General features: G+C 40.3%; 8 protein-coding genes across 18 annotated transcripts; 6 read left to right on the plus strand and 2 right to left on the minus strand.

Moving 5' to 3' along the window:
- The first annotated feature begins 7685 nt into the window (after nt 1-7685).
- LOC124066929 (ephrin type-A receptor 6-like) lies at nt 7686-182401 on the plus strand. 4 transcript variants are annotated; one of them, XM_046403801.1, is made up of 17 exons: nt 7686-7704; nt 48501-48565; nt 77074-77737; nt 116653-116808; nt 119429-119764; nt 154109-154233; nt 154915-155077; nt 157618-157726; nt 165875-165945; nt 168082-168207; nt 169321-169506; nt 173530-173591; nt 174065-174274; nt 175810-175959; nt 178722-178915; nt 179295-179444; nt 179944-182401. In XM_046403801.1, exons 3-17 carry the CDS (start codon nt 77092-77094, stop codon nt 180116-180118), a joined length of 2859 nt encoding a protein of 952 aa, XP_046259757.1. In that variant the 5' UTR covers nt 7686-7704; nt 48501-48565; nt 77074-77091; the 3' UTR covers nt 180119-182401. The 4 variants fall into 4 exon arrangements, with proteins under 4 accessions (XP_046259757.1, XP_046259755.1, XP_046259758.1 ...); XM_046403799.1 differs by lacking the exon at nt 7686-7704 and adding an exon at nt 37696-38629 and having other exon boundaries at nt 179942-182401; XM_046403800.1 differs by lacking the exon at nt 7686-7704 and adding an exon at nt 47936-47992.
- A 627-nt stretch (nt 182402-183028) lies between these two features.
- Nucleotides 183029-187062, plus strand: LOC124067222 (ADP-ribosylation factor-like protein 6). Its single transcript, XM_046404381.1, has 8 exons — nt 183029-183428; nt 183779-183840; nt 183970-184038; nt 184116-184210; nt 184863-184992; nt 185651-185706; nt 186280-186292; nt 186672-187062. The coding sequence occupies exons 1-8, from the start codon at nt 183306-183308 to the stop codon at nt 186703-186705; spliced, it is 582 nt and encodes a 193-aa protein (XP_046260337.1). The 5' UTR covers nt 183029-183305; the 3' UTR covers nt 186706-187062.
- A 413-nt stretch (nt 187063-187475) lies between these two features.
- LOC124067221 (F-box only protein 47-like) lies at nt 187476-193043 on the minus strand. Its single transcript, XM_046404380.1, has 10 exons — nt 192423-193043; nt 191758-191919; nt 191441-191517; nt 190964-191038; nt 190680-190788; nt 190142-190315; nt 189854-190003; nt 189546-189688; nt 188762-188921; nt 187476-187685 (listed from the first exon to the last, which is right to left on the minus strand). Exons 1-10 carry the CDS (start codon nt 192610-192612, stop codon nt 187591-187593), a joined length of 1335 nt encoding a protein of 444 aa, XP_046260336.1. The 5' UTR covers nt 192613-193043; the 3' UTR covers nt 187476-187590.
- A 56-nt stretch (nt 193044-193099) lies between these two features.
- Nucleotides 193100-197729, plus strand: LOC124067224 (claudin-14-like). Of its 6 annotated transcripts, XM_046404390.1 has the most exons (6): nt 193100-193312; nt 193896-194197; nt 194432-194820; nt 195630-195710; nt 196142-196403; nt 196738-197729. In XM_046404390.1, the coding sequence occupies exons 5-6, from the start codon at nt 196170-196172 to the stop codon at nt 197242-197244; spliced, it is 741 nt and encodes a 246-aa protein (XP_046260346.1). In that variant the 5' UTR covers nt 193100-193312; nt 193896-194197; nt 194432-194820; nt 195630-195710; nt 196142-196169; the 3' UTR covers nt 197245-197729. The 6 variants fall into 6 exon arrangements, with proteins under 6 accessions (XP_046260346.1, XP_046260345.1, XP_046260344.1 ...); XM_046404389.1 differs by having other exon boundaries at nt 194432-195710; XM_046404388.1 differs by having other exon boundaries at nt 193102-193312; nt 194432-195845.
- Nucleotides 197730-197849: 120 nt separating this feature from the next.
- LOC124067223 (high-affinity choline transporter 1-like) lies at nt 197850-209827 on the plus strand. 3 transcript variants are annotated; one of them, XM_046404383.1, is made up of 7 exons: nt 197850-200058; nt 201524-203212; nt 203324-203472; nt 204301-204444; nt 204662-204815; nt 206891-207108; nt 207931-209827. In XM_046404383.1, exons 2-7 carry the CDS (start codon nt 202966-202968, stop codon nt 208582-208584), a joined length of 1566 nt encoding a protein of 521 aa, XP_046260339.1. In that variant the 5' UTR covers nt 197850-200058; nt 201524-202965; the 3' UTR covers nt 208585-209827. The 3 variants fall into 3 exon arrangements, with proteins under 3 accessions (XP_046260339.1, XP_046260340.1, XP_046260338.1); XM_046404384.1 differs by lacking the exon at nt 197850-200058 and having other exon boundaries at nt 200908-202387; nt 203057-203212; XM_046404382.1 differs by lacking the exon at nt 197850-200058 and having other exon boundaries at nt 200908-203212.
- Nucleotides 209828-226059: 16232 nt separating this feature from the next.
- LOC124066783 (ubiquitin carboxyl-terminal hydrolase 37-like) lies at nt 226060-230212 on the plus strand. Its single transcript, XM_046403548.1, has 11 exons — nt 226060-226232; nt 226612-226671; nt 226820-226951; nt 227058-227181; nt 227282-227433; nt 227638-227737; nt 228306-228382; nt 228507-228615; nt 229128-229185; nt 229612-229719; nt 230157-230212. The coding sequence occupies exons 1-11, from the start codon at nt 226060-226062 to the stop codon at nt 230210-230212; spliced, it is 1149 nt and encodes a 382-aa protein (XP_046259504.1).
- A 10047-nt stretch (nt 230213-240259) lies between these two features.
- On the plus strand, nt 240260-257017 carry LOC124066642 (GRIP and coiled-coil domain-containing protein 2). Its single transcript, XM_046403227.1, has 24 exons — nt 240260-240458; nt 241013-241075; nt 241209-241293; nt 241387-241466; nt 241574-241678; nt 241856-242360; nt 242631-244543; nt 244848-244911; nt 245076-245176; nt 245399-245497; nt 246460-246579; nt 247680-247844; nt 248124-248228; nt 249214-249376; nt 249657-249757; nt 249977-250054; nt 250188-250325; nt 250792-250913; nt 251254-251430; nt 251638-251846; nt 253543-253770; nt 254155-254294; nt 256073-256274; nt 256588-257017. Exons 1-24 carry the CDS (start codon nt 240453-240455, stop codon nt 256659-256661), a joined length of 5043 nt encoding a protein of 1680 aa, XP_046259183.1. The 5' UTR covers nt 240260-240452; the 3' UTR covers nt 256662-257017.
- Nucleotides 254340-255653, minus strand: tmem223 (transmembrane protein 223). Its single transcript, XM_046403228.1, has one exon. It carries the CDS (start codon nt 255468-255470, stop codon nt 254652-254654), a length of 819 nt encoding a protein of 272 aa, XP_046259184.1. The 5' UTR covers nt 255471-255653; the 3' UTR covers nt 254340-254651.
- Nucleotides 257018-258554: the final 1537 nt, after the last annotated feature.

A 258554-nucleotide genomic window follows, 5' to 3' on the forward strand; every position in this document is an offset into this window, starting at 1 on the left:
GGTACACTTTCTGTAATCATTTAAAGTTATTTACAAGGAGAATGTAGATGCGCCCACAACATTATCTACATTTGACAGTGGTTTCACTTTCAATAACAGTTGTAAATCTCTTTAAACTGCTGTCCCAGAAGAACTTCAACAAATTTTGTAAAAGTTAAAAAAAAAAGAAGAAGATTTAAATTTTTCACTAAAAATTAGTCTGTGGGATAACAGGAAAGGCATGGAAGAGTGGAAAAAGGTAAGAGGAGACAAAGGAAAAACTGGAAGATAGACGAGGGGGGAAAAAGCTGGTGTGCGGCGTGGATGCAGCCTCTCTGTGTGTATGTGACAGAGAAAGAGAAGGCGAGAGGAAGTGGTGTTCCCCCCCTGCAGCAGTCTGTCGGCTCGGCGTTCACGGTGGCTGAGCAGAGTGGAAGGCACAGCCAGCCCGCAGGGAGCACTTGGCACGCCATCAGCTCTGCGCCGGGCACGCTCGCCGCCCAGCCAGCACAGCCCAAACACACAAGCATCGGCGATCAAAACAACGCCAAACAAACACACGCCGAACACACTGACAACATGTGGGGGAGGTAGGGAGTGGGGGGGGGGGGGGGGGACAGGCAAAGGCACAGCAGAGCAGTGTTCTGTGTGCTGCTGGTGCCTCGTCCTGCTCTGCCATCTTTACAGGCGGAGGTTGAAGGACCACAGAGTTATAGGGCTGAAATTTTAATACATGTAAAAGTGCATTAACTAATAACTACGCTCATTGTGTCAATGTAGTGTAGCTTTTACAATTAATTACATTAAACACACATTTATATATGAAGCAGTTTGAGCTTTGAATTTGACGGGAACGTGAAACCTACAATTCTGTAAAAGTTAGGCAGATATCTTTTGAAGAAAGTCAAGTAAAATACAGAAACTTAGCCAAGCAACTTAAATCGTTTTATCTTTCTAAAATGTTACAAAAAAGTTTCATTAAAGATGCTACTTAACTCAATAGCACTACACCACGAAGCTGTAACGATTCGTGTATTTGGATCAGGATCTGGTGCACGCAGCCATGCAGAGTACAGGCAATGCAAACTGATGCACATAAAAGTTTGGACAGTAACCATTTATATGGTCGCTGTTACTGTTCACTGTTATTTATTTGTGCAATGTTAGGCTGTGTTAAGCTCAGCTCATGTTACGAACTGACTGGCATGCAACCCAATCACACTATAGTGAGCGCAAATGAATATGTGAATGAATGAAAAGACATAACTCTGTTTCTGCTGGCTTCTTATATTCTATTGCCAATTAATATTAATATCACAGTGCATTTTCATCAATACTGCTAGACAAGAATCTTAATGGAAGATTCTGCAAGATTCCTGACTTTGTTCAGTGATAATAATGTGGTTTTAATGTCAAAGTGAACATATTTTAATTCCAAAACATAAATAGATGTTGAAAGATTGTTCAGCTTCACTATTTGTTTTATTACACATTATCAGGATTGGCACTGGATGTACACTGTGAGGTCCAGAAACATTACATGCATAATCGATATAAATACTGCCGATTTATATATTCATTAAAGGGCTCCTGGAGAGATAATACATATGTCTACCTCTAACTTTATATTTCTGAACATTACATCACTTCACACATTCTCCTGGAGAGTATTTTGACATCCAGTGGTGAAGGATGAAGTCTCTCTCTCTCCTTCCTTCATTCCTCACAAAGGAGAGACACAGTGTCTCTCCTTCTTCGTCTCCTCTCTGCTCAGTGCCAGTTGTCTATGTGCCAATAAAGCAAAAATAAAAAGAGACACAAATGGCACCACCATCTGGAGTTTTCCATGCTGAAGTGCAAAGAGAGAGGTGGAGCGGGTTGATTTCCAGTTGATTTCAATCAGTTCCTTTACAGCATAGGAGCCACTCTATCAGTAGCCCCCAGGCAGCAGCTTTTTAGGATGCATGAATATGCCAACACGAGTGCCAATGGGAACCAAGCCCCAGGTTTCAGTTTCCCCCTGGACTGTACTGATGGACAAAGCGGGGCTATTTCTTGCTTATGGTGCCTTGGGTTTGAAAACTAAAAAGAGCAGTTATTTTCAGCTCACTTTCCAGCCTGGAGGGTGAGACAGAGACACCTCAGCATGGGATGGGTTTACTAAAGTGAAGAAACAAGTGTGGCATGAGCTTGGGTTTTTAAATTGTAATTTGAAAAGGCTGTTAGGTGACACCGATTTTCAATCCCAATGGTCACAGTTGTTGCTTTCTGACTTAGTAACATGTTCCATCTCACTACAAGCCTAATTTTGCCCATTATGTTTGCATTAAAGCAAACCAAATTAAATAATGTTAGCATTTTCTTAACACTCAAACACCAACAAGTGGGTTGAAAGAGTTGTTGGTGTTGTAAAATGATTCCTTCATAGCATAACACTGTTAAAGATGGAGGATAAAATCTAAAGCACTCATTTGTTATTTCAAATACTAAATTTACTCTTTGTGGGTTTTTTTTCTGAGCAATATCCAAATTTCAATGTAAAAATTTAGCAAAATGTCCACTATCTTTAGCAGTGAAGTCATTGTACCAGAACTTCAGGGTCGAAACAGCAATGATTACAGCGACAACTACCCTTTTATTTAGTGCATCTATGTGAGTAATGTACGTGGATCTCCTGGATTCTTGTGACTTTTACAAGTGGTTTGATACGTTATCTGGCTTTTAATTGCATGACAAAAATTATGGGTATTTGAAGAAATTTAAAAGTTAAAAGTACAGGAATTGATTTGATAACTGAACTGATTCAGAGCCATCCTTAATAATAATCACTCACTGTTCACCCCTTTCTTTTATTTGCCTCTCTGTTCTTGCCGTATCTTATTTTCCTCTTTTCTGTCATGTTTCCTCGTTTCTTACCTTATTTTCTCTCTTTACTTGAGTGGGTGACCCACCTTAACTCAACTCCCTGGGCATCCGTGATTAGATAATGTTAGCGTTTGCTTGTTATATGAGAATCTGCCTTGGCGAGAGGTAGCAGTGAAAACGTAGAGTGGAATTAAATTGATTTGGCCATCCTCAATAAGCAAACACAATGGATTTGATAATAAACACTCACGTAATAGTTGCAACATCCACAGCCTCAACCTATCCTTTTAGAAATTCACATTTAATCTTTCCTCAGAAATATTTTTGAGAGCAACTGGGGCATTATAAAACAGTAAAATCAATGCCCTTGTAAGTTTCAGTGTTGCTGAGAAGTTTTCAGACCACAGGTCTTCAAAGCACCAACTAACTCTGGCCATGAAGAATCCAATGCCAGTCAACCATGATACACTAATTAATTAACAACTTCCTCTTTAATCCTAATTAAACAGGTTGTCAGCACGGGAGTCCTACCTTGAGACTTTCATCACTCACCTTCTCTTGGATAAAACCCCACACAGTTTGACTTGTATATAATTAGACAGGTGTAGCCATTTTGATTGCTTTTCCTTCACATTAATTAGCTGTGGATAATTAGTTAAGATGAACACTAATCTGGGTACTACAGTTCTTTATCCTCCAGAGCTGAGGGATGTCACGTAGTTGTGTGAAAAGTTCAAATGTGAGAGGATTTTTCTAGGAGTCAGCATTGAGTCCACCTTTTTTTAAAATTTTTTTTAATAATGAGACTTAACAAGTCAGTCAAAACCAAACTATCTGTGTCACGCATACTCTATTTAAGGCATAAAGCAATAAACCAAACACTGACCACTTCAAATTTGTTTTCCAACCACCCCATCAAATGAATTTAGTTACAATTATAGCCTACAAAGTACACACACACACACACACACGTTTTTTTCATGTGTGACTGCTGGTGTTCTAGTACAGAAATTCAGCTATTTTTGCGCATTATGCCTCGAGTGTGTAATTGAAGAAATTGCATCACACTGTGATGAGAGTTTCCTGTGGGAGAAGAGCAGGCTCAGGTGGTGGTGAGACCAGGGCAAATCAAATTTAACTTTCATTTTTCAAAGCAGCCCAATGGGTTTCCAGTAGATATTAAAGGTGTTGCATTAAAAGATACTGAAAGGCACAGCATGAACAGACAGTTGCACATAAGGTCTAGTGTCAGACAAGTAAAATACATGATAATCATGGTTATCATCATGTCACTGTCATTAAAAAATAAGCTTCTCTGCCTACCAAAGATTATATAACTAGGTGAGAGGAAGGGAAGTAAATTTAGGATGGCAGTTGGGAGAGTATAGAGGGACATATAAGTAAAGAGGTGATGCATAGAACAGGTAGGGAAGGAGGCTGGCCAGGGGACAAGCTGAGAAGAGATGACGAAAGGGAGGCAAAGTCAGCCTGGGAAACTGTGGAGGAGGAAGTGCGAGAGAAGGGGGAGGAAAAGAGGAGTGAGCACTCTGAGTTTTTGGCAAGTTTATGTGTTTTCAGCATGAACTAACTTCTCCATTTTCAGGAAGCCCTTCCAAGTCTATAACAAGTAGCTGGGGTTGCCTACGCACCATTAATGACCCAGGATCCACAGCACTTGTAGAAGGCTACCTCTCACTCCTGCAACAGCTGAAACCATATTCTTATAGATATATAAGATAGATATCTTACAGATATATTATTATTGTCTATGTGGAGTTTGCATGTTCTCCCTGTGCCTGCGTGGGTTTTCTCCGGATACTCCGGCTTCCTCCCACAATACCAAAAACATGCACATTAGGTTAATTGGCTACTCTACATTTCCCCTAGGTGTGAGAGTGTGTGGTTGTCTGTCTTTGTGTGTTGGTCCTGCGATTGACTGGCGACCAGTCCAGGGTGAACCCCGCCTCTCACCCGTAGTCAGCTGGGATAGGCTCCATCCCCCCCACGACCCTGATGGATAAGCGGTATACAAAATGGATGGATGGATATATTATTTGTTTAAAACTAACAGTGTCTGTATTCTTAAATGCTGGGTCATAATGAAGCATCATCAAAAGTTACATCATGCCACTGCTCTCAGCAATACAGAATGGCCTCTGTATTAGCACTTATGAATTATATATTTCCTTTTCGACTCTGGTAAAGAGTTTTAAAGCAGTTCTGGCTGAATAAAAAAGGCCTTCTTTCCTTCATTAATAAATCACTATCTGGACTTCCACACATGCAAACACACAAGAACTGTACAATGGAATACATATAAAAACAGTGACCGTACTGTGTGCTGTAGGATACGCAGCTTTGGAAAGGCCAGCCCTTGTATCGTCCTTCAAAACCCAGATCAGTCAAAGGGTATTTTCTAATGTTTGGTAGAAGATACCAATGTAGAGCAGGTTACAATTACATCAATTCATTGCTACTCTAATTTGACTGTAAATTGGACTGTCATTGGTAAGTAATGTGGGGCCAAAGAGCTAGTACGCTATGCCTTAGTCAGGGATAAGATATGTTAGAATTTCACACACACACATAGGGCTGTGTGTGCTTAAAGGAGTTAATGTTTCAGGAATTGCACGACTCTCCTTTGGGTTTTCGCCTTAAAAAGTTTCTGATCAAATCCACTCCTGACAGACCGTGAAGACGGGTATGATGGTTTCTATCTTCAGGCCTGCTGTCAGTGATCATGCAGCTTTAGTGAGCCATCAGCCAAAATTAACAGCCTCATTGAGCATCCAGGATGGGCATCAATTAAAACCAGTGGAGCTCACTATTGTTTTATGGTATATTTACATTTTAAAGCTTGATTTAATTATCCTGGGAGCAGAGAGCTTCCACAGTGGCCCTCCCTCGCTTGACGCCCACACACCACTTCCTGCCATTAAAATATGGATAGGACATAAAGGACACAGTTAGTGCTGGCCACAGCAGCTGTAAGAAACCAGAGTTAGAGTTCATGTAAATTCTTTGAGCAGCAAATGGGAAAAAGCAAAATAATGTCTGAATGTTACAGTGATTTGTATTGTTTCAAGAACAGTCACATGCTATTACAGTCCAGACAGATAAGACTCATCACAAAGAACAAACTCTGCCTAAGAATCGTTTTCCAATATTATTTTGCTCCTCCAGGATTGCACTGCTCCTGACCAACCACTCAACTGATGGAAACTGCTTTCCTCTGATCTTGGTGTACTGTTATAAATAATTTTACAGTTGTAATAATATGCAGAACTTGGGTAAGAGTAAATTAGGTCAGATTATATTAGTAGTTGAAGGGTTAAGCCACCAACCATGGACTGGTGCACCCCTGGTCCTTCCTATCATTTCTTCTCTGTAATAAAGGATTCCCAAATGGTTGAGGGTGTTCAGATTTGTATTTGTATATTAATGTTTTGGGGGTGACACAGTGGTGCAATGGTTAACTCTGTTGCCTCAGCAACAGGGTTCCGATTTCCCAGTCCGAGTCTGGGCCCTTCTGTGCAAAGTCTGCCTATTCTCCCTGTGCCTGCGTGGGTTTTCTCCGCATACTCTGGCTTCCTCACACAGTCCCAGAAACATGCATGTTAGGTTAATTGGCCACTGTACATCGCCCACAGGTGTGTGCGTGTGGTTGTCTGTCTTTGTGTGTCAACCCTGCAGTTGACTGGTGACCAGTTCAGGTTTTACCCTGCCTCTTGCCTGTGGATTAGGCTTCAGCTCCTGCGTGACCCTGAACTGATAATTATTATTTATTCAATAATTATTCAGTTAGAAATTACTTATTCAGTTGTGCAACCTTATATTTGCAAAAGTGTTTTGTTTTTAGACTGTCAATGTTAGATTTTCGTATTCTTTGACAGGTATCAGTTATCCTTTGTACATCATTTGTATTAGCTAAAGAAATTAAACTCATAAATAATAGTAACAGGTATGTGTGTTGTAGGTTTATGAGGAAATATGTCCTGATGTACAGATGCATTATCAAGATAGAGAAATTTGTCAGGCTTAGTAGCTATTTTGACTAGTGTACATCACCATAATGACTGCTCTGATGTCCAGCAGTCATAGATAGTCTACCGCCTGTTGTATATGTAGGAGGTGCTGATAGCATTGCTCAGTAAGCCTCCACATGTTATTGCCACTGTGCAGTAGCCGTCCATGGTGCTGAAACAGCACTGCTGCATGTTTCCAGAGTGCAGTGATTTTGTTCCGTGGCTCACAGGAGAACTTGTCCAGGTCAGTACATTTTCTCTGCTTTCACTTTTGGAGCAGGTCTGCTTTCTAAAGGCTTTATTAGTGTCAGAGTGTTACAGCACCAGCAAGCAATACTCTTCGTTTATACTGTTTGACTATGTGCAAATGGTCTGTGAAAGTGATAGTTATATAAATGTTCATTTAAAAAGACGTTGTGTAATATTCTAATATCAGTTTTAAACTTCCCTGCACGTACTACAGTTGACTATTTCCTGTTACCTGAGTAAGAGGTTGAGATGTTGCTTTCTATTTGCTTGCAGCAAGTTTGTCCAGTGTTCAGGAATTTGAGTGGTGTAGGAGTATCTGTCCAAAGGTCTTCTTCTGACACCATCATGAGTCAGCAGTGAAGAACACCTCCCACTTGACAACCCTACATCCTGTCCACAGTTTAATAGTGGGATACACACTCTGCACTCTGTTTTAGCTTGAGTGCTTGTTACATGCAGGCAGGTTGTGTGTGTGTGACTGAATTAGGTTTTCTGTGCTATTTTTGCTCGTATAGCAAGTGTATATTTCTCATATAGATTGGCGGCTGTGGCTCAGGAGGGAAAGAGGTCGTCCATCAGTCAGAAGGTTAGTGATTCAGTCCCCGACCCCTGTGGTCTACATGTTGAAGTGGCCTTGGGCATGACACTGAACCCTAATTGCCCCCAATGACTGTTCCATTGGTGTGTGAGTGTTCATATGAACACATATGAACAGTTATCTTTCCTGTTGTGTGTCCATGCATGTATTGCCTATGTGAATGTAGGCTTGTGTGTGTATATGTTTGTCTTTAATCTGCAAGTGTTCATGTGCATGAACCATTTTCTTAAATTTGGCCAGAAAGGGCTATCAAAGCTCTCCCCAGGTGCAGAGAAGTTCAGGAGCAACATCCAAGGGACCTTATATTTGTGTTATCGATGGTGATTAAGACTGGGAAGTGAAAACCCTGTTCTGGCAGAGTGGAAGGCAGAAATACCTCTTTACTCAGTCTGAGATTTGATTTTTGTTTTGGGGGCATTAAATTTTCTACAGTGGAAGAGGGAGGAGCTGGCACCCACTGAGGGAACTGCAGCAGAGAAAACAAAGCAGGTGCAGGGAGAGGATGACAAAGGGGGAAGATGATATAAAAGAAGAGGCACTCAGTGTGGAGATGGATTGAGTGCATTAAAGGTGTGAGAATCAGGGTGGAGGGGATGAAATGGCAGAAAACTGAGAAACAGTAGATGAAAAACTGATGGGCAGAGAGCATTAAGAGATGAGAAGCAAAAGGACCACTGTTATGGAAGTATAGAAGGGTGAATTGTGGAATACATACAAGTATCTACAGGTAGATGTATACAGAAGTAGATGTAAAAGAGAGAGAGAGACGGGTGTTGACAGACGAGGGAGGAAGGGTGAGGCAGAGGGGAAGCCATGTATTAAGTCAATGGGATAATGATGTGTCAAAGCGTGACCAAGCTGTGAAAATGGGAAAATGTCTTTCATCATCACTAAAGTGTCCTTTCCCTGACCCCTTCAGGTGAAAATTAAAATGGTGGGGACTCGATGGAAAAACTGTTTCAATTTACTTCTAAGTGGAGTAACATTGATTCTGGATTGAAAGCACAGCCTGGAGGCTCACAGACACAGGAGGCCAGTCTCCGTCTCTCTCTCCCTCTGATAGAAATACAGATCATCGTGACATTTATCTGTGTCTGTATATTGGCTAATTGATTTCCTGTGTTTAATCACAAGATCTTCTAATGTTAAAGCTTCTCTGATATCAGGTTTATTACAACCTTTTTCTGAGGAAGTCCCGCAGCTTTGTTTCCCATGCATTCAATGTGATCAATATAAAGTGAAAGTAAAGATTTGAAAGGAAAGATTTGTTCAATTTCTTCTCAGGACAATATTTTTTTTTGAAATTTAGATTCTGCTGCATTTGTTTGGTTTTTCACACTTTAAGAATTAATATAAAGCGCACAGAACTAAACGGCTGAAAAATAAACTCAGCTTTAATCTGCACGCTTTTGGAATTTTCATTTCATATTTCTTTGAAAGAAATTTTGCATTTCCTATTTGTTTGTGATACATGCATACATACAAAGACAAAGTCGCCACATACAGCAACTTCATACATAGATAATTCAAGAAAAACAATGTCAAAGTGCACCTCTCAAACCTGTCTGGCAAAGATTACCATTTCAAGAAAGAGAATCAATAATGATATCCGTAATACAAAATCATAGGACACAAAGTCAGAGCACAGTTTTTTTTGTTTTCCTCATCGTGGCTATTAGCATTTGCTTGCACAGATCAGTCAGTCACTAGTCTGACATATGTCTGTCTGACTCTGGTTTCTGCCTCTCATAAACTAATCACTTTGAACAAAGATATTCATAGACTACGCTTTTACACAGTCAAGCTTCACCTGAGCACAGTTCAGTACAAATTTTAAAAAAAAATGAAATTTTGACTATCATTGTCTTAATGCTAACTAATATCTCGCCAGCCATCATCACTTCTAAGTGGATGTCTTAAAGGAGAAAATCTGAGTTTTTGAGGATAATGCACACTGGCTCTGATCCTCCTGAGAGACTTGGTTTGGTCCCAGAGCCCCATGGCGTGTTGCGTGTGCTCTAACCCGGCATGAAGGTTTAGCCTGTAGCCTGACCTGTGCCTTGAAAGCAATGTAAAACAGGTGACAGCCCCTGGGATTCACACACAGAGACCCACACATAACCTGCAACAATTCCTCTTATACAAAATATAAAGTAGCATAAATAAAAACAAACACACACACAAGAATGCCTTTACACAACAGATTATATACTTGGATATATTTTTGGTGTCAGTACAAGAGCCCACTGTTGTAAATAATCAAGTAAATACACCAATAAATGACAACTGATATTTTTGTGGATAAAAAAAAATCCTAATTTGATTGTTGTTTAAGCAATGCGGACAACACAATCCAGTTTTCTTCTGTAAAATAAAATATGTCAACTTCACCAAGTGAGAAGGCCAAAGATTTCAGCAAATATCCCTACAGGAGTCCTAAATTTAATAACATTACATTATGTCCTTAGATATTTAGATTTTTTTTTTTGTGCAACAAGACAGTAAATTATTGCTTTTAAGTCTTTTTTTTTTTTTTTTTTTTTTTTGAGTCTTTCACCAATAAACTAAACAACTTTTTGAGATAAAGACCAGCAAACTGGCCTCTTTTTATATGAGAACAAAAACCCCTGATATTTTATTGGCCTCAGTATGCCGTTTGAATGCACTCACGCAGCCACAGCTATGCAACACATATGAACGTTTCCAGAGAAAAGGCCCTGTGACACATATTGACTTATGCTGGGCTGGAGACAGCATCGATTTCCCAGTCAGAGATCCAGAGACAGAGGCTCATGCAGGGAAGAGAGAGAAAGAGGGCATATTAACTCACCGGCTGCATTACATTATCAACAAAACTGGCACAGAAGGAACTTTGATTTCAAAATAAAGCCCATTTATATGGGTGTTGACACTTTTGTTCTCATCTGAACTGAAGTTTTACAAGCAAGAAAACATCTCGTCCTACTGGAATATGAATGTATGTTTTTAGTTTAGTGTCCATCAGGAAAAATGCACAGCAGACTTGAGGGTTGGTGTGCATTGATGGCATGCTTGACATACGTTGTGCAGTGCGGTGTTCACCTTGGAGTTGTGAGGTTAATGGTGGCCACATCAGCAGGTGACTTAAAAAGCATTTAGCTGTTATAATTGATGATGCAATTACTGTCTGGATAAAGCCCAGGTCTGTTTCCCCTCTAGCATTATGCCCAAAGAGCTATACATCTTGCAGCAGGCTGGCCTCTCCTCCTCATTCCTCCACTCTGCCAGCTCTCCTTTAGGGAAAATCATGTTATCACCAGAAGGGTTTTAGTTCATTGTAGTTAGTGCACATCATGTAGCTATTAGGTCATTACTGGCAAAGGGCTGAAGGAGAGTTAGACTGGTGCCAATGGTGCACACATTTCCTTTTTTTTATGCTCGTGCACAGAGATGGAAGATGAATTTTGATCTTGTACTTAAGTAAAAAGTAGCAATAGACTGCAGAAATACACTTTCTATTACTCTCACCAGAAATACTGTTACAATTAAACCATGAATTTAAACTACCAACAGTCAAAATACCCACTATATGTGTATATATCGGAATAATGTATTGTTCCAATAATTTATGTATTGATGCATTTTCGTTACGTCAATGTTGAAAGGGTAAAGATGGCTTATCTGGGGGGGTATATGGTCTGCAATTTTTAGGGTGGGTGGTGTGAATCAAAGAACATCCACATGATTTCCAGAACTCAAGGTCTCCCCGCAGGACATTGCATTGTAAACAGATGATTAATGTTATTCACCTGTCAGTAACGTTAATGTTGTGGCTGATCATTGTACATTTACATAAAGCTTCGTTATCAAATTAATGACACAGCCACATTTAAGCACATTGATGAACAATGTGGCTAAGCATTTAAATTGTTACACACTGAACACAATACCACTAATCACTGACAAACATATGCAAATGTATTACTCAGACATGTGAATTTGTCTTTAAATAAACAGATTTTCACATCAGTCATACTTAAGCTCACTGACTTGAACATTTGAGGTTGAAAATACTTTAGCATACCAGAAAAGTCTGAGAAACTATGAATTAAATTATATGCCAACCAGAGTGGTGCAGATCCATCAACAAAAAATATATAATACAAATCAAAGGTGGTTTATATTTACATTCAAGTACCTTACTTGGAATAAAACGTTACTGTAAACCCTCACTCCCGACCACATGACAATAATTACCCACAGCTCAGGTTCATCTTCCAGGTGAACTAGTCCAGTGATGGGTCAAGACAAAATTCAGTTGAGTCACTGAGTGTGTTGATTTGTGTTTGGGGTTGGATAGCCCACCCTTCACCTAATTACAGCCTTGTGAGACCTCCAGGGAGGCTGCTGGTGGTAACCTGCAATATAAACACAACCTGTCTGTGTGAGGAGTGTGTGTGAATGGCATCAAGTTCATTTCACACAGCAGGTGGGTTCTTTTACTGTTATTACCTGAGGGCTGTTATGCAAACAGATGCCTTCTCAGCAAGAGCCATTCAAGTGAGCAACACACTCTCATAGATGCCGGGGTGCACACTCACACCCACAAACACATGCAGGGTAGGACCGATACATTAGTTTGGTGATACTGGCCTTGTGCTACAGTTGCAATGGGGAGTTAATGGATGAACATTTCTGAAGGTGATCAAAAATAAATGTCTGTATTTGATGACAAAAATGAGCAGAAATTCATCTGTGCAATGAGGAGACAGTTGGAGTTTATTCTGTTGATCGTAGCCACAGAAGAAGCAGGAGGAAAAGGGTGCATATTATTCCTTGAAACATTTGACATTTTGTTGACCTTACTCACAGGACTTACACTTATATATAAATACGGTATATATATGGCTTTCCCTGGTCCTTTATGATGGATTTTGTACTGTTGATTTGACTAAACAAACAGCTTAACATTAACATGGGCTCTGGAAACTTTTCATTGTTGTTACTTTTTTCACCATGTTCCGAAAATTCATCAGTATAATTGATTAATCAAAAAGGTAAGAATTTTGAAAACAAAAATTCTTTAGTGCTCAAACTGAAAGGTTTGTCTTTATAAAGTCGCAATTAATCACAAGTAGCAAAGCTGTCATAAATTTTTCTTTTGTCTTTTGATTTGTTTTCACAGCTTAGGTTGTATTTATTTCTCACCTTTTTCCAGCCGGATGTTTTGGTCCCTGCTTCAGACTCTCTCTGACTGGAGTTTTTCCATTACGTCCTTCATAATCTCAGACACTGCCCTGTTGTATCCTGGGAGGTGCTGGACACAAGCTGTTTGTGTCCTACTTCTGAGATGTCATCTTTGTTAATGACACTCAGATCACTCGCCTCCAGGATGCTCTTGATGGTTTCTGTAACTGTAGAGATTAAGCTTTCCTTGGAAGAAACTCCTTCTGCTCCTTCCAGAAGAGTAATCGAATCCTCCATCTTATCTGACGCGGTTTCACTTTGTTTTTTTTTTCTCCTAATTTAAAGAGTGGGAAGAAACCGAAGCGCTCAGAGTAAACCCCACAGAGGAACACAGTGAGCACACAGCCAGAAGGTGAAGGCCTGGAATTGAACCGTCATCTCTATGCTGCGAGGCCACAGTGTTTAACACTGAAGCATCTGTGCTCCTCTGAAACCTGAAGTCCTGCATCATATCCATGTTGAACAGCCTGTGCTACCACCCTGTTCAGCTGGACCTCAGCTCTCAATAGACGTTTTGACTTATTCAACACCGACAGGTGGTTTGTCAGTGACACGAGCGGCTTCTTCAACACCGATCACTTCACAAACATTTGGTGTTTCTTTGACCGCAGATGGTACTGTGTCATATTCCTTTTCTGAGGGTCTCTCTGTGATTGCCGAAAGATCTGCCACCTGTTTCCTTATTATCCTCAGAGTCGTCCTACTCTTTGCCTCTTGGTCTTGTGTCTTCTGGTTGAGCCAGTTCCACATTCGCTTCATAAACATGTCCACTTCTACCCGAATCCCCTAAAGAAACTTCGCCTTGCGGCGTTTTGGTTCTTCAGCTGTGCAGCAGTTACTTTTCCTCTTCAGGTTGACCACGAGTCCAGCGATGGACTCCTTGGCATATCTGAGAGCGAACAGGGCATTTACTTTATTTCCCACCTTTTTCCAGCAGGATGTTTTGATCCATGCTTCAGACTCTTCCCTCTCTGACTCGAGCTTTTCCATTTTGTCTTTCATAATCTCAGACGCTGTCTCACTTGTATCATTTTTTTTCACCGGCTTTTTTAAAACATCAACTGTCTGCTTTAGAGTTCATTATTTTTTACTTTGATTTTTGACTAAGAAGGCTCAAATGGTTTTTATGGAATTGGAAGAGTCCAAAAGTCATTATTTGTGATCTTTTGTGGGTTTTCATTTTTTCCCTGTAAAAACGTGCTTGCCCTCATACCTTCTCAGATGGGAATATTTTTCTGTGAATGATTTGAGTCATCTTAGTGTATTTGTAAAAATGATAACATTTGGATTGTTAGCTGGTGTCACTTTGGACTCTGGATAATTGAGATGAAATTTATCACTGTTTTTTACAATTTATACAAACAAATCAGCTGATTTATCGACAAAATAATCAGCAGATGAATCCAGAAGTGAAATAATCATTAGCTGCAGTCCTGTACAAAGTAGTTAAAATGAGCTCCAGCTTACCCAACTATATCGGCTGTTACTGGTTATGACATTTTCCCCATAAACTTAACTGCAGCGACAGACAAAGCCCAGGTGACACGTCACTCCGGCGTATACAACAGGATAACATTTGCATGCTAGCACCAAACTGTAACTGTGACCTGCAACATACTGTATTGTAGCTGATGATAAATCTCACTTCACTTGTATCTCTTTTCAGTTCATTAGCTCTCTGTATAAACGGCTTTCAGGCAGAAAATCTGAAAACATAGGGACGGGCGATGATAATTGCTGTAATGCATTTTCTACTCCTCGTGCACTCTATTTGTCGGGCTTTCTAAGTGGTCACAGCTGTCACAGTTTTATTGCTGGTTTACTGGACAGTTTCACTATGATTCCATGTTTTTCAGACACATCTTAGGGGCTTGTGGCTTACCAGTTTACTAATTGGTACCCCTGTCAACCTGTGCTGCAGTGTCAATGACCTTGTCGTTGCCTTGGTATTTTATGCAGAAAGAGCCACCATTATACCACGGTGTTCCACAGAAGGTTTTCACTATACTGTGGAGTTCCTGTGGTGCAAAACAATTCTACTAATTGTGTTAATATGTTATAAATGTGACAAAGGACTAAACAGGATATTATAAGGATAATAACAGTAAAAGTCAGATGCAGTGCTCTAGTGGATGTTTTTGTAATGCAGGTATGTGTTTTCTTACCTCCATGTGCCAATGGTGGACAAAAAAAAGAACTACAAAAGCACTCCATGAAGAGGTATCAGCAATATGGCTCTCCGCTATAAAACAATATACTAAACATGTAGAACTCATTCATCGGTGCACTGAATTATGTGTCTTTAAGACTTTCAAAGATTGATTTTAAAAAAATGACATCACAACATCACATCACATAACACAAATAAGCTGCACATGCACTGTAAGTATTAAAAAGCATAGTGTAGTAAATACTACAGTGTAGTGTTATGCAAACCATAAATAAAATTGGCATGCAATCATTTGCAAACCAATTGTATTTTCCAATGATGGTTTTACTCCCTCAAGTCCATGTAGTATTATACAGAGGTGAATCACCAATCCTCATTCTTGCTTGTGAACGACTGAGCCTTTTCATAAAGCGTTTAATGACAACTTAAAACTGACTCATAAAGAGAAAAGAAGATTGATATGTATAGCACAGGAAGTGGAATTGTGGTTTGTGCTCTTAGAACTGCAGTGATACCATTCTTTTCTCTAAATCATTTTCAGTGGATTAAGCTTTATTAACCTCAGTATACTCTCATCCTTGCATCTCAGCCACAGTGCATCTCATTATATTTATTTTAAGACACTTTTTCTCATCTGGAATTGAACTGAGGCCCAAAGTAAATGTTATGAAACAAGGCTCATTGCATTATGATTTCTTTTCTCTGCTGTTTTTGCCTACTTTACCCACAGAATCTTTGAGGATGGTTTCATGCTGAATGAGTACTGAGCTTCTTTGAGGACTCCCAACATCATCAATCAACATAGAGCGTAAATACAGGAAGTTGTATGCCTTGTGGCATAAAGACAGGTGTATGTTTAGCGTCAGTCTTGTAGGATACTTGAGCTCTGCTATTTTTTCCTCCTTGTGTGTACAGACCTGCAATTAGTGTATGACTTTTCCGTGGACCAAATGACTATGATTCTGGTAACTTGTCCATACTTTATTTGCCAGCTTTGATTTTTGTCTAACCTTAACCATACCATTATTTGTGGAAAAGGAATGTTGACAATGGGGGTAGGCGAGGGTTTTGCAGATAAAGATCCTCAGTTGAATAAAAGGTGCACATCACAAACTCCAAAACCGAGGTCATTATCACAATGAAACAGACAAGACCCATTCAACTGAACAGTGCCCTCTAGCAAACATATTCTGAACTTATTGTGCAAAGGCACGAATCATGAAGGAATTCTTTCACATGAACCGTAATGTCAAAGTCTGCTGCAAATGTTACGATACATATCTGCTGTCCACAAGGAAAAATAATGAAGATAAGGCAACCAATTCTTCATGTCAAAATGCCTGTCTTTTCTGCCTCTCTCTCTCTCTCTGTCTGTCTCCTTTTTTCTTTGCTTTCTCATTACTCACATAATTCTGTTACCTAGCACCAAGATGAGACATCAATTCCTCTGCCGCTGAGAATTGCAAATTACTTTTGAGTTAGCTCTTGAGGAGATGGGAGGAGACAGGAGTGGGAGGCGGTGAAGAGATAAGCTGATGAGTATGTTTGAATTAGCCCTCACTCGCAGTGGGAGAGAAACAATGCTGGGAAATCTGAGACTTTCAGTGACAAATTGTGGAGTTTAAATGCCATGAGTGACGATTTGCACGTGAGCTGCATGCTGTGTCGGCTTCATTGCAGTGTGGCTGGGGTCTTACAGAGCAGGTTCCGGCCAGGGAGCAATTAACATGCCACCGAGCTTCAAACTGGCTTTGCAAGGTCAGTTGACTAGAAAATAATGAGCAACCAGCTGAACATGGGGGATATTAGAATGCCCAGGCCACTAAACGTAGAGTAGAGATGTTATTACCGATTGCAAAATGAGTATCACACTTTCAATATCTTCAAAAAAGTCCAAGAGACTCTACTGAAATCAAATTTTACATTCTGTAAATTACACATTAAATGGAAAAATCTCATTAACGCGTTAAACTGATCCTTTATCAGAGCTCTCTGTTTCTCTCTGAATGTTTTCTCAAACATCGCCTCCTTTTCATATTTGAGCATTTTCCCTCATTCTCTTCAACAAAGACCAGACAGGGACAGATTAAATTTCAAGCATAAATAAATATTCTGAAAAGGTCACCTTTCCATCTGTTATTTGTGCAACCTCTAAAAGTAATTACATACAGAATGGTGTCAGCAAAGCTGTTTGTGTGCTTTCGTTGTCTAAACAGCATATCTCCCAGAGCTCATTTCACATATACATGAGGCCTGTGAAATGGTGGACAGGTAACATAGACAACAGTAAATAAATACAAAATCTGATTGTTTGCACACTGACATACAGCCTCATTCAGATTATAAATTGTCCAAAAAAAACAGTTACAGTTTTGCTTTGTCAGAAAAACATACAACAGTTTCCACAGTGTGAGGTTGGGTTTTAGTGAAATTTGACTTTTTCTACTGTGTTTCTTTGTGTCACAGAAATTGAGAGGCATTTTCTTTTTTTCTTGAAAGTGCACATTAATATGAAAGTGGCCCTTTCCAGAAAAAGACCATCGTATAGCATGTAAAGCTTTTACCACGAGAGGTACCACATGTAAAAACATGTTATCACAGAATTAGACCTCATGAACTCACAGGCAATAATGGATGTATTATAAATGACATAATAGGCAGTGTCTTAACGACAGCACAGGATAGCGTGCTTTCCTCCTTTTAGGAGAGACAACAGAAAGAGGTCAAACATGACATCAGGGGAAGGCAAGTGATGGTAGTGAATCACCACCGTGCCCTTTGAAGAGAGAGAGAGAAAGAACTTTCTCTTGGGACTGATTTTAAAGGCCAGGTGGTTCTCTGTGTTGTCTAACTTCAGATTCAGGTTATGCTGACCGTTCTGACCAGGAAAGAATAGAATTTGATATCATTTGTGAATACAAAGCACCGATATTTCATTAGCATTACTGCACGAGCAAATGATCTTTTAATCAGCTCAGGTAATTAAACTGTTCTTTTTTCCAGTTTGACGTGTGCTCAGATTGGGCCAACACTCACCAGTACAGAGAATCAGCACATCCGATTTTTGCCCATACTGCAATCATTTTAGATGTCATAAAAATTCTGAATTCATCAATATATTTTTGTGTACCTGAAATATTTCATGTTTATACTGTTCTGTCTTACACATAGCCTACTGTAACTTCTCCAGCACCACCCAAACTTAGCTGCCACTGGTTCACAATAGATACAACTACTTGTCCAAATTCAAGACGTCCAGCTCCTTAGTTTCTATACTTTTTCAGTTGTTGGTAGCTGTACAGCCTGTGCTAATGCTAACCTCCTAAATAATACCCAGATCTAAATTATAATGGAGTAGCTATTAAAATCGCAATCATCTGCAAGGTTGTTGATGAGCAAAGCAGGTGAGGATTGTGCAAATGGAGTGGAGTAAAAAATATCTGCTACTCACTCAAAGAATTTAGTTTATCTCCATTCTGCTTGTGGCTTTCTGCTTGCCGCTCCCCAACAGGTGTCTTCTCACACTCAGAGAAAACATGCTTCAGTTTTTTTCATAGCAAACATACGAGACAAGGCGAAATTTAGAGATGCCATCAAAATGTCATAGAACAGACATTAACATTATGGACAAAATCACTGAAATTGCAAATATTTCAACTTCAGTTTATTGACCCCCCGAAACTCTGAAATATTAGCCATAAAGTCAGATGGAAAATAGCTTCACTGCACATCTAAATACTGGACCTCAGAACAAGAGAAATCACCAGTGTCCCTCTGTCACTCTCAAGACAAAATCACAATTAACCTCCTCACCACACTGCCTACAGATCCAGCTGAGGAGCCATACAAATATTTAATTACACATGTCACCCTGAAAAATGAATTCCTTCTAAACAGAACTGATGACTTTTATTGGTCTCCAACAGTGATGAAAAAATTAAAGCAAAACTGACAGAGCTCCCGCTACTTTTGTGAGCCTGTAATTGACAGAAATAATTAAACCCACATTTCCACAAAAGAGAGAATTTTGGCACCTATTCATGAATAGATGAAAGTTTGATCTAAAGAATAGAAAAATAATTTTGCCATTCTTATGCACTAACACTTACAGTTGGCAATGGCTTGTGTATGAAGCAGGTAATTACTCTTTTTTTAATTGAACTTTTCCAATCAAATCTGGAGTTCCTTCCTAATGAAAGCTGGCCTTCGTGGGGTCTTATGAGCTCAGACACTGGCTACATAGTCAGCTAGTTAACTGGCCCTATGGGTAGGCCTGAGATAGGATTCCTGCACCGTTAAATGCAAATAGACTTTCTATCTTTGAAGGTCCAATTAGGTGTTTTAACATCTATGTAACAAATGCAAGAGAGACTGCACACAGCTGAATCCGTTGATGTACTGAAATGACTTATATACTGGTACAGCATCATTCCAAAAATACAAATAAATCACAAAGCTAATTTTAATGTTATTTACATGCAGCGATTGATGAGCGGTTGAAAACATTTAAGAAATGATCAAAAGTGTTGCGTACACTTTCTGACAACTTTGAAAAAAGCGGTTAAGAAATATCCAGAGGTGTTTTGACACTCCACGATTACATTTTTAAAACCTGAGCCTTCTGAGCCAAGGTCTAATGTGAAGCAGCTTGTCATAAACTCTTTGTTGGCCTCATGGTCCAGGAACCATGAGGCTAATAACATCGCTGTTGTTAAATTTACTGTGTTTCTACTCGCCAGAGTCAGATCCCTCATTGATCAAAGTAAATCAACTCTCACCACACCGTAAAACATCATCTCAAAGTGATACCACTAATGATCTTCCCCAGCACACGACACCCACTGTCTGAAGGGCTGCTGTTGCATCAAAGCCATGCTGTCTGTCTCCTCTCCCCCAATGGCCTCATCACACTTCATCTAATAATGGGAATTTACTGCAGGTCTTTTTTTTTCTTGCTCACTTGGCGAGATAAACAGGCGATTGATGAATCAGGCGTAATGCACAGGCTTACGGGCACAGACAGCACACTGCCCACAGTAAATATGTGCAGACAGGATCGGATTTCAGCATTAGCAGTGAGGAGATGCATTTATTTGCCTCTCACTCAGACTCATAACAGCACTGAGCTTCAATTACCACGTCTGAGAGGTGCAGATAATACATGCAAACGGTACCACTCCCAACCATTTCCCACACACATATACAGTTTGCTTTTCACACTGTCTGTCTGAACTGCACTTCATTGAGCCGTGTTTGTAATATCTACAGTGGAATGATTATCCTCTGAATGTTGTGTGAGTTTGTAGGGTTGTTACATGCGCTTGAGTATGTGCACTTGCCAACACATGGGAAAATGCAAAGAGCATAGGGTCTCTTGATTTTGGCCTTCAGACTTGGGATCCCAAGTCACTACTCTATAGTCTACCAGTTCTACTATGGATTGATTATAGACTTGGAAGAACAAGCGGGCCTCTGTTTGTGCCGAAAGACTTAAGATTTGACTTGGAATTGTGTTTAATAATTTCAGGTTTAACTTGAGACTTGCTTTGGCAGACCTTAAACTTTCTGCGGACTTCTATGAAGGGAGTGATGCTTGACTTGAGACATGCCCTGAAAGACTCGAGACTTGTCTCCAGTGATTTGAGACTTGACTTGAGACCAAGTGTAAACCCATCATGATGTCATCCATGAGTTTGTGGATTACTGTTTTAAGGTCATGACTTTAACAATATTGCCTTTGCAATATTGGTCTATGGAGCCAGAAGTGACCATGTTTGGGCAAGATGATGGAGCCAGAGAGCCCACTTCTGTTGTGATTGGGTTTGACTCAGAACCCATGGACAAGCCCTGGTAGAGACTTGCCAATTACATAGTAACCATGTAACAAAGCATGCCCCACTTTTTTGTCATTTTTACTCTAAATGGGACCATAATTTACAAAATACACTTAACGCTGCATTGAAGAAGGCTTGAAGCTTGAACTGCAGAGACCCTAAACCCATTAGGAAACTGTTTATTGAGGCAATATATCAACTGAGCAGGGCGCCATTTTCGTATAAGTTTACATACAATAGGACTCCTTTTTGCAACCACCGGTCTTGCCCCTTTGCTGGCCACTAGAAAGAATGTAGGTTTAAGTTTCTGCATTTGCCTCATTTTTCAGATCAGGAAGCTCCATCCACTCCATGAGACCCTCTATGAAAAACTTAAAAACAGCTCCAGTAAGAGCTGGAGAAAACATCATATTACTGCAACTTTGAGTCTCTTCACCTTCACTGAGTTTTCATTCCTTGGACGCCTGGTGTCTCTCTGTATTGAGAACCAGGAGAAGGCCTTGTAAGCCAGCAGCTTAGCCACAGTGCAGCGCTTGCAGCCTGAATACACTGTCAGCCCCCACCTCTCTCCTCTGCCCAATGGATGTCAGCCCTGAATTGTGTTTTGATGTTTCTTCAGACCTACAATTGAGCTCCATTCTCAGCAGCCAAAACAGACATTTGTCAATTCATATGCATCAGGGCACTTTTTTTCCGCCCTCCCTCTCATCCGCTGCCAGTTTCTTTCTCAGCTGTGCTTTTCCCAGTTTTAACTCTGCCACTGCACTCAGTAACAGCAATCCAGTATGAGGATACGAGTGGCCACGAGCCCCCCTGCTGCAAGTGGTGTCACATGTGATTACCATTATTTATAAAACTCACTCAGGCTCGGTTGCGCAGTCGGCCTCTCCCGGCCCTTGGCCCTGCACACTACAGTCAATATTTGCACGCAATCCTGAACTGTTGAGAGTTTCCATGGTGGTGAGAGCCTCCATTACATGAAATATTCAGGGCGCATGGAGACTCCCGTGAGGCCTAGCGCAGGGTTTTTACTCCGATTTGATTATACGACATGATTTTTTCATGAGCTATGACAGTCCTGTTGAATTAGAGTCAGCTCTGAATCCTTGTGATAGTCACGGAAGCCAGAGAGGAGGAGGAGGAGGAGCAGTCTGTCCTCTTCCCTTATTGTGTCTTTAACTCTCTCTGTCTCAATAAGGTGGGGAACAAATTTAACCAAAAAAAGAAGAATTCCTTATTAAAAGAAGATTAAAGATTACTTTTTAAAAAAATAACAGGATATACATCATAAACGTGTCCATGCTCGGCTTAACATATCATTCTTAATATGACACAGATAGAAGATTATATTGATTGTTGTTCAGTGTTTTTATTTTTTAGATTTTTTTGCAACATGGGACAGTGAAACTGCATTGTAATGAATAATAACATAAATAAATCAATTCATATAGCTAGCTTATGTAAAAATCAGTATAAATATTATAGTCAGTTTAGGGTATAAGACTTCCCATTTGAAAGTCACTACACTAAATCGAGTTTGAAGTACATGTGTTTACAGACAAAGAGGTGTATGACAATGAGAGACTTAAATTCCACCTGTAACATGAGGTCAATTTAATTTCCACGAGGTGGTCTAATCCTTGTCAAGTTGCAAAAAAGCCCTATCAACCAGACTTCTGTTTCTAAATGCTCTCCCTATGCCATATTTTCTGCCCCATGTTGTAATTATCTGTAACTTTCTTATGACACTCTGTGGCTTTCATATGCTCATGCAATAAATTACTCAAAGCCATTTAAGACAACAACAATAATTACAGCTGAGATGTGCAAGATATTGAGGAACAAGTGTTTGTTGGAATGGTCAGCTTGAAAGCACATGATTATTGTACAAGAGGGAGTGTGAACGAGACTAAAAGAGAGAGTAAAACGGGGGAATGCATAACGAAGTATTTGACGATAATACCGCTGCCACAGACAGTTATGGTATTATGAGCGTGAAATGATCATTAGGGGCTTCTAATGGCAAAATCAGTCATGCTACCACACACAGACACAGGCTGGGTGAAGGAAGTAAACAGTATTTTGTTGTGAATGTGTGATGATTTTATGCCTCGTTAAAATATTATAAATTTAATGTGACTGCGGAGAAGAAGAACCTGACATGTTTTAACCCTCTTACATTGGCAAAGAGGCATAGCAACACTCAAAATAGAAACACAATGCTATTGTGTAAAAATAAATATTATTAAACAGTTTTCTTTTTCTGAGTAGATTAAATATTTATTCACTGAATTATTAATAGAATTTTACTACTTTTATGCCACGTAGGCTGCAATTCATGCACCACTTAACTGCTTTGATAAAACATTGTGATGTGACGTGGACAGACAGCTCAAATAGGAAACTATATTAACATAATAATTATTAAATGGTAAAAAGCAAGTCTTGTTTATATGACAACCTTACAATGATTGGCTTTTCCCCTTTGAATTATCCTCAATATGATGTTAAATAAACCTGAATGGAAATATCATATGATCAATAGTATCATGGATCAGATGAAATGATTAGTTGCTTGACAGAAAAATGATGTACACAAATAACTGTTTCAATCATAATTTTCTATGTTTTTATGACTGGGAGCTGATTATTTTTGATTTTTGGATTGTTGGTCAGACAAAACAGACAATATGAAGATATCATGAGTTCTCATGAGCATTTCTGACTACTTCAGGACATTCTGTATATGATTAAATAACAGATTAATTCGTTATGCACAAATTGATAGTTGTAGACTTAATGTCACCAAAAGGTCTTGCCTCCCTTGATGTGGAAAAGATCTTTAATAATAAGTATACTATTGCTTTACAACCCCATTGGATTATCTATACAATGCATGTAAATGCCTCACAGGACCGTCTGTTTCAGCTAATTCTTCATATATGTTGAAATTTAGAGAAATTATTAGTTTTCACAGGGCAAAGCAGAAACACTGCCTACAGTAAAAATACGATTACATCCCAATAAAGTTAACCCCCCTATACACGCAAATCAGAGAACAGCTGAAAGGTAGAAAACTGTGTTGTGGTTGAAATGAAATGCAGTTACTTCATAACATACTATGCAAGTATGGTGTAAATATACACAACACAGCCAGATACAACAAAGAAATCCTGTGCATGTGCTGTCAAATTAATAAAGATGTTTTATTCGTTTGCTTGCATTTTGCATATTTGCAAGTGTTTTGTATGGTGTTGAGCTCTCTCAGCCACCGTAGTTATTGTCTTGTAAATTGTCATCAGTTCTGGATCTGGTCTCCTGGAAAAATGAGTGAAGACACGTTAAAATGTTAATGGGTCCTTCTCAGTAAGTGGCTTTGTCGAACTGCTGTGTCCCAGCTGCAGTCTCAGAAATGTTGGTGCCCGCTCAGAGAAGCTCCAGATGTACCCATCCAGCCCTTCAAATACAGCATTCTCTGATTTGATTTCAAAGAAACGCATGAAATGTGGTGAATATAAGCTGATGAAAACAGTCCATTGCCTCCAGTAGTTGTAGTCTGACATGTCTAATATGGCCTTCAGTCATGAGGATGATGCCGTTAATCTAGTTTATGCGATTTCAGAGTTCCAGATTGAAATTTTAAAAAATTGTAAAAACATTGTAATTTTATTATTCATTGTGTTGCTCAGTGATAAAAAAAAAAAAGTTCCTGTGATATTTTCAGACTGTGTGTCAGTCTGCTTTTTACTAGGACAGTCAAGGTCATTTTCAACACCTGCCTTTGGTCCACTGCACCAGATGATTGTCAGCTGAGTCCAACATTGTCGATTTGGCCTTTTGATTTGCACACAAACACCAACACAGGCACATACACACACATACCCTGAGTGAGAGTGAGAGATTATTGGCTTGTGGCTTTAACAGGCTGAATCCAGGCTTCCCAAACACAGACCTGTTTATGTGTGTGACCCAACTTGAAACGACATTACTGGTCACGGGCCCACCAACGTGTGCAGAATGACAGTCGTGGGTGTGTGTGTGTATTTAAAAACACACACACACACATACAGGATGACAGTCTGGGTCGAATACAGATGGAAGGGCTTCCATCTTTCATTGCCAGGCTAATTGCTCTCCTCAGCTCCATACTCTAATGCCAACAGCTTACAATTCTTTTTTTATGCCAGCATACATTAATGCAGGACGACAGAACTGGATTCTCCTCACTTATACATAATAAGAATCTTTTAACCTCTGGTGATCACGGTGTGTTTTGTAATCTGACTCTTTATTTTCAGTTGTCTTTTATGATCATCATTTTGTGTATTATGAAACCTGCGTGAATCAGCAGTGCTTTTATTTTTGTCCTGGTGGATTAAAAGGCTTCTAAGGGAGCTAATTTCTGCCAGAAGTGGTACAGAGTTATTTAAAATAGCTGTTCTGGATGAAAGAACTTGTGTGACTAATTGAAGCCTCATCATGTTTTTATTTCCTTCCCTTTATAATGTTTGGGAACTCATGCGATGCAATTAATAAACATTTATAGGATTTACATTAAAGTATTACAGCCTTCATTCATACTTTAAATCCAATCATCATCTCATTTAAGAATGTGTCACATAATTCTCTAGTTTTCCGGATAGCCTTAAAGTCAAAGGATAGCTTATATTAGCCTGAATAAATCCCAGTCTTTTTAGACGTCTTTTTCAGAGCTATTATTCATGAGTTTTTTCTTCTTTTTCCTCTCATGCTGTGTCTGCTGGCTTATTATTTTATGATACAATGGCAGTGAATTATGATATTCTCTAAACCTTTTTGTTATCAACATCTTTTGCTTAATTTCCTGAACAAGGTCTTCTGCATTTATATTGATACCAGAATAGAAAGATTTTTTGTAAAATAATCAAACTGTGTTAATATAAAAGAGGATATATTTTAATTGTATTTTCAAGAAGGAGGACCAACCTCAATAATCTATGACTAGAATATCACTTTGATATTTACACTATCCGCAGTCGTGGATCAGCGGTTAGGGTGTCGGACCCGTAACCGGTGGATCGCTGGTTCGATTCCCCGTCCCGGTGTCCATGGCTGAGGTACCCTTGAGCAAGGTACCTAACCCCCACTGCTCCCCGGGCGCTGCACGCGGTCGCCCACTGCCCCGGGTTTGCTGTGTGTGTGCATGTCACTTGGGTGGGTTAAATGCAGAGAACAAATTTCGTTGGAGTGAGTTCCCTCCAATGACAAAAATATGTCACTTTAATCTTTTTAATCTTTAATATTTGTCCGTAAATATTCATATCTATAAATAGTCCAATGATTTAAAAATGTAGCTCAGCTTCAGTTTGAATTGTTGAAATAAGTTTAATTTGTTAAAACTTCTGAAGATAAATATTGAATTTTATTGTTCATGAACGAATGGACAAAACTGTTCATGATGTGTCATGTCACTCAGGGACAGCAGCAATAGCTACACTGGCAGGCCCAGGTTAGCAGCAGGAGATATGTTGAAAAGTTCTGGTTTTGAAATTGCTCTTCTTGATACAGTATTCATGGGAGCTTGTTGTTACTACTGAGTTGTGTTTTCAGGACTTACACCACCACGCAGCTTCAGTCAATCAGTAAGGAAACTCTTTCCATCCAGGCTCCATCTGTTGCTCAGCAAACTCAGAGCCCTTAAACAGATGAAGCATTTTGATAAGCCAGCTTTTGTTTCAAGTGAAGAGACATTCATGTTCAAAATGCCACCATTATTCTAACTCTTTATGATGGTGATGATTGGGTTATTTAATGTTATGAACCCCAGAACTGATCAGGAATCCCAGTGATAATTATATTTAAAATACTTGTCTGTTGTGTGGGATGGAAAGGGAAATATTGCATTTTGAGCATAGTTTTTGCTGCATATTCTCAGTAAATATCACAAAACATTTGCACATGGGACCTACACCATATACATATTAAAACTTGACTGTCTAGTTGTTGTTTTAAACAAAATGCTGGCAGGGCAATCTATGACTCTTCTTGGCTGCTCTCATCAAAACCATCCATGCAGGCTTCCAATTAATCAGTTTTGTCAGAGTAAAAGGTTAAGTTTGCATATTTGCTATTCTTAAGCAGCAATACATATTGTTTTATCTCAAACTGTAGTGCTGAGGGAAGCCTGCTGCTCTGGCACAAATCAGACCCATCACTTGAGAGTGCTGCTCTTTCTCGTGACTGAGACAGTCACACTGAACCACTTTGTTTGATTGTTAGACAACATTGTCAGTCCAAGGTAAAGCGCCGCACAAATGGCAGAGTGACTTAAACAATGTAATTGTCTCTCCTCATTCAAGCCTCTGCATATCCTGGAGTTGATAAATGCTGCTTTAGCTCTGAATGGCAATTGAATTAACCAGTGAAGAATGTGTGCACTGAGCTGCGATAAAAATATGAACATTTATAAAGTGTTGAACCTCAGGAAATTCAAGGCAAAAGCCACATTTCACAACATCCCTCATAAAGCGTAAACAGTGGCCCAGAATGTGGGATGGCAGTTTGAAAAGACTGCTTTGTGTTATCACTGATCTAATTGAAGTGGTAACAGCTTCATCACTACAGCCGTAGGGTGCGAAGAAATGAAGAGTACAGACTGTGGTTATCTATTATGGTGCTAATTATAGGAATATGCCTTGGGCTTAGCAACTGTCCCCAGCACTACACTATCTGTAATCTGTTCCAAAACTTGAGAGTGCTTTACAAGGTTAGAAGTGAGATGAAATAGACTCCACAGTGGATGGAGCTGATGTTGTATTATCCGACCATATTATCTTCAAACAAAAACAACAAAAGTGGTTTTGAAATTAAAGAAAATGTTTGATTGGGACTATTATTCAGCTTTGTGTGCATGTGCCCCTGTGTGTGTGTGTGTGTGAGCAGCTGCGTGAGGGTGATTATGGTGTGACAGCTGCAGACAGACAGCCCGACTTGAGGCAAGAGGTCTTAAATAAGGCAGCAGCTCTCTGAGCAGCTATACTCTTCTCTGTATACTCTCCCCCTCTCTGAAAGGCTGCAATTACCACGTCAGCTGCTATAATACGAACATGAAGAAAATAGCTTGAGCTAATTATTCACTCTCTTGTTCAGTCAGTACTAAGCAGGAGGACTGAGAAACATAGAAATGGTGAAATGGACAAAGCCATGGCATTGACTTAAACTGATGACACATTAAATATGCAATGTTGGTCCTCAGATGTTATCGTTCTGGCAGCTTTGTGAAAATATTATTATACTATTGCCCTGTAAGAAAGACAGCATGTGCTGGATTGTAAAGCTAAAACTTGAAAACTGAGATGCACTTAGACTTCCTAATGCATCACCTCAACTGGAGGGCCGTGCGAAACCTGTGTTAGTGTTAAAATGATTTTTAAGTGCTGATAATTTAAATGCCCTAATGCTGAGACTTCTGCTTGGGTAACATCAATGGGAATCCATCTAAGGAGCACAAACACAACAGGGTTTGCAACACTCACCTGGCTAGCTTGAACTCAGACATAAACTTGTTTAGTTATAAGAATAAATGCAATAAAGAAAAAATGCAGTTGTGACAGGACCCTCTCCTAATGATCTCCTTGATCAAAATGTATCGTCTCGTAACAAATATTTTATTTCAGTGAAGTGTGTAAAAGCATACAGTAAGTGAACTAGAGACCAAAATGTTGTACCGTTTTGGATTTATTAAGGCTTTGCATAGGTTTCATTGCCACAGGCATGTCAGAGTTGAGTGCTCCTGTTTGTTTGTTTTTGTTTGTTTTTTGGGGTGTTGTTGTTTAAACTTATACACGTCAGCTGATTATTCTGTGCTGTATACCACAAAGTTGCAATGCAGAGTACTTCAGTATTTCACCAGTGTTAACGCTTGGACAGCATGTAATTCACATTACTGTAAAATGACCGAGCTTGTGATTTAAGTGATTTAATCCACCAACACTGCTTTGTCAATAATACAGTAATTTCTGCCCTCACAGTATCCTTATGTATAGATTTTGTCTTCGTCTATAGGACACATCAGATATCAGCAATAACAGTAAATGATATGGATTGGTCTCAATATTAGATTAGATTAGATTTCAGAAACTTGAATTCATATCATGTCTGCACTTAAACTGTGCATATGTCAATGATGAGCTTCAAATAGAGTAACCATTTCTGACTTTTCACATCATATGCATCAATTATTATTATTTTTTTAATCTTTGTTAAGATCCCCTGCTGTGGATGTATTATTAATAACTAACTCAAAGTGTTTGATGTGTAAATACTTTATTTATAATGAAGAGTCGGCATGCGAAAAGAGGCCCTTACTTTTGTGGAGTAGAATTTTGTGAATGCCACCTCTGAACCTGTTCTTTTAAAGTCTCCTCTGTATTTGGATTTTTGCAGAAAATGGGTCACTACTCATCGAAAAGTATGAGTCCTTTCACTGTATTTTTTTTTTCCTGAATATTTTAGATACTTTGAGGACAAAAATTCCTCCTGATTTCATAAGACCAGGAGTAAAGTCCTCTTATCAAAACCACTCAAACTGTAAGGTTATTCAGAAATTCTGCCACTGCTCGCAATTATTGGTTCCCATGGTGAGAGGTGCATTTAAGTACCTTGAAAGATTTTATGTGGTCTGATGTTGATCTTCCTTCTCAGTGAAGCTACTCACAAGTACTTTGTTTTCCTCACACATGATGCATTAGCGTAACGAGAAGAGCTCTTAAAATTTTGTCGCTTCTTTCCAGCCTCTGAAAAACTTTCGGACAACCTACATCGTTATTCATACTTCTGTATCATAAACTGCAAGATTAATGTCATCAATGTAAAATTTGATAGCTTTTATAGAAGTTAGTAAAGTCTCATACATAAATAAAAGGGTCCTATGAACCGTCCCTTGCACAGAAGTTCAAGATCAACTGAAAATTATTGCGAACACAAAGTATTTTACAGAAAAATACATCTTTAGTGACATAAGTATACTTTCAGGTGCATGTTAAGGTAGTTTATTAACATTTCACTTCACGCATTAGTTTATCATAACCATGCTGCTCTGCCCACAGTATAATTTAGTATGGCAGCCATTCCTGCTGTCCAGTGATGGGGGGAAGAGGCAGTACAGCAAAGCAGCACAGACACATTGTTATTACATTATTTATCACACTGTAGCACTTAACTGTTAGTAGGGCCTCTGACTTTTCACAGATACACATATGCATGCTGGCGCTGCAGGACGACACACAGCCACGTGGACGGCCACACAAACTTACAGCTTGTCCATGAAGGACAGGAAATTTCGTCTTGTCGTTGTTTATCTCCTCCTTTGATGTAACTGAGTTGGATGGGTTCCTCTAATCCCTTGGGTTATTAGAATTTTGCTTAAGAAAGGGTTATGGGAGTGGACAGGTATCTCAAAAGGGACAAGAAATTGTCCCAGAATCCATCCATCAAATAACTGTGAAACAGTGCTGACGTAGAGGTATTGATAGCATCACCTTTTCTGGATGATTTCATCTACAGCACAAAGACAAAGTGATAACAAATCACTGATTTTTATTTGTCATTCTTTACAGCAGCGTGTCCACTGTTGACAGTATTTACTTCCCATAAATCAAATCACCTGCAATGAGTCAGTTTCCAAATCAGGGACCACACAGTGTTTAGAGAAGTAATCCAATGATTAAACATGCAAATAGATGATCCCATCAAAGCTTTCTTTTCTTCTTTTCATTTGAGATAAATTGGCTCATACCTGAATCAAAAAATTACATTCTTATTCAAATGGTTGCCGGGACAAGTTAGTTGTTAGTCAGTACTGAATAAGCACCTTGTCAACCACAGACCAACACCAGACTTGTTGTAAATATTAGATCAGGCAAGTAACAGGCCTACCTGTGTTGAAGTCACTGCTCATCTGTGCCCCACAAGAGTAGCTTTCATGCAGCTAAATATATACTAGTGTCAGTAATTGTATAATTTAAATAATAAATTAGTAGTGAATAGTAAATTTTTCATGCAGCAGTTGTCATGGCTGTGGTTGTGTAATAAGACTAAATGTCATTGCACCATTCTTCTCTGCAGTACTTAGCTTAAGACCTGACGCTAAGTTAAGATAGTTAGACTTTAATACATTTAATCTAAATTTAGTTTATTTCATTTCATTAAGTGTTTGTATTGACATGTTTATTGACATACTAATATTATCTTCTGATCAGAGGGCCAAACTGCCAAACAGGAAGAGAGCATCCAATGGACTTTTTGTAATTTTTCCAGAGTTTGCCAGAAGCCTATAGACATTTGTTTTTTTGTTTCACATCCGAAAGAAGATAAGCATCCTAGAGGTATCAACAACTTTTAAATAAACCTAATCCTCAGTGTCTTTAAAACTTTAGAATAACGACTAACAGGTTGTCACCCTGCTATTCTTACACCTCGTACATTTATTGTTCTTATTTTGTGCATGAATTTTAAATCAGCTTTCACTCTTTCCTCTGATGATGATTAAGGGAAATACTACCTTTTTGAAGGATGAGCACTTCAATGACTGGCAAATCTGTTTGCAAGCCCAGTAAACAGTAAACATCAGTAGTGACTATAGTTTTTGTCACAGTTTGTAACAGCAGAAAATGGGTGTTTTACAGCAGGAAAAATAAATACAGCCACTGCTGTATGCAGCAATACAGAGGTCATGAGAACCAGGCTCTGAACAGGCATGTCTGACAGACTGCTGCTCCCTCACCCCATTTAGCCCCTATGATGGATGAGTCATTTTATACACCATTAATCCATCCATTTGTCAATTACTAATGGAAATTTTGGGGTTGAGGGTGGTGTGGGTTCAGGGGCAGGTTTCAGAAACTGTCAAGTTGCTGCACGCCATCTTACATCACTGCTGACTGTAATTACAGGACCTGTCTGAAGAGTAACGGGAACACTCATCCCCGAAAGGTGCACTGAGTGATAATGATGTTTATTGCGCTTTATGGTTATCACCAACACCATCATTTCCATTTGGAATACATTGTATATGGACTGTGACCATACATTGTTGTGATGTTGCTATAATTAGTATTCATTGCAAGACAAGTGGCTTGCTGATGGCACTCTGTTGAGTGAGCAAATTGTACTCCATTTCTACCAGAGAACAACACATTTAGAAACAATGGAGAACAGAGGTGGATTTGTTCCCAGGCACCTTTCAAAACCACTATGAAGGAAAATGTGCAGAAATTATGGGAGATTATGCAAATAAGTGTGCAATGGTGTATTCAAGGGTTTGTTATGTTGTTCCACACCTTTTTATCTCAAGTCTGGAGGGTAGAACACAGTCAAAATGTCTTTATTTCTTGTTTTAGAATGAGTACGATTCCACAGTCAATTTGCGCAACATCTGTAAAATGCATTTACAAGTTATGTAAACAGCCTCTCACTCATGTACAAATGCATAACCTGCGAAACATATTACAGGAAAGGGGATACACAGCACTAATAAATCTAGTAATGATCAGTAAAGCTGTGAGATTGAGAAACAAAGCTTCTTCAGTACCTGAACAGACATTGTGGAGGTTGGGGAAAAAGAAAGGTTTATGAGAAACTATCTACTGTCAGTCCCTGGAAATTACCCTGGTCTGTGAAGGCAGCCTGTTTCCTTCCCTCATCTCTGAACGATGTGAGAATGTCTCTTTAACAGCTGGGGTTACCGACACACCGGCTCTCAGGCCTGATGAGCTGCTCTCTCTATTTGCTCTGCTCATTCTCCTGAGCACCGTGGCCATCCAGATTAGAGCCCATGGCCCATTAGGCAGCCAGGGAGGTGGGCAACCTCAAAGGTGTAGCACAAGTGTGTATGAGAGTGTGCATGTCTGTGTGCAGTAAGATAGACACTACAAGTCATTCTGGGAAAAATTGGTCTGTAGGAGAGTTTGTGCTCTTGTACTTCTACTATTTATGAGGACCAAATGTCCTAACAAGGACAGAAACCTGAGGAAAACATACTTCACTCTGGCATGTAAGACACGTATTAAGGTTTAATTAAGATTAGACTGCATGTTTAGTCATTACTGTGAACACATTCATTTGAGAAGCCTGCAGGATAGAAATGTCACAGATCGGATCTAGGAAATGAGTAAGTCCCCTGTCACTTGGTGGTCACTAAACTGTGACATTGTGCAGATTTCTGTTCATGAAATTAGAGCATCTGTAACTTTTTGTTACAAATAAAAATAAATTATGACCAAGCAGAAGTAATCCCAGAAGGTTTCAAGCAGGAGCGCAGCAAGAACTCTGGGGAAGAAGTTGAGTTAGTAACATGCATTAAGGGGACATAAATATGTGCAGATGGAGAGGGAGAGGAAAAGAGAGCTCAGTGCATTGTGGGAGATCCCTCAGCAGTCTAAGTCTATAGCAGCGTAACTAGAGACCAGCCTAGGCCAGCCCTAACTGTAAGCTTTGTCAAAAAGGAAAGTTTCAAGTCTACTCTTAAACGTAGAGAGGGTGTCCACCTCCCGGTCTGAATGCTCTTGCTCTTTATTCCACGTAAAGTGTTTCTGCAGTGTCTATCAACTACCCACTCACAAACTGAAATTAAAAAAAAAAAAAAAGATTAATTAATGGTTAGCTTAAATGTTTAAAACTTTATAATCTCAAACAAATGTAGCTGTCTTCAAATTACGATTTCCAATACACAAATGCAAATACCGTTAACATATATAAAGATGAACAATGTGTCTCCAAATACGAGCGCTGCACTGTTTCCTAATGCCAACCGCCATCTCACAGACATGGACTGAAATCCTGACGGTGACACATCTCGCCTATGGTTACAAAAGGCTACCAAAACATGGCCTTCATTTCTCTTAAAACTATGTTTTAGACTGTGGAGCTCAACACTACTGAACACCAAGTAGTTTGTACCTGCACTGTTCAGTTGCACAGAATGCTTTATAGAACACTTGGCTCCAGCCTGCCAAACTGTCCTTAGCTTTTGGGTGATTTGTTTGTGCTTGACAGGGCTTTATTAAAAGCTGCTATAATCGATAGCTGTGTAACAACATATTACATTACTGTGAAAACAATGAGACAATGTGGAAAGGGGTCACTCATAGTGATGAACCTACAGCGAATTGTCACTCAAAGTTGCGGCTCCCTTTAGTCTTACAGAGTCTTAGCCTCATCTGGCGTGTTTGCAGCAGGTAGCTGGAAAAACTCTAAAAGTCCACCACACATCAGCAAGACACAGTAAAAAGATTAGATGGTGAACATACTCTGTGGCTAAACAGACAGAATATTTTCCATCCAATATGTCCATTTCTAGGCTACATTTTTACCCTAATCAAATTGGGGCTGTTGGCCATCTTGTTTGCTTAAATACGCTTGGGAAAACAAAAGTAAAACCTTGGCTTAACTTTTTGTGTGGAAGAAGTTCCTGACTGAGTCACTGCACAGCATTGTGCGCATCCATGTATGTTCATGTTTAGGTTAAATCTCTCCACCGTGCATCAGCCTGCAGGGTCTGTGTTTACAGGCCAGGCGGCTCCATACAAACGCATCAGGTAAATCAAAAGCTGAGCTTGATTTTGAAAAATGAATTGGAAGACGACGTAGACTCTAAATTGCTGCAGGCAATTTTGAAGCAATCACAGTGTTGTGAAATTGTTTTTTGTTTTTTTTCCCACTGTCACCTTTTTTGTGTTGGGCTGTTTGAAAATATTCAATGTCATCTTCGCCTTGGGCAACAGAATGAAGCTTTACATAAATAACTGAGTGTTCCTTCAGGGCCAGTGCAATAATCAAAAATAGGAAAACAAATTTACTATTACAATACAAAACCTTTGAGTCTCAGTCGTTTATTGAGGACAGATGAAGTGCAACGTCTGACTCACCATGGAAGAAAAATATACTAAAATTTGTTAAATCATCAGTGAGTGAATGTCTGTATACTGCAGAAACATGTATAAAATTCACATATTGGCAAAACTGGCCCAATATTTTATAGTGTTTTTTCTTTAACTGTTACACTACAGTAGCAAGTAATTAACACAGAAATTTAGGACTTGATTATTATTATATATAATTATTATTAGTATTAGTAGTAGTACCACTATTGTATTATTGATTGAAATTTCATCTTTGCAAGTACCCACTTAAAAAGAACTGAAAATAGCTCAGACTTTTTATTACCCTTACTGTGTAAAGTCCTGTGGATGTACAAGCAGCTCCTTTTAGTATGATGGAGGTTTCTTTGCAGGTTCAACAGAAAGACCCTCCAGACGCTGTTGAAATACATTTTTGCTTCACTGCAATCGAATTATTTTATTATTACTTTGTCAATTAGTGTTATACTGCACAACAGCAGATTTTTGTTTGGTTTTTCATATTATTAACAACCAGGCCTTGTTTAAAATAATGTAAAATTAAGACTCAATAAATTCAAATATAAGCAGGCTTGACAACATTTATGATCTTACACTTTTATGAACACACTTATGTCTGTGAGTATATTAGCAAGTCAGCAGCAAACTCAAAAATGTACATTTCCATTTAGCAGTAACCCCAGGCAACAAATTGGGGGATCACCAGGATCATTAGGATTCGTCAAGTGGGAATGAATGTTTGTGCAAAATGTTCAAATCCATCAAGATAAAGATAATTTCACCTGATAAGTGAACACTGTGACCAGCTGTGTGCTACAGATGTGGGTACTATTGATACCTGGGACAAATTTCATGACAGTCCATTAGTAACTATTGAGTTCAAAAGTGTTCCAACTTCATGTTGGTGTTATGAAAACTCAGAGGTTCACCAAAGTCGTGAGGATTCATCCTCTACAGAACGTGAATGTCAGTACCAACCAACTGAACTGTAGACCAACATTGTCATCCCGTAAGCATCTCACTCACTAAGAGTGTGAAAAATACACCACCAACAACATACTGTAATGACCCCCGCAACAACTATGTTGAAGGCATTTGGGGTGACATTTTCCTTTAGCCCTAACTTTTTAACAGTTTGCATTCAGTCGACGTGTGGGGATGTTCTGTATGGGCTGGTACTTCATCATGAACAGGACATTAGTGGATCCATTAGCCCCATAAAGTCTCATTGTCTCTGTCAGTTGTGCTGATGTGGTCTCGTTCCAGCTCTTTGCTTGCGATGAGTACAGATGGACGGAGCTTGTTCTCTCTGGACATGGGGGAATCATAGCTCACTGTTAGGCACCCTATACACTACAGTCACACCTCATTGACCAAAATTACAGCAAAGGAAACCAAATCATTGCGAGGGGTGGCAGTAGAGTTTCTCCTCTCAACACATCTTTCACCTTCTACATTCCTCTGCAATATGTTCTGTTCTACATTTCTAATATTAGTGGGAATAGCATAAGAAGCATATTAACTAATAGATCGTGCATTCATTGGAAATGATAATCATAACGGCCAACATAGAAAAAAAATATTTCAGGGGAAAAAAAAACAAAGATCTGCCAACATTTAATAGATTAATGTTGACTTATAGAGACATAAATCAGAATAAGAATCAGAAGTCCTTTATTTATGCCTGAGGGGAAATTGTTCCTTCTCACAGACATTGCAATTTTCCTGACCAAGAAAATTAAAAGATAGGAGCAAATAGAAAAAATAAAATAAAATAAAATAAAATTATATATATAAAAAATAAAGCAGTGGCAATTGTGAAAGTGGCTAAAATATTTAATTCTGCATCAACATCAATCTTGAGTGCACACACTGTTACCACTAATCTAAAATTTCTACAACCTCGGCATTGGCTGAGAAATAGTATTTATCCATCTATTTATGACTGCAGTATATCTGCACAGTGACATTAATAGCTTGATCCATTTTAGAGTGTGTGGTCTTCCCCCAGCTACAACAGACACAAAGACGACTGTGGTCAATATATTCTACTCTACAACCCCTCCGTCCTCCAGTGTGTTTGTACGCTGGGCCACATAAAGTCAGCAGTCAGTTGGCAGCTTCTCTGAACTGTTTGGTGATTGGCTGGGAGCTAAGTGGTGGTGACGGATCGTGATGTTGATGTATTTACCCCCTCTGTGCTGACAGGAAGCTGTTCCTATGTCCTGATTGACTGGGTCTCATCACAGGAGCCAGCGTTGCTTTGTTTAACCCGGTCAGATTGGGGAGGGTTTGCTTACTCACTCGATGAGACGTCCATGAAGATGAGAGGAAGACCTTCCCTAATCTTGGCTGACATTGGCGGCTTGGCAAGCAGAGGAATTCACTGTTGCACTGCAAATGGATGGACGTGAAGCTACACTTCCTCTGAGACAAAGTTTGTTGAGCATACATGCTGAACAGAAGATGATTTTTTTTTTCCAGGAGCATTGTTCTTAAAACATTGTGGGAGTTCTCAAATATCAAAATCATCACGCTTGTTGGGGCTAAAAATCTTACATTAGGTAATTTCAGTGATTACATAGTAAGTGTGATCCAGTAAAATCACACCTTAAATTTGTGCATTATAACTTGATGTGAGGGCTTCCAACTGTAAATCAAAAATGTGCCCATAAATCACTGTGCTGTCAGTTATTATTTGTATGAGTGTTAGTATTCATTTTCTAGAGGACAGAGCTGGACTTTGTCTGCAGATTACATCATCACCACAGTGCGTCTGTTGTTCAGAATTACCGATTAAAACTAAGCTATTGATGCATTAAGTATTAACGAATAGACAATTCAGTTTGTAGTTTAGTTTATTACTTAATTCACACTAATCCACGCACAAGAAACTTCAGATAAGCTTCACCTTTTTTAACCCTGCCAACATTTTGCATTACATACTAACGGCTACCCCCAGCGTGCTCTCTCACAGGGGCTTCATCAGGTCAAACTCATCACGCAGGCACGCAGGTCTGTTTCACCATTTAGAGGTCCTTGTGGAAAAATTGTGGGACTTGAACCAATTAGATAACACACGTACACACACGCACATACGCCATTGCCTTGTCAGCTAACCCCCTCTAGTGCCGAGCACCCTGCACAGATGCGCACAGTCTCCCGCTGTAGCCGCTGCTTCAGTTTCTCCTCGGCTGCATCCCAGTCATTTCTCTATTCGCCGTCCTCATCTCGGAGCTACAGCGGACCGCACTGAAGACTGAGGGCTGCTTAGTCCGAGACACGCTGCCGTGCTTGCAACAGGATTTCTTAAGTCTGTCACGACTCTGTGCGCTACGGAGACCCACTAGACTGATAAGGACATTTCAATCTCAAACACAACGCGGTATCGGCGAGTGAAGTCCATGGGTCATCTAAAAGTTATTAGGAGCTAAGCGTTGTTCACCTTGTCTCAAATTTTTATTTCATTTAAGATATTTTTGCGACTTTGGGCAGAATCTGTCCGTTACGCGCCACCGCCGACGTTCCCTTGAAGTAAAGGATGGATGTCCTGTTGTTCCGTCACCCGGCAGTTCTCATCATCTGGGACCAAATGTAAGGACCAGGACTAGTGTACCGGTGTTTGTGTAGAGATCCAGCCGCGCTTTTCTCTGACCAGGTTACCTCTCGGCTAGATGTAACTGAGACAAGGCTAGATGTTGCCGCAGACATGAGTTTTGGAAACAGATTTTTCCTCGTTTCACTCTTTCTTGGAATTGTCCTCACTCGCTTCAGCCGTTGCAACCAAGGTGAGTTTCAGGATCTACTCTTCAGATACCTGGATGTTTTTGTAGCATATGTGTGTTGATAATATATGTAATGCTACTTATTTCTTCATTTTAAACCGACACTAAAGGATACATAAAGCACTGATAATTACTGTAAGAACCGATAAAGTCGCAGACCTCAGAAATGTAGTTACAGTAAATCAGTAAACTGATAACATGCCGGCACTTAAAACAAATCATCACTCAGAAAAACCCCTCACTACTCATATTCGAACATGAAGTCTGCAAAAAAAAAAAAAAGTTACAAATCTTTGTTTCAGTGAAATGAAATGGTGGTGCAGGATATTGACAACCTTCTTAGATAACAAATAAATCTGCTGCATGTTCCTGTTTATACATTTATGTTCATGTCATCACTTCAATCCAGATTCAGATTTAAAGTTTGTTATTTTCCTAGCAGAGTACAGGGGATTACCTCAGCTCAGTTTTTATGCCAACATGGAATCATTTAAGAAAATGAAAGATTTTACGGAAAGCAGCTGCTGAGATGACAACCCTAAGGCTTCTTTAATTACGCATTCTACATTATACACGCACAGACAGACACAGACCCAGCAGACACTATATCAGCCCCAGATTGAATCATTAAGTGGGTGACAGTGTGAGAATGTGTGTGCGTCAGTTGGAGAGTGTGTGTGTGTGTGTGAGAGAGAGAGAGTGCAGACTTGCTCGTCCGTGTGATGTGCGTTTTACGCACAGGCAGCAAAAGCTTCTGAACTGTGCACTTTTATGCTTCTGTACGTGCACACGTCTGTTTTGTGCCGTGTGCTTCAGTGTGCGTGTGTTTGTGTGTGTGTGTGTGTCTGATGTTTCTACATAAGGAAAAGCTCCTGCATCCTTCCTTTGCATATGCTTGCAGTTCACCAGTCTTTTCATGGGATTTGTGAGTTTGTGTGAGTGTGTGGGCATAGTCATGCACTTTTGTGTGTGTGTTCCACTGTGGCTCCACACACACACACACACACACACACAGCTACAGCATCAGTGAGGTTTAAAATAGTCTTATTGATTGTGCAGGACACAGTGGGATCTGCCCCCCAGGTTATATTTTATTGTTCTCTCAGTTCAATAAGAGTGATGCTACTCCCTGTTCTCCAGACAGCTGCTACATAACTGCCTCACTCTGTGTTTTTCTCTGCCACAGATTGAATGATTGAACTGATGTCTGCTTTCTATTGTACTTCAGTCTTTCATATAGACTGGTCTGGGACCTCAGCGGCACAATTGCAGTCGTCTTCTACCACAAAGTGGTGCAGCACTGAAAGGAAAGACTGATAATAACTCAAATAACAAAGAAAAGTGTCTCGTTAGGGACTGAGGCATAAATGTTTCCCGTCTTTGGCTTCTCAATGTTTTGCTTTGCCAAATTAATTTCCTGCTGCATGCAATGGCTTAGTGTCTTCACAGGCTTGATCGTTTGGGACAGTTAAGTGTTGGCTTTGCATGGTTATTGAGGAGATTCTAAAATGAACAGATGTGTGAATGCAGGAGTCTGCTGCTTTCCACCCAGTTCACATTGTGATCCAGCAAACCCATGACCATTAAAATAGAAACTGGTGAACACATTGCTTCTCCTGCTCAGCTACAGTACACTGTGTTATGTAGGTAGGCTGGGGACAAAACCAAACACCCTTGCGCAGAGGTGTTGCGGTGTAGTTTGATAGAGCTCCAAAAACTGGAGATTTCACAGAAAAAAAATGGCGAGATGTCAGCTGTTAGGAGAACAATAAAAAACAATCACTTTTTGCCTCTCGCCCCTGTGCCTCCTCTCAGAGCAACATATAAGACGATTTCTCACATCAACCCAATTGGGATTGCAGACAGTTATTAACAAAACTTTACTCACTCACTGCCAGGTTTGAACAAGCTTATTCTCCCCATCAGTGGATCTCTTTCCATAAGCTTTATTTTTATACATTTTTTCCCACGTCTCTCCCTGGTGAAGCTGGCAGCGGCTATATTTATTATAATGAGCATTCACAAATCTCATTTACTAACCCGATTTTTTGAGCCCTTGTAGAATTTTACCAGAGCAGAAAATTGCTTATACCCAGTAAATTGGGAGATGATGTCTTTGTTTCATACTTCCGATTTAGATTTTTTTTCCTGATAGAGATTCAGGCATGAAAAATCAGGACAGGAATGAAAGCACCACGTGTGAATGCTATTTTTGTTGGTCAAATGCATCCCACTGAGGCATTGTTTGATCTCTGAAAGCATGAAGCCAAAACTCAGAAGGATCTCGCAATTAAATCATCATAAAAAATAATGCAACTCATTGCATTGATTTATGTGGAGGGCTGATTAAAGCTTTTGCTCTCACTGGTACCACCCGCAGTGCACCAAGATCACCATCACTGCTGTAGATGAAGCAGATATTCACCAGCAGTGTGCTGTCAAGGAAAATCAATCAATCAGCCAACCCAGAGCAGCCACAAAAATGTTAACTCTGCACCTTTGACTTGCAAGCCACAGTGTGAGTTTTGTGTGTCGTGACCACGTGTGCATGGGAAGATGTTGTGTATACCCCCAAACAGTTCCTGTATTCATCCATTTGAAAACCACTACTGAGGATGAGTTTTGTTCAGATTTTTCTTAGTTGTATACACACACACACACACACATAGTTATATAGTTAAATACTCATAAGCTCTACTAGGTCTGTAAAATTTAGTTTTATCAATGTGAAACTTATCTCAATTTCTGCCTGATTTTTCCTAAGTGGAGCACCTGCTGCTACCTGTAATAAAAGGTCATTCCACGGAGGTTCCCTGCCTCGAGAGATTGAGATGACTGCAGGCTTGAGACTGTTAGACTGACTTCCTCAAAGGCATTCCAGTATTAAGATAATGGTAATTGAATTTTAGTGTATGTGAGCTTTATGGCCACCTGGTGAACAAGATCTAATTCGCACATGAGGAAAATAACTCCTAATAAATTCATGATTAGGCAAGCAAATATGCCTCAGTGAATGCTGCATAACTTTTTTTTTTCCTTTTCATGAACTAGCTTTGGCATTAAACAGACTGTACTCAGTATTGTTGCATAATTTAACAGCACCTTGTCCTTACTTACATATGCAGTATATTACCGGTGACCATTATGCACAGCATGCATCAAAGTTTCAGGCTGATACTGTATGCTTTTCAGGATGTTACGGGAATCAATTTACAGACACCTGGAAGTGGTTTAAGTTGACACTTTAGGTCCACCAACACAAGTGTTTTCACTTGTTTTTTTTTTTTTTAATTACAGCTTCTACTTTTAAGGACTTTGATTGGCTGGTTGTCGGTGTTCTTTTCATCTTTGTTTTTTTTTTAGCTTTGTATCATCGTTATCACTTCATGAATTCCAACCAGAGCAAAGGTCTAATTAGCCTGTGATGTGAAAACACCTGTATAGGTGTGCAGGTCTTTTAATTGAAGTTGAATTGACTGCAACACCAGTAATTTTTGCAGTTTGAAAAAAAATACCACATGCTAAAATTCGGGGAAAAAATACAAAATAAAACCAAGGAGCTGTTTGCTGTTCTGTATTCACTTGTCAAAACAATAGGATCCTGCAGGAAATCACTGTACAGACCTAGAAAATGCCTTGAAAACAGTCTGAAGTGTTATGGGACTATTGTGAAGTATCTGCTTGTAGTGTCATGGGCAAAACACTGCTGTTGCACTTTAGGGGTACTTCTAGCAACGTGCTTACGCTCAATATTGTAGCAGCACTTGATGCACTGTTGAATGGCTAAATCACATTGTTGGCAAGAATCCCCTTTACTAATCCCTCATTTAAAAACACTTACAGCCTATATCAGATCTAATCAACCACATTTGAAGATTTGCTTTGCTGGTATTTATTATGTCATTGAGCGTTTGATCTTGGTGAAGTGTGGAGACGTGTTGAAAATCCTGTCATGCCTGTCAGGTTGCCTCAGCTATGGATAGATTTCCATTTCACAGCATATCATCCCCTCATCTGCTGAGAGCCCAGCACCTTGTTTACACCGCTAAATGACAACGCACAATCCTCACTGAAATACTCACCAAAATCAATTTTCACAGGTCTCTGTTCATCAAACGTTGTTGTTTGACATTCAGCAAGACTCACTTTTCCCCAGGATGGGAATGTACGGAGTTGCAAATTGAAAGGTTTTGTTTGTGTTTGTGGACCGAAGGCTTGCTTTGCTTTTTGGACCACAGTCCTGGGAAAAACAAAACATGCAACAAAACCAGTGTCTCATTTTCAGTTCATGTAATTCTAATCCTCTATTTAAACTCAATGAGGTAGCGCTCATTTAGAATGAAGCTGAGTCACAGATAAGGTCGAGATAGATAGGACAGAAACAAATGAGGAAAAAAAAGAATAATCACTTTAAGAAAACAACAGTACAGTATTGACTTTTAGCGTGTGTTGAAGATCATTACAAGAATTTGGGCTGCAGAAAGAAAAACCAAATTCAGATCATGCTCAGGGACTGAGTGTCTAGTTAAAGTCCAGCATCACTGAGATGTAAGGTGGTAGCTTTCCAAGAGTTTTATAGATAAACAAATGCTGTTGTTCTTTTCTCCAAGAGAAGACCAACCCACCTCATGATACAGCATATAATAGTGACTACCATCGCAGTCACCAGTAATACATTGGGGCCAGAATAATAGACCAGATGAAGGAGTCGTATTTCTTACCGTTATTTATCCCCATTTTTCCTCCTAAAAAGGCTGATAGGAGAACTGCCTCCTCCTGGTTCTCTTTCTGTGAGGAAAAAACATTTTTAATGCGGTTTGCTGAAAAGATTTTCTAAATGGTGCCAAAATGTAAATTTCTTATCAAGCCAGATGTCATAACATTGTGTTGATATGCTAAAAATCCATATAATATTAAAGTTGTGTCATAATATTGAATGTTTTAAGAGCCTCACTTGATTGATGCCCCCCTTTTTCTCTTTGTTCTTGAACAAGACGAGAACGTACATAACGTTGACGGCTAGTGGCACTGTTGCCTAAATAATCAAAACTGCTCGCGGTTCTAATTTACATAATGTTACACTAGATGAGATTGTCTCTGGGCCTGTTGTTAGGATTGTAGTTATTTTGAGGTGTTTGTGTGGCCTGTGAGGGTTGTAGCCCAGACAGGAGATGTCATCATTCTACTGGAGCTCCATATATTTATGAGCTGGCCAGCTCATGTTCTATTTATATTGAAGCAGTGGAAGCCCTGAGGGACCCTCAGCTACAGGCAGGGGCTGTGGGTGCCTCACTGAAGGATAACTCTATGGAGGGATGGAGAAAGAGAGAGACAGAGCGGATGGATATGTAGATACACAGTTTTAGTGTCAACTGGGTACGCTGCTCAGTAGACATTTAACCAAAGCAGAATACACACACTCAGTCAAGTATCATAAAAAAGCTTGTACCTGTCATGTTTTTGAATAAATAAGCAGTTACTATGACTAGCTGAGAATTTTAACGCAAAAGCAGCAACATTTTGGTTGGTGGTCCTTCCTGCATAATGCTGCCTTTGTCAGGTCAGACTTGTAACTGTTATGTTGTCAGTGATAGTGTAAGCACAGCAGTTATTGTTTCAACTCAAAACAACTTTTTCTCTATTCACAAATCCAGAAAACCTCTACTGGTACACTGCAATTTAATGCTCTTTTTTGTGGCAACAGCTGATTCAAATAAATACCACCTAAAGCCTCATTGTCTTAACTCCTATATAGTTAGAAGCACAGCATTTTGACCAAACAGTGCAGTGTTCTCTGTGGGATACTTTTCCACACTTTCACCTAATGCACATCATCTGGTCTTTATTTATGGAAAAGTGAAGTGTGAAACAGCTCACTGCAGGGAGCGACAAAGCCAGCTCTCTGTGATTAAGCCATCCTCCACGGACTTTGCTGCTTACCTGCCCACAGTAGTCTAATGGTGTCCATTAACACCAAAAGCATTGCCAGCTCGTCCTCCAGCCTGGCAGTGGCACTGACATGACACAGACGTGGCAGTGGTGGGCAGAAAAAAGTCCCACAGAGACACTGGAACGCATCCAAACCAGCCAACATGAAGGAAATATTAAACTAAGCCTGCACAGCAGAGAAGACCGGATTAGAGGAAGAGTATGAAAGGATCAGCAGGAAGCCTTCTTTTGCTATGATGTACATAATGGTCAATCAATAGATTAATCTGCGACATTTGCATTTAAATCAGTGTCCATTTTCCCAAATTTATTTTAGATTTCTCTTCATTTTGTCTGAAGTAGGAGAAGAACTGAGCAGATGGCATGTGGTCTGATGAGAGTAGAGTTAAGGAAGAGCTTCACATGCTGAAACCCAAACTCTCAACAAAAAATAAGAGAAGGAAATGTTTAATGTTCATCCCACTAATGGATTTAGTGAAGCATTGAAGGCAGCACCAGTTTTGGGGTTCACAGTAACTTGAATAATTTATGATGTGTTTTGTTGTGTATTTTTGTGTCGCCCTGATTGTCTAAATGTTGTTTCAGAGCTCAACTCTAAAAGCCAAAATGCTTTCTGAAAATTAATAGATTTTACAGCCACTAAATATCATAATGTAAGGTTAGTCAGAAGCCTTATTCGGAAATAGTGATATTGACCTAAATTAATATTGATGAAGCCGTAGTTATGACTTCTAAACTTATAAATACTGTTTGTTTGTAGCAGATATTTCATCACCCACCACCTCCTTCTACTCAAAGAATCTGATGTTACCAATCATCAGCTGTCAGTCATGTAAAATACAGATTTTTGCATGTGACATTTTTGCAATCCTACCTTGAAATCTTAGTGAAACAGGCTGAAAATAGACTGTTTTCAGAAAAAAAGACAATATAGTAGAGCATTATTTTTTTTCCCTCCTCAGTAGTTGGTGGAAACCAAGAAACAGAACTAGAATGAGGGAAGTGGATTTAAATTCAGCAGGTGGATAGAGGCATAAGTCTGAATGAATGTTGCTCCATATTTTGCTGGATGTTGGTTTACTGTTTGTTCTGCTGCATCCAGTGGCCAAAGAGTACATGAAAGCCGCCGCATTAAGGTATTCATTTATTACCTGGTGGAGATCATGTGTTTAGTTTGTGTGTGTCAGGCCACAGTCAATCTGACGTGCTACCGGACACATCATTTCTGACTGTATGCTCACAGAACTCTCATAGTTGAAGTGATTTGCATATTTTTGAAAAACTTGTTTTCTTCACTGCTCTTTTACCATTCAGTGCTCCTCACTCATCGCTCCTCTCAGCCGGCTGGTAGGGGCATCTGGTGATCAATAAACTGCTTCAGTTTGGAATTTTGTTTGTGCTTGAGACAACTTATGTCACGGTCACAATCATGAAAATTTTTTTTAAGTTCATATACTGTTTATATTACCTTTTTGACATTTTGAAAGATATATTGCACATCATCCAGCAGTTATTACAATAGAAAGTCCGATATTTGTTCAAACAGAAGCACAAAGTCACATAATAAGGATGAATTTCCTTTTTCTTTTCCTTTTCATCATTTTTACATACTTTTGTCTGCTGTATTACCACAATGGTGCTGTGAGCATCAACCTGTATTGTTTTCCTGTCTTGTATTTGTTGACTCTGACAAGACACCCATATCCCGGGTTGTTTCCTCAACTCTCGGATGATGTGACACAGCTGTTTGGCTTGATCCAAAGCAGGTGTTACATTGTGCCACTTCAGTGTATCCTGTACCAGCTTTTTGGTAGATGAGTGTAAGTAGTGGAGCATTTCTTTGTGTGTGACAGACACATACATGCGCACACAATAAAAACCTCAGCGAGAAGATGCTTGGACAACCTCTGTCAGTCAGGCTACATCGAGGTGTACAGGCTCATAACTGGGGAACAGACAGACTCTGCTTCCCTTGATGCTGTCAGACTACATTCACAGAAATCACCTTTCTTGTGCCTCGACACTGTAATTTGCAAATTATGATATAACAGTATTGAAACTACTACCTCCTTTCTAGTACATTCAGTTGTAATAACTGGCTTTCCCAGAGCAATTATCCTGATGGAGATTTATTCAGGAAACATTGTCACTGATGGAGATTTGTGTCGACATAGTGAACCCCCCCCCACCCCAAAGACCACTGACAGACCTCAAAATGGACATTCACCACTCACTAACACTTAAAACTCTGGTCCTTATCCGAGTGAAAGAATACACTATGATTTGTCATGTGCAGTTCATTTTGTAACATTTAAGATCCAAGTCAATGGATGCTCAAGGACAAGTTTAAAGAGAATTTTTTTGGCAACTGATGATGAGAGTCATCTATAATGACTCCTAGCATGTGAGAGAAATGACTGACTTTAAATAAGCCTCTTGGGTCTACTGTTTTCCTGTCAGCTATCACTCTCACACTGAATGCCAATTGTTTTCCACACATAATTACGACATAATTGTATTGCCACAAATACTGTGCATTTGGCTAGATGGGCTCCATGTAATATTTATGGATTCTGAAAATGCAACAGGATCTCTGTCTGCTGTCTATTCCCTGATGTTATCACAAGTGTAGGTAAAAACATTCTTTTTTTTTTAATTTAGTGATGTTGTGCTGGCTGCACACTGAAAGTAAATTCAAGAAGCCATATCTGCTCATTCTCGCTGTAAATCACTTGTCGCTGGGAGGAGACACTGAATTATTAAATCTACTGCCCTTGAGTGTAAGACAAAATATTGTCAAGGATGGTAATATTTTCCAGGGAAAAATTGCTTTGTTTTCTAACACTACCTGGAAAGTTAAATTCAACGATGATGATGACGATGATGTTATTATGCTATACTGAGATCAATATCATTGCATATTAAACTCTGGGAAAATTCAATACTGTTATATTGATTAATATTTGGCATAATAAAGCACATATTCTAATGAGACAGGAAGGGTGTCATGCCTGGTGTTTTTTTATGCTTTGTCTTTTGATTTCAGTCCATGTGCCATGTTTCATGTTTGTCTTGTCATGTGTTTCCATGTTTTATGTTCAAGGGTTATGTCATGTCCTGTTTTATTTTGAAAGCGTCTCTTCCCCTGTGTGACCTGTTTTCATGTAGCTTTGCTTTTGGTTTTCTTGATTGCTTTCTCCCTCCTAATGTGTGTCACCTGTGTCTCGTTGTCTTGTCTATTTAGTCCTCGTGTTCCCAGTCACCTGTGTCAGAGCGTTACTTTTGTGTGCCTAAGAGTTTATGTAAGGAAGCCTTTTTTTTTTTTTTTTTTGCCTTGTCTTGCCATGCCATGCCATGCCATGCCATGCCATGCCAGGAGTTATTTTGCCACAGTTTGCTTTTAGTTTTCAAGTCACAGTAAGTGCAAACCTGCTTTTGTTTAGTTTTTTGATTAAAAAAATAAAGACTTTTGCTCAGACCTCTGCCTTTTGACTCTGCATCGGGGTTCAGCCCTTCTCTGCGTCAGCCATGACGCCCATTCTTGACAAAGGGTTGATGATAGATTTATCCCTGATTACATCTCATGAACAGTCTTAGACAGAAGAAGAGCGTATTGTTGTGACTGAGACAAGCGGTGGATGAGAGATAAGGATGGCTGGGGAGCGAACGGACTGTTGACAGCAATCTTACTGCAATCCATCAGCCCCCAAATTGTGTCACAAGTCACCAAAATGGTTGCCTCCACTGTATATACCTCTATGCCCATAAATATTTATCCAAAAAGTCATTTCTGTTAATATAAAAATGTCAAAATGAACATGTTTATAGCTGATATTTCAATTTCCAGTGTGAAAATAGGACTTCTTGTCTGTTGACAGACTGCTAATGATTGTATTTTCTCCTATCCCCTTTTTTTCCATTTCAGTTGTGCTGCTGGATACGACATCTGTGCTTGGAGAGCTTGGCTGGAAGACGTATCCTATAAATGGGGTAAGGAGGACAACTCTGCTACTGATTATTTAATTATTTTATTTGGTCTTACTGTCCAGTGTGCTTTAATGAGTCAGAATGGGTAGCAGTGATCTGTTTCATATTCACATCCTTGTTTTTGTTCAGACCCCTCTTTCCATGTGGGAAATACTGTAACTTGGAAACAGATAATGAGCCAAGGTCTTGCCAATCAATTACTGTCCTGTTTCTGTCACTTCAGGGCCACATAAATATTTTACTGACTCTTTAAATGTTAGCCAAAGGGAAGCACACAGTGGCCAACAGTCCTGCCCATACTGCCCAAAACTAACTAATCAGCTATAATTATAGGTAATCATAAATTGTTCAGAAGACAAGACCACCATTGGCCACAATGAAAATAATAATAAAAAAATCTTCAGGAGAATAGAAAAGTTGACTTTAAAACCTTAATATTGCAAAATTTTCTTCAACAACCACTTCAACTCCAGCTCATTCTCAGTTACAGACACAGTAACTGCATGTGCTATATCTGATTCTGTATTTTTGTCAGTAAACTACCTAAATGACATATTCCCATTTTGTTCTAACAAGTGCGTGCCTCCAGTTCCTCAGCTTTATCTTGTCCTGCTATAAAACCAAACTTTAAAAACAGCAGTGAGTGCCAAATGGAAGGCATTGGCATGATACAATACAGATATGCTGACAAGGAACTTTCACATCCTCAGATGAAAACCTTCATGTTGCATCAAAACCTTTCCCTCCCTCTGGCGTCAGAATACCTGAAGGACTGATTGAAAATGTCTTCTTGTCATGTACAGTGAGCAACAAAGTCAGAATTGGCCAGCTTCCACCTCTTTGTTCATCTCCATTGTCACTGTTTTGCTTCCTTACCTGTTAAATACGTCATAGCTTGGTTCAAGATGGAGACCAATTACAGGATAGGACAAGCATAGGGCATCTCACTAAGTCTGTGTTTTCTGACTGTGTTCAGCCATTATTTAACTCCCCATTTTCCTAGGATATAAGAGTTACCCATCCATGGTTTATTGTCAGGAAAATACCTGGGGCTTTAACCAGGCTTTTTTATGTCTCTGTGCTGGTGTTAGCTTTCTGGTTGACCATCCATCTCTCTACGACCAAGTATATCTTATTCTCGTGAATGCAGAATTTCAGGAACACCGTGCGGGGATTTCTTCCAATTTGGTTTATTCCAGGATGAGTTCATTAGAAATTGGTTGTCAAAAAAAAAACTTGTTGTTTGCCATAACTTCATACACTAATTAAGACAACTTTTTGCAGAAATATGATGAAAATTGATGACACATCTTTGGTGCCCATCTTGAAAATGGGTTGAGTATATAGATGTCCTTTATTGATTAAAGATGTGTGTGAAGCATCCTCATTTTAGAATTTGTAGCTCCTTTGCTGTAACATCCATATAAAAGCACTGTAGCCTACCACAAGCTCACTGGTTTTGATGATATTGAGTTGGTGATTATTTTACCATGTGAAGAAGCTCTCTGTTAGTCATTACGTACATCATGAGTCTGAACAGTTAGCTCAGATATGTTTGCTAACTAAAATCCGCAGATTTTGCCATGAACCTGTAACTGTTTGAAGTGCAGCAGTTGCAGGTTCACTGCTTACGCATGTTTTAAAGTGTGAAATATGCAAAAGCAGCTGCATACAGAGCAAGTACACAGATATAATAATGGCTATAGCTGAAAATCAAGACTTTCAAGTAGGAGCTGGTGTAGACGTTCAACATCATAACTCATACCTAAATAATTAATCTGAAAAATCTGTTGTAATCTCATAGTTACATTATATAGACAAAAACATTGAGGCACCTGAAGATTACAAGAACAGGGATTTTAATGACATTGCATTCCAAATAAATAGACAGCTTTGCAGCTATAACAGCTTCTCTTTCTGTGGGAGTATTTGCCCATTCATGCAGTAGAACATTTATGAGATCAGGCACTGATGCTGGACCAAAATGCCTGACTCGCAATCTCCATTCCAGTTCATCCCAGAGGTGTTCAGTGGGGTTGAGGTCAGGACTCTGTGTGGGTCAGTCAAGTTCTTTCACACCAAACTCATCCAACCATGTCCTTATGGAGCTTTGCTTTGTGCACTGGGGCACAGTCATGCTGGAATAGAAAAGGGCCTTCGGCAAACTGTTGCTGCAAGGTTGGAAGCATAGCATTGTCCAAAATGTCTTGGTATGCTGAAGCATTAAGATTTCTCTTCACTAGAAGTAGGGGGCTGAGCCCAACATCTGAAAAACAGCCCCATCCCAATACTTTTATAATATATAATACTTGTGTATGTGTTAATTAGTTATGCTGTCATGAGAAAGGCAATATCTGTAAAAATAAAAAAGGTTAATAAGTCTGAAAAAGTACTTAATGCAATAGGGATTACAGAGATCAGAAAAACAGAAGAACTGAACAGAAAAACACTGATGTCTTTTGTGTGTGATTGTTGAACAGGGGCAAATAACAACACGGAAGGTTCTCGTGATGGCTTCTCCTCTATTTGGAGGCTGTGTTTGAGAGCTACAGCAATAAATGGCATGAGTACAACTTTTTCAAGAAAAAAACGTGGAGTAGTGGGGGTCATATTTTTTTCTTTAGAGCAATGCAGTGTTTTTTCCTTTCTCTACTACCCTTACGACTTAGATACTCTCTGTGGGTTCTGACTTCAAATGATCCTGGGCTGGAAGATCCCCAAGGTCCCCCCCCCCACCCCCGTCCTTTCTCTGTCTCTCTATCTCTCGCTGAAAGGCCCTTGGTGGCCCATATCAGGGTTATGGAGGTGATTACATCATGTAGGTCGTGGTGACAGCCGCCCACAGCGTTAAAGAAGAGGAGAGAGGGAGGCTGCTGCCTCCATGATTAAGCTGTCAGCCCTCTCCCCTCCTCACTCATCCACTATCCACCGATTTACCATTAATATTTAAGGCATCGAGGTGAGAGGGCCTGAGGGAAGGTGTGAAGATCTGGGGTGGTAAAATAGTTTAAATCCCCCTCACTACCTGGAAGCCAGCAAGAGGAAGTCAATCTCCACCATATTAGACACAGCCTGGTATCAGGCCGATACAGCGGCACACCATGTAGCCGTCTATCAGAGTTGCACACCGGTTCTAGTTCTGGATATAAACTGCTGTCAGACAGTCCTGCACGTCTTAAAATAATTTCATATGCAGTAACTGCTCCAACATGATTTGCTGATGATGGGTTTGCCTGGAATATAGCTGGTTGTATGATGTGAAATTGAAGGTGAAGTGGAAATTGAGGTGTATATTTATGTATGAGTTTTTATCAAAAGCTAGTAAACAACCCTTGTTAAGAGAGGTAGGTAAGTGGTTTTGCAGAGGAGGAAGGTTAACCACAAGTGCACAGTGGTGGTATGCCAGCGTTACAGCATCAGACACTGGCATTGTGGATAATCCCAACAACGATTCTGATGCGTCCTCAAGCAAAACACAGGATAAAGGAGAGTATCACTGTCTCTGAAATATAAGAACCATGTTGATTAGACGTCTTGAGCCCTTCTTGGAACTACATTTTGTATAATTTGGGGACTTCTAGGGATGTAAACAGGAAGTATAATCTTACCGTGGAGTCTGTTAGTTATTTGTGAGTTGCAACTTGAGCCTCATCTTTCTGTATTTGTTCACGTTTTGGCCATTAGTTCCAGTAGAAGTATGTATGCATGTATGGCAAATAACCTTGTAGCAGCTCCTGTTTGTATTGTAATTTGTAATTTACAATTTACGAATTTACAGACATTGTCACTCGATTAATATAATTTTAAAAAATCATTATGAGGCAAACTCTGCACTTATAAGAACCATCTATTTTCTATGATTTGTGGACGCTTAATCACGATGGCCCGCTCAGATAATAATATCCGAGGTAAGTGTGAGTCACGCTGAATCTAAAAATGTGTGCATCATGTTTGTATGTTCATATTTGAGTGAGTCATGTACCATGAGATGTGTTTCACAGCCACTGCAGGTCCAGCTGCTGACTGTGTTGGTGGGTCTAATCAGGGGACCAGATTACAGTAACTACCTCCCCATTGTTTTTAGAACACCAGTATGCAACTTTCCCTTTCACCTTACAGTTTGAAATCCTTTCCTTTGCATACACACAGAAACAATGCATCCAGTTTTTATTTGTATAAAATACCCTTGCTTTCTGCAACCTTAGCTTACACCTGTTGTTTTCTTACAACAGCCAGGTTTCAAGCACTGCTTAATACTTTTTGAGGGCAGGTTAAAACAAACAAACAAAAAAAGTCTATGACACTACTCCTAAGCTAATTTTTCATTTTAATAGCTGCATATAAAATAACGCTCCATCTTTGCTTCTCTTTGCCTCCTTGTGCTCACCCTTGCATTTTAAAGACAGTCTGGCTATGGTTAGGCTAAGTTATTGCTTGGATTTAGGTATCTGTCTGGGTGGTGTGTTCATTAGCAGTGCTGAGCTGTGAATTCCTTGAAATGGGCACACTTGTGTGTGATTATCAGAGTTGCCTGGGAATAGTTTTAATTAAACTGAAAATTACAGGTAAAGACTGAGGCACTTCAATCAATTAAGTAATTGCGCTTGGTCTCCCCCATTACTGAAACATTTCCCTGTAGGTCCACATCTTAGGCATCTCCAGCACACTGGAAAGCTGTAAACAGATGTTTACACACTGTTACCACTGTCTTATGTCTTGGTCATGCCCAGCCTTCAGTTGAAGGTGCCCTTTAATTATTTTATACCTGCTCTTCTCAGAAATTAAATAGACCTGTTTCATTTGGGCTGCACAGTGAAACCCTGCACTGATGATTGTTGTTATGTTTGTTAATGACTAAACTGAATGTGGGAAAAACACACTCACCCTCAAAGGTTTTACTCAATAGATCTGTGCATATTGAACAGCACTTGATCTATAGCTTGTCTTTCTGGGACTCTTGACTCTGTAAACTTTTTCCTCCAGCAGAAGTTAATAATTGTGTGTGATTGAGAATGCAGACGGCAGGCAGACACTTAAAATACGTGGAGATGTTTTTGTAGATGTTTTCTTGAAGCAAAGATGTGCGTCTCTATTCTCAGCCTTTCTCTCCATGTTCTGAAATGCTGAATCGTGATGAAGAACAGGGCAGCGGAGGGCTGAATTGGAGAGAGACAGAAAGAGGAGAGGGAAAAGAGGGTTGATTTGGCGTCTGCATGCAGCCACGATAAGCTCCACTCAGAATGGGCAGACACACTGCTGAAATATGCATGAGTCATTTCCCAGTGGCGGGTGGGGGGGTAAAAGAGCAGAGCAGGGAGAGGAGCAGCTTATTTATTAAATTACATGAAACAGCTTTAAGGGATTAAGAATGCCTAATGTTGCCTTTTGTTTTCACTCATTGATATTATAATGGGAAAATGAGCATAGGCAGGTTGGATGACAAAGAATGATGGTTGTCCATTATAAAGGGAGAGAATAATCCTATTTTTATCTATTGTCAGAGATCCCAAGCAGCCAATAAGTCAGATCTACCGGGGGCGTATGAACACAGCGTTATGCAAGAGGGGAGCACCACGGTGGTTTACTGCTGCCAGAATACCGCTCAGTCAAATATTAGCCTGTGTAACCTCGATATCTCACAAGTGTTCAGCTCAGAGCAAGACATTTGTTAGAGTGTGTGTGTTTGAAAAGAGCTGATATGGATATTATACAGCTTGTTGAAATTCAGATCCAAATCAACAATAAACCTGTAATTTATTGCATTTATTGTCCTGTAAAAATGATCCAGAGCGAAGTGATTGATTTCATTTTCAGGTTGCCTCCAGGTCCTCCAGCTTCTTTCCACAGTGCAAAGACATGCAGGTTAAGTGACACTAAATTGACCGAAGGTGTGAATGTCAGCATGAATGGTTGTTTGCCTCTGTGAGCAAGTTGTGGCCTGCATTTTACCCAGTGTCAGCTGGGTTAGGTTTACAGGTTTTATTTTTCTGTGATATGCAGCTACGTTCATGTCAAAATTGTAAAATAAACATCGGATTGAGGAAGTAGTATTGAAAGACAACTTTTCATGATCTTGGGTGACAATAAGGAAAATGAAGATCGCTGATTGAACTGATTGTTTTTCTCAGTTAGCTTCACTCTAGAGTACAGACATGCAGAGAGCCCAGTATTTGTATTTGCAGAGATAGCAAAATTATTTGTATTTGTATCTGTATTCAAACAAAAATGGAAACAGAAGTAACAGTTTTATTTTTGCTTTTGCATTAAAAGCAGCTAAGATAGGAGGTGTAGAAGAGGATAAGGCCTGACTCTGTTGTCGATGTTGTACTTGTGGAGAGTTGGGTGGATACCAGGGCATAGAGTGTGACAATGCATAGCTGTTAACATGTTTAACATCTTTGTCTCTGTTGAATTTACTTTTGCCCACTTTACAATCTGTAATGATTTTGAAATGGACGTGGAGATTGGAGTTGAGTTATGCGTCACACACAATTTTTAAATACATCACTGATCTTTTCCTAAAGCGAAACCAAGTAGGTTTTAGGATTAAGCTTAGCCAAAATGCTGTTTCATGTTAAGCATGTGCCAGAAAAGCTTTGTGGCATGAAGGCTCCACCACAGCCTCTACAGGTTACCCTGTGAGTATTCAGATGAACAGAAGTGTGTCAAAGCACTGTTATCTGACAACCTGAATGTGTTGAGGTGTTAGTATCAGCGTTTTCAGCCTCCATCATGCAGGCTTCCACTGCGTTACTGTATGATGATTCACCACGATAATACCCAATTTTCTTTAACGTTGTCCCAGTACAACAAGAGTGAGCTCAAACATCCATTGGTTGACATCAAGTCCTCTGAACAAATCTGTCTGTCAGTTTTTGGGGATGTTTTCAGAAGATTGTCAGCAGATTCAGGCTTTTAGTTTGGGGGCAGGGAGCTTGGAAGGGGAGGGGCTAAGAAAATAGACAGAGAGGAGGAAGATAGGAGGCCATGTCAGGGAGTGATTGAATATAACTTGTGAGCGCGAAAATGAATAAGATGACTAACACACTGAACACACATTCAAGTGCTTACACTCTCAAGAAGGCATTTGCACGCCCTCTGAAGCCTCTTTACTTTCCCCCGTACTAATCCTTAATCTTTTTATTGCAATATTTAACCACAGTAATTGATTGCAACTACGCGACCAAAGGCTTATCTCAAAGCACTTCCTCCATCCCTAATACTATTAGCCTTGAGAATGAGACTGAACAACAGGGAGGAGGAGAGAGAAAAATCTGTATGTCAGTGTCCTTCATAGCTCAGATAAACTTCACTAAGGCAAGCTGCTGAGTGATGGCCGGCAGCGCTGCAAGACGGAAAAAAAAGGAATAATCCAGAATCACTCCACTTCTCCCCATGGAGGCTCTAATATAAAAAAGGTATGATGATTTAGCACACCAGTGTTCATCTCGGGGACCTCTGCCATAACCGGGCTTAAGCAGTGCCGGGGGATTCCTTAATTGGCTTGTTTCTTGTCAGGGACACACCGAGGCCGATATCTAATGCGCTCCCACTCGGCATCTCGCTGACAGCAGAACATATCCTGACAGCTTTTCGGGCTAACCCTCACCGTGTGAGGAATACATTGAAGCTGAGTTAGAGACAGAGAGGGAACGCAGGCGGGACTGAGGTACTGGGTGGATGCAAATGGAGAGAAGACTAGAAAATAGAGGGAGGGAAGAGTGAGGGGGCTGTTAGGGTCTTGCTGAATGCAAGAGCTGAATACATGAATATGGGAAGTGGTGGCAACCAAGGAGAGAAAATAGAATATGTGGCTTGTATATGACAGGTAGAGTTTAGACATACAGACACATGTTTCTTTGTGTGTTTCTATGTCATAATTCAGTCTAAATAAAGAATACTTTAAAGTGAAGTTTCTCAACAAACAGTACATTGATAAACATGGTACAGTACAGTAACTTATATATGAATAGTATTTTTTGCAGACTTAATGCATAATGTTCATTGAGAGCTGCTGGTGACATTATTATTTCTCATGTCCATACTGGCTGTGAAACAATCCCTTCATAACATGAGTGGGAAGGAATGGGATACAAATTCTACAGTTCACATCCGTTTTTAAAGAAATACACTCAGAAGCTAACATGAGGCTTCAGCAGTCAGAGTTAGCCAAATAAGCTGGGTATCTTCATCCCAGCAGTCATGTGCAGGTTTAATGCTGGCGCAGAAAAATAAACCATGCAATTAGCAGGAAGTATACCACAGTGGTTGTATAGCTTCAGATGATACATTCTGAACTGTGTTTTAAACATTATTACATGCTGGAAATCCAACATGATCATATTTTGATTTATTTAATGGTTGCCAAATATTTTCTCTTTCTTTGTTATTTTTTTAATTGTAACAAGCAATGAGTATTCAAGCTTGCATTTTTTGCGGACTCAAATGACAAATGTGGCCAGTGGGTGATTATGTCAGATGTATTGTATCGAGATTATTGCTGTGAACAAGAGAAAGACTAAAGTGAGACTTTATTGGCCGGGTTTGCCTTCTGCAAGTTGGCGTCAGCCGAAGATCATCTGTCAGAGAGAGAAGCAGCAAGGTGATTACACATCTAAGTTGAGTTGTAACACACTTGTTAACACTCTTTGTAACACACAGCATGTTGAAGATGAAGATTTGATAAAAACCCAGCCAGTGTTATCTTGTAAAAGGAATGTTTGCAAATTAAATTAAATCTCTGTTACAGATGCTCTATATGAGACACTGCACTTTATTTCTTAGTGTAAATTGTATATTTTTTCCACAGTTCTGTCTGCGTGCACGCTTGGTTTAAGATGAATGGACAAAGGAAGTCAGGAAAAAGATGACAGACAGAGAGAAAGATATGGAAAGGGAGAGAGACAGACAGCGGGACAGGGAGAGTTAAAGACAGCAAAACCATTCACTTTTTTACAGCTAGTTAGACAAGCAGTTACACAGTTGTGCTGGAATTCAAGCAGTCAATTCTGCATTATCTCAGACAGGCAGATAATCAGAAGTTATATATTCAGACAGGAGGACAGCCATTAAGTCATGCAGACAGTTGTAGTCGTTTACATTCAGACAAGAAGAAAATTGTTAGGCTCACATCTTGGTATCATACAGCGCTGTACAGAATGGTCTCTTACAGCTTTTTCTGTATTTTCATGATGAGCTGGTGTTTTAATATTGCTATACGGGAGCATACAAAAATGAGAAGCAACAGCACTAATTTTTTTACATCTTCATTATGATCTTTTGGAATTGTTTTGATTTTATTTAATAGTGGTAATGATAAGTAATAAACAAACAAACACTTGGTAATTAAGTAGTTCTTTATTGTAGTATAGCAGAGATCTGCTAAAGTAAAAGCAAGAACATTTTTCTTCAGATACAAAGAGTTGGGCTCTGCTCCTCTGGGAATTGACTAAGGACACTGTAATAAGGGGGCAGCCTGCTGACACAGACACACACCCACACATAGGAACACACAAATAGATGCGCATTCATGATCTTTCTAACTATATACATTCAGGTGCAGAGAGTGTTTTTTTATTTTCTCACACGTCACCAGTTCCTTCCTGCTGTCTATTTCTCTGCAAAAGCGCGCGCGCACACACACACACACACACACACACACACACACACACACACACACACACACACACAAACACACACTATTGTACAGATTCTGATGTGCACATGCACACACTCCGAGAAAAACAGTGAGGTGGCCCAGTTAGAGGAAAACTGTCCAAGGTCACAGTGCTTTATCTCTAGTAGGCTGTTTACTCCTGTCTGTTTCACTTGACTTGCATCAGAAAAATATATTACAGTGACACTGACGCATGTCTACTGTATCCCACAGCTGTACCTCAGCTACACCTTTCTGCCAATGAATTTACTGCAGTGCAAACAGGCTGATCACAGCCCCAAAAAGGGATTATATATTGGTTACACGAAAAAAAAAAGAAATGTAGCTAACCTGTGGTCAGAAACAGCAGCTATTTGTGGATGTATTTGAAGTTACACTGTTTTCAGAGACGTAAACTGCTGCATTGATGATCAGATGTTCAACCAGGAATTTTATCACATTTGTAAATTTTAATAGAGGCTACATTGTGGTCACATACAGGAGGTCACATACAACCCTGCAGTTGTCTATGGCGATGTAGATTTGATTTGCAGGGCCTTCATGTCTTGTTATTTTTACTTTGTATTAAAGCTGTTTAAAGTCAGTCTATCGTGTCAAAATGTTTAAACGCCTTTAAGCCCTGACAAGCTCCATGAACATTATCCCGCTAAATGACCTGTCTTCGTTACAGTATCTTTGACATTTGAGCTGTGTGAGCGGGGAGATTATTTTAGTGTGATGCATTATTAATATTAAAGGGCCATAAATCTACAGAGAAACTTACTTTAGGAGACAACTTTGAGAATTTTATTTGTTTGAATTTTGTTGCAAAGTGTAGGGCTTTGTATTTATTTTGCTATTAAACGGTGGCAGTACAAATCTGGGGACAGTACTAAATGAAGAGGGCTTTTTTTCTGGGCAAATAAAAATAACCATTCCTTATTATTAATTATATCCAAAGATAGTATTGGCAAAGTGTGCTACCAGCTTCAGATCCAAATCCAGCTGGTACATCAAGATCAATTGACAAAATCCATCTCAAAAGAAATTGGCACTTGTCTGTGTCCCAGATAACATTTTAAGTTGTCTTCCTGCTGAACTAACAAAAAAGTGCGCACACATTTGAATTCAACTTTGTGGGATAGTAACAGATTTAAAGTCTGTAGGAGAAAATGATCTTCTTTTAGGACGAGAGCCCGACTCTTTCTATCAACAGCTGAACATCTCTTCTTTGTCTCCCAGATTATGTGCGGTTGATTGAAACAGGATTTTTCTTTGGGGCTGTCTATATACCGTAGTCTTGTAATAGCTTTGTGCCTAGCAGAGCAATCGCAGTGCTCCATCAAGCTCTGACACATCCATTTGTCACACTCTCTGTGGTCAGATAGAAAAGCAAGGGAAGATGCACGCACACATACACACTGAGATGTTACTCCAGGAAATGTGTCCCAGTCCATAGTACATATGCTTTTCTTGTATTTTGATGTCTGAAGAGAACAAAATGAATCTTCACCTGTTGTATTATTTGGACACAGACATGTCAGTGAACTGCTGAAGGAGTCATTGGAGAAAACCCAGCCTGGCACTTTTGAAAGTAAATTTAAATGTTCTTTAAACAATTTTGTACCCAATCTGATCATTTCAGTTAGTCAACTAGGATTATCAGTAACAGAACTAGCACAAATTACTGTTGCTTTGGTTAACTGTAATTATAACGGTTTTAATATTTAATGTTTTTAGCCATTTAAGAGGCAAGCAATACTGGAAAGCAGCAAAGCCATTTAAAACTAAACTAAATACAATGAAAGATGCTTTTGAACTAACTTTTTTTTTCCACATCTCAATCAGAATTATGTTTGCCACATTTTCAGGGAAACTCACACAAAGTGGGAGCTGGAAAATGTGTTACTTTGGCACTGCTCCAATGTCCATCTATGAGCACTGAATCGTCACAGACTTAAAATGATGTCACTTGTGTGTAGAGGGGCATGAGGACGAGTCCAGTCACTACACAAGACACCAGTGTCTCAAAATAAAAAATTTGTAAACTTTTAGTGAGACACTAAAACCACAGTAAAATAATGACCATATTACATAAGTCGCTGAATGAACTGATGTGTTGCCGCCACCATCGTGCCCCTCATGGTTCTGGCCAGTCGTGGAATCGTTTTTTCTCCTTCTCCTTCTTCTTCTTTTAAGTCTTCATTAATTATTAAATAACAGTAGAGAGATGACAGGAAATGAGGGAGAGGGGTGTGGAGAACGATATGCAACAGAGGTGCTCAGCAGGATGCGAACCAGAAGAGTTTTTGGTTGTCACTTCAACCTCTAGGCCACCCCGTCATCACCATTCCTCACAGCACCATGTGCGGTGGGTTATTCGCTTGAGCAACGACTGCATAATTGAGAGTCTGTGGAAAAGGTGCATACATTTCTGAAAAAGTCAACTAGAGAGCCCTCAAGCACTTGCTGATTTCACCCAGGGTCAGCCCTTAGCCGTTGCGAGATACAACTTTACTTTATTTTAATGTTAAATTTGCCTTCTTGGTTCAGTTCTGTTTCAGTGTTGTCAGGTTTCACAAAAACATCTTAATACTGACTTGCTGACAGCTTTATTAAGCTGCAAAATGAATTGCTACATAAAAAAGACACATTTAATTATTGTGATGATATGATGATGATATGTTTCTTTTAATTTATTTATTCATTTATTTTTTGCATATGCTGTTGATATGCTGATTTGCTGTTGATTATACATTCAAGTAATTGAAGTTCATGATAGACTGTGTCTTCTCACCCAGAAAAGCCATTTTCTGATCCAGGAGAAACTCTGGATTACCTGGTATTTACCACAACCCACCTCTAATCACATGCATAGCCAGCAGCATAAGGTATCCATGTTCCCTGTAATGACCTCATAATCTACATAGGTGTGTGACATCTCCCTTCCTCTGCATTCATCTGTTTCTTGCCATCTCTCCTGCCTATCAGCATTCTCTTTCCAGACACGTTGTTTCATCTCAGCAGGAGATCATGCAATAAAGATGACCACCGTCCAGCCTTTAATGGACGAAGGTCTGGTTTCCATTGTGCTCAAATATTTTGCATTCAGTTTGTTTCTACCTCAGTCCCATGATGAGAGAGAGACAGAGAGAGATGAATGTGATTGAAACAATTGAGCCTATTTGTAGCTGAGCAGACTTCACATGTTTCAGTGTAAATCTGCTGGCGCGACATACAGAAAACTTTTCATTTCGTTCAATATGTATGTGAGTCACCACTCGCATCCCAGTCCCCCTCAATTCCAATTCAGACTAGCGGAGGGCCTGGATGGATCATACTGCTGCTGCACTTTGAAACAAAATACTGAGGTAGAAGATTGATCACAGCACTCCAGGACAAAACCTTCTCCCTTCCCTCTTCTCTCTCTCATCCTTGGTATCAATTTACTGAAACCCTCATCGATGGCGACATTCTTGCAAGTAATATCATTTGTCTCCAAGACTTCCAAAGCTCACTTAAGAACTACATATTGGGGGGAAAAGTAGAGAAAAATGTTATCTGTTACTCAACCCTTGTGATGATTTATTAGACAAAGTTACCGAAATTGTTGGAATCTGAAAGGTGAGAATGTTGTGTTCACAGTTTTCAAAATGCAACATTCAGTGGTCACTTGAGCATGAGTGTATGTTTTAACTTTGTATTTTTTTACATCAGTGTTTAAGTACTGCTGTTTTATTTTGCTAATGCAAATTATTCAACAATTACCATTCCCTGTGTGTGTGAACATTTCACATTTATATTCATCTCCTTCTTCAGTGAAACAGAGTTAGAGGTGTGATAGAGGAGAGACAGGAGGACTTGATTCATCCCCTGAAGCTCCATTGTTTATCCTCGTTGTCTGTTACAAGCAAACACAGAAGGCTGGGAGAGAAAAAACATCTTGTCTCCTTCTCAGCTCTCAAGTCCAGCGTCAATCTGGATCCTACATTGGAAGCTGGGGCACTAGGGGTCAGAAGATGGCTCCTGTTAGAAGGATATGGTTTCACTGGAGAGTAATGTTTTGTCTGGCAAGCCTTCTAAAATGCACTCAGCATTTTATACAAATTCTGAGCATGCTGAAAGCTGTGCCTCACCACATGCATTCTCTATCTCTTTGCTGCTCTCTCTGTCCTAATTGATCGAGCAGGTCAGACAATCTCATTTTGTCTGTGCTCATTTCCAGTCAGGCTTGTTTAAGCGTTACAGACTGGAGTCAGATGGCTTTGCTAAAGGAAGATGTCTCCTACTGTTACCAGACAGACAGCAACATGGTTAAAACCCAAAAGGGCCAACCTGAAAGATACTGTCCATCCTGGAAGTGGTTTACAATGTTAAAGAATCATAATGGATATTTGGGTTAGTCCATATGTGCACCTGACATTCATTAACATGTCAAAATAAGTGCTGTTTTATAATTCAAGATCTCAGCGTTTAAAATTCTTACTGTAATGTTAAAGTATGTCGCAAACTGGAATCAGATGGCTCATGCTGACAGGACCTTCATCCATTATTTTATGTACTGCATTTATATCAGTGAGTGTAGACTGAATAACAGAAACACCTCTCTGTTTAATGCTATTTGGGTCAACAGCACCACAACCTGCATCCTCCAAAATGATCATAAAGCTGAAGCAACACCTCTCTAAAACAGTTTCAACAAAAACTCAGCACTCTATTGGGTCTGTTGCAGGACTGTTGTGTAATACAGCATTGGTTTTATCTAAGTGGGCACAATAAACTGGCTCTTGAGCGTATACTGAAATACGTTTCTGCCTCACACAACTGTAGTCCATCTTCTGCAGGGTCCAAATGGTTTTGTTTTTTTTTTTTAACCCAAGGTATCCCATACTCAACGTACCATTTCTTGTAATAATTCGGTGAGTGTGGAAGCAACAATCTTGCATAGGCATTATGGAGTACACCCATGCATTAACTACAGTTTCCTGTCTGAGACTTTCTGCTGTGGTATAAAAACGTTCCACTGCTATATGCTTTGCTGCTGTATGTAAATCAAAGGTTGTTTTAATCTCTTTGCAGAAACAACCAAATGTTCTACTTTGTCTAAAGAGAATTGTCACTGATGATCCATGATTGCTTGTCAGGAAAATGAGAGATAAGATTAATCTTTTAAAGTGTATCTGTCTATCTGACATCATTATTATTATCACAATATCAGAGTCCTCTTGGTATACTCTTTTTAGATTTTTGGACTGTTCGTTCATTTTTTTTTTGTTTTTCTCATTAATTTGAGTATTAAATTCAATGACCATCTGTTTTGCTCATATTTTCAATTCTTGTGAAAGAAAATGTGTCCCTCAAGAGCTCATCAGAACTGCAGCACACACATCGTCCTCACACTCCGTTACATACAGGTCAGCATTCACCTCCCGCTCTTTATCTCTTGTCCGCTCTGTCTTGCTGTCTTCTGACTGTTGCTGTTCATCCCTCCCTTCCCTATCCTCTTGATATCTTTCTCCCGTTTCTTCGGTTTCTCTACCTTTCCCTCAACCCCCATCTCTCTGTCTTTCTGACAGCCTCTTCTTAACAGAGAGCAGCAGACTGTGAAAACAGGCAAGAGGCAATGTATCGTGGGCGTGTTTGTGTGCGTTTCATCCAGCAAGTCTGCAGAGGGAGGACAGTATAATTAATTAAATGGAACAATGTAATTTAAGTGATGTTTATTTTGTTACTTCAGATAAGATGGTTATTTTATTTTTCTGTTTAAACATTGCTTGTTTTCTCATAATAAAGTTCATTTCAGAGATTTTAGTTAAAAATAGTCATCAAATAGGCAAGGCAAATAGGCAAACCTATGCAGAACCGTAAAAAGTTGAACCTGAACCCGGCCTGAAGACACAGACCCAATGCACACCGACTTCACAGCTAATTGCTATTAACACACATTAAACACACTATTAATAACTTAATGTTAATTTACAAGTTGTCAAAGCAAAAAATTGTGTCTTACTTAATGTAACATTTGTGTTCTCCCCTGTGTCTGGCTGAGATGCATATAATGCAAAATACATCAAAGTTTTCTATCATTCCTCTTTTGCTGATTGAAACAGCATGGCTAATCAACTCATATGACTCATTCAGAATCAGCTTTGTAGTTTTGCTGTATGCAGCATAATAAAGATAATTGACTGCAATTTTGAACTACAATAAGGTTGCTTTTTCATTGCTGGTAATGTTAGCATTGGTAATTTGCTACTGTCTGTGCTGTCCAGCATGACTCTGACCTAGAGCCCAGAGTCTTTTGAACAGCTGTACTTACTTACTTGTCATCTGGTCTGTCTTAAGGCTATTCTGTGTAATCACAACTGGGTTTTCTTGGATCCAGTGGATTATTACACATAATATTAAACATAACTGGGACACATGGTAATAGAATTGGACCCAACAGAGACCCACCTGACCATGTAAAACATGAATCCGAACCCTTACAGGACTAGGGTTTGGGTCTCAGGTCCTACAGATTTGGCTAGCCTGTGAATACCTCTATCATAGAATCCATTCTCTTTGCCATAAGGATAACATTTTATTGACTTTTTATTTCCTTCATATGTTTTCAACAATACTTCATGGCAGAATAATATTGCTCAATCAATACAATATTGTTTTAGCAATACAGGTTCCTTGTGTGTCAGACCAATACTGCAGATTCAAATTTAATTGAATTGGGACTTAGAGAAAAAGATAAGAGAGAATGAGATAGCAGTGACCTTTTCTTCGGCTTGAAATGCCAGAGTTGTCTTTAACATTGACTTCAGTGTTTGGCTAAAGTTGACATCGGTGAGCCTCTTGCTTTTGACTCATCAGTTTGGAGTGCTGATATGAAGATGTATCCCCTAAAAACGTTTTCAACATGATCTCAGCATCAAAGAAATGTCTTAATCTATAAAGAGTCATAAAATTAGGCACCATAACATTTGCAATGACCCCCATGAACCCTTCTTGAGAGCGATATTGAACACTATTTGTTAACAGAGTAAAACACAAGGAAAACTCGACATTGAGCCTATCTTTGTGTGTGTGTTTAAAGCATGCTTCCTACTACCTGGGTGACCTGGTCTTATCTAAGCTGTCTATGGCTGCACCCTGCTACCTCCCCTACTGGCAAAGTCTGTATGTATGTGTTCATTGTACCACTGTGTGCAGGCGTCACTGTGATCTCACATCAGTCAGAGGCTGCTGAGCCACGCATTGACATTCCAGACTGCCTGCCTGCCTGCCTCTCTGGCAAAAATAGATATGTAAAACGACAAGCTCTTTCCCCCCCGTTTTTCCCACGCATAGTTTGTCTGAGCCGGTGAAGGGAAAAAAAAGAAAGGTCTCTGGTCTGTGTCAGCTCAGATGAGAAAGAGGCAGCATGTGTGGAGGGGAGTGACATATCACCATTTAGGCAAATGAGATAGAGGAGAAAAGGCTGAAAGGAGGCAAGGTTCATGGCCTTAACCAGTGGTGATCCTGCAGGTATTAAGGCGGCTTTACTGGTGTGTTGATTTTGAAGATGCTGATAAATTATGTATTTTCATTCCTACATTCAAAGTTTCCATGGGCACAAATCAGTGGATGTTGTTGCACTGAGGCTGAATTTGTCCTAAGATGTCACCCTCATCCCCTAAGAGGCTTTCAAACATGATGTTTCTTGCAGGACGGCACTCTTACTTGATATTACAGTTTTGTATGCTACATGTAATTAAGCAAACATGCAAATGACAATGCTAGCATGCTGACGCTGAGACGGCATGATGTTCACCATGTTAGTTTAGCATGTTAGCATGCTAGCATATTAGTGCAGCTAAGGCAAAAGAAAATCCCAGTTTTGGATGTATTAGGTCTTAAAACAAAGTATTGCACAAAGTCAAACCTGATCATGCTGCTAGATGAAAAACTAAAGTATCACCAAAGTTACAGGCATTGCAGTTCATCCTGAGGGGAACATTAATGTGTGTAACAAAAAAGCATGGCAGTATATCCAATAGTTGATTTATTTATTTTTTTTAAATTAATAATATGGCAGAACTTAGTGTTCTGTTAAAGAACACTCCAGAAGGGCAGACACTTCTGCTAAAGTGTGTGATAGAAGGCCATCTTTTGTTCGACAACCTCTCTGAATCTTTGGCTTGACAAATGTGATTTTTTTTTTCATCCAACAAAAGGGTAAACGTAAAGCTTTGCATCCATTAGTGCCAGCCTTGATTGATGGCAGCCACAAAAGCATGATAGATTAGAACCCTTTCCAGAGACCATCACTGTAATTGACATTATACTGTGCTAAATGACATATATGCATTACTGAAACAACCAGTGCTAATTTAAATGAATTGAACAACGCAGACATAAGGTGGTGACAAAGCCAAACATGGTGAGGAACATCTTTTTCCATGAAAAGGTGACACTATTATTTTATGAATTTTTATTATTATGATAACATTTATCATCAGACTCTCCCCTGTCTTTTATAGGAAAAGATATATATGACTTTCCAACGCCAAGGCATTTTGTGTAGTTGAGTTCTGTTCTGTGGGGATCAATGAAATCTTGATGGATGACCCTGATCATTGCACTGGGCTGGTGGAGTAGTCGTTACATACTATAGCAGGTGCAGTCTCATTGGTCTTTCTTCTTTTCCCGATCGTCTCAGGGCTTCAGGTTGAGAAAAACTGGCAGTTTTAATACATTCAGAAATGTGTTAAAAGTGTTATCTCTTCGGTTGTCTGCCTCAGCATAACATCTTCTTGTTTATCTCAGAAAAGTGTATAAGCTAACTTTGCAAACATCCTCCAATGTCACATAGGAGAAAAAAGTGTAATAACCTAAGCTGTATATTTTAAGACGTGAGCTGTTTTGTTTGCCTTGAACTGTCTTCTCTCAGGTCTGAGCACTGTCATAGCTTACGCTGTGGGCTGTAGCTTGTCCATATAATATGATACAAGTGAAGTTCTGTCAGTATTTACGAGTTCAGATTAGGTTCCAAAAAAGTATAGAAATTAGTCCTCCTATAGTCAGTACATGCGCTAATATTTGGCATTTAAATCAATGAGCAGTCCATGTTGCATACACCTCCGATAATGACAGAGGCTCCTCACCAGCCGCGGTTGGTGTATGTGGCTATTATTGTATTATTATGGTGTCAAGGAAATCATTCCAGTGTAGTGGGAGGATTTTACTCAACAGTCTGTTAAAACTGCAATCAAACATGCCTCAAGGCAAGTGCAAACACTTAAAATTTTATTAGTCTTGTTCTTGCTGCTTGGCACTAATTTTCAAGTTTCAGGAGTTTTTTTACACCATGACCAAAGTATATTCCTAAGAAAACACTTAATCTTAATCTGTGTCATTTAGGTGTCTTGCTGACTTAAAAAAAAAATGGCCATTTTACACGTAATGAATATGAGCTCCAAACATCCATGAGCAGCCTTCAAAATGTCACACAGGTTGAACCCTCCCTTCACTGCTCTCAGCTTCTCTTCGGAGGATGACTGAGACCATGACCAACATGGGTGTCACTTTGTGAGAGGACAACAGGGATGACAGATGGGTGCACTGGGTCCACCCTGCTGGCTACCAGTCTACTGTGATTGATTCAGGAATGAGAAGAGTGCATGGTCTTTGGATTTCATTTGCTCACCGCTTTTCACTTGCTTATATTGATTTAGGGGTGTGCTGGTGACAGGCAGTGGGGCACGATGTATGTGTGTTTGTGTGTGTGTGACAAAGAAATGTAGTTTGCATCTTACTTACTTTTAATTGAAGAATCAATCCCTAAAGAACAGTGACAAACAACCAGATCTTGAAGCACAACATCATCAAAATCCACCCAATTTACAAGCAGAAGTATGAAGTACAGCAGAATCATCTAATAACAAAAAACATGGTTCAATGATATACCAAAAGGTTTGGATCAGAGTTGTTGTTTCAAAGTGTTTGCTCTATTTTGGAGGTCTTTATAGTCTTCAGTTTATCAAAAATGTGCAGTACATGTTGGCAGCAGAATCACAGCCAACTCCCTGCTTCCTCAAAAATAATCTGCTTCTAATCACAGCAGGAATCTACCTGTCAGCATTTAAACAAGTTCACAATAAACTGATAAATGTCTTTCTGCTACACTGTTGAGTTGTAAAAGCAGTGTAGTCAGAGACACACGCATCAAGGAATCAGCCTTTTCTAGCAAATGGTTCTGATCTCTAAGGGGGAGCTCTAAAAGTAGCAACAGGGTGATAATGTCTGCTCTGTTCACCTGCTTAAATATAATTGGATGTAACCGGTCAGCTGATCACCATACAGTATTGAGAGAGCCAGTGGTTCTGAAGCAATGAGTGAAGCATATGATGCCGTCAGCTAATGCATGCTAAACCTCAGTGATCTGCCTGAACTGTACGACGCTCCATCTGGCTCACAGGTCTGGGACTTGAATGATAGCTATAGATTAATTTACTGAAATATTCAAGTTATAGTCTAGCCTGCTCTCCTTGAGTTCAAGTGTGTCTTGCATACCAATAAGAAAAATGTCTGCTAAATTTTCTGAGGTTTTCAAGATGTGTCATTGAGCAGATGTCTGATTTCTTGCCTGTGGTTAAATATCCACTGCTGCCAGTTTTTTCTTCGTCAGTTTATTGCAGAATAATCGCCTGTTGGTGTTTCTGCATCAAACCCACATAATTATGTAATGCTCTCATATTTAGATAGATAAAATCATAAATATAAAGAGTAAGTGTAGGCAGAGTGCAGTATGTGTGCATAAACCTCAGTGACCCTCCATGAGGGGGGCCTACGCATGGATTTGGGCAATGAAAGCAGATTCGCATTCTTTCACTTTGGCTCTTCGGAATGCTATTTAAACAGGAAGCTTTTTAGATTTTAATATCAAGAACACATGACCACTCACCCCCCACTTCTCCGCCTCATCCTGTCTTTGGTGTTATAAGAGTCACATTTTCTGGTCTTCATTCAAACATTAATATATAGCTAAACTAAAGTGCTGATCTAATTTTGTCTCAAACTAACAACACGCCATTCTCAAGAATTTTACACAGCCCAGACCAACAAATCTCTATACAGCAATGGGACACTGAACATGAAAGGATAACTGTTACCACATTAGCAAGCCAACTAGTCATTATCATTATTGACCATGATGAATAGTTCCAACCACAATGCTGTCATAATGAAAATAGTGATTTGTTCCTTCATTTTCCTCAGTTGTCAATGTTAAAGATTTTCCGACATCCTCAGTATTATTATTCAGGTTCTGTCCATTGTCAAATCCTGCTAGTATTCCCCTCTGGCACACCTGTAGTAATTGAATTGGAAGGCCTAAAGTACACAGTGAAAATCAATTTCCATAATTCTCCAATCAAAGTATCGATCGTCTTGTTGGCACTCAGTTAAACACGATGACTTGGCCGAGGTCGCCAGATATTGACAAAATCCCCCAAGTTAAGCCCCACTTGTCCCTAATGAGCCCTCTATAGACCGACTTCTGACACACTCACACACACACACACACAGTTTTGCTTTAAGTTAAGCTTACACCTGAGAGCTGCTTTACGTTTTTCCGTTCCTGTAATGTGAGAAAGTGGAACACCTGTTATTTAGATTAAAATATATCACATATCGTACGCATATACAGTATACAGAGTATATATTTGTAATTGCTTGGAGTACTGTATTGTATAACGTGTCCTGATTAAACCCACAACATTGTCAATTGAAAATAAATGTTCTGACTTTAGTCACTTCGCTTATACTCCTAATTTCCAGCCAGTCATCATTAATATTCGGAAGCCATAAAAATGCCAGAAGACTGATTTAATTTCACATTTACGTCAGATTTTTTTCTTTACTTTCTCTCACTCAGCTTTAGTTGCTTTAGTTGCGACTAGTTACTTTCCTTCTCATTGTTTGTTCTTTTCTCATAAAGTCAAAGAGCTGACACCAAGTTCCCTAGTGAGCAAAGACTCTTCATCTATCTCCCTAATACCTATTACTAGTGTGCATGTGTGTGTGTGTGTGTGTGCATGTGAGTGTGTGAGCGCATGTGCACACAGGAGCTAGAGGTGAGGATTTTCATCCATCACAGGGGGAGGCTCTGGGATTAAATAAAAATCTCTCAATCCCACTGACAGTGGCTTCACACACGAACACACACTGACAATTCAGCAAGGTGCATGTGTGTATAACAGTGTATGGGGAAGACAGAGATAGAGAGAGCAGCAAAGTACAGAGTAAGACAAACAGAGAGAAGACATGGGGAGAGAGGTGGGGAAAGGATGGGGAGAGAGAGGAAAAATGGAGGGATAGATTAGATAGAAAGAAATTTTTGCAAATTGGGAATAATGCTATTAAAGTAATTACCCTATTTGCTAAGTATTGAAGAATGGACACTGGCAGGTATGAAGAAATAATGAGTCTCCTACCAACCACAAAGCAATCTCGTTTGTTAAAATTGAAATTTCTGAAACAATCAAATCTGTCCCTTCAAATTAACTGAGTGCATAATGTCAAAATAGTTTTTAGAAACAGAACTAGCGTGAATATACCATAAATAAGTGAAAATATATTTTCATTTAACATAAATGTATACACTCTCTCGATCTCTCTACAGATATATACAAACACAATATAATGTAAGATAATATATATTTAATCAGTAGGTTCATGTGAAACATTTAATGCCAAATATAACCAAAGGACAACAAAGATAAATGATCTAGCTTGAATGAGCCAGTAGACAGTTTGTAGTTCTGGGAAATTTAAATTTATCACCACAAGTGTCAATGTGACATTTAAAGTATAACAGCGTTTGTTTTTACCTCAAATTCCTGTCTGGAGCTGCTCTAACTGTGTCAGAGATGAGAAAAGAAACTGCAGCTTAATGTTAATAATGTGTTCAGTCAGTCTGTGCAGAGTTTTTGCATCGAAATTCTCATCCGGAGGAGGGAAAGCAAACACGCAAAGACAAACCAAAAGATGGGTAGAAGGAATGATTTAAAGAAGGAAAGCTGACTATGGGTGTTTACGTCTCCTCAGTCTTCACCTTAAATGAGAGAAGAAGTCTCTGGAGACAGAGGGAAAAACACACCTAACTCCATCTCCACTGACACACTGTATGTTTGTGTGTGAAGACAGGAGAATCAAATCTTATTCTAAGGAAAGCATGTGAGGACACTTTGCACAGTCCTACAATCACGGGCCATGAAAAAAAAAAAGACTTTATAAATATTTATTAAGATCTAGTGACCTGTGGCCCGAATCAACACCTGTGATTTCACTATATTCTTCAATTGCCACCAACAACAATAAACATGAGTGTCCTGCTTGTTTCAGATATAACATTTGTAATTCCTCCTTAAATTAGCTGAGGGATCCAGAAGTCTATTGTATTTACTTTCTTTTTTAGACACAAATAGTCCACGTATTTCAATGAAGTTCAGCATCCTTATGTTTATAAATGAAACTTGTTGTTTATTGAAATGCACAATTGTATAAGTGAGTGTGATTGTAGCAGGCGTTTGCATTCGTGCTGCTGTATTTGGTCGTGTGCTTATCAATGAATTTGAGAATTTTAGTTTATACTGCACATGCAAAGACACACAGACTCAGTGTAACAGTTGCCAGTTTCATGTCCAGCGGCCACGTACTCCCACCACTCAGTTGTCTCGCACCAACAAAATGTGCAGCAGCCAAACCCACAAAACAGACTAATGGAATATATAACCATGAATGGAAATCCAAATGAAGGAGTATTCAAAATAACTTACATACACTGAATTTACCTTGAAAAAGAGGTGCCTGAACGTATGTGCATGCATTGGTGTGTGTGTGTGACTTTTTCTGTAAAGACTTAAATACCTTCACACAGTGAGCACACGTCTCCAGCCAGCCTCATAGTAAACCTTTTAAAGCTCCTTTCCCTAACCTGCCCCACTGGTTTCTGTCAGTAATATAACTATTAAGTAATCTTTTTATAGAAGGTCGTAACACACTCTCATTCGCACAGAGGGACATTTAACTTTTAAATTGTGTTTAATACTTTTTCTTTCTTTCTTTCTTTCTTTTTACAACCTTAGACACAAGCAAGTGGTGGGACTATTTAGGATCACTAAATGTTTAATCTCGATTGAGGAAGAGTAGAGCAGGTTATGACACCATAGTTAAAAGAGATGTTCTCAAAAGGGCTCCGGATTTTCGCAGTTTTAATAAAAGGATTTCACCTCTGGGCAAATGGCCAGCAAAATGACTGTCTCCATTTCATATGAGAGAAAGACGGGTTATAAGAGCCTTGGTCTCAGGCTGCATTCAATCAACCACATTTTCTGACTGTTTTTCAATTATGCATGTTAAGGCTGGATGACCAGAGATAGTGGCCTGGCAAGGCTTCACTTAAAGTTTTCTACTCTGAAAAAGAACCTAGCTCACATTCAGATTACAAATCAACACCCCACACACACACACACACACACACACACACATATATATATATAGATAAAAGTGGCTACAGTCTTGTCAGGGTGGTGATTTCTAAGGGACTACAGAGTGTGATCGCGTCACTGAAATCCCCCTTTTATTTTGAAGCCAGTTAAGAGGAAATAAATGCCATTGCTTGTAATACAGTTTAGAAAAACTGAATCCCCAGGTCTTGTAAATGCAAAGCTGCAGAGTGAATTATTTAAAAGTGCTGGCACCACATAGCTGCTTGACATTATCAGTGAGCTGACAAGATGTGAAAGTCTTGGAGACCTTTATATCAGCTGTGAATGGTTTTTAGTCGGTTATTTAAGCGGCAATGTGTTCCTCTCACCATGGATTGTTTTCTGTGGGAAGAATCACCCTGATGTCCCTGCCTCTATTCCTCTGTCTCTGGCTACAGTTATCTACAATGGCATTTTAACTAATTTCACTGTGCACACCAGCACTCTTTTGTATCTCCGGGTAAAAACTCAAAACAAGAGAACAGACTGCAACACATTTTTAACACATTCTCTTTTTCATCTCATCTTTGTGTCCTGCTTTCTATCGTCTCTTTCTCTGACTCCCATGTCCTTCATACATTACTTTCTTATTAAAGAATGCCATCTAATAGGATGAATGCCTTCAATCTTATATGGCGATATTAGGTCTCCAGTCCCTTCAATGCAGAAAACAGCCTTGATGCACTATAAAAATGTCCTGGTAGAGAAGCCGAGGGCTACGTCTGACCTTGCCGTGTGTGCAAAGAATTGGTTTGCTTCTCATTTCTAGCAGACCTCACAGTAACACACATACACATAAAACCAGAGTGGCTCAGTACTGTGTGTGAGTCGCTGATGATATGTGATCAGCTGGATTTCAACTGTAGGAACTTAAAGTTTAATGTCAATACTTAATATCACTTTTCATCACAGTGAAGCAGAGAAGTGAAGGTAACCTGAACTGAAAATAATTGACAGAAACTGAAAATACACACAGTTTGTAAAATATTCTTTTTCTTTTTTTTTCTTTTTAAACTAAGACAAGGCATTCTCCTTTATAAACTCAGTTTCCTGTGTGGCTCCTACGCTGCAGAGCTCATGAGCTGTTTTGTCTTTCCTCCTACAAACAGCTCTGCAGGTCAACAGCTGACTAAGTGGTGAAATCAGATTGAAAACGCTTGAGGGGCGGATTGAATCAGCACGTTTAAACACTTGTCCATGGCCGGACTGACCTGAACTAAAAATGATCCATTTCGGTTAAAAATGTAAAAACCAAAAAAAATGATTGTGCATGTATTGTGTACACCCAAGTCTTAAGACTACAGTCATGTGTGAAGAGCATCTTCATTTCTAAAATAATCAGTCATGTCGACATTATGAGCCATTAGTAGCTCTGATTTTTCCTCAAGAAAAGACAGAAAAGAAATAGAAACCATGCTTTCATGAGGATGCGTTCCTGAGTTGTTGATACATACGCCATTTCAAACTCTCAGCGTTATGGTCTTGCTGATGGACACAGTAGAGTCGCATTTTTAACGCCAGTTTACTGCCAAAAGTTATTAAAGAAGATCAGCACTCTACCTGAGTGTTTTAGTACAATAGCTTTGTATGAACTGAACAACCAGTATGAAACCTGTTATAAGCTTTAACTGATTTTGTTACCTTTTACAGAGCCAGGGTTGTTGTTTCTCTGTGTAACCATCTCCACCAGGGGTTAGCTGCATATTTACTGTCCAGACATGACAACAATATTAATCTTCTCATCTAAAATGGAAAATAAACATTTTCATTTATCAGTTATCAGGGAAAATATATAGATATATATGTAAATTAGTAAAACAGGCTATTAGTTGACTTAGTTTGACTATGAATGAGCGGAAAGTTGTCAAAAAACAACAATAATGTGGTAGTGTTAACATGAAAAGCTGAACACAATGGATGGACAAACTATTAATCATCCACGGCAAAGCTAGCAACGCTTTTTTTCATTCATTTTTAGATGAGGATTTTTTGCTTTAGAATTAAACCAAGATTTGCTGTGGTACTCTGGCAAGAAGTCATCGTGCATTGCCACACACATGATGGGCAGTATCACATCTAATCAAAATCAATTTGTTTGGCTGTAATGCTACACTTACACCTTGAGGGAAGAGCAGATTAAAGCCTGTCGTCTTTGGATGATTGAATTAGAACATGTTATTAAAAAGGATAATGAGTATGTGAAAGCAAACATTAGGCTTTGATTACTACTCTCATCAAGAGGTAATATTTAGCAAAACAGCTTATTAAATGCGTGAGCTTATCAGGCAAATAGTATTGGTAAATTAACCAGCGGCTCTATCACAACTCTCTGGATTGTGTTTGCCTATAAAGGAGTTGTTTTCCAGCCATTAATTAGAATGAAGATCTCTCCTCCCAGACCTGAAAATGGAAGCACAACGTGTGTGTTACTTTGTTCAGTCATTTCACTTTATATATAGAATGATAGTGTGAATGTGTTGGCTGGTAATTAATAGCTTTCTGCTTAGCTTTCCTCACCTGACCTCACAAATGCAACACTTGTTTGTGAAAACAGTGTTGATTATAGTCTTTGGCTCATACCAGGAGACAGCATTCGATGCTATATGTTATCATTCAGAAGTAGGCATGTGCTGAATTTCAAATAAAAGTTAAAGGTTAATGCCAATGTTTCATTTCATTCATACTCTGCATCAAACATGGTGTAAAAATCATACCCCAACCATGTACAGTTTGAGAAAAACTGTTTGTGTGTCAGGCTAGAAATAAAGCAAACACAAACAAAGGCACTGTACTTTTTGGTTCCTATGCTGCATTATAAGCAAAGTAATTTGGCAGACCTTTTTTCCCTGGAGGGTAGTTTGATTTTTGGAGGTTGGTGTTGGGTTTTCGGGTCACCAATATAGCCAGTCCCCATTCCAATAAAACCACAGAAATCTGCAGGACCAGGAGGCTAAAAGCACCCATTAACTTCTCACCCATCAACATGGGGACAGGTGACCCAAACCTGAGTTGCAGAGCTGATGACTGGGCAGCTGCAGTTATCCAATAGAAAACCTACCAAGACAGATCTGAAGGAATAAGAGAATGTTAGTTTAATGTTTTTTGTTGTTGTTGTTGTTGTTGTTGCTTTTTGTTTTTCTTTATTTTTAGAATAATACAGCCAATCTGTGTGATTATCATTTAAGCAAGAAGCAAAAAGTCTCTAAAACTGTTAGATTGTCATAATTTGATTCAGATTAAATATATGTTGAAAATGCGAAGAGAACAGCAGTTTCCTGTATAATATTCTGGTGTTTTGTTTTGTTCTCTACATGGACTATGTCACACTACAATAACATCACCCAACTCTTGTCATTCCATTACTATAGCCACTAGAGAGAATAGTTACTTGAACATATATGTTTTTGCTGAAATGGCTAAGAGCTTGATCCCATTTAGCATGGGTGTGACGCAGCCACAGTAACCAGTACATGGCCACTATAAATAATGGTTGTGATCCCCACAGGTGCACTGAAGCGTGTTTCAGAAGCATCTTAGAACAGGGTATCTACTCTGTGTAAAATATGCAGCTGGTCTATTTTTGTTGGAAAGTCATGTCAAGCTGCACAGAGCAGCTCGAGCTAGACTGGAAGTCAGGCACAGGAATGGCATTGAGCATCCTGTCCATTTTCAAAATAAAGCACCCTGTGCATACCCAGTCTTATGCGACACAAAAAAGAAACCATTTAAGTACCTACCATTGGTAGTGGCACACAAATGAAAGGAAAATTAACAAATCAATAAAATTTGATCTGTCCAGTAAAGGCAGGCAGGCAAAGTGCTCAGCTTTTCCCACTGTGGTATGACATCATGGAGAGGATAAACAAAACCAAGTTGCAGACACAATGTCACAGGGCCGTGCCTAGTGTAGTGCTGCCACTCTTCTCGGGATTCGAGTCTACACTGAGCTTTCCTCTCACGTCACTTCTGGTCCCGTTATCATCTTCACACACAAGCTATATCACAATAGGCAATAGCAAGCAGAATGCAATAGCAGAGCATGCATGTGATGAGCAATAATTTGCTCATCACATGCATGCTCTAAGGAATCAACCTTGGATTTCATTGGCCTCGTGGCTTATCCTTTTGTGCCACAATCAGGACAGTTTTCATGTGAAGCCTAACTAGTAAGAACAACATTGTGCCCTTCATTTGTTTATTATTATATTGAACTCTGTCACCTGCTGGGGCAACTTGTTGGTCTTTTGTTCTTATGATCTAATTGCTGTTCTTTCCCTTTGTTTTTCCCTATCCTTTCCTCTTCTACCTCTACCCCATTCTTATCTCCTGTATAGTGGGACGCCATCACGGAGATGGATGAGCACAACCGGCCCATCCACACTTTTCAGGTTTGCAATGTGATGGAGCCTAATCAGAACAACTGGCTTCGCTCCAACTGGATCTCTCGACAGGCTGCCCAGAAGATCTATGTGGAGCTTCGCTTCACCCTGCGTGACTGTAACTCCATCCCCTGGGTGTCTGGCACCTGCAAGGAGACGTTCAACCTCTTCTACCATGAGACTGACGAGGCTCACAGTGTAAAATTCAAGCCCCCAGAGTATACCAAGATTGACACCATCGCTGCAGATGAGAGCTTCACTCAGATGGACCTTGGAGATCGCATCCTCAAACTCAACACGGAGGTGCGCGAAGTGGGGCCCATGACCAGGAAGGGCTTCTACCTGGCATTCCAGGACATTGGTGCCTGCATTGCTTTGGTTTCAGTGAGGGTTTACTATAAGAAGTGTCCGTTCACGCTGAGGAACCTGGCCTCGTTTCCAGACACAGTGCCTCGTGTGGACTCTTCCTCACTGGTGGAGGTGAGGGGAGCGTGTATTGACCATGCTGAAGAAAGAGACACACCCAAACTTTTCTGTGGAGCTGATGGGGACTGGTTAGTTCCCTTGGGAAGATGTGTTTGCAGCGTTGGGTATGAGGAGATCGATGGCTCTTGTGGCGGTGAGTTTTCTGTCTTCAATTTTGTTATTCAATCATCAGTGTAGCGTCTGCTGAAATGAAGGAAACTCCAGAAATCTTGAAATGCTGACAAAGACATTTGTTAGTGAAATTGGCTCTGGTGTAGACAGTGGGCCTTGTCAGTTTCTGCTTCAGCAAACACATGTTGTTATGTCAGAATGCCAACCTCTGACTTAACCATGATTTCATTTTTCATCTGAAGTTGTCTAAACATTAATGATGATCAGCCTTCCCGCACCTGAAACGTGTTTCATAAGTGCCAATCAAACTTTCCCATCAATAATTGTAGTAGTGCTGATAATTGGATTAATCATTTCCTACCTGACCAGCACAGAAGTGTTCATGTGGTCACATTTTTAATCTAAAATCAATGATGAAAATTGACATGAAGGATAGTCTTTATTCCTATTTTCTGTTTGAAAATTTAGGTGAAAAGCACCATCAAGTAGGAAGCTGATATCCTGTGTCTAGTCCATTAAACATGAATGCAACACTATTCCTATCTTCAACTCACTGTTTTACTCCCCCATATCCCCATTTTCACTCTGTCCTTTCATTTAAGTCAATTTCCTATTTAGTCTACTTGACTGATTGATCAGCCGGTCAGATAGATGAGCAATATTAATAGATTAAGTGTTTGTTTTAATATCTGCAAGCTTTTATTTCCATTTGTTTCATGCATTTTAACAATGCATGTGATGACAACAAAAGATGCCTTTCATGTTAGTGGCTGCCTGTCTTTCTATAAGCCTCTGTATTACATACATGTAAACACTGTCCTGCTGGGCTTTCATACATCAAAGATTTACAAAAGCAAGTTTATATATTCCCTCATTTCTTCTGCATCTCATAAATGCTTTGTTGTTTTTCTCAGCCCCCTAAGTTATTACTGGCTGCTGACTCTCTGGAGAACCAAATAAGCTCTAATAAGAGGGGACTAAAGTGTTTAGGATTGTGATGTGTGATGGCAAAGAGCTTCTCTGATTCTGGCTGTGTTTGTGTCTGTCTGTGTGTGTGTGTGTGTGTGTGCAAATGCATGTATGGAAATACATTTGTAATTCAGGATAGGATATTTCTGTCATTCATTCATGAATTTTAGAACATCTTTTACTTGTTACTCAAGAGCCAGACATGATGGTTTTGTGTGTTTCTGTAATGTACAAGGACAACGAGTAGTGAATTAGTGAACTGTCATAAAGTGAATCATTGTGTTGTCTTCTGTGTCAACAAACTCTTTTGGGAGTCGGTTGGACGTGTGTTTCTGTTAAAATCTACTGTGCTTGTGTATGTGTCAGCATGATTTATATATACAGAGAAGTGGAGTGTGTGTGTGTGTGTGTTGTTGTGTATATCAGTGGTCTGACCACCCGCAGTCCCAGGGGCTACCTTGGTGTGACAGATTACCTCAGCTGGCTGGGTAGCAGTTTGATCCTCAACTCTCTGATATGAGCTTTGGGTTATCGCTGGTAGCACCACTGACTGGGAATGATATAGTACAAAAAAAAACATACCTTGATGAAAGTTCAACGCAACTTCTTTTCAAGCCATGCACGGGCCAGATGTTAGGTCAACTGGTACATTTGTTTGTAATCCGTAGTAGAAGTAGCTGCAAGGTGTCCAAGGTGCTTATAGGGAAACCAAGCAGACCTGTAAACTTGCAAAGAAAGGTGCCAGGTGGACACGATCCTGAATGTTTCTTCTGTATCAGGTTGACATTTGTTAGATTTAAATAAAAAGAATGTACCATTAATTTGCTTTTACCAGAATGATCAAGAGGGACAGGAGTATTGACACACTGGATGACATCCATCCTTCCATCTTTGCAACACCCCCACAAACCACAGCTTTGCTTAGTGCTGCTTTGGAAAATGCTTCACTGCTCTTCTCCCACCATCCAGAACCAGATGTCCTTGTACAGTTGATTATGATTTCTCCTGTGACACTGGTCATCGAGGTTTCCCAGCTGCACTCGCAGCTGCATCGCAATCAACAGACCCAGGTTGAAACAGCAGCTGTGATTAGAGCCTGACTGTACAAAATTTTTATTTCATTCATGTCTCTCCCTTTATTATTTTTCCCCATTTTTGTTGTGTTAATTGTTGTGAGAAGCTTATTACTGTTAAACAAACTCACTCTTGAGGACTTGGATAATGTCCTCAAGAAAAACAGACTGCAAGGTGAGATTGCGTTTGAGAAAGGTTGAAATGTATTTGCGGGGTTGCTCTTTACTCCACAGATGGTGGTTGTGTGTTGCATATCATAACATAATGCCACAGAACCAAGAATAAATACTCTAAATGTATGTATGAAAGTAAGATTTAAACAGTGGTCTGGTATTTATCTGTTTACTACTCTTGACTATTTTTTATGGAAATAACAACAATAAGCAGCCACAACACAGTTGTCTTTCAGCATCCCTGCTGCCCTTTTAGACGATAGTAATTTGTCTACTCTCTCCCCGCCTCTCACTCTCTAAGAAACAGATTTCACAGTTGGGTTAAGTTAAGCCCTTTGGGCAATGTGATGGCATTTTACTGCAATGTCAGCCCTGAAATGCAGCTCTTGCTCATTGTTCCAGGATTCAAACAAGCGTCGTTATTAAAAGCCTCCACACAAGGTACCACTGGAGCGCCTTAGGCAATGAAGGACAAAGACTGAGGTGACTGGCTAAGCTAATACTTCAATCCCCAGTTACAACCAACTGGTGCTTTAAATGGTACAGCAGCTTGGCTAGACTGGGAAAAATGATTGGTTTGTGATTCATCTGTGATGTCAGTGCAGCTCATACATTCACAAGTCATTCCGAACAAGCCTAATGATTATTATGAAAGTGTTTAAGAGGATAGAGACTAAATATTGCAATATTGTTATACTGGAAGTATTTTCAGTCTTTGAAATGTAACATCTCTTGGGAGATTTGCTGTGAGTCCCGTGCTTCTCTGTGAGCAGAGTCAAAGTTCTCCAAAGTTCTCCATATCACATCACGTCGTTCAGATCTCACAAATAGCACCGCTGTATTTAAAGTCGTTTTCTTAGATAACCTCTAACATCAATCAGCTACAGATATGTGCCTAACAAACACCCCGCCTCTGACTTGCAAACCTTTATTTATTCCAGTGAAAAGCTGAGTTGTGTGAAGTCTGAATGAAAAGGCTTTAGCTCCACTGAGGTAGGAAAAGGACATGCTCTCCACCCAGCTATAGCCAAATAATATTTTTCTCTGATTCAAACTCAGTGCTTTTGGTTGCAATAGTACTGTAAGCCCTTATCTATTTCTTGGATGAAGTTTGGAGTGTCAGTGGGCTGCAGTGAGGTTGGAGTTAATCAAATCTAGCAACTAACAATAACCCCTATAACCCACATTTCAGCTCCCATGCTCATCCAAATAGACTGGCCGCTTCTTCGTTTTAGCACACATTTTCTTGTCTGACAGGAGGATATGAGGCTAAAACATAAAACTTATTGTTGTGATCACAGCAGTTGAGCCTGGGTTTTGCGGTACAGAAGTTAAAACTGCCCTGTGGGGTTTTTGATCACCAGTAGCACTACAATTTGTTTATTTAAGTGTTAAGTGAATGACCATATTGTTAGATGCTGTGCACACAGGTGAAGCAATACACATTCTTGCCAATGGTTTTGCACTATAGGGGGCAATAACACATCAATTCTTGATGAAAGGATTTGATCTGCACGAAGCCATAATGCAGCTTTGAAGTTAGAAGGCCATTTGGAAGGAGAATAAAAATGTTTATGTGGAGAAGAGTTTCTTGTTTTTCTCAAAAAAATAAAAGAAGAAGAAAAATACAGCAATAAACTGATGAAATAACAAACAGAACAAGTTGTTTTCAAATTAAATTTTTGCAGGGACAAAAAAAAAACCAAAAGTGTTAATGTGTGGAAACAAATACTCACCAAACGCAATCTTCGGCCGAGCTCCTGTTCGGCGAAGGATGATGTCATCCTATTAGCATTAATATGTAATATGACTAATTCTGTGAAAATGAGCTACGCAGGTTGAAACTTGTCTATAAATAAAACATAATGTTATATGACCTTATATTTGTAGTTTTATGAAGTAAAATGAAGCAAAAGATTCATACTAGGTGCCTCCAATAAGAGAAAATGGCGGCACAGAGAGAAAGAGCTGAGGGAGGCAGAAAAAGAGGTGCTTCTCTCTTAAGCAACCAGTTCTTACACAATTTATCTCCATTAAGTATTTTTATCTGTGGACCTTTGGTTACGAGTGGAGGCGAGCATTGTTTTTAGGACAGTAATGCTGGTATTTTGTTTTCTATAGTCTGCACTACAGCATATTTTACTTGTTTTCACATGCATACTAGTAGATGCCGTCTGGTGCTGGCTAAAATATGTTTTCCTTGCAGGTAAATGGTTATGTGTTATGACTTTTTATTATTAAATAAAGGTATATTACATAATGTGTGGTAACTCCTGAGAAGCAGCTAGTGCTCTGGGCAAAGGTCTAGTATGCCTATGTTTAAATATAGGTCTTAATATATATATACACCCACACAGACACACACACACACACACACAAACCAAAACGCTAATAAGTGCAATCTTCTGTGTTAATGCGAGAACACACCTCGCTCTACCTAAATGATTAACACACACATGCATTCATTCCCGATCTCCCTCTCTCTCTCTCTTTCTCTCTCCCTCTCTCTCTCCCTCTCTCTCTCTCTCTCTCTCTCTCTCTCTCTCTCTCACTGTAAGACAATCTAGATGATGCTGTTACCACTCAGTGTTGTACAGCAGGTCTTGTGTGTGCAGGCGCTGTGTAAGAGCTCTCTGCAGTGCTATGAATAATGTAATCACTGTATGTTTGTGTGTGTTGTGTGTGTGTGTGTGCTCACTGGTGTGTTTGTAGCGGGGTGCTATTTGTTATTTGCCCAGCCAAAGTGGTTCTCCCTTGTGTCGGGCTGGAGCAGCAAGTAAGAGCAATCTATTTACATTTTAAACTAATACTGTGCAAAACACATTGAGAATTACAGTGCAACTCCTGTTTTTAAAGAATGATTAATACCTCAAAGGAATGAAAATAACACAACTTGCTTTGACATTTTGTTTTGTGACTTTAGTCCATTTCGTTTTCAAGACAAAATGCAAAGCATTTCAGATTAAAAAAAAAAAAAAGAAAGAAGCAAGTTTAAATGCTTACATCTTACATACAACACATTAATTACCTCATTATTGAGTACAAAAGGCTTTCCTATTATCCCAAATTATCTCTAAATATTTTAATCACAAATTGTGCTGATAGCTAAGCTTGCAATTTTGAGCTAACACTGAAAAATGGCACCGGATTCACTTTGTCTAAGGTGGGCTACACATAGGTAATGTGTGAGCTAACAGGAACGTTAATGTTAATTGACATTCCGGTCTAAGAATCCTGAAGAAAGTGTCACCTATAAGACATTTTCAATTACAGAATGGAGACAGTCAGACAACAATTACAGCACATATCCTTCAATCTGTCAGCCTGCCAAATGAGATGTCACACACACAGGAACAAGAGAGGGAGAATGCTCAGGCGAAGACACACATAATGAATCAGCTGTCACACACACACACACACACACACACCACGCAAAGACACAACGGACAACAGTAGTGCCCGCCAAACCACCTGGCATTGTGGTCAACAACAAACACAACACACCCACAAACTCAAAATGCACTCAAGCATTCACAACTGAGTGTTAGTGCAAGAGACAACAATTTGCTCTCGCAGAACATGCTCTAACAAACACACACAAGGAGACACACCAGGGGGCTCAGGCTGGCATCAGCAACAGAGCTGTTTACAGATGGGCCACGCTGCAGGGAGACGCTGTGACATTTCAGAAAAGGATGGTTTTAGTTTAACAAGCGTGGTCCTTCAGGCTTAATTGGGAGTGCCTAGAGAGAGGAGAGAGAAGAGAGACAGTATGTGTGTGTGCTCTGGTCTTAAATTGTCAGATAAATTTAACCCCACTTCATTCAGAATCAACAGAAACACGGAGTTCTAAAGGACACTTCTTTCTTCCTAAGGGCAGAGCCGACGTATATCAAAGGACGAGTCTTTACTGTCTTCAGGCAGCATGAAGGCAACTCGCTGCTGTTTTCATCACGTTCTCTCTCCCCCTACGTATCACTTGCTTCCTGGGAAATGAGAACATCGTCCATCAGCCATGAGAGCATTTAAAAATGTGCCATCGTTTAACTGAGTCGTTTTGTTTTTTTAACTTGCAGAACTGTTTCATACTTATGCGAATGCAAATCACACGGTATGGCTGAACCGAAGTCTACACAGCCATTGTATTATCATTTGCTTTTGAAGCTCTCACAAAGAATATAATTGAAAGAGCTTTGAACACTGACAGTATGCTAATGCATATTTCCCCTGAGTTGTCATTAAGCTCAGTGTACCACTGAAAGGCATGGAGTTTCCCTGCCAAAGGTTTGATGTGGCTTGAATTGTGCCCATTGTGTAAGTAGCTGCTGTCAGCCCACTGCTCTTTTGCCAGTCACTACATGCTGTCAACATGTACAGAAAACAATCACAGAAAAATAAAAAACAATCATTAGACATTATTCTCAATCCAAACATTTAATATGACTTGAGTAATCAGAAAACTGATGAATCTGACAACATGAAAGTATACAGCAGAAATAAAACTCTTTGTGTTGAAGAAAAAGTATACATACTTATATGGTGTATCTTCACTTCCAGTGACATTAAACTGTGATACCATTAGCATGCAGTTACTGTCAGTCACATGAAGCTTCAAACTGATAATGTCCAATATGGCAAGCATTTAACGTTTCCTGGGAATTATGTTTTTTGTCATAATGGGAAAATCATTGAGATGAGCAGGGACAACTGGAAACCCAGAATAATTCAACTGCTTTCAGTTGTTAACTGTAGATGACTTCTTAGGTTTTTCAGGCAGTGTTGCCCATTTTGGCCACTCAATGGCACTGGAGATTTAATTAATCTGAAAATTAAAGAGAAAGAAAGCTACACTAATTGGTAAAGTGAATGTTTAAAAAAATGCAAAAATCATTTGCAGATTAAGCTGCATATAATGCATGGAATTGAATTTTTTTATTCTGATCCACATTCTGCATAATGAAGATAGAGCTAAATGCAAAAGCATAAACAGAGTGGTCAGAAGCAGAAACTGATCCCCCTTAAGTCTTTTAATTTAAGTTTAAACTGATATCTAGCTGCATTTGTGAGATGATGTGGTCCTTGAATCCCACCTCAACTCTATTCTAAACATGTGGAACTGCTTTGTCCCATTGAAACGTGTTGACCATGCAGTAGGGATCAGTGGCTGGCATAGTGAAAAACTAACGCCATCTGGAGCAGGCCAGGGAGGTCGTCCAGTGGGTTGCATAATGTGCAGAGTTGTCATCTTCCCTCTCATGCCACAGCTTGATCTTTTCACCACTTGCCGCTGACTCACTCGCTGACCCTCAGCTGATGTGGAAGAGACACTCAGTGAATTGGGCCGAGAAGGAAACTGGTGGGAGCTTGGCATTGTGGACAAGGCTTTAAATCAGTAACTGAGTTTGTTAGATAACAAATTGTGTATGACATAGCGGTAGTTGACCACAACGCTGGTGCTGTGCTCCACCATCCATCATCAGGTCTTTCCTGCAATAGCAGCTGTCAAAATTAGTTGCCATGCTTACAAAGGCCAGTGTTAATTAGAGGTGTAACATGCTTCCTTTTAATTTTGTTATTATTCTTATTGGTAGGTTTTAGTAAAGGCATTGTGAAATTTGAGCAAGGTTGCCATCATTACGAAAAAAAAAACTGCTCCGGATAACTTTTTCATGTAAATACTGTGCAGGTCTGAGCAGTGTGGAGATACTGTGCTGTCTAGTCTGTTCCGTCTGATGCAGTGACCTTCGATGAAGATCATGTGGGTGAAAGGGTTGTGTTTCAACGAGTCCGAGCCTATCTGTCTTTGTGAGGACCTACTTTTGACAGTTCATTTTTCTTGTGAGGATATTATGGCAGGTTTTCACAGTGAGAAAAACAAAAGTTAGAGATTAAACGAATGGCTACATATACCCTATACAGACATAAGTATTGGGATGGGGATGTGTTTGAGGAGTTGGGCTCGGCCCCTGACTTCCAGTGAAGGGAAATCTTAATGCTTCAGTATACCAAGACATTTTGGACAATGCTATGCTTCCAACTTTGTGGCAGTTTGGAGAAGGCTGAATGGGCAAAAGTTGCCATAGAAACACTGCACAATCTTATGGAAAGCCTATACAAGAATGGAAGCTGTTATAGCTGCAAAGCTGTCTATGTTTTTAGAATGCAATGTCATTAAAGTCCCTGTTGGTGTAATGGCAAATTACATATTAGATCCAGATAATGTTTAGTAATCAGAAATAAGTTCAGGTTTGACTTTAACGATTTTAAGGTCATTGTTACTGTGTTATGAGGTGTGTCAGGTTTCAAAATGTAATGTGAGGTCATCAAGGTTTCGCATACATTAAGGGTTTGGGGTAAAGCAATAAGATTTCACTCTAAAACAAAATAAATGTTTGATGCTGACATATATTGCTATGTATGTGTGTTTGTCTAGAAGTCCCGTTTTTGTGTCTTTGGATTTGATGTCATAATAGCTGGGTTCTGAAGAAGAAGAAAGATTTAATGAGCGCACAAAAGCAAACAATCAGCACCTTACCAAGACCCACTAGGAAGTGAAAACCATCGAGGAACACTGTTTGTGAGCTCGTGTGTGTGTGTGTGTGTGTGTGTGTGTGTGTGTGTGTGTCCTACATAAATACATCTGCTTGCTCATTTAAATAGTATATCAATTACATTTCTACTAATTGGTGGTGCTTTACCTTCCGCTGTCTCACTTTAAATCCGTCACTTTACAAGCATTAGAGGCTCTCATGTTGTCGCTCTTCAAGCTGTAATTGAGAACAAATGTGGACAGGGAGCGCGTTTAATTGGGGTTGTCAAGCCGGGGGGCGGGTTTGTTGTGCACCTAGAGATCTCACTCATCCCTTTGCATTTCAACAGTTTAAAGAATAAATTATGCAGATTGCAGTTTTTTGCGAGTCCTAGTTGCGATGTGAACTTGCGGTGACTTCTGCTTGGCTTTTTCCTCCCTTCGCTGAGAGTTACTTCAAAGCCGGGAAGTGATCAAAGACAGTTGAAAAAAATAAATTCCCCATCGTACTGGCACCCTGCATACATACATACAGCTTCTGCCTGTCTCGACGCCGCATACTCTCTCACTCAGAAAACAAAAGCAAGCGACACCGTCTGATGTTTTTCTTTCTTTTTTGTCTCCTCGAGCGCAGTCCTGTCAGGCATTGCAACATTTCAATTGATTTCCCTTTTCCCTCATATGCGTGTGTTCTATTTTAGCACGCAAGCCAAGAGACTGAATTAGTCATTAAAGGGTATGTATAGCACGACATGGCCCAGATAAGACATCACAGGCCTGGATTGAAGAACAGACTTGTCATAAATGAAAGCACATTTTAGGAGCTGGAGACAGCTCCTCCCCTGTGTAAAAGAAAAATAAAAAATGAGAGATAAACAGGGGTTACTGGGGGTTCAGCGTCAGTGATGACTGTGTTTTCTTTAAGTGGCAGTTTGTTTATCCTGCAAATATAAAGTAAGAGTTAATACTCTTATGTCCAATAATTAAAGCGTATACGTGTTTCATCTGCCATGTAAAAAAAATGAATCATTTAAAAGCATTCCTCATTAGCGAGGGCGGCAGAGTTGAGGTTTTGAAAGCTGTTGTAATTGAGACATCGCTGTCACTATCCAGACTTTTCTCAAGCGCAAAGCAGATCATAGAGATTATCGCCCTCGGTCTCAATACCAGCCAATTCATTCATTCACCCCATCATTACTTATCCAGATGTAGCAGACTGTAGCCTCGCTGACTTTAAAGGAACTGAAATACAAGTGAAACATTAAAAATCAGATTATTGTTTGCACACAGCACATGCCATACCTTAGACATCAGTTTAAGCTATTGAGCTGACAAGGCTGCTGAAACTGAACTTGCCAACAATCATAAACATCATTAATATGTGTAATTTGATTCTATGAACATCATGCCAGAAAGTGCTTTTCTTAACAACATACAACTACTGCACATACAGCAGGAGTTCTGAGCCCTATCTGAGCTTTCAGGATATTTTTAAATTTAAGCAAAAAGTCAAATCTCCATTTCCCCTGAATTATCAAAACTGCTTTCTGTCATTGGTCTGGGCCCTTCTATGTGGAGTTTGCATGTTCTCCCTGTGCCTGCGTGGGTTTTCTCCGGGTACTCCGGCTTCCTCCCACAATCCCAAAAACATGCACATTAGGTTAATTGGCTACTCTAAATTGCCCCTAGGTGTGAGAGTGTGTGGTTGTCCGTCTTTGTCTGTTGGCCCTGCGACTGACTGGCGACCAGTCCAGGGTGTACCCCGCCTCTCGCCCGTAGTCAGCTGGGATAGGCTCCAGCTCCCCCACGACCCTGACGGATAAGCGGTATAGAAAATGAGTGGATGGATGAACTTTCTGTTATGTCACTGAAATTATTACATTGAGTTTTCAGTTTTGTGTCTCTCACAGTATATGCAGTAGTGGCATTGTTGTGAACAAGGACGTGTACCCAGATATGTGAATAACAGCAAAATACAGCAGTGTGTCCTGAAACTAAGATTCAGCTGAAAGGGAGGCACTGCAAACATATTTTGATTGCAGTATGTTTTTACTTTTGTTTGCTTGTTTTAACCCACAAAAAGCCTGGTGGAAATCACACATCCCGATGCTCTGTTTTTCATTTTAAATGACTGGTAAGATGAAAAGCCTTTCTTTCAGGTTCATATTTTGCCTTTTGATACACATAGACAAACTATGTGTATATACTTTAACTTCCACAAAAATGGCTGCAATGTCTCCATCACACTATCCCTCTATCTTCTTATATATGAACAGCACCAGCACAGGAAGTGAGCCAATGACCCCAGGGTACAAAAGGCTTTAACTAGCAGTAGGTGTCTCTCAATCTGCCGGTCTGCAACAGCCAAGCTTGTTAGTCACACTGGTGGAATTGCACACATGCACTCTCTCTCACACACACTCGCACACAAACGCACAAGTGTCCATGGATAGACTTAATCCAACCATTGAATTCGGAAAGCAGAGATAGCAGAAGTGGGTCAGTTCTAGAGAAGACTGTGGTGTGAAACCATTACCCTCGGGGTGGATTGAGGTCTGAACTTTGGCTGACCCCTCTGACAAGTACAGGCGCACAATGAAACCTCAGAATTTGCGGGATGGAATCTGTGTGAATTAATGCTGACAACTTCATTGATCAGGCTCAAACTTGGGCTTATGCCATAGGAAAAGTATTTGGGACATGGATAGAATAGAGGAGCTGTAATTGGGTTTTCTTCATGCTGAGATTAAACAGAAAAGAGGAAGTTTAAAGCTGAGGAGTTGGGAAAGATGGTGAATTTCTCCTTTCCTGGTTTATACTTCATATAGACATTTGAGGAATTATGCTTCCAGGTAGGAATGTTAAGGGTGGATTTAAAAAGGCATGTTTGAGGGCTGGGCGTATCTTTAAGCCTTCCCTTTAGCATATTTAACTTGAAGTGGCACTTTGGTTAAGGTTATGCACAAAAACTATTTTGTCAGGTTTGGGAAAATATCGCTGGCATTTGGTTTCACACTCAACACAAACCCTGGTTTTGTGGGTGAAGGTTGTGTGTGTGCTTGAACTCAATAATCTCAGTCCCCACCTTTGTCTGGACTCATTCGTTCTGTATGCTACATTAGCTTGGCTGATTGTCTCATATTGAGAAGGATGGCAAAGACCAGTGCATCTCATACGGCAAAGGGTACTTCCCGTGTCTGGATGAGACGCTAAGGAACATGACAAAATTTGACACGTCAGGAGAGACCGGGTTGGTATTTTACATGCATCTGTTCTAATACCATTTGACCATACCATTTGACCTTAGACCTTGTCTTTATTTTTGAGTGCTTTGCAAATATAGGTAAAAGAAAGGTAAAGGTTAAAATGAGAAGGCCTTGTTCAGGTAATTTAGCTGTGCTGTCAAATAGCTTTTTTAAACCTATTTTTTTTAATATGGAGTAGGAAAATAACTGATTATAGAAACGTTTATGTTATGTAAGTTTCCAAGCTATTGTGTTTTTCAGAAATTTTTATCCATGTTTGAAAGTGTGGGTCCTCTGTGTGCATCAGTAGACTGACAAGGAGCAGAGTGCAGTGAGTTCATAAGTGAAGCACACTTCAAATTTTTATTTCAACATTAATCATACAGGTGTGTTCAGTTACAATATGTGGATGAGAATAATGCCAACGGTAATAATGTCTCCACACTTAATGAACAGCCTTTCATCTGCGTGATTTCTGTGATTTTCATGTGTATTTAACATACATGAGATCATCGTGCCTTCCATAACGTGAGAGCACAGTGGCAGGTGAGATGATGATAAAAATCTTTCCATCATGGCTTAAAGAGTGCTTGCATCTCTTTTTCCAACTATTGTTAAAGGAAATTAGCTTTAAAGATTTTGATGAGTGTAACTTAAATCATGTATTAATCCTAAAATATATTAAATCTGTGCTTTAAAATAGTAAAGAAAAGCCTCCATGTCTGTATTAAATATTACACAAAACCAAGACATGCTTAAATGTGATATGGGCAGTCAGTATTCATAGGTTTGTCTGTACATCTTGCCAGGTAGTGTGAATACTGGCAGCACTGCCGTCACAGGATTCAGCTAATCTCATTGGGTAAACAGCTTGACTACTGAGTCATCCAATTGTTGACAAGTCTTTATTACACGCTGTACATCATGTATATGTACTTTTCTATAGGTACACTTTGAGTTCTTCCGTTTTGGTTCCTCCCAGCGTACTATTTAAGGTTGTGGTTTAAGTGGTAGTGCCCGGCCACAAATCAGCTGAACATTTGAATATTGCCTTTGGTGGAGCCATTTCAAAGTGTCATTACTCTTTGTAATGGTAACACTCTGCACCATTAGGCCTCAGCAACTAGTCAAACGGACGGTTCATCTGTAATTTGTATAACCCCCAAAAATGCAAAGTGGCTTTTTATACCACAGTAAAGGCCAACAGTTACAAAGACAAAAGAGCACTTTACTGTGTTATATATTTATTATATATGGTGTGTGTGAGAGAGAGAACTGGGGCAAAAGAAGGAGCAGTATATATATGTGTTTACATGTATGCTTGGTGGTCGGGAGATCGTCTGTAAGATGCGTCTTCCTTATCTGCAGGGGTTTGCATATGTGTATTTCCTGTGTATTTCTTGCTCATATTCTGCGCTTTTTGATCGTGCGTGTACTTATGTGGTTATTATATATCACCAGCTGCAGCTAGTGAGCAGCTCATCCCACTCACGCTGATGTATGCTTATTGAACACCCAGAAGCAAAGACTGGAGACCTGATTTATAAACCAATACGTGTTTTATGGAGGATTGATCTGCCCGTGTCTCCATCAGTGAAGCATTCTCCTTGTCTTTATTCAGAGTGACAGCAGGTAATAAAGGAATGTCTGTGAAAGAGAGCAATGAAAGTGTTTACAATTATACTGTTTTGTGTCATTGCCTTTTCTGGCATTAATATATTATGCTGCATCCAAGACATGTCAGAAAGTTCAAAACTTTTTTGTGAGGCACAATCTGTAGGCGTATACCGGATCACTGCACTCTGAGATTATTTATAATCAGTTTAAAGTAGGATCTAATGAAATCATACTATAGTTGATAGTTGTAAATACAACACTAATACGGCTACATTTTTCTATGATAGTGACAGTATTGCAATACAGGAGAGGCGGTTATATGTGGTGCAAGATGGTATCTATGATGTCTGTAACATGTCCCTAATATATGATGATGTTGCGTGACATGATGTTATAGAGGACCCAGAATACACAACAGGCACTGAGATGAGAAAACAGACTAACACTAAGCTTCACACTGTAAAGAAAGGGCGGTTACTTTGGTTGCCATCTCCTGCCACACTGATCATACATGCTGATGCACTACATTTATGTGCCACACTGGACTCACTAGGGGATAGTTGGAATGGGTGGCAGCCATAAAAAGTACAGGACCCTGACACCAGAAACCATGTCACCAGAGTTCATGTCCAGACTCCAGTTCGGGTTCAGGTTTAGGCAACAAAAGCACCTTGGTAAGGGAAAGATCCTGTTTTTTTTGGTTACTTTTAGCCAGGAAAAGCACTTTGATTATGTTCCTGAATACAAACAAAATTCATTGTCAGTGAATAGCTTACTGATATGTTCTGCATTAACATTTTTGTAACTTGCCACATACATTAATTAAGTACACTATGTTGAGAGAAAATGCAATTTATTTCCCTCACATCTCCATGACAAAGGCTTTTCGCTGCTGCTAATTACTTGTATATAAAAGGAATTTTTATAAGACAGGGCCGTACCGCTGGATGCCACTAAATCCTACACCCTGGACCTTTTAAACTGACATTTAAAGTTTGTTCCTGACTGTTAAAGCAAAGTCAGACCCTAAGACCCTAAGACTGACCCTTTAGGACACACACACACAGCAGAGATTTAAAGTGCTAAGCTCACAATAGCCTGTTAACACAACACCTTGAAAGCATTAATCCGTCCCTTCAGCAGTACTCTGTTTGACATCCACATCTTGGCTGCAGCACGCTCAAGATGGCACATAACAGTCACAGTGTAAAGTTTTCAGATGCAAAAAAGTTCCCAATTTAATCCTTCTTGTGCAATGCATAATTTATTGGTGTGGCCCCAGGACTCTTGTCTAAGTGTGCATGACTGCATGGCTTAAAATAAGTTTGTTAAATGAGCCCCTTCCTCCTGAGTGTTAACAGCAGCAGGACAGGATCATTGACAGTGATTAACATTATGTGGGTGTCAGGGCATCAAAAGACCCCAGGGTGTCAGACCCAAACCTCTGCACCCGACTACCGTCTGTTTGCTGTCTCTCTCACACCCACACACACATACACACACAGCTGTACAAAGAATCAATGAAGAGGCCACTTACTGGCCACCTGGTTCTCTGTCTCAGTGTTTCTCTTTCTTTGTCTCCTTTCAATCAGCCAGAGTTAAAAGGAAAAGGGACTGTAAGTGAAAAATACCTGCAGCTGCGGTTTTCAAAGCTGTAGTCAACAGAAAGACACACGCAGTCTCGGTATCTCAGCTGCAGAACCAGGGTTTTGTGCATGTGTGGGAATATGAAAGGGATCATTTGGCTTCATGCTGTGCATTTGTGTGTCTGTCCAGATCAGTTGGCCGAGACATTAAATGGACTTAACCTGCCAGATCCCTAATACGAAGTCCATGTAATGTTTGATTGAGCCCATGTGTGAACAGAACAGGTCATTGACCCAAGGGTTCACACCTAGTGAGCGGGTGTGTTGCTGCTGACGTTGCAGGGCTGCTTTGCAGTCCTTGCCTGCAAATTGCTTTCCACTCTTTTGGTGATATGAAAACATGTAGCAGTTACACAATACGGACAAATGTATTGGGACACCTGACCATTACACCAACAGGGACTTTAATGACATTACATTCTAAATATATAGACAGCCTTGCAGCTATAAGAGCTTCTGTTTCTGTGAGAATTTTTGCCCACCATGCAGTACAGCATTTGTGAGGTCAGGCAGTGGTGTTGGGTGAAAAGGCCTGGCTCGCAAATTGTGCACTGGAGCTCAGTCATGCTGGAATAGAAAATAGTCTTCCCCAAACTGTTGCCACAAAGCTGGAAGCATGGCGTTGTCCAAAATGGCTTGGTGTGCTGAAGCATTAAGAGTTCCCTTCAATGGATGTCAGGGGCCCAGCCCAGTCCCTAAAAAATAGCCCAGTCCCAATACTTTTGTGTATATTGCATATATTAGTGCAAAATGTGTGATAATTCTGGATGAAATGTCTCTATATTATGCCTTTGAGGTTATATTGACACTACATTCTTATGTTATTATTGTTATTGCACAGTTTTGTGATGGCACGGTTGGTTGCGAAATAAGAACATGACAAAAAAGATTTGTGAATGTGATGCAGCTTAAAATGGTTTCGCAAAATAATTATGTTGAATTTTAGCTGGATCGAATCCGTGGACGACATGATTGACATCTGGTTGGCTGTCAACCTGAAATACAAATGGAAGAGTATGTAATGTAGAGTATGTAATGTATGCTGTACATTGCAGCCTTCTTTCTCCACCTGCTTGTCCTCATTTCACCCGTTTTGGCTGTCATTTTGAGAAGTCTGTTGTTTCCTTACAGTAGCATATATTCCAGCCTAAACATAGCCACAGATGGTATGATAATAATTTTACTTACCTGAAGGTGTGATTAGTTATTTCAAACCAGAGAAAACAGCAGCAGATCTGCAAAGTGAAGGCCTAATACTTTTCTTAGATTTATAGTTTTAAACACCATGTTTATTCTTCTTTCCTTAAGTAGATCTCGGTCATGTTTGACTAGAAAAAATCTGCAGCATCTAGATTCAAGATTCAAGATTCAAGAGTCTTTATTGTCATTATGCAAGCATAACGAAATTTTGTGCAGATTCTCAGCTTCAAAACACACTTATAAATAGGAAAATAAAAAAATTGCACACACACTAGTAATCTAATTGGAATATTGTCCAATGCATATCAGATAAATTTCATCGCAGTTAAAACAAAACAAAAAGCTTGCCAACATCTAAGACCATAATTTAATACAGAAATTAATATAACCTGTCCAACTTCATTTAAAAGCCTAATCTGATTTTTTGGAGGTGTTCTCACAAAGATGTTTCCAGTGTTGAAAGGGGGATTTAGGGGGATCTATGGACAGAAATGGAATATAAAAATCATAACTACGTTTTTAAGTGTATAATCATCCTGACAATAGTAATTACTGCACACTGTGCTGTCATTACCTTAAAATGAGCCCTTTATATTCATAGAGAACGTGGGTGCTCTACCACAGAGTCTGCTATGTTTCATTGCTGTATTTCTACAGTAGCTCATAAAGGACATACCAAATGCTGGCTTTAGACAGAGCCTTTCAACCAATGCCTCATACTGCTATTTTGTCATGTCGCTCGTACAAGAGTACCTTCTGCATATTCAGTTGGTTGCAATCGCCAACCTCACCGTGAGATGCCAGTAAATCTTACACACTGGACCTGGTCCTAAACAGTCAGTTTTAAAAAATTCTGATGTCTGATTTGTATCTCCTTAAATCTCTAATAGCTTTACATACATGAGGTCAAAAGCAGGTATATTTGTAAGTATGAACGTGTGGGAATGTGTGTCTGTCTCTATGTGGGAACATAGCCAGGGACTGTACTTTTACCTTGTGCTGTTTGTTCTCAGTGTTGGCACAGGCACACAGAAAGGTGGAGGACATCATGGAAATATTGACATTTATTCATTATTTTGTAATGAAGTCAGATCATGTTAATGAAGGTACATGCAAATATTGCATTAGTGTTAGTGCTGGTATGTGATCTAAGATGAAAGATGACTACTTAGCTAGTGCCAACTCTGATAAATCGCAGCATCTATTAATACATTATTGGCAAACCATTTTGCATCCGTGAATACAGACTAGTGTGTTTGTCATGCTGTTTCTACAGCACCAGTTGTCGTAGTCTTACATGGCTTTATTTGGTCAAACAGTGTTGTTGCATAGTTCAAAGCTTATGGTTTCCAGAGAGAGTTCTTTTATTGTGTCCAGTGTTCAGTTGTGTTTCTTACAGCAAAACAGACAGAGAGAGAGAAACAGAGCTGAGTGTGGTCCCTTGCATTTCGAGTTTCTATAGTGGCAATTTCCTTACATCTGCAGCTTGCTCTGTGGGGTGGCTTTCTGTCACAGGCCTAAGCAGACAGACGGGAGAACAGGGCTCTGTATACTCTCTGTGGGTTCCACTGAAGGAAGCTGCCCCAGAGTTCAGGAGGGGGTAACTTCAACGCTTCCTGTAAATCCAGCAAGCAAGAGAACAGAGGAGAACGCAGAAAAAAGACGGGGGGGGGGGGACAATGACTGCAGATTTGGTTGAAAGGGTTTTACACCTCTGATACAGTTTGCAGCTGGAGCTCAGGAGGGTGACCTGCTGGAAAACAGCTGCTTGTTGCACTCACAGCTGACTGCAAATCCAAACCGTAGTAACTCCAATTGTGGTCAAAATGAGTTCTGTCCTTGTCCTAGCAAGTCTCCCTGAAAGCCCTAAAATATCGGGTTCACGTGGAGCAGATAGTACGACCATAATCAGATTATATTGCACACATCGCCAAGTCATAATATATATATGTATAGGAAAAAAGACACTAAAGCTCTAGTTACTGCACTTTGCCTTCATAGTACTTATATGTTTGTTCATACAAGGCTGCATCAAGATGATTAAGTCACGAAAATTACTTAAAAATACGTATTTAAACATAAGTATGGCATAATTCCTGCAGTTTATCTTTGTAGATAAGTCAGACAATCTCATGAACAGAATAAGTGAGGCAAACCACATGACAGGGGCTTCATGCTTAACAGATTACCTTTAAAGGTTTTGACCTATTACTGGGAGCACCTGTAGGAAACTCAGGTGCTTCTTGTAAGGGCATGAAAAAGGTCTTATTCAATATAATTCTCCATATAACTTGTAGTCTAAGCAAATGTCAGTTAAACCTTGTGTATTGATCTAGCTTTGTTTTCCAGTCCACGTATCCATCAAGTTTTTTACAGAGCACTTTCACACTTTCCATCTCATATCTGAGGGTTTTCTGTTTTTTGTTTGTTTTTGTTTTTTTTGTTTTTCTGGCAGTTGTTTAGTATTGGATTGCCCACATTTAGGCTCATCTCCAGCAAATCGTTTGGTGGTGAGTATTGCAGAACCTCAATCTGCCTTCCTCCCGCTTCTAAGCAATCACACAGATGTCTGGTAGTCCAGAACCTGCCATGTTGAAGCAGCCCACACACTTATACACACACACGCACACACTCATTGTTCTGATTTGTCTGTCTGATAGTGCTGTCAGTGAGACTGGATGTCAGAGAGAAGGAATCTATTACAGGATCGATTTGGCCATGCAATTAGGTGGCGATGGGAATTTCTCATTTCACTTTTCTCTCTGTAGCAGTCGTCTCTCGGGAGCTTTGAAGGAGGGATAAAGTGATGTACCGTGATGGCTGGCAGAGGAATGGAAAAGAAGCAGGATTATGGGAAGTGGAGGAAACATGCGTGTGTAGTTTGACAGATGTGGGAATTTATGTTGTTTATAGAAACACGTGAGGAAAGTAGACATAAATGCAGATCTGTGAGAGCATATAAGAACGTGTGAGCAAGTCTTATATAACTTTTTTTACTTTGTAATCTGGCAGTTACTCACCTTCTTCTTCAGCCTGTTCATCCTTTCTGTTGATCTTGTTTTCTCATCTCTTTCTCAATACTTAGAGATTGCTCACTAATTGGCCATCCTGAAAACTTACCCATCTTTTACACTTGGCTTTTCAACTAGCTTCACTGAAAAGTAAAACACACTGGACAGATGTCCAAGTCTGGAAGTGGACCAAACACTTCTTCCAGTGTACATCACAGGCATTTTTGTATGTGTGATGTGCACATGTGCGTGTGTTTGCACTTAAAGCAAAGCCTTCATCCTCCATGAGTTACACACATCCATGCTAATGGTGATCACATAACTCAAAGCGATGTGCTTTCTCAGTAGTGTTATTACACAGATAATTTCTGCAGTTTCGCAGAGAATTGTGATGATCTTTGGTCAACTTCTTGGTTGATATCTGAAGACTATCTCTGGTGCTGTACCAGCGCTGTCTGTTGAGGCAATAAATAATTTTTAGACTCAGCCTTTCCTGTGGATTGCATAATATGAAGTCTATCTCGTGCTAAATCTTGTGCTCTCCCTAAGTCCCACAGTTATAAATGTGGAAACTGATTTTAATTCTCATCTCACATATCTGGAATTGAATCACATATTGGCCATTTCATTGGCTTTGCAAAACAAGCAAAGGTGTACAGAGGAAACAAAGAGGAGGCAGATATAGTTGAGCCATGAAAATAAAATGTATGCAACACCTGACGCTTGTGCAAGAAAGGGTGCAATTCATAATTAAAGAAGCACAGCGTTGTTCATCATGGCTGAAAACATGCCAATATATTGTATACCAATAAAGAACATGACTCAATCTATAGAAAACAGCCAAACCATCAACAGTATCAAGCTGAGTGGAAGATTTATCTGATTTCCTCTTGTCAGGGTGCAGTCCTACCTAATGGCAGTAAGAGTTTTGTTTCAGGACAGAGCCTGGCAGGATGGAAGAGGCCGGCGGAGAGATTTAATGAAGCTTCCTCTCTTGGCTAATTAAAACCTTTCTCTCCCCTGCTCTGTCGTTAAGCAATGTTTTAACAGGAAGGAGGGAGTTTTCATTTTGCAATTCTCCTGCTGCACCAGGTGTCTGTGTGTGGGTGGTGGATAGAGGGTACAGGCACAATATGTACACTGCCTGACTGCCTGTGTTTGCATGTTTGTATCTCAGTGCTACTATAAACGCATCTCTATAATCTGTGTTGTTCCCATTTCCTTGGACCTAAGAGGGGGTCATTCTAAAAACGCCTGCAGCCGATGATTTGCTCGAAAAAAAAAATCCTTCCCAGTATTCATTCTTCTTCACACCCTGTATGTGTCTGTGGATTAGGCTAATGGCCTCCGGCAGCATCCTCTGACATGACGCATTTTTTTAATATGTTTGAACTGCTGGAGGATTCCACTGGGGTTTAATTGCACAGGAAATGCACAGATATGTACTTAATTAAATCCCTTTACTGAGCCGTGTTGTCTTATATTTGCATTTTATTTAGAGTTAGAGCTACCCTGTTAACTATGTTGTGATTTACGGAAGGATCCTCGGTTCTTTATTATAGAATATTCAGTCTTTTTCACAGATTTTTTTTATACAGCAGAGATGGGGCTGGCTCAAGGGAGCTCTTTGGCTCAGGTAACTTGTCGGAGAGCTGCACATTCAACAACTTTTAAATGATTTGAATATGCTTGTGTTGATATACTGTGTGTCTGATAGATGGGAGCGCTTAGCCCTAGAGCGTTGCGAGTGCTTCAAATTTTATTATGCAGGCTTTGAGCAGCATCGCAGCTGCATGTTAGCAAATACATTAAACTCAAAGTGAATAGAAAGCAGTGCCCCGCAGTGTGAAGCTGAAATGTCATGGAAATAAACCACTCGAAGGAACACTTCGTATTTGGCTTTTGACTCAACTTAATTTGTGTAGTTATAAAACACTCAGAGCTCTTCCATCATCTCTCTCAGTTCAACACTGTTATTGTCTTGGCAGCTTGGTTGACACTGTACAAAGTGTAGGTTATATACTGCACCATTTAGCCACAATGACACAATGAGCGGGGTACAACGAAGCAAGACGAATGGGTTAGCCATGATAACATATTCTGCACAGCTGGGGTTGGTGGTTGGTGGTAGGTTTGCTGCCAAGTCCATTTTTCACTGCTGATGTTGCAGCTAATAGGATAACAATTATTGGTACTATTGCTATTGATATTTTTATATTTACCAACAGATCAAGATCAACAATTTTCTGCCAGTAATCCATTCTTGCTTTATGCATTCAACGATTCAAGATTCAAAGATTTTTATTGTCAATTCACTGTATGTGCAGGACATACAGGAGAATCTAAATACTGTTTCTCTCTCACCTTAGTACTAATGTATAGCAACAGTGTTGCTTTTTGCTGTAATGTTTTATTTATGTTCTTCATAGATTTCAGTTCTAATAACCTGTTCCTCTCGACTTAAGAAGGTGGCACACAATCGGTCCATTTTGTGCAAAAGTCAAATGATGCACCAAATGCCACTTGTTATAGGCATGCGCACAGAGCCTGAAGCAGAAAGCCCTGCACGAACAAATAAAGTTCCTAATCACAGTTATGATACTCATTATGTTTGACTTAGGTTAGGTTATTAGGTTTTGCTGAGCCAGCTCAAGCAAAGAAAGCCAGGCTGTGTTGAACTGAGTGAATGAGGTGCTTTGGCCTGTCATTCATTTGACGTATTTCTCGCTGCTTTCCAGTGTTTTCCAGACAATAGATCTTTTGAAAAATACTTAGTAATAGTTACTTTTTTCTTTGCTTCTGTAGCAGTGTTTAAATATCCAATGACAAACTGTACACCTCTAAATCAGTGTTTCTGTTTCATCTTGAAAATAATATGAACGAGAAAAGACATTCTGAGCACCCAAACCACAACTGTTGTGCAAAGGTTTTCAGTAGATTATGAAAACTTGAAAAACTTGACAGTTAAACCTTGGGTTAGACAATCGATGATGGTAAACATTAAGTCTCCTTTTATCTTGGTCAAAGTTAAATCATTATTATTGCATGTTAATGTTATGGATGGCTCTTAATTTCTTTGAAGGACTTGAAGGACATGAAAATGGAGGAAAATGCTTTTCAAAAGTTTCAGGTTGTTTCTCGTCATTTCCTCTGTTGTCTGTAGTGCTTTAGCATCACGTGTTCTTTTAATCTCTGAAAATGTGAACAGTCTCATCTGTGTTTTGCAGCGCTGATATGTAAGTACTGTGCCCACATTCAGTTGGCACTTTGTAGACCGCTTTGTGATGGTGTGGCTGACTTGTTTCTTGTGTGATATAAAAACCTTAAAACTTCTAATTTGTTATATTTATCACTGAAAAAACACTGAAAGGAGTGAAGCCACACAAATGTATCACCATCTGGAGTGACAAAAAACTTAGATCTGAAGAAAACACAAGAATATCTACCTAAAACAGAATTCACAAGGGCCTCGCGTGATAGCAATATCTGTATGAAAGGCTATGATAGGAACGGCCCCTTGTGGCGGATCCATTTAACCACTGGAAGCCACATTGCTCAGACCAACGGTGTCCAACAGTGGCGGTGACAGCTTTAATTTGGTAGCTGGCGGTCAACATGATTAGCGAACTGCAGGAGGCTTTTACAAAGTGGACCAACTGCCTTAACCGCCCACAGCGTGAGAGGAGAGGTGGACAGGACGAGCTATGAGGAGATTGTTAAGGCAGATACAGCGAGACTGTGAAGATAATGTGTGGAGCTGCTCTTACTGGGTATTATTACTTCGGGAAATAGAATGAGGAAAGCTTTTCTGTTTTGTTTTCTTGCATGTAAACAGCACCTACAGTATGTCCGAACCTTGTGTTTTCATTGTACTGGACAAGTTGTATGGCAAGTGTGGAACATGTGGAACATGTGGAAATGAAACAATGTTTTCACATGTTATACAGTGAAACATTTTTTACAACATTTTTAACATGCAACATTCACACCTTCATTTCAGGTGTGAATGAAATAAAATGCAAGGTCCCTGCCACTGCTTCATTTTCCAGTTGGCAGTTGGAGTTGATGTGCTCAAATCTGATTTATTGATCATGTTGAGCACATTAGTTTACCCACTGTGTTCAGTTAAAAAGCAATAACACATTTACACCCTCTGTTCCACGTGAATGCAATAACACTAAACTAATTACGCAAACTGGGGACAGCGGTGTCATTTGTAAAAGCCAGAGCTGCGCGCCGACTCCGATCACTGTGATTCCAAGAATATTGGAAGTAATACACAGAGATTTGATTAATTCATACACACACCTTATCTCTCTCTGTTTGCTTATTTATATGGAAAGAAAGCCATAAGGCAGAGACAGTGACTGTGTTTACATGCCAGAGCAAAATGACTATTGTCTTGGCTATTATTTACTTTCCCACATCCCTCTCATGTTTTGTTCTTGTCAGTGAAATACAGACAACAAAATGAAAGACAGACAGATTTGACTGTGCATAAGAACCAAGAAAGAGTCTCCAGAAAGAGTCATTCACCTATAGGTAAAGAGACCAGCTCATGTTTGTTCCAATAATTTAACAAAAACAACTCCATATTAATAACTTTGACATTTCATAATATTTAGTAAATATCCTGTTGATACATTGTAGTCTCAAGGATCCCTAAAAGCCCCATTTCAATGATTATGTTATTATATTTTATAGTTTGCACAACTGATTAATCTTATGGCCCTGTCTTACAGAGGGACCACATGTTAAAATCTAATTATCGAACTTTTATAATTTTAGCTTATATTATGCTCACATACTGTATTTTCCTAAATAAAGTTGGATTTCATCCACAGTCTAACATAGAAAAAGAAGTAACCAATATAGAGCTTAGAAAAAATTCATACAATGTGCAAAACAGAATAAAGTTACAGTCTGTGGTGTGTGTGCTATAGGTGATGAACCCGAAGGCAGCAAAAACTGGTGAAACTTGCTAAAAGAACGAGGGAATAAATTAAGATTAATCTTGGTTCCTTGTCTCTTGAAACTACAGATAAAATTAGGAAATCGGCATCATGTTTGATGTGGTTTCACTTCCCAGAAACTTATTAAAGGTGGTTGAATATCAGTGATTTTTCTCTTGAGAAACATGGCAGAAACATGAGGATTCTTAGCAAAGCCATTTTGTAACCTGTGAAACAGACTACTGTAGTTGTCTTCCTCAGATCGCTGCAGGGAGGCTGCAATTTTGACAGGGACTTGAGAAATGAGAGCTTGCTATGTTTGTCTTGTCTTTAACTAAGTGCTTATTCAAAGTGGCGTCAAGATTCTTTTGCTTGTGTATGAAGCGCTGAATGGTCTTGTTCCACAATGTTGGTCATGTTGAAAAGCCACACCTCTCAGGTCATTTGGAAATGGTTGTCTTGTTGCCTTGACTGAAGGTGCTCACCCCCAGTTGCTAAGTCAGGCTCAGTCTCACGTTGTTTGCCTTTTTTTTTTCTTCAGCAATATTGCCTGTTTGTGACTGTGAATGTTTTGTTTGTGGTTTTTGTGGGATTGAGAAAATACAGAATCTATTTAAAATCTTCCCAGTTGAACTGTAACATGTTTTTTTTTATTTTATATCTTCTTATTTTCACTTATCTTTACCCTTTTAAAAATTTCTCCTGTGCTTAAAATGTAATATAAAGAAATGCTGCCATGTTTTGCCATTGGTCCATATAGGAAAGAATCATCTCACCCAGACTGAATAGTGAATTTTTGTTATGTTTTATAACCAAGTAATGAAATTGACTCTTGAAAACCCCAAACCACAGGAGTATAAGAATGCATGCAAATATAATCCAATTGCCCTGTCCTGAACACACACATTCACGTCCACACACATTTTGAGGGCTTTGCATTTTTGCTGCTCATACATCTCATATTAGTCCAATCAAAATTAATTTTTCCTCATCATATTCTTTTATCACTCTATAATAAAAAAACATATTAAACCAGAATGAAAAGAAAAGCAAAGGATTTGAGGAAATGTAGCATCCATCAGCTTTTTTCCCCCTCTCTCCCATCAGTGGTAATTGATATTTGAGGCCTCATTTTGCGCCCTGGTCTTCTCTTCTTGAAATGAGCTTTTAGAGCGCACAGAAAACAGCTGAGGCGGTGGAAATGGAATTGGTTGTGTGTCGGTGCATGAGAGAGTGGGATTATCCCAGCGTAATGTCAGCCTTATTAAACACTATTACACTGTATAGATCAGAGGGGGATCTGAGAAGGATATACTGCCTGCTCATCTGGGTGTGGAAGTATGTAAATTGGGATTATATGCTCATAAATGAGATCTTTTTATCTAGCGCCAAATATGATCCATTGAATGTGGTCCACCTTTAATGCAGTGCAATAAGATTTTATATTCTTAGTTATTATTTTCAGTAGTAGTAGTCGTAGTATTGATTAAAAAAAGAAAGAAAAATTGCTAATAAAAGTGAGGGTCTAACTAAAAATTAATTGGCAGTATGTGGAAAATTCAGTTTGCTTGTTCTCTCTGTGTCTGCATGGGTTCCCTGCAGGTGGTCCCACAGTCCAAAGACGTGCAGTCAGGTTAATTGGTGGCTCTAAATTGCCTGTAGGTATGAATGTGAGCGCGAATGGTTGTTTGTCTCCATACGTCAGCCCCCGTACCCCCCGCATCTCACTGCAATAGACTCTAACCTCTTCAAAGGACATGCAGTGAGAGATAATGGCGGACTGGATGGATGGAACCACATAAGGTGCTTGTACAAAATATCACATGCTTATTTTAGCTTACTGATGAGAAAAACTATTTACAGAACACATGCATCTCATATGCCATAAAGCTGGACGTACTTGAGTAGATAAGAGTGTCACTGCAAATTTGCAATTTTGTGTAATTTTTGTTAGTTTTGGTATAAGTGCTATGTGCCATCACCCAGAACCAGATCAAAGCAGCTGTAGGTATGTTTCTGCTGCTCTTTGTTTGAGAGACAGAGCAGCTGGTCTGCCAGTGTCTGATAGATAGATAGATAGATAGATAGATAGATAGATAGATAGATAGATAGATAGATAGATTCACAATGTAGGGTTATGATTGGCTATTTGTTAAAACAAAGAATTCAAGGGAATAAAATATCACTCAGAAATTGTATTAACAAGAAAATTATTCATGGTTAGCTGCAACTTGCTCAGCTGCTATTATTATTTTGGGCATTCAGTCACTGTCATCTGATGAACTTTGACTGATGTCAGTATTTAAAAGCTGATTTCTGATCCAGCCCTGCTCAATAACATGCAGAGCAGTGTATGTGCACTATCCAGTGAGGCTCAGCAGGACCATGCTAGATGAAGAGCAGCTTTACTTTTTTAAGCCAAATTGTTAACACGGACATCAGCACTCAGACTCAGCCATCATTTTATTTATTTATTTCTTTTTTTTAACTTGAAAATTGAGCCAATGTGGCGCTGGAGAGTCATTACAGAGGTACAGGGGTGTGCTAGCACAATAGCCAAATTGTGTTACATTACATGCCAGGCAGCTGAGCCTGAAGGCAAGAGTTTCACTCTCAACATTTGGCTTTATAGAAGCTGTTATTTGTTTTTGGACTTTTTTTTCTTTTTCTTTTTTTTTTTTGTACATTTCCCAGCAACAGCAGAACCACACAAATATAAACACACACACAATCTCACCGACAGTTGCTCTTGTATGCATGTGCTTTACACCAACCCTCTCTCTGAGAAATTAACTTTATATACTACTAATTTGCTGCAGAAAACGTTTTTAGAAATCAGTGCAATGCTGCCCAGATTAAGTCTTTTTTCAACATAATGTGAAAACAGTCTTAATAAACATATCTGCCAAAGAACGAAATGATGCTGATACTTACAGACTGCATGTCATTTGTTTATCCTACAATATCCACTCTTTCAGTAACTAAAAATTATTGAAAATCATCTGTAAGTTTATATTTAGACTCTTACTCAACTTTAGGGTTAGTGAAAGTTGTGAATTAAAAATGACTAAAGAATTTCTTTTAAAATGTGGAAAGCAGAACAAACTTAACCAAAGTGCTCATGTCCCCCACACTTACTCACATATGAAACCTTAATTGGACAAAATCATTTCCCTCTGTATTTGGTGAAAGTTCATAGTTTCCTACTTCATAAAGAGAAGCTTCTCCCAACACGTTGACTTATTAAGCTGAATGAAGACATTGATGTTGCTCTAAAACAGAAACTGAATGTTAAACCTTCACTTCTTTGTGGGGATGTTACACCTTCTGTAGATGCAACCTAATAAACTTGAATCCAAATATGTATGTGTGTGTGTGTGAAAGAGAGAGAGAGTTTGTGTGTGTTCATATATATAAAATATATTTATGGAGAGGCTCACAACACTTAACCTACCTACATTTCTGCACTCCCACATGTACATGATCTCCAACCACTCATACTTATTCATTCCTCAAACACGCACACAAAGTGCACACACTTAATCACTCACACTTGTACACCAGCAGTTTTCTCACCGCCAGTAGCAGCTTATTTTAAACAAAGCAGCAAAATTAATATTTTTCTCCATGGTTCTGATTAGAAAATGTCCTCACTGTCCATCAGCACTGCAACAAAACACTCTAACCACTAGTCCAAGAGGTTAATACACAATTTAGAATTTGGATTAGTTGATGTGCAGCAGGAGCTATTTAGGCCATATAGTAGTGGTTTGAGATGTCTTTGCCACGCTGAAGATTATGGAGTGTAGAGCCTGAGCAAAGTCTTTGTACTTGACTGCCACAGCATGGCTATTATTGGCAGATAAGAGCCCCTTACTTCATCCACTGCAAATGGGAGCCAGGTAGGGGGAAAGCAGAATAATCCTTGAACATATACCACAAACACTGTTAAACTTAGCACCAGCTATACTTATTACATCTTTGATATATTGTCCGCATGGAGTACATGCTGAGTACAGGGAACTGAATGCTTTGCAAATGTTGTAACATTTTCTTGTTCTCCCTCATTGCACCTCGAGACAACTCTGCTCCATTGATTGGCGCATGGCAGTAAAAGGAGGGAAGATTCAATCTGTTCCACTCATCAGATGTCACCTGATGAAACTATGTTTGCTACGTGCCCACAGAACTAAGATGGCGTAAAACAACTTTGGTAATATGAGTTTGCAAATGTGCGTGTTTGTTATTTCAGTCAGTGTGCAGGGAGTGTGTTGTCCTCAGATCATTAACAACAGAAGCTCTTGCTCCGATTGTGCTCATTCTCTCCTAATTACTGGCAAATGCTTCCCGCTAGTCCCATGAAGGCACACTCCATCATCCCAGATGACTGCACTTGGAGTGCTTTCTGTCCTTTGCTAAGTAAGTTCTCCCAAGTCACAAACTCAAACTGGACCAGAAAGGCGTGTAGCTTACAGTAGCATGTCACCCATAAAGTAAAACAAGTGCATTCTCTTTGTTGGCTTGTAAAGGCTCCATTTTTTGCAGTTTGATATAAAATAATGTCAGTGTTTTTAGCTTTTGTTAATTACTGCTAGAGATTTGTATTATTTTGTATGGTATTTTGCTTCAGGAGAATTACTTTTTGTCAAAGACAGACTTAGACACCTTCAGATGAGACCCATAGCTGGCACTGCCCAGGGTAAAGAGGGGAGTGACGTGTTTCATTTGCACGCTGGTTAAGTAACCTGATGCTTTTTCTTCACTGCTTTGTAATGTTTGCCCTATGTTGTTGAATAAAAAAATGAAGCATGACCCACAGAAGTCTGTATTAGATAGATAGACGTTATTGATCCCAGGCTGGGAAATTACAGTGCTTCACAATAGCAATATTTGAAGAAGAAGTTCATTACAGTGTTTTGGCACACTTTAGCAGCAGTTAACACACCCTCAGGTAGGTTAAAGTAGCTACATGTCTCAAATGTCCTGCATGATCTGATCCAGGAACAGGTTTTGTGCACAGTAAAATGCCTTCCTTCCGCACTTAGATTGGTCAGACAGGCTCTCGTCCAGCCAACCTGCAGCCTGACTGATTCATTGATTCCTCTGCACATTTCTTCTTTATAAAAGTAAAAAAAAGTGTCACTGTTTACACAAAACCATTACACCTTAACTTAGAATAAACTCTTGTGTTTTTGCCATTTATAGCTCATCTTTGGGCACCAAGACCTTTTATTCTCACATGTCCGGATGCCAAAGACGAAGACCATCATGCTTCTCCCAGAGATAGCTGCTAAACTGGACAGTGTAATCACTCAAATGTCCTGTCATCTTTTCTGCCCATCTTTTTTGGCAGTCAAAGTGGCACTTTCTCAATTTTCACAAAATTGTTCGGAAATACATATAACAACTTCACACTCACAAGGTGACAGCAAATTTTCTCACTTCTCACTATCTGAGCTACATGTGTTGACATCCTCGTTAATTCTCAGAAATGTAATTTGACTTTTTTTCTTTTTTTTTTTTTTTTAACCAAAACCAGTTACAGCATTACATTGTCATTGTTTATTTAAGCTTTCTATTTTCTGGACTCCAAAGTGGCCTGTTTTTTAATGCACTGGCTTGTCTGAGTAATACACCTGTGAGACTGCACTTAAAGAACTTTTTCTAAGCCTTTCAGACACCTTTTGGGATTTTCTTCTATTCTGGTTCTGCCACACCCATCATTATTGTCAACAACAACTTCTCTCCTAAAAGGTTTGCAGTCTGTCCTGTACTATGGCAGTTACACATCTTGATACATGTTATACAGTGTGTGTAATATACTTGTTTGCTTTTGTAAATATATTTCTCCTGTGCGCGTATGCTTGATTGCATGTCAGCCTCTTTGAGTGAGTCTGTCAGAGTGAAACAGAGAGGGAGAGAGAGAGTCACCAAAGGCGTTTAAATTGACTGATCCATTTTAATTTCACTCCAGCTCCATTATGTTGTTGTTGATGTTGCTAAAGGGCTGCCATGCCATTATCTCCCTCTTTTGTTTGTGCTGTTTTTGAGAAGACATTGCCGTTGTTTATTTTCCACAAGAAGGCCTTTATGCTAATGCGACCTCTGCTAAAGACGATTTGCTGTCGATTTAACAGCGTGTTAAAACCACAATCAGCATCAATCATGCGGAAGGAAGGCATGGAGTGAGGGGAAAGGTTTGGGGCTAAGTCATGCTAATCTTCATAACACCTTTTAATAAATTCATTAGGTGTCTATACTCACACACATTGACATGCATTCTTTTTTCTTCAAGAGGCATATAGCTTAATGCGTTTCATAATTAAACTTAGTACCAGTGAAAACCGTAGGATGAAGGTGAATGTAAGGTAAGATATTTTAGCGACAGTGAGTAAAGGGTTGTACTGTAAAGATTCGATTTGCTTTCATTAAACTTTACTTGACATGGATGGACTCAAGCATTATATAGACATCTCTTTTAGAGCAAGAGACAGAGAAACAGTCGTGGTAAACTAAAAGAAAATAGATAATAATAATAATAATAATAATAATAATAGAAAAAGGACACTATCCAAGATCAGCTCTAAATATCTCAGATTTTATTGTGGTTGTTCTAAATAACAAATAATATTATGAGCACTGATCATATGGACTATGAATTATGTATCCCTAAATCAGTATATCTAAATCAAACCTACTGCTGTAAATCTGTTGTGCTTGAATAAAACATTACTGAGCTTCTGTGAATAATCTAAATTCAAGATTTAGCTGCAAGTTTTTCTGATACCTTATATTTAACCTCAAAGGGAAAATATGGCATGGCTGTGCCACCAGGTGAAAAGTCAGCCTGCACTGAAAATCATCTGAAATCTTTATGTGTTGAGCATCAGTCTGGGCATATTTTTGGCTTATTTTGTTACCATTGGACAGAACCAGTCTAGCTGTTTGACCTTGTTTTCAGTCTTTATGTTACACTAAGCTAAGCCCTAAAGGCCGCCCTGGCTGCAAAAATAATAATAATAATTTTACAGTATCATCATCCACTAGCGTCATTGCTTGCAGGGCAACAAGTGTCACATTCCACTAGTAGTTAATAGGATAAGCACTATCTGAGATTTACTGGTGTGATCATGCATTAGAGCTATCCCATTATGGGTCACCACTGTCTTAGAGCCAGTCAGTACATTATTTCAGCAGTCAAGCTCAGACTATAAAAAACGCTGTTTTACTGTCCATCCCAAAGCCTTTATCAGTCACCTTATTGTCTCCAAAGTAAGATTTAGAGAGCAACTCTGCCCTGTCAGAGCTAAGAGATGTCTTCTGGGAAGTTTACTACTCCTTTAGTTCATTTGGCACAAGACTCTTTCTTTGCTGTTGCTATAAACTTTGCCATAAAGAGATCAGTGAGGCTGACCTCTGTTAAGTCCATAAAAAGATCTTTGTCTCTGATAATGTCACTGATATACAAGCAATGGCTGCCCCTGAATGAACCCATCCAGCCCTCTCTTTGGTGAAATCGGGTTGTGACTCTCTTCATCTCTTTGCCTGGTTGTTAATAAGCTCTTTCTCTATGTGTCTCTTGTTCCCCTCAAACCTTTAATCGGTCTTAAAAATATCAATATCTGGTAGATAAATCAGGCATGCAAGGCTCTGGAAAGTAGCACACTGAAAAAAGGGTCAGAGAGGGAAGAGAGTTTGGAGAAGGTGAAAGGGAAAAGGTCACCGTGACAGTCAAATCACTGAACAAAAACACTGTCACGTCATAGAAGCTGCATTAAGCAGTGATTTCACAATGCTGGAGAGCTTAGTTTTGTCAGTGGAAGAGAGCTCTGATTATCCTTGTTAATAGTATTGTTTTTTTCTACCAACAAAAATGGCCTGCATTAAAAAAGCTTATTAACTCTATTACCTGTAAGCACCAATACTGAATCTCTTGTATTTGTATCTTATCAAAGCCTGATTTAACGCAATAAACCCTCATGTTACAACATCCCTGATTAAACTGGAATAAAACATTGATGCTATAGATGAAGTTCATTGTACCAAGAGGGTATAATAAAGGAACAAATTAACCAGAAATAGTGAGTTTCATCTATGCCGTTAAATTCATTCAAAGATGGGAGGAATTTTTACACAGTAGTTTGATGTGGCGACAGACTTGTTGTGTCCTAGTTAGCCTTTGCTATGCCACTAGTGAACGCGACCAGGCTCCACATTACCAAAACAACATGATTGAGATTAAAATCAGATAACAAGGTGGAGAGAGTGAATACATCAAGGAAAAGCAGGGGCCTGTACAAGAGGCAGCTGAAAGAGCAGGTCGTGAACGCTGGTGATGTCGTGCACACATGCACATGGTGAGAAAGCCAATGTGGAAGGGATGTAAGGTCGAACAGATTTTTACTTGCTCAGATCGTTTCACATGACGTGCATATATCACATAAAGAAAAATGCTAATCTCACAAAGGATATCAGATATCAAATAAATATCAGTATATGTATATAATATCAAATCATAGATTTCAAAACAGAAGAGAAGGAGTGAAAGACTGAAATTATAAAGTAGCTTAGCAAACATTTGAATTTTTAAGATGACGATGGTGATTGATGATTATGATGTTGATGTTACATAAATTAACAAAGACAAACCAGTAGATAGTTTATAGCTGTCACAATAGGGAAGCTGCTTTTCTTCTGTCACCTTATCGCTAACCGAGCAAACACCATTCTCTGCACTTCAGCAGAGAGATGTTGGAGAGGCACACTAATCCTCAAGTGCAAATCAGACCGCTCACTGCTTTCAGCTAATGAAGAGAGGGAGGATAGCTGATGAGTAAGAGAGACGGACTGACACAGAGAAGAGAGCACGGCCTTTCGTTTCGAGTGTTTGAAAGCTTGTTCTTGTTTACATGCCACAGCTACTGTTAAGCAAAGCAAAAGAAGAGGTGTGACTTATTATTATCCCTGGTGTTAGTGGGTACAGCATATTGAACTACAGCTAGAAGCAGTGTACTTGTATGTGAGAACACAGACTAGTGTTGTTTGCTCGCAGACGGAGAACTCGATACTGTTTATCTCGCTGATATTGGCAGGCTTTTTTGTTTTTTTTGGAAGTGAATCATATCACATTTCATGAGCAAGCAAAATGGGGTTGCAATTTTCCACTGGTGAAGTATGATGAATATCATTATGTATGGAGGAAGCAAGTGAACTACTACTGTCCTAATATGGAAGATATGTGTGGACAATATGTGTACTGCGTCAGTACGGAGAAAATGAAAATAACTTTTCTTATTGTTTAGTAGTTTTCATAGAAGATAAGCTGAGGAGGGTAGTATTTTTTTGGAATAAAATTGAGAATAGGGCATGCCTTCCATTTTTTTCCCCCCATGCAATGAGTTTCAGCCTGCAATTCACCTAAAACGCCACCATCTCTGCAATGAGCTCTCATCCTTTGCATCGCCGCCTCACCACGCTGCCTTTGATTTCAAGAGCTGAACTATTCTGCAACATTTGTTGATGTGGTTCTGCAAGTAAATGCTGCAGAATTGTGCTCCTCTTGGAATTGTTCTTCTTCGCTGACCACCGGGGGAGGAACTCATCATCATCGGCTGCACACTGCAAAGAGTCTCATTTACGCCAAGATCTTCACTCAACACACACATATGCACTCACCAGTTGAGAATACAGAATATCTTGCATCGAACTGATGGCCACCTGATTTTTATACTAATAATCAATTCAGTGATTCCTGTTGGGGCAGCTTAAACAAAGTTTACGTCCACTTCAACTTTAACCTCTCAAAACCAAAGTACATTAAGTGAGCTCAGTTTGCACTACACGATTTAATTCTGAAAAACTTCCACTGATTGAAGATTCAGGATACCCTAGCTGGTTAAGCTCTTAAAATAAAGTGAAATAATTATAAAATGTAACATGTTTGCAGTTCTAGACTATAAAAGTTCTCCAGATCACCAGACAGGAATTTCCTTATTGGACAATCCTGAAAAATGTCATGTCCAGCAGCAAAATATTTTAATTCTTTTTTCTGCAGTATCTGCACATGACATGGCAATGATGGTATGTGGATCAGGAGGCAGTGAAACACTTGGTTAAGTATGTTTATCAAGGCAGTCAGAGAGGCAAACTGAGTAGAAGTCTTAACATATAAACAGTGGAGAAGCAGACAGACAGGCTACGATATGCCTTCAGTTGCTCTGGTGTTGTTTAGGTCCAGTGAGTATGAGGTAGCAGGCCTCACCAACCAATCTGCTGCCTCTGGGTCTCAGGGTCCTGCTCAGCGTGAAGATGTTCTGGATGACTTCCAAATTTCATTAACCTTGGGCTGTGGGCCTAGAGTTAGATCTGAGCCCCAAAGGCCAGGGGGTCAGGATGCGGTTCACTCATGCTCTGCTTAACTCTGCTCTACTTACTTCAGAGGTGTGTACAGTTTTCAAATCCTCACACATTGCTACAGGCTCATACGCGAGACATCCATACAATATAAATGTTCAAGGTTTTTGTTGTTAGTTCTATGCTTTATTAGAACTTTTACTAAGAACATATCCATCATGGATAATACTGTAGATTCTCACTCGGCAGCTATGGTTTCCTCTGTGGTCCCACACATTTACTTGAAATATCTTTTCATGAGGTGTGGTGTCAGGAGGAACAAACAATGTGGTGTTCATATCAAGCTTCTGTCTGACAGGCAAACATACAGTAAATGTGTTATCTCAGTAGGAATACAGCGTTAGTACACTTGATGCAGACAGGAGGTCTCTCTTCATTATTGCCACACGAGGCACCACAAATGTTTGTTGTAATAACCGCAGCAGTGATCACACAGTATATGTAACTGCTTGCACGCTTTTATATAAGGAGAAAATCATCGCTCTTGATAGATGAAGACTTTGGCTCCAAATCCATGCTTGTCTTTTTTCCAGTCAAAATCTCCAGGCTTCATTCACGTTTGATAAGATGTCAAGTTCAGTTCAATGTGCTGTTTGTCACGACTGCTGCCATGTGCCACTGGTGTGTGTGTGTGTGTGTGTGTGTGTGTGTGTGCGCATATACTGTACCAGCATGTGTGCGCTAACCTCCTTGCCACCGTGTGTGTCCATCCTTGGGTGATGCATGGTCAGCCTTTGTACAGCACCGCTGTGGCCTTGGAAGTGAGCCTGGCCAGACAGATTGCAGCAAGACTGGTGTGAGGTTAGAAAAGGAACATCCCCTCAGTTCAGCGAAGGTCGGACGGAGGCATCATTAGGTTGACAGAGTCTAAAACAGGGTCTTGTGAGGTGGGGGGGAGTTGACTGACGGTTTTTGACTCAAGGACACACTGGTATCAGAGGTTAATGGCAGAGGCAGCCTTGGTACGCCATAGGGGGTGCCACTTATCATACTGATACAGATAGCCTCCGTGTCCGATTGTGTGTGCGTGTGCTGCGAGCTTGTGTGCATGTGTGCATGTCAAGGCCAACATCAGTTTGAATATTCTGAAACTGAAGTCATCAAAGGTATCCGTGATTTTTAAATTGAGACTTTTTTAAGCCTTTATCTGACTCAGTCATAGGACACCAACATTTTCTTTTTTCTGTTAAAATAGAATTTTACAATAACTGTAAAACTCTTGTATAGAGTTCTATCAATACATCACACACAACCTCACTCTGATGCAGTGCTGGCCATTTTCAACTATCTATTATATTACAAATATTGGTCATCAATACAATAAGTGTGCAATTTAACAAATGTATGTGTGTGTGTGTGTGTGTGTCTTATCCTCTTTGCCTCTGTCCTAATTGTCCCCATTTGATCAGAGTAGTCGTGGCTTGGGGTGCTTCCTTGTGCTCCCTACAGCACCATTTATCACAGACTGCAATGGAGACACACAAAGACACTCTGTGCTTCAAGGTGAATCCCTTCAAACGGCTCAGCTTGTGTTGCCTTGTTAAATCGATGTGCTTCGTGACAACCGGCAGCAATAGAAATTATACCAGACAGGAGACTTCTGCACGTCTCTTGACACGCAAATGATTCGGAGGTTGCGAAAGTGCTATTAAAAGGCTGTTGGATTGTGTACCTGATGTCCAGACTTTTGTAAACTCTTCTAATTTTCTTTGTTTTTTTTTTAGTAAGAGAAGCTGTTTTACTTGTGTCCACGCCTGAGTCTGTTTATGTTTCACACTTAAGCATTTCAAATATGTAATAAATCGCCAATCAAGCCTACACTGGAGCAGGCGCATATTTTAATTTGAATTTGTTTTAGAAAAAGCGTTTGGAAGAAGACTTTTCAGTGTTTACTTTGCTATCTCCTTTAGCCCAGGAAAGGAGACATTACACATGTTCATACTGTGGTGGTGCAAAACTCACGCTGCATTCTTAGCAAACTTTTTTTTTTTGTTCATTTTGTGAATTTTAGTACACAAAAAGTTGGGTTTGTTGGTAATATGTGTGTATTACATGAATGTGTAACCAACAGACAGCCTCTTCATTACACGCTTTCATACGCAGGGCTCTTGGAATAAGTTCAGCCGTTAGTGCAGGATCAGAACAAAAACTGAGTCATCCAATCACCAAGCCAAGATGTTTAAAAGCCCCCCTCTCTGTTAATTAATGAAAAAAATATGCAAGCGACTCTGCCGTTCTTGGTGACCACACTGAACTAATGTTTCACCTAACTTTCAATACTCTTTAATATGATTATTATGTATTTTAACAATTTTATTCATGCGGCTTTAACACACGGCAGACAAATATCATTTGTCGAGACGGTGCAGAGGCTGTTTTTAATGACACTTTGAATGAATCTTTTTCACAGCACATATTTTAACTTGTCATATCATGAAAAGCACAGGTCATACTTGTAACATTAACGATGACTCTGTGCTATTCGAGTGTCCCAGTAAGTGGTGACAGCGTGACAGTGAGCCAGCGTGAACAATAACGGGACCTTGAAACTGAAGCAGCTAAATGGAATTCAGCCATTCATTAACTGTATTATTAATTATATTATTGCTTTTCTTACTAAAACATATCAAAATGTCTTCATTGACAAAGATCTATCAGAAACTCTCAATCTAAATCTCTTTATTTAATAGCAACATCTACTGTGGAAAAAAAACATGTCGCTCTCCCATTACCTTTAGTTGCCAGTGTCAGGCCAGTATGTGTTATTTGTAACGAAGCTGAGGTGAAAAAGGAAGTTGTATAATGACGTCTTTGGCCGTATCTATGAGGCACAATCACTTCTGCTGTGGACTTTTTATGCACTGTGGAAATATTGTACTGTGAGTTTATCACACTGTATTACAGATCACACACTGTTTCTCCTGTAGCTGTACAAAGCCTCATGCACACCGAGACAAACTGTCCCATCTTCCTATTTAAATGCGTTCCACATTTAGCTTATAATATGTAGAGCAGATTTTGGACACAGCCATGGTAATAGGGACGTTAAAGGTGTTTTGATTCTGATTAGGCCTCTCCTCAGGACTGTGTGCCTGCGTGCACACTGCTTGCCAGATCAGATATCATACTTACATCCATTAATAGGCCTTTTTCACAACAGATTTGTCATAGCAGAAAAACTAATCACAGGTGTTACTGGAAACATTAATAAGTGTTCTGTTCACATGTCCCGCTAAGCCAGCTATTAAGCCACCATTCGTTTTATCATTTTTGCCTGAGCTTTTCTTGCTGTGACATGAAAAATTCCTTCTGAGAAAGAGGATTATTTCACTGCTTTTGGTAGGCATGTTAACTGATATGTTTGCAATATGTCAGTTAATATGCCTGTTTTGACAGACACTACATATTTGCTTTGCTTAATGTAAACTAGGTTTAATTTAATAAATGTGTATTGCGGTTTCTTTCTAACTGCTGATGTTTGTTTATTTATTTATTTATTGAGACCTTGGAAGATTGGAAACCCAATATTATTATCAATATATTTTCCTCAATTTAAAATATTTATTAAGAGTTAGACACTTGCAATAAATATAAATTAGATATTATCAGTATCATAAGGATTAACTCAGAAAAACATTTGAGGGTTTATGCATTGAATAAATTGCATTGTTTTGATTCCATTTGAGAAAGGTTAAATAATCATTTAAAAAAAAAGTCCAGATATGAATATTTGTATCTTTGTGTGTCCTTTAAGCTCCAAATCATACTTTTTAATGCTTAGAGTAAAAGTCATTAAAACCAGAGCAGATGGTCTCATTATATTTTAGTGAACCTTGCTGCATCAATTTCCATATTTGCAACAAAACATGATTTTCATGAATTTGTTAAAAGTCTTTAATACTCAAAGTTATGGATTTCCTCTGAAAAAAGTTAGCATAATGCTAAATTCATGGTGATTATAGAGAGACCCCAGTTAACTTCAACGCCTCTTGTTGATGTGTAGATGTGGCTGATCTAGATGTGTCACCTCATGCATTGGGAAACATGACGAGGATCTGTGATGTATCTTTCTGTCTACCCCCCACCCCCACCCCCCACCTCTCCACAGCATGCCCCCCAGGCTTCTACAAGGCATATGCAGGAAACATCAAGTGTTCAAAGTGCCCTCCACATAGTTTCAGCTATGGAGAAGGTGCTGCTGTCTGCCGCTGTGAGAAGGGCTTCTTCAGGGCTGAGAAAGATCCCCCAACTATGGCTTGTACACGTGAGTATCCAAGATAATAAATCCTCTATATTCCTATACATACTTATTATTGCTCATTAGCTACAAAACCATTAAGATGTACAGGGCTTTTAGTCATCCTTTTCGATGTGACCAGATTCATGGGAGAACTTTCACTACCATCAGTAAGTACCACTTTGTCAAATTTGAATTCACCTGAGATTTCTGTACTTGTGTATGCCTGACAGTCTGGGTAAATTATTGCTTAGTCTCTGTAGCTGGTGGATTACTCCAGTGGCCTCTCAGAAATGTGCCGTGGCTGTAAATCCAGTCTCGTCTCTAGGACTTATCTGGTGTGAAACTGTACGTTAGAGAGTCTTGGATGAATTACATGGCTTTTGTTCAGCTGCCTCGTCTTCATTGATGATTCACTGACTGTCATTACGACTTCATATTTGCATTAAATTACAGTTTAACCGGACTAATTCTCTTTTAATTAAAAAGCCATTTAGCTGTCACTGAGATAGACGGGGGCCACGTCTGAGAGCTCTAAAGGCTGGAAGAGTGTATTTGTCTTTTACTGCAAGACAAAGCCAAGTCATTGTGGAGAATCTGTGAGTTTACAGTTGTCTGCAATGCACTGTTTGCAGAGGAAATCTTCAGAAAGGCTCGGCTTTTTATATGTTTTCGTCTCTAAATTTAGACTCAGATGATGCAACACCTTGCTCATAGAGATCCATGCTTTTACCTACAGGCTTTCCAGCGCGACAGCAGTCTCTTACTGTTGGATAGCTTTTACTCTCCAGATTCACTGATCTTTTAGCAGCTTCACCTGCATGTCTTTTTGCAAAAAATTAAAACAATGTACTATCAGGTATCAGACATGTTTAGATATGCTAAACGCATTACACCAGGAAAAGGTCACAACTCTACTCTGAATAGAGTGAGTAGAATATACTTGTGTGAACTAGTGAAATATGAAGAAAATGAACACTGATGCCCACTTTAGTCAAGTAGGCACACAAAATTGTTTTTTGGTGCCTTCTTCAAGGGTTCTTCAACAGCTGTTGAGATGAATTTTCCAGACAAAAGCACATCCAAAGGTCACTTTTGCTCACATTACAAGCATACGCCATAAAGGCTTGTGGTGAGGTGTTACAACCCAGCAAAGTACCACATCTATTCTAACAAGGTGTGAGCTCTGTGTTTACTCACACATAATGCATATTAACCAGGCACTTGTAGGCAAGTACATAAACTGTTTGCTTGATGTTTGAGTAAAAAAAGAAATGGAGATTAAATACCAGGGGCCAGAGAGGAAGACAAAGGTAGAGAGCAAGAAAGAGAGGAGTGGATGTCACAGGAGGAGAGATAAAGGTGGAGAGAAAGTGTGAAGGCTGGAAGACAGTGAAGAGAGAAACGGAGGAGGGTGCTGATACCAATCTCCCCCTAGGGGAGAATAGAAGCTGATTGATGGCAGTGGGGTTGCTCTTCAGGAGGGGAGGTGGGTGGATTCTCCTCGATGGAGAGAATAGAGGAGGTGAGATAATGGCCAAGGAGATAAAGAGAGAGAGAATGGACATACGCTGACAGAAGTGGAGGATGAGTAGGAGGAGCTTTCCTGTCTACTGAGATTTTTAGCAAAGGGAGGGAGGGAGTGGAATGGAGGGATGGTGAAGGAGAGGGAAATATCCCATTGTCTAGGCAGACAGTGAGCTTGGCAGGATGGGAGCGTTCAAATCCCTCAGGCCTTTTAACTCCACCCTGTTGACAGCTGGCTGCCTGCTACAGCGCAATACTTACCCTGACACACAAACATACACATCCATAGAGCACAAAAATTCCCCAATGAAGTGAAAGTTGAGGGAGGTGAAGTAACTTAGAATGCTTACAGCACTAGAGAGGAATATATTAGAAGAAAAACTATATGGTACAGCAGTAACATGGGATAGTAGTAAGTGCAATTCTCTACTGCAAAGTGCCAGTGTGAAACACAGCTAAAGATTCTGTGAGGTTTTTTTTTAAATGTAGATTAACAGAATATGCTGATATTTCTGCAGAGCCTTTACAATTCGGTCTTGGATGTGGTGTGACCCTCAGGGGTCCATCCTTTTTCTTAACGTACTTTATGTGCTACTGTATTGCATCTTTTCTCATGCATAGACTTAGAGAATAGAGAATACTCTATAAGATCAATTAGACCTGTATAAACAACTTGAGCTTCATAGCAATTAAACTTCATAGATTTGTCTTCAAAGTGAAATTGGACAGGATCTCTTGATCTAAAAGCTTGTGGTGGTGGAATAAAGTCAACTGGTGGTTGATGATACTTAAGTAGATAATGGTGCCTTTGGAGAACAGTGCTGGGCAAGTTACTTTCAAAATATAATGCAGAAGTCATATTACTTATAGAATTTCACCTACGAAAGAAAAACGGCACAAAGTGAAAAGGAAGGACCCTCCATCTAAATAACTCCTGCTACCTTTAAAATCATTTCAAGACTTCAGTGTTTACCACTGAATACATTGATAAGCACCAATTTACAATTACTTACATAATTAACCAAAACTTTCCTGTCTGTTTCAAAGTCAGTATGTTTGTATGTAAACAATTTATCTATTTGTTAATATTCCTAATTTTTTTCTCCCCTTTTACCAACAGGGCCTCCATCTCCTCCACGCAACTTGATGTTTAACCTAAATGACACCTGTCTGATGCTGGAGTGGTCCCCACCCAGTGACACCGGAGGCCGTCGTGATCTCACTTACAACGTCCAGTGCAAACGCTGTGGCCCTGAGCCCGACCAGTGCCAGCTCTGTGAGGAGGACCTTCGTTTCCTGCCCAGACCATTAGGCCTGACCAACGCCACTGTCACAGTCATGGACTTCTCAGCACACGCCAACTACACCTTTGAGATTGAGTCCCTCAATGGCGTGTCAGACATGAGCTCCTTCCCTCGTCAGGTGGCCATGATCACCGTCAGCACTGATCAGGGTGGTGAGTGTGTGTTTTTCGAGATTTCATCATGGCTTTTGTATGCCTTTTTAATTAAAGGTGAGATAAGTCTGGCTTCTTATGGCTTATAATTTCATCATCAGCTCTGACACTTTCACACCACTCCTACAGCTCTCATATCACAGCCACTGATGCGCTGTGTATGGTGTTAAAGTTAAAAGAAAGCTGGAATAACTGATAAGCCATTTATTAAAATATTCATTAATTCGTCAGTACTATTTTTTATCTTTTATTAGCTGTATTAGTGCTATGTGCTATGGTGTGAGGTATATACATGCATTAATGTATGCCTCGTCTGTAAATATATGAATGAGATATGTTCATCACATTGATTGGATTTATACTGACAGTCAATTTGGTCCATATTAATGCTATGCCTAAGGGTTGAACACAAGTGCATTGCTCTCTCTCCACCATTCACTCCCATATTCTAGCATAATAACTAAACAGGTTTTAATGAAAATGAATTGAAGCTAGGCCATGAGCCAGAGGAGTCTACATTATCTTTGGCAAGATTAGGACCACATTATGGCACTATGAGTAGCTGCAGACCACAGATATATGAAGAGTGGCAGTATGGCAGTAAGGCACCAAGAAACACAGCAATGTACTGGTCAAAGATTGAAAGAAGAAGACTCAGTTGGACCTCAGGGATACACATAAACCTGAATATAAACAGAAACGTTGTTTGTTTAAAGAAAACACAGGAGGGCACCTTTTGACTTTTCATTTTTTTCAACATATCTCCTGCAAATGACTCCAACAACTTTTGAAGGAGGCCAAAAAAAAGGTTATTTTCTGCTTTACGCTTGCCACGTTTATCTACCATATTTACACATTAACTCTTGAAAACATGATTAAATTGCAATCAAGTTTAAAGGACAGGTGCACTCACATCTACTTAGAGCAACTGCTTTGAAGGCATTTCAAATATCAATGGCAGAACTTCACAAATGTAATTAACCATAACTAACCCATTCTCTGAAATTCATAACCACAATAATCCAATCAGCATGTCTTTTACTGTATATTTTGGATGCCTGCAGCTAAACATTGCAGATAAATATTTATTGTTGAGATAATCAGCTTATAAATTTGTGTGACTTTGACTCAGTGCTTTTGCAAATCTATGTAATGTATGCATACTTTGTTGAAGTCCCCATGAAATGCAAGGTGAAGTTCTATTTGCTTCCACATATTTACATGTTTCCTGGAAACATGGTCAGGTAATGAGGGGCTTACTGAGGATATTGATTGGTGTTTATAGTAGCCTAGGAGACAAAGCGCAACACCTGCATCCTGAATAAGAGTGCTGAAAGTGCTTGGTTCAAGTGTACACAAGCACACTTTTTATTCAGTTTTCCAGGAAGAAAAAAAAATGATTTGGTATAAGAAATAGATTTTTTGGCATATATTGTAAAATAGGTGCACAATATGGCAGTGAATGTGAGCCAAAAGGCATTTGTCATTTCAGGTTTAACCCAGAAAGACATTAGAATTAATGATCCTCTACTATTTTTATTTTTACATCCTTAACTGCGGCTGTAAATGATGGCAGGAGGCCAAGGAGAGGCTGCCTCAACCTACCTATTTGCTCCAGATAAGGTTTTTATGCTGAAAGGCCCATATTTCCTCTGGGACATGGTTTGGTGTGTAGAACGCTTATGCTTTTAATTTGTGATTTGCAAACACTGTGTTTTCTGTTTTCTACCTCCTCCCTCTCCAAGCCTCCCTTGACTGTCTTCCCCCTTTTTTTCTATTGGTTGTTTGTCCTCCTCCTTCTCTCTGTCCTGTTTACAGTTTCCAGACATGTTTGGTTTTTTTTTTCTTTCTTCTTTGTTCTCTCCTCCCCTCCATCCTTGTGTTGCTGTGGGAGTCTGGGAGAAATACATTCTCTCATACAGCCAAAACACATTAAATGCATTATTCCATGTCACTGGGGACAGCTTTAGCCTTTACAGGTATCTCAGTGTTACACGCAGCCTTTTTATTTCATTAGGAGGCCCAGTTTAGCACATAGTCATGGCAGGTCCCTGAGCTGTACACAAGACCCATTTTATGACTAATATACACAGCTGCCACTATTTAAAGTGCTCAGGGAAAGAGGCAGGTTCCTGGCCATCAGCCAGTGATAAGCAGCTAGATGATGTATTTTACCAATATCACCTTGACAGAGGCTAGAGTTTGGTAAGTGTCATATATGTGCCAATATGGAGGTTACTGAGCTGGTTGTAATTGTACAGTGTGCAGCCCATGTGCTCAAGATCCTGGTTTGTAAAAATTTGTCCTATATTTCAATGTGTAGCATTTGTTTTATTCAAGGTTCCCAGCGGTGGTTTTGGATCTTTTACTTAAAATATCAAACTGGGAAAAGTACTTCACTGCAAATACAAGTCCTGCATTAAAAATGAAAACTTCAGAACAAAAGTTATGTCAGTGGTTTGTACCTCAGGTATTTGTTATCCAGAAACACACCTTTAAGAGTAACATTTTATGAATAATTAAATATATAAATGGATATTATTACCAAATATTGTGCTTCATCAATGTGTAGTGAAGTTTAGGTTCTTAATTCACTACTACTACAAACTACTTACAGTTTTTTGTTCATTGTATACACACAAAAAATTGGATCTGGCACATAATTCTGAAAACTTAAAGCATAATTCCACTATTTGACGCAAATAGAAATACTAAATGACATTTTTGCAAAACTGCACACCTTGTTCCCTGGGAAAACGCGGGACCTAAAAATGCCACACTTCATTAACAGTGAGTCTCACTCACTTCTCACCTGTTCAAATTTTATATGCTCTTCAAAATTTTTGTATGTACGGGGATAATAAGGAAAACAATTAGCAACTAAAGCTGTTAGATGAAGTGGAGTAGCACGAACACATATTTTTTTCTACATGCCACCTGTGCAAGTAGCGTGTTAGTGCTACCAAATAAAATAATATAACCAATCTTTTGAACTTATTCAGGTCTACACTGGTTGCCTATTGTATGCGATATGCTTTCCCTGCATTCGATTTGTACTCGTAAGTCATAACTCTGGACTCTGGAGTGACATCACATCCATTAAAATCCGAGTTTGATGCGTTCTATTATATTATTTTTCAAGTTATTCAGCTGTTGTTGTTATAGAAACATCGACTACAAGCAGCACTATCTGCTGAACAATACATTACGTGGTATTTTACTCGTAACAAGACCACAGCTGTATGCCTTTAGGCAGCTGTAAGACAGCACTGTCTATACAGCTTTGCAAACTTGGTGTCCTCTGAGGGCGACAAATTGGAATTCTGACTTCGGGTGGCGTTCGATTTGTCACTTCCTGCTTCAAAAGTCAAAAAACAACTCAGAAAATGACTTACAAGGATGCAGCATTGTTTCAACCTACCACGTTTCCTCTGCATATTCTACACTTTCTGTGCTTATGCAGATTTGTTCATTTACTAAGGGTGTCAAGCACCCAGTGCTCATTTTGGCTATACGTAGTTTTGCAGTTTTGCTATACTACCAATGTATGTTTTGTGTCAATAATTGTTTTGTGTTGCCTTAAGTTCGTTATGCATCTTTGTTCACTTCCTTTTTTTCGCTTCTCGGATGATACAGCTGATGATACACCTTCCACAAGTGCGTTGATTGTCCAGATTGTACTTTCCCACCACCATACAGTCTCACTTTTCATTTTCAGACCTCGGCTAGGAGCTAATTTCAAAGGATTTGTTACTGAGGTGGAGATTAACATGTCTATAAAACCTGCTGTCTTCTGGGGATAGAGGAGGATGATTCATGCATACAAAGTGCCCACACAGTATCAATTACTACTCTGAAAATTATTGTTTGTATTACTGTTACCTTTTTTCTGTAGAGCTTAACAATTATTTAGGGATTAGGCATGTAAATTGTACTGCACAGGCCATTCAAACTTCAGCTCATGTCTTTTATTTGTGAAATGTATGTAAGGACCTCGTAAATAAAACAAATTTACTGCAGATCAGCTTTCCTCTCAACAGACTTTTTCAGCCTCATCCTCAAGGCAATTTCCTTTGTTTCATAAATTGTCTTAAAAAGAAGCCAGTAAAGATTTATTTATGAATAATCCTTGAAACAAGTGGATTTCTTTAATTAATAGGAACGGCTAGTGCTGGCTAAACAAATCATTCTTTAACCCTGTTCCTCTGCTAGATATTGAGATATATAGGCTGTTTGCTGTATGTAAAAGTTTTAAATACAGAAATATTGCAACAAAATTGTATCGCTGTGCTACATGAGAATGCTATATAAATAATTTACAATGATACGCTGAATTATGTGGCTTCTTTAAACAACATAATAATAAACTTTTTTAATAATTTTTAATAATTCCTGAAACCAATGAGCAGCTACAACAAGATACAAGAAGAGGGATCAGATCAATCAGTCAAACATGATGTCTGATGAAAAATTCCTATTGTCACATTGTCCAAAGTGAAAAAACTGCAGTGGTGTTTACATAAGGTCAGCGTATTAACTAAGCAGAGAAGACACTCTTAAGTAAAGGGAAACTTGCATGTTGCAGTGATCATTTTTTCTGTGACTCCAGTGATATGCATACATACAAATACTTTTGCACATACTCTTCCCTAGAAACACCTACCTAAACCTCTCTGTAATGGGTTTGTTTGAAAAGAAGTGCAGGAAATTCTAACACCATTAGCATAGCGTTGCCATCAGCAGAAACGAGACAGCCATGTGAATTTCTGTGTGTTGCGAGGAATATCAACAGTCTCCTGCAGTGACGTATGCCAGCCATAGATGATTTAGACTGAGTCATTAAAATGCAGATGGCTGTTTTGGTAAATGCTTTGTGCCACTCAGGTTAGTATGATTTGCTGTGCCTATGATGGGCTGTTTTTGGAGCACACACACATACACACACATATACACACTGTACTATACACATGTATGAGTGGCATAGAAAAGTTAAGCCCCGCGATAATTTCCTGTCAGCGATAACCTTTCCAATATTTTGTGATTTATACACTGAAGCTCATCTGATGTATGCACAAGCATCAATCTTCATAACACACACACATGCGCAGCAACTCTGTGTGTGAAGAATTATAAAGCATAAGGATTAACAGCGGGGGAGTGTCTTGGTCTGGAGTAAATCCCCTCATATTTGGAGAAAGAGAAAGAGTCAGGGGAAATTATGGGTGCATTTGCAGTTCTTGAAGTCAGAGCCATGAGTGTGTGGCACTGGTGTGATCTGGCAGACTTACAGGTTTACTGTGAGCTCCAGGACAGGGAGGCCCACATCCCCCAGTGGGTTCTCTTTTTTTAAACTACCTAACAGAAACTCCGGAAACAACCAATAGCAGGCAGAATTAGGATAAAACAGAACCTCCCATAAGCTGCACCGCAGCACTCTGGGGTGTTGCTGAGGTTTAATTTGTACATACTTCTGGAAATATTTTTGGGTCACCACCAAATCAATTCAGTAGACTCAGTTGCTTCCCGCATGCATAAAAAAACGTCCATACTCAGAAAAGAGCAGTATTCTTGCAAGCATCAGACTGAAGTATTTGCCTTGCTCAAGAGAACCCTGGGTGCCTTCACAAGTAGGTGACTGGGTTAGGAAGAAGAGAAAAAAGCCAGAGGCAGCAGAGGACAAGTAGCAGCTGGATGAGGATGTGGAAAGTTAAGTGAATGACGGAGAAGTGAAATGAGGGAGTGAGCATGACAGGTAAATAGAGAGGAAGATAAAGAGATGGGGGTTGTTATGAATGTGAAAAGCAGAAGAAGAACGGGACAGAGACGGATGAAGTGACAGAAAAAAAGAGGGTAAAAGAACATAGAAAATGAGAAGCGCAGTATGAGGAGATGATTGAGTGAGAAGAGGATCGAAAGAGCAAAGAAGTTGGTGACAGAATGAAAAAGAGGGTAAATTAGCCGACAAGAAATGTGGCAAAGGATATCCAGACTGTAGGGGAAAACATGCAGACACACACAAAGACATCTGTGCGCTTGTGAGTGCACACTCTAAAACCTAAAACTGAAATTGTTCTCCTCAGTCCTCAGTTTTTGATCAAGCTTAAAACTAATTAGGTCACCATCATCAGATTATTTCAGTTATGTATAGAAGCTTTTAGTGTGTTATTTCAGAGTAATCCCTGGATTTCATAATGCAGTCTCAGAAATAAGTGGTGAAAGCGGGGTGGACAGGAGGATGAGGAGGAGGAGATGGAGGAAATGGCCTAGAAACAGGAGAGTTGCTTTAATCACAGGAAGCAGCTGGGTAATTGTGTATGTCACTGAAAGCAATCAGAGACAGATCGGGTTCTCGGTTGCGGCGACACATCAGAACATTCTTGCAGCAACTTGAGAGACTCTAATCAGGCAGTCTTTTGTAGATGAAAAGCCGGTGGGTAAAACTGCATAATGATATGGATTAAAGTGGGAGGGGCTTGAGAGAGAAGTGCAGCTCGTTGACTTGGCATTGACTGCAAGCGTCCAGATCATATTCACTTGTTTCACTGACCTGAAGGCAGATGTAGAAATTCTGCATCTAAAGGTCCATCAACAAATTTGTGAAAGCGTGCTTATCTGCCCGTGAACACACTAAACCATGCATAACTACAGGGTTAATGTAGTTATCATCGCAAAACTGAATAAAAGCATACAATCAGTCCTACAGTCATACAGTTGCCCTTGATGACCAAGTCATTTTTCATGACTACTGTGGCTTTAACCATCAGTATCTCTATCACCTGTGGTCTGCGTTCTCCAGTAAACGGTGCAAACCTCTCTGATATGCCAACACCGTGCATAAACTGAGACTTCATCAAAATCTAAATTGATTCGAGAATGTGCTTACCTGGCATGCAAGCTTACTACACCATGCACACAGAAAGTGTGGAGTTAATGGCGTGCAGAATAGGGTGCAGTAATAAAAGATTAATGAAAATGATGATTCAAAAACCTGAAGGTGTTGCTGCAGAATTTTCAGAGCAAACCTTCTCTACACTTTGCTCATATTGTATTTGTCAGTATTGTTGTGTCGGCAGTGTCGAGCTGCTATTTCATCTCCACATCTTGTTATGTAGATCACTGTGGTGATCTAAGGCCTCCTTCCTGTTTGCTGTTCGTGTGTGTGAGTAGTAGAGGAATTAGGTTGCAGAAGTCAGGCAGCAGAGGTTTCTAGGGAAAAAATGCAGCTGAAAAGCTGAAACAGACTTTTAGAGAAATACAACTTAGCAACATGCTGCAGTGGTCAGCTGCATTAACTGACCATTGTACCAGCTAGTCAACAGTATTGTTTACAACTTGCTCTGAGTATGTATGTTGCTTGGTGCCTCTACTCGATAAACTTGTTGCAGATGGAGAAAGCTTCTCTGGAAAAGTAGCTGTTTCCAAGCCCACAGCTGGAAACTAATTTCACTCACTCATTTGTGTCCTCCCACAGCACCTGCTTCTGTCTGAATGTAGCCAAATACTCCTCACTAATTTCAAGTTCTTGATTTTTCTCTGAAAACTTAAATCTGCTGAGCCAGTTGCTCATTTACCTGCCATTGGCTGCCTGTAGTGCACCATGCATTTTTCTTTAAACAAACAAACAGTGTGATAAAATAGAGCAAAATGAATAAAATACAGTAAAATAAATGTCAGGAATGATTAAACTTTAAAATTAGCGAACAAGATAAAGTAAAGACATTCTAAACCCACTGCAGCATTAAACACTCAAGATGCCAGTCTTAAACACATACAACTTATAAAATCTTTTCAAAATGTGGCACTGACTCAGCTGACCTGTGTTGGAGGGAAAGTAAAAGTACAATTTCCTCTTTGTCCTGTGAGTCTTTTATTTGGTTACCAGACCAGAGGATCAGAAGCACATAAAGGAGACCGACCATGGTTAACTTTTATATATAATCAAAAGAATTTAAATGATTTCTAGAATGAATAAGAACCCATTGCAGAGCCAGCGACATATGGGTTCATGAGCCTCAGGCTTATCTTCAATGAGCTTTACTTTGTGAAGAATATTTCATTTGCTAATATCAAAAACCAGCTGGTGCAAGTGATGGTGCTGACTGACGTTCCCGTTTAACCTCTTTTTAATTTAACTCTCATTGCAAACCATTATAGTAAAATAGCTGATACAATTATTTTGACATGTGCAGTGATGTTCAGTTACCCCATAGGGACCATATCCAATGAGTAGCTTTGTTGATAAAATGTAGTGCAGCGCCTGCAGACTGTTATCACTGACCCCATTAATTACCACTTTTTCTTTTATGAGCACTGACACTGTAAATGTGTGCACATTTTATCTTCCAGTTTTCTGGACCGACAATAACAGGGGAGCCAAAATGATTAAATTCTCAGTTATATGAGTTATGCTTGTTTTCTTCGTCAGGCTCATTGCTCTTTTACTATAATGTCTGTAAATTGTAAATGAGCTGGATGCTAAATCTAATCCATTTCTCTTCTTTTACTTTTTTTTGTGCGTACGTTTTTGCTCTTTATTGCTTTGACAAATGCACATTCACACACATTTTTCAAGATGTGCTGACATGTTGAGAAAGAGAGACAATTATAAAGACATCAGTACAAACAAAGAGCTTTTAAATGCTCTTAAGGGATTGAATTCCAGATGCTCTGAAGCTGTTTTTTGTTTGCTTGTTTGTTTATTTGTTTGTTTGTTTTTGTTTTTAAATGAATTTGTTCAGAAAGATTAGTTTTTACGTATTGGGATTATTTTTTGAAATACAAATGATCAGATTTAAAGGTTTCTGCTCTGCCAGAGAATCTTGGTGACCTTCACTGGCTGTCAAACACACATGTCAAACCTTGATAGCACCATGTGCACAAAATTGTCCAAGTCAGATTGCGCATAGGAAAACCTCTGGCCCACCTTGATCTGCAATGGCCTTCTGCCATGCCCCACACCAACACAGCTATGCAGCCGTGGCTACAAATGAATAGTGTGTATTAAACTCCTGGCCTTCTCAGCCACCGTAGCCCTCCCAGCAGCCCTCCCTCGGCATCGTGCCACGCTCTAACTAACTATGACAAATTAGCCCCACACTTAATTACTAGCATGGGAAAATCACAATGATGTTTATTAGGCGCGGCATCATAAAGTGGTGTGTCCGTGCCCCGAGACCAAAGTGCCATGCTGGAGAAACACTAATAATAACAACAGCCATACAAATTGGCTGAGTGGAATGACCGAGGGGGCCCCAAGGCACCGGCCGGCATGGGGCGAGGGGGGAAGGTGACTTTCTGTGAATGAATCAATACTGTTCACCACTGTGCTGCTGTGCTGAGCGCCGTCCACCATTGTGGATCTGCCTGAGATGGCTGGAATCTACTCTGCGTGTGTGTGTGAGAGAGAGAGAGAGAGAGCGTGTCAGTGGATTAGATTTAGATGTGATCCTCACTCCATTACGGGTTAATAGGGAAAAGGAGCTGCTGATATAAAAAGCTGAATGTATCACATTAGAGGAGTTTTTTGTCTCCCTTGACATACAGTTATGTGGGCACATGTGTCTTGGGGGTCTTCTGTCTGATAAAGATTAAGTATGTATATGTATATATATATATATATATATATATGTGTGTGTATGTGTGTGTGTGTGTGTGTGTAACAACAGCTGGGCCTGCGGCACTGGCCTTGTGGAGAGACCGGTCGTAAATAGAGCCTATATGCTTGCTGGCTTATTAACAGCTGATTTATCTGCCTCTCTGTAAAGAATGCGTGCCCTTGGCACCAAAACCCTGAGATCGGCCCCAGGGGGCCCCAATTACCCAGTGCCATGTGTATATGTGACTATGCGTCAAGGCAATAGTTTGCATCATGGATGTCGTGTGTGCACATGTGTCTTATGTTGCTATATGCATCAGTGCAACTGTTCAGCACCAGGGTCATCTTCATCATCACTCTGTCTCACACACACACACACACACACACACACACACAGCACTTATGCCACCTGTGGAGGGAGATACAGGAAGAAACAATAGGATGGGATAAATTTATTTGACAGCTTTCTGCCTCTACAGTGATTTATCAGCACGTTTATCCTGTTGGTGTGCCTTTATCTTTTTTCCTTTCTTTCTCTCCTTCCCTCCTCTTCCTTCTTTCCTTCCCATATTTGTTTAAGGCCATGTGCGTGTTTATATTTAAATTTAGTGAGTTATAAGTCATAATAAGCACTGACAGTACATGCCATTATATTTTAGTGTGTTAAGACAGCTGTGTGGCTTTGATTTACTGCATTAAGGCTGAAATTCAAAGACCTTATCTTGTTTTATTCATAATGTTTGTCTTTCTTCCCTTGTGACTTTCATAACTTTCAAGGATATGTTTCCTCTACAATCCTACCTGCAAAATGTCATATTGATCAAATTGAACTTGGAATTGAGAATTAAGATTCATTTATTTATTTGTCTGTTTGACTGTGTTTGGTGCATTTGCTTTCACAACACAAACAAACTGCTCCCGAGTCCACTTGAGAGCGAACCAAGACCCATCTATTCTGGCGGTCTCAGTTTGATTGTCTGGTTTGCACCACAGTTAGACTGACTGCTTTCACACCAGTTGACACAACCGCACTGACCAGGCAAACAGACTTCAGTTCATCTTAAGCGAGCCAAACAGGCCAGGTTTGAAAGCATCCTAAGGGATTTGACTTGGACTTGCAGACTCAGCCCTCAGCTTAAACTTGCAAAAAATGACTTGTGAGCATTTTTGTCAATGCATCTTTTTTACCATCATCCAGTCATAATTATTAAACAACCCTCTTTGGTATATTATATCATCTTCACTTCATGGCCCTTCTATATGGAGTTTGCATGTTCTCCCTGTGCCTGTGTGGGTTTTCTCCGGGTACTCCGGCTTCCTCCCACAATCCCAAAAACATGCACATTAGGTTAATTGGCTACTCTACATTGTCCCTAGGTGTGAGTGTGAGAGTGTGTGGTTGTCTGTCTTTGTGTGTTGGCCCTGCGATTGACTGGCGACCAGTCCAGGGTGTACCCCGTCTCTCGGGGTAGTCAGCTGGGATAGGCTCCAGCTCCCCCGCTAATACTATGTTTAGTTTTCTTGCAGCATTTCAGTTGAATGTTTGGACAATTTCATATATTTAAGAATTTATTCCAGTTTGATCGCAATAGAGTTTTTGGTATTGCACATTTGTTGTGCTGCATGGCACCACATGGGCATCTCCAAACACTACAGTGTGTTCACACTCTTGGCTCCATGCTGGGCCTGCAATACAATACTTAACACTGAGCAGCGAAGTGAGGTGCAAGATAAAAGACTCACATTTACCTCATGAAAATGTTACTTTAGGGACAATGAGTGTATCAAAGACTTTGACAGTTTATCACTAAAAAATGTTTTCACAAAGTTTGAGTTTTACCAAAAACATTGCCGTGATTCCAATCTAACCAGCATTTAGTGTTAAACCGGGATGGTTTAATACTAAAACATGATGCTAATTTCACTGTTCATATGATAAAAATGGATTGTGCATTTTAAACATATGATAATGTGTTCCCAATTTATGCAGATGATGTTCTTTGTACAGAAGTAACACCAACCAGCAGCTGCACCTCCCACTCACACCACTCCTGGTTCACCCTCATGCTGACCTCCGCACATCCATTGAATTGGTTAATTAAATTCAATATAAAACTTTTAAATTAAAAGAAAAATAAGTACAGTTAATTAATTTTGCTTCAGCGCCAGTTAGCGGTCCAGTAGGTCCAGGATGAATTATTCTTTCAAATCAAAAGCAACAAGTTCAATAATTATGTGTGAAACCCTGATTGTGAGCTTGGTTAACTGGAATATCACTTGCATATCATTTCCGTTTTCCCAGCAGCTCAAAAAACTGTGTAAATTTGTTTGTCTTGTTAGTTGTGCAGTGACAACCCTTTGGGAAAAGGTGGGTGAATTTCATCTGTTCTGGTATGCATCAGTTTCTGTGTTCTCAACCTGATCTGCAGCCTCCTTTTAGCTCCATTTATGGCTTCCATCAGTTCTGCTCTGCTCTGTCAATCATCTAACTAACTAACTAATTTTGTGTGTGCTTTGGTGGAGTGGGGTTCATTAGCTTCATGCTAACCAAGACAGTAAAGTCCCAGGCCATACCACCCCCCTCCCAAAAAAAAAGAGGGCTGTCATCACAAGCAACCTTTTACAGACACGTAGTCATGTGATCCATTATTATTATCCAGAGAATATTCATGTTGCAACATTAATGTTAACATAACAATGGCAAGAAAAAGCATAACTTAACAATTACTATTAATTTCAATAACCACTATCACTAGGGGTCGATAAAGGACGTTTGAGAATTAACTTAAATCTCGGACCGTACGACTTTTACTTCCCTCACTGTTGCGTAACCTTAGATGATAATAAGAAATAAGTTTTGTAAAGTCAGCCCAATAATCAAGATAAATCTTTCCTGCACTGTCATTGTAAAAAAGAAAAAAAACAAGCTGTAATGATTCACCTGCTGTGAAAGTTTTAAGTCTTCAGTACGACTACCCTCTAAGAGCAGTGTTATGGTTTCCCCGAGGTCTTTTTCAGCCCCATCCAACCCCATCTGAGTGGCCTCAGCACCCAGGGGTGACTGATCCCGCCCACCAGCAATTCCTAACACTGGCTTCCTCATAGTCCTCATCTCTCCATCTTCACACACTCATCTTTCTTTTCTCTCTCCAACACTGATGATGAATACCAAGCAGATCAAAGCAGGCTTCAGCGATAAAACTGGAAATAATGAAGTGATTGCTGTTGTTGCTTTGTTCTCATATCCATCCTGACATGAGGAACAACAGAGGATTTTATTCCCCCTGTAGTCAACCTTGGTTGTGTACAGTGTGTGTGTTGCAGACTTGTCTAATCAAACTAATCATGTTAGAACAGAGGGCTGCGTTGTTAGATGAAAGGGAGATGGACGTGACTTACGGCTAGTTAAATCTCTTATTTGTGTGTGTGTGTGTGTGTGTGTGTGTGTGTGTAAGCTTGTGAGCTTGTGCATAGATACAAATGAAACGCAACACATTTAACAAAGTGTTTCTTTAGCAGCTTAGATGAAAGATAGATAACGACTGAGATACGTTAAAACACATTGGGAGATTTACATTACAAACATAAAAACCGTTAAACCTCAAAATTCGTTCTTGACTTTAAAAATAGTGTTTAGATTAAACAAGTTCAACTCGGGGTTAATTTATTATATTTTTTAGGATCTGTGGGATCATTACTTGTATATGAAAGCACCACCTCTCACATACAAGTAGTCATGTGATCCACTGCCAAATACTGATCATAGTCTCTTTAACGTTTAAGCCAACATGTACAAGAAGTCTGTGAAGTAAAATGGATTAAATTTTGACACCAGAACAAACAGAGTAATAATATTAACAACATGTTTAAAAAAACTTTTTTTATTTTATAGTAGCAAAACATGAGTTCACTCTTAGCTGCCATAAGGTTCCCCTTAATTGAACGAACCATAAGAGCATTGCATGAATTCACTTTCACTCATTCCTGTAACTGTGCCCTAGTTTCCAAGGAGTATAAATGCAACTGTAACAACATTCTCATGACATGTACATACAGCATATGCATATAAGATGTCTCTGTGCTTCTATGTGTAAATCATGTGTATCATGCAGCTCTTGATGCCCGTTGATTTACACGTCAGACGCCAAGGACATAAACGACATCCAATCCACGCATACTGTACTCCACCCACACATCCTGCTGTTTAACAAGGAGGCGTATATGGTGATAAAGTGTATGTTTTAAAAGATATTTAAGGCTGGAGGAAAATAAATAAAAACAGTGAGGAAATTCAAAGCAACTAGTGGCGTGCTGTTTTTTTAAATAAGTGACGATCAGACTTACTTGACCTGCTTCAGCATTTAGATTATATATTTTACTCAACAATGGAATTAAAAACTGAATCTAAATATGTATTGGCATGCTCTTTGTGCATAGATCTTACAAATGGGAATTATAATCAGCTTCATTTTTGTGTGGATATTCTGCAGTGGGGAATAGCATGTAGAGTGTAACATATATTTAGATTTACGTAGTGATATGGCTGGAACCAGTGGCCAGAGATGCACGCTACAGCAGCATGTGACCGTTAAATGCTAAAAAAAATGTAACTCACTTTCACTAATTGGCTACAGAAGGCTTTTAAAGGAGTTCTTGCACTTTGGAGTAAAAATATCTGCTTCTTTAATGGTGTTCAACACTACTGCCCCTCCTGTCCTTTTCCTGTCTGCCTATCTGCTGTATTAGTACAGTATCCCTCTGTGCTCCCCAGTCTGTAATCACGGCCGTCAACTTTGAAGTGGGACGCAAGTAGATGAAAGAGAAGAGGAACACAGACACTTCTCAGAAAAGGTGTGAATATTGAAGGCAAGGGAAGACAAGATGACGCTACATGATCTTTGTGCTGTAGGAACAAAGTTCATTTAGAATACAACTATTATTTTTTTATTTTTATTCTTATTGTAAATCGAGATTGTGATGTATTTCAGGATTTATTCCTTCAGAATTTTACCATTCTTTGTCAGCAGATGCATTGCAACATCTACTTGACACTTCAATGTTCTCACCTAATGAGTGTTAGATCATCAGTAAGACTTCCAATTGTGCTCATATCTCAGACCTGATATGAGACAGAATCTGTAAAACCCCACGATAACATCCAATGTTTTGTAACATCATTGCCAGAGTTTTCAGAATATTTTTTTCCACACTGTAACCACAGTAAATATATACACCTGCTTTGGATTCAAGTGCTCAGTTCCCACAGCAAGACTGAAATTCCAGTATAATTTAAATCTCTTTATAGTCACTCTGTGCTGTGAAGCTCTTCTCATCTTTATTGAGTAGGTGAGAGGGTCTCAGCAGTAAATATGTAGTTAGTTTTACACACTTTATAAAGCAGACTAACTTTCAAGCTCACCTATCACTTTGATTGCTTTGGGGGAAAGGGTGGATGCTTGCAGTCTTGTGTGTTTGCGAATGACAGTCAGTTCTTTTAGTGTGCGCATAATGTTGTTTGTTCTCTTCTGGCACACTTGAATTTCAAGTGAAGTCGTCAAGGAGCGCAAGGACGCACACATATACACAATGGGCTCAGACTGTCTTCAGCTTTCTTAAAGAGGCCTTATTAATCTCCCCATGGAAACTGGTTTGTCCATGAACCCGTCAATTTGAAACTGCACCAATAGCTCCTTTGGTTTAGTTGCTTTGTTTTAATTTAAGTAAAGACAGACAAGAAAGTTAACAGATAAAACAGGTAAATAGCACAAGTGGTGCCTGATCTCATCCCCAAAACTACCCATTTATTTTACTTGCCATTCAAATCTTTCACAATCACTGTCATAAACGGATTTGCGGAGTTTAGGTTACATTACATTCATTCTGATCTTTTTACCTTTAATTTTGCATGCATTGCTGTAATGTTTACAGATACATACTAATTGGAATATGCTGGGTCTAACTGACTCTGTTAATGATTATACCACGTCACACATGTATAAAAGTCGCACTCTGTAAACAAAGTTTCAAGGATATACTCTTCTAATGTGCTATAATAATAATTTCTATAGTACTAGAAATTAAAGCAGTCGAATGAGTTGGGCACATGATTATTTCTCACTGCCAAGCTGATAATTTGATAATTCTGATCAATTAGAGGACGTGAGTAGCGATAACTGATGAGCTCTGTAGGTCACTGTTACAAAATGCAGCAGGACGCTAAACAGAGTTTGTACTTGATGTTACAAACATAACATCTGAGTAGCAAGAAGTTTTTTGTTTTGTGCATTAGGTCATTTCTCGGCTTGTGAAATAGACTTGGAAGCTGCAGAAAAGTTGTGTAGCTACAAAATAGTTGATTTACATTCATTCTGTTGTTGCCACTAAAAAAACAAATCTTTGTCAAAATAGATTATACCTTACAATAAAAGTTTAAATAAATTAACCTGAAACCAAAATACAAGCGTCCTGATAACTCATCAACTTTTCCACAAAAGATTTTGGACGTAGAGTCACGATTTTGTCGATGCCAGTTGGATAATGCTGTATTCGTAAAAAATTAGCATGATCGAGTGCTCTTGTCAGGGGAGACCGCTCTATGTATTCGGAGAGTGGAGTGCTGTGTTTGCACTTGTGCAAATAGTACTGTAAAGACACACACATACAGACACACACACACACACACACATAGACAAATGCACAACCGAATGAAGGCGATGTGAAGAAAACCCTGCACCTGTAATGGAGTGATAATGCTGAGTAAGACAGACACGCACACAAACACACACGAAGACATAATCACTAAAGCTCCATCAAATTGGCATGGGCTGTAGTGCAGTGACCTAAATGGGTTGGGATTGCAGTATCACTGGTGATTACCACTGAAGGCTTTTTGATATATAGCACCTATAAACAGACTATTCAAACTGGAGCACAGAGTTATGTGAAGCTCTATGAGACAAATAGTGAATATCCATCACTAAGAGACACCCCTGCACATTGTGCACACAAAATAACATTGTCAAATCTTACAGACATAATACGCAGAGTTTGTTAATTGCAAATGTGCCATAAGCTGATTGTAGAGAAAGACAGGTGATGGTTGAGCCTCATTCCAAGGTCGTCAAATCTCAGCCACGACCTGGGAATGAGATTCAACCATCCGCTGTCTTTCCTCAGAATCACTGAGGTCCAGAAGTGTCTCGAATGCAAAAGGAAAGAAAAGGACAGAAACTCAGCCAAAACTGCTCACTGCTTCATCTAAGTCAGTTTGGCTTGTGAAGAAACTTCTATAAAGTGACCCTTAGACCATGTCTGTTTATTTCCATTTAGACACCTTATGCATTATTGATTCTCACGCGATTAACACATTAGAGCCTGCTGATGGCCAGGTGTCTGAATATATTTCTCTAAGTCTCACAGAGAAAGCACATTAGTTCTTGTATGTGTGTGGGGACATTAAATGCCTATCTATTAGGCTATTCACTCTGTGTGTGTGTGTGTGAGTGTGCTTGCGTGTGCATGCGCGCAACAGAACCACAGATGGATGACACACATAACTCACACACACATGCTTGGCTGGCAGTAAATCCCCACAGACTCCAGAGTCCTGTTACCAGAAGGTTTTCCTGTCAAAGTGTCCTTGAGTAAGACAGGCAACCCCTTCTTGGTCACTCATCATAAGTCAGATAAGAACTTACGCAAGATTAATAAAATATTATGTGAATATTCTTGTAGCTGCATTGAGCCAGCACAAACAGTGGACTGCTGTCAAGTAATTTTATCCTGTCTTTAAGTTCCTGTGGGAAGGACAACAGTTTTATCATTGTTTTCAACTAGCTTGTGATTTTGTTTATTTATCAAGCAAAACAGTCTGATTATGTAAAAGTAATTAGTAATCACATCACACACTGAAGCACACCAGCAACTCATTTTTTTGCAAGTAATACTCAGCCTTTTATTATTGGTAGTGGATTCATTTATAGGATCATCCTTTTGATGTATCCTGATGCAATCATGCATATGATGTTTCTGAATGATGGCATAATAGTTTTGGGGAACAGTCATGACTTTTTACTGTACTCACATGTGGTGAATAAGTACCGAGCATCATCTTTGTTCGAGAAACACATCCCTGTGTTGTATATTTCAGCCAAACCGAACCAATCAGGAAACTAATGAATTGATTTTGTCTTCAGATCCCTTAGTTGGTTCTTTTGAGGGAGTTTTCTCAAACCAGTTTGAGTTTTGAGTTTGAGTTTGGGTGCGGAGTCTGCATGTTCTCCCTGTTCCTGTGTATGTTTTCTCCAGATACTCCGGCTTCCTCTCCCACAATCCCAAAAAACAGGCGCATTAGGCTGATTGGCTACCCTGGGTGTGAGAGTGTGTGATCCCTGCATTTGCACCTCGCCTCTCACCCATAGTCAGCAGGGATAGGCTACCTCCCCACCACTCCCACCACACGTAACCCTGCATAGATAAAGCAGTATTGAAAAAGGATGGATGGAGCGTACAGGAAGCACTGGACAGTTCTGAAACAAAACATGTCCAAGCAAGCTGTCTTGGAATACCTTTAGGGTTTTATCCACGAATAGCCAAGGGACAAAGAAATCTGCTGGGGGGCTGATGGACAGGGGGGAAAAAACATGACATTTGAGAAAAGAGAGATGGAATGAGGAAAAAGCAGAGTGAGGATGATGGTCCTGTGTGTGTTTATAGCCCAGTGATAAATGAAAGGACAGAGATGGAGGAAATGGGTGTGTTGGACTCCTTTTAAGAGGTTTTATCTAATTACTTATGCCAATAAAATGGAATCATCACCTGAAATGCATGCATACTCATGACAAAAACATTAGTTTTCCTTCACAGTTTTCCTGTTAATTCAGTTTCCTTTTTTATTATGGCACAGCGTAAAAGAGTCTGTACCGAGTGCACAGGCTACATCTGTTATGATGTACAGTTAAAATTCAAGTTATGGCACGCATGTCAAAAATAAACCTACACTTGGTTGAAGACCAGTTTAACAGAATTAAGACTTGCCTATTTGATAGTGTGCACATTTGACACAGTGAGACAATGACAATTGTGCAGCCTGAAGAGGGTACAGGCTCAATAAAAAATATAACACTGATAAAAATATCTAATATTCAACAAAACTACTGCATCAGCCCAGGAAATTACACCAACCCTGGCAGAGAGTTAGAATGAGTAAACAGTACAAAGTGCTTCCTTCACTGAACGCGCTTGGACACACACTCACACACACGCTCACACACATAACCAAGACAATTTCTCTTTTTTGCATCCTATTATTGTTATGACTGTTCAGTATATTTGCCACTGCGACAAGCCAATTTCCTTAAGGGAATCATTAAAGTTTCATTTGGTAAGAAGAGGTTTTCGGGGGGAGGTGAAGATGCAAAGATTGGGGAGTAGAGATAAGTCGGAAATAGGTGCAACAGGAAAATGTCAGAGAGAGAGAGATACAGACAAAAACATGGAGAGAGGGAGGAGAAAGAGAGCGATAGTGTTTTAGATTCAGTGGTGCGTAGCGGCTACCGGCCCATGTTGTCATTGACAGGAAGTGAAGGGTACATGCCTTCCTCAAACCAGCTTATCCTGCTGACCTCGTGGGGGACAGTGTGTGCATGCATGGGTGTGTGTATGTAAGTGTTACAGAGAGAGAAAGACAGCGAGAGAGCAAGGAGAGAGAAGAGAGAGGCCCTGGCTTCGCTGTCTCTCTCTCCCTCCAGGGCCAGGAATGAATGATGCTCCCAGTGGCTTGGTTTCACCCCAGCGAACACACACACACTGAGCTAATGGCAAAGCTGCAGGATGAGGTGTGTGAGTGTGTGTGTGTGTGTGTGTGTCTTTCTCTGTGTGCTCTCAATGGTACTAAAAAGAATGTGCAAACTTCTCATATGTGTCTATATGTGTGTGTTTATGTGCGTATGGTTCACTAAGGCCTTTGTGTTTTAGGACATAGTCGATACTAATATTTTTTGCGCCTGTACGTTCAGGATAGTAAAGATATGAGTTGGAAGCTGCTTTGTCGCAAAGATATATAATTCAAATCTATTTCTCGATCTTTCTTGGGTCATAAATTGATTTCAGGCAACATTTGCTTTTCAGCAGTGGTACAATTATTCTTAGAATAAAGCCTCCAGTGGGTATTTTGTCTCAATATTCAGTTTTATTTATCATAGACTACATTAGACTTTCCTCAGGAACAGTTTTAATGATTATAATTAGAATAATGATCCAACTCCTGTCTGGGAAAAAGTTGCTTGAAATTTCACATTTTAATCCAACGAGGACAGACCTCAAGTGTAATCTGGATCAGTTATACAATGAAATGTAATAAAAACCAAATGACACATATCCATCTTATCAGAAGAAGCTGGACCTGATTAGATATTTAATTAAAGGGCATAATTAGAATAATATATCTGTATAACTCAAATGTTGATACAGAGAAATTATTCATCTCTGCTGATTTATGAGATTTCAAGACATTTTCATTTCCCCGAGGAAAAATCTTGTAAGCACACACAATGGTGTTTTTTGTTTGTTTGTTTGTTTGTTTTTTTTAAAAAAATAATAATAACAGGTGGTTAATTTGCTACTGTGGATAAATTGCTCCTCAGTTGTCATGACTGTGTTTCACTCGTCCCTCTCCATCACACGGGGAGGCAGCTATCAGTCAGAGAGCAATAGGCAATCGACTTAAAGCCCAGTGTGTGCATATGTTTGAACCAGTGTGAGATTTTCGCTCTCACTCTCTCCACTTTTCCAGAGGACTGTGGGGAATCGGCACGGTGGTGGCACTTATAAATGACCAACTCCCTGCAGACAGTTTCACCTTTTCGATCTGCTCCCCATTGAGGAACAAAGGATCTGAGCCGTATTTTGCAGTTTTGTCCTTACATGCATACATTTTAAACCATCTGTGGAAATGTTTGTTTAATTACCTGTGGGTGGTTGCTGACAACTCTGTCCTGTGGCTCTACTTCGGGCTTTTGACTTCTTTTCGCTGAATGACTGTAGAAAAATATTTCAGCAAAACTTTCCCTCTCACTTCTCCAGCCTGAGTCCATTAGATCCTCCAAAATCCTACATTTGGTAGGTTTATCAAACACCAATAACTCCTTGTGTCCACCTACCAGATTCTTTATGAAACTTTCTCCTCTGCACAGTCTCTACATTTATTCAAGAACAGGAACAAACCTTTGTGCATGAAGTTTTACTCACAGCACCATGTTGTTATAGTTGATAACACTGCATGAAAACAACATTAAAAAATCAGTGGTTTCTCTCACTCACTGTGAGACCTGGAATAGCATCCACCTCTTTAAGTAGCAGATTTCCCATCAGTCACACATGTTGTGCATCAATTTGAAACACTACAGCCAGCAAAGAGTCGCTTATGTAAAATGAACTAATGGCCAAAAAAAAAAAAAAAAAAACAATTAAAAAATGTACACTCATCAGTGTTTAACAGGTGCTGCATTAAACAGGGCTTATTCGAAGCAAGCTAAGACTCTATTCACGATGCAATTTTCTGATGAAACCTAAGCGCAGTACCTCCATTATTGAAATTAAATGGTGCGACAGCCAATTATTGAGGTATTGTTAAACAGTTTGAGTTCAGCTATTGCTACGAACACTTCCAGACCTGGATTAAACACCTGTATTAATTTTAAGACACTCACATTAACAGTAGGAGTCTTATTTGTCCTTATACGGCTTCACAGATGTAGGACAAGGACACAGTAAATAGAACAAGCAGTGGGTTACAGGCTGATGCAATATGCTGAACAGTGCAGAAACCCAAAGCATCTGTAGGAGCCTAAATGCAGTTTATTTTTGGTTAAAATAGTTTTCATGTAAAAGATACAAATTTATAAATAAGAAATATAATTTGTAATTTCATGATTGGAAAAAGATGTAAATACTATTTACATATGTGCATTTCAGTAATGTATATTGGTAAGAGAGCGCTTTTATTTTGACATTTAGGGGAACCACCAGTGGGGTGAATGTGACCTTGGTTGCCATGGGAGCGGGGTCAGTTGGACTAGGAAAGGAAGATTGGAGTGAAATAGTTTTTTGACCTCGTTCTCGCTCTTGCTTTCGCTCTCGTTTTCTATCTTAACGCCTGCAAGTCTTAATTTTGTGGACATATTTTATGTTTTGTAATGTTGCTTTAAGTTTTCAAGTAAACAGTTAAAATCAAGAAGTGGATTCGTGGATTTATTTTTTGGAGCCTGTTGATGCAAGGGAGTCAGACGAGCGTCAAGCTAAAACTTCAATAAGGACGATAAGAACCTACAGCATCCAACACAGGATGGATGTAATACACAGCCTTGTCAAGACATTACATCTTGTATAAACTGTCCTAGGTACATTATCTTTAAATGATAATAGGGAACCAGTTGCGAGAAGATGGAAATAAAGTACCAAGTGCCAGTAAAGTACCATTCGGTTCTTTCTGTTTGCATTCATGTATGAGTTATTGTGTTTTTTCATGAACAGCACCTGTGTGTATTGACTAATTACATTTCCTCTTTTCATATGGTTATCCATGCTAGAAGGCAAATCAAACCTCCTCTCAAACCTACCTGTGAGGATTTGGGGATTTAGCTGCGATATTGTGCCTTGAAGATTAGCTTTCTCTCCTTTGAATGTATGAGAGTTAAAGCTCAGCTTATTGATCTGGGAGTTTGGGTTGGAGTCTGTGTAGCTTTGCTGCATTCCCTTATATTTTGCTTCATCCTGTCCTTTTGTTCCTTGGTGAGGTGTTGCAAGGCGAGTATTCGGTCTTGCATCATGTTCTAAAATACACTGATGTACATTATTATTGTACATGTACAAGAGTACATAAGCTGAATGTGCACACACACTCGCACGCACAAGATGAACAGTTTATTTCAGATACAGAACTCGAGCTGAGTGAATGTTCTCCCTTCCTCTTTGTTGTTCAATCATGGCCACCACACACACACACACACACACATACACATGCTTGCACACGCATTCATAGAGAATTTTTGTACAGAGAATGAAGGCAATGATGCGAAGTTGAAAAGTGTGATATAGATTCAGAGAGAAAGGAACAAAAACTGTGTGTGTGTGTGTGTTTTGACGTGCATGTGTGTGTGTGTGTGTGCGTGGGCGCACGAGTGTGTGCATGAGTATGACAGCTTTCAGAGCAGCACTTCTTGGCCAGCTGATTCTCTCCCATCTGAGATCCTGAGTGAGGATTATAAAACCAATCAGCAGACGGTGATTGCTGCAGCCAGTCTGTGATTGGATCACAACCCAGCCGCTGCCATCGGCTCTGCAAAGAGAAAGAATGAGAGAAGAGACGAACAAGACGCCAGGAAAGAAAGAAATGAGAAAAGAGATAAATAAAGAGAGTCGTCAGAGTGAAGCTACTGGTGGGTGGAAGAGAAACAGCAAAAATGAGACAGAAAGAGAACATAAGATCAAGATTATGTTTCCCATCAGCCTCTGCTCTCCAAGCTATATTTACTACCACCAGCGCACATAACAGATTTACTCTGTGTGTTGCCTGTTGGTTAGCTGGACCATTTTCAGTCTCCTTGCTCCCCTCTTCAACTAAAAAAATGATCTTCCCAAATGGTACATGATTCTGCTCTACATTCTAAATTACTTGTAACGCAGGGATGGTATCTTTGTGATGGTTGGAGCTCCTGCAACAAGGTCTTAGGTTTTAATGTGTCCTTTCTGTGTGACATTTGCTTGTTCTTTCTGTCTTTCTGTATTTTCATGGCTCTTCTCAGGGTGCTTATGTTGCCACCGTTCAAAAACAACATAGCTCAGTTGGACTGATCACTGCAAATTACTCCCCCAGTGTGACCACACTGGCCTGTATTTGCTTTTCGGTGTCTCAGTCCTCTGATCGACTGGAGACCTGTCCAAGTTATTTCCCTGCCTTTCATCTAATGCACGCTGGGATGCACTCCAGCAGTTAGCAGCGCTATACTGTAGTTATGACCTCCCACAGTCCTCTCGGATAGTGGAGAGAGCAAAAGTTATTGTGAAAACTACATGAATAAGTTGGTCTGGAAAATACAAAGAAAAAGGAGAAGTTTTTTTGTCATCATTTTCTCCTGAGTGTCCAGTTGGTACTGCGCATGTGAAAGTCGCCACAGACATGAACAGGAAGCAAGTTGGCTCACTCTTGAGTTAATTCCATCATCAGCTCTGAAAAGAAATGATGTGGGAATTTTTTTTTTTGCCCACCGCTTGTCCAACAAGAGAGTAAGCTGTCAGATTCACTAGCCAGAGGTGGCATTTTACTTGCCCCGAGCAGGTGGGCACTTCTTGAGCCCTAATGAAGGAGTGTGTGCTGTAGATAAGCAGTGTGGTTTAACCATTCTGAATGTGTGAAGGCTTTACACTTGTAAATATCACTGCAAATATCAATTTTTATCCAATAGTCAATGGCTTTAAATAGCAAATTTCTTATTTAAGAAATGAAGATATTCACATGTCTCTGTTAAGAATTTAGTAGGTCTAATGAATGCATAAATCTGCAGTATAAGGTTAGCAGGTGTTCGCTCACTGCATTTGTCGGCAGGTTTGTTTAGCTGGCTTCCCAGGGGACTTGATGTGACCTGGGGCATCTGTTGCCCCCTGCTCATTTTCTGCCCTTCAGTGCCCTCTTTTATCTGTGCCCATGACCTGCTGCTACCCCCCCCATACACACACACACATCCATACATAAGCTTGAACAAGTTTGGACCAGTGAAGAAAAACAACAGATGTGGAGTCTAACAACGAGAATGTAAGAGTTGTTTATCATGTTTTAGGTGAATCATCAGTATTAAATGTCGCAACATATATGCAATTTGCATTTAGGTGGAAATGCGCAGGTAGATGTTATTGTAGTATTCAGGTTATTACAGATGGGACAGAGTTTGATCTGGGTCTACTTTTGTGGAGGACAAAGAGAAAGAAAGAGGTGATAAGGGCTGAAGGTGAGAATGGGGTGAAGAAGTGCATATTAGCACAGCTGGGCCCAGTAGGGACATCTGTACCAATGTTGGCCTTTTATCTGTTTATTTGTATTCAGGTTACAGCATACAAATACTCACCTGTTTAGTATGGGTAACATCAGGTGGGGTGTGCTAGGTACAAAGTCATATAGTTAACAAAAAGTTTAAGGACGCTTATAACACCTTAAAATGAAGGAGGGCGGAAGCTATCGATTATCTTAGTAATCGACCAGTTTGATTTCGTTTCAGCCTGAAGTGATTCTAGGCTTTTTGGTCATCAGTTTGTGTTGCTGGTGGTGCTCTGTGTGTGTGAGTTCAAATTTGATCCATTTGCACAAAATAAACTCAGTGCTGCTCAATCCAGATATTAGTTCAGAAATAAGGATATTGTTACACCTCTTTCTGAAATGTCATGAAGCTCCTAGGCGGGGTGACTACGACATCAAATCATATGTATCATATGCTTTTCAAGTCATTCAGTACCTGGACAGCAGGTGGATGCTGGATTTCCGAAAGACCTTCATGTTTGTTTGCGTTAAATTTTGACATTCTGTGTGACCGTGCTGTGTATCTTCAGTCAGCTACTCTCAGTTCTCCACATGTACAGTAAGTCACCTGTCTTCACCAGTCAGTGTTAAGAATAGCTATTCCCCAGGACTGCTATTCAGCAGTGTTCAGAGCAGGTGGGGAGTTTGAAGGAAAAGAGATTAGCTATTTCTACTCCACAAAATGATTTATGCCTGGACTTTTATCAGGAAGCTTCCCCCCCTGCAAAGATCATTTCCCCTGACTTCACCTCACAACGGGAACTATTTTAAGCATTGGCTCATTAATACAGAGTGATTGGATTCATTGTTCTGAAATCCTGATGGATGTTCTCTGAAGTTTTTTCTCTCTCAACTCCCACCTCAATCCCCTCTTCAATCTTCGGGTTGAATTTCCTCCCAAGAATGGAGCCCCATTGTCTTCTGAACGTTAGATAAATCAGTTGCCAATGCCTTTTGTGGCTTCAGTTCATTTAAATGAAATTGCATTAGCCTCACTCCATCAAACAATTCATAATGACAGCAGTTCTACCTTAAATCTCTGTAGACCTTTAGAAATTTTAACAACCACTGAAGATGCACTCAGCTTAAGCTCTCACAGTTTATACTCTATTTCCACAGTGTATTCAAATATATTCAGAAATATAATGACAAGATTTCTTGTAACAAGCTTACCTCGAAACACATCATGTACATGAGTGCATGTCAGACAGTTTTTATTAATTAAAATGACGCTCAGAGTGATATTAACCTTTTAGTGCACTGTCATCATTCTGAAAATGTGCGTCGTTGACAAATACTTTGTTAATATTGATTAGTCCAACCTTTTTCCATCTCATAAGTACCAATTCTTCCCACTTCCCTCTAAGCTGGCACATGGAAGATCCAGGCAGTAAAAACTGTTGTGTAGTCAACTAATGTAAGGTTTCACGCAAACAAAAGGAAAAGATTAACAGGAAGTGAAAACATCTCCATAAAACGGTATTTTCTTTGTTACATTGAAACCATGAAACTGTGACCTTTAAAGACATTTGTAGAAGCTGATTGGCCCAAACAGGCACTGCATTAGTCTTCAACACACTTACTGTCACCTTGTGCATTATGCCTGTTTTTAAAGTGCATTCTGTACTTTGTATTCAAGAAAACCTTCATGACCCATTCACAAAGCATTGTATCAATTGTGAGGGCTATTTTAACTCCAGAATGGCTGACTTTGACAGCAGGTCTGTGTATGGATGGCTCTGCTTGAAATGAGCTCCATAGGAAAGAGCATATTGCCACTGCCTGCCTGCTGCCTGCTGTGTGTTCTGCTGCAGTAAGTCTGCTTTGGGTGCTATACGAGGGTCGACTGCTATTTATACTGTGCCTCCACTGCAGTGGCACTCCTCTCCCTCTGCACCCCTATTCAGAGAGGAGGCGAGAGGAGATTTGGAGCAACAAAAAAAAAAGTTTTTATTCTGTTCTGATATGCAGCACTAACATATGTATGTGTAACTAAATAGCATTTATGTAGAAGTAAATTGGTCCACTGAAACCCATAATCACAATCACCAAACTGTCACCACCGTAACCGTAACATTGTCATCATCATCGTTGTGAAATCTGAATTGAATGTTTTATTAGAAATACTTGAAATCAAAGGCAAGGTGAATGGTATTGTTTAGGGCTGTGAAAATCAAGCCCAGAAGAAGTCAAGGTAGCATTTTTCTGCTACATGGACTGTAGGACAGTTGCATTTTACAAAGTCAGCAAACAGAATTTCTTTGTTCATAGTTTTTGACACATTACCGATAGTCAAATGTCATGACTATCCAATCAGCGCACCTCAGTAGAATTGACCTTGTTGTGTTGCTTAAGACAGTGGAAAGTGAATTTTGAGTTCAGATCTTCACAGTTTTACATAGTTGTTTACCACATTCAAAAAGGAGATGGAATTGACTGTTTGCTTGTATAACAAATGTATAAACAAAAAAGCAACATATTAGAAGAGAAAGAAAAAAATATTATCCATCTCGATCATTTAAATATAAGAAAACAATGCAAGTGTAAATGCAAGAGTGTTTTATTAGTTTGCACTAAGCCGGTGAGAATGGCACTTCTTCTTCTTCTAAGGTTTTATCCTAACACACGTGAGAACATTATGCTCATCGACATCTGTGTCTGCCCAAATCTGTGTCGCCTTCCAATACTGAGTGCTTGGTTTCAACCATAATGAATCTTTTAAGTAGCAGCATGAGAAGCGGTCAGGGTGTTAAGGACAGAGACCGGCAGGGAAATCAGCTGTCAGCAGCCAGATACTTCCGTTCTTCTCATTAATTACTTTTGGGAAAAGAGAGGTGGGGGCCAAATGAGTATTGATTGTGGTGGACCAGTATAGAGCCGGTTACACTGGCCTTTCCCACACGTCATTGCTTCTCCACATCCCCATTAAGTGGGAACAAGAGGGATCAGTGGCAAGCTGGGACCCTATTAAAAACGGGACCTCGAGAGTGTCAGACAGGCTTGCTAGCACACAAAACCTCATCTGCAAGACAGTAGATAAAACTTCTCCTCGCTTTGTATCTGTCTGTCTGTCTTTTAATGGGAAGACAAAGGTTTAAATGTTGCAGACTGTCTGCAAGTCAAAGATCATCCAAGCTGTGTAAAAGCTGATCTGTGTAAAAGATGCTTTTGTCTCACCAGGTCTCTTATTGTGTTTTCTTTTTTTTTTTTACGTCCCCACTTCCTTTTTCTCAGTCTCCACTCTCCTACCACAGCTCCAATCTACAAAAAGAGTCTGGAAATAACTCCCAGAAAGGTCTCTTTCCTTCTCTGTTTTCCACCCTGCCTCTCCAATTCTTGCTTTTGTTGCGTGACTGATGATTTTAATTACCTGTTAACTCCCTGTACTCAGCAGATACACATGATAAATGGTCCGGGTGACTGTTGTAGCCACCATCTGGATAGAGCAAAGGAGTCTAAGTAGCTTTTCTCCACTGCTGTCATACTAAAGACAGTCACTGCAGCAGGGAGGGAGTGCAGATGTACCAAGGGAGAACAAGAAACTGTCCCAGTTTAGATTCAGTTGACAGCTATTTAGTGTCATAGGGGTCACATCCTTTTTTCCTTTATGAGACTGCAAACAGCAACAACATGCCTCCAGAAAAAGAAGCTTGTATCACCGCAGGGGGAGAGAGAGATTGCTGGAGACGATTGGCCAGCAAATTGCAGCACTTATATGGAGATTGTAGTGAAGAAGATGGAGGAAGGGATGTGAAGCTGTAGGTACACAGTGGAAGGCATTCAGAAGCAGGCATTATACACCCATACTCAGGTGCTATTCAATAAGCAGTATCATCTTTGAGTATGGAATTCATAGCTCCCAAAGGCTCTGGAAGAAAATTTCCTACAAAAGTGGAAGTTTTACATAAATCTTCTGGTAAAATGGTGAGAAACCCTATACAGAAAATGGAGTGTCTAAATAGCAGCTTTCATTTTGGTGCCCAAAATCACTTCCTATTTGTACCTGGTATGCTACAAACACATTCTGACATTTTTCTTTGAGTCCACAGATTTTCAGTGAGTCCACACCGTTTTAGTAATAACTGCAAAACAAGTGGCTACATGACCTGGCAAATTAGAGAACCAGTAACTTGCAGTGTCACTTTCCACGTTGTTTCTCACTTGTTAAAGCAACAATCATTGGGGTTATGCAGGTGAGCTGTTTTCCTGCCCAGTACTTCTGTGCAGCTTCTCGGTTGGTTTCCTGGCAACCTCTGGGTTGTTTTTCAACAAGGAAGCAGGTAACTTCCTGTTAAACCGCAAACTGTCCTTTCCGCCTCTCTTTTTGTACACGTGTACATATTAAGCAAGCAAAATGCCACTTGTTAATTAGTGAGTTTTAAAGGTGCTGGCAGACTGATTTTTTTTTAACTTTGGACAGAGCCAGGCTGCGCAGACATGAGAGTGGTATCCTCTCATCCAACTCTCTGCGAGAAAGTTGAAAATATCAAGCTGTTCCTTAAAGTGGAAGAGCCAAGCAAATTAATTCAGTTTGAAACTTCTTATTCATATTTATGTCGTTATCTTCAGGGCATGTCTGACAGGCACACGGGTAATGTGCTTAGCTCGTAGCTTCACAAGGGTCTTTGTCCTCTTCATCTCCAGTGGTGTTACCTTTACAAAGGTTGAAACGCCATGGTTGAAACAGCGGTGGCAGCCAGGATGTGCAATCAAGGTGGGCAGGACTTTGGTAAAGGATGAGCCCAAACTAGAGGTGGTGCTCTGTTACATAGTGAAGTTACAGAAATAAAGGCTGGACTACTGGTGAGGCATTTGTGGCAGTTTGGTAGTGTTTTCTGTACAGACAGAATAACTCTCTTGGGACTCTGGGCTTGGAACTTTGACAACATTTTACATGCACAAAAAAGCTGTATAACCCACTAAAGGAAAAGGAAAAACAGAAAAAGCAGAAGATGTCCACTTGAAACACATACAGTCCAACAAACAAGCACATATTGCTGGCAGATCTGATTCTCTGGTGGTTAACAAAGAGGTCAGCGCTAATGAGAAAATAATTTCGATTATACTGAGCTTGATTGAGTTGAGAAGATCAGTCACTTGTTTAAGTTTATATCAACTTTCTATAATTAGACCCACAGTTTATTTGACTGTGGGCTCTCTGTGGACTGGTCTGTGTTTTTACACTTGGAGTTCATGGCAGGGAGCAGACGAACCACAATGTAATGGGCACGACCTCCAGTATTAATGAAGGGTAATGATGATAGTCCCCAAAGCAGACCCCATGTCACTTCAGTTTTGTCTCGCTGTTTGTAAAAGCCTCACACACACAAAACCACAGAAGTGCACACATATACACACGCTTACATAGATGTTTCAGATTCTGCAAATGTGACATTGCTCCAACTGATTACCTGAGGTCCCAGTGGCAACATTGGAGACAACTTCATTCATTCTTTTAGTTCCCTGAAGCAACTATGAAGTAATTGTGAAGCGCTCCACATGGCAGACAGTATTCGGAATTGAGTCGAATGGTATTAAATTGAACTAATTTGAATTAAATCAAAGTGAATTCAGATGAATTGAAGATCTATGTGTTTGTAAAGCATGTGCACACAAGAGTGTATGTTGTTCCCATTAATCTTTTCACTTCCCCCCCGAGGATGGCTGCTAAAGGACAAATTCGGGTCGGCCGCAAGACAAACACAACCACACACCTGAAGAAGAGACAGACGTATCAGTATGACAGTCGTAAACAAGAGCACCTGTGTTGTATATGAGCGTTTTTCTCTCATTCTGTCTCTCTATCGGCAGTGAATCAGTGGTGTTAGGACATCGTTTAAGCTCTTGCACAGCATCAATACTGGCTCTATTGATTTTTTTCAAACAGTTAATGGAGGCCTTTAGGGCAGGAAAGCTAATTAAAATCATATGCAGGTCAAGCTCATTTAAAGACTCCCCATTAGTTTATGTTGAGCTTAACCACGCTCGACTGGAAAATCCATCCATCGGGCATCGTAATTGACTGGTGTTTCTAATGGCTTTCCAATGTTCCTGCATCTCACAGAAACAGAGTGAGCTCCTCTGGCAGACTTTATGCTGCAGCTCTAATAACCCAAATACAGAATCATTAAAGACGGTCGCCGTGTGTCCTGTGTCCCCAAAGTATCTTTCCAATGCTTGGAGACAGTGATGTGTCTCTTACGCCATCCCGTGTAAGTAAACAACATGCGGGGACTGCGAACACAGAGGTGGACACGATACTCGGTAGCTCACATGAAATGCTAAGTGAACTAACTGTGATGTAAGAATTCAGATCTTATTTCTTTAAAGAACCACATGGTGTCTATGTTTTAGTTTTAGGGTATCTTGTCCTAAGTCTGTCTAAGTCACATGAATGTAATACATTACATCCACACAACACTGAGTAACTCATCAGTTTTCAAGAGACCAATGCCAACATTATATTCATACTCCTGCCTTTCATGGTCTCAAATAACCCAGTATCCCATCTACATTACTCAATTAGAGCAACTGTGGTTTTTGTATGATTGGGAAGGAATTTCTGAGCTTCGTGTCAGGACATTCAAGCAGCACTGCCACCTTTACACTGACTGTTATTTTCTGCCAGCCTGACAGTCGTCTTGATTCTCCAACAAACACTCTCACACATCATGTCTCTCGACCGTTTGTGTGTGTGCGCGCATCTTGTGTTGCGCGTCCTTCCTGCAAACTGCGTTTCCTTGTTTGCTTGCACAGCTCGTGCGAATGTGCATTTTTGTAGTGACTTGCAGCGGGAGGCTGATTTGAATCTGTGAGTCAGAGGGAGATTGTATTTAGGCTGTGTTTATTGTTCCCTATCAGGGGCCAATATGCTAACAGCAGATGCCAGCCATCTTGCTGCGTCTTAGTTTGATGCCTCCGCTGCATGACTAGCCGCAAACCACACCACCCTGCTGCCACTCTTGTACCCAGCTGGCGTAAGCAGCACAGGAAACCCTGCAATGTCACAGCTTCAGCAGAGTGGTTCATTAGACAGAGTAAGATCAGATAAAATCCCCCTGAGAGGAATTTTCTCTGCCACTGAGGACAGACAGAGCAGAGGATATGAGGACACTCTGAGTAAAATGTTCATATGAGAGGTTATATGTGATAATAACACCTAATAAGATGTCATCAATATTAGCTCATCGCATTGCTGGAAAGAAAGAGTATTTTCTGAACACACACAAACACACACACCCCAACATATACATGTATGTATACACACACGCCATGCCCTTTGCGCTTGCTGATTACGTTAATATTACTAGCTGTTTTCAGTCAGGCATGGTATTATGTTGTTCTGTTTTTTGATAACGCTTCAGACAAATTTTAAATGGCTATTAGGTTTGAGATTATTAAAGAGAAGTCAAGCATTAAAATGCACTTACAGTAAAAGTAACTAGATGATGCACAGCACACCTAACCCCTCCAGCTCTGTTTCATCGGTCGCCAGCGTTTCATCCAGTTTAAATGATTTGTTGGCAGTTTGATCCATTACGTGTCTTGGTTATTTGTAATCATGAACTGAGCATGTGCATGATAGCCAACATGTTTGTGAAATATTTCCATCAGCTCAGGATTGTCTCTTAAGATGTCCCTCCCTATTTGAATTCGTTCTTACTAGAACCACAGCACGACAGGAGGCAACTGAAATCTGTCTTTTGAAAAGGGTACTCACCTCTGTGTCTCTGTACCTTAATTTTTATCCACATAATTTGCTCTTCTTCCGCTAAACACCTTTTCAAAGTCACTCTTAAATCTCCTCGTCTTCCCCCTTTTTTGGATCTGCTCCCTGGTATGTGTACAATTAATTTCTTCCAACTCTGAGGGAGGAGGCAGATTTGGAGATGGAGAGGACAGAGTTAAAACCATGTATGAGGATATCAAGAGATAAAGCCAACAACAGATGGAGAGCGAAGGGACAAAAAGAGGCAGGTGGTGAAGAAAAGAGAGAAGCAAGGGAGAGAGGGATAAAGGGAACAGAGGTATTCACTTTTAGCTCCCTCTGTCAGATTAGTAGCAGAAGGTCCCTGGCTAACAAGCTCAAACCCCTACTGCCCAAAGCTCTCATCTTATCTAGCCACCAAACCCCAACCCCAAGACTGTTCTCCACAACCCCCAAACCCTAAACCTCCATCTCTGATCCCTCATGCTTCCCCTGAACTCAAAGTTTCCCTTAATACCCAGGCTTAGACAAAGTAAGAACCACAAACAGCCTCCCCAGACTCACTACTGTAGAATCATTTTAAAAAATATTGTCAGTGTCATCATTTCATTTTGAATACACATGAGAACAGCAGGCCTACATTTTACATCCACATAATGAGTCAGCTTTCTAACATTAGATGATATAATATATAATAATGACTCTCAGGGCAGTTACATCCGCTGACCTCTCTTGGGAGCCTGGTGCAATTATTTACCCAGCAGAAATTCATAGAGCAAAGCTAATGCAATTCTGTCCAAGAAAAAAAAAAGATGCAGCTTCTCCAACTTATTTTCAATTAAAACAAAAAAAAAAAGCTGTACAGATTTTTTTTTCTCTATTGACTTGAAATGACTAAACCCTATTTTGAAATGGAATGTATGTGTGAGGATGTATGATAATTATCGCTCACATACTATAAGGTCGACAGGTGTTATGCTACTGTGTGTGTGTGTGTGTGTGTGTGTGTGTGTGTGTGTTAATGCACATCATACATGGTTTCAACCACTGCATCATTTCTTGCTGCACTATATGTCTTCATTGTATACTGGTTGCACCATAGAAAAACTTAATCTGTATTCACTTCACATTCTTGGCTGTCTGCCTGCTGGGGTCAACCAGTTCTCTCCAGATCGACAAGACTAAGAGTCCAGCCATGCTAGCAGCCTTGTCAGTCTGTAGTTAACTCTTAATGGTAGTAAAACAGTAAAGCTGAAAATGTTAGCATGCTGGTATTTAGCAGATAATGTTGAGCAAAGTCATCAGCTCACTGTAACTTAGAATATTAGCATGCTAACGCTTGTTAATACTTGTTAATTGGCGCAGATTGTGCCTGACCTTAAAGGGAAAATGATTGGTTTAGCAGGTATTTAGTTCAAATAAGAACATTGGACCAAAAAGGAAAACCATGCTGCATTCATTCCCCTGAATCAGTGCATTATAGTTCAATTACACTTATTAAGTAATCCATTATTCATGTACCATGCCAGCGATAAGCACAGTTGAGGACCAGTTTATAGGTGTTATGATCTTACTGGTCTCTTAACCTTCACTTGTCTGTGTTGTGATGCTGTATATTTCCCCTCATGTCTCTTTAGAATTGGATAAACCAAAGCATGCAGCCAGTCACTTTGAAACTGCAGAGCTACAACAAGCACACACTTCAAAAATTACATTTTATCAAGCAGTAGGAAAGAGTTTCGTTTTTTTTCCCATAGATAATGATTATTTCTTCATTTATTTCTTCACTTCAGTAACTGTGGAAAAGCAGTTAGAAAAGCAGAGTGATTAGAGGGAAATATGATATACATGTACAATCAGTTAATTTGTCTAGTTTGTTCATTTTGCACATCGGTGCTGTTTGTATTGTGTTAATTTTCGTTACTCAAGTAAAGAGATTGAAGCTGATGTCTGTGTATTTTGTGTTCACACCAGGTCCATCTCTGGTTGGGGCTGTCAAGAAGGACTGGGCCTCTCCAAACAGCATTGCTCTCTCATGGCAGCAACCTGAACAAACAACACTCCCCATCCTCGATTACGAGATCAAATATTATGAGAAGGTATACTGACTTCTGCTCATGTCCAGGTCCAGTGCAAAAGTGTAGTACATGAGCATAGACCCATTATTTACTTAATCCTTGTTCAGGTGACTTGAAAAATAATGACTGATAATAGTGTAAAGATTCATAAATGTCCCCACCTTTCATTGTTTTATTACTTAGGCTCTAAGCCAATCACTCTCCAGTTAGTAAAGAAAATCTGGCCTCAGACCAGTATTCACGGTACCAGAAGCAGTACAGTCCACTGATGACACAGTCACAAACAGCACTGTTGACCTGGGATTTTATCCAATTAAAATGTCCATGATGTTGCGCAGGAAAAATTTCTTCAACCCAGCATGAGTGGTAATTGTAGTAAATGCACATATATTGTGAGTGCAAATTCAGAGCAAGTTAAATCTGGCCATCAGTGAAACCTTTTGTGAATTGTTTAGAATTCAGGCATGTCAAACTGGTCCACAGGAGGGCCGGTGTGGCTGCAGGTTTTCTTTCCAACCAAGTAGCAGCACACCAGACTTGACTCATTTAATCAACTGATCTCCGTCTTCAGACAGTTGATTGGTCAAACGGTGTGCTCTTGGTTGGTTGGCACAAAAACCTGCAGCCACACCGGCCCTCCTGTGGACCGGTTTGACACATGTGGTTTAGATAGTTTCGATCATCGTCCGCTCTCCCCCACAGGAGCACGAGCAGCTGAGCTACTCATCGACGCGCACCAAAGCTCCGAGTGTGATCATCTCAGGTTTGAAACCAGCAACCTGGTACATCTTCAGTGTACGATCTCGCACGGCTGCTGGATACAGCTCCTACTCCCCTAAATACGAATACGAAAGTACAGGAGACTGTAAGTACCCTGGACCATCTACAGCAGCTGTTTGTGGACACAGATACATCTGTCTTTGCGTGAATGGGTACATTTCTAGTGCTGCTTATGACTTTCTACTGCAAAGAAATTAATAAATAAAATAATTAAATATGATAAAGAAAATCCTTCAAAGCAGAATTCCAGGTCTAAGACTTTGATCTGGAATTAAGATCCTGAGTAGGATTAGGTTAGTAAAACTAATGGGCAAAACTGCAGTTTTTCTGCAGGGCAGTGAATGTTTAATGTGATGTATGTGAGACATCGTGTAAAGTGATGTCAATAAGCAAAGCATGTCACTGTTTGTCAGTTTGGGATGAGGCCGGTGAAAAGGGTCAGCCGTCCATCATATATTCCAGCATATGAGCAGAGCTATGGCAGACTCAAAATCAATACATTTATGGGCTGTTCAAGGACAGTTACGGAAAAAAAATAGCTTTGATCTTAGAGGTAATCTCAGACAGAATTAATATTGTCCATTAAATGCTTTGTATGTTTTTAAGTTTTTATTTTCTCATCTTCAAGATGATACTGTCACAGGTGGAAGATGCTTGCTGCAAGTTCAGGGTCAGATGAAGGTCACATAGCCTGGAGCAGCATCCAGGGCAGCCTGCACCAAGGGCACAGCAGCAGATAGTAAACCTGAATATGAGACCACCGGCAGAAGCATCCCTAGTGAGATTACAACTAGCAACTTCTGGATAAGATCCTCAAATATGTGTCCAGGAAGGAAACAAACATATGCAGCCACATAATCCCAAACACTGTATGCTTTCATGTTTCAGTATGTTCAAATAAAGTGGACAAAGCTCCCATGATTGAGTTGGGGGAGCAACTAGCCACATGTAATGGCATTGCATATTTAAATTATACTGTACATATTTTAAATATCTTTCACAAATTTTAGTCCAGAGTTCTTTAATGTAAAATATAAAATAAATTAAGGTGATAAGAACAGAAACCCTTGCATGTCTTTGTTTACAACCAGTTTCATTTGTTTGTGATGACATTGCAGCCAGAACATTTGGCCACCCCTACAGAATGAACTTCAGATAGGCTGCATTCACAAACCCTGTCACCTGAGAGGTCAGGATATCCAGTTGCAGTGACAATTGAAAAAAAATTATTAAAATCAGCAAGGGAATTTGACAATGCAACCTTGATGTTCAGTGTGTATTCCGTGTGTTTTGTGTGTGTGTGTGCGTGCATGCTTGTGTGTGAGTAGTAGCTTTGTTGCAAGTCTACTCATAAAATACAAAGGTCCAGCTGCCCTTTTATGTTGGGTCAGGTATTGTTGAGGGGTGATTTGGCTTCACAGTGGCCCTCTCCCTTCCAAAGCTGCAGAGCTTTGCTTTATCTGCGGATCAGACGGTGCTTGGCCAAGCCTTTGTACTGGCTGGCCTTTTATCTGAAAGCAAAAGCAGATTTGGACCCTGTCGCTCTCTCCCTTTCTGTCAGTCTGTCTTTCCGCCTGTCAGTCACTGTCTCATGCGCCTGTTTTTCCATCTGTCTCTGTATTTGTCTGTCACTTCCGCCTCTCTCTTGTTTGTCTTTATCTCTCCTCTGTCATCCGTTTTCCTCATCCCTCACCTTGCATCTTTCATCCTGTCCTCTGCTGCTCATCTCTCTCTCTCTCTCTCTCTCTCTCTCTCTCTGTCAGTCTCTTCACACATATACACACACACACACACGAACACCACACCTCATTACAGCAGCATCAGTCCAACACATCTGCTTAGTTAGTGATGTGAAGAGTGCGTGAAGCTGACGGCTGGGAGAATTGTCTTGTGTGATCTGGCCACCGCCACTTTCGCTCTCCCTCCCTCTGAGTGGTCTGTAATTACTTTTATCCAGCCAGACACACACACACACAGACAGACACCCTGCGCGTACATACATGCTCTTGACTTAACAGCCACATACCTAAATACTGTATAAACCCACACGAGCCTTACTCATTGGGCTGGCCACCACGCACCCTGATCTCCAATTCATATTCATTAAGCGTGAAATATTGTAGAAATAAGTTTGATAATAGCAATCATCTTTCAATTATCTCAGATTCGTTAGCCTTGTGACAAGACACAGAAAAGGGAAAATCATGAATATCAAATGGGACCAATTTAACCAAATGATCATAGACTAAATCACAATTTCATGAATGAATAATATTAATTAAACAGCAGCAGGCATATGAATCATTCCAGTACGAAGTCTGATGGAGGGATTTTTTTTGCTTTATAAAGAGTTGATCAAACATCTCACTGTAATATCTGCCCATGGTGTGTACGCATGGTGCACTGCAGAGGAATATTTAAGATAATGTTGAATGAAAATTATTTTTTTCCTTCTCTGTTTATCCTGACTCCCGTCTATCCCGTTTCCCCTTTTTCTCTCCTCGCTGCTTTTATCATCCTTACCTGCCCTTTGCTCATCTTCTTCCCATTTCATTTTTTCTGTTCTCGACTTTCTCACAATTCTCTTCGTGTTTTTCCTCTCCCTTCTCGCTAACCATCCTCCAGCGTCAGACATTGCTTCCGACCAAGGCCAGGTGTTGGTCATCGTCACTGCAGCGGTCGGTGGCTTTACCCTCCTCGTCATCCTCACCCTCTTCCTCCTGATCACCGGCAGGTAAGCACACTTAACTACCCTTGATTTAAATGTCTGCAAATGCAGTTTAATTCTGCTTATTTGGCTAATTAGATCCTTTCTCAGATCTGTGTGGGTGTACAGACTGTTCATGATTGATGATTGATTCATGATCTGTTCTGTTTCCCTTTAAAGGAGTTCTAATCAGCTAAAATACCTCACACCTGTTTGGGTGTGCAGAGCCTTTATTGGTTTGTTTATTTATTTATTTGTTCAAACCTTTAGCACTGTCACCTCAGAGCAAAAGGGTTCCAGGTTCGAATCCCGGTCTGGGCCCTTCTATGTGGAGTTTGCATGTTCTCCCTGCACCTGCGTGGGTTTTCTCCGGGTACTCCGGCTTCCTCCCACAATACCAAAAACATGCACATTAGGTTAATTGGCTACTCTACATTGTGTGAGTGTGAGAGTGTGTGTGTCTGTCTTTGTGTGTTAGCCCTGCAATTGACTGGCAACCAGTCCTGGGTGTACCCCACCTCTCCCCTATAGTTAGCTGGGATAGGCTCCAGCCCCAACACGACCCTGACGGATATAGAAAATGGATGGATGGATGTTCAAACCTTTTCAGGAGCAGGTTGTTCTCGTTGTTGCCTATTGTTGGTGGTTAGTGCAATAACATAATGCTTTTTCCAATTAGTAGTATTTGAGCTTCATATTCATCAACTTAAATATGTGTTCAGTATTTCCCCCAGGTGCTAATTAGGTTCATCATTGCAGGTAGGTCCTTTCCCACTGACACATTGTTTTCACACTTTTACGATTAAAAATGCTGAATATAGCTGCTTAAAAAATTTAATGATGCTGAGAGGTTGTGGCTGTTTTTTTTCTGCAAATTTTTATCTAATCACTGCAAATGAGGCAGATCAGTAACAGATTAACCAGTCTGTCAACACTATTAAAACACAAAGTTTAAGAACAATATGCTCAAAGTGTGTTTTGCAACATCCCCGGCAGTCAGTTTTTTTGGTTTGTCAATTGATTTTTGGTTTACTGAATGCTTTTGTTTAAATAAATAAAATATAAGCTGAAAGCAGTAGATTCAGGAACAGCTTCAGGATCAGCATTCTTTTCTTTTCCTTATGATGTGATCTCTGCATGTAGGAGGATTTGTGTTCCTGGGTTATGTATTTAAAACTCGCACACATTCGCCAGTGTGAAGGCAAGAGTCCTTTTTAGTCCTTTTTGCATTTGAGCACATTTTTTTTTCAAGCTAAAAGCAGTTGCAGGAGTAGCTGGAGTTTTTATTTTTTACTTCATCACGATCTGTCATACTTGCGATCTCTTTGGCCTGTGTAGGAGGGATTTTCACTCTCCTTCAGTTTCAAAAAATGTCCAAATGTACTTGAGCGGAGAAACATGAGAGCTTTCAGTCACACCACTCTCATCAATGTGAGATTGTACAACTCAAGTGAGAAGGACAAGAGAGGACCTGCTGTGCGAAGCGTTTTAACACCTGGCTGCCCTGAAAGCTTTTTAAATTTATCCGTTTGCATCTGCTCGTGCTAAGTTTGAAGAAATACGACTTCTTCCAGTTCAGAGTTGTCACGTTTGCATTGATGTAGCCCAGCTGAGGAGTTTTACTGTATCTGTGCTCTTTATTCCTGAATTGTCTGTCTACTCCTTTATCATATTTTCTTGAATCCGTCCTTTCCTCTGTGCGCTCTGTCCTGTCCACGGCGGGAGATGTGCCGCGGTGAGGTGACAGGTGTTAGGGCGAGAGAAGAAGGGTTTGAGTTACATTGATGCTTTGATTAGGGCTCTGGGCAGGGTTGTTTTTTTTGTATGTGTGGGTGTGTAAAAGGCTTGTGAATATGTAGTGTGACAATGCTCAACAACCCAGAGAGCAGCGGAAGAAGCCAACGTCTTTGTGAGTGTGTGTATTTGTGTGTGTGCTGCCTCTTTTCATCATGAAAGCCAGTGAGACAGAGGGCTGGGCGGATAAAGGGGATCAGAGGATGGGACTGGAAAAGGCTGATAAAGGCACATGCCACCATTTCTTTAATGAACAGTTTGACCCCATCCGCAGAGGTCAACAGTGGCTTTCCAAATCCCCTTCTTGTCCTCTCTGCCAGTGTTACTCGCCACGTTATCTGGTCTGTCTATCAGTGTCCATGATCCCACAGACTTCACTTAGCTTAAGTCCAATCTGGCAACCTGCGGCCCTTAGCCCTCTGACACGCGCTCTAATCTGGCAACCCAGATTATGTTAAATCTTCAAAAAGGAGGAGGCTCATATGTGATCACATGAACTGACACACACACCCGTACACTCAAGGACTCACACACACTTTTCTCCACTAGTACAGTGTGAGCATTTTCACTCCTAACTTAGACTTTATTTAAAGCATTCTATTCTGGGAAGGTTACACGGAGCATCATATCACCAAATAACATTTGAGACAGAGGAATTTTGCTTTTTAAGAAAGTCAAAACTCTCCTGCACAATTCACATGGGTGCTGATCAAACTCAACCAAAAGTGAAAGAATCAGACGTGAAGAGAAGACATCAAAAACTGAAAACTGGAGAAACTTCAAACTTTCCAACAGCAGCTGTAAGCTGTTTTTAGCAATAAATCAATGAAAAACCCTTTTCACACCAGACCAGCAACAGAAGCCAGTGGAGACCAAAACAAAGCAGAGAGCGATTACTGGACTTAAATTCATCAGGCGGACGCAAACTTGACTCCATATGAATGACAATGTTGCTGTTGTCAGGTTTCTCATACATGTATATGTTTACAGATACTGGGAGACCAGGCTGCAGGTTGGACATAAAGTCCACAATTTTTATGCAGAACAACAAAAGTAAAAATAAATAAATAAATAAGTCACATTGTACACATAATCTAACACAAAATTGCAAAAGCTATATATTCATATTCTCCCTGGCAGACAAGTGCAAGTTCAATCATTTTTCAGTGTTGCTCTGTTTTAGTCTCCTTCAGCATATGGGGGAAAAGGAAAATATCAGTGCTTGCTAAAATTGTATTTCCTTCATTGAATGTAGCTGTTGGATATTAATTGTGTGCTGGAGAACAGTCTATTATGAGTCTCCCTACACATCAGTGGCCATTTGTTGGAAATAGTTTCCAACAAGGGTTAAAAGTTCACAGAAGTTGGCAAATAATTCTCTGCAATTTCTGCACTACGGGAAACCTATTACACAAAGTCCTTTGATTCAGCATCCTTTGATTCAGTGTTCCAGGGTTAACAATGGATTGAGTCCTTGAATATTAAAGTTAGTTTGTACTGTACAGCCAGACTAGAAATTCTCTGCTCTTTTGGATTTCCTTTGCATTAAGTGTATTATTATTTCTTGTCTTTATGACAGATTAGATTGTGGTCAGAAGTAGAGGTGGAAACAGTGAGTGCACTGACACAAAACAGCATGTTCCTTCTTATAAAAATAGATATTAACGCGTGCAATTGGTGATACTCAGATACGTGTTTCAACAAAGCCGTGTAGATGGTCTTTCCTGCATTGTGCAGATGACTTGTTCATCATTGTTTTGAAGGAAAAAGGTCAGATTAGAAATGTGTATATGAAATTTTCTTGACTGTATGTTAGTTTTTATTGTGTTACAGTATAGGTACTCTTTGCAGGGAATATACAGCAACTAACTTTCAGAAAAATGTGGTCTTGTTCTGAGAACGCAACAAGTTTGATTCATGCACACACTGATTTGGTTCTTGGTACTTGGAGATTAAAAATATAAAAATGATCTTGCAGTGGTTTACAGGAATTTACTGTATTTAGAGATGGTATCTCTTTTTTACAAATTAGCCATCATCTCCCCTTACATCGGGTTAGCAGTGGAAGAGATGGTTGCCCTACATGTTTTGACACGAAAAGTGGTAATAATAACAACATTTGAAGTTAATGGTATTTTAGACCAGAACCAGAACCAGCCATGTCATTAACCATCGTGTCCTGTGGGAGATGGAGACCTCGCTCCCCCGAGCTCCACCAGCTTCATCTCTAGGTGGGAGATAGCATCTCTCATCTGGACCACAGTGGTGTGGAGGCGCAGGGCTGGGGGACAGATGAACTCGCCTGTAGCAGTGATAGTGAAGAGAGGACTCTCCTCTGAAGTGTCAGCGTGACTATGAGAGATCTCAGTTTGTGTCTCTGTGGGGGGTTTGGGTCAAGCCTCTGCGCTCTGCTCTTCATCTTGCTGTCGCTCCTTTTAAGTTTCTTTCAGACTTGCACTTCACTGCGTAAATGTGTTGAAAATTTTACCTGTCCGAACACCAAAAATTCCAATGACGATGTTACTGGTTGCACAGCAGACATTTCGACATAACAGGAAACTCGCAGGCTGTCATGTGCGTTGGTTTGCCGTCACTGGAACGGAGTCATCTGTACTTTTATAAAGTCCACCTGCGTTTTTCCTGCTGTGACAAGTCAGAATGTGTGTTGCGCAAGCAGTGCCTTTGTGTCAGTAGGACCCACTGTGGGAACATTTTAGTAGGTTGTTGGGGAAGTTCTTTAAATGTCAGATCACTCTTTAAAAATTTAATTGATTATCAGCTCTCATCCATGCCAACTACCAACAACAAAACAGCTGCAGTGTGTGAGCCAACTGGTCACAACCTCGAGTCTTTTTTATATTTAAGTATCTTCACATGCTGTGGGACTGATGGCATGGGAAGCAGACCTCTATATTCTATCTAATAAATGAAGAAATGTGAGACTCTATTAAGGGATCCACTCCTGAGGAGTGGGAGCTAGCGTCCCCACTGTTCACAGTCATTAATTAAGCCCTTTACTGTAAAATAAGTTTTAAGTTAATCAGTGATGGAGTCTGTGCAAAAGGTCACAGCACCTTTCTTCCTTCATATTTTTATTTTGAACATCTCACTGCCACCCCTCCTCTTCCTCTTTTTAGTGTGCATTGCAGATACTTTCAGGTTTTGAAACCTCTAAGAATTCATTCCCATTATATTTGGGGTTGAAGTAGAATTTAATTGTCCCACCCCACTCTGCTTCTGATTGGCTAGTACTCGCCTTCGTTGTGTCGCAAAGTGTGTGACATGGGAGGTATTAGTTGGTGTCTTGTTATGAATTAGACATTAGATTTTTTCAGCCGTGACAGTGGTTATTTCCTATCCTCAAACAAGAACACATTCTTTCATTATGATCAAGTTAGTAGTTGGGCTTTTGTTTGAAATTTGCTTAACATTGCAAGCAGGGTAGAATGTGCATTAGAAATGCTAATTAAATTAGATAGTAACAGTGGTGAATGAATAATGATTGTTTTTTTGTTTTTTTAATTAGATTAGATTCCATGATTTCCAGGAATGTGTTAGCAAACAGCTGTTGTGTCACTTTCACTGATTTGCTGCTGAGATTTTCCTCTTACATCACATTAACTCAGCACACACATTATATTCATGCTTCTACGCTGTGTAGACAAAAGTATTGAGGCAACTGACTATCACACCAAAAGGGACTTTACTGAAATCACATTCTAAATACACTGACATGAATATGGAGTTTGCAGCTGTAACAACTTCCACTCTTCTGGACAGATTTTTCACAAGATTTTGGAACATTTCTGTAGGAGTATTTGCCCATTCATGCTGTAGAGTAATAGTGAGGTCAGGGGTTGATGCTGGACAAAAAGGTCTGGCTCACAAGCTCCCTTCCAATCAGATCAGTCAAGTTGTTCGCCACCAAACTCATCCCATCCCTTTATGGACTTTGCTTTGTGCACTGGGGCACAGTCATGCTGGAATAGAAAAGGGTCTTCCCAAAAAGTTGGAAGCACAGCGTTGTTCAAAATGTCTTGGTATGCTGAGGCATTGAGATTTCCCTTCACTGGAAGTCAGGGGCCGAGCCCAACACCTGAAAATCAGCCCTTGTCCAAATACTTTTATACATAAAGTGTATTTCATATGTATGCCGCACATGTACACACATGTGTACTGTTTCACTGTTTCACAGTAATGTTATTGAGCTGCACGTCAAATTCCAGTCTGTTCACTGTACTTTGTCATGAATGTGATTCTGGCTCCGTTCAGATTCAGGGTACTTTGAGAATACATCCAAGCGTCTACTTGGATAAATTCTTTCGTGGTCTTTTGCAGATGCTGTCATCTAATCTCTCAGCATTTCTTGGCAGCAGCTTTTTATCAGCCATCAGCTGTCTCTTGGTCTCTCAGTGCCCAAATAAAATCTCTCTCACACACACACACACACACACACTCAGAGGGACAAGGGAGCTTTTGCACTAATTGATGCAAGTGTGCTTGTCTTCCATAGTCATCTGTTCAGAAATGTTGTTATTTTTTTTTTTTTGCTAATTGTTTCAGTGAATGAGTGTCTGTTCCTTCTGTATGTTTCTGTATATGTCTCTGCGAATATCAGGAAAGCTCACCACCTTCACGTTCATCACTTAACCTGTAAACCATCTCTTCCCAGGCCAAATTCTTACTGCCTGCCAGCATCTTTCTTCAGATGATGCCTTCCAGTGATCAGTCAACCTTGGATTATTGTTTTGTTTTGTAATTTTGTTTAATTTTAAGTTGTGCTTTTGTCTCACTTCTTTGGTTTTTAATCCTGTTCAGTCTACCAGACATTTTAGAGCTATAATGAACTGGTTACATGGACACGAGTTTCTATGAAAATAGTAATTTTTGTACCCTTTTCTCTGTCTACCCTCTCTGTCTGGTTTGCTTGTTCTCTCTCTCCTCCTCACATCTTTTTATGTTGTTTTTTCACATATCACCTTTCACCAACCATCTTGTCTAGGGCTCCTATTTGAAATTTTTAATTACTACCACATTCAGCTGTTCATGAATCTGTTAATGGTAGGTGCCTCTGTTCCTGCAGATTCAGGATTTTAGTGTGAGGTTGTTAAAATTTTGCTTTTCATCAGCACCTTCATGTTTGTGCCTCTATCTGTGGTGCAAAAGTGTAAAAAAGAGACACAAAGCTTCCTTCACTCATAGCCCTTTAGACACTGCGGGTGATTATCACTGCACACACATGCAGATAAATTCGGGGATATTTGTGTCTTGCGAGCTTTCACACATGCTGTTGCGATGCAGGTTTAGATGGGGGAGGGACGGTCCAGCAGATAACATTAATGCAAAACGTACGGATGCCAGCCAAAATAGAAGTCAGCAGATGATGAAGAGGAAGATGCGGGACAAGTTCAGATGAATGCAGGAACATGATGGATGAGGAGCAGTTTTTCCACTGCTTTGTCATTTGTTTTGATATTCAACATGTTTCCAAGAAAAGTAAGGCTTTGAGACCATACACAGGTCATGAATTCAAGTATGTCATTAGTGGAGTCTTGTGATTGGTTGACTTGGTCCATGTGTCTATGTCACATGAATATCTGCTGTGCAGTGTTACAGCTTTCATTCACAACACAACAATATCTGCATTTTACTGTGAAGTTCCCTACAGGTCTAAAAGTGGGAACCCGAAGGTACAGATTTTCTATCCATCACTGCTCCCATTCACACACGACCCCCTCCAGGAATAGAAAGAATACATGTATGAAACAGACATGCTAACATGCGTCCATATTTAACCTGCCCTTTCTGTAGCAAGCTTACACGCAACAGAACTTTGTGACTTTTGATATTATTGCTTAAGTCAAGCTGCTTACACGTGAAGTTGGAATTTGGGTATTATGAGGTATTCATAATGGAGAGTGTGCCACATTTGTGCAAACAATGAACCAAAACAATGTGTACTTTTTGGGCTGAAATATCATTTAAAGCAAGATTTTATGAATCCCTTATTTTTCTTCTTACAAATCAGCGGTTGAAATAACAAGCAATAAAACACACTGCTGATTAATCTGAAACACTACCGAGTTGACCTAAGTCTCTTTCTGCAGAATATTGGTTATTAAATATTATGAAATGCTGCTGTTTCTACAGTGAGATTTCAGCCTCTCCAAAAATGTGTTAAGTGTGAACACATTTTATGCCTTCAAAAAATAAAATACACCTTTGTAACACTGCTCTTCTTCTCCAGTTACAGACTTTTAATTCCCTCCACATGTAGGATTCTTGGATAGTTACACTGTGATGCTGCATGCAAAAAGTGGCATGTTTGCATATTTTAGGAAAATCTCTTTAACTCTGTCCATCAATCAATATGTTTTCCAGGTGTCAGTGGTACTTTAAGGCCAAGATGACTTCAGAGGAGAAAAGGAGGACCAATTATCAGAACGGACACGGTAAATCAATCAGTCTACCTTCTTTTTGGTTGATCTGGTCTCTCAATGTGACCCAGATGTTTTGTGTTTTCACTGTAAAATTGAGTCAAGGAGAAGAATTCATTTCCATATTTATGGTAATGACAGCAGGAGAAATCTGTTAAGTCTAGATTTTATATTTTATTAATCATGTGCAATCTGTTTGGCACATTTAATAATGTTTTGCCAAAACATCCAATCATTTGGTGAGACAGCGCCAGATTTTGTTTTGCGATGTTCTTTTGCCAGTAAGCAGGAACAACCCAAGAAGAGAGAGTCTGTGAGAATCTGCTCTCTTTGCATTCAACGTTCACAGTGCGCTGCTGTATGGATCATTTCTCATGTGCTTCTGTGTCCGTGTATATTTGAATATCGCACAGGAATGACAATATCCACCACAGACTTTTGCAGAATGCGAACACATTGACTCGCTATTGATATAAGTGCTGGTAAGAAAAGAAGAAGCCTCGCAAACGTGGTATTTATAGTTTAAGGAATTAAGATGTCAGACAAGTTCTTTAAACCACCACCTCCTCCTCCTCGTATCTGTCACTTCTCCTCACCTCCCCCTCAGTTTTTATTTGATGTTCCTTTTTTTTTTGATCAATCTGGCTCCATAGCTGCATCCGTGAGCTGTCCACACTCCTGTACATTTCTGTCTCTTTTGCCTGTCTTTTAATTCCCAACTGGTAAAACCAGAAATGAAATGAAATCAAATGAGAGCTGCTAAGATGACGTTTGAAAGTGAGCAGGAAGACAATTACCGGGGAATATGCAAGTGGAGAAACAGAAAGGACAGAGAAACAAGTATGAGGGCGACCAGGTTGAAAGACAGACAAGGAGAGGAGGGGACAAAGAGAAATTAGTTTTAGGAAGACTTTTGGAAGGCAGCTAGAAACCCATGGCAAAAACTAAAATATACACCAAATTAGTTTTTGACGGTGGCTAACAAGCTGCCACATAGCTTCTTTCTGTATTAAAGCACACACCTTATAAGTCTATGTGTGTTCATTCCCAAAGTATCGGTCTTCAAAGCCCCGTATCTCCTGTGTCGTGTCTCAGGTCTCAGAGTGCGGTGTCGAGCAGAATCTTTTCGAGGAGAACAGTCTCCTCGGGCTTTTGCCGCTGTCTGTTCAGGCATCCGAGACAACTGTTCTTTGTTTTGTGATACTGTATCGATCCCTGAAGGAGAAACGCAGCTTTTCTCTATTGTTCCCCCTCCCTCCACTGGGAGGTCAGGGTCAAGAGCCAGAACAGCAGCAGCCTGTTAAAGATTCACTGACTTCCTCAAGGACACTTGAAGAGGGTGGATGCTTGCTTAAAGAGGGGGGCAAAAACCCTAACCTGGTTAAAAGACTAGCTCAGTGTGCTACCTTACTGCTTCCCCGCAAACACAGAGGAGGGACAAGCCATCATTGTGTGTGTGTGTGTGTGTGAGTGTTTGTACATGCGGGTACATGTCTCTTTTACTCATGTGCTTTCCCAGAGAGCAGATCAGACAGGGCAACTCGTCTCATTGCTTTCCAGGCCATAATCGATAGTAGTGGGGAAATGTGTCTCAAGAGTGGTCAGATCTTTATTGTATTTATACACGCAATGTCCCATGATGCACTGTGGATTCAGTGTGAAAGAGATGCATAACAGTGTTGTGTCTGTTTGTGCTCTGACAGGTAGGGTCATTGAAGAAATGTGGTCTTTCATGTTATTACTGCTACACTGTTGATTATATAAAAGCATATCTCGTTTCAAAAAATGTAGACTTGCTGATGTTTTAATAGACAAAGTTTAGGTTTTAGTCTCTTCATTTTTAATTGTGTTTGGTCACGTTTGCATTTGTGCTGCCACCACTTGTAGGGGCAGAAGCAGGACAATGCAAACATTAATCAATTTATTGTTTTTTAGCTTTCTGTTTTAGCTTTTCAGTTCGACAAATTTTTGTCCAGAGGATGTGATGATGTCGCCATAGTGTTGGTAAAAGCAGCTGCAGTATTGTGTCAGTTATTAGCAGCAGCAGTAAAAAGTTTTATACATGAATTCGTTTGGATTTTAAAAAGAATACACACACACACACACACACTCCAGCTCATTGTCGCTGTATCTTTCTCTTTGTCCTCACAGTCCCTTTCCCAGGAATAAAGACCTATGTGGACCCCGATACATATGAAGACCCCACACAGGCTGTCCACGAGTTCACCAAAGAGATTGACCCATCCAGGATCCGCATCGAGAGGGTGATCGGAGCCGGTAGACGCACACACTCACACACACACATACACACACGGTGTACCTGTCTCAGCCAAACTGCCCTAAATCATCTACAACTGGTCCAAAATGCTGCTGCCAGGCTTTTAACAAGTCACTGGTCCCACCTCACACCTGTTCTTGTTTCTCTCCACTGGTTTCCGGTGAAATTTAGAATTAACCACAAAATCCCACTGATCAAGTTTAAGGCTCAACATAACCTCACCCCTACTTATAGGGGCTTCTTGCTACCATACTTTACTTGTCAACCACTCCGTTCATAGTCTTGGCGTCTTATCCATTCCCCGTTCTACCCTGGAAACAAAAGGTGGTCGTGCCTCTGGAACAAGCGCCTTCTTCCCATTAGATCTGCTAACTCTAAAAAGCTTTTTAAAAAAACTATCTCTACAGTCTTTCTATAAAACTCTACTCCAAAGATAATGTTGCTCATGCTCATTTTAATTTTACATTAAATTTACATTGGTTTGTTGTTTTTAATCTACTTGCTCTTCTGTGTTTTTTTTTTTGTTTGTTTGTTTTTTTTTACTTGTTCTCTGTTTTACTTCATTATATATTTTTTTACATTTTCCTTGTGTGAGGTACTTTGTAACTTTGTGTTTTAAAAAGTGCCATATAAATAAATAAAGACTTAATGACCTGCGAGCGGAGGAGGATCATTTCATGTTGTTTAGGATAATAACACCTTTAAATGTGCCACAGGAGATTAGCTATTTTTATTCTACACATATAATTGCTATGATGCCCATCTACTCCATTGTACATGCTTAAGAGGACGCCTTCTCCGTTCACCCGTGTCTCACTGACGTTTTCTCTGCACAGACAGCAGGAATATTTAAGCGTTAACAGGTCTAGAGAACAAAAGCAAGTGTAAGAATAGATTCAAGGCTTTTTTTTTCTTTTCTTTTTTTTGGGGAGGTGAAAGAGAGAACTTCATGAAGTTTAACTAATCATAGCAGAGGCAATAATGCTGGAGTCCATATGGGAACTGCAACACTGCCCCCAGGTGGAATACTGTGCTGCATGCTGATGATGTACAGCTTGGTGATAGACTCTTTGCTGTGTTCTTTTCTCTGTGTGTGTGTTTGCATACTTTAGGTGAGTTTGGGGAGGTGTGCAGCGGTCGCTTGAGAACACCAGGGAAGAAGGAGATTGCTGTGGCGATAAAGACACTGAAAGGTGGCTATGTGGAGCGACAGAGGCGGGACTTCCTGCGCGAGGCGTCAATCATGGGCCAGTTTGACCACCCCAACATCATCAGGCTGGAGGGAGTGGTCACCAAAAGTAAGCAGCGTTATGGGAGATTCAGTTTGCAGATGTGATCAAGATTACAAGCTTATTACTAATACATTTCCCTGCGACATCAATTTATGTACAGGAACTGTTGACTTAAGTTATTGATACCACTGATGAAACCTTTTAAACTCAGGTCAGACAGATTATTTTTAAATCTCGTTTCATAGTAAGAAAGTATTTTGAGATGTGCACAGGTCGGTCAGAAACATCCAGTCTTGAAGAGGCTCCTAAATACAACTTGCTGTTTGACTCTGTGCATATGACCAGCTGCACTGGTGCACCGCTCCTCTTCTTCTTCTTCTTCTTCTTCTCCTTCTTCTTCTTCTTCTTCTTCTTCTGTATACTCCTGTCACATGTGTGGTGCATTTTCTTATGTATGGATTTCAGTAACTCGCAGAGACTTTTAAGTAAAAGTACGGCCTTCAGTTTTGTTGCCCGGGGGGCAATTTACTGCTGCACTCACATCAGGTACTTGGCGTAAAAGCAAATTAAAATGTAATTTGAGCATTTGAAATTGCCATCTCTTTACCCATCAAACTGTTTTCTGCAGTTTGATGGATACATGTGTGCCTTTGGTTGTTTGAATCGTAGATTGCGGTGAAAGAGGTCTGTAAATTTGCAGCCTTCTAATTTTCAGGTATGGAATAACTGTGTTTTCTTGTGTTTACAAGATGAGTGAACTGACTCTGTCCTGTTTATTCACATAGTTTTGTTTTCTGTTTATGACTTGTGTATAATCACCTACATACCCCATAGAGTGTGCATGTTTATATTGTGTGAGTTCCACTGCCCTGTTTTTGTGCAGGAATATGCTTTATCTACAAAAGACGTGTTTTGTGTGTGTGTGTGTGTGTTAACGAGCTCTGTTTTACGGGGCTCACCCAGCGCAACATATGGTTGTTTTTACAGGGGGTATATAAACTGAGACGTGGCTGTGAATATAAATGTGTCCCCTGAAGACATTACTTTCCCCTCCTTGAATGTAGACAGAGGACACTCCTCAGCTTTGACCCTGCTGACAAGGATTCACCTGATAAGGGTCTTTAAAAGCCGATACAGCCATTAGTGCATTAAAGCTGCAGATCGCTGATATTCTGCACTGATGGATTTAGTTTTTCAGTGAAGGAATCTTCCCACACCACACTGAGATGATTTCTCTTGTAGGACACTCGATGATTAAAAAAAGTTTCACAGCGCTGATAGGCTGCACTGAATTACCGAATATTTCCGTTTTTTCACACCAAAGGCATAATAGTCTGTCCCATTATTGTGGATTGTTTCTGTATGTTTTTTTTTTTTTTCAACTTTTCAATCAAGTTAAGCTTAGAGGAAAACATTATAAAACCTTGAACTCTTAACTTTCCTCTTATAATTTCCCTGAAGTAGCTTTAAGAAAAATCCATTTTTAGTGTTTGAGAGCTTTTCCTCTTGATCTTTCATGCAATTAAGTTGAAAGCTCTTGAAAAAGTAAATAGTAAATAGATATAATTCTTTGTCAAACTTTTTATTCGAATTGTACAAAGTGTTAGGAGCCAGAAAATACTGATCCACTGTACTGTTGCGTCAGAAGAACCATATTTTCTAATACTAATATTTGAATTTGGATCGTTATTTTTCACGATTTGATGTGAGATGAAATCTAAAAGCGCCAAAGCATGAGGCATATTCAGCTGAAATGAAGTGAATCAAACATATGACACTTAACAATACACGCTAAAACATGCAGTGAAAAGTCATTTGCTCTTGGCGACATATACAGGCAGACATGAATTCTGTGTATCTCTTTTCTGTCTGTCAGGCTGTCTGTCTTTCACTCCATCTCTCACTCCCTACATCTGTTGTTGTTCTTCAGAGACTAATTATGGAGAGTACTGTGCTGTGACTGGCTGCTATACCTGCTCTGAAATAACAGGTGACGCATTAGTCTCTGTTAACAGGTGCGTTTGTTTTTGTTCAGGCCCTGCACTGCATGACTATGTGTTTCCAGAATTTGCTAATTAGTTCGGGAAAGCCAAGCTTGATCAAGTAATTTCCTGTCTATCCCTGCTGCATTTTGTAGAAAGTATCCACAAGTTTAATGGCATGATGATCACATTTAGGGGATTTTTTAAAAAAAAAAAACAAAACGGAAAAAGAAAATGTGCTTCTGATTTGCCTAAAGGCTCTGCTCATTCATCCATCCATTATACCCGCTGTGCCATCTTTTCTCTGTTGACTGGAATTTAGGTTTGGGTCAATATAACTTTGTTAATGATATGCTTGTTTTTTAGTTTAACTGTTACAAGTATTCCTGCAAAAAGAAAAAAGATTAAAATTAATATTTTCTGTGTGTCCTCTTTAGTTCCACTTGTCCATTCAGTTATAAACTATTAAAACAATCATGACAGGAGCTTTGCTGACATCAATCAGTCTTTCCTGTCTGTGGTTGTTATTGCCTGTCTGTTAAAGCAATTACCATTATTTTGAAAGGATGACAGATATCGTTTAGACTTGTTGTGATATGTGACAATCTTATATCTGAATTGCCTTTGGTTTCAGTGACGTGGAGTAAATACAATGTGCACAAACTGCACTATTTAATTGTGGAAATACTTCAATAACACATTCAGAAACACAAAGATCCCATCCCAGCACAACCCATATCCTGATTCTCTGTCTTCCATCATGTCATTTTTCACATTCTCATGTGAGGAAAAAATCTGAAGTGTGATATCATGGTGTTACTTCACCACAGTAACACTTTTATTTCTGTTTCCAGCAGTTCACAGTGGTTTACAGCTCACCAGCACACAAGCCTGGACAACTGCTTCCCAGCTGTAAACCAGTCAATCTGTAACACCACAGGGATCCTCTGTGGGGAAACAATAACATTTGGAGAGAGAACTTATGTTTGCACCTGTTTCTAACTAATGTTTTATGTCATCCAATACATGGCCTGAATACTGAACAGCTCCTGTTCAGCAGGTTGGACATGTTGAAATGGAAAAGTTTTATAAATTGAGAGTCTGGGCTTGATGCATCAATCAACTGCTGATGGTCTGTGTGTTTCCCCCAGCCCTCACTTTCCTTTCATCTGTCTGCAGCAACACACACACATACACACATATCCACTGTGTGATTTTGTCAGCCAGTGTTTACCAGACCCTGATGTGTCACCTACACAACTCTGAATCAGAGGATCATTTGGGGCCTACATGCGAGAATTTATCATGCTGACATCTTTGCTTCACGTTGTCCTGTGAAATCTTTATGCACAGGCAAGTTTAAGTGCTTACATGACGAATTACATGTGAAACTTGGGGCTGGTCTCCATGTGAGGTCCCAACACGTCTCCTTTCTGTTGAAAATCACATCAGAATTTTCAGTATCACTCACATCTAATATGATGGATATAACTGCTGTTTTACCCCGAGTTTATACTGGATTGTTCACACATGCAGCAACTGACATGTTTCTGTATCACCATCTGTTTTAGTGTTAATAATTGCTAGTAATGTAATATAAGTAAGTTCACTGATAAATAATGGTGTCATTTATAACCCTTCAAAACCCGTTAAATATGTTGAATTCTATCACAAAACACTGCCTGAGAGCATATCTGATAAAAAAAAAAAAAACATCTGAAATATCAACAACATTTTAGCTGTAACTTAATGAGATTAATGAATGATATGATGGAGTTGGTCATGCATTAGTCTCCACACGAACACGCAACACAAAGAGCACGAATCATTTCTTTAGTCCCTGGAAGCAGGAAGGCAGCGGATCCCTCTGAGAAGCAGGCTGCCGTGGCTTTGTTTCTTATGAATGTTCAAATGATATTAAAGCTGATTAGACATGGGGAAAAGTGCAAAGTGGCTTCATATGAATTGATTTTTGGTGGCATACTTGCTACGTTATGAGTTTTATTCCACTGTAGATTGTCCTTAAGAGCAAAATATGCCCGCCGTAACTGCAAAGAAATGGTCTTTGGAGAAATAAGGAGTTTATGTTGTGTTTGTGTATTTGCAGGCAGGCCTGTGATGATTGTGGTGGAGTATATGGAAAATGGATCTCTGGATTCATTTCTGAGGGTGAGTGTAGAGGTGATCAGAGAATTTCAGTATGTTTATGTCTGTTTCTTGCTTCAGGTGGTACCCTTATGGGAAATAAACGCTTCCTAATATAAATATTGGTTTTTTTAAAAAAAGTTATTCATCTTTGAAGTCTTAAAGGCAGATAACGCAATCACCCTCGGCTGGCTTTGAAATATGTTTTAAAATTGTGAGGAAAAACAAGCAGTTAAGCTTTGTTTCGGCTCACAGGAAGCTAAAATAGGAGCCATATTCAAGATGTGAAGCATATTGTCCTGTCAATACACTTGCAGCATAATTCTGAACAAACTATTATGTTTTTGTCAGTGTATTTTATCTTTCTGTTTTTGCTGCCCATCTTTATCGACCCACCTTTTCGCTTTCGATGTCTTTACTGTTGCTGTTTTTCTTTTTCCCACCGGCTTCCTCTCTGTTCACTCATTCTTTCTATGCTGCTTTCTTTCCCCTCTCAGCAACATGACGGTCACTTCACTGTCATCCAGTTGGTTGGCATGTTGCGCGGCATCGCCTCGGGCATGAAGTACCTGTCAGACATGGGCTACGTTCACCGCGACCTGGCGGCTCGAAACATCCTGGTCAACAGTAATCTGGTGTGTAAGGTCTCAGACTTTGGCCTTTCCCGAGTCCTGGAGGACGACCCGGAGGCTGCTTACACCACAACGGTACACCTGACACCACCCTGTTAAACCAAGTAGATATTTCTAACTTATTGCAGGTTTTAACAGAGTTTTAGAGTTTTCAATTTTTTTTTTTTTGTTTGTTTTTTTATTTTATGTTGGGCCATATTTGTATTTAATGACAGGAAAGTTATTTAATTCAGTCACTTGAGAAAGGCATCTCAATGGGTCCTTTAAAGCCAGACATGAATAGTTTTCTTAAATATACAGCGTGCTATCCTCATGTGGTTGGTCTTAAACTATAGATAACAAAATCACAGTGTAGTGCTTGTTAGACCATCTCTCTTTGTTCCAGCAAACTCTCTTGTTCTCATTGTCTCTGATCACGTAGCAATGCTGATGGATTATCAGAGCAATTTACTGATTTTAAAGTGCACTTCATACTTCATCATAATTATTATTTACTGCATCACAGCAGCAATAAGAAGGATACAGGTTTTTTTTTCCAGTTCAGTCACATTCGGTGCCAGGTGGCTGACTTTCCCTTGTCTGTTCCTGGCTTTGTGGGAGAAACTTCTAGAGAGTAGAGTTGGAAGTCTTGAACTATGAAAGGCAGAAGAGTAGAGACCTAAGAAACAGCGACTCAGTTCACAGAGATGTACTGAGAGTTTACCAGACACTCTCTACCAACTGTCACGTGGCTGATAACAGTTGTGTACATGAAACAACAGCCACAGTATCCTGAAAACCATGCCAGTACCTGCTCTGCCTGTTATGTCCCTTAGTCCCTTCATTTTTATCTTGTAAAGCAAGTTCATTATTTCCCCCAAATATAAGTCTTGCTGGAGAGGAAACAAGATTTCGAATTTGGGACACTTAGATTTTCCAGGACGAGACAGTATTTACAGGTTGATGCTGCTTATGAAAGCTTCAGCAAACTGATGCATCACTCTGCTCCTATTTTATTAGGCTGATGAAATTTCTCCTGAGGCCAGTGAAAGATGGAGTTGCCGTAGACAGCAAAAGCTAAACTTCAAAAAACATTTGTGCTGAAAGGCAATGTTCTGTAAATCTGTGTGAGCCTTCAGTGACCTCCATTTCCTGGTTTGTATTGGGGTTATTGTGTGACAGAAATGTTGTATTTATGGTTCCAAGTTTAGCTTTTCTGTACACCAGTCTGTGGTCAAAATCCACGGCAGGGAAGTAAAGGGTGAGGTGAGGTGACAAACAAAGAAATGGTGTTAAAGTCTGGTTTTTAGTATTCAGAATATGACAGCGGTATTAATGAAATATTATAAGTGTTGCGTGTTTTTAAAATGGCTCAGCATGCATTCAAGCATGAACAATTTCTTCAGCTGAAGCTCTGCTGGACAGTAAAGTTTATGGACTTGGGGCTGCTGAGAAGCCCAAAACATCCTTTGAAGGATTTACCAGATGCTGTACATGCAGTCATAAACATTTTTTCAGTCACTGAGGAAGGTTTGTACGATCTAATACTTATGTGTGTGTGTGTGTGTGTGTGTGTGTGTGAACCTGGCTGTGAGTTTTGTCTTTATTTTATCATTTCTGTGTGCCAACAGGGTGGTAAGATCCCCATCCGATGGACTGCCCCTGAGGCAATCTCATACAGGAAATTCTCCTCGGCTAGTGACGCATGGAGTTATGGCATCGTAATGTGGGAAGTGATGTCATACGGGGAGCGGCCATACTGGGAGATGTCCAATCAGGATGTGAGTATTCGTTCACTCCAATCAGAAAAATGAAGACTTGACCATACAACCACCTAAAATGGGAGAAATCATATTTATAGTAACTTAATTTGATGTGTACTTGGAGTTTTTACTTTGGTGGGGCTTTTGAGCTTTACTATAGCCAAAACGTGGGCTTCAGTCCACATTGGCTGGGACAAACTTCATGCACACTTACTGCTTTCTGTTGACTTTATATGCAACTCAGCCACATCTAAAGCTCACCCTGCATTCTCTCTGAACACCGGGATATTTTTAACGAGTCATTCACCAAACTGTAGAATTTTCAGAGTAAGTCCTTCAGTTTCACAATTCATTAAATAGCAATTACAGTGGTTTTTATATTTCAGTTTTATTTTATCCATATTATATCTCATTTGTACAATGTAATCTCCCAGACGTCTTACTGAAGATGTGACATCAGTGTCTTCAGTGGCCTACAATGCATCCACTGAACATCAGGTTAGGTCGTACTCCTCCTGTACTTGGTTTCACGCAAATCTTTCAGCTAAATGTACGTTCAATACATACCTAAGAAAGAATGACAAAGAACAAAGAACTAACAGAGAATTAATTCTACCTAACAAAGAAGTAAAAAGTTTGCATCTTTTCCCTTATGAGTGAACTATTCCTTTAAGCAGTTTTCTTGGCGTAATCTCAGCAATGTTTCCTTGAAGATGGAGGAGACTTGTTCAGGTTGTTTCTCCTCTTAAGCCTTTTTGTCTAACCTCAACACTACAACACAATTTCAGATCAACTTCTAAATTCAAGTCCCGATCCACTGAGTAAATTCTGAGTTCACTTTCCATTATATCTGTTAAAATTGTCGCCCTTTAACCTGCCCCCTGGATGTTTTCTCACATCAAAAGCCTACCTCTGCGAAAGAGGAAGGGAAGAGAAATAGAGATGCCTGTGAAATTCACCAAAAGGATTATAAAAAAAAGATGTGTTAGAGGAAAAGGAAAAGAGCAGTAAAGGTCAGAAGTTCAGAGAACTTCGGTCCAGTAGAGGGGTGAGTTTAAAGCTGTGGATTCACTGTGGCTGAGCAACCCGCTGATCCCTGGGCTGTGGTCAGGGATTGGAGGGGCCAAGGAGGAAGCAGATCCATCCCTCTGTCCGCTGAGTGTGAAAGCTCCACCGTAATCCCCTCAACCCTTACACACAGACTCATACACATCTATACAAGGACACGCGCACACACACACATTCAGTAAGGTCCCAGGGTTTGGGGAGGATTTGTGCTGTTTGGGAATTGCTTAGAAGTGCTTTCCAAGGCAAAAGGCCAGCCATGTTGCAAAACCAGCCAAACACTGTCTGTTCCTAGTCAGCCACTTACCACGGCTTCCTATAAAGACACACAGATTCCTACTTTTTCCATAGACTCATAGATATGACAGACAGATCTGCTGTATGGAAGCTACTTAAATGCACACTATCAGTTCAGATGAAAAAGGATTTTATGCTTGAATGTGATATGTGATGTCGCAGTGATAGTACTGACTAGGGTTTGGCACATGAATAAAAGAAGAAGAAAACTCAAACTTATTTGTACTACACAGCAAATCAGACATCCAAGAAGGAGGTTATGGGAAATAATATGCGCTTACAAAAAGCATTAAATATGATGATGCTTCCTGTTTTGACCTTTATTTCTCTGGTTCATCTCATCAATTACCTCTCTGATTCATGTTGAAGGATCAAGTGAGCTATCTATGTGTTTGCCTCTAGACCGGCAGAGCTATTGTTAACATAAAAGCAGCTACACAAAGCGGCTATAATCGATTTTTCTTACAATAAGTGTATCAGATGACAGTGTGAAATGGGTGGCTTGTCGTGATTACAGAAAATTATCCCCTATGCTTTATGGAGCTTCACAGTGAGTCTCGGCTCATTGTTCAGACATTTTGTGCAGTCTCAAAGCTCTTAGAGCATCGTTTTAGGTCTCATCAGGGAGCTGCTTTTAGTGAAAAAGCTCTAAACCCCACTGTACAGTACCTGCTCAGCACCAAACAGCTGACAGACAAAGTTAGCACTTAGCTGGTAGACTTAAGAGGAATTTAGCTGCTAAAGAGGCAGAGTTAGTAGAGAAACCAGAGCAGAAAGAGAATGAATATTGGATTCAGATTCATGAATGATAATATTGCTTCAATACCTTGGTGTTAACAAGTTTGCAGTATTAGTTTAAAAGATGATATGACAGTGTTGGGTTACTGGCAAATGTCTGCTGCTGCCAACTAGTCAAAAAGTTTAAGGTGTCGGCGTTGGTGGTGTTTTCAGGGATGTTCTTTGGTCCAGACTGAAATACTGTCTATTACTACTATCTCAGCAACTAGAAAATGGATTGCCATGCAATTATTTGAAGACATTCATGGTCCCCACAGGATGACTCCTACTGACTTTGGTAATCTGCTTTACTTTTCCTCTAGTGCCACCAGCAGGTCAGAGTATGCTGGACCTTCATTGAAAATGTCAAACATAACTCTTAATATTTTATGTTGCAGAAGTCGTATGAATTTTCACTGAACTGGAAAAGCGGGACTAACGTGTTACTCTAAAGCTTTTGCAACAGCTCCTCAGCCCTTACATGCAAACCCATGTAATGCCATACAATGTTATGTTATCACAGAGAAACAGTAATTTGTCTTTTTAAACTTGTAACAAGGAAAATGGTGGTGACACACAGTTAGACATCTCTAACTTTCAACACCGACTGATTCGTTCTTTGCATCCTATTGTCACTCCAGGTTATTCTGTCTATCGAAGAGGGCTACCGGCTGCCTGCTCCGATGGGCTGCCCTGTGGTGCTGCATCAGCTGATGCTGCACTGCTGGCAGAAGGAGAGGAGTCATCGGCCCAAATTCACAGATGTTGTTTCCTTCTTGGATAAACTGATTCGCAACCCAAGCAGCCTGCTGCCACTGGTAGAGGACATTCAGAGGTACAGTATTGAAGAGTTCCTCGTATCAAATCATATATCAGTGCACTGTAAGTTAAGTGACCTGAGATCATATTTGTGAAGCATCTCTGAGAGCACAACCACAGATCTGTTACTGGACTTACAGTGAGCTACGATAAGATATCTCTCCCTAAATCCAGGCAAAGATAGTTTGACTTTCCTAGTTCAGAATGTTTGCGAAGTTGTCTTACTTCCACACTTAACATTAGGACCAAGAGTGTGTGAGTCTGAGAACTTTGAGCCAGTAAGGTCAGCTGTCCACCTCTGAAATGATTTAGAAATACCAGCAAGATTTGACATTATCTGTTTTCTGTTTTGTGTTTTGTTTGTTTGTTTGTTTTGTTTTGTTTTTTCGGCCCAGTCTACCAGAGTCTCCGGGGGAGGAAATGGACTACCCAATGTTCATCTCCATCGGCGACTGGCTGGACTCCATTAAGATGAGTCAGTACAAGAGCAATTTCATGGCAGCAGGCTACAACACATTGGATTCTGTGGCGAGAATGAGTATTGAGTGAGTAGAAGAGCCATGTGTCTTATGGGAAATGTGGCATCTTTGGGTTTAGGGACGTGACTCATAATAGGGGGCCTAAAGTCAGAATATTTCAGCCTCTGCTGCTGCTTTTCTCACAAGCTCCCCAGCTATATGTAAGTGTAATATTAAACTGCTAGAATAGAGCTTGTATTTTTTGCCTACAAACTAGATGTTTAACAATGCACAGCTGGTAGACAGCACACCCTCAGCACTGAGCTAATTTGCATTTTGGTCACAATGTGAATTAAAATATCCTTAGACTACAACCACAGGACTGAGACCTCCAATCAAAAAAAGTCCCAACACTTAAGACAATTACAACATCAATAGTTGATTAAAAAATCCTTACACTATAAGCAAACAAAGTATATCAAAATCTGTAGTGTACAGATGAAATCAAGGCAATGAAACATCTTCACAAGTTAAAGTGTTTTTGTTTTTGTTTGCGTGTTTTCGTGCTTCCGCTCTCGCACTAGAGATGTGAGGCGTATTGGGGTGGAGCTGATCGGCCACCAGAGGCGAATCATCAGCAGCGTACAGACCCTCCGCCTTCAGCTGCTGCACGAACAGGAGAAGGGTTTCCATGTATGAGGACACCCTTTAATACTACCTGGAATAAACAGATAGACGGACCAGATGGAAGTGAAGTCTAGACCGTTGGACTGACAGTCTACAGCCTGTGGATGAGTCTCAACCCCTCATGCAGGAGGTCCCGGGACAGACCACCACAGCAGATTGTCCCCCCCGGTCTCCCTCACATCCGGTAGTAACAGACTTTTTTCCTACTTATACACCCCTTACCCAATATACCTGGTTCTGCCAGACTATTACAGCCTGATAGACTTTAAAGACTGGCCCAGGCCCTCACTTAGGGGAATGTAATGCCTTGTTGCAGCAGCAGTACTTTGTGTGTGGAGCAACAATATCTAGACATGTAGATTTGCAAATGTAATCTACTGAATCTTTCGATTCTTATTTTTTTTCCAGTCGTTCTTTTCTCGCTCTGAGTTATGTGCTCATGTAGCTGCTATCAGGTGTGCAATTGAAAAGTTTTGTCTTTTGAAAAAAAGTATCCTCCATGGTTCTAATTTTGGAATTTGATAATTTATCATGATGGTTTTATTTGCATTGCTTTACTTTACCCTCTCTCCAGAGAATCTGGTATGCTAATACTTGAAGAAAGAAAGTCATGGAGATTTCTTGAATGTTTAAAAGTGTATAGACAATTACTCGATAATTATTATCATAGCCCAGTATCTATATATGTGCAGTCCTGTATGTGAAAGCCCTAGAAAATCTGGATCTTATTTAAGATGTTTTATTTATTTAAGAATTTTATCCAAAATCAGCAATACAATATTATGCAGTCACCTCAGTATCTCAGAGAGACAAAGAAAGACGAAGAATCGTGCAATGACGGACCTCTCATTGACGCACAAACGTGAGGCTCACACAACACCATCCACCGGTTTTCTTTACCGTTACATGCTAAGCTTGCAGAACCGGAGCAGCTGCCTTCATATGAATAACCATACAAGTCTGTTCTGACAGTTTTTAGCAACAAGTGGACTCACAGTTGTGTGATAAGCCTGAATTTTTTTTTCTTTTTTGGATTGTGAATGTTAAACATTGCCTGAAATTACACAATCTCCACTGTCTTAACATATGAATGTTCACTAAAGTTAGCTATAGATAGGAGATGTTTGACATTGTCTGGAAACTTAACATGGACTTCTATGGTTCTTCAAAATTAACTGTCTTATACACTCATTGTTTCTTCTTTTATTTTGCCTGTAGACACAATACACACCAACACGGGCAGTGGTTTGCACTTACGGGACAAATTTCATCCAAGATGTCAGATTAGAATAAACCTTCCGATGGTGCAAAGCTTACTGGACGGATTTCACAAAGTAATTCTATTCCAGTTTGTTCGTAGGTTGTGGTCATGTAACGGTTGTGGCATATGTGGCAGTATGGGAAACTAGTGTACATAAATGTAGTCTGAAATGAAAAACTTTTGGATCTGCAGTAGATGGTGTCAAGTCGTCAGGTGTTTACCATTGAAATCAACATTTTTCCTTCATTCTCTAAGTCAGTGGTGAATAGGCAGCACTGCAGAATATATCTAGCTAGTTGAGTTGGAGAGGAAGGTAAAGCACGGCAGGTGGAATCCGGCGAGAAAAGGCAGTAGTCTGATCAGCACAGAGAGAGTAAATAACTTTCAGGAAGGCAGAAAGAGAGAGAGAGAGAGAACAAACATAAACAGCAGCATCATAACTCATCGTGTGTCATCAACAGGAACAAAATGCATACACACACACAGACACTGACACCCACACACACACACACACACACACAGAATGCCTTACAGTCTGTTAACCATGCAGGACAGAAACACTTTAGAGTAGTCCATAAGTTTCAGTGCAGTCACAGGACCTAGCCATTAGTTTGAGTTGTATTCCGTAGTCGAGACTGCGACCTGCCCCTTTGCAGCTGTGATTCTTCTTACAAACTGGGCCTCAGAGATTCATGTCGAAGGCAAACTGGATCTAGAGATCTGTGCCTTTCGGTCACAGCCTAATTATGCATCCAGGCCTTCGGGAGTAAGAAAGATGCATGCACACATACACACACACACACACACACATATACATTGGCGCCACACACACACTCTTATGATCACACACACACACACACACACACGCTCTCACAGTCACCACCCCTCTACAGAGTATGGAGAATATCAGATGCTGTTTGTTTAGCATGTTCTACTGCTGAGCAATGTTAGGACGTTCTTTTGTACAAAGTACAAGTATACTTATAATTCTTGTATTTTATTTTTCTATAATTTCCAAAGAGATGTTGTAGATCTTGCACACTGTAAGAGGCAGTTACAGCGAATATTTATTTGCAAATAAAGATGAACAGTTCTGGTGGTTGACTGCTCATTTTAACTTTGTTTCGATTTTTAGCTCCAGCAAACAAAGAGAATGAAAATAGAATCGACTCAAAGGATGAAATGCTGTTTTTTATCCTCCAAGCTGTGAAATGTCATTGTTTTCACTCCTAAAGTTAAGGAGAAACCTCACCAGTATTCCCTGACCTCACTGAAGAAACCATGCAGGAGCAGTCCCATCAGCGGATATGACTTTTCATGCTTTCATTGTAAATTATTGTCAACCTTTTTACCACCTCTTCAGCCTGGTAATGTGAAGCTATACACAGAACCAGTAGCCAAAAGATGGAGCTGTTGGACCACTGGCCAACTCCAGTCCTGCCATTAGAGGAGTCAAAATTCAATTCCTGCAGAGGTTATGAAAACCTAACTTTGAGAGGGAATATTTTAAATAGTTTTTTTCTGCTGAATTTGCCACATCCCTCTTTAAAAACATTGCTTACCATTACAGTTACATTTCCAGAATTTAATCTTTGTACATGTTTGAGTTCATATTGACCAAGTCCAGGCAACATTTATGTGGTCATGTAACATTTATGACCTCCTTGTCCTATTTTACTGTGACATGTAGATATATAACAACACCGACACAGGTAAGGTAAGGTGGGGGTTTGGAAAGCTTCATACTCCACGATCAGGTCACCAGGTGGTTCACTGAGCTTAATTCTCCCTAATAGGATTACTTGTCACAAGCTGGGATGCCCAGGCGGCATGTCAGCTGGTGACACCACCCACAGCAAGTACAAGGAACACACTACCCACAGCTATGTTTATCACTGTTGTTTGAGAATTTGCAGATTTAGTGTGTTTTATTTCCACTAGTCACACCATCCATGGGGTAATGTATTAACTTTTTAATGGTGTAGCATCAGTCAGGTCTAATGGGGCTTCTGGATAAACTGACGGGCTGGCTCGGCCTCAGGAAGAAGGAGGTCAACGTTTTGTGTTTGGGACTGGACAACAGCGGCAAAACTACCATCATAAACCAACTCAAACCTCCTAATGTAAGTACATGAAGCTGGGCATTTTGATGCTTTGTTATAAACATTATTGAGACATTTAAACGCTTTCAGGTACTGTGAGTAGTCCTGCCAAGCTTGTTATATACATATTTGATAAATATTGCGAGAAGGCCTGTCAGAATCTCCTTCATTTCACTGCAATCATTCACTGATTGCTTGTTTTCAGCATTCGAATCATTTAGGCCCATTTTCAGAAGAGTGGAAACATGTTAGTCAGGTAAAGCCCATATCATACTTTCCTTATACTATCTCCTTGTTGACATACTTTTGCCATTACTTGTCTGTTTTTGTGTGTTTGTGTTTTGAATGTCTGTGTTTGTGGGTGCGTGCAGACGCAGGCACAAGAAATAGTCCCAACAATTGGCTTCAACATTGAAAAGTTCAAGAGCTCAAGGTAGAATTCTATAGGCATTTATGAAGTGTATTTCTTTCTTTAGGACTAGTTTACAGGCATGAAATTAAAATGGCTAATGCACCAGAAAAAAAGTACTCTAAGCTGTTCTTTCTCTCTCTCTGCATGCAGCCTGTCTTTCACAGTCTTTGATATGTCCGGGCAGAACAGATACAGAAACCTGTGGGAGCATTACTACAAGTATGGAAGACATCACTCTACATCACTTTACAGAAACGCAAGTGTGTGTCGATTATAACTTCTCGTGTCCTCCTCAGAGAGAGCCACGCCATCATATTTGTCATCGACAGCGGTGACAAGCTGAGGATGGTTGTCGCCAAAGAGGAACTAGATACTGTTCTCAGTCACGAAGGTACAAAAGACACACTATGGAAACTGTTTTTAGTCTTTCTATTCAAAAGCATGATTGTGGCCTTTGTATATAAATTACCAGACATGGCTCAGGGTTTATACTGGGAAATCTGTTAAAATAATCAAAATTGTGCAGTTTAAACAAACATTTAGTAGAAGTAGAAGTATTTATTGTCACTATACAAGTACAGTAAGATGTCGTTCAGAGCAGGCCAACAGATGCACAGAGTAAGAAGCAGTAGATAAGAGCAGTTAAATTTGCATTTTTGCTGGCATCAGTATTAGCAGTGTTCTAAGTTTCAGTTGTGAGTGTCCCATTGACTACATCCAACATGGTAACCATGTGGCATTAATGGTTAAAGGTTTGTTTCTTTTCAAGTCCAGTGAATGTCAACATTAAGTTTATTTCAGTTGCCATTAGCTTCCTTTTAACAACAACAACATTGAAGTCACAGGGTGTCAGATTTGGCTGAATAAAATCCTGCTTGTTTTTCTCCTCCATGATGGCACATGGTCTAATCTGGTACAACTTTCAATATCTGATGTACTATTTTAAGACAACTTTCAACTTTTTCAACTTTCTGCTGATATTTCTTAAGTCCCTAAGAAACACTTTTTGATCTTTTTATCTTCACGTCTGTTTTGTCATTCAGATATCCGCTGCAAAAAGATACCAATATTGTTCTTTGCTAACAAGATGGATCTGCAGGACGCCATGTCTTCTGCCAAGGTCTCACAGATGTTGTGCTTGGAGACCATCAAAGACAAACCCTGGCACATCTGGTAAAATATTTTGCCAAACGGGCTTCACACTATTGGTCCAAACTGAGATTTACAGTTGCTCATTATTTTTTCTCACACGTCACCCTGATGAAGCTTCTAAGCAAAGGCGGAAAAACTTTACCGCCTCCAGAGACGCGGCTGAGTAGCTTGCAACAGGACTCATGTCACTGTTAGATAGTACTGAAAGAAGCACTCTTGGATTAAACTGGCTGAACCGAACTGAGCTCTGCCACATCCCCTTCTGCAACATTTTGTGCTTTCAGGAGCTTAAAGACTTAAACAGAGGCAATAAGCAGAGACTGACCACACTTGTTTACTCACTGGTTACTTCCTGAGTCTGTTTACAATCTCTGTTCATCTGACCTTTTTTGTGGCTGAGGTTAAACATTATCGAGAGGCACAGCAGCAGGCAATTATTCTAAATCCATGGCTAGTTTTTTTTTTTTCTTTGTTTCTTGTTTTTTGTTTTGAACATGTACTTGTTTTCCACTCTGTTTACTCATTAGACAGATGGGAGGCAGGTGGATTAAGAGCTAGACAGCTTAAAACATACAGGATCTGAGAAAAGTCACGATAAAGTGAATGTGTGCCATGAGGAGATTAAGTCCTCCACGTCTCCTTGATTTTTTTGTTTGTTGGTTTGTTTGTTTTTTTTCAGTGCCAGCAATGCTATCAAAGGAGAAGGCCTCCAGGAAGGACTGGACTGGCTGCAAGGTAATGTGTTTGTTCAGTAAGTCTAATACAACTCGGTCAAAAAGAAAGGCCAGGTACAACTGTGCTCCAAGTTTCAGTGTCAGTTGTCAATGCTGTGTTGATGTCTAGCGCCTGTAAGTTATTCTAGTTACCAGCAACTAAAACTAAACAAAGACCTAGGTGTGGGAAAAAAAACTGTTTAGAGCTAACTCAAATGAAAAATAGATTTCAGGGTGGGGGGCGGGGGGCATCTGAGATGGATGAAAGTTAACAAAAAATATATCTACAGCTAATGTGTTGTCAGTGTAAGTTTGTCAAATTTGTGGACACAAAAAGCATGAGGACTTATTGGTGCATAATGAGATTGTGAGGTTTGCACAACTGAGTCAGCTGCCTTCACGTTGTGTTTGTATTTTAATAACCGTTCTGAATGTCTTAAATCTTGCCGCTGACAAATACTTCCCTTATTATGATAAAAAACTAAAACTCATGCTAAAACTATATATATATACTAATAAAATGAGCAAAGCCACCTTGAAAACAAATTGAAACTAATATCTCTGTTAAGACATGTCTTTTGTCTTGTGCCCACAGAACAATTTGGACAGTAAGTATCATCATGCTGTAATAAGTCGACATGTAAAGTGATTGTGGTGGTAGGTTGTAGCTCAGTGTCTCTCGGGATGGGATTTAAACCATGGGAGGTTGAACGAGCACTGCCAGAAACATGTATGACTGCAATTAACACTGCAGAGAAAAACCATGTCATCTTAAAAATCACTCAGCTTCCCCTGAAGAAATAAATCCCATCCAAATTAAGCTTTTGTGTGGTTTACACTGTAAATCTTTCAATATCTTTTTTTTGTTCTTTTTGTCCAACTTATATATAAAACTTGTGTGTTGTGTTGCCTAATTTTACTACCTAAGATACAAGATCTTAAGACTACCAGATTTGCGTCTTTTTTGTTTTTTTTTCCCCCTGCCAGATCATATCAAAACAATGAACACGTGAATGACTGAAATGTCTGGACAGAACTGGACAGGCCAGTGGATCTCATTCACCGGTTGGAGAGTATTCATCACACTTGGTGTCGTAGGCCTTAAAACTTCCCGTGCTGTTTGACACCATGTTTCTTTGAAAAAAAAGATGAAAAATCCTGCTAATAAAAAAGCAGCCACCAGTAGCTAATAACCTGTCTGAAAGTCTGAAAAACATACCATAAACTGAAAATATCCATATTTTTTCTGTAACATTTTTTTTTATTATTATTATTTGAGGCTGCTTCTTTTTTATTTCATGACACATGCTTTGATTTATATCAACAACTGAACTTTTTGGTTTTTTTTTCCAAAAATGCTGTCACTGCTGGATATTGTACTGCCTGGAGGAAAATAAAAGGTTGTTACTTGCAGAGTGCGCATTCTGTTTCTGTTTCTGCACGGGGGCGGCCACATAATGCCACTAAAAAGTTAAAATATGTAAATGAAGCCAAAATACAACTGAAAATATAAATTTAATAAATCATAAAAAAGCACAAAGTATCACAACTCTAGTTACACAGTGCTTAAATGTGAATAAATAGTGTCAATAAATACTGCCACAGTTAATGAATAAATATGTAAGATGTTGAAGAATAACAAGATTTTAAAACTTTAAGATAAATATATATTTTGCATAAATAACTATGCTATTTGGCAAAAATAAACAGCCAACAAATGCAGTGTTGTTCATAGCATGTAGTGAACTGTCAACCAAATTCTTCCTCAGACAAAAAAACCTCAAGTTCACTTCCTGTTTCATCTTAGCACTGATGCAAAGATCCATCGTATCTTTAGTTACTCTCCTTCATTATTGCTGTTTGTTTCTCCCCAGCACCTCCTCCTCTCCTCCACATCCTGTCATTCCTATTTGAGGAACATGTGGAGGAACTTAGCATGGAAGCGGGCGCTGGAGGACAGGAGGACACACAGGGTCTGGAAAGTCTCTTCAAGATGGTTTCCTGGGAAACGGATGATGGAGTAAATGACTTTTTATACGAATTTCAGTTTGACTCTTGAGGCATGTGAAGTCAATGGTTCCCAACTTGGTGTTACAAAATCATTCTGGGGCTTAGCAATATGATTAATAAGATACAGAAACAAAGACTTTACTGTTTTTTCTCAAACATACCTGTTTAAAGGCTAATAAAAATGAAAATCTGAGAAGGGAATATCAGTTTTTAGTTGAACTGCTAGTCGACTCATGCAGCCTGTGATGATGGAGTGGTGTCAAGTGGGAACTGCTTTAAAGGGTCACAAGCCTGAAATGTTGACAACCAACTAGGAAATACAAATACACAGAATATACAGCATATATGTATATATATAAAGTGAGCTGAGCGGCAGGATTTTCTGTCTCCACTAATGCAGTCTAAAATCATTCCACTTGCTTTGTTTTTTAAATAGCATTTCACTCTTATTTGCCACTCAAGCTGAGATAAAAACCTGCTCAGTCTGTTCCTTGTATTCACATTAGCAGAGATTATAACAATGCATGAGTCCAGCACTCCAGGTGCATTGTTGGCCATTAGCACTGGGTGCAGATGAAATGGGTTCAGAAATTGAAGCGTGGAAACAATCGGAGACAAACAAATCAGGGTTTGTTCTATGTGAAGAAAACACATCTGCACAAGCTGAAAATAATTCAATAAATAAACTCTATTTATTAGCAGTTATCAAATAACTATAGTGAACTGTTGTATTTAATCTTATCCACCTTGCTCAGAAACTTACAGCAAACTGTACAAAGCATAGCTGGAGTTTCGGCTACGCCCTCTAACACCACCTAATTAACCTCTTGTTTCCAAAATAAATTAAATCTTCATTTTCACTTCACCTTCAGCCCTTTCATTACCGCACCCATGCAGCTCAGAGGTGAGAAAAAAGCGAGATGGCTCACTCCTTTGCTCACACATTATCAGCTCCAGAAAATGGTAAATATTAAAAACATGTTTAAAAAGTGTTAAATTCTCAATAATCACTTCGCTTGATCAGGTAAATGAGTTGCTAGATTTATTAGCTTTAGGTGGTGTGTTACCTGCAACAGAAAACTCAAAAATCTCCCTGATGACCTCGGAGAACATGTTCTCCAGTTGCTGAACGAAGCGGAACTTTTCAGGAGCCGTGCTGAACGACTTGCAGATCTGCTGCACCAACTTCACCGCCCAGGTCATGTGATAACCATCCTTCTCACACACCTGAGGATGAATCCATACTAAATATAAAGCATTGCACAAACACTGTTATTTACCAAAAAAGCTTTAACACTTTAAATGTGCTGTGTCAAGTTTCAAGGTCCCATTATCGTGACGGCCTTTACTGCCAAGTCAAAATGAAAAAGAGATTTTCACTAAGTGTCAAGGAAATCAAGTTAAGTATATAATAAAGTCTGTTCAGGAGAAATAATTGTACATATTATTACCTAAGAAATACTTTTTCCACGATGATCAACCAGCTTACGTTCGGGTGCCCCTACGGGTGGGTAACACCAATTCGAACTAATCGAAATCAGCACAAGTGGTGCTTAAAGCCCACAGATGACAGTTTACTACCTTTGCAAGCTTGTGAAATTAGCAGGCACGTTCAGACTCAAGTAAATTGAGACTGTTGTACTAGAGAAGAGAAAAGTTCAACCTATATTCTTGCCCTCTACCTAGTGCATGCTGAGTCAGACTCCAGCACCCTGACCCTGAGCAAGAATGAGCAAAATGAGTCACAATCAATAGGAGGTCATTTTAAGATGACTCGTTCTACATCAACTGTACAACGACCATGTAGTCGGTGAGCATGCAGCTGATGATACAAATAAGGGGTATTCTCACCAGTATGATGTACACAATGAGCCTGGAGATCTCGTTAAGCCGCCCGTTGACTGCCTTGCTGGCTAGAAAGGTGTAACAGAGACTGCTGCCACACAGCACCAAAAGACGAGCCACATTCTCCACATGCCATGGCTGGGGAATGACTGGAGGTGATGAGGAAGAGGACAACCAAGTCCACAATCACTAAAATGTGCCTTCATCTACATCTTAGTCTTCATTTCTTATTAAGTGTGGATCCGTAACCTCAACATGTGTCTATCTGTGGGAGTGTGACATGAAAACATTTCAGAACCACTGAAGTATGATACCAATGAGCTCCTCCAAGATTGTCAGCATTGAATGGCTGGCCCGGTCTTTGACTTCTAGTTTGCTGAAAAGCATAAGGATGGCCCTTGCCAGGTCCCACAGCGTGCTGTGAGGCAGCTCCCTCTCCACCAGATCCTGCCAACCGAGGGTGCCTGCATGGAGAAGAGTATCCCACTGACTATGTTTGTCATACTAAGTAAAAAAAAATTCAAAACAAACTGAATAGGAGTCAAGTTTTCCGATACCAGTGTAAGCTACCCATTAACTGTAAGTGTAAGAGCCTATCTTACCCCCAGGAAGCAGAGGTCCGTAGAGGATGAACATTAAGTGTGCCTGGCTGACCATGGGCCAAGGCTTCAGGAGTAGTGTTAGCCAGAACTGGCATTCTGGCTGGTTTAGCCACGGGTCCAACAGAACCTTACGGCAGAACAGGCGGACCTGCAGCTCCTGGTACCACCTTACCCCTGAGGACAGACCAACAAGTAGAGAAACATCCTTTTTGCATCATGCCTCACAAGACTTTCACAAGGATCAGCAGCAAAAGGCCCAAAGTGAGCAAGAGGCTGTAAAGTCAGTCACTCCCTCTTTAACCCTTCTGCAATGCTAAGGACTCACTCTCCTGTCAGTTCTGTTTTTTTAACAGCTTAAATACAATGCAGAAGGATGCTTCACCAATTCTCACCAGGATTGTTTCATTTTGTAATAATTACATAAAAATTCCACATACTAATTTTAATAGAGCGACCTCTCTGAGGAACTGTTCTCCATTTTACGCTGTCCTGTTCTATATTCAGCAATGTTTTCTTTTGCAGATATTAAAACACAAACCTGGTTTTCCGGTGATGACTGCCTCGACTTTCTGAGGCAGATTTGTGATGTCACACAGGAAGCTGAACACTCTTTGGCACTCCAGCTCATCCCACCCTGCGATCAGTGTCTGTAAAGTATTCAACAAAACATATTTTAACACTTTCGCTAACAGAAAATTTCTGTGCTAAAACGTTTGAAACGTGATTCTTAGTAAGACTTCTAAACAGCTGTATATAAATTCAAAGGTATCCTGAGGAGTGGTCTTTATATTTTTATCTTCCGTCTTTATATGAGGCCCTCACCTTGAGGAAGACTCCATAGCTGGAGAAAGCAATACAGTCTGGTAATAAACATTGCTCTAACATGAAGCAGGGAATCTGAAACACATCAGTGGGACAGTTTTATTTATTCATAAACTCAAAATGAAGAAATGCTGCTGTCTGTTATCTAGGGATATGTTAGTTTCATATAAGGCAAACCAGGTGCTCTTTAAGTTAAAATCTGCAAATATGGAAATCAGGTGAAACAAATATAAGGAAAAACTCACAAAGAGTGACATATTGTTTCCCTGTATTACTCAACCCTACTGCATATCAATAATTAACTTGATTACTAAATGTGCATGTTTATAATTGTATTTATTCTTTCATCCTATCTCATATATTTTATAAGTTGTATTCCAAGAGAAAATATGGTGTGCATTGTTAACTTGATTAGCATTAATGCACCACAATATCCTGTTCTTGCTTGTCTTGACTCCTCGCCTCTCCCTTTCTTACCTCTGAAAACTTGCTAAAGATAAACTTTAACCTGTCCTTTGTTGGTAGCAACAGGGTGCATCTCTTGAACAACAGACCTGAGACATTGAACACAACAGCAAGTTAAAAAAATGACAGATTCTTTCCTGCTCTTTCACTTCACAGGGCAGCTAAACCCGAGTATCCTGAGGTGATCATTTAAGTGTTAAAGGCTGGAAGAGGTTATCAGTAATATGCCTATCACAGATCAACAGGCCGCTGGTTATAAATTTATCATATGCAGTCCAAAGAAGAAGACAAAATGAATTATTCGGGGAAAAATTCAAGTTGTCCCTTACCCAGATCTCTGTAGCGTCCAATAGTGGATCTCTGTTCAAGGCAGGTGCAGCAGTGAAAGCTATCAGCGATCATTTTATTCTTCCAGACCAGCGTGGAGATGTAGTTCACAACGTGTCTAGTGAAGTCCTTGGAGACCATGCTGAGCACACTGATCTCCAGCACTGACAAACACACACATTTTCATTCACTATATGCAGTATGTACACAGCATGTGCTGACAAATACTACACAGAGCACCGCACAAACAGAAAAAATAAAAATCTGGACTTAAATCCAGCCAAAGCAATACTGTGAAATTCCTTGATGTTTATTACCACTATGCTAAGCTACAGTTTTGTTGATTCAGCACTCCGTGAAATGACAAAAAACTAAGAAATAAATCTAATACAAAGAGAACAAAATAGATGAAAGAAAGAAAACACTAAATACAGAATACTAAATTAAGAACACTTACGAAATATAATAAAATAAAGCTTCTTTGAGCAATTTACCATTCATACTGTACGCTTACCAGTTGACTCTGAACTATTCAAATAAACCGGCTTTTTTTTTTTACACAGCTACTGTAGTATGGGTATATACACATGTTCTGCTTCAGTAACACTCTGAAGGCCATGTAATTATTACGTTATGTCGTGTTACAAAGCTTGCCAGTTACACCTACCAGTCATCTTATCCAGGATCATGTCGAACACCTCCGACGGGAGCCTGTAGAAGAAGCTGCCGCTGATGTGACGCTGATTGCGGGTCACGATGGTTCTGGCCGCAAGGGGCCGACCGGGAGTCCTTTTGTACTGCTTGGACTTGCGTGTCATTGTGTACTTCCCAACATTTCTGGAGTTTTTCCTCACCATTACCGCTACCTTTGAACTGACTTATATTCAAAGAGATGGGGCAAATTTGACACTGCTGTCACTACTCTGAGACTGCTTCACTCCGCCGTTATGTTGACAGAAACGATATGCTAAATCGCAACTAAGCTAGCCTAGCTGGCTAAAGTGAACCCCTGACCAACAAGCTCGATTAGTCGTAACTTAGCATTCAAATTTAACATTTTAATTTAGTGCCTTTAGACTGAGAAATGGAAGTCGTAGGTATACAAGATAACCTTAAAGCAGTACACCATCTTACCATTACTATTTACTTGTGCTAATGTCAATCGGCCGCAGCAGAAATGTCAGCTAGCTTTAAGTCAGAAAATTTAGCTGCTGACTTTGCTGTCTTTTCAGGTCACAGTCGACGACGGCGCGAAGTAAACAGCAACTGTGACAGGACTGGCAGTAAACCAAGGAAAATCAATGAACAGACAGTTGTGCAAATAAGGTAAAAGTATTCAAAGTGTCACTAAAGTTAATAGTAAGAGCAAAGAAGTAAGAGCAATGGAACTAGAAATAAAAATAAACAACATTTCCGGTTTAATTATGAACAACATTCAGTGTGTTCAAGTTTCTAATGAGTACTACTACTGCAGTAGTAGTAGTAGTACTGCAGTAGGGCTGTGGTAGGTGGTCCAACTCAGCCTCACTGACTGGAAGAAAACGGTTAAATGAATAAGTAAGTAAATAAATTAATTAAATTAAGCATTAAATTTGCCAAGTAAAGTGTTACTTAAGCTGTCATGTAAATCTAGCAGACTGAAAGGTGTTGACGCTGCAATTTAATTGTCTCCCATAACACACTGTATTACGTTTTAATACATGTACAGACATCTTTTTCATAGTTCCTTTTTTCTCATTAACGTATGATTATTTTGTGTAGGTCACATGGTTGATTTATTGCTTGTCCAGTTACCTTAAGGTGACCTTAGGCCCACGCTGCCTGCTGATCAGTGATGAGTCTCGCTCATCTGTTAGTTTTGCTGCACCTGTTAAGAGTTGGACAGCTCTCAAGTTTGTCCTTCGTGTTGGTTTCTGAAGTCATTTCACCCAACCTGAACCCAACCAGAGATGTAATCAGATAAAATGACTAAAAACATCAGTGTGTGGGTGTGCAGGGTCTTTAAGACATGCTAGTCTGTACTATATCTTGACAATGTTGTGTATATCTGCATATATACTGTTATAAAGGTATGTGTAGTGCATGAAGAAGAGCAGCTTTTCAGACATCTGAAGACTTTTTATTTGTATTACCCTTCCAGCACTGTGCACAACGAGCCAGCGATGCTCAGCTCCTAATCAGAGGATTATTCTGCTTAACTAAGACTATTAAGTGTTCCACATTCAAATGGCGTCTCCCACAGGCAGACCTTGGAGAGGATCATCCTTTCACTTAACAGCAGAGCTCTTACAGAGAACTGAACACATAAGGGAGCCGGGGGAAGGACTGGGAAAAACCTTTTGTATACCAACAAGATGCCACGGGAGGTTACACTGGGTACACAGAGGGATGGAGAAAGAAGAACTGCAAAGACAGTTGATGGACCTCAGACCTTGCAGAACTGTATGTACCACACATATAGTCTCATGCAGTACTGCGTTACTAAAATACACAGTTTTGCCATCAGCCTGAGAGTGTTGATTGAGTTTAGTAGTGCTTTTACTGTGCCTGCTGATTTAACCTTAACTGTATTTGATAAATATTGATGTTCTTTACAAGTTGCTTACAAGCTGATATGCTGACTAATAAATTTCCATTCATTCATTTCATTTTATTGTTCATTATTCATTTCCGCAGAAGTGGACTTGCAGAGAGCTTAATTATTGAGACAAAAACAGCACATCCAGTGAGGACAATATCTCTTCTGTCTGCCTTTGCCTGACAACACTGTTCTTACCTCCGGGTCCACAGCCTTGTTTATCTATCTGGAGCAACCAGCACCAGCACTGGGACTACTGTCTTGCGTGTTATCTCTGACATGATGCTCCTGACGGATAAAGTTGCCGCAGCTGATGATGATGATACCTACCACTGGCCAATCTCACATCTGACAATCCGACAGCACAGACGCGTATTTGTTGTCTGTTAAGGCAGCAGCAGAGAGCGAGAATGGCCCTGTTTATTTGGAAGTGTGCCGTCTGGACACCTGTGACCGCTGGCGCTGTAATCCTTGTGTAACTTTGTTGGTAAGTGTTCAAATGTAGGGTATACTAGAAGAAGAAGAAGAAGAGAAGCAGCATCACATGTACAGTATTTCATAGTGTTGACATACTGGTGAGTGACAAAACATTGTGAGTATTACACTGGTTTTGCTGTTGGATGATTTGTGAGCAAGCCAATGTGAAATCAGTCACTCGTCCAAGCCTTGCCTTGCTTCCTGTTGCTTATTTGTTATGCCTTCAGTGCAGTCAGTGATTAAGTAAACAACAAAGAAGCTTGTATCTCTGATATTTTGAGAGGTCCCCGACAGTGCCAGGTCGACCAATAATCAGCCCCTTGTTTTCTGAGGAAGTCAAAACAATGGGTTTGTTTGAGCACAGTTTGGTTTCTTCGCTGTCAAATTTAAACTCTGCTCATTATTCAGGATGTTTTTCACTCGGAGAACATTTTGTTCCAGAGAGTGAGCAGGAACAAAAGTAAATGCTTAACCACCCGTAGGCCTCACATGCTCTTGCTGTGAGGGTTAGCGGTTTTTATTTGTTTCCCAGAGCTTTGAAAACAGTTGTAAATGTAGCTCTGCGCGCCAGGTGATCTCAGGTCAGAGATTAAATTGGGCATAATATAATCTGGCCAATTACTACAACATGAGTCACTGCTATCCCCTCTGTCACAGTTTGGGGTCTGTCAGGTTCAAGTTCACTGTCATCGAGTGATTCGGTCCCTCTCTCTCAGCAGAGGTGTGAAAAATGTCGGAAGTTAGTGGTTTATAACAGAGCGCTCAGGTCGGGTGGTTTCTGTAAATGTTTAATTTCCTCTCGCTCTCTTTCTCTCTCAGTCTGTTCCCTTCCTGCAGGGTGGTGGGGAGCTTAACAAATAGACTGCTGTGGTTCGCCCTCCTGAGGAGAGCGTTAAACAGGTGAAGCCGAACACTGCTCTCATTAGTTACAGATGCAGTCACCTGCCACTCACCAGAGACTGATGCCAGAACGTTTCCAGAGCTTTTTTTCTCCACGGACACACTTGAGGAATGGCTCAGACTCTGTGACTGCATGTAAGCTCAGTGGAATTTACTGTACTGCTGGAGAGCATGCAAATAAGAGCAGGACTTCAGACTCATCTTGAGCCTCTGGGACTGCAGTTTTGTTCTTAAAGTTTTTGTTGTCTTTTTTTTTTATGTGAGCATATGCTGTTTCTGCGTGTTGATTTTTCTTTTTTTTCTCTATGGATCCAGTGTATATCTATATGCCTGCTTAGCAACATGTGAGACATGTAAATGCTGGTAATTGTCTCCTGTTGCATACCTGTTCATCTACGGTGATTTCAAACGGTAAACTTTGTGCTTTGTAGTTTCAGCATCTGTCCAAGTCAGTAGACCATGACCAGCATGGCGGTTCAACTCCTTGGCTTCTTTTTGGGGCTGTTGGGGTTTGCAGGGACTGTAGTTGCAACTCTGCTCCCCCACTGGCGCAGCACAGCCTACGTGGGCTCCAACATCATCACAGCCACTGCTTACATGAAAGGTCTGTGGATGGAGTGTGTGTGGCACAGCACTGGCATTTACCAGTGTGAGCTGTACAGATCTCTGCTGGCCCTGCCACGCGACCTGCAGGTACTTCACGATCAGCTTTCAACTTTTTACCCAGAGCACTTTATGTTGTCATGAGAAGAGCAGAAACGACAAAATAATGCCAAGTAAACGGCATGTATTTTGATAATCTGTTAGTCATTTCAATAATATTTCAAGCTAAAATGCCAGACATCGTCTTGTTTCAGCTCCTCAAATGTGTGGATTTGCTGCTTTTCTCTGTTAGTAAACTAAATATCTTTGAGATTGGAACTGTTTGGTCAGAGTGAATAATGAATTCGAGTTTAGAATATCCTTAAAACTAACTTCTGAGAGATTATTAATCACATTATTCCTCGTCTATTCTCCTCCACATTAGGCTGCCCGGGCGCTCATGGTGCTTTCCTGTATCACCTCAATCCTGGCTTCTATTGTATCAGTGCTCGGGATGAAGTGTACCCGCTTTGCCCGTGGCTCACTGATCAAATCACCACTGGCGCTAAGTGGGGCAATTTGTTTTCTCTGTGCTGGCCTTCTCTGCCTGATCACCGTGTCCTGGACCACCAACGATGTCGTCATGGATTTCTACGACCCCTTCCTCCCCAGTGGGCTGAAGTATGAGATCGGCCTGGCCGTGTACCTCGGTTATGCCTCGGCCTGCCTCAGCCTGACCGGAGGTCTGGTGCTGTGCTGGAGCAGCAGTGGTGACAGGTCACGGAGCCCCCTCCATATGCAGAGGAATCAACCATCATCGCCTCCTCCTGCCTTCAACCACATATATCCTCCTGCTCCACTCTACAAGCCCCCCGAGGCCCTGAAGGACAATCACGCTCCATCACTTTGCTCCCTTTCCAGCAGTGGTTACAGGCTCAATAACTACGTCTAAAACCGGCGGCGGTACCACGACCATAACTACAGCCCTGCAGGGCAGACAACTGAACATTTCTCCAACTTATTTTTAATATCTTAACAGGACTTTTTGCCTTCATCATACACACATAACGCAAAAAATGGAAAAGACTAATATGTGGACAAAAGTGTCCAACAAACAGATGTCACATCTGACAAACTGCTCAGGCTTCTTTCTAACTTTGACATGACCACATCTGAGAGGCTAACAAAACTCTCATTCAAAATGTGTGTGGGCGCGTCAACTGAGGACCACTATGCCTCTGTGAGACCAGAAGGTGGCAGTGTTTTACAGCAAATAGTTTTAAGAGAGACGACAAAAATCAGATTCCACATGCTGTGTTTTAACACTTCGGTTAATGGATAAGCAATTGTTCTGTCATTTCCTGGTTGTAACCAACTTTCTGGTCGGGATAAACATTTTTTGGGAGCCAGTTCAATTATAATGGTTTTATTTTAAGGGAACAGGATAGCACTGTCTCAGTATTTTCATGCCAAAGGAAATTAAAAGAAAAAAACAATTAATGTCACTTTCTAATAATTAAAACATAGAGACATACTTTATAGCTGCCTTTTTATTGTTTTCATAAGAAGACTGTAGATATGATTAATCATATTAATTGCTGGCTGCATTTCATACTCAATCACTCTCCAGGCTTATTAAAATACCTAAATGTAGCTGAGCTATCATTAACAGAATTAGTTCCAGCTGTGTTTTTTTCTGCTGTAGCAGAAGTCAAAATGACTGCTGTGACAAAGACAAAGGCGGTAGGTTACATAGCTTGCCTTAACGTTCACTGATCATTTACAGTTTAACCCTACAGCCCTGCTGCAGGATGAGTGGAGCTCGGATCCACTTTAATCTTTCACGTACAGAAACATTCAGAATATGTTTTCTTCCTGGTTCCTTCACTGAAACCACCTTATGGAGAGTTGAGTAAATCTTGAAAAGGCCACCTGATGGCGGCAGAGGTCTTTTGAGAAGGTAGCTTAAAACCTTCAGGTAGAACTTTGTTTAATTCCTTTAGACTGCATCCTTTGGTCAATGTGGTGTAGGCAACTAGTTGATTCTTATGAAAAGCACCAACAGGGTTTGAGTCATTAGTCATATGTATGAAATGAAGGACTCTTGGCATTCACATATGCTGAAAAAGAAGTTGTCTGTTTTTGTGAGGCAGCCTCCTAAAACTATCTGTAACACTAGATGTGTTTCTGAGGCTCATTTGTTAGAAAACCTTCCAATTAGAGCTGCCTTCTGTCTGGCAGCCTGTCAGCTACACGGGCGCTAAATTAAGAAGACGTGTCACAGTTCAGGTAAGTCACTTATCTTATCTCCAGCAGTCGCACCAGTCAACATCTTTGTTTACGTCAAGCAGCTAATTTTGATTGCAGTTAAAGTCTGAACAATGAATTCTAACTCCATGAAGATGCTTGTTGTATGACTGCTAATGGAAATTAACAATATAAAACTGTGATTAAATTGTATGAAATACTGTATATTTTGTAAAACGGAACAGAAATATTGCATCACAGTGATTAGTGAAGTTAAAGGTATAATGAGAAAGAGACGGCTTTCAACCCAAAGTAAATAACAAATTCTAAATAATAAGAACTAAATGTAAAATGTTCGTGTTGTTGGCACTGTCACGTTTCAGTACCATGGACAGCAGTCTGAATACCCTCAGAAAGCTTCCTCTGTAAAACATCCAGTACTGTTTCCATTTGAAGGCAGGCTTTACGGGGTGATGTCCTCAACAATGTATGTAATGTATATAATGTGATTAATTTGAATCATCTTTAATTAAAATGCGTTGTAGTGTTTTAAACCCGATTTGTACCTACTGCATTTAAAACTGGATTGGGTTACTGTGGACTATAGGTCACCAAAATAACTGGGGGGGGGGGTAGGATTGGTTGCAGCAAAGGTGCCCACTTGAATGCCCCACCACGAGATACCAACATGATAAAGTGACCTCTTGGATGCTCTTCCTGTGAAGAAAAAGCATTGAAGTTTAGGAAAAGATTTTAGAAGTATTTCACCATAAATGTATAGCATATTTCTGCATGCTTGTACCCTTTCTGAGCCCCTCGGATGGCCTGAGTCCGCCACTGCTCCTTCCTCATGACTCTGTTTGAAAGTTTTAAATGTAAAAACTTAAGATCGGAGTCATGTTCCTTCATGCGTGATTTGGATCGCAGAATGAGACAGTAATCCTGTATGCGAAGTAGACTCCCTCAGTATTACCACCATATACGGCCAGCGTTTGCAGATTAAACGCGATGCTTTAATCGCGGAGCAAGCGGGGACCTGCGCAAGATCATAAATCAGGCCTGAAATGTAACCTGGCAAAGTAAAGGTTCCATCCAGTGCCAATAAGATATTATGATATTGGAAAGCTTTCCCGGAGAGGCTGTGCGTCATGCCACTCTCTATTAGGTGCTATTTTCGTCCTGCCCTGGAAGACATTCATCCACCATCTACCCACCCTGACAGCACCCAATAAACCCACCACTCCCATTCATCTCCACCACTCCACCCACCTCCACCCTCTCTCCCCGTCCCTCGCTCTTTCCCTCTCCCTCCCTCTCCCTCTCTCTCTCTCTCTCCCTCTGTCTCTCCCTCTTTCCGGCGAACATTGGTTATTTAAAAAAAACAACATAGGAGAATTGTTTGTTCATCCAAGAGGATTAGTTTGTGGTACCTGAACCCAACAAAACCGCTTTTCACACTTTCTTAAATTATTTTTGTTGGAGGCCCCGCTCTGTTTAGACCTGTTTCTTCAAAGGAAAGGTAAGATAATGTCCTTTTCTAACACTTACTTCTTTTGCTAATATACGTTGACTGACTCTAACTGCATTTGACTGTAGTGACAGATGCTGATTTAAAGATAGATCAATAATGCAATACCGGCCTCCTGGAACCGTGATGTCAGCGCAACAGAGAGCTGAAACCCACAGGTTTAGTGATGCAGCACATCGGGCACAAAACCCCAACGCATCTGTTTTAGGTCTCTTTTGATTAATGGTGTTATTGTTGAAGGTGCGTCGCGCTTTGGAACCATTAAGAGATTTTTACGCACGATAGCGCTACAGAAAACAAAACCTTGTCGGTTCAGATTGTTTAATAATCATACCAGGCTACAGAGCAACTTCAACACCCTTTTTTTACATTTAAAAAAGCAGGGAAAACTGACAGGCATCGTGTGAGAAAGCTGGCGCAATAATTGGATAAAGCGATGTCTGTAATTAAAGTGAGGCAACAGGGCGCGTAAAACATCTTCAACAAGCGCAGCACTAATGCTTTGCGAACTCATCAGACCTGTGCCATCTCTTCTGGCTTTGGATGGTTCTGATTGACATCTTTAGATTTGATGTCACATGAAGAAGTGCCAGTTGTTCCTCTTCCTTTTGCTAATGTGGGACGCGGGAAGGTATGGCCACCCTTCATAGGTTTCACTGCATGAGTTCAAGCACCATCTTTTATGGTATGGTAGTACGGGGCAAAAAAATCAAAGGGGAAAAGACACGGAAGTATCCTGACGCTTTAAAGTCAACGAGGCTTTCCAATTTTCCAATGCTCGTTTGTCCAATAATATTCTTGGTTGTATTCAATAATATTCTTGGTTGCATGTATTTGACACAGGAACTTTATCACACCGAAGTAATTTGGCATCACTGAGTGAAGGCTTTTAGGTTTTCTTTAACTATAATTTGCAGGGAATTTTGTAATCGATTTTCTCTCTTGTAAAGATTGCATATTTGAGGCTGGAATTGGAAAATCACTTCCTTGACTTCGGCAAAAACTTGGATTTATGCATGTTTTTATTACTTTGGGGAACAGAGGATTTAACGGCTGTCACAGCTGGACTTTCGCATTAAGAGTGATAATCGGTGCACAGAAAATATGAAATTTCAATGGGTTTCTCTACTGGAAGCTGTCAGTTTATAATGTGTATGTTGTGGTCATTCAAAATCCTAAGCACGGTACAAATTGAATCTTGCAGCTTTTAGGAATTTGGCAGCCTCAAATACAATTTTAGGATAGATGGATGGATGTTTTAAAGTTCCTTATGGGTTATGTCATGTTCCACGCAATGCGCACTGAAGCGCTGTATGTCTGTCCTAGTAGTGTCCAATTTAATTGTTATGTGATAAAATAATGTGTGTGGAAAGATGAGGTTTCTCTGAAATGTTTGTTCCAGATAAAAGTCAAACATAGCCCACAGGAAAGTGTTTCTACCTCTTTTTCTTCAAAGTTTTCTCCATGAAATTCCAGTCCTCCGCGCGCAATAGCCCTTGATCTCGGCGGGAGGAAGCGGACCAAAGGAAGATGACCATCCACGCCGAGGGTCTCGTGGCTATCGTTATCTTCTACGTCCTGATTTTATTTGTGGGGATCTGGGCCGCGTGGAAGAACAAGAACTCCGGTGTTGGCGATGGCACAGACCGGAGCGAAAGCATCATGGTCGGTGGAAGGGACATCGGGCTGTTCGTAGGCGGTTTCACCATGACCGGTGAGTTGGTTAACTACATGACGTGTTTGAATTCTTGTTTGTTGCTAAGTGTTCAACACGGCTCACATATGGGTATAATATGTCAGCGGAATACAAAAAATTTCACCCACCATGTCTTTTACGCACGGACAGCACTACGGTCACTGGTAAAACTCACTGGTATCAACATGCCATTCATTGCGTTTCTGAGCACTTAAAGATGCAATAACTGATAGTTAGTCTGAAATACGTGCTGCTGGTTCAGTCCGTCAGAAGAAGTCCGATGACTATTAAACACAGTTAGTTTTCCCAGCAACAAACGGATTCTGTTTGATCTTTGCTGAATTATGATCAAAACTGCAAACTAATTTCTTTCCATCCCCAACGGACAAACATTACCTGTAGGATTCTTGTTATTAGAATAAAAGTGTGCAACATTTTAGATGCCAATGTGGCTTTTCATATATTATTTGGGTTTTTTTTAAACAAAATTAACATTTTTCTTGTTTTCAGCTACTTGGGTGGGTGGGGGCTACATCAACGGGACAGCAGAGTATGTCTACCTGCCGGACTACGGCTTGGCTTGGGCGCAGGCTCCCTTTGGTTACGCACTCAGCCTGGTAGTGGGTAAGAACCAGTACCTCTGCAGTCCCGAATCATCCTGTAAAAAGTGTGCGTGAAGTGTGAGTGAGTTAGTGCAAACTAACAGTGGTGATGTACTTCTAAAAGAACCATACAATTTAGCATATTTTCGACCATTTTCTGCAAATCTCTTGAATGTGTTTTACCTCAAGGCAGCCGTTAATTTCTGATCATTGAACAGCACTATGACAGTAACGTCAGTCATCTATATCATCATGTTTGCTCATATTATTTGGCGTTCTACATCGTTGTTGTGTGGTGATGATGCAGGAGAGACTTTTCAACTCAGTCTGCATGTAACCATAACTTTGACAATAAACTGACACTTTTTGCATCGCATTTATCAGCTGAAACCAAAGTCAAGTGTCTGCAGTTTTGAATATTACAGTAAAATAACTACTGTACTGCCCTATGGTGATTCGGCACTTAGTAGTCTTGCAAAAAAAACATGCAAAACCACTCCTATGGCTCTCTAATACAGTATATTACACATCTAAAGTGCTTCACCCAGAGATAAAGAAGAAGTACTACCAGGTCACTATGTACGACATTCATATGCTCCAATGTACAATTTCATTGATTCAGGGATTGTAAATTTTTTCATACAGTGGCCCCCTGTCTGTCTGCCTTCCATTAATGTCTCATTTCATTCAGGTGGCCTTTTCTTTGCCAAGCCCATGCGTTCTCGCGGATACGTCACCATGCTGGATCCCTTCCAGCAGCTGTATGGAGAAAGGATGGGCGGTCTGCTCTTCATCCCCGCACTCATGGGGGAAATCTTCTGGTCTGCAGCCATTTTGTCTGCACTGGGTAGGTGATTGTTGGACAGGTATCACTTGTTGGAAATGAAACTGTTACACCCAGATTTCTTTTCGTCTTCACTCTGATTGTATCTGATCAATCGAATGTGTTGTCCTGTAGGTGCCACTCTGAGTGTGATCGTGGACATAAACATCAGTATGTCGGTGGTGATCTCAGCCCTGATCGCCATCTTCTACACACTTGTTGGAGGACTCTACTCTGTGGCATACACAGATGTGGTCCAGCTCTTCTGTATCTTTTTGGGCTTGGTGAGTTTCACTGTCAACATGTTCTGTATGATTAGATAGGATTTTACCAGCCTGAAAGCCAAACTCACCTCAACACGTGATGCTATCATTAGTCATGATTTTCTGCTAATCTTTGAGGTGTCAAAAACGTTACCAGACATCAATACATACAGGAGGAGTCTGATCAAAACACTAGCTAAAGTGTATTAATAATGCAAAATCACACATGTATGATATCACATTATATTATTATGGTAATATTATACTATTATATTATGATATATTAAATCCCATATATAGTCTTCAAAGCAGTCACAGCAGGAACATGGACTACATTCACATTTATACGTGAAAAAAAACAATCAATAATTTTGTGTCTCTTTATCAAATGTTAGCATGCTAACATACTAAACTAAAATGTGAGCATGATAGATATGATACCTGCAGTACTGTCACAGTGTACAGTGTCAGAGGGCTGCTGCCATGGCAGTAGGCTTCTGTTGAATATTACTTTTATAATTCGCAAATTTGCTTGTATTCAGTGGCCCCCTGAAAATAAGGCAACACATGTCAAATGGTAACATCAATCTAAAGCAAACAGCATCAAGCAATTCACTCCTCCACTTCACTGAGGACATCAGTGTTGGTGACCCTCACTCTCCACTATCAGTAGCTGAAGTGCAAAGACTGAGCTCCTGTAGGAGATAAAACAAGATAAAGTGGCCCAGTAGGATTTGGGACTATATATCTAAAGTTGTTTAAAGTTGATTCTCCACTGTCAAGACTAAATCACCAGGTATTTAGATAACAATGATAATATTTTCGTTCTGATCCCCTCCTCTCCATCAGTGGATCAGCGTGCCTTTCGCCCTGTCCAATCCTGCTGTGTCGGACATCATTGTTTCAGCCAAGGAAGCAATCTACCAGTCACCCTGGCTGGGGAAGATTGAGCCTGAAGACAAATGGCTCTGGGCGGACAACTTCTGTTTGCTGGTAGGCCACATTTTCAGAAGATTCATCAAGAGACAGTTTATCACTCTAAAGTAAATTGCATGCACATTTTGATTAGGTGAAGAATTTTATTGAGGAGTAACTGGAAGCACAGCTGCAGAACAGATTTGTCATATTTATTGTATTAAGAGTAAGTTTTGGTGCTGTCTGTCATGCATTGGTTTGGTGTCTGTATTTACTATGGTGTTTCTGTTTCTAGATGTTGGGGGGTATTCCCTGGCAGGTCTATTTTCAACGGGTTCTTTCTGCCTCTTCAGCTACCTATGCCCAGGTCCTTTCCTTCCTCGCCGCCTTCGGCTGCCTGGTCATGGCCGTCCCCTCTGTCCTCATAGGAGCTATAGGGGCCTCCACTGGTAAATACACACACACACACACACACACACACACACACACACACACACACACACGACCTTTGCAAGACCTCTGACCCCAACTCTCAATTCACATCAGTCACTTGGATGTTGACACTTTCAAGAGATGCACTCTATTTAATCCTGTCGTTTCAGAGCAGGGAAGTTGACAGTTTGGTTTTGAAATGAGAAAGCAGAGCTCATTCTACATTACTCTAAAAGCTAACAGCCCCTAAAACAGCAATAAATAGTATCTGTGTCCTGATCCTGATGAATAGTATCTAACATGCAACTTATATTTATTTGTTAGGTTGTAAAATAAGTTTTGATTCAGTGTTAATCAAATAACCCTATGAACCCTATGAATAACTGTTTAATTATATGCCTGCAAATGAGACAAAATGACAAAATTGCAGAGTCACAGAGTATTTTTTATTCTGCACACTCAGTCAAGCTCTGTGTTGCAGCTGTTAAATCACAGACAGATGCAAACATATCAGACACTGATCCATGAATGATGTGCACACACACACACACATTGATTAAGCAGTTAATGAAACATCACAGGACAATCGAAACATCCAGGATTCTGATCTTTTAGTCAAACAGGAAAGTGCGATCAAAGGGGAACACAATGCATTCCTGGGTTGTTTATAGCCCAGCAGCCGTTTTTTTTCCAGATGTGTAAATGCAGATGCATAGAGTATCTGGGGGGTAAACAACATCAGACGGATGCTGTCACGACTGGCAAAGGGGAGAGCCATCAGACCATGCCGATTTAGTGAATATTACATCTGAAGAGGCGCTAATTAATCTCCTCCGTCTGAAGTTGTTTCATGTATAACAGGCACTAATCAAGTACTGCTTGTGAATATCCAGGGAAGGGAGAATATGTGCACCCCTGGAGGATAAAGAGAAGGATGAAAAAAGTGGCAGAAAGATGGAAGAATGTCAGAGGATTGAGAAATGCAAGAACAAATGTCCCAGTGAATGGGAGGATGAGACAACAGTGTGGAGTGGAGAATGGGTGAAGTTTGATGAATATGAAGGGCAGTAGAATAGCTTCACTATGGAGTTAGACCTGCTACCTTCAGTTCAGTATAAGATATTCATGATTCCCAGTTGGTGAATCCTACTGACTTTGATGGTTTTTATAACCATCATTAGGTGCTGATTTATAATTTTCACTTAAATATTTTATCAACTATTGGTGAAATTTGGTACACAAATTGATATTTCCCTCAGGATGGTCACACAGCACCATCATCAGGTAAGCATTTCAATTTGTCCAGTACAGGTTTATAAACATATACTTTCAAATCAGCTTCAGCTGTACTTTGTGTCTCATCACAGTTAGCATGTTGGCTGGTCCTGACATTTTACCTCAAAGCAGTGCTGTGTACAGCCCCAGAGAGCTGCTACCATGGCTGTAGGCTTTATAATCCCCAAATTTGCACATATTCAGCGGTTCGCCATGAAAAATAACACGCCAAAATCCATTCAAACTTCTGTATTTAATCAGTGCAAAATGTCTCATTAGAACCAATGACTTCACACACATGCATTAATCATTGTTAATGAAGTGATTATTAATCAAATTTACAATTAAAATGCAATTAAATAACATAATGCATTCTTCAATATTAGCTCATATTTCATATTTGGACCAATGGTCCAATAGGCAGAAACCAGTGTATTAAGCATAGTTAATATTGCATGGATCTCATATGTTCAATCAGCAACCATTATTCAAGGAATCAACAGTAAGGCACTATATATTTCAGTAAGCAGACATGTGAAGCCCTTTTTGTTTCACAGCAACTAAAACAGATGAATCAACAAGGAGCAAAATTAAGCCCTTTGTCTGGAAAGCTAAGGGATCATGTAAAGCCTGTGTCTAGTTATGTTGCGGTTCAGCCTCACACAAGTCGCTGTGTCAGACGGGGGATGTTCTGTCCAATAATTGAGGAAAATACTGGCACTTACACCATTCCTGTACTCAAATGCAGAGGATATTACTGATCAGTTCATAACAAGTCCAAAAATATTTTGTCTATTGTTCCAATTTATTCTTCTAGACTGGAACCAGACTACTTATGGGTCCCTCCCTCCGAAGGATAAGGATCAGTCAGATATGATCCTTCCCATTGTGCTCCAGCACCTTTGCCCACCCTACATTTCCTTCTTTGGTCTGGGGGCGGTGTCGGCTGCGGTCATGTCTTCAGCAGACTCTTCCATTCTCTCAGCCAGCTCCATGTTTGCCAGGAATATCTATCAGCTCGCCTTTCGGCAATCGGTAAGTATGCCCAAAATAAAACTAGCAACCATCTGCATAGTTTGAGCCATTGATTGCAAGCATCAGTCAAATAAGTAATTAGTCAGTTCTGGTTCCAACTCAGCGATTGACAAATGTGTCACATTATTACTTTATTGTTACTTAAAAATCCAGACCCCAAACCAGACAACAGTCAAATTTAAGAGCTCAGACTCAAACCTTCCTTCAAAATTAAAGCCAATTATGTATTCATCCTATCCTCATATGAAACATGCTTGATGTTACGGCGGAAATTCCCAGGGCACATTCATGACACATCACAAGCAGGGTGGAGCAGGGTTTTTAGCTCCTCCACAGACTCCATCACTGTAGCATGTGGTTGTGTGCAGCCATGTCTGAGGAGATTCAGTCAGCTTCACTGTGTGCTTACTGAGCTAACCCAAGTGATAATGCAGTTGCAGGGTTTGTAAGCATAGGCTATATTGCTGAATTAATTAACTAGATTGTATTTACTACAGGATGATTTATTACCAGTAAGTCAGTAAAAACACCCACATGGTTGCTATGCTGCGTGGCATTGTTTCTGGTATAATAAGGTATTTATCATGAAATTTAAGACAAGACAAGACAACTTTATTTGTGTAGCCCATTTTTACAAGCAGTTTGTCTCAAAGGGCTTAAATTTAATTAGCGAATGTTAGCATGCTAAGCTAAGATGATGACAGTGGTGAACATTACGTCCTTTATTTGATCCGTCTTGTTCTACCTCCCCATTCTCCACCTTGTCTTTTTCACAGTTTATATTTGCTACTTCAATCTTATTTTCTTTCCTGTCTTCTCCAGGCCTCAGATACTGAGATTGTTTGGGTGATGCGCATCACCATCTTTGTATTTGGAGCTCTTGCCACTGCTATGGCCTTGTTAACAGGATCAGTGTATGGCCTATGGTACCTGAGCTCTGACTTGGTCTACGTCATCATCTTTCCCCAGCTTCTTAGCGTGTTATTCGTCAAGGGCACCAATACTTACGGGTCTGTGGCTGCATATATAGTTGGTCTTCTGCTGCGCATTGGTGGAGGGGAGCCCTACCTCAAACTTCCTCCCTTCATCTACTACCCCGGTTGGGTCGTCCAGGAGAAAATCCACCACCTCACAGGGGAAGTGGAGCACTTTGTCCAGCAGAGGTTTCCGTTCAAGTCCATGTCCATGGTGGCATCCTTCTTGGCTAATGTGGTCTTTTCATACCTGACAAAGTACCTATTCGAAAGTGGTATGTTGTCACACAAATACGACTTCATGGATGCCGTGGTGTCCAAGCATAGCAAGGAGATCATGGATAAAGCCACGCTGGTGAGCAACCATGATAGTATCATTCTTTCAGAGATGGCGCCCGTCAACCAGAGCCTGGGGGCATCTCTCGCTGGGACATTCACCAACACTGAGGTCCTGAGTGATGATGGGTCATCTAGTCCAGAAGCTTTTCACAATGAAAAATAGGCAACAAAGGCACAAAGAAAAGTAATACCAAGGAATTTGAAGAAGAAGGAATTATCAAAGAGGCATCGACATTCTTCAGGGAACTTGCTACTGCCACACTGGAGGCCAAATCAACAGAAATTTGCTGTGAATTTGCTTCCAAGTGACTCCACAAGTTTGTTTTATGCTGATGACGTGGTGCCTCCTTCTTTCTTAAGATCCCTTGCATAGAACTGTTGACTATCAATCCGCTGTATCAAGCATACCATACTCATTCTTGTGTCTTTTTTTATCATGACTCTGTAAATCTACAACCACTACTACCAGTTTAATTTATGTGCTGCTACAGTAATCAGAGGGACTCCAGTGGATATACAGTATGTGACAACATCAACAAGGGTTTGCTATGGGTAATGAGAATAGTGCAATATCTAACCAAGGCACTGTGTCCACATCTACATAGCAGTGTGTGTGTGTGTGTGTGTGTGTGTGTGTGTTGATGTACATGCACATGTGTACATCTGACAACAAAGCAGCATCAAGTGAATGCCGCAGAAACTTTTCAGACTTTAAGTTTTACATTTGCGTAGAATAAATTTATTAATAGAGCAATAACATTTTTAGGATCTTTGTTGTGTAGCAAGATACACTGTACTGAAATCATTGTTTTTAACATGTGCATCGATTGATGAAATTGATAATTGTTTTTTTAATTTTATTTATTGAGCTTATTTTGTGTTTTCTGTTAGCCTTGCTACCTTGCTCTTAATCCTCCTGTCATACTTGCTAATTCACACATAAAGAGCCGCGTTAAGAACCACGTACCCCCATAATTTCACCAAACCGTTGACTCGCCAAACAGTAGGTCAATTTTGGATGATTCTGCAAGACCCCAGGTTACATTTTTTTAAGACTCACTGCCAATAATTAAATTCATTATTCCTACAATATCCCTGTGCTGGAATGGAATTACAATATGGCCAAGGTACAAACTGATAAATGTAAGACCCAACACTCACTCTCCTTTTAGCTCTGTTTTATTCTCCACCAACTCCTGAGGGAAATATCTGTCTCTTTAGCCCTTCATCACAATGGTATATAGTGATCAGAGCTTTTTTCTCTTAACAGAAGCTGGAGACATGGTTAATTAATGAGAGCAGTGAGGGAAAACAAAAGTTAAAAAGTTGTGGCTCAGAAAATCAAGACAACAAGCTGAAAGGCACTAAAACACTCCACAGAGCTGAGGTCATTAGACATTCAATCCAGCTGTTGAATGAAAAATTTTGATTAGACCAGCTTCAATGAAAGATAAGAGTTACAGTTGAACAGATAAAAGTCTGCATTAATTTGTCTCCACATTTTTGGCACTGAACACTTTTTGCAGTGGATGCAAACTATGACCATGAACAGTATGAATACACACCATGCAGATGTAGGCTGACGTTATCGCAATATCAGATTTTCATTTTGCGATTGTTATGTAGAAAAGAATTCACAGTATTATTGCAGCTATAGAAATTTTTTTTAAGCATACAAAAAGAACATTTTCACTTCATGAATACTGATAAACACAAGATCCATAAGGCGTAACATCTGCACTGGATTACTGACACCATATTGTCATCAATGTTTCTTTATGCAATATCAATATTTGATTTTTTTAATATCACAGTTATCAATACGAATATATCAAGACACCCTAAATGTACACAGACTCAAATGTCCAGCATATGCTCAGATTTTTTAAAACATGTCTCCTGCGTACCTCCCAGGCAGCCATTGGCTTCCATTTATTGCCATACATTGTAAAAATCAATTTGCAATCACTTACGATTGTGTAGTACATCTTTGAATTAATGTGCATTTACAACTGACAACACAAGCACATCTGAAGCTCATATAAAAATGACTGGAATCCGATGGCAGCATAGAGAGTTCAGTGATCTATAAACACTACAGCACCTTTGATTGGCAGAACTAATATGCTGAATATTAGTTTATCGCTATCCCTGAAGATATTTTGGAATATGTGTGTCTGTGTGATGGTTTGTTTGCTCTAACTGAACCTCTATTGACTGTGCAGCCACAGCAGGTTAGCAGAGACAGGAAATGATTGTTCCTCCCGGGATGGTGTCAGAAGCACCGGTCATTATTGATCCAATCCCCACTTAATTAGCCCTCAGGACATTTGATTAATGCTGCAAAGAGGTTTGAAACTATGGTTTGTTAGAGTTTGTTTTACAGTGTGTTATATTCAGAGATGAAATATAGTGGTTGAGCACCCTCATACATACAATAAACTCCTGGCTGTTTCAGCTAGCAGGCACTCCACTGCTCGGTATAAGGAGAATCCAGTACAGACGTTGTCACTTTACACAGTGATTTGTTGTCATTGTTAAGTGTTATTATTGTCCAGTTGACTTCTCTGTGTTTATCTTCTCTCAAAAATGTTGTGGTTTGTCGGTGTCTTTTTGAATATATGGACTTGCCTTAAGTCAAACGTCAGCCATGAAAAATGACTGGACCGGTTGCAAAAAAGCGACCTCTTCTATGGAGATCAACTTTCAGTGAAAGGATGATGTTAGCCCAGCTCCCAGTACTCACTGACCCTCCCCTAACACACTGATAACACTCAGTCCACTCACTCCTACTGGATACACATTTACAAAGAGGTCACAGATATTTTGTCTAATTCATTTAAAGACAGAACAATTTCAGAAAAACGTTACTCGAAGAGGAGTAAGTGGTGCATTTTTTGGTGGGTGTTCATGTTCATGTGCAGATTAATACACATTAGGTGTGCTATAGTATTTACAGCAGCAGGATAGTACATGTGGAAATGACTCACTGGAAAAATCTGTCATCCTGTGAAAGGGTGTTGATTTTGGTCTTTTCAGAGGATAAAATCTGGTTGCCAGCTTTATCCTTTAAGGTCTCAGGATGGCCTTGGAGTTAGTCTTTAGCGTGAAGGGGACTTGATCCTTGTATGCAGCCATATATGCTGAGGTACAGTAAGACGCACTAAATCCCAGCCCGATCTTGCGCCGTCTCTGAAACACTGATGACAGTTGTGGCGTTTGTGAATTGCACGAAGATGACGTTGGCTTCAAGCTGAATGGGGTGACTGCTGGTCTGATGCTATGCACAGCGTCAGGCAAATCCTGTTGGACTTAAATGTGAATGTATAAACTTTTCCTCCTCATCAGATAAGCCTCATAACGAGTGTGTCGTAGCCTGGTTTCATTCACAAACCTGAACGCACACAGAAAAGAAACAATGTCATCTGCTGAACTGGCACATTTGTGGCTATATGTCGTAAATTGCAATGATGCTGTATTTTTGTGTGATAAATGTATATACCAAAAGAGCATAGGAACTAGTCTACTTTTAACATTGGAAACAATGTTTGTTGACAGTGAAAGTACAGCTATTTATTTATTCATGCAGTGTCTATAAGAGTATAGTTGTAAACGTATGTGAGGTGAGTTGAATAAATTATGTGATTTAGCACAGGCACAATTTGGTTTTTCTCTCTCTGTGTTCATACTTGTATTATAACACTGTACAGATGACATATTCACATGTTTTGTATTTCACACACGTCAGCTTCAATTATTGTTTGTTCCCAATTATTTCATAAGATATGGAAATATGGATATGGATGGATATGTGTGTGTGTGTGTGTGTCTAGGGTTTAATCTAGAAGTTGCTGCCTGCACAGATGCATCAATCAAAACGCCCACCTCAGAATCTTATAACTGTCACAACTGTCAGTGCTGTCAATCTTTCTCTTTCACACAAACAAACACACACACACACACACACACATATCCAACACTGACCCCTGGCCGAAGGAGGAAACCTTCAAATTGTGTTTTTCCTTGTAGTATTAAACTCCTCCTCCCAAGCAGAAATAACAAAAGGTGATAAGAATTAAATCTTTTGATCTTTGTGTGTGTGTGTGTGTGTGTGTGTGTGTGTGTGTGTGTGTGTGTGTGTGTGATCGAAAGAAAATTTCTTTATTACTGTGTGTGTGTGTGTACCATAAAAGTCTGGGAACACTCTTTATTAAAACATGTTTGGGAGTTAAACTAATGGGGGAAAAAAAGAAAGAAACTGCGACTGGCCAAGTTCAAAAGAAAAACGTGGTCCCATGCATGTCAAATCGTGTCATTACTGACCAGAGTGACATGTCTTTAACGTCATACAAAACCATATTTATAGGTTGATGAAATCTCTTCGATAGACAACAGCAGATGTGTAGGCACTGAGCAGCACAAATCTTCAGTCAAGTCCTAAACTTGGTGTTCTGAGTTCTAAACCTCTCAGTATGCATCAAATTATGGTTAATTCAGCCATTCGAGTCACTTCTATGACAATCGCTTTTGCGCGTTTCAGTCATGCCAAATTAAACTGTGACTGTTATGTTTCAGTCTCTAAAACCGATACGGGGGGAGTTTCAGAAACAGTTGAGTCAGGTGTTGATGCTCCACCTCTCACTGTTGCTCCCCCATCTTGGAGGAATCACGTATGCGCCCTCCACGCCTCCAGACAAACGCCTAACAGCAAGCTATTATTCTGTGTGTCTGTGAAAAGATATGGAGACGTGTGAGCAGGTGCAATAGTTATTAGTGTAAGTGCCAGTGAAAGATGTCATAATGTCAGAGGATTTGCCTGCAGGTGACAGACGCGAGGTTCCTCTTGTGTTATGAAAATTACAACATGGAGTGTTTAAAGTGTGTTTTCATCTATCTATCTATCTATCTATCTATCTATTAATGTGTTTCATGATTTTTTTATATATGACAGTCATATATGACAGTCTGCATTTTGCTGACAACGTGGAAAATTGGCAACAACATCAGAGCTCTACCTGAGAGGACATTTTAACATGTCACGGTGGGAAAAGCACAGGAGTGAATAATGAAAAGTGAAAATCGTCAAATAGTCTGCCGTGAAAAAAGTGATGATCAAAATGTCAACATAAAAGTGGCAAATGTTTATGCAGTGTGCAAGAATTTAAAAACACTGCACAGCCAGATGTTGAATTTCAGCAGAAACAATGCATGAAGCTTTTCCTGCCTGCAAAAGTGCAGAATATTTACCTTCTCTGCAGTAGTAACTAACTCACATAAAAGCAAACGTAAAACAAACATTCAACTTGTGCTTGGTAAGATAAATTATCTTAATTTAATACTTGTTACTCAAATAATATGCACATTCAGGACCAGGATTAGACAAGCCCAGAACAGGCGATGCTATAAAACTGCCAACCTTATTAAAGCTAGCTACTCGGTCACTGTGAGCTTTTAGACCTCGACACAGGATCTTACCTTCACAGTGAGCTGGAGTAGTTAAACATTGTGTTGTACAAAACAGCTTGTACACAGTAGTGTGAACAGTCACTTGTTGGGTTCTGATAAGCAAAACACGGGTCTTATTCTTCCTGAGAGGAGCTTGTCATGTTTGATTTACCATTGGCTCCTACATAACCTATCAAAAAACACACAATCTCTGATGCTCATCATGTGTTTATCACCATAATCCTCTGATTGAACTCCCAGCCGATCGTGCACGCGTTACATGTGTGAAGTATTTCAACTCTCTATGTATCCTTACATACGTGTTTCTCTCAACCCCACAGCCTTACCGCAGGCTTCACGACTCGAGCTTTGTCCTCGCTGAAGCTTCCTCTGCGTTTAGACACGACCGCGAATTCCCTGAACATCGTCAGTAGCATGTAATTCACACATACGCACAGGGAGAGACACATACAATCTGCCCTGCAGCACAGCTCATGACTTATTCCCTCTCAAATGAAAACAAAACAAAAAAAAAAAGTCAGGAAGGCAGTTGGTAGTGCCGATGAAAAGACAAAACACTGTACACTTCGACGCCCCTCTCATCTTTTATTCATTGATTTCATATCATCCAACATCTTAATTGCTTTAAGCTTTTAATAACAGCGATGATTTAATGACATATCATAGATGTTTTATGCCTTCAGGCCACTTAATTAAATTATCTGTTACATTACACTGACAGTCATGTATATGAAACACTGACTGGATGGTCTGATGTATGGAGATGGAGATGAAGATGATCCACAGATCGAGATTCCACCAGCACTCAGACTTCTCTTTGGGCCGTCACTGATGCTGGTTGGTGTTACTTTGCGATCTGGCCTGTGAATATAAATCTATAAAATATATTTGCTCCAATGTGGGAAAGAGGGAAGAGTTAATTTATTTTTTATGTGGAGGTGATTGCCAGGAGAGGGTAGCCTCACTTTAAACTGATAGATAACAGAAAGAGGTGGTAAAATGTACGAATGGCTCAGAGCCAAGAGGCGTAGCTGAAAGGGAGTGAATGAAGCAGCAGAAGAGAAGGAATGTTTTGAAGCTGAGTGGAAGCTCACGTTCATGTTGTCCTTAATCAGCAACAGGAATTGTGGAAATTTATCCTCTATTATTAATATTACTTTTTTAAAATTGCGCTTAGATGTGTTGGCTTTAATACCCATCTCATATTTTTGTCTGTGAAGCAGACTCAGGTGCATTCAAGAGACTGAAAAGAGTGTCATGAAAAGAAACAAAAACTCGAAACTTAAGCCTTAAGCTTAAGACAACTAAATAATCTGACCTGAAATAAAAAAAGGGTAGACAAAGAAGAGAGAGGTGTGTGGGTGATGTAATTTATAGCAATAAATCTCTGCCCATTTACCGCAGATTATGGCCCGGCCAGGAAAACAGTCATCGTTATTATTCACATTAGACTAAGTGCTCCACCTCTCATGATGGGGGGGGTTAAGGAAGGAGGGAGAAATGAATGGGGAGGCCAGACATTTACTGTTGTACCCTTAGCTCATGGATGGGTGAGGGATGGTCTCGACTGAGAGTCTCCGCCCTCCCATCCACCAGCTATGTCCTTGCTTTTGTCCTTTATTAGTCATTTAAAAACTGATTTCATGGAAAATCCAAGAGTAAAACCAGAGTCAATCAGTAAGCCTGTAACGGGTTGATTTTCTTATTGTTCATTTTCATGCTCATCCAGTTTTGCTGCTGAGTGCCAATTGTTTAGATGTTTTCCTCTGCACTTCCCCAAAATCACATGGTAATCCAGCAATTTTTCATTTGCTGTCATGCTCTTTCTGTCCTTCTGATACAAATGAACTTTTCTCTGACTTGTCCGATCTGGTGAAACAACTCTGAGCAGCATCCAGCTCTCTCCTCAGAGAACCACTGTCAAAAATGTAAGCCTCCATTTTTATTGTATTAACACATTTTCACCCTGTTAAGGCTGGCATTATTCTATACTATTCTTACTGTTACCAAATCCTGTGCTGTGCACCCAAAGCCAACAACGCATTAATCCACCTCACATTCAGACTTTCTATAATTTCATATACTGACTGATGTATAATTTGTACATCTTCAACACGTTACGTAATGAGACCATCGGCGTTTGTTTCCCTGCCTGTGCAAGTTACCTTTTTGTAGTCGATTTATTTTCATTGCATAAACACACTCACACACAGCCACCTTGTCCCCTGGGCACATTTTATTAATGCTGGCAATACAGCAGACAGGAACATAAATTACTAGCAAGCAAATTTTAAATGCAATAGTTCAATTGTTCATTGCGACCATGTTTTAAATAACATATCACTCAAATGTTCCTGTTTCATGTAACAAAAGAGTCACGTCATTTAAATTGGACAAATTAGTTACCTGTACTACTTCTGGAGTAACTTATTAACAAGTGAAACCAGATACAAGCAAACTGTGTATTTTTCATTTTTAAACCAGTGAAATAATTTTTGTAATATAATTTATAATCTGCCAGTTAGGCAGCCATGTTGCCACCAGGTTGTTGACACCTCTGTAAGTGGTAGATGGTCAATGCTGTAGGAAATATCCAAAAGCCAAAAGCACAACATGGAGGCTGATGTTTTTCCGTCATGGTTGCTCATGGTCTTCATGATGTGACATGGACTAAATAGTAAGCCACAAACAGAGCCATGCTAGCGATGTGCAACCTTAATGCTAAGCTAAGATGCTGGCTGTAGTGAGTCTATTTACTGGACAGACATGAGAATGGTGTTTTTGTTTTTTTTTTTAATCTGACAACTGACAGGGTACCTGAAAATCAGTGTTGTAATAAGCATGTTGAAAGGGGCTCCATTCATTCATTCATCCTGATTATTTATTTGTGAAGCCACTGGACAGTTCATTATCATCCATATTTATTTTAGTTTTCCTTCTCTTCCCTCCTACAACAGCTTGCCATGCTCGCCGAATTTCATTTTATGACACCGTGAACATCTAAGGTGCAAACAGCCTTTGAATAAAGGTGATAAAATTTGTGCCGGATTCTCCTCATAACAACGTCGTGCCATTTCAGTGATCACCGCTGTGTGCTGGGAGAGAAAAGTTTTTCTTTGTTCCTTTGTGTTTCAGGGAAGCTCTGGTCTGTGTCATTAGCAGTCTGCTTTCAGTCTCAAGTGGGTTTCATATTAGACAGTTGGCCACAACAGATAGAGAGAAAGAGAGAGAGAGAGAGAGAGAGAGAGAGAGAGAGAGAGAGAGCTTTTCCTGACAGTCAAACACTATCCCCTGTGGTCCAACCTGCCACATAATTTATTTTTTTATTTTTTTATTTTAAAAAAACACACAGGTACTTTGTAACACGTTTTCTTGACATTTCTTGCAACACTTTCTGATTTGTAAAACTGGAAAGTATCTATCATTTCCGAACACTGTCTTTATTAGACTTTGCATCATTACAGTGGTTGATAACGTCAAATAACTCTTCCACAATGTTTCCTCCCAGGAGTGTAATGAAATTATGCCCACGGCCTGTGATCTGGATGTACTCTGGACAATACCTTCGGACAGGTACAGTGTCAGGTTGAATAACAAGTCATGGAAAATATCACATGGCTCTAAGTGAGTTAACTCCAGTCATACAACATCCTTTATTATAGCTGCCAGAACAATTTAATTCTCTGTCTGGAGCGCAGGCTCTAATAAATCTGGAGTAAGGAAACATTCGGACAACTTTATTGTTCGTCAGATCATATTTTTTGCACAGGTTCACTGGTTTGTTGAAGATGCCATATTTTTTGGCACTAGTTTATGTGTTAAAATGTGGAAAAGGAAGAATAAGCAAGAGTTTTTCACATGATATTTTGTTTCTTCACCACAGGACAATGTGTTCAATCAAACATCCACAATTTTTAATTTCTTCAGGATCCTCCCATCCATCAGTTAATTCATTTACTCTGCTGAGCAGCGGTGGAAGACTTCCTCTCAGACCGCAGAGATCGGCTATTAAGAAATAAGAATTGAGTTTCTCTTGTGCAAACACAACTGAGAATTTGTGTAACATATTAAAATTAATTGATAATACACAGTCGCACATGCATACTGTGTATTTACAAGCCCATTTGGTGTGTGTCTCATCTTCTGCTGCAAATCAAGCTTGCAGACGTCAGGCCCACAAAAATAATGGAGGTCAAAATATTTGAAAGTAAAAAGTATTTTTTGTATCATCTTAATTTTTGCCTGGTAGCAGAACAGGCTGCCCCTTAGCTGCCATCTATCCACCTCACACACAACAACACATCTGCTGGGAGCATGCTGTTCCATGTGTGGAGAGAGCAGGGCCCAGGTTAAGAAGGGACCCCCTTCTCTCTCTGAGGAAGCTCTGTTCTCAGCCAACGGGGTCCTGAGAAGGGAGAAGGTCCACGTGGAGGATCCATTTAGGAGCCATCTGCAGAAACCTTCTGGATCACACCACAAAACGTCAACTCTGCGCTACCACTTTCATGTGGATTCTCTGTATGTCATCAATATTTTAATGCAAGGCAGCGCACATTAAGTAAAATGTCATTTTTGGTTATTCAGCCATATGTTCACTTATGGAAAATCACCATCATACACATGATCGAATATAATTCAGCTGTGCCTCTTTCTCTTGATAGATTCTGCAGGCCGTTCTTATTACCGCTGCACTCATTGATTGCTGCGACGGCTGCCTGTGTATTGAATTGCGGTAAGTAATGAAAATGGTGTGTGTCCACTGTTGGTCCTCCTATTGATCCCATCAGTGGTAAGTAGCTTTGCTCCAATTAGGCCTTAATAGGCCCAAGGAAGAGAGGAAAGGAGGGGAGGGGAGAGGAGAAGGGAGGAGTTAGTGATTGTATGAAACTGTACGAAATGTGAAGCAACATATAAGTTGTAACAAAATAAAACCAGAATATTTAACAAATGTTCCCTGAATAAATGCAACACCTTTGAGATGACCATTTCACAATAAATTAGTGTAATGAAGGTGTTGTGGGACAGAAATCCTGTAAGCTGAGCTGCTCTACTCTGACGGCCAACCATTAAATATAATGTGAAAAACAAATTCCCTATGGAGACAGTTTACCCTATTATTTATATGTGAACTTAGTTACAATACAGAATCAATGATAATCAGCTCCTGTTTCTGCTCATTCTCACCAGGTTATACCTCCATCTGCAGCTGCTTACAAAGCTCGTTTTTCCCTCCTTGTTGAAGAGCTGACAGGAACTGACTCGTCACAGCAATGCTAACATAATCAGCTGAACCCACACAACCTTCAATGCACAAATTATGTTACACAACATTGTGTGTGTGTGTGTGTGCGTGAGTGTGTGTGTTGGGGGGGCGGTTGCTATCCTTCAAAGTCATTTAGTTAATGCCTGGACTCGCAGTGAATGTTGAGAGGGGGAAGGAGCTGCAGCCTTGAAGCCACATTAGACACATGCAGCAGAGTGCTACAAAACAAGGCTGTGTGTGTGTGTGTGTGTGTGTGTGTGTGTGTGTGTCCACCTGTGAATCAGTTTGTCTTTCTGCTTCACTGCTGCTGCACATCTGGCTTCCTCCGGCAGCAGGTACCGCATGAGTTAAGATGCCTGTTCTCTTTCAAACAAAGCTAAAAACAGAAACATCCGAGGCTGAGATAAAACGACGAAAGCTGGCAGGTGAAATGACGCTCATACATTAATATGGAGGAAATCAAAGACATGTTTCATTTCAAACTGAGGCTGTCAATTCCCATTTAATAACATTCGCTTGGCACAGACGAGATGATTCTTTATTCAAGCTTTCATGGGACTGATAGATAGCCAAATAGATGATTTATCCCATTTGAAATTATAATTTGAGAGGTTCAAGTAAAAATCCTTGGTTGTACCATTTGAGAAAGAAATGCAAGTCTCTCAGTCCACTCCACCTTTCCTCCACTGGCTTACCAACATATCTTTTCCTACAAAAACTCCATAAATTTATTTTACACTCTATATATTTACATTACGCCCTGATCTTTCATATACAATATGCTTAAAGAAGCAGCCGGTAACAACGTGGTCAAAATTCTAAGGAAATTTTCGCTAACAAGTCTGATATGATAGCGAGTGCTTTATTGAGCCCACACAGGGGAACTTTGGGTCTTAGAGTAGCACAAGAACAGAAATAAATAGAGAGTTAAGTTAAAAACCTTTAAAAAGAATTTGATTAGAAAAATGAAAATATATAAAATAAAAGTATGCTATGCTAAGCTAATTGCTTTCTGGCTCTAAAGTCATAGTTTACACAAAGATGCAATGGATAGTTAGCAAAATGTCAAACCGTTCCTTTACGTCCTGAGGGAATAGAATATAATATTATTAGTTTAATCAGAAGTGTCAGTTTTGGTACTGGTCAAACCGTATCTGTATTTTTTGTTTCTTCTCCCTCAGCTGCGGGGCACCTGTTGCAGCAGGCAGGATGTGTTTCTGATTAGAACTGATACCAGCTGCTGGCTAACAGGCTAACAGGACAGAAACATTTATCTGGCTAACAAAGCCCTGGCAGGGCTGCTGTCCTCCACTCCGTAATGCTTTACGACACTGTCATTTAAAGATGACATACGATAGGAGCGGGGTTTATCTCCCGTCGTCACACACACACACACACACACACACACACAGGCACACAGCTGCTGCTAGGCGGACAGAAAGGCAGAGATTGATGAGCAGTTGCTGTGCATGAGTGTTTGTGTGTGTTGGCCAGAGCTTCTTGGTTATTTATTTTAATATTTTCTCTAGTTTTACATCTCTCATGAATCAAGAGGAATTGGGAATGGTTGTTGTGTGACTCTGGGTATTGGCTATCTCCTCTGTTATAACTCTGTGTGTGTGTGTGTGTGTGTTTGTCAAACTAACCCCAGCACAACAGAATACAGCATGTTGGGCCTGGGTGATTCCCAAGGTCCCGTAAGTAATCACTAATTGAACAGACACATTACTTATTCAATAATCAATTAATAATTGATTAATTAACAAGAGAAAGTGAGTGCAGTGGTACAACAAATCCTAATTATAGTACACAGCAGAGGGAGAGCATAGTGTTGACATAGATAGATGGAGAGGGTGACTACACGGACTTGAAAAGCTCCAGCTAATAGCATGTTTTTAGTCAAATTCATTTTTCCTCTCCTTTTGTTGTAGAGTACTGAGTACTGTGATGGTTTTGTATTCAGACATTAATATCATCTTATACTGCAACGCCACCAGGAGGCAACAACCTCCTAAGAAGGTTGAAAGGTTACATTAGTAACAACAGTCTGAGTGAAGAGACTATTTCTCTGGTCAGTCACCTTTCCACTGAGAGATGAAAAATTTATGTTTCTCTCCCCTGACATAATAAAATAAACATTTCAAAGACATTAATCCGTCTTTGATCAGCCTCTGTAATCACAAGCAAAAGCCAAAAAATAAAAAATAAAAAAAAAGGTTATGCAGAAAATGGTGCTATGGGTAAAAATAGGAACCACGTGCATATCTCAGCAACATCCATGAAACTACTGATTGGTTAATCCAACTCGTGTCAGGAGACGGGATTGTAACAGAGAAAGAAGAAGGAAAAAAATGTGAATTATGTAAAACGGGTGCTACAGCTGCGCTCGACTGTGCTTCTGCGTAGGGGAACACTTACTGATGATTTACCTTGCAAATGAATGTGCATTTTAAATGGTTCTACAAGGCTTCTGCTTTATGAAGACAGTTTTTGCACTGGTTACAAAAAGGCTATCGATTCGGCGTCTTGAAATCAGCAAGGGAATGTCTCTGTGTTCTTTAAGTGATGTCTCCTATAATGTACCTGCTCTAAATGTCTACTGAAAACAGTTCCTTGTTTATGGGGAGAAAAAATCCAGTAGGCAACCTCAGCTGGACTAATTGGACTGCTGTCATTAAAGAATTAAATGTGCAGCAGTAATTTATGTTGTACAATTATTTAATTTTTTTTGTCACTTTAATTTTTATTGAGAATCAGGTTTTGTGTTTTGTTGCTGTTCAGTCATAAACATTGTCCATCTCATCCATTTCTCTTCGACCTGAGCTTCCTGTAGCCTTCGGCCGTGTGTCATTTTTTCCATTGTGTAGATTTCCTCCACAATGTGTGTCCATTGATCCTGTATAGGGATGTCTTCCCTTCCCCATTTCCTCATAATAGCTCTTTTAGCTGCTGTTTGTATTACTTTTTTTATTCTTTTCACATAGGTTACACAAATACAGTACATATGAAGAAAGACATAAGAATAAGACATAAGAATCTTATATCCTTTGTCTTTTTTATTTGAGATCAATTTTTTTATATAAGCCAAAGACAGATATAGTACAATTATTTCTTCTTATGCACAGTGTTATTTATTTAGTGTGACTGTCAGAAATACCTGGTGAACTGAGCAAAATAAGTCACGTATTTCACAAATGGCTGGGGTTTGTTTTTTTGTTTGTTTGTTTTGTTTGTTTTTTTCTTGTTTTCAGTACTCCTGCTGTAGTTCTGATTCATGTCTCCCTCTCCTCCGTACAGGAAGCAGCAGAGGATAATCAGATTACCCGCTCTGAATGGGGAGAGATAATTGAATCTAACATGAGCTAAGCCATTTACCATTTTAATGCTGCTCTTACGGATTGGGACACCCTTTCCAAATGCAGAGGAATGGCTCTTAAATTGAGATCAATAAAATGTAAATTGCATTGTTTAAGGTTCACGTTCTTATTTTTCCTTTCATTCAGTTGTAGAGTCATGATTGTATTTACGTTTATACTTATATTACAATAGCCTTATGCTGGGAGGTCATGATGCATGAACTCTTTCTGAATTTTGTTCCGTTTTCAAACATCTCTGACTAACATTAGTATTTATCATGATTGTGGAAGTAGTCTGTGCTTTCTGCTTCAAAACACACAAAGCTCCTGTATGCTGCATTTCTTAAGTAAGTAAAGTGCGGGGGGGGCTTTAGTTAGGGGCAGTGAGAGTAGAGAGCTTAATGGATAAAGCCCCGAAGACTGTGACAAAGCAAAGAAATCACCACACACAGACACACACTATGAGACCGTTTCTGAGTGACAGAGGCACAACACACCAGCAGTCTCAAAAGGACTGTCTGATCTACGAAAGCTGACCCAGAGAGGATGCTGATGCAGTGTCACACAATTTGCATGACAATCACTGACAGTGAAGGACTGACAGTAAGACTGGTTGTATAGTATACACGTATTTTTGTTTCATTTATTTCACACAGTGTTTTCGTCATTTAAATTTAGTGACCATAAAGTTCAAGAAGGCAGTTTTGAAAACGATCAAACAAGGGTGGCGATCCTCTGATGCCACTATATCTGATGTGGGGGCAGCCGTGACCTAGAGGTTGGAGAAGCGGCTTGTGATCGGAGGGTCACCGGTTCGATCAGATTTAACCTCAAACATACTCACAGTCCACATGTTTAAAAAACCATGGAAAAAGTGGGAGAGAGAGGAGGAGGAAGAAAGAGAGAGAGGCTTTGGGGGCAGCTGTGGCCTAGAGAAGCGGCGTGTGATTGGAGGGTCGCTGGTTTGATTCCCCCACCGCACGGGCAGGAAAAATTTGGGTGTGGTGGAGTGATTAATGCGATAAAAAATCCTCCCCCCCTTCATTAGCTGGCCGATGTGCCCTTGAGCAAGGCACTTAACCCCCAGGATGCTCCCCGGGCGCTTGATGCTGCCCACTGCTCCTGTGTGTGTTTCACTGCATGTAATTTGCTGGGTTTCATGCCTCCGTTATCGGCTAACTGAATGAATAAAATCTCACTTTTGCCCCGTGTTGTTGGTACTATGAGGAAACCAGAAAGTGATTCTGCTATCAGGCAACAGCACCGACAATAATAACCATTTGGAAAAGTTTGGAGGGGAGGATGATTCCTATCAAACACATTGAAATAGAAAATTACACATTACCATCAACCACCCCACCTTACTGACTATTAAAACACTGTTGCCTGTTGTTGTTGAGTTTTTTGAAGTGTACTTATAATGGGATTCTCCACTATATCAGCACCTGAATGCTTAAACACCTGCTGGCAATAGAATCTGATGAAGGAAGACGTGCAAGATGTCGCCCGGTGTTTGCTAGACTATTGATTTGTCTGATTCGCTCAGATCTGAGTTGTGATTTTATTTTAATTTGACTTAATCAAAGAGTCAAATAATAAAGCCAGTTGAAGATGGCTTTCGTGTGGCTCAGGTAAGAATTGTGACATGCGGTTCCATTCCAGAATGTCAGGGGTTCACCTCAAAGCACACATTCTAGAACTGATCTGGTACTTGAGTTCTTGTTAGTGAGAGGGTCAGTTTCACTTCAACTTCTCAACAGTGAACAGGTTTACACCGAATTGCAGAAGAGATCGTCACAGCTACAAACATGTTTTCACTACGTCGTTTGTTAGGAAAGGTTAGTCTCTCAGATGTACAATGTGTTTCTTTGGGGGTCGCTTTTTTTAATGCGACCTCATGGACTGAAAAACATAATACTCTTCAGACTTTGAGTTGTGTTTGTTAGACACTACCTGTGATATTTTCTGTACCTGCAATGAAGGCACGTTGTTTTTCAGACAGTGTTTTGCCATATTTCTCTTTATTCTGAGCAGACAAAACAAACACCTCAAGAAAATGTGCCAGCAGAGGAGAGGAAAAAGCCCTCCATCCCTCAGAGGAGGTAAGATGATCGAGAACAGTTATTTTACTCTTGCCTAAACTGTTTCTTCATTTTAGCTGTTAGATTATAGTTTACCTTATTTAGTCTTCAGGTGATTTTACTCAGTGAAAACAGTTTCAGTGTAGTTTTTAAGTGGGGATCCACACACACATTCATGTAGTGTTGTGACCACATCAGTTGACCTGAGATCTGTGACAAATCTTTCTGCACTTTTGACCTTGTAACATACTGGGGCAGTAAAAAAAACTTACTGGGACACATGAGTACACATGAGTCAAGAAGATTGAAATACAAATGTTGGAGTCACAGATATTTGGTGTGCAAGTGTAGGAATAATCATTTTGTGATTCTGTGAGAGTTACAAAACTTGTCGCTGATTTCTTTCTGGCTAAAAATTATTCCACTATTGAAAAAGCAACCAACTTTCTTTACACCAGAGTGGCCTTCTCAGACACACCTGCTGCCAGCACCAGTCCAGCCTCAGCAAAGCCAGCTGAGGCTGGACAAGACACAAAGACAAAGAAAAGAAAATGGATAAATCGTCTCTTCGGTCACACTCTGGTATGTTTGACAGAAAGTGTCACAGCCTCACTTTTTCCGTGTTTAAATCACCTGTAACGTTTTTCTTTCAGTGAGCACAAATAACGTTTGAAGTAGTTTTTCCATGTTGTTTTGGTTTTCTCAACAGCAGAAAAGTGTTTCCGAGGAGAAGCCGCCAGTCCCAGAGAAAAGGTAAGACACTCCAATCCGAATACGTTTCGTGGGTTTCGACTAACTCGTTTATTCTTGTGATATTTCTGAGAAGTTCACAATAAAATAACCAACCGTGTGTCACTTTTCAGCACAACTGAGGCCCAAACTGCCAGATCAGCAAAGAAAACAAGCAAGAAGTGGTGGCGTGGGATGTTTAAATGTAGGGTATGTTTCACAGAAAGAGCTGATGTAACCACCTATGTGTCAGTCACAACTGCACGAGAGCACCTGAACACTTGTATTGTTCAATATTCTGACTTTGCATTTTTGATCCAAGACTGTTTGTCTTTCCACCAACAGACATGTCGGGTTGCTCCATGTCCCAACTCTGAAGAAGAGCAGAAAAACTCGGCAACGCCTAAAAAAAGGTAATGATGCTACGTTCACTGTCTGTCAGGAGCGTGTGAGGTGTGATCACTTCATAAATACATTCACACACAGACTACTTATTCTCACATGATATCAGATTTTTAACCATAAATAATATGACATGATGATTCATTGTCCAGTTCTGCAGTAATCTGAGTTGCTTCAGTTTTAATCTTGTGGTGATGGTCTGTCATGAAAAGAATTCTTTCTTTAATATAAATTCACCTGCCAGTCATTTTGTTCTTCTCTTGACGAGTATGATCTCTTTCTTTTCCAAAATCAGCTTTGCAAAAGTTACAAAGATGGAGGAGATGAAGGAGATGGACAAGATGGAGGAGATGAAGGAGATGGACGAGATGGACAATACAGAAGAGATGCAATTTACAGATGCCATCAACATGCTGCTGGATGAGTCCATCCAAATCACAGATAACTCAGTGCTCGACAATGAACTCACTGAGCAGTTGCTCCTCCAGCAGCTACTCTTCACGATGTTCAGCAAGTAAGTAACAACTGCCTCTACGCTTTCCAGTCTTCGAAATGTCCGCCGTAGCTGTTCATGTTAAGTTGTACTGTTAAGTTTGTGGTTGTATTTGTCAAAAGCTGTCGATGTCTTTCATTCGGTGTTAATCAGGGCTGAACTGTGACCTCAGAAAAACACATAATCAGATCTGTTAACACACTGTGTTCAGTAGATGTTTTCTCAGAATATTTGTTTAGCTCCTTCTCCGTCATGGCAGCCTGTAACAACTTTCAAAACAAATGATCAACTTCCTGTACGGTGGTAAAGCTGAAAAGTATTTTGCTGTCGTTCTGACACATGAACTCTGGATTCATTGTGACATGTTTATGAACCATGCCTTTGTGTTTTTGTGTCACAGTAGCAACACAACAAATCAGTCTACAGAGGTTGTACAGAGCAGGACCGTTGACCCATTCGGGTGAGTAAATCTGCACAGGAAGCAAAGCTGGAGCGAGACGTGAACCCAGCAAATCAAACAGAAACATGTGCTTTGGGAGACAACGAGCTCCACTTTATGTTCGGTCAGTGAGGGTGTGAAGACATGTGCTTTGACTCGTATTTGTCAGGTTTCCAAACATTGGACAGAGCTGTTATATGAACTCCAGCCTGCAGAGTATACTGGCACTGGAGGACTTCGTGAGGGACATCAGCCGCATGGAACAGGTTTGGAGTTCAGTCCCTCAGGGTAATCTGATGAGGTAAAGCAGCCCACACACACACACACACACACACACACACACGCACGTCCACGGCCCCGAAGAATGAAATCAAAGATCTAACCTTAGTCTTTCACACCTTCTGCAGAAGTTTGATGAAGATCAGGGATGTTCACGCCTCTACAGACCCAAAGATAAAATCCAGCCTCCTGCATTCATTTAAGAAGACAATTTCCATCCAGGCTCCCGAGTTCAGAGACAATCAGCAAAAAGTGAGACAACTGATTTGATGTTTTGTTGTTTCACCTCCTTCTCATGCTTTGTGCTCTGTGTATAAACTCTGCTCTGCTTGGTGTGTTTTTGTGTGTTCAGGACGCTCATGAATTCTTGACCGCAGTCTTTAGCCAGATGAGGAGTCTGGGCCCTCTGCTGAAGGAGACAGCAGCACTAAAGGGCATAAGTTACACCTGCCCTGTGGAAGACCACCTGGTATTCAGTATGGATAGCACAAGGACATGCAAGAGGTAAGATAGCACAGGTCAATGACACTCCTCTTTCACACACACACACACACACACACACACGGGTAGTCTGTCGGACAGTCAGGCTACAAGTTTTCCTGCTGCCCCACTTGCTCCCTTTAATAATCAGATGCCGAAAAGGCCCTGTTGTGATGTAGCTGTGGTACAGCACTGTGCTTTAATGTGTACTGTCCCTTTAACGTGCAGTTGTGGGTCCCAGTCAGCGAGCCAAGAAGAATTCTGTAACTTGTCTCTGGACCTGATTTCTGGAGGCTCTATAGAACAAATGCTTGAAGGATATCTGAAGGTAAGACCCATCTGTCCTCATTCAGTCACATCATCACAGACTCATCTGAAGTCTGCTGAAACACACACACAAATACAGTATTGTTTCCATCACTTTTGGGGACATCACAGTCATTAATTTCCTGAAGCCCCAAACCATAACAATAAACATTACTTTCCTAATCCTACTCCTTATCTTAACCTCACCCTTTACATTGTGGGCATTTGAGTTTTGTCCCCATGAGTAAGGCCAGTCACAGGTTTTTGTCCCCACAACTACAGGAATACACATCCCCACACACACAGACACACACACACACACGCGTCCTCCTGTGTGCGGATGTGTACTCACTTTGTAGGGACATAAATCTGAAAATTTACAGTCACACTGTGATGACTTGCCATCCTTATGTGGACAAAGTTTTATGGTGAAGTCCTGGTTCAAGGTCAGGTTTAGGTTTGGTGTAAGTTAAGGGTTATGGTTGGGCCAGTAGTGGACATGTAAGTTTATGTAATGTTCCCAAAAGTGACGAGAAGACATGATGGTGTGATTGTGTTGCTCAGCCTGTTGTCTCTGTGCTGTCCTGCAGGAGACAGATTTAGAGTTCAAGTGTGAGTGCGGAGGGACGTCGTCGGGCCAGACATTGTCCTTCGCGACCCTGCCTAGGTAAGCCACATCACAGCCATCATACATGATCACCTGACCCAAGTGGTTCCCAAATGGGGGTCCCCTGTCCCCTGACCCCTCCTTTCTCAAGATTCAACAAGTTGTGTCTCATCTTGCCCTACAGAGTGCTCATATTACACCTGAAGCGTTTTTGCTTCACTCCCTCCCACACCCTGGAGAAGATCCAAGACCCCGTCCAACTACTGAGTCATCTGAAAGTGTCCTGCAAACAGGTGAAGAGAAACAGAACAATCACAGACATTAGACACATGTGACAGTAAGAAGAAGAATCAGCTTTATTGGCAGTATATATATTTTTACATACACACACTGAATTCGTCTTCTGCGTTTGACCCATCCTTAGTTGAACACACACACACATGCAACACCCGGCAAATTACATGCAGTGAAACACACACAGGAGCAGTGGGCAGCATCAAGCGCCCGGGGAGCAAACTGGGGGTTAAGTGACTTGCTCAAGGGCACATCAGCCGGCTAATGGAGAGGGGGAGCATTTATCGCATTAATCACTCCACCCCACCCAAATTTTTCCTGCCCGTCCGGTGGGGGAATCAAACCAGCGACCCTCCAATCACACGCCGCTTCTCTAGGCCACAGCTGCCCCCAAAGCCTCTCTCTCTCTTTCTTCCTCCTCCTCTCTCTCCCACTTTTTCCATGGTTTTTTAAACATGTGGACATGTGAGCATGTTTGAGGCTAACTCTGATTACCTGTGTTTTCCCCCAGGATGTTGGCTTTTACAGTCTGGTCAGCGTCATCAACCACTTTGGCGTCTCAAGAACAGGTAAGCAGGCTGAATTCAGACATGTTGTGGAAATGTTTCAGTTAATGATGAAAATAACGGATTATTTTATACGATTTATACAGAAACGTTTTACTTACACATTTTGAGCTTGGTTAATTAATCGCTCACTAATCACTCACTTTATCCATGCATGCGTCCTTATCTAGAAAACCTTTGTGTTGCCAGTTTGTGAAGTTTCTCTAAGGTTAATATTTGTAAAACCTTAATTAATAACTTAACCTTTTGTGCCTGCGGACATGATGGATTGTTCGAAAGAGGTACCAGATTTCTGTTTTCACTTAGAAAGGACACAAATCCAGAAGCTTTTCTGACTTTGTTAAATGCTAAATCGCTGTTGTCTGCTATCAGTGAGCCTTCATCATCCGCACTGTGTTCATATAGTAACAACAATATGTCTCCTGTTAGGACACTACGTCTGTGATGGCATTTGCCCCGACAGTCCAGATGATGAGCACAACCGCTGGCTCACCTTCAACGACTCAATGGTCCACAAGACAACCAGCACATCTGTTTGTGAGCAGCGGCGGGAGTCAGCATACATCCTATTTTACAAACAAGAGGTAAGAAGGCAACACCGTCACATCCACTGTAAATGTCCAGTGCAAGTCACTGTCAGTCAGTAAATAACCGCTACGACTTCTCAAGACCAAGCACAGCCTCCGTGTGCTGTTTCACCATTTTGACATTCATTATTATTTTGAGAGGAAATTGTCAAGTTTGATATCTTCTTTTATTATGAAAGTAAAAATAAAATTTTGCATTGAAGAAAAGTTTATTTTTGTTTGCATATGCTGTCATTCATGGTTCTTAGAAAGACAATCAGAATCTGTAAAAATTGGTGTCAGCAGGTCACACTTTCAAAAATAATCGAAAACCAGAATCAACCAGGAAGATTACAGTCAGTGCACCTCTAAACACAGCGTATACAATAATGTCGTGTGTATTTTCAGGTATAGAGCAGGACGCGGAGGGGGGCGCGTCTGAAGGTCCAGAACCGAAGACCTGAGGGCCACGGAGGTGAGTCATTTATTCTGTCATTGCAGGTGCTGGACAAGGGATGGGATGAAGAACAGCAAGACCAGCGGAGGATGACCAAAGAAGAAGAAGTAGGCACACCACCTCATCACCACCACCACCCCACCACACCACCACACCACCACTCCCACCACCCCACCACACCACCTCACCACCTCACCACCACCACTCCCACCACACCACCCCACCACCATCACCACGCCCACAGGAGGATAGGGCCACCGCCCCCCAGAGAGCCTGGCTCCTCCCAAGGTTTCTTCCTATTACAGGGAGTTTTTCCTTGCCACAGTCGCCCCACAGTTGCTGAACACCAGGACAAACCAGACTGATTTCATCAGCAGTTAAATTCATAGATTTCTCATCCTGCTGTTGAGATGGTCCTGTGCTGTTGCAGCATTTGGCTTGCTCTCTGAGGACAACTATACATAAAGAAGAACGCAGAAATAATATTTTTTATAATATAAATATAATTGTGACTTTAAATTTTATATCCTAATATATATTATATCCTATAATATATAAATATAAATAAAATTAAAATAAAATTTGTAAATATATTTTCAAGGATGTGGTTGTTTGTGTTATAGCAACTCTAAGTATGAGTTTGTGTTTGGTTAAACGAGACCCAGCAAACAGGAATTTCCACAAGTTTTATTGCTCACTTTTTAAAGTTCCATAACAGTTAGGTCTCTTTTTTTACAGGAAACATAATCAGTTTGATTCATTTTATCTCAGAATGAGAAAATACACATGGTCAGATTAAAATGAAAAAGGCTGATATTCACGCACAGTGGTATTGATAGAAATAGCGGCTGTTTGTAAGGTTGTAAGAGCAGCGAGCTTGTCTACAGTCATAGAAGAAATATTTCGTCCACCCAGTGTGTTACTGAGGCAAATGTGGAAAAATGTGGAAACAGCCATCAGTGAGCAAAGCACTTCCGGTGTAAAAAGCGGACCCGATGCAGACAGCAGTGATGGTGGGATGATTCCAGTTATTTACTGGTACAACAAGACCATCACAAAAAAAAAAAACCACAAAGCATGAATGGATGAATGAAAATGAGTTGGTTAAAACACCCTGGAGTCGACAGACGCGCCGGCGCGTCCTTATCACAAGACCAATGTAAGACGACGTAGCTGCAAGACGCAGCCTCGCTGAATCTCAGTTTTAATTTGTGTTGAAAGTGGGCACTTCAAACTATATACAAGGTTTTAAATTTTGTTAATATGTCAAGTAAAACCCGAGTTATGATAAACAATATACGCAATGTTTTTTTCCTGAACATTGCCGTCACGTTTGTTGCGCCTTTGGTGCGCGTTTGGTGCGAGTTTTATGCAAGAAGACGCAGTAAACACCAGCGCATTGAGCGCACTTCATTCAGCACACTTGCCAGCTGACATTTCAGCTCAACTTCCTGTCATTCAAGCACACAAATACATGACCACAACCCAGAAATAACTGCAGGACAAGGAGGTTTAACATATCATTGCTTGATATTTTGCACAGTAAGAAAACAGACAAAGTTTCAAAAATTGCCTGTCTGAAGACAGAATGTGTAATAAATGTCACAATTAGCATGCAGCCTTGATCAGGTAAGGTGTGCAGGTTCTCCACCCTTTCAGACCTAGAAAATGTTCCCTTGCATTGATCTGTTGGACAAAGAGCAGGTATAAAAGAAAATAACAGAGGAAGAGAGAGAGCAGGCATTGATTGACCCGTTCTTAAATTAGGAGGGGAGCCATGCTCACAGATCTGGAGAAAGTGCTTTCCATCAATCTGATGGAAAATTCCAGTCATGGCATTTTGACCCTGTAAACAAGTCTGAACACAAACTCCTCCACGTCCGTCAAGTCAGCCCACGTGATAGAAATGTTGATGAATGAAAGAAAGTAGCATTCGGTAACAGCATGACTGCAGATAATAATAATAAAAACGAGTAGGCTAACTGATGTGAATGACAACAGCAGCAGCAGAGATGCAGTAATGCTGTAGAGTAACTCTTTCTGTAAAATTAAATGGGTTCCTCGAGAGAGGCGGAGAGGCTATTTGTCTGCCTAGTCCAAACAAGCTGAATCTAAGTAGAAGATCAATACTGATATCTTTAGGCTGCTAACTGCTCCACTAATATATTATTGATGTCTGGGTGCTCGGTGGATTGAATTTGGGCAGCACGCAGCAGTTCATCTTGATCAGTGTGCACAGGGGAGATGCACCAATAGAGGAATACAAGAATTCCCCTAGAAATGTGTGTATGATGCCCACATAAGGAACAAAAAACAGAAAAGTGTTCAAGGAGCTTTCAGGATGAGTAATGAAGGAGGTTACAGAGTGTGATTGGAAAAGAAAAAAGGCTCACACATTTGAGCTGAGCTACTTATCACTTACCAGTCACTCCGACTTCGTCCTCACTAACCAGGTTACTTAGTTGATGACAGGGTATCTGGACGCCTAGGAATGCACACAAGGGATTCTTCTTGTGTTGTTATTGTTGGTCAGAGTTAAACGGCAAAAGAAAAGTCAGCTGATGCTTAATAATGGGAGATAACTACCACCATTAGATTTCTCTAAAATGAGACTGTCCTCATTGTAAAAACAGCATGGTCACCTGTCATGCCACATATATTTACATTTTCCTAAATAAAATTTGTAAATATATTTTCAAGGATGTGGTTGTTTGTGTTATAGCAACTCTAAGTATGAGTTTGTGTTTGGTTAAACGAGACCCAGCAAACAGGAATTTCCACAAGTTTTATTGCTCACTTTAGCAGCTCCTACCTTAGCCTATACTGCCACAAAACCTTTCATGGATGAGGTCAGGTGGACGACTGGGACTGGTATCTAACCTAACCTTATCCAAAGTTTCACCAAAAAGATGCCAGATAAGAAAATGCAACATCCTTGAATGAATCTTAGACCACTGAATAAGGAAAACCTACCTAAAATAATCCATTAAGAAAGGGAAGAAACTTCAGCAGGAGCCCTCTCACAGGCACCATGCTGTTGTTTAACCATCAAACGCAGTCTTCCATTCAGCCCATCTGGATCTCCACATTAAGCCCACACTGTAACCGCTTTTTCTGCCTTCATCTACCTGAATGTGCTAACTACTCATTATTTACACCTTATTGTAGACTATACATTTAAGTAGTGTCTTGAGGATGGGTATTGTTTTTAAAAATCCACTTCAGTCCCCACAGCGAGTGTTCCCCTGCAAAAGGCATATCACAACTGATGGATTATCAGTTGGAATTCATTAACTTCCCTCGTTTCCCCGTCTCTCTCTCTGCAGCACTCTGAAGCTGCTGTAATTCCACTAATGGAGTGCTTACCATTCAGGGCCATTTTTCTGACAGTGACTGATGCTGCTTAATTGCTGAAAAAATAGAGAAAGGTTCCTGGCTGTTAAATACAGCATAACTGTAGCTAGAGAGAGGTGCAGGAGCTCTCATCACAAAGACGTGCTACTCTCAAGCACATCCCCTTAGGTGTCACAAGGAAGCAGTATTATATGGTGAGACGGCACACTAATGCTGAACCAGGCCTTTCATACTCTCATGAATAAAATGAGAAGCCATTATTTTGCAGAGCTAAACACTTTAGAGCTGGATAAAATATGAACAGTATTTCTTAAGACAGCAAAAAACTTTTTCAAAAGGAAAAAAAGCTGAAGGACAACTAGATTGTGTAAAATTAGTGACGACAACAATAAAAATAATAATTACTCATGACTTATACAGTAGATTAATTCCATAAAAAGGTATTTATTAGCTTAGCGCAGGTGACCATAGACATAGCGAAAGTCTGGAGTTAATAGATAGATAGATAGATACTTTATTGATCCCGAGGGAAATTAAAGCATCCAGTAGCCCATTACAGCAGTGTAGGTTAGTCAAAAGTAAGCAAACAAACAACCAAACAAGGCCTAACTGTTAGTGGGAAGAATAGACTAAACATACTAAATAAACTAACGTGCTACATAAAGTACAATAGAGTGCATAGAAAGCAGGTCGACCAGATTGACTGTGTACTTTGAATAAAGCCAAAGCCAAAGTTTAGACTTCCCACTCTAAACTAACAGGCTGAGGGGCTAATAGACTGCAAAAATTTATAGCAAGTCGACCCCAAATGTTAGGTTGGTCTTTCAAGACACTTTCAGACCCACAGTGCAGTGTCATGCTTTTCAAGCACAGCAGTACTGTACTTTGGTTACCCTTAAGACAACATATAGTAGTGCAAATTTGGGTCATGGATCCCTGCTTCAATACATTTTAAATACAGTGATTTTATATTATCGCCATTTTAGAAAACACTGCCTCCTTCATTTAAACAAAATGGTTTAAATGAATTATACAATGATCAGACTGACTGATTTGGAAAAGCCATCTCTGCTTCTGGTTCAGCTTAATTAGTTCATTAATATTATCAAAACAGAACACTGCGTCATTGCGGAGTAGCATTTATCGATGTAAGAGTAAGTTTACAGTTTACTGCGAATGTTGAGCCTGTATGGACAAACCATATTACTTCGCCCACACAGTGTGTACGCAGTGCTGTGTGTGTGTGTGTGTGTGTGTGTGTGTGTGTGCGTGTGTGTGTGTGTGTGCTGAGCCGAGCATTGGCCAACACTTCCATTAGCTCTGATTGAAATTGAGGCTGTGCAGATGAAATACATTCAGTTAAGAGTGTTCTTCCATACACATACACACACAGACGGCTACAGGCCAGTGGTTACAGGCCACAGCTCCACCAGGCTGATGATGAATGACAAGAAGCAAGAGAGAGAGAGGACAAGATGGAGCGAGGGAGGAGGCAGTATTTCAGTTACACTTAGCAACCGGCTGTCATTGGTGAATCCAGACGCCTCATCACTCTCTAAACCATCAGCCACTTTGTTGTATCTCCACCTTTGATAATGAAATCAACACTGGCCTGCTGCATGTGTGTGTTTATATTCTATCTGCATGTATGTGTCGAGTTGGACCATACATCAAACAGGGCTGTTATTTCAGGGCTGCGTCACTGGGCTGAGAAAATGTCTGCATTAACTTGCATGGTGACTGCACAACAGAGTAATGCACATCACACTGACACAGAAAAATAACAGACTCACTGACGGCCTTTTAAAAAGCGCTTGCAGCAACACTTCCAGAGCGAATTTCAAAAATTATCTGTCATGAAAAGCTGCTAGCTTGGTGGCTTCTAAAAAAACTGCCCTCATCGCCACCTTGCTCAGTGATTCGAATAATCCTGGTGTTGTCTGATGGTGCTATTTCCCCTGCCTGGAAAAACAATCAACAACTGTAGACAGAATTAAGAGTGAGGAATTCATCTTCCTATGTAGCTTGCAAGCTGCATAACTACATCAGCAGTAGGAAAGTGGCCACAAAATGGTAAGAAGACTGACAGAACTGTGCAGCCTGTAAACTCACTGAAACAATACCTCTGACTTAATGTATTTCTAAGATTGTGGATAAAAACATTATGTTAGTGGCAGCCAGCAACCTTGGACGAAATGTTGCATTTGTAATAATCTGCAATGCAATCAAAATCCATATAATGTCAAACCTAATTAGCTTTTCAGAAATGTAACCATAGCTCATGGTCCACAGTCAGTTTCAAGAATGAAAGAAAGACGATGCACACAAAAGGGTGACCTTTGTACTCTGGTTTCTGTAAAATGATTGGTCATTCTGATCAAACTTACAAACCGATTCAAACTTAGAAGTCCAGCATGTTAAACATTAAATGCAGCATAAATGTTTCAGCAGACAATTCCAGATACAGATAATCAGTAAAGCTTTAGGACCAGGGGTTATTTGTCTGAAAGTCTCGCAATGTGTTGAAGAAAGGTATGGAGGGGGACAAATCGGTGAATATGCAACATTTGTACAGGATGTGCAAAACTGTACCAAGAGCATGAAGAAGAGGAGGGCAAAAGAGGACTTTGAGTGGGGGAGGAGGAGGAGGAAGAGGAAGACTGTTGTAATCAAGGGTGAAGTGCAGACGGATGCAGGTTGTGCCCGTAGTCCTTGATGAAGTGCTGTTCTCCTGCTGAGCCACCAAACTATTTATGTACAAAACACTGACAGCCTATGGGCATGGAAGAGAAAACTGCTACACTTACTGCTTTTTTGTCCTAATCAGTCAGTCCCTCTCGCTCACAGTGGTGGACTGAATCAAAGGCATACATTTACACAAAACTCAGCGTAGTTTACCTCCAAAATCTTGGCTGATGAACACAAATGTGAAACAGCTGATGACTGACTGCCGACCTTGGTGGCCATTTCACCTTCTTTTTCTCTTTGTGGTGGACCCAGCAACCTGAAAGACCTGATCTGAAACCTGAATCAGATCATCTCTGAAATCAAAAGCCAGCTTATGCGGTTTGGACGCATCAGATCAGAGACCCTGCTGACAGGACGCAACTCTGACATCATCAATAATAGACGAGCATCAGAATGGAGCCTTCACAGTTTCTGTCACTCAGAAACGTGGCAGTGTTGCCCTTTAAGCAATTCATAAAACAAAAATGAAATAAATTCTTCTAAAATGAGAATTTATCTCACAGTTTCTGAATCTGTTTGATTTATGATATACAGCCTCTGACCGATCACCCTCTCTTCAGATTGTGACACACAGGCTACATTAACTATTAACCTATTAGAAACAGAAACGGCATTATTAGCAGCAGCTTGGACCATGTGAATATATTCTGGTTATGGTTATTTATTAGAAAGCCCATTCTCAGGGTCTATAGTGAAAAGAACAATCTGAGAGGTTCAGTTCCTTCATTAACACATTAAAATGTCAAAGCTATATGTTAAAATGTCACACCTATTAATGGATACTGCCAGTCAGTGGAGGTAAAATGTCAGGAAGAAAACAAATGCAAGACGCAGTGAACAAAATAAGGAGTGCGTCAGTATAAATGCTGAGTAAATGTAACAATCCTATCTGAAAGATTCATTCAAACAAATGCAAATACCAGTGTTGGAACAAATACTACATTCACCCGTTAAGCAGAATGAGTTATAGTGTTGTTCAAGAATAAAAAACAATGCACTTAAGGGATATAAAAGAAAAAAATTGTGAGGTTACATATTATTGCGGGTATACTCAGTAAGTCAGTGAAGACTGTGTCTTTACCAAGGGGCTTCAGTCGCACTCTGGGGGGTAAATGACATAACTACTCCACCAAGCCACCCTCAAAGTCACCTTTGGCTGATTGGGTAGGAGGTCAAGTGCAGTGGAGTGCTGGAGGAAAGGCAGGGAATGGAGACTGGAGAGGACGGCTTCTTCATTTTGTCTCACTTGAGTGTTTCTACAACTGATTAATCTCAATGGATGGCGGCTGAGACTAACAGTCAAAATGTTGAGTTCAAAGTTGACACCGCACACACACACACACACACATCGCTGGCATATTGTCACCTGCTGTTAAATGTAAGCTAACAAAAAAAATCATGAAGCCGTCGACACAAAAAGTTGTCTGGAAGTACAGGGAAGCTTTTAAACAAGTAGTTCAATATTTTGGAAAAAATAATTATTTACTTTCTTGTTCATATTTAGATGAGAAGATTCATACCACTCATGTCTGTGCGCTAAATAAGAAGCTACTGCTAACAGCCAGTGCCATTAGCTTAGCACAGAGACAGCTAGCTTGGCTCCATCTAATGGAAACAAAATGCTAAAGTATTTCTTGATTGGCCAAATTAATTAATACAAGATAATGATAAAGATATTCAACTTCCTCTGCTCTCTTCACCACTTAACTCTCAAACCCTGTGTATCATTTTAACACATAAAGCCTATGGAAGCTAATGTGTATTCACATATTTTTCTCAGTTTGTCAGCTAACACATTTACAGTTCGGGACGTGGCTGTGCAGCTATCGCTTTGAAGTCACTTCTTAGCCATAAAAGGAGACATTAATAACACTCAGCAGTGCGGTAGAAGGTGACTCTTCTTGGATCTTTGTTGATCTTTGGGGCAGCTGTGGCCAAGAGGTTGGAGAAGCAGCTTATGATCGGAAGGTCGCTGGTTCGATTCCCCCACCAGACGGGCAGGAAAAATTTGAGTATGGTGGAGTGATAATGTCCCCACCCCCTCTTTAGCCAGCTGATGTACCCTTGAGCAAGGCACTTAACCCCCAATATATGCTGCCCACTGCTCCTGTGTTTCACTGCATGTTGCATGTGTGTGTGTTTCAATCAGTGATGGGTTAAATGCAGAAGAGTAATTTCCCTGCTTGGGATTAATAAAGTATCTTAAAAATCTTTGCAAGTGGCATGTTTAACAAATAGTTGCTTTTGTGTGAGCAGTTTCTGATGATCATCTACTGCCTTTTTAATAAATATTAAATTGGCAATTCAGACATGTGGCATTTCAAGTGTGCAGTCGAGGGAGCCTCCAAGACATTCCCAGCGTTTTTCTAAATGAAAGGAATGAGGTGGGAGAAAGGTAGGAAAGAGCTAAATGTATCTCACTCTCTATGTAAGTTTGAAATGCGGTGACTAATGAGCCAAAACTGAAAGCAGGAGAAAGTGAGAGAGATAGAAATAAAAGAGAGGAAAAGCAAAAGAGAAAGAGAGAAGCATAAAAAAGTGTCTGTTACTCCTCCTGATAGACCCAGCAAGGCTATTCATTACTCCCTAAACGCCAGCCAGTGTCAGTTATATTACTGCAAAGCTGTCCCTGACTGACGGCCACGAGTGGGGGGAGAAAAATGGCTGCAAAATACTGCTCGATGCCCTGGGAGACAAGAAGGGAGGGGCTGTGATGGATGGGTGTATTTGACCCAGGCGGGGTGGAAGGCCCGGATGGGTCGCTTCCAGATGAGACAGGGAGTCGGCAGAGCCCCTGCCCCTCTGCCCAGAGCATCCCAGCCTTGTCAGGATGAGAGGCATCTCACGAAGCTGCTTTCGTCAGTGCTTCTATCACTCGTGTCAAAGCAGACGCTCTCCATATTCAAGAGATAAACCTGGAGCTCGCGTGATGGGAATACAGAAGCACAGTTAGACCATCCATTGAGTTTGTGACAGGCCTGATGTCAGCATGAGGGCAGACACCTCCCCCACCTCCCTACAGCAGCCCCAGAAACAACATCATGGTAGCATTAGACAGCACTGGGGTGATTTTATGCCCCAAATGGCTTTGTGTACACAGTAAAATAAAAACTGTTGTTGGTTCTGAGGTACAGTATGTACGGTGTGCAGCCATCTTTCCAGCATGTATGTATGTCTGTACACTGCTTCAGTCTTTCTAATCAGTGTCTGAATTCTGTTCATTTCTCTATTATCTATTTCAACGGGCTACTGGTCACCATGGTGCTAGGTCATTCTAACCCAATGCGTTTGCTGTCCAGTAGTGACTCAGCACCTGGATAAGAAACAACCCAATTTGTGTGTTTTCAACCCAGTAGTTTTACTCATCCATGTAAAACTAACTTACTTAAATAGCAATGTGATGTATGGCCCCAGATAATATGTCCTGAGGCTATGGGTAGAAGTATTTATTTATCCCTCACACTTCAATACTGGAATCTCTGGGACGGCCAGACATATTACCCTTCAAATGAACTCTCTCAGAACAGGTAAAAGGTGTTCATTTGACCTTTCCATCACTCAGTTCTGACACATGTTGAAAGCCCTCAGACATCAGGTCATGCACTGTGCGGTTAATGGTATTTTTGCCTCCAGTGAACACTGTAATGTATGTGGCCAATTGTTCAGTTGTGGTTTTATGCTGCTTATTTTTACTTGGTTACTGGGGACCACCAGGTGTGCAAAGACGTTACATTTTATTACCTGTAATTCTCATTGTTAAAATTCATTAAACCTCAATAAGAAAATACTTATATTTTAATATTATAGTTCGATGTTGTACAGTTCATTTAGTTTGGCTATGCGCAGTTCACAAGGGTATATTATGCAAAAGAGAGTAAAGGAAAAAGGGACTGAAACACTGATGTTGATTTCGGTCGCTTCACGTATCCTGTTTAATATGTGACGTAAATTACAGCGACGTCACTTGGTTGACGTTTGCGGAAACAAGTCGGTGCTTTAGCCTGTGAACTCAAAACCAAAACAGTGGGCAGTCTCCGTATTAAATCTCCAAGAAATTGGATACTGTTTCAAATATCGCTTTTATTCTGTCCGGTCGACTTACCGGTTGTCCCTCTTTGTTTGTCAGACGCTAAACTCCGACTGAGATGGAGGTAAGTGTTAAGGGTCGGGGAATTAGCTTTAGCCAGTCTGCCACAACTTACTATATAGCATCTTCACGTTAGCTAACGTTAATAATATAATAGCAGTTGTAGTGTCAGTGTTATATTCTTATGGTAACGTTACGACAGGCACATATTTACCACGTCGCCTGTTTATACGTCAGCTTTCTGCTGGTCTCAGCCATCCACTGTAGTCGTGTAAATGTTGACACAAGGAAAGGCGAACTTTTTTAAAGATGCATTTAAACTATAGTACTTACACTTGGTTTATATATGCCGAATTGAAAAGTGACTCATGACAAAACATGAACGCTTCTAACGTATTCTATCAACAATGCACTTTTGTCGGCAATCAAATCAACATTAAACTTCAGATTTTTCGAAGGAAGTACCGCGCTGACTGTTGACTTTTATTGGGCATTATTGAAGGCAAGCAGTCAGACAAGAAATATAGAGTACTTGACAGAGTTAATATCTCTCCAGCTTTTAAGTGTTGCAATCTGCACTCTGGTTATTATCTCTTCTTTTTCCATCCATTGAAACAGGATCCTGGTGGTACTGGAGGAGAGTCTGTGGCTCAGTCACCAGCAGGTGCAGCCAAGTCAAAGGTACTGTGCTATCTGTCAAGTACATTTTGCTCCAAGACTCTGTAATATGTGTATACATTTATTTATCATTTATTGTTAGATATGGATTCATTCAGATTCATGTATCACTCTTTTCATTATATTTTATTCTCAGCTGGACACACTGTCCAAAGATGATCTTATCAAGTTTGCCAAGAAACAGATGGCTGCCATGCAGAAGATGAAGAGCAGATGTGCAGGTAGTTATAAATACTGTAAATACTTGTGTCTCACTCTCTGTGGGCTAATAGTGTGCAAGTATGTGTGTATTATATGTGTATTTCCCTTCTCAGACTTGGAAAAAGAAGTTGAATCCCTCAAACAGCAATCCAAAGACAATAACAGCAGTTCAGATGACGCCACACTGATACAGGTTTGTTTGTAGGCCAGCATCTCATCATACTATAAATATTAACATGCTGTTTTTAATTCTCATATTGCATAATGCAGATCATTTGTTTTTGTGTTTGTGTGTGATAGGAGCTGACTGAGAGGATGGATGCCTTACTACTGGAGAAAGCAGAAACTCAACAAAGTCTTGCACTGTCTCGTAAAGATCTAGAGAGGAATAAGCAGCAAGCCAAGGTGAAATACCACACTTACATTACATGATGGGTAACACTGGTTGATTAACCAGATTTCACTGAATTTTACAAGGTTTACCTGAACACTGTAACATTTTGGTGTATTTCTCTTCTAAATTACAAAGTTCATTCATTGATGCATGTAAGTTCACTCCTGCATTGTTGTTATTTTGTGCAGGACGATCTGGCAGTGCTGCAAGCAGAGCTTGACCGTGTAATAGAAGATCATCAAAGAAAGATCAAGACTCTAGAGAGCAGCATTGAGATATCCAACAATAAACACCAAGAAGAAGTGGCTTGTTTCCAGAAATTACTGAAAGAGCGAGAAGAAAGTGACAGGGAGAGGGAGAGTGAAAGAGAGAGGGAGCGACTGGCTGAACATGCCAGTGCAAAAGCGAGCACTGAGGAAGTCGGCCGTTGCTTAGAAGCTCAACTGGAAACCCTTCGAGCTGAATTGGAAGCAGTACAAGAGCAAAAATCGCAGGAGATTTCTGAGCTGCAGGAGAGCCACCAAAGGAAGCTGACAGAGGCCCAGCAGGAGGCGGAGAACCTGAAGGAGGAACTTGCTCAGAAGACTATACAGCATGAGGAAGAAATGAGGGCTCTGGAGGAGGACTGTGAAATTGAGCGGGAACGTCTCCTGTTGCTTCATGATGAGCTGACGGAGCAGCTTGCTCTCAAAGGTATAACAGCACTTCATTTACAGGGAGAGGTCGGACCAAGAGCTAGGTTTAGCTATTCACAGTTTCCTGTTGGTGACATACTTATATCACCTGTCCAAGCAATCTTACTGTGTATGCACACCTTTTAATTTAACACAAAACTCTTTGCTCTCATTCTATAGTCATCTAACATATAGGCTACTTTATATGATATACATTTGTGTGCTCATGTTTACATCATTTATGGGAAGGAAATTACATTTTCATCTAACATTACCCTTATTTTTACAGACAGCTACCTGCAGGATGTGCAAGAAGAGGATGAAGAACCTGCCCGTGGCTCAGGGATCGCCAAAATGCTGGAATTGTCTGGCTGTAGTCAGGGTGACTCCAGCCACGGTGATGGAGAGGAAACTGGAAGACTGACTACAACTTTGGATGAACTTCAAGCCCAGAACACAATGTTACAGGATGAGCTTACCCTGCTAAGAAATGTGAAGAGTGAGCTTGAGGCAGAACTGGAGAAGATCAAGGAGGAGTTTCAAATGGAGAGAGAAGAGCTGGAGTTCAAAATCAATGAGCTGCAGATGAACCGGGAAAGTGCTCCCGGTGACCCATCCATAACCCTGGACCCTGACGAACCAGAAGTCCAAGCAGAGTTCCAGCAACAGAGAGAAACACACAGAGATGCAGAGGGCACTCTCCCATGTGAATCCAAAGAGTCAGCAGTCAGTTCTGTGGACCAAAACTACTTAAACCCAAAGGAGCTGATGGCCCAGTGTGAGGCATTGATCAGGGAGAAAGACGCTGCCATGGCTGAGTGTCAACACATGCGAAACATACTGCAAGGTGTGGAGACAGAACTGGGTGAGAAAACAAAGGATTTTGTTCTTCAGTACAATGCCATGAAGGAGCAGGGTGCCAATACTGTACTAGAACTACAGAACAAGTTGGAACAACTTAGCAAGGAGAGGGATGAACTGTTGGAGAGGGTGAGAGAGGTTGCTGAGGAGAAAAACGCTCTGATGATGGATGTACAAGGCCTGAAGTTGAAGCTTGAAGTTTCCACAGGTGAGTACCAGAAACTCCAGTCCTCTGTAGAGGAGCAAACCACTTTTGCCAGTGAGCTGAAGCAATCTGTGGAGGAACTGACCAGACAGAATGAGGAGATCCTCTCCCAGCTGCAGACAAAGGAAGATGCAACTCAAGACCTGAAAGAGATGTTCAACACACTGACTGAAGAGCGAGACAAACTACTTTCCCAGCTTCAGCAAAGAGAAGAGGATATGCAGAAGCTGAGCAGTAAAAAAGCAGAAGAAATCGAAAGGCTGCTGGAAGAGAATGAGAAAGAGGCACTTTTGTATAGAGAGGCGAAAGAGAAGGAGTTGAAAAGCCTAAAAAAATACAAGGAGGATGAGGAACAACATCTAAAAGATGAGAAGGAAAAGATAGAGAAGCGTCTGAGAGAGGAGGTGGACAGAAGGCAGGAGGCAGTTTCTGATTTGGAGCTGACTATCAAAGACCTTTCCAGAGAAAAAACTGACCTCCACCAGAAATTGGAAGAGGCATCCTCTGGGCTTGCCAGAGCCCAGGAAACAGTGGAGGTTTTGGGCTCCAAGCTGTCAGCCCTCGAGGCTCAGCTAGAGCAAGAGATGTCTGAAAAGAACCACCTAGAGACAAAGTTGAATTCACTGGCAGAGGAGGCAGAACAAGCCCGCGCTGATATGAGAAGTCTGGAGGAAAATCAGTCCGAAGCACTCAAAAACTCCACAGCAGAAGCCGAGGACCTCCGAGCACAAGTAGGTGAGCTGGAAAAGGAAAGAAGCCTGCTTAGGAGTAGCCTTGAGGAGGCTCAAAGGGCAATAACATTAGAGGAGGTGCAAAAGGAGCTCCAGGCTCGTATCACAGACCTGGAGCAAGAGAGGAACATGTTGAGAAACAACCTGGAGGAGGTGGTGAAGGACACCGAAGGCCTGCAGAAAGACTTAGAGGATATGAAGTCAGTCAATGAGAGGATTAATGAGGAGAACAAGAAACTGCAGACTCACATTTCTCTGCTGACTCAAGAGAAAGAAGAAAAGGAGAAAGAGGAAATGGAGGAAGACATGGAAGATGTCGAGAAAGAGAGGAGAGAGCTCCAAGTCCAGCTGACAGAGAAGGACTCCCTCATTTCTCAGCTGAGGAGTGAGATGGCTGCTCTGCAGGTGAGCGGAGCTCTTGATGTACCTGATTCTCCTTAGATTAATGTTACTCCATGAGACATGTGAAACTGAGTGAAACTGCAGCGTAGTAGTGTGAACTGTAGTGTGAAGAAAAAATGAAATGCATGGACATTTTTGTGGACCGTTTCTCTTATGCGAATGACAAAAATGTTTAATATTAGCAGAACTACTAGGTTTTGGTAATTTAATTTAGAGAACAATAGTGTTTAACATGTAAGAGCAATGGTTTATTTCTTCCTGCTTTTTGCCTACTTTTGCTCTTATTCTCTCTCTGTCATACTCTCAGGAGGCTGCTGCCCAGGCTGCTTCCTCTGAAGAAAATGCAGCCAGTGACATCACAAAGAAAATAGGTATGGAGGTGACACTTGTCTGTGTTATTGAGTACAATCAATTTCAAACCGCAAGTTATTTTGTTAGATATGTGGTTCTTTCAAAAATCCATTTAGCTCGCCTGCTCTTTGGAACTGGTGAGAGATTATAGATTCTAAATCCATCCAACTGCTGCTCCCCTCAGCTCTGCTGGAGCAAGAACACAAAGACAAGGACGAGAAGATGAACAAAATCAAGGCAGTGGCCATCAAAGCAAAGAAGGAGCTGGACATCAGTAAGAAAGAGGTAAAGTTAACAACACGAACATGTAAATATGATAAAGTAAATACACAGGAACTACAGGGGTTAAATATTCAGCATTAAGTAAATGAACCATAAAACTCTGATTTAAACATCATAAAATGTAAAAGAAATTGATAGATATAGATTATGAATGAATGTTCTCGTCGGTGCCCTGATTAGTGATTGTACACAAATAAATCTATTATTTATTTGATTTTACTCCAGGTTGCAGCACTCAAGGAAGAAGTCGAATCGCTGAAAGCAGAGAGGGAGAAAGTGAACAGCTCAATGAAAGACATCATCCATGGGGCTGAAGGCTACAAGGTAGGAGACTGTCTGGAATACAAAAACTAGCAGAACGTCCTGTTTAAGCTTTTGTAATACATGTAATTAACTAGTATTTTTTTATGTCAAGCATTTATTCATTTTAGGTGTGTGTAGTGAATGAGTAAAACCCACTTTAACACACTCAGTGTTACATTTATGCATTTCTCCACCCAGTATGAACTATATCACTTAATCAAATTGACCTGTGCACAAAATAGATAAATAACATTTGCACGCAAAATAGGAAATATTGATTTTGTGTTGCTGTTTTGTCCACTGTGTCAGCAAAAAATGACTGCAGGTTAGTCATACACGTAAAAAATACATTACTGTATTAATCAATGATTATTATTATTATTGCTGTACTATTGTGAGCTTGAAGCCTTGTTATTTAACATGATATGCAGTAGAGATTGATTTTTACTATAATTATTTCACTTGATTTACTGTTGTATTTAAAAATGAGTTGATAGTCTTTACTTTAGCAGATTCCATAATGGAGCATTGATAAATATGTATATATATATATATCAATATCAATAATATATCAATATTCTTTATTTGTTTTAAGCATGTAGACAACACAAGGAAGTATTTGCACTGCGTTTTCTGCCTCCACGACTGTTTAGAAAATGGCGGAACAGAAGCTGACTGTTTTGTCCATTGAACATTTGATTAATTGCATGCATTCCTAATATGTTGCTAATTGGCAAGTGGAAGCAGGCTCACTTCGAAAGAGACTTTGTTGCGTGATGTCACTCCCAGAGGTCTCCATAAACGGCCCCCTGACTGCACTGTGCTTTATGACTGTGTCCTTATTAGAGAAGAAACCACTCTGTTGTGCCTAATGAGAGTTCTGTCCCACACTCAAAAGTAAATGCAGCTAATATCTGAGATGCATAGTGTTTACCTTCACTGAGCTGCTCAACCAACTTCCTGTCATGAATGTGTGTGTGTAGAACCTGCAGATAGATTACGACAGGCAGACAGAGCAACTGGATAAGGAGAGAGAGAAGGTGGAGGCGGCAGAGAGACAGATTGCCGAGCTGACCAAACGACTCAGCAGTACTGTCACACAGGTAACACTGATACACACTCAATCACACACACTTGCACATTACCACTAACAAACGCACAAAGTGCTCTCACCCTCCAGTAAATCTAAGCAGCGCCATTTTGTCCAGCAATACATCTCGCCAATACTTCTCACATAACTCAGTTTCCATCTGATTTACGGGGAGTCATTTCAGCAAACGACGCTTTACCCAGCTACGCTTGACAGCCTGGCACCCACAAATAGACCATCAGATGTGACTGGAAGAACTGGAGAGAAATTTTGTTTTTATATATATACTCCTCTCCCCGAGCTCATAACTGTTTCTTTCCAATGAGAGAACAACAGGCAGGTAAATGGAGCGGAGTATAGCTCCCATCTGCTGCGTGCTAGTGCAATGCCATTTTCTTGAGACACAGGGTTATTGTTGTGTGCGCTCACGGGTCCCAGGGGACGGCAAGCAGATTGAAAGCTAGTCGTGGGATCTCAGAGTACGTCTGGACATCTCTGTTTACCAATCTTTGTTTCAGGGTATGGCTGACAGATGATGGAAGGTAGCTGTTGTTACATTGCTCCTTATGGAGAAAACCCTCAGAGCCTGCTGCTGTCAGTTTTGCGTGAATGACTTTCAGATGTGTCACGTGTGTTAATGCAGGTCGGGTACATTTGCCTACATGTGCATTTCCACTTGAAAATGTTGGATCTGAAATAAGTAAAACAGTATTCTGTCAGTGTGAAATGTTCTTGTCAGATAAATTTTCAAAGGTCACATAAAGCAATCAGCGATACCGAGCTTAAATGAACGCATTAAAATCAGCAAAGCTGACCATGCTTGTGAAATAAATTGCAGCCGTTGCAAAGTTTACAGGATCAAGGAGTTTTTAGTTGCTCACAAAAACATTCACCCAAACCAAATAAAAGCAGACTGAGAATTAGTTTTTTCGCTTGATCTCTTTACGATGTGTGAGCCAAAGCTGTGCCGCTCACCCCTTCGTGATTTCACACATTATCACTAAATCACATTCTTTTTGTTAGCAAATGCCTCATCCTGAAATGCTGCCAACTTGGTGATGTATGTTCATCGCCTGGCAGGGATGATTACATGGTTGGTTTATGCTTTTACAGAATGAGATGATGAGCAGTGAGAAGGAGGACCTGCTGGCCGGTATGGAGACAACAAGGACCACAGTGAGGCAGCTGGAAGCCCAAAACCAGGAGCTGCAAAGACAGTTAGCCAATCTGGACAGAGACCTCATGACCGAGAGAGCCATGAAGGAGCAGAAGATCAAGGTAGAAAATAAGCAATGATGGATACTCTGTAGACTGAATTGATCAGCGGTCATGCCAGCCTTTGCTCTTTATTTTGTGTTTTACCTGATCTTTTAATAGAACCACATGCAGTGGATGAAACACTAAAGAAATGTACTTTAAGTATCCTCACATCTGAACCACTCTTAAGACTTTAAATGCTATGAGCTTGTAATATGAAATATATAATATGTGAAATATGTAGTATATACATACTGAAAACCAATTTGTGTGTGTGTGTGTGTTTGCTTGCTTCTTCAGGACTTGTCATCTGCGATGAAGGAAGTAGAAGAGCTGACAGCCCAACTCCGCAAGCAACAGCAGCAGTCTCAGCAGACTGCCCAGGAGCTGGAGCAACTACGCAAGGTACACACACACACACACACACACACAAAGCTTCTTGGACACTCGTGTCTCAGAGGACCTGTCCAGTCAAGCGACTGGATTGGTGATGGCTGGCCTGCAGCTACAGCAGCACCTCTCAAAGAAAAAAGAGAGCAATTCTAGCCCACAGCACAGGAGCTGCTGTTTCTTTTCCATTAGTGGAGACCTACATATTACAGCAGCGTACATGAGAGCTGCCAGGAGGTCTGACTCTGTCATGTGTCCATGCTGTTAGTACAGCCCTACAAATATGTTTTTGGGTTTTTTTTAATTTATTTATTACTTTTTTGAGTATAGAAAAAAATCCTAATAAATTGGACACTATTCATTTTTTGGCATAGACAGGAAATTTACTATTAAGGAGTAGAAATAAAGATTTATGTATCCTGAGGCTGTATATTGAACATTATTAATGGATTCTTATTAAAGAAATTAACAACAGTAAATGCATGCTTTAACTACAACCTTCACTGATATAAAGTACTGGGAAACATATATAAATCTTGTATTGAGATAAAAGTATCAACAAAAATGTCACCTTGCTCTCCTTCCTCTTTGATAGGAAAATATGTAATTGTGTGTCTGGAATTGTAATAATTTAGTGTTTAAATTGAGTGCTTTTAAAGGCCAGCTCAGTGCCCTTAATCACCAGCCATACACACAATCACGGATGAAGAAATCTCTCTCTGTGTAATATCATATCCTCAGCTGAGAATATTTGTTAAGTAGGACAGCAGCTAACTATAATCTTAACTTGGGTCTGTAAATGCATTTTTCATGTGTGAAAACAACATATTGTCTGCAGTCTGAAACAGTTATTGAAATGTTGTCGAGATGAAGTCACTGGTGGAAAATGAGGCCCACATCTTTTATTATCTTTGAAAAGTTTGAGACAAATGAGCTGAAACAGAAACAGGGTTTTAGCTTTGTTCCCCATAATGATATAGTGTGTCCGCTTTGCCTGTAGGAGGCGCAGCAGAGCTCTCTGCTGGACATGGAGATGGCAGACTACGAACGCCTGGTGAAAGAGCTCAACGCCAAACTGTTAGACAGGGATGAGCGTGCTGAGGAGTTAAAGGCCCAGATAAACACGCTGACCCAAAAGGAGAACACACTCAAACAGGAAATCGGTATGTCTGATGTCTAATGTAGTACAAAAAAGTACAGCTGATAGTAAACATTTATTATTCCTGCAGAGCCCTAATGACTTAATCTAAATATGAGGTCCTCTGTTGCATATTGTTTTTCTGTGTCTGTTTGCAGTTTCTCTGTACTTTCAGGCTTTGTAATGAAGGAAAAATACTGGAAAATATGTCCTTAAATGTCCTTAAAGTAAAAGCATTTTGCCTAAACCATTTTTATTTGTCTGTGTGTGTGCATGCGCCTGTGTGTGTATATTTGTGTCTACAGAGACTTTGAAGTCCCAGTTGGACCAGGGGGAGGAGAAAGCCGCCAAGATGAAACAGCTGCTGGTGAAAACCAAAAAGGACTTGGCCGATGCCAAGAAGCAGGTCTGTTTCTGTGTGTGTGTGTGTGTCGCGGGATTTCTTATTACCATCTGTAACATTGCTGCCTGATAACTGTAAATAGTGTTATGCAACCAGGAGTGGGCGTGATTGTGCAAGAGGCCTTGAAGATGTTGGGAAAAGTTAATCATTTGTGTGCGTTGCTGTGTTTGAGTACATGGGTGTATACATTTAAATCTTCTGTGTGTGTGTGCAAACGCACAGGAAAGCTCCCTCATGATGCTGCAGGCCTCTTTGAAAGGAGAGCTGGAGGGTAACCAACAACAGCTAGAAAGTTCCAAGGTAACTCAGCCCAGCAGTTCCAAGCAAAACTTCTGTCTGTGATCCCTTTTGATGAAATACGTAGTTTTGCAAATCAACCTCTCAGTCCTTGCGCAAGTCACACATTAAAGTGTCTGTGTGTTTGTGCTTTGAGATCGAGGTGTGCGAGCTGACGGCCGAGCGCCATCGTCTGCAGGAGCAGCTGAGGTCTGCGCTGGAACAGCAACAGAGGACCAGCAACTCCCTGCAGCAACGCATCAACAGCCTGCTGCAGGAGAGGGACGCTGCTAAGGTACACACACACACACACACACACTTTGAACTGAAGAGTTCCAATTTGTTGTGTATTTTCTAAGAGCACATCATCAGTGATTTTAGATGCTGCAAATGGGTGACACTTTCAGCTGCTGTATGTTGTTAATGTAAATAAACAACGAAACTTGGTTCAACTTGGTTCTGCTCTTCACAGCACATTAACATTCAAGATTGGAAAAGGCGATGTGATTTTGCAGGGTGAGAATTGAATGCTCCACTGCACATAAGTGGTGCAAAAAAGAGTCAAAACTTACAGAAGTGCCTTAGACTGAGTAAATTTAGGAAAACTCAATTATTCTTCATTAATTGATGACCGCAGATCCTCTCACAGTCTGTCAATTATTTCCTTGATCAAGTGAGATGAAAAGCTTGTGTGATCTACAGTAAATGTGTGCTCCTGTTATTCACCAGGTATCTCTGCTCACTTTTGTGCTGTATTCCAGGCTGAGCTTATGGCAACAGCTACTGAGTTTGAGAGTTACAAGGTGCGAGTCCACAATGTGCTCAAACAGCAGAAGAGTAAAACCACTGTCCAGAGTGATGGAGACACTGGTAAATTAGAGAGGTAAGGACAACGCCTGTATGAAATAAACAAATATGCCGAGAAATGAAGATGCAGGGAGAAAGTTGTAAAGAGTAAAGGTGAATGGCAATAAAAATAATAACTTAATAATTATTGTATGTTGTGTAGCTCAAGCAAAAGCCATTTTCAAAATCAGTGCTGGGATCAGGTTTAATTATACAACCTGTATATCACAAATATATACACAGAGAGTGGGCCAAAACCTCAGATACAAAGGCAGCCATTCAGTGAACCATATTAAAGTGAACACAAATCAGTAGTGTGTGTCAGTCAACACTGTAAGAGTGGCGTGCGTATAATGAATATGTGGTGCGTCTGGCAGGGAGCAGTTGTCCTCTCAGGTACAACAGCTGAGGTCCAAGCTGGCAGAGAGCCATCAGAGCCTCCAGAGCAGCACAGCAGAGCTGCAGCAGCTCCAGACTGAACATGACACTCTGCTGGAGAGACACAACAAAATCCTCCAGGAAACCATTGCCAAGGAGGCTGAGCTCCGTGAGAGGTGAGCTGGCTCGACCCTGTCGACTTGAATTTGCCTTATTATGTTGATGTATGTTCTCTCACACTCAGTTTTCTTTACTGTAAATATTTTCCAGTAGTTTTCCCTCCTCTTTTCACTTCCCTGTCATACATTCCCACCGTCTCTCAAATTAATGAGCTGTATCAAAGTTCTCCGTTTGATTTCCCCTCACTCTGCCTCCACCTGCAGGCTGCTCTCAGTGCAGTCCGAGAACGTGGCTCTGCGGTCAGATCTGTCCCAGGCTCAGGCTGACCTTTCCTCCCAGGTCGAGACCCAGCGCCAGACCTACAGGGAGCAGCTGAGGAAGCTGCAAGACGACCACCGGGCCACTGTGGAGACCCTGCAGGGTCAGCTGACCCGCCTCGAGGAGCAGCTCTTCAACCTGCAGAGCCAGAGCAGTAAGCATGGGGGCAAAATATGATCATTTAAATTGATCAAGTACCTGATTCTTTACGTGGAGTAGGAAACGGGGCAACGTGTATCTATTATATTATTGAGTAGCAGATTGCTCCAAAAGTGATTGCTGCTCAGATAGACAGCAGGAAGCTCGAGGGCTGCATGAATGTATCGTATAAAGACATCAGTCAACACATCAAGTGTTAATAGTGTTGAAGTTTTCTCTCTTGTTGACTCTGCTTTTCTATGGGAGGAATGATGCACTGGAACCTCATTCATCACCTCCCACACAGCTGCCCTCTGGTCTCAAACAGCAAATACACACATAATAATGACGAGGAAAGGAGCGGGTGTTTGTGTGTGTGCACCTCTTCTCTGTCACTTCATTACGGCCAGGTGTTGGCGAGGCTCCTCAGCTCTGTTCCCGCCTCTCAGTGGGCCAAACAGCTCACTGTGGCATCTGGAGAGGCTCATCATTAGCAGCTCACACATGCACACCAGGAGCAGCCTGATATACTGGGCCAATAATACTCAAAGTCAAATTTGAGCATTTTCACCACTATGTCTGGATCTAATGACAGTTAAAATGTGGAAGGGTTTGACATCAGTGGGTTTTACTGGCCCTATTGGGCAGGTGGGTCATAAAACTGCTTGACAATTTTTTTTACTGGCTTCATATATAGCTTTTTTTTTATGACTCATCTGTAACTAATAGTAAAATTGATCTATGTTCGTTTACATAGTTTACCCCATTTACTCTTTAATCTAAACAATTAAACAGTACATAAAAACAAACTACAAATCTTCCAAAAACAGACAGGAAACTGGTGGAGGCAGCAGCTGCTTCTGCTGTTCTTTGTAGCCGACTGTAGTCATGGTTTGGCATTTAATGTTCAGGAAATGAATTTATTTATCATTTTTTTCCCTCACAGCTGTCTTTTAACATTACAGCTTGATTTTAAGTGTCCTCCTGAGTGTTGAGCCAGTAACAGATTTGATTAGATCAGTTTACTGAGGCTCTCTATATCAGTGTTGTGTCAGGAGGCAGGAGAAGGATAAGTAGTAGTAGCATTACATGTTACAGGCTCAAGATGTGTCTGACACAGTGAGCTTATGAGTTAACTTTTCCAACTAAACTTTCTACTAGCATTAAGCAGTAAGGAAACCATAAGTGTGATTGTTAGGTTTTCTGAACCTTGATTTAGACTAAATAATCTGGTTAAATTCAAATGAAAATGATACATGCATGTAGCAGGACTCCACTGTCTTACTCTTCTCACTCAGCTGCACGGGAAGTGGAGGTAGGGTACCAGACTGGAGGTGGGAAGATGTGGGGATTGGTTCAGAGTCTGGTCTTTGGGTTCGGTTTCAGGTCCATTAATCACAATCTTCTCCTTTGTCCACCCACTCTCTCAAGCACCTTATGCATTCCTCTCGCCCTTCTCTTCACACTTGTTGTTGCTTTTTGTGCCAGCTGAACAGATCAACACCAGAATGTGTCTGGTGCCCCCTCATGTCACAGCGAAGTAGGACACTGACCCACTTGGTTTTTAAACTAAGTAGAACCTGTGATTTTATCCAGTTTGAAAATGCAGATTTTTGGTGTTTAACCTCATTCTTCTCTTTTTAATATGCTTGTATTGACCTGATAAATCAAACAGAAAAAAAAAACAAAAAAAAAAACAATCTCTCTTTCAGGTGCAGTGTCGGTCCAGTCTGCCCGTAAACCCCTGGCGTCAGACCCCCAGCGCAGATCCACAGATCAGAACCAGGCAGGGCTGGGACTAATGGCCCTCACTGACCTCCAGTCTATGGCCAGGGAGGAGGGCGAGGGCATGGAGACCACTGAGACTGAGAGCCCCTCTCCTGCCCTTACACCACTTCCCTCTTTGGAGCATCTTCTCTCATCCCCAGACCCCAAAGAAGGTATGTTTGTAGTAGTACAGGTGAAGAACTACATGGAGTCTTGTCTCACAAGTTGTATATTCAATCTCTGAGCCGTGACAAACATAAGCAGTAGTTGATTTCTAATCCTGTTGCCATGTTTGGGTCAAGGAAGGAAAATTTGGAAAGATGTCAAAATTTGCATTCACTTTACATTATTAACTTTAGTCCTGAGAGACTGACTGCATTTCTTTTAAGTTTTTAGCTATTTTTGACTCTGAGTCCAATGTAATCACCCATTCTCTGTAATAAATAAAATCACATGATCACTTGAGACCCAAACAGAAGTAACACAACTCCTGCGCTCTCATGACTTTCGCAAGCCAAAATCTTTTAACTTGTGTGCGTCTTCGGTTTGGTCTCTAGAGCCATTTGTGTGGACGGTGGAGCCGACCAAAGCAGAGCTAAGTCAAAAGCTGAACACAGCCACCCGCAGTATGGAGCACATGAACAGCCTCCTGCATGAGACTGAGGCCACCAATGCTGTTCTCATGGAGCAGATCACTGTATGTATATGCACACAAATACATATATACACACACAGGCAGGAATATGTCAAACAGTTTAATGTCATAGCAGATTCATTCAGTTTCTTGCATTGTATGATTGATTGATTTCAAGCAAATTTAAAATTTATATGACAACACTTCTCACTCTGACAGTGTCAGAAGCATGGGTATGCCACATCCGATAGTAAGCAGAAATGAACTTAAATGAGTTGATCTCTGATCCCTTAGATTTTCTGTAACTGAGGACAGACACTGATTTATTAACTTGGCAGCAATGTCAAATCACATCTGTAGACCAGTGTCCATTGGTGCTTGGTGTCCCACACAGTTATGTCAACGGTGTATAACCACAACTTAAAGTGACCGGTAAGCCCCAACAGTGACATCAAACAGCCTAGCGTTTTTCATGGTCCCTTCTTTGTCCAGAAGAAAGTAGAACTTGTGTCCTTTGACCCTGAGGGGGATGAATGAGGGTGACTCATGTCTGTGAGCGTGGCAGGCCACTTGGGACAGCGGGACTGTTATTCTGCGACCTCGACCTAGTCCCATGGGTGACTGGGTGGAAACTGTCACCATCCTCCCCCCTTGGTGTAGGACAACCTTGCTGACAGAACGCCGGCAAAATAAAACCCCGAGTCCGACTAACCCTACTCCTATTGCCAGGCATCCCAGCGTGAAGCCATACCTCCATTTGTTTGACCCCAGGTTCATCTCAAAGCTCCACATCCCAGCCAGCCCGGTGGTGGTAGTGGAGGCCATTGTTTTCCCTCTCTGTGTCGCGCCTCCTGTGTCTCTTAGCTCAGTGTAAGCGAAGTGGCCCAGGTATGTCCAGAAGAGAAACTGGCCACCGCAGAAGACCGTGAGGAGCCGGAAGAAGCGGGTCCTATCGTGCTCAAACAAGGTGACGTCTCTGGAGGGTTGGGTGGAGGTGCAGAGGCTGCGGCGGGCAGCTAGCTGTCTGTGAACGGCACCGAGGCGGCTTGTGTGGACGAATATCCTGCTGCACAGGCCTCCTACGCATTTACTCCGGTCAAACGTGCTGGACGGTGTCCGTGAAGTTTGTGTGGACATCGGCGCATCTTGAAAGACTCTGACTTTTTGCTGAATGTTAACGAGTCGAAACTGTCGGGAGTAACACTCCAGCGCCCTGCATAATAAGCGCTCTACACCCATTTTCACGACGAGTGATGGTATAAATCTTCACACAACTACTTGACCAGAGAATTTCGATGGCAGACTTTCAGAAAACGTGATCACAACTCGACTTTTTAACGCTTCTCTCATTACATATTATGGCGCTGGAGAGGGCGCCGCCATATTGGTTATACGTGACGTAAGGTGCTGGATTACGGTAAGCAGCGCTGGCCAAAATTAATTGCCGCTCGTGAAACGTTTGGTTTATGCTATAAAAACCAAATTTGTATTATTTTCCTGTTTTTTAATGACAGCCCATTTAATAGATAATAATGAATACTTAATCACAACGATAAGGAGAAGAAGAGGTTAAACATAATCCTTTTCTATTCCAGTGTTGCAGACAAAAATGGCTTCTTGAACCGAAGATGTTTACTTTTTATAGCCCAATCTTTGCCTCCACCTTGCCAACCAATATATGCTTGCTTACTGACCAAATAAAATATTACGCCCACACTAGTCAGAGATTTAGTGTGTGGATTGGTCTACAGATTGTGACAATCTTTTAATTTTAATCGCAGTGACTTGGCCAAAGCTTAAGGTTTTGTTATTTAAAGTCGCTGATATGCTCTGCCTCCTAGTTGTTGAAGAGTGAAGTGCGTCGCCTGGAGAGAAACCAGGAAAGAGAGAAGAGCGTGGCCAACCTGGAGTATCTGAAGAACGTCCTGCTGCAGTTCATCTTCCTGCGATCTGGTAGCGAGAGGCAGGCGCTTCTGCCCGTCATCCACACGATGCTGCAGCTCAGCCCAGAGGAGAAAAGCAAACTGGCTGCTATTGCACAAGGTACACACTAGTTGAAATGGTTTTGTAGAACTGAAACATACTGCTTTGCAACTCAAGCCTGTGCATTGCATACAAATGTGCCCAAAAAGCTCTGTCACATTGTTGAAAAGGTTTTGTAACAGTAGTATTGTTTTAGTGATGCATTAGTATAGCTAATATTATTGTAGATATACTGTAAGTGTATAAGTGTAATATGTAAGTGTAAAACTATTTTTTTAATTGTTCTCTCCAGGTTACGTAAGTGCCACAGGACATGCTGTCAGTAACATGTATGAAATTTATAACTAGGTTTTCTTTGATCTCCTTTGTGCAGGCGAGGAAGAGGGGTCTGCGTCTCGCAGCTCAGGCTGGACTTCCTATCTCCACAGCTGGTCTGGGATCAGATAGACTTGATCATCAGCAAAGACAGTGGAGTGGAGAGTGGGTTGGTGGGTGGGGGTGAGATGTGACTGGGCCTTTTTCTGTGAAAACCTCACGAAGCAGCGATGCTGTACGAGCAGTGGCAGAAAGCGGTAGGTTAACTCGGGCATTTACAGAATTTTTCACAAGATAAGATAAATTTCACAGGGGAACAAGGAATGTATCGGAAAAGAATGGGGAAGTGTGTGGCAGAGGAAAAAACCAAAACATTTGACATGAATATTGATTTGAATTTGCAGTGCAATAGTTACATTAGTCTCTTACCAATTTATATGAACTGTGATTAATTTCTGTCTTCCCTTGTCTTATTATTGTATTTATTATATGGGCATGAGGGTTACACCTCGATGTGGAGCTCATGAGGCATTACAAGGCATCATTGTCACTATAACAGCATAATCACAACTGTACATGATGTGCATGAATCGTGGGAGGAGGAATTAGTCCAGAGGATAATTGCATAGTTAATGAATTGATATTCAGATTTACTACTTCTCAAGATTGTTGAGCTTGTACGGTGTAACACAGTGTACTTAAAGGACTATACTAGTTTTAGTTCTTTTGGGACATATCAGATAGGATTTACTTTTCTTTCAACTATTTTCAAGGGCATACCGAAGCATTTAAAAAGTTTTTTTTAATGTGTTTTTAGAACATTATTTTTTCTGTTCTTTGCGGTATGCAAATCCACATGAAAATTGCTCATTAGATCAGAGTAAACATCTTCTCTTTTTATTTTTTACTAGTTGTTACCTGGAAGGTATGGAAAAAGCATCAAGAAACTCTGTAAAACAATCAGCAGTTGTGTTAAGTATGTGTGATTTAGTTAAGAGGCTAAAACATGCTAAACTTCTGGTGTCGTCCATGTAAGTCTTTCAAGTACAAAGGACTGCTCTTCTACATTCTCAGGTTCACCTGACCAACATGACTGACAGAACTTGGTCATAACAGCATTTGATTGATGATTTTGCAGTAGTTCACCAATGCCTGACATTCTGAATTCAGGAGATTCTGTTATTTATTAGAGTTTTGATTGATCATATCCTGTAGCAATGGTTGATTTGTGTTTTTGTTACTGTTTGTTGTGGTTGTTATAATCTAAAGCCAAATTATTATTTCAGTGTTTTCTTTTTGTCTATTTGGAATTACTTAATGGTTTTCGTCGGTTGCTGTGCTGCTGTTTAATCACTGGACGTGAAAGATTTGTTGTGACTTCATCCGTACAGAAGGCTTGTTGAAGGACGATTCCTGTGACAGCAAGCGCAGCCGCCCCGCTAAAGTGTCCTTGGGAAGGACTCCCTATCAGTCCCATGGGTGCTGCTTTTTACAGTGCCTAACCATGACCTGTGACCCCCCTGCCTGGGCCCGAGGTCTCCCTCCCTGTGCAAACACATATCCATCAACTTTAATGTACCATTAATATATTTTTCCAAGCTCTGACATTGAAGAAGGTAACTGGCTTTTTAATTTTCTCATTCCAGTGGCAGCTTTTTGTGATTCCTTCAGCATAAGTGAATGTATTTGTATCTAAAGCTTTTATATTTATGGTGGTAAACGTGAGCAGAGGCTATGAGAGATTACTGTAACTATAAAATCTTATCTGTAAAAGAATTAATTCACAGTATGTTTACTAGTGCACTCATTTCTGGTTATTTCCCACAGTAAACTAAAATAAAGTCAACGTGGGTGAGAATGTTTCCAGTTTCTTTGTATTCAGCTCATTCAGTCATGATAATGCATTTTGGTATGAAACTTTGCATCTACAGACCACTACAAGCTTCAGCGGCAAGTTAAATCACAATCACAACAGCCTGAGGATTTAAATGTGTTTCACGAAAGAGGGATTCGAACGTAAGCATA

Source organism: Scatophagus argus, chromosome 11 (assembly GCF_020382885.2).
Source record: "Scatophagus argus isolate fScaArg1 chromosome 11, fScaArg1.pri, whole genome shotgun sequence".
Lineage (NCBI taxonomy): Eukaryota > Metazoa > Chordata > Actinopteri > Scatophagidae > Scatophagus > Scatophagus argus.

Excerpts from the sequence above, each read along its gene's own strand:
- LOC124067222 (XM_046404381.1), top strand. The coding sequence starts at position 183,306 with ATGGGGCTTCTGGATAAACTGACGGGCTGGCTCGGCCTCAGGAAGAAG. Across the intron at positions 183,429-183,778 it reads ACCAACTCAAACCTCCTAAT|ACGCAGGCACAAGAAATAGT; the intron begins GTAAGTACATGA and ends GGGTGCGTGCAG. Across the intron at positions 184,211-184,862 it reads TACTGTTCTCAGTCACGAAG|ATATCCGCTGCAAAAAGATA; the intron begins GTACAAAAGACA and ends TTTGTCATTCAG.
- LOC124067223 (XM_046404383.1), top strand. The coding sequence starts at position 202,966 with ATGTACAATTTCATTGATTCAGGGATTGTAAATTTTTTCATACAGTGG. Across the intron at positions 203,213-203,323 it reads AGCCATTTTGTCTGCACTGG|GTGCCACTCTGAGTGTGATC; the intron begins GTAGGTGATTGT and ends GTTGTCCTGTAG. Across the intron at positions 203,473-204,300 it reads TCTGTATCTTTTTGGGCTTG|TGGATCAGCGTGCCTTTCGC; the intron begins GTGAGTTTCACT and ends CCTCTCCATCAG.
- LOC124067224 (XM_046404389.1), top strand. The coding sequence starts at position 196,170 with ATGACCAGCATGGCGGTTCAACTCCTTGGCTTCTTTTTGGGGCTGTTG. Across the intron at positions 196,404-196,737 it reads CCCTGCCACGCGACCTGCAG|GCTGCCCGGGCGCTCATGGT; the intron begins GTACTTCACGAT and ends CCTCCACATTAG.
- tmem223 (XM_046403228.1), bottom strand. The coding sequence starts at position 255,470 with ATGGGTGTAGAGCGCTTATTATGCAGGGCGCTGGAGTGTTACTCCCGA.
- LOC124066929 (XM_046403799.1), top strand. The coding sequence starts at position 38,551 with ATGAGTTTTGGAAACAGATTTTTCCTCGTTTCACTCTTTCTTGGAATT. Across the intron at positions 119,765-154,108 it reads CGTCAGCACTGATCAGGGTG|GTCCATCTCTGGTTGGGGCT; the intron begins GTGAGTGTGTGT and ends TGTTCACACCAG. Across the intron at positions 173,592-174,064 it reads CTCTGGATTCATTTCTGAGG|CAACATGACGGTCACTTCAC; the intron begins GTGAGTGTAGAG and ends TTCCCCTCTCAG.
- LOC124066783 (XM_046403548.1), top strand. The coding sequence starts at position 226,060 with ATGGAGGAGATGAAGGAGATGGACGAGATGGACAATACAGAAGAGATG. Across the intron at positions 227,738-228,305 it reads TGCTTGAAGGATATCTGAAG|GAGACAGATTTAGAGTTCAA; the intron begins GTAAGACCCATC and ends GCTGTCCTGCAG. Across the intron at positions 229,186-229,611 it reads CTTTGGCGTCTCAAGAACAG|GACACTACGTCTGTGATGGC; the intron begins GTAAGCAGGCTG and ends GTCTCCTGTTAG.
- LOC124066642 (XM_046403227.1), top strand. Across the intron at positions 245,498-246,459 it reads ATGGGGCTGAAGGCTACAAG|AACCTGCAGATAGATTACGA; the intron begins GTAGGAGACTGT and ends GTGTGTGTGTAG. Across the intron at positions 254,295-256,072 it reads TTCTCATGGAGCAGATCACT|TTGTTGAAGAGTGAAGTGCG; the intron begins GTATGTATATGC and ends TCTGCCTCCTAG.
- LOC124067221 (XM_046404380.1), bottom strand. The coding sequence starts at position 192,612 with ATGGTGAGGAAAAACTCCAGAAATGTTGGGAAGTACACAATGACACGC. Across the intron at positions 191,920-192,422 it reads GATCCTGGATAAGATGACTG|TGCTGGAGATCAGTGTGCTC; the intron begins GTAGGTGTAACT and ends TGTGTTTGTCAG. Across the intron at positions 190,316-190,679 it reads AGTCATCACCGGAAAACCAG|GGGTAAGGTGGTACCAGGAG; the intron begins GTTTGTGTTTTA and ends GTCTGTCCTCAG.